The following is a 203,016-nucleotide window of genomic DNA, read 5'->3' as shown; positions in this document are numbered from 1 at the left end:
ACTTGAGTTTACAGTACAAGTGAACATTAATAGCAGCGGTTCACATATGGTTTCCTTCAAAAATGTAGAAAAATATTAATAATCACCAGAAACACAGTGATTTCCCAACATGTTAATACAGCTCCAAATTAATTTCTATATTGTCTGCAGACATGAGCTGTACAGAAGCTCAACAATCTACAGATCTGTTCATTTACAGCTAAAACACCACAGCACTATACTTTACCAACTGATGTTGTCTCTTGTGTGACAGTTATACAGGCCAAAACATCTGAAAGAATTACAATGAATAAAACAAATTACAAAAGATGAAATATTTGAAACAGAAAATTCTAGGTTAACTCTATTAAACTCTTGGCTGTTCAACACATCAATGCCACAGCTTAAGCATCTGAATGAAAGAAGTGTGTCACATTAAGAGTGATTCAGTCTGAGCGGCTGATCTCAAAGATCATCAAGCACAAGGTTCATTAGATCAATGAGGCCCAATCAAAACATCAAGTCTAATTTAACATCTTCTGTGTTGAGTTTGAGGAGGATAAACATGGTGAAATATTTTAATCAGATTGGACATGCATAATAAAAATAGGCCAAATATTTATTAATGGGCCTGCTTATGTGTTATCTTCACAATAATAATAATAATAATAATAAAACAAAAACACTGCTTAGTGACTTACACAGCAAAACAGAGATGATAGTCTGTGCTCTTATGAAACCTATCATGAAATATGAAGAAAAATATTAATGAAAATGTATTTGATTGAATTGCAGTTTTGAGTTTGACAAATCTACATTCATCATCTGACTGCAGTTTATATCATAAATGTGTTTGCAGCAATGAGAAGCACTTTTATAATATACTCACCTTTATGAAGAGAGGGAGCCATAGTCAGTTTGGTCATTCAGGAATATTTCTCTTTATAAAAAAATTATTCAGAGGACGAGTTTCCTTTACAGTCTAGAGGGAAACAAACAAACAAATTACCCATGATACTGATGCATGACTTTGTTTCCTTTTTGTGTCAAACACATTAAAATTACTACTGTATTTGTGAGTTTATAAATGAGAAGAGTCATAATCATTTAGAGACACAAGGTGGCGCCATTAAGCTACTCTATCTTACTTTTGTTTGTGAAAAGAAAGAGAAACTGCAGAGTTTTGATTTTTTGTGAAATACCTCTGTCCGTTCAGTAAAATATTACTCATCTTTGGCTGATGGTGGTGGAGATTGATTTATACCGACCTGCTCATCATTTCACTTATCATTTGTGTTTTCTGCCAGCTGTTTACATTCACAAATATCAACCCTGCAAACCCTTAGGCTTGTTTGCAGGGTAGTGATAACTATCACTCCATCATCAGCTACACAGTTACTGCCTTTAAATAAAGCAACATGCAGCATAACATCAGTGTTTCTCAGCTCATCACTGACTGAAGCACAGGCTCTACTCTACAGCACAATGGTGACCCACAAAACTCAGACAACAGAAACAGAACATTAAACACTAACAGATCTCTCTAGATTACTGCATCTTCACTTGTTACAAACTAGTATGACTTTCTTTCATTCAAAGCTTCTTAGTAAAAATAAAACACACATGCTTCAGAAACACACAGTTACTGCCCAGCTAACAGAATTTTGTTATAAGAACGTTCTATAAATATTCAGTGTTGGTTCTGGGAACGTAAAAAACGTCCAGTTTTCTTGACGTTAGAGGAACGCTTTTATAAGGTATGATGTTCCTCAAATGTTCTTTCAACTTCATTTTGATTAAAAAAAATTGACATTCTAGGAACGTTGATTTGTAACATTCTAAGAACATGAAAATGTCCAGTTTCCTTAATGTTAGTAGAATGTTATTTAAAGGTTAGTGTGATGTTCCTGAAACATTCTTTTAATCATTCAAACACCTGCTGTGAACAAGCACTGAAAGAAAGAGAAATAAGAACACAAACTACAACTTTCTTCAGTCACATCCTTAGATGAACTGAAGATAAAAGACATGAAATCTCTGAAGATCTGATTAAACAACTCCACAAACAGCATTACCAGCTTCACTTGTTACTAACCAGACTGACTTTATTTCTGTCACACGTCTACAGAAGTTCTTATTGAGAATTAACAGAGGTTTAGATGTTGGTGTCTTACTGAAAATGTTTAGTTTGAGGTCACCATCATGGAGATCAGTGTTTGCTTTAGTTGAGCTCTTGACCCTTGACTTCTGTTGAGTTTCTTCTTTATCAGCAATTGCAGGTGTTTTCAGAAAACATTTCTGCACTGATAAAGCAGATCAACATGTCTGTTTTAATAACAGGCAAATGACTGCATTAAAGTGGTAATGATTGAGGAGAGTTTGGGCGAGGTGTTGTCCTATGCCATTTCTTTGAAATCTGAGTTTTTTTGTTCTATTGTGGGGTATTTGATATCGTCTTTTGTCTTAGCAGGAAAATGAAGCCTTACAGAACCAATTAGACAAATTATGCCACTATAATTGTGTTGTTGTGTTTGTAAGTCAGAGTGTGGTTTGTATGTGTGTAATAAAAAAAAAAAAATTGTGTGCATGTAATATGTTTTGCAGTTATAATTTTGTTTCAAAATGTTGGATTTTGGGGTAAAATCATACCGTATATATTGTATTGTTCTATTTTGTGTTGACAACTCATCAATTAAATATTTACCATCTTATATTGTGCATAATTGGGTGTATTTAAATAAACACTGACAAAAACTATACAAGTTTTAGGGCTGGACGATATGACGATATAACGTTGATATTAGTGATCACTCCGATTTAAACCTACCTATATTGTATTTATATAAAGCGTTCACAGGCAGATTTGCTTTATGTATTTCCCCGGCGTTGAAATCAGGCACATATAAATGTCAGGAAACACGATTCCTGGTTGCATCTCAATATCCATGGATTAGGTTTCTTTGACATCTTATAAGGAACACTTTCGAGCCCAACCTTTAGTGTAATCGTTTGTTTTACTTGCGTTTTCGCAGTTTCCCCTATTAAATCCAGTCATGCAGCAGATTCTTTTGCCACTCAGTCCAGCTCATCACAGTCTGTGAAAAGGGTCTATTAGTTCACCTTAGAGTGGCTTGAGGGTGAGTAAAGCTTGGGGTAATTTTCATTTTAAAGTTAACTAATCCTTTAAAATAAAATTTATATACACTATAGTGTATTCAAAAGTTTGGGAGCTATTCTTTTTTAAATAACTTTTTAAAGCTACGTAACTTGCAAACTTGCTGCTAGCCTTTATCCACTAATTTCACTTCTTCAGTCATTTGTCCAACTGATCCCAAGGTCATAAAGTGTATGAAGCCTCAATAGAATCCCAAAACTAGTTAAAAATGTTATTTTTAAAATTTGTATTAGTTTGCAAGCATGTCTGCTTATGGCCAAAGAAAATGTTTTTGTTTGTATATGATAAAGTTTGTATAAATTACCCCAAATATCCACTTAATCCCCTTTAATTCCTGTAAATTCTCATTAAGTGTCTAATTTGTAATATTTTCAAAATTCCCCAACTTAACTTCCCATGGTAAAGTTTCTAGAAAATTTACTGGAAATTTTCTGCCCCTTTGCATCCATAATCCTAAACGAAACTAAAGACAGTGATGAGGAGAGCAGTTCATTCTAGCTGTGTTCCTGTTAGTTCCTCCAGAGATATTCAACACAGGCTGAAAACTGTGCCAAGTGTTAAAAAAGTGATTTAGTTTTCATTTGAATACTGATGTCTGTTTTATCCATCAATTTGAGTTTGACTCCATGTCTGTCTGTAACCCTTGCAACATTAAACAGTCCTTTGAAATTAAGAATACAAACTGGATTACTCAATATAACACATAAATCACAGTTGAGTACATATGATACAATATAGTTGTTTTGAAAAGCTGATTCCTCATCATGATGAATATCAGAGATTAGATGATCTGCAGCTGAGGATTTCCTCTGCACAACATGTAGCCTAAATTACTCGAAACATGATACACTAACAGCTAATAAACACTAAACAACTGCGAGATTGATAGTGACACTAAAGCACTTTATTCTTATCTGATATATGAAGTATTTCAAGAGTGTCTTACCTGATATGAGTTTATCTTTAAATGATCTTCGGGTGAAGACACGTAAATATTTGAGAGTCAGAAGTGTAAATGACATTTATCTGTTCAACTACCTGAGAAAACTCATTCTGTTATCTCCTCCTGCTCAAATTCAAATTCATATTCAAATTCAGACACAAAGACAGAACACATGCCAAGATGCTTTCATATGTATGAAACCAACATGAATACAAAGGTCACGTCTAACAACCTGGCACATTTGCTTTGTTTGAACTAGACTTTTAAAAGACTTCTCCAAAAGCTGCTCTTCATTAAAAGAAGTCAAATGTCAAATATTTGTGCCCAGTGTGAATAGTTTCATAGGAACCTATTGTTACTATATTGTAAAATCTTGTTTGCAGCAAATACTTGGTCAGGTTTTAAAAGGCCAAAGTCTAAGTCTGCCTATGATCCTAGTTGCGATCTTGTATATTATTTGAACTGTTTATGATTTGAGTGTGAATTTCCCTTATTCAAAGTGAACAGTTGTATGTTGTATGTATTACTTTCATGCATTCTGGAGCGTGAAACCTCTGAACCCTGCTGATTTTCACCATGGTTTGGAGTAACACCTTATCTCTTTATTTCCATTCTGCTGTGACGAGATAAACACAGATCTGCCCGCTACTTTACATCTTGCATCAAAGATGCAAATCCACCAAGGAGTAGATGAATGCCTGATGTTATTTGAGCTAATATTTAAGGATTTAGTTTTATTTGTTGCTGATGTAGCTAAGGAGAATGCCCAAAATCATCCTATTATTTGAGAAAAGACTTGTTTATGATTGATAATTATAGTTTTTCAGGTCTGGTCTGGCCTGAAACTCACCAAAAAGACTGCAGGAGGAAGATTCAGAACGCCTGACCTTGATCAAATTGTTTTCTGTAAAAATATGAATTTGTTCCAAAGAATGCAAGTAAATGATGATGCAATACATGCAATAATCTCTCACTATTTTCGAATAACCAGCAATATTATCACAGTCAGGGCTGAGGGCTGCGTTTTTAACAGATTTTCTTGATTTTCCAGCTTGCCCAGACATTAGAAATGAAAGACCTGTAACTTGGATTCTGGTCAAAGCCTGCAGTTAATAAGGAATGAAAAATTATCAAAGAAAGGGAAAGTTTCAGATCAGACTCTTAAGATCATCTTAACTCACACCGCAGCCAAAGGCACTGCCAAACCTTAATATCTGCAGAAGTTTATCTTTCAAACAGGAAAATTGTATGAAAAACAGCTTGAAATTGTAATAGTTAGCATTACAGAATACAGTCATTTTGGCATTAGAAAAAGCGAGGTTTGAGAAAAATTGTTGTGTACCAAAAATAAATGTATGTGTTTACACACCATGTGGTTCATTATAAGAGGTTCTGCAATTAATATTGTAGATGTGCTTGTTTGATTGGACATTTGTTAATTTATATAATTTATATTAAATGAGCTCATGGTCACTCAAATCTCATTGTATATTTGTAGGTTTATTTTTTTGTGTGTGCATAAAAACATTTACAGGGTCTCAATGTGGTGAAATTAATATTAAGAATATATCATTCCTCAGTTACTCTTTAACTATGCTTGTCAAAGTATGTAAAGCTGTTTCTAAACATAGATATATTCATACCTGTAAACTCAATAAACCATATTTGCAATCTGTGATATTCAGCAATGTGAATAATATCTTGTGGATACATGTCTATGATTAAAACTTTAATTATATGATAATATAATCATCATAATTATGAACATATAATCTCTGAAGTGGCCAGTAGAGCATATGAAGATATATGGTGAAACATATGTTGTAAAAAGTATAATTCAACTATATGTTTTATATATTTAATAGAAACTCATTAAAGTTGAAGAAAAATAAAATAAAAGGATACAAATACATTATTAACTGATTAATTTCAATATGCAAAAAATTACATTCACTGTCTTCATCACACTAAATATTCTTAAAGTTAACTAACGTACTACAGTGAAATAAAGGAAACACAAATCACTTTAGGGGTCCCGAGTAAAATAAATCACACACAGGTCTAAAAGAATGAGACAACAATCCCTCCACCAAGAAACTAATAGTAAAGAAAGTTAAAAGTTTTACATCAAATAGATATAAAATAAGACCAGTATGACATTAGGCTAATTGCTAATTTACAGGCAGAAGCTGAGACTGGCGCTAATATCTGAAAGCGTTTACTGTATGATAATGGCACTTCATTCATTTCCTGAATATGGATGCTGTAGTCCTCAACATTTTTTCTGGACACTTTTGTTGTTGGGTTTGAGTCCACAGCAAAGACATCTGAAGCACCTCCTGTACTGCTGCCAGACCTGAACAAGAATGAGATAGGAGTTGCATTGAGAAGTAAATTATGCTTTTCTTTTCTTTCTTATACTGTCTCTGCAGAGAGTGAAACAGTTTCCATATGAGGGGGGATCATAAAATGACTGAACTAATTGCTGAGGACAAAAAGGCTTGAGAAAGCTGAGAAAGTTAGAATTTTTGACAGTTAAAATTTGAATAGTTTTGCTATTTTGAATTGTTTTATTTATTTAATTAGTATTTTCATGGAGAATAATGCATGAGATATCTATAAAAAAAACAGGTAGTTTTTTTTTTTCTTTCAAAAATAAATGTATATTTACAGAGAAAATTCAGTAAGATTCAACAATAATTATACTTTTTTTGTTGTTGTTTTTTTATAAAACTGCTAAATTTCCTTAAAAATATAAATTCAGACCACTGAAAAAAACAGACCTCCTTCCTTAAATAAAGGTAAATGTCATGAAGTTTAACCTGAGATGTCCACAAATATACATAAATATAATTGTGATGATTGAGCATTATTGAAGACAGCTGATGACAACAAGCTGAATTTCTGAAGGAAAGAGAAACACAAGAACTACAACTGATTTCAGCCACAGCCTTAGATGAAATCAACTGAAGATAAAAGACATTAAATCTCTCAAGATCTGATCAAACAACTCCACAAACAACATTACCAGCTTCACTTATTACTAACCAGACTGACTTTATTTCTGTCATACAAGATGTGGGATACAAGCTATTGAGAATTAACAGAGGTTTAGATGTTGATGATTTATTGTTTTGTTTGAATTCACCATTATGGAGATGAGTGTTTGCTTTAGTTGGGCTCTTGACCCTTGACTTTTGAACATTAGTTTTTCTCTGGCTGCTGTAACTGTGTCTTTAAAATACATTTTGTATGGCAAAAAAGTAGCTGAAATAAAATGTGATCCAATGAATTTGGGCATTTAAATTTAAAATCATTGACCTGATTCTCTGATCTCATTTAAAATCTAATCTCTAATTAAATGGGAAATGTTTTATATTTTTGATTATGAGATCCATCAGTGTTAGTGAAAAATATGAAGTATTTTAAACTGGAACTGGAAGAGTTCAGTGAATCAAGCGTTACATGATTATGTCATAATCAAAACATTACCAACACCTAATCACATTTTCTCTTGGCTTTTTTACCACAACAAATGTGTCTTAAAGAAACGGTTACAGCAACCAATGATAAACTAATGTTAAAAAGTCAAGGGTCAAGAGTCCAACTAAAGCAAATACTGATCTCCATGATGGTGACTTCAAATGAAACAATAAATCAACATCTAAACCTCTGTTAATTTTCAGTAAGAACTTTTGCAGACGTATGACAGAAATGAAGTCAAACTGCAATAAGAGAACTGTAAAATTAACATTAAACTTCTGTCACCTCTGCCATTATTTCACTGTTAGTTTGCAATTTAAGGATGTTATTGTAGTTTATGTTCAGCTTGCCTTTTTCCTATTGCAGTCTAACATGTTACTTCAGTTGATGGTCTTTGACTGTTTTTTCCATTAATGGTAAACGTTTGGAACCCTGTACTACCATGCATTTCACTGTTTTTTTGTTTTTGTTTATTACAGTGTGGAATATAGTAGTAAATTGAGTGATCTCTGACCTCTTTATTGAGGACACAATAGACCAGGAAGATGAAGGTTCCCTGCTGGGAGTTCAAGAACAGGAAGATGATCTCCAGCTCCTTACTGTCATTAGTGAAGAAACCCGGAATCCAGGAGCAACCAAGAACCACAAACTGAGCCAGAGTTTTAAATACCATAGTCCTGCAGAAAGGAAAAAAAAAAGAGAAAGTTAATGTGTCTTTATTGTCTATATGTTGTTCTGTTCTTTTGTAGTAAAGCAATAAACAATGCATGTTACTTGGTTTGTTTCATCTGTGAAACTTCAGCGTTCAGATTTTTGAGAGTTGAGCTCAGAATGATGAAGATGCTGATGAAGAGAATCGTGTTTAACTGCAGAAAAAAAAAAAAAAATCACAGTTTTCTTGACTTCAACAGACCATGTGAAAAATGTCTGTAACTAGAGCCTTTGGCTTGCTTACTTGGGGACACTTGACATTTGATATTCAACATTGATTTTTTGGTCTGCCTGCATCGACACCCTTGTATGCAAACTGAAGTGAGCTGGATGATGACATCACTGTCTACTCCAGTACTGATATAGATAAATCAACTAAATTAATAACTATTGATTCGTACAAAAGAATGAATCCATACTGAATTTACTTAAAGGTGCACTATGTAATATTTTCTGTCCGCTAGAGGTCGCTAGAGGCCTATTCAAAACAAAGGCGTAGCTTGATGACGCCAAGTTTGAGAGGGGAATCTTGGTACATGTGGTCTTCACCTCACAGCCGGTGGAAATAATCGGGATAGGACTCGTGAAGAAATCATGTTCATGGATGCGATTATTAACATTACTGTAGTATGAAGCAGAGCAGGACCAAGTGTTGTGGGAGCTGAACGAGGCCGCTGGAGTGATTGCGCAACACATGCCTCACGAGCAGCGGAACTTTTATCATGCCGCAGTCGCCGGCGCCGCTTCCGCTTTTCCTGTGTTACGAGATTTTCGGTTTCTGAGATTTTCGGTTTCCGAAGGCGGAGCAGACATGAATATTAATGAGTTTCCCAGACATGCGCGATTGCACGTGCAACTGAGAATTTTAGTTCACATTGTATCTCAGGACATTAGTGGATTATTCCATAAAGGTAACTATATTCTCAGCGTCGCGGCTGACTTATGCCTAAACTACAGTTGTTTACTTCTAGGTAACACTTTATAAAGTTCTCATTAGTATGCACGTTTTGTGCAGTCGTCTGTAACTGAATGACAGACACTTCGAGTAACAGCAGAGCAACCTTCAGCTATCGTCTACAATGAGTTCAGCTCGTTGTGCTCTTCCTATGTACCTTGCGATGTAACAGCTGATAGGCCTATATAAATGTGTCTGTGTGGACATAATATTTTTGTAACCTATGGACAACTGGTGTGATTATACATGTGTTAGCTTACCTGTTCAGACTAACATTCTCTGGTTTTCTGGTTGGTGACAAATGCTGAAAATATTGCTGAAACTATATTGTCTTTTCATGGTTACAAAGAAAGATACACTGACACCACAAGGGTTAATTTTTCAATTGCACAATAAAACCAAGCATCCCAGAACACCTGAATCAGTTGAAGTAGATTATACTGATTTCATATAGCCTAACAGGGAAAATAAATAAATAAATAAAATATTGTTAAAAACATGCAGCTGGCATTTCAATGATGTATTGCTATGTTCTTCTATGTTACCTCAACTTATGAAGATTTAAAACGGGGTCATCCCTCTGGAAATGAAAGAAATGTCCAAAATCAGTGGCCTAATAAAGATTTTTGCAACCTTTTTTAATTCTCTGCCATCTGTTCTCTTGACCATGTGTGACTTGTGTACCTGGATATACAATGATGATCACTGATATAAATGGACAATTTATTTTGATACACAAACATTCATTAGGCTATTTGGTATTCAGGTTGATCGGGAAACTTTTCCCAGTCATCTCAATGGCAAAAAGTGTCCCAACCTGAATTCACTGGTCATTAATGTTCATAAACATACATTTTCTTCATGGGGTTTTAATTAGGGGCACATTTGGCCTCATGAAAATTTGAAAAAAAAAAAAAAAAAAACTGTCAAAACATATATCACAAATCCTGGACTAAAGATGGGAATATGGTCTTGATTTGCTTTTGATAACTAGATGCTTTGTATAATGTGTGATGGAGTTAACATTTGATATTGTGTGAGACATTTAATGACATTTTGTTTTTGTACAAAAAGATGGGACATATACTTGCCAACAACAAATTTTAGGTACTGTAGCAGTCCCTTAATATATGGAAATATGACACATAAGAAAGCTATTCTCAGATCAAAAAATTACATTTTTAGTCTTAAAGTTTTTGACATTTTTACCACTCTTTGAATTTTAATGACATTTTTTTTATTTACTTAAAACTATTTTTATAACAACAAAAAGTTATCTTTTTACATACAGTGGCCCCCAAATTAGTTGCACAAATGCATTTGCATTAAAATACTATTCGAATGTCTGGAATAACTGTAGTTTTTTTGTTTTTTTAAGAAATGAATTTCACAAGGATGAAGTTTATTCAACAAGAATTAATTAAATACATTTAAGAAGAAGAAGGAAAAAAAGACATTTCTAATGTTACAAAAGATTTCTATTTCAATAGTCTTTAAACTTGCTGTTCTGTGAATCAACAGAACAGGCACTGGATCACGGTTTCCACTTTCATTCAGCAGCACAGCTGTTTTCAGCACTGATAATAATAGCTAAGAATGTTTCTTGAGCAGCAAATCAGCATATTAGAATGATTTCTGAAGCATCATGTGACACTGAAGACTGGAGTAACAGGAATAAACAGCCATTTAAAATATATTAAAATAGAAAACAAATTACAATATTACTGTTTTGCCTATTTTTGATCAAATAAATGCAACCTTGGTGAGCCTAAACATAAAGAATTTTATTAATCCTTTTGAAAAGCAATAGGCCTCATATCAAAATGAACAAGAATTTAAGAACAATACCAGAATAGATATAGCCTAAGTCCTCAGAAACATTTATACAGGTTTATTTCAGTTGTTACAGGTAGTAATGTACTTAATGATAACAACTAATAAAATACCGAGTTTTTAAACATACATAGGAAGAAGAGCACAACGAGCTGAACTCGATAGCTGAAGGTTGCTCTGCTGTTATACGAAGTGTCTGTCATTCAGTTACAGACGACTGCACAAAACGTGCATACTAATGAGAACTTTATAAAGTGTTACCTAGAAGTAAACAACTGTAGTTTAGGCATAAGTCAGCCGCGACGCTGAGAATATAGTTACCTATATGGAATAATCCACTAATGTCCTGAGATACAATGTGAACTAAAATTCTCAGTTGCACGTGCAATCGCGCATGTCTTGGAAACTCATTAATATTCATATATGCTCCGCCTTTGGAAACCGAAAATCTCAGAAACCGAAAATCTCGAGTATGAGTATGAGGTAACACAGCTCTGTTTATCATATTAGATACATTTGAGACTATTGGAAATGTTATAACGTTACTATATACTATAACGGCTGCTGTGAGACACTGTTGCACACTGTAGTAAACTAGATCGATTTTAGAATATCATTAAATGCTAGATGGCTTGTGTTGATAAATGGCATGCAATTAATTTTAAAACGTATTGTATGATGGAGAAAATGCTGTTTTACTGTTACTAAAAATAATAGTGTTTTTCTCTGAGGCATAATAAAGCATGGTACTTGCAGAAAATCAAGAAAATTACATTTAAACAATAAGACTGAACGTGTTGAGCAATTAGTTTTTAGTTACAATTAATTTTCTGTCTATAAACGTAACCAAACAGTTGTTCCCCTGCCTATTAAAACATGTAAATACTGTCTTCATGGTTTCTACAAAATAAAACCGGAAACCTGAGGGTAACGCGGGTATGACGCCATTGACAGGCGACTCCTCACACGTCCCGGAGCCTTGGTTAAAATTGCAATTTTCTCACGATTAACAAATAGTTGCAAACATTTGGGATGTTGTAAGTACTCAAGTGAACAAAATATATAACACTGGCCTAGTGGTTTTTGGATATTTTACTGCAAAATTCTTACATATTGCACCATTCTTTAAGAGCTGCTGTGCAGCCAAAAATTATATACCAGTTGTCACTGTAAAGCTGCTTTGACACAATCTGCATTGTAAAAACTTACCGCTAGTATGACACAAACAGGACCCAGAAAACTCCAGATAAAACCTTTATCCCTTTTAATCCAGCAGCTGTTTAGACGAAAAGACAATATCAAAACTGAATTAATCAGTCCAAAAAATGATTTCAGTTGCTGATTGTTGAAATACTACTAAAAAAGTGTAAAAAATTACAAATGCATTTTAATCTTCTGGTGGTTTTGATACAAACTGAATAAAAATTATCAGAGAGCAGCACTGTTCCAAAAGACCTGTGAGTTGTCAGTCAAAAACTAAAATCTTTATTTCATCTAATCCAAAGAGTAGAAAAAAGAAAAGAAAAGAAAAAAAAAAAACGGAAAAAAAAAACTCACTATTCGCTGCCGTATCCTTCAGGAACCAGCCCGGCAGACACATCCACCACAACCAGAGCAACCGTATATCCAATCACACACAGGAATCCACTGCTAAGCACCTCCCTCTTTTTGGAGCTGATCTGTGATAGGTTCTTCACACAGATGAAGAGCAGCACAGCTTCAATGAACATCCACACAAAGGCAGAGAGAAAGAGGAAGTGCAGCACACCTGATATCACAGCACACAACATCTGGAGACCAAGAGAGACTGTTATGATGATTCTCAGAGAGGCTGTGCTGAGCTGTAGGGCTCCTTCATCATTCTCACCTGATGACGGCGTATGAGGCTCAGGAACTGTTGTGTGAGCAGGAACAGAAGGTGAGCCAGCAGAAGACTGATGCAGATGTTGATTCGAGCCACGTTATTCACTCCAGGACTCCACTGACAAAGGGCAAAGGTCAACAGGGCCAAACTGAAGAACACCAGCCCCACGATCACACACACCAAATACAACAAATCCAGCAGTGAGTCGCTCTGAGAAAACATCAAAACAAGAATGTGTGAGACAAATTCAGTGACATTTCCTGCTGTCCAAAGTAACACTTCTGAGCACATCAATAGCCCCATTTACATAGACCCTAATAATCTTTTTGTAGTAGCATAGTTGGAATAAAAAAGTCACATGTAACCACGTCAATCGGAATTAATTGTACAAATTTAAATTTTATTTGGATTGTAAGTAGTTTAAACCTTTTCTAATCTGTTCAATAGGACATGAAGGTTGGTTTAGACAGGGCTTAGATTAAGCCAGGATAGTTAAATTAGGACATTTAAGCAGCTTTTTTAAGCAGCTTTTAAGCGTATCTTAAAAAAAAAAAAAAAAAAAAAAAAAAAACATTACTGGTGTGCATCTTGTGACAAAACAATGGCACTGACATATTTTAAGATATGTCAGTGCAAGTTCCTTTCATTTAAGAAAGGTCAAACATGTATTTTAGTCTAAGACTAGCGTAAACCTTGTCTGTGATACTAGGCTGTAAACTAAACTCTCGATCAGTTTGAAAACTGAAACTGTTCTGCTCATGAGCAGTGGTGAAGAAATGGCTTAATGGCTTAGTGCTGCAGGACAATGTTGTCCCACCAGTCCTTGCTTCGGACTTATTTGCAGATGCATTGTTTTGGGTGTGGGAAGGGGCGTTTCTACTGCTCGATAAATATAAACAGCACAGCACAAAGCTTTGTGTGCTCATTATCTTCTAATTAGGACCCATAATAGATACATTTTAAGTCTGCTTTTTAAAACAAAGAAGCGATGGTAGAAGGATGGTTAGTGCCAACAGTGGGAAACTAATCAGTATTCAAACAGCAAGCACATCAAAAGATAAATTCCAATTCGAAGCTTTTGAAATATTATCGTGCACCTCAACCTGATCACTTTATTTAGTTCTTGTAAACAGTATGTTCAGATTCATCAATCAGAATGATCTCCAAAAGGTCTCCATGTAAACGTAGAGTGTTTGTAGCCTTTTGTAAATATGATTAGGGTTAAATTCTGAACTCCTAAATCTCCAAGAGAAAACTGGAATCTTGATTTCAGTGCATCCAAAATTGCATATCACAGCCCTGTATACTTTAAGTAAGCCTGATTGAAAATCCACCACACATCCTTACATTTGTGTTAATGATTACGGCTGCCGCGAATAAAATGTCTGGACCAATCAGACACACAATTATTCATTATATTTAATGAATAAACCAGCAAACCCCCTCTCCTGAGCTGCAGGCCTCTGGTCATCATAGAAAAAAAAGCCATTTACGACCAAAAGGAATGTGGAAAGAGTTAACTCCCACTCCATTTCCCTATTGAAACACACATAATGCCCTTAAAAAGGACTATTTCTATTAATTCACAACCTTCTATGAATGAACATCTCCAGTACATTGTGTGTATGATTACTAGTGTCTTGTATAGTGTCTTTTGTATTGTATACTGTTTTATGCATGGTTTATGATAGAACCACTAGATAATGTAATGTCATCTAAATCATGCTTCCTATCAAAATAATCCTCATTTAATTCCCTACACATCGGTGTGCATCACCTCGTCATAACATGCACTGTATTCTTGTTACATTAATTCAGAGTATGAAGGGGCACGAACTGCCAGCCCACTCAAAAATGCAAAACACCATGCTCAAAAAAAAAAGGGTCATAAACTTTCCCTCTGAAAGTTAGTTACCATTGAATCTCTGACCCCCTAGAGGAGTGACCTCAACAGAAGTTAAAAGCCACTGTCCCAGTGACCCCTTCCTCTCCTCTTCTATTCTGTGCGTCTTAGGCTTGCTGTTTCGTGCAGAATGCCACAGGACCTTTGTCCCGAAGTTACAACAGGGCCTCAAGTTACAACTATTGTAATTTCCTCAACAACGACCAGGTCAGGCTAACATCGCAAGTCCATCATAAGTTCTTCATTCAACACAGAAGAAATTGATTGCAACTTCAGCACCACTGGACAACTGAACCATCAAGACTTTCTCTTGAGACTGCATATGCGGACGCTCGTTCAACGGCTAAGGCAAGTATCGTACAAGTAACTAACTAAACAGAGGTTTAGGATAAGCTGTAGACCCCTTCTTAGCAAGGTGCTTTAAACTAAGAAACTAAATGACTCTTTTCATACCTTCATTCCCCTGTTTCTTTTTTCGGCTTCATTCACTTTCACTTTCCATTTCATGTGCGTGATTGTGTGTATGTTTAGATTAGTCATTTGTTTTTGATTTAGTTAAATAAAACCTTGGTTCACATTCATGAGAGTTTGATTCTGTTCCCTGCTTGTAAATCAATGTCACTTTAATGATACAATCACAGTTACATGCAAGAAAAAGTTATTTTTCTGTGGCCACAAATCAATACTGAGACGTTATTTCAATCAATACAGAGTGTTCGCTGGACGAACAGATTAATTGATTGTTATATTAATTCAGCTACATGAAGTTAATTCTATTACTTGATCAAAATATTTATAATTAATTATAACAAGCTAATATTAAATATACATATTTCCCTTTTGAGCTAATTTGCTACAACACCAATTTATTTAAATCCACTCAATACTCATCAAAATGCAGAGTTCAGCACAAGCTCACTGGATGAGTTTTGCACTGTTGCAGATGCCTCAAGATTGCATCATCATTATCCATCATCATTAAATAATTGTGCAGCCTTAAGGTCACATTTATCGTTGCTCTGTGAAATTTTGCATGAGAAAGTTTTGAGCGAGGACAAAAAAGTTCCCTAAGCAGATTTTGCTAGTGTTCAAGCCGGTCACCTGAATTCGCTGTGTAATGTGTAGCCCATCTGAAGGGCTGCTGGTTTGCATGATGAGAGCGAATGTTGACAGATGGACACAGGAACACACAGTGTAGCTGCTGGTGGTCTCTAAAACAGTACAACCATCTACAATCCACTCGCTGATATTCCAGTACACACAGGACAGAGAACCGCTGGGGTCGAACTCCTGTAAAAAGAAGAAAGAACATGCAAGGATTTTTGTCAAGTATCACATTTCTCTCAATTAATCTCTGCATGGGTACACAAATAATTATGAATTCAAAAGTACAACTGAACAAAATATTTAAGCCAGATTAGGAAGAAATAGCTTCTCAAGATAGCTTCATTTTTCACAACACCTGCCCCCTTTCTCCATATCTCCATATCATTAACATTATTGCTGTGTTGAATAAAACAGGGAAGAGCAGAACTAGACAATTAAAATAACTGATCTCAAAGTTTTGTTTTGGCCCTACAGAACTCTTCAGTACATAAATATTAATTTCCATCAATTTCTATTCTATTTAGTCTAAAAAGTCTATAAAAGTAACTTACTCTGATGTGTTTGAGGGTGAAGTTGACTGGTTTGATGAGTTTAGTGTTGGTGGTTTTGGGAAGAGTAGCTGAGATCACAGTGGACATCATGGTTTTAACCGTGTCATCTGATGTGTTGAAGAAGTCGGGCTTCAGTAGATTCTCCATTGAGTTGTAGCTCATGAAAGCCACAGCAGCTGATTATGTGTTACGAGAGAAACAAGTAAGAGCAGTGGGAGTATACATGTTTCTATGATTGTGTCCAACCATTTATACCTAATTCACTCATACCAAAAATATTTTCCACTGCAACCAACTGATCACAGTTGTAATGCAACACTAGAAATGACAGTAATCCTGAGTCTAAATGAACACACTAGCACTGCAATAGTGAAAGCTGTAGTGAACCACACAAAAATCTTCTGCAGTTCTACTACATGGAAATGACCACACATGAAGTGCAGTATTTTAAACAGTGTCTGTACTTTCAGTTAAAGGGTTAGTTCACCCAAAAATGAAAATTCTGTCATTAATTACTCATCATTATGTCGTTTCACACCTGTAAGACCTTCGTTCATCTTCGAAACACAAATTAAGATATTTTTATTGAGATCCAAGACCCCCCTATAGACAACAATGCCATTACCATATTCAAGGCCCAGAAAGGTAGTAAAGACATTGTTAAAAATGTCCATGTGACTGCAGTGGTCCAACCTTTAATTTTATGATGCAATGAGAATACTTTTTGTGCGCAAAACCCCACAAAAATAATGACTTTATTCAACAGTTTCTTCTCTTCCGTGTCAGACACATGCGTGTGCTGCTGACGCAGGATCCGTCCAGTATTGAGCCAGCGCTCTAACGTAGAATCCGGAAGTGTTGCACTGTGTTTACAACGTGAACAGCGTCAGAGACTGACAATAAAGAGAAGAAATTGTTGAATAAAGTTTTTTATTTATTTATTTTTTTTTGTGTGTGTGTGTGCACAAAAAGTATTCTTAATTGTTTAGGTCAAGTCAGATTTACTGAATAGACATGAACCTGTCAAGCTACTAATGTTGTTTGTTGTCCATGCCCAATGCCTGCTGGAAAACTTCCTGCTAAAAGCTTTATAATAATATAAGGGCATAATGAACATTTTTAAAATGTTTTTATAGAATGTTATCCTTTTAGAAAAACGTTCTGGGAACAAAAATAAAACTTGCCGCTGTAACAGACATAGGCCAGTGAGAGCTGTGCATGTAAACCTCACTCCCTTGACCTCAAAAGGCGCTCTAGCTTTAGACTCCTTGTTAGAGTGCCCAACTCCCATGCCGGCGGACCCGGGTTCAAGTCCCGCTTAGGGCGGTTGGTTCGAACAGGAGGGGTTACATTGGTGCCGTGACCCGGATGGGAGTGAGGTTTAGGGGGGGTGAGTGTAACGGACGTAGGACGGTAAGAGTTGTGCGTGTAAACCTCACTCCCTTGACCTCAAAAGGCGCTCTGGCTTTAGACTCCTTGTTAGAGTGCCCAACTCCCATGCCGGCGGACCCGGGTTCAAGTCCCGCTTAGGGCGGTTGGTTCGAACAGGAGGGTTTACATTGGTGCCATGACCCGGATGGGAGTGAGGTTTGGGGGGGTGAGTGTAACGGACGTAGGACGGTAAGAGCTGTGCGTGTAAACCTCACTCCCTTGACCTCAAAAGGCACACTAGAGATTACAGTCTTTAGCCTCCTTGTTAGAGCGCCCGACTCCCATGCCGGCAGACCGGAGTTCAAGTCCCGCTTAGAGCGGGTGAATCGAACAGGAGGGGTTACACCACTGAAAACATTACTAAAACAAAAACATTTTTTTCTCATTAAAACCAAAGATGTTCATCAGTGATTGTATATCATGTGCAGGGACGTGCATCTTGTTTTTGTGATTTCACCGGAACAAATAGAGAGCAGTGGCGTTAAGCGTTAGATTCACATCTGTGTGAAGACTGTACGAGCGCCAAGAGAGCACTGTTGCCTTCAGCCACTGATAACAGTGACAAGGAATGCTCAGCATGATTTAAAAACAACGCATACCATCACCTCTTATCTAACAAACGATTTAATTGAATACTCTGCTAGTCAACTAGATGTTTCATTTGTATTAGGTACTTAAATGCTGCAAAATGATAGAAATAAAAAAAAGTGTTGGGGACCTGTCCCAACCACAAACTATTCATGTGGTGAGTAGTTACATCAGTTAAACGGTACAAATTCTTAAATGCCAATATAAAAGATTGAGTTGATACACATGTTTATATTGCATTATCATCATGTACTACGATTGCAGTGTAAAATCTGCAGTAGCCTACACCACAGCGCTTTGTGGCTCATATTCACTGTGTAAATAATCTGTTAATACAAGCGACAAGAAACTGTAAACTGCTATTGTGTTTGATTTGAAAAGGGGCAATACACTGCAGTGAAAAGCAGTTCATTTCAGAAAGGATGGTCTGCTCACTGTCAGTAATTGTGGTGTTGGTCACACTAGATGTCCTTCACTATTATGTAGTTACATCAAAAAATAAGTACAATGAAGTTATTGTGTTGATGTATTGCAAAACACTTTTGCTGCTACTGAGGTGGGACACGGGTAAAATTATGGACAGGTGTGGTGGTATGGGTAGGTTTAAGGGTGGGTTAAAGAGTAAGTGAAGGTCAACAGTGTAATTATCGATGTAATTACAGAGATTAATTACAGCTGTAAATACATGCAGGCATTTTTAAAAATATAAGTACAATGTAAAAAAAAAATATTTACACAATAAACAATGTATCAAATTATTAATTTAAATGTTAGTACATAGTAGTACAGACCGTGGTGTATGTCATTTTTTTATTAAATATGTTTACATACTTGTTCCGTAGTTACTCTTTGCAATCCCAACAAGATCAATGTCCATAGAAGCATTTTTGGTGTCCAGCTGAGGGATTTGATCTGAAGTAAATTTTGGTCCAATCATGAAGACTTGTACCTCTAAAGAAAATAATGTGAATTAATCTGAACTGAAGAAGAAATGCATGAGGAACTATCTGCAAAAAGACAGATTCTGCACCTTAATAATAATAATAATAAAAAAAGGATTTCTAAATATACAAATAAATAAAATTCTATATTGCAGCTATAATTATTGATTCCTTGAATTCACAAACTCTCCAGAGCACATTCAGTAACTACATCATTGTAAAATTGTATGTAATTCTATACAATTGCGTCTTCACTTACCTACGGTGTCGAGAGTAAAACTGACACTGTCACTTGTGTCTGTTGGCTTCACCAGTGAAGATATGAGCTTCTCACTGGCTTTTATTACACTGTTTCCAACTGTCACTAATTCCTTTGAGTCAGCTGACTCCGAAATCTTTGAAGTGTTAAGAGCCACATCCAAAACTGTAGTCACAATCTGATTGGTTATGATACACAAACACTTGTGAATGAATGATGTTATCTAAATGACAGATATTTTATTATTTTATGATTTCTCTCTTAAAAACTTACAATCAAAGGAAGCACTTGATCTGTAATATTCTCTATATTGTCGAGAAGATTTTGAAGACATCCTCCAGAGGTCTGACTCTGAAATCACAATTGAGCTTTGTAAATAAAACTGAAAGACTCTGTGCACTGTGTAAATTTAAATATTCAGCTTACTCTGCATTGATCCGGCAGTATATTATCCAGACCTGTAATGAGGGAATTCATTATTACAACATGAAAATAGCAAAATAGCATTTCAGTTTAGAAACATGCTCACCTGTAGTAGTTGGACTGAGTGTGGTTGGGGTGGAGATGTTATATTCGCAGAAGCAGGAGGAGGTGGTACGACTGTAGCATGTACAGGTGTCCTTATTACCAATGCAGTCACAGAAATCACTCATACAGCGGTGCTTATTTCTACTGTAATATAAGTCATGCACTGTGGTGTTGCAGTACATGCGGTACTGAGCACCAGTGCAGATGTATGTGTCGTTATAAAGCACACAGTCATAGAGTTGACTAGCAATCATATTGCCATAAGTCTCACAGAAGCAGGAGGACAAAGTGCTACTGTAGCATGTACAGGTGTCCTTATTACCAACACAGTTACAGTTATGACTCATGCATTCGTACTGGTATTGGTCCTGATATCTCTGGTAGTAGAAATGATGCATTGTTGTGTTGCAGTACATGCGGTACTGAGCACCAGTGCAGATGTATGTGTTGTTATAAAGCACACAGTCAGGGACTGGAGAAACTGCTGCAGGGATACTATAGCTAAAATTTGTACAGAAGCAGGATGAAGTACTAGAGGAGCATGTACAGGTGTCCTTATTACCAAGGCAGTCACAGTTATCACCCAAACAGTGGTAATGGTATATATGATAATGGAAATGACTTGTGTTGCAGTACATGTGATACTGAGCACCAGTGCAGATATATGACGTGTCGTTATAAAGCACACAGCCATAAGCTGGAGTAACTGCTGTAATGAGAGCATTGATATTCCTGTAAGTCTCACAGAAGCAGGAGGACAAAGTGCTACCAGAGCAAGTACAGGTGTCATTATTACCAATACAGTTACAGTTATTACTTGTACAGCGGTGCTCATTTATGTTGTTATAGAAATTTTGCATGTTGCAGTACATGCGGTACTGAGCACCAGCGCAGATGTACGTGTCATTATAAAGCACACAGCCATACACTGGACTAACTGCTGTAGTGAGAGCAGTGATATTGCCGTAAGTCTCACAGAAGCAGGAGGACAAAGTGCTAATAGAGCATGTACAGGTGTCCTTATTACCAACACAGTTACAGTTATTACTCATAAAGCGAGTTTTAAAGACAAAAAAGTCAAGTTTATTTGTGTTGATGATACCATTCCAGCATTGGTACCAGTCTTGGTTTTGATATCTCTGGTAGGAGAAATCATGCATTCTTGTGTCGCAGTAAATGCGGTACTGAGCACCAGTGCAGATGTACGTGTCATTATAAAGCACACAGTCAGGGACTGTGGCTGGACTATGTGCTGTAGGGATAGTGACATTTTTGCTGTAAGTCTCACAGAAGCAGGAGGACAAAGTGCTACTAGAGCATGTACAGGTGTCCTTATTACCAGTGCAGTTACAGTTATTATTCCAGCATTGGTACTGGTATTGGTTTTGGTATCTATATCTCTGGTAGGAGAAATCATGCATTCTTGTGTTGCAGTAAATGCGGTACTGAGCACCAGCGCAGATGTACGTGTCGTTATAAAGCACACAGTCAGGGACTGTGGCTGGACTATGTGCTGTAGGGATAGTGACATTTTTGCTGTAAGTCTCACAGAAGCAGGAGGACAAAGTGCTACTAGAGCATGTACAGGTGTCCTTATTACCAATGCAGTCACAGTTATTATTCCAGCATTGGAACTGGTATTGGTTTTGGTATCTATATCTCTGGTAGTTAAAATCATGCATTGTTGTGTTGCAGTACATGCGGTACTGAGCACCAGTGCAGATGTATGTGTCATTATAAAGTACACAGTCATAGACTGGCCTAACTGCTGTAGGGATAGTGATGTTATTACTAAAATTCTTACAGAAGCAGGATGAAGTATTATAGTAGCATGCGCAGGTGTCCTTATTACCCACACAGATACAGTCATTACTCATGCACTGGTATTGGTTTTGGTTCTGGTATCTCCAGTAGTAGAAGCGATGCATTCTTGTGTTGCAGTACATGCGGTATTTGGTGCCATTGCAGATGTACGTGTCGTTATCAAGCTCACAGTCCAAAACTGGACTAACTGCTGATCTTGATTCAGCGGCAGTGGTGGATATTAAACCTGAGGATGAGAAAGATGTGATTAAAGTCAGAATATGCAATACCAGGTTAATTTATATCCAGCATGTTTAGCACAATCAATCAAATTTGAAACACACAAGTTTATACTGTTGGCAGCATTCATTTATCAATACTGAGACAATTTCTTTTCTTTCAGCAGTTAGCAAAACTGTAGGCACTGTAAACTACACTGTTCATTTTTGTGATGCATTGCATTCATCCTTTAAAATGTATAAAATATTTATTAGTAAATAATATTAGTGTTTGTAGTGGTTTTGCATTTTACAAAAGTTTATTTATTCTTTGTCAATTTCTCAAAGTCACAATCGAATTCAAAAGCCAAATTCATCCATGAAAAATTCACAAATTCCATTGTACTTTCTCCCACCAGCCCACAACACTGTGAGGCTTGAATGCATTTGGATGTGATATTAACTGGTCTGTTAAGGGCAAGCTCACACTACAGAACTATGAGACTAATGAACCGACACGGTGCTCACACTACACAACAAGTTTTCTTGTCAACTGTCATCTTCTTGTCTTAGCAGCGTTAATACTACACATCATAATGCCGATAAGGTACACAAACTGCAAGATCTTTGGCCAAGCAGCAACCCTACCAACAACGAAAAAATGTTTTCTCACACAAAATCATGTAAGACATTAGAGAGCCACTCATGCTCACTGCCCAAGTCATCTGTGCAGAAAAAAAGATGGGACAAAAAAGGAAAATTGGGCAGAAATACACGTGGGCTGGCAAAAACTGATGATAAATAAAATATATCATAATGTTAAGTATAGAGCAAAGACCACTTATTTACATTTTAAAAATATATTTCTTGGTACTTTATTAGTATAAAACAATTATAATCAAATTGTCACCTTGCATTCATGTACATTAAGGTGCATGAGCAGATTACCATGTTGTTTCATCGCTCACACTACAAGATCACATGGCGATAATATCAAACAGGTTTGAAAATATCACAGCATCACTGCTCGAGATCATGCTCATTTTTGACAAGAATCAGTGACCGCAATGATTTGGCAGCAATCCAGGGGTTTGTCGCAGACCTTGGAAATCAAAATCCAGCTAAAAGTCATGTAGTGTGAGCCTGTGTGCTTATATAAACAACTGTGTAGAGTTTTGACATGACTAAATACTGAGAAATGGATATAATAAATTGCATACAAAAGTAATACAGTTCGCAGGGTCAACAGACGTGTTTGAAGCAAACACTACTGACTTACATTTAAAGAAGATTAAAGAGATGATAGTCAACAGTGACCATAAGACACCTGGCATGAAAGAAAAGACAAATATTACAATGTTTAATGTTTTTTTTTAGACTGACTGTTAGACACTTAAGTTTCAAATGATCAACGTCTGTTCAGACAGTTTTGTAAATATCTGGTGTTATAATAATGACTCAAACATCAGCACAATGCCATGAGAGTTATCAAACAGATTGTGTATTTTTTGGTGTTTATGAAATGAATTCAAGTCAAACTTTTGCTGCCTCTCTGAACAAAGACAAAAAAAATCTAAATTCAAACACTTTCTTTCTTCAAAACCTAAACGCAGATTGAACATTTACATCATGTACTCATACACTGTAAAAAAAAAAAGAAAAAAAAAAGAAAAGAAAAAAAAGTTGTTTCGGTAACACTTTATGATAACTGCACACTTTGAATCATTAGTTAAGCATTAGTAAATAGTTAATTTATCATTTATAAAGTATTAATAGAGTTATAAGCAGTTAATAAATACAGGTATAAATGCTTTGTTCCTGATTTATAAGCATATCTATAATGTGTTTAATAAATGTATTTTCATACTTTATTAATGATCAATTTATCATTTCTAAATTAAGTATTAAATTATATACAAACCAGTTATTTAGGAGTTGTCAGTGGTTCATAAGATCATTTAGAAAGTACACCGCTGTTCTCTAATGTTTTAAATTTAGTACTGAGGTAGTTTTGACACTGTGAAATATTTTGTATAATATATATTTGGGTCACACTTTATTTTAGGGTCTTTTAACTAGTTGCTTATTAACATGCATATTACTAGAATATTGGCTATTTATTAGTACTTATTAAGCCATATTTGTTAATGCCATATTCTGCATGACCTTATTCTACATTCTTACTCCTACCCAACACCTAAACTTAACAACTACCTTACTAACTATTCATAAGCAGTAAATTAGGAGTTTATTGAGGGAAAGGTCGTAGTTAATAGTTTATGTGTTCCCTATACTAAAGTGTTACCAATATTTGTTGTATTTTGGCACACCTGTAATCCAGTGTTGGCACCGGTAAATTTTTATTCAGCAAAGTTTACACTTTACAGAAATTTATTTTTACATCATATTGCAAAGGCTTAGTTTTCTGTGACATTACAGAGGTTTATTTTTAAATTTATATTAAGTTACCCATTGTAAAGTTTAATCTTTTGCTTGAAATATTTCTATGTTCTGTATCCTTTATATCTCCTTTGTAAAAACTTTGAGGCATACATAGTCCTCACTTTAGATGAGATCACAAAAATAGTTAACTGACAACTACTAAATGTTTAACTACCTTAATTAATCATGAAATACAGTAGGAATACGTGTTAATAAAGCATTTATTAACATACCGAGTAACTATTACTATATGTCTGAATAATAAGATGTATAAATATACATTTAAATAGTTAATGAATCATTTACTTACACTTTCTACACTCTAAAAAGAAATGTGTAAAAAATAACACATATTATGTGTAACACTCTAGTTTACACATTTTGTGTCAATATTGCATAAAAATGTGTTGGAAGAATTCAATTGTTTTACACATATTATGTGTAGTTTTAAAATTAACACAACCTGTGTATTTGTTCACAGCATCAACACAATCTGTGCAGCCAAAAACATCTGTAATGTGTTAATATTACACATTTACACATCTTTGTGTTAATTTCAGAGGTGAAGATCAGACCTCCAAAACCAAGACCATTGAAGACCAGAGGTGTGGTCGAGACCAGACCTTCCAAGACCAAAACCAGACCATTCAATCAAGATAATTCATTAATAGTGTGACTATTGAACATTAACGATGAGCACCTGCTGTCAATAAGCAGAATCACCAAAGGAGAAAAACACACTTTTTAAGTTACCATCATGGAGATCAGGGTTTGCTTTAGTTGGGCTCTTGACCCTTGACTTTTTAATATTAGATTTTGTTTGGCTGCTGTAACTAAGTCATAACAGCCAGATAAACAAAGAGAAAAAATGATCAGGTGGTGTTGGTTATGTTTTCACATAATCATTATTTGTCCTGAATCACTGAACTCATTTAGAGCCCAATCTCTGAGTTAGATTTACATTATTGATTACAGCAGCACTGTGATTCTACAGCTGAAGATCAGCTTTTTCAATATAATCTGAAGGATTTCTCAAAAGGTGTTCTGAGCAAAAAAGAAAAATCTTTCATTAAGGCACACACAGACATCAAGAATCAGCGTATGAATCTCAACAATGGTGACAAGCAACATATTCTGATAAACAGATCAACTATGAACATTAAAAAAACAAGCTACTAAAAAGTCACATAAACAGAACAAAATAAAATATGAGAATAAAAGAAATTACTAAGACAGTTCAGCTCATAATTTATTCATGCAGCAATGCATGATGGGAGCCATGGATGAATTTTGATTGGTGGCACCCAGAATGCACTGCAACATGCTTTATTATTCTCACCACTGTTGAGATTCACAGGCTGATTCTTGATGTCTGTGTGTGCCTAAAAGAAAGGCTTTTTTTTGAGAACTTTTTTTAGTAAAACTGACTCAAATTGTGTTAAATTCTCACACATCAATGGGTGAGTTTAGGGACAACGCTTGTGTTAATTCTGACACATTCATTGAGTCAATGATTTTAACACAGTAAATGTGTCATATAATCATATGTAAAATAAAACATCTAAACAAATTTTCAAATAGTGAAAGTGACATGTGAAGGCCACTTTCATTTTTGGAAAAATGAAATTACTCCAAATTATTCCAATTTCAAAAAATGAAATATGCGCTATGTTTATATAAGTCACATATTTGAGGTCTAAATAACTACATTCTCAGCCAAAAAACTACATTCCATTTCACAACAACAGTAGTATCTGTAAAAATATGGTGAACTTTCTTGCCTGCCATGACACTCACTGAAAGCGGAGTGATTCAAATGGTGAAACGATTCCCATGGTGATACAGGTAGTATATCATGGCTGGAGGAACCTCTCAGCCAATCAGATTCGAGAACCAGAATGAACTGTTGTATAAACAAGAATAGCCTACAAACGTAGTAATCTGTCTGTACTAATGGTGATCTGCACAGACTGATGAGCATTGGAGAACATACTGATGTTTTCACGCTCTGACATTTAGATAAAAAAGTAAAGCTATATTTCTTCATTTTTACAGGGTGTACACTTACAGTCCAAATTAAATTACAAAACATGTCATTGTTAGTTTTCTCCACTCTTTTCTCAGAATTCCTTCATCCTCTCAACTCAACCTGCTGCAGTCAAACTCAAACTCCTGCCCAGTCACAGACCAATCAGCAGCAGGCCAAAAACTTCAGCAATTAAATCAAAATTGGGTTAAAAAGTAAAATATCAAATATACAGAATATGTATGAAAATGCGGGCCACGTAAACATTAAATTGATTATGGGATGATCAGGATCCTGTTTTATGTCCTCCAAGGACATTTTTACTACTGTAACCCTTTAGAGACACAAGGTGGCACCATTTAACTATTCTATTCTGTGAAAAGAGAAACATCTTTGTTTTTTGTGTTTATAGTTTATGAATTCTTTCAGCCAATGCTTAATCAAATGTCATTTAATTCTCAGTCAGTAACCTGTTGAAACATGCAATACGATTCTATAACAAAACAGGAAAAGAAACATACTTACTTTTAAAAACAGTGAACACCATTATGGAATCTGATAGTCCACTGTGTTTTATTAATTATTCAAGACGCCAGATCAGGCATTGATTTTCTGAAAGAAATTTAGAGACAAAACAAAAATTAGTTGTGGCGGGGGAGTATGTAACAAGGTGCGAGGGTGTAACACTGTCAGTTTAACCTATTAAAGTGCCCCTATTATGCCTTTTTTAAGGTTCCTAATATTGTTTTGGGAGTCTCCTACAACAGGTTTACATGCATGCAAGGTCAAAAAAACACTTTCGTTTTCTCATAATATACATTTAATTTCACCTCAGTTCTCTATGTTTTGTGAACGATTTGTTTGAAGCAGTTCAGTGAATCAGTCTCTCTAAACTTATCCTTGCCGTGAGCCTACATTGCTCTGATTGGTCAGATGGCCCAATCCTTTGTGACTGGTCTACTGTGCGCACCGCGTGCCCATTGCTATAACTGAATGACAGCTATCAATTCGCAAGACATTGTATACAATATCTGGACAGAAAAGATGGCATCGATTTTACAGTATCAGTTCGAGCCCGAGGCAGACGATGAAACATCTGAAGTAGTCGATCAACCAGAAACTGATTCGCAATTACGACTGGAGTAGGACGTTTCTCTGTGGTAAGTGTCACCTTAGTTTGCGTTATTTATTTAGAGGCGTCATTGTTATACTTTATGTAGGTGCACCAGTGGGAACTGTATCAGAATGCCAAGCGAAGGTGAAAACCTCTAACATAAGATGAACAATTAGGCCAGATGTTTACATTTTTCGTCTTAACTATTAACAAAGAAAAATGGCTATATCATTGTTTGACATTACAAGGGGTGTTTCCTGTTTACAGAGAGAATACTTCAACTAGTTAGCGTGGACTAGCATCTTAACATCCTATTACAACACAGATAGAGCTCCACTATATTGTAATAATAAAAACACAGAGGAAAAAAACTGTTTGTTTTACAGTTATGTAAGCGAACCGAGCCCACACCTATGTAGTAGCCGAGCACAATATTTTAAGACCAAGTGTTTTGTGAATCCTGTGTTAAACTCCCCAAGGCTCCCCAAGGTTTGAGAAGCAGTCGTCTTTTGAGAAGCAGTAAAATTTTCCCTGGCATCTGTGGGCGAGCAATAAGTGGGCGGGCAATATGCTAATGTGTAGTTGTGACGTCCCAATGAAACGGCTTGGGATTCCTTTTACAAACAACTCATTTAATTGACTCAGAGTCGACTCTTACTTTTGAGAGACAATAACTTTATATACGGTGCACTTTCAGAGTTTAAATTTTGCAGGATGTTTTCATTCACTTAGAGCTATGTTGCACACTACATGAAAGGTCATTTTCAAAAATCCATAATAGGGGCACTTTAAACATGAGGAACCAGTTTTTTGGTACAGTAGGCTACCTATAGCCTACTTGCACTTGAAAGGAGAACTCATAGTTATTTCATTTTATTTAATTTTTTCAGTCAAATGGCTCATGGTCATACTCTATAGCTGGGCAATATGCATTAATGCATAGAGACTCTGCTATTTGAGACTGCCCCGCTAGAAATTTTACATTCCCAGAATGTCTCCACTGGTGTTAAGGACGTTGCCTAGTAACGTTCCCAGTACTTTCAGAGAAGGTCACGATGTGGAGTTCTTTTAAGGTTTGGGGGACGTTATTTGGTGGACCTTCAGCAAATGTGGAGTTCTTTTAAGGGTTGGGGGACGTTATTTGGTGGACCTTCAGGGAATGTGGAGTTCTTTTAAGGGTTGGGGGACGTTATTTGGTGGACCTTCAGGGAACATTCAGGATGTTCTGGGAATGTTTAGGGGACTATTACTATAGGACGTTCTGTTTACTTCCCAAATGTCCTCTTTGTAACGTTCTCGCGCGACCATAAAATAACCAAAATGGAACGTCCCCCTAAAGTCATATAAGGAACCTTGAACTGCAGCTCTTTCATTACCAAAAGAGGACGTTTTAGTAACGTCCCGAATGTTCTGTAAAGGTTCGGAAACTTCGCCACCTTTAGAGAACTTTTAGGGAATGTTGCGCAAGGTCCTGAGAACGTTGCCTTCTACGTGGGTGACTACTGATTGGTTGCATGGGGTAGCCAACACCTGGATTTTACTGGAAATTAACAGCAGTGTTCATTAGAAGTAACTTACTTTATTGTAAATCACAAAAAGTGGAATAAATAAAGAGAAAAGAAGTGAGGTGAGAGATTTACAAGAGTTTTCATTTGAACACTGATGTCTGTTTTATTTACTCACAGTTCTATTTTACCTCATTGTTCTGACTGTCTGTAACCTTATAACTGTCTCTCACAACCTTGAACAGCCCTTTGATATTGTTAAGCCTGATTACACATAAATCACACCTCAGGTCGTCTCTACAATGAAGCCTAGATCAATAAAGCAGACCAAGACTGCCCTCAAGTTTGATTTGTGAGGAGGGATCATTTCTGAGAGACAAGAATGTGATTGATTAATCAATTAGAATTTTAAAAACAATTCTAAATTTGCATTGCAGTTAAGAAGGGTGTGATGTGCTGAAACTTTCAGCTGTCTGTCAGCAACCTGTCAACACAATTTTGGACCATTTGGAGATGCATTAGAGACAGTGGCATAGCATCTGGTTATGCATAGTATGTGCATATGGGCTTTATGTGGGCCCCAATCCACGTAGGTGTTTTATGCAAGGAATAATGTTAGAAGAAAGATGATCAAGACCAAGGGTACCATCATCATGTGAACTGTTTAAACAAAATAAAATGACTTCAGTTTTGTTTTCATTTAGCACTTAAAGATTCTGTTTTAACCATATTTGTAGTTAATTTAGAAAAGCCATAGCAACAGTTCTGAAAAATCTTTGTTTTTATGTTGCAAATGAAGATATAACTGAGTGTTGTCAGCATAAAGATGAAATAAACACTCCATGTTTCTTAAAAATACAATCATGGGCAACAAACAATGAAAATAAAACTGGAGTAAGAATTGATCCCTGGGGTACACCACAAGAAAGAGGACATGGGGAGGAGATATTGACCAACAGAAACATAGAACCTTCTGTTTGTTTTAAAAAAAAAAAACAGAACACAACAGTGACATATAGTCCAACACAACCCTCCAATATTGTGTCCGACCATGTCAAAAGCAGAGCTTAAATCGAAAAACACCAAAGCAGGAAATGCTTTTTTCCATAAATACTGTGAAACATGTAGCCTACAATATCAAATACAGCTATTAATGACAAAACTGCAAACATAGATAGATTGATTGACTAAAGCATCTAATTTAAGCATGTAAAGAGGGACTCACCTGATATGAGTTCACATGAAGTGACCTTCACTCAACTAGACTGACTGCATGGAAATATTTGTGTCAGAAGTTTAAATGACAGTTACCTGTTCATCTGATGAGGAAACAAACATATATTTTTTCTTGTTTTCCCTTCCTGCTAAAATTCAAATTTATATTCAAACTTATACACCAAGACAGAAAGCACACCAAGATGCTTGTTTCAGAGGATTACATAATGTTAAACAAGACTACAATTTAAAACCTTATGAATAAATTTTCTGTAATTGTTTAACCATTTTGTAATATTTAGTTTGCTGTGAGACACAGAAGGCGTTTTCTCCTATGCAGTGACTGACAATACAACCATAAGATACACCAAAGCACAACATAAATTCACAAATCACATCCATTTTATTTGTTCGCTGTACTCCAAATCTTTAGAATCCATATGTTTGTAAGGGACAGATCCAAATTCAGCCCTTTATCCATCGATCTTCATTTTGATTCTCAGCAACAGCGACCGTCACAGTCAAAGCTCGCGCTCGTTATGATTCAAATTTTAAAAGTAGCGCCACCCTCGAGAAGCGTTACGACATGGTTTACGGCACTGATATCGAACGCTCATTGGTTCTCACCTGCTTCGTCACAGATTACGACATGCCGTGTTTCAGTGGATTGACATTTGAAATGAGTGTCACGCCTTCACGGAGAGAAGCCGGATTTATCATATTTTCATGGATTAATAAGTTAAATTCTGCTCTGTACCCTATAAAAAACTATTACCGCCAGAGAGGACTGTGACTGGAACTCATCATCATTTGAACTACTTTTGGTACCACTTTTGACATTTTCACAAAAAAAAAAAAAAAAAAATATTGTGATTACGCTTGTTTGTCTGTCATTCTTTTATTTATAACAGTAGGTAGTTTAAAGAAATGGTTATGGGTAGGTTTAGGGGTATGTGTAGGATTAGTGGCTCAAAATATCGTTTTAATGTTATATTTTTACTAAAATTGTCATTTTCCTACACATTTCTGCCCATTATGTTTTATTCTTTTAACATTCTGTATAAAATGGGTAGTTTTAGGTTCGGGATGGGGTTTAGGGATCTTACATGTATCTACAAAACGATAAAAGGGAAATTATACATATATCTTTAAGACATGATAAGATTCGTAAATATTTTACGTTTTTTTCTCTGTAAAAACGTAAGTATTTTTACGTTTTAGTGCCATAATTACGTCAATATTGTGCGTTTTAGCACCTTTATAAATGTACAAAAATGTACGTTTTGTGTCTTTGAAAGTTACGTATTAATACCTACGTATTAACAATGAGACCAGGCTGAACAAAGACATCTCTAGCGTTAATTTTGATCACGGCTTGTCTTGAAAAACGAAGACAATTTGACATTCGTCGTAGGAGAAGTCACACTGTAGGACTGTGTGCCAAATCTTTTGACACTGTCAGAATTTCGTCGGAGGTAAAATTTGATCACAACAGTCATTAATCGGCTGTCTGTGAACATGTCAAACTAGACATCAAAGACTACAGATTTTTGCCTAGGATTATAGGAATCTTTTAGCATTCTCAAAAGTTGTCTCAGACGACCAAATCGTGGCCAAAATCGTACAGTGTGCACCCGGCTTTAGAGATGATTTGCGAGAACGCAGAACTCAGCACTGTACAAAAACTTGAGCGGTGAGTGAATTCTAACTTAAAACACATATGATTGGCCATTGCATTCAAAAAATCAACAAACATGTCTGTGTTTGGCTACATTGCTCACTGCTGAGAAGATAAGCGCTGAGTAGTTGCTAAACTCTTTTTTGCTAATATGCTATTATTATGAAGAAAACAGATCCTAGATCAGCAGTTAGGGGCAGCTTTTCCCTCTAAAAGCAATCAGAAGCAGCAGCAGGCAGAGGTTTGAGCCTGTGGAGCCTCTTAATGTTTGTTACTTTTTGTTACTTTGTTTCATCTGTGAAAGTTCAGCGTTCAGATTTTTGAGAGTTGAGTTCAGTTTGATGTTGATGTTGATGAAGAGAATCATGTTTAACTGAAAAGTAGAACAAGAATAATCAATCACCTTGTTTTCCCTTTAATATTAATTAAAATAATGACAAATAAGAAATGTGCTTACTGCTTGTATGTTGTAAAAAGGACCCAGAAAACTCCAGATAAAACCTTTGTCCCTTTTAATTCAGCAGCTGTTTAGAGGAAAACGCAATATAATTACTGCATACATTTTTCAGAAATACTATTTTAGGTTTTGAGTTTTTAAATCTTTTTAAATTATGTATGTGCTGATACAGTGTTTGTAAAGAATGTATTTATATCAGATGGCAGAAATGTCAAGAAATGTTATTTACTGGCCAACAAACAAACACTGTATGATTATGATTCAGGTGGCATCACAAGTCAGGAGTCAGATTGGGATCAGAGCTAATCTTAGAGCATTCAAAATGTTTCGTCCAGTTCCATTTGGTTGAAGATCGGATTCATCACGTCAGTATGGATGTCACATGCCCCTGAGCTGTTATAAATGTCACAAAAGCCCCGAGCTGTTTTATTTCCTGCTAATCAAATGAACTTCAAACAACAACAACTCACTGTTCGCTGCCATAGCCTTCAGGAACCACCACAGCAGACATGGCCACCACAACCAGAGCAACCGTATATCCAATCATCACAGGAATCCACTGCTAAGCTTTTTCATTATAATCTGAAGGATTTCTTAAAAGTTGTTCTGATCCAAAAAAAAAAAAAAAAATCTCTTTCATTTAGAGACACAGACATCAAGCATCAGCCTGTAAATCTCAAAAGTGGTGACCATCAAAAAGCATGTTGCAGTGCATTCTTGGTGCCACCAATCAAAATTCATCCATGGCTCCCATCATGCATTGCTGCATAAATAAATTATGAGCTGAATTGTCTTAGGCTGCGTCCGAAATTGCATACTGTGCAGTAGGTACTACATTTGAATTTAAATTTACTTCACGACCGTTGAAAAAGTACGTTCTATATAGTACGAATGTGTGTAGTATGAATGAATTCGGGCGTACTACATCCGGGATGTTTTTACAGTCACATGACCTACCAGCGTCAATTATGTCCCTTCAACTCCATTAACAAATCTTCTCCCGTGGCCTCATGGGATAGTAAAGTGTCCATTATATGCGCACTTCAGAATCTCGCCGGAAGTAGTAAGTCATCCGGGTACTTTTCGCCTACTGTTTTTCGAATACTATGAATTCGGACGAACATGTTCAACTAAAGCAAATCCTGATCTCCATGACGGTGACTTAAAAATTGTGATTTTAACAGCAGGTGTTCGTCATTAATGTTCAATAGTCACACGATTTATGAGTTACCTTGATTGAATGGACTTGTTTTGGTCTTGGAAGGTCTGGTCTCGATCACACCTCTGGTCTTCAATGGTCTTGATTTTGGAGATCTGGTCTTCACCTCTGAAATTAACACAAAGATGTGTAAATGTGTAATATTAACACATCACAGGTGTTCTTGGCTGCACAGATTGTGTTGATGCTGTGAACATATGCACAGGTTTTGTTAATTTTATAACTACACATAATATGTGTAAAACAATTGAATTCTTCCAACACATTTTTATGCAATATTGACACAAAATGTGTAAACTAGAGTGTTACACATAATATGTGTCATTTTTCTACACATTTCTTCTTAGAGTGCAGCACTCCAAATCAGCCTCAGACTCCAAAGGGTTAAAATACGTTTTGGTCGATCAAATCACAAGTAGACGAGGGAGACACATTCCTGTTCACACCTGGTATCCACCTCTCTTGTCCACTTTCTACTACTGCTGTCTACAACAGGGTCTATGGTTGGGAAATGTACTTCCTTTTTTTTTTTTTTTTTTTTTTTTAGATCTTTTGATCTAATGGACAAAATAAGTTTGCACAATTTACATATGGTGATGAATGATGAGTGAACATTGTGCTTTTTGAGCTTGTTTACGCTCTCTCTCTCTCTCTCTCTCTCTCTCTCTCTGTCTCTCTCGCTCACTCTTTAGCCTTTTTTGTCAGGTGTTGCCGGGTTATTCCCGGTCAAGCTAGCAGACATGCGTTAAGTGTGTTGTTGGAAGGTTGTTGTGGCCCCACTCAGCATTGAAAATGAGCCGTTAATGCTACATTTAATGCTGTTTTTTTCATACTTTTGATGCATGCTATACTTATTTTGAGGAATATGCTTTATCCTCATTAAATATCTTAAAGCATCAGAAAGTTGTGTTTGAGAGAGCGGTTCACATGTAAATGGAGCTTTTTGTGAGGGAACTTTTGCGCATGCCTGTTTTTCTCTTGTGTAGTTTATTATTATTATTTTTATTATTATTATTTTTTTTTTTATACATATACATTTATACATCTTCCTACATAAGATTTATTGCATTGAATCTAATAGTGCTGATTTATTTGTGTCACTCATGTTTATTATTGTTGGTATTAAAAGGTAAATGTTTCTGGGCCTGGAATTAAAATAGTCTCTTTCTTCCTTCCTTTTTTTTTTGAATATGATGTACTGAACTGATCATCATGACTATCATGATCTGAATTGAGCTTGAATAAAAGATTTTAAACCAAATCATGTTGTTCCTTGTCCTGTTTGATATCCATAAAAGAACTGATTAAGCTTCATCCCTTTAACTGTTATTGATAATTATGCATTTAATTTAATAACTGTGGTGGATTTTACCCATGGCACCCGAACTCAACCTTTTAGGGCCAAATACCGTCATAGAAGTGGCGCCAGAACAGGGACCCTCAAATATTGTGTTTTTATTAGCCTATTGTGATCATTTTTGTAATTATGGAACCTAGTACTTCTCTTATTAGTTTCCATGGAGATGATAGTAGTCTGGGACCATTTTATGATAGCCCTTTAACTCCTCAGAATGTGAAGCGGTCTTTGTTAGATAATGACATGGGTTAAGAACAACCATTCCTTGGTGTCCCTCTTATCGGTTCAGGAACCAAGCAGATAATTTAACTATTTTTTTCTTAGGAAACTGATTAACTTAAAAGTTTATTTGTGGACACTGTAGCCTGGCAGAAAAAAAAATGGTTTGAGGAAAATGCTAAAGTTTGTGCTCATGACTTTCCTAAAGAGAAATTAACAGTAGTTGAAAAGGTGCATAATGATTTTTTTGGAGGTCCTTAATGAATGTATGCAATTTTTTTACCATTCAGTGACTGCCTTTGTGTCCCCCTTTGGATTGTATGAGTTCAAGGTGTTACCTTTTGGTTTAAAGAATGCCCCAGCCATGTTTCAAAGGCTCATGAATAGGGTGTTGGCTGACTGTTTAGGACAGTGTTGTTTGGTTTATCTAGATGACATTGTCATCTGTTCATGAAAGTACTTGATTTGCAAAGAAGGTTGAAAGGACCTTTTGAACATGTTCTACAGTCACACCAAACCAGTCTCAGTGTTCTTAAAGATTTATATAGATGGTATAAATAATTGTCCTGCGCTAAGGAGAAACAGGAAGGTTTTTTTGATGCTGGTTATCGGAATGTGAATAATTCCAGGAATGATAGGGTTTGGATGAAATCACATCCCCTTTCCAAGGCCTTTCAGCAATTTGCAGCAAAATTGATCAGCACTTATCAAACTGTAGAACTAGGTCCAGTAAATTATCGTGTTGTTCATGAGGACAATGAAGAAGACTTGCATACAGTACATGTGTGCAGTTTGAAGCCTGCCTTTCCCTCTGCTGCAGAGTTAGATTGTAGGTAAAAGGAGAAAGTCTTGAACATTTTCACTGAAGAGTCAGTGGATGAGGATTTTCTAGGGTTTTAATATCGATGAAATTGTGTCTTGGATTCTGTGTATTGAAAGGTCAAATTATTTGGGAATTAGTAGAATCCAAATGTTGAATGCAAGAACTAGTGATTTTGACTAGTGAATAAACCGTTAAAGCTACATTTAATGCTGGTGTTTTTTTTTTTTTTTTTTTGTGTTTTTTTTTTGTTCTTTTGATGCATGCAATTCTTAATTTGAGGAATATGTTATATCCTCATTTTTCCAGTTTGGTAGAGTAAGGTAATAGTTAGAGTTAGTCTATTATGGAGCTTTTTTGTGGAACACAGATAAAAAAGGTTTTAAAATACTATTATTATATTAATGTTTATTCATTTATTAACATATTTTGTAAGAAAATTTCATTAAAATAATATAGGAAAACCTGAATGGGACCTGAACAAAAGCAAAATGCAAACTAGTCATTTGTGTGTTTTAATACAAAATTTAAGCCAAATGACAATACAGATTCACTTTGAATAAGACACTAGCTATTCATTGAGTTATTTTTTATAGTTTATTTCTAAATGTATATCACAAAACCATAAAATCTGTGGTCCTCCATCCTAAAAATAAATTTTTCATGAGGCATATACATGTTTAAAGTAATATACTGTAAAATGAGTCCTTACAGAAGAAACAGTCAGCTTTCTAAGCTCCCTTTACAGTTTTCAGGAGTTTTTTTTTTTTTTTTTTTTTTTTAATTTGCCAACATTTATGTCACGTGTTGTGTTGTAAGATACAAAGACATGACGAAGGAGATGAGATATAACAGGCTTATTTAATCCACAAGGTTAGATCCAACACTAATAGACAGTTTCAACACAACATTAACATTGACGAAATCCGTCAAAGACAAACAAACTGAGCTGAACTTAAACAGAGGGGATAATGACACTAGCACACCTGAACACAATGACATGAAATCAAATCAGTGACCATGATGACAAACAAGGCAAGGAGAAACAGTGAACGAAAACAAACAGAGGGTGTGTCTCAATCAGCTCCCTAGCTCAGTAGGCAGGGCACTGATCAGGGAGTCGGCCATTTTAAGGGCTGTCTCAATCGCAGAATCCTTCCAGGGCACTGAAACGTTTGCTCCCTAAAAAGTCCCACAATGCACCGTGAAAAAAACAGGGAGCATCGATGCTCACAATGCTCCCTTAACGGAAGTTCTGAAGCCCAAAACTAAACTTAAAAATAGATGTTTTTAAAAATACAAACCGTTATTTTATTATATTTCAGCACAAACATACATCGCTTGACAGGTAATGAACATAATTTAGCTAACATTTATAATTTATTTACGGCTGAAATGTTGCACGTATATGTAACAAGCATAGTATTTATCATAATGTACTAAAATAACATTACAAGTAATGTCAGAAAGATATCGGCTCTGCTTTTGTTCATAAATACCAGTAGTAATGTTGTACAATGAGGATGTTGTCACATCGCCAGAAATCGAGTCATAAGTGTCCCAATGTGTAGTGAGCCAGCCTCCTTTACTGTCCTTACCAGTGCCTGAATTCGTGTACACGATATACTGATTCACAAGCTCGGGAGCTAGGGAGCTGATTGAGACACACCCAGAGTCTTTGGTGGTGTGAGTGTGTGACAATTTACTTGTAAAATGTTTAAGTTTGATTATTTTGAGGAATCTGTAAAAATATGCTTTTCACCCTCTAATGAGAAAATCCTGTGTGTTTAAAAGAGACTAAATAAAACAGTTTATGAGCTTCACATCAATAGTATTAACAGCCATAAAATTAGACACTCGTATAACATGTTTTTCTATCATTTGCAGAAAGGAGCGGTGACTATGACAATTAACATCCAAAAACATTGATTCTGTCATATAAAATCACTTCAGCAGTACATTTTATTTCCCGATCATGATGCTTTAGTCCTCTGTGTTTTTTTGAGTCCACAGCAAAGACATCTGAAGAACTTCCTGTACTGCTGTCTGATCTGTACAAGAATGAGACGAGAGGAGCTGAGTGACTTCATGACATGAATTTAACCTCTGAAACTCATCAACCATAGTGGAATTTGTTTATAATAAGATTTGCATTTTTAGAAGTAAATTCTGATGATTTCCTTTCTTTTACTGTCTCTGGAGACACTGAAATGGTTTACTTATAGAGTAGGATTGAAAAATTTCTGACCTCCTTATTGAGGACACAATAGATCAGGAAGATGAAGGTTCCCTGCTGGGAGTTCAAGATCAGGAAGAGGATCTCCAGCTCCTTCCTGCCATTAGTGAAGAAACCCAGAATCCAGGAGCAACCAAGAACCACAAACTGAGCCAGAGTTTTAAATACCATAATCCTGTAGAGAAACAGAGAGAGTTAATGTGTCTTTATTGACTACATGTTCTTTTTTAACAGAGCAATTAAATCATGTTTGTTACTTGGTTTGTTTCAACTGTGAAACTTCAGCATTGAGATTTCTGAGAGTTGAGTTCAGAATGATGACGATTTTGATGAAGAGAATCGTGTTTGACTGCAAAGTAAAAAAAAAAAAAGTAATTAATCGCATTGTTTTCCATTTAATACAAAGGCATGAGCAAAATTAAATGAGAAATGTGTTTACTGTTAGTATCATGCAAACAGGTCCCAGAAAACTCCAGATGAAGCCTTTATCAATTTTAATCCAGCACCTGTTTGGAGGAAGATAGTAAAATAAGCAATGAACAAACATGGATGAAGATGTTGAGCAAAGAGTCTCTCAAACTCAACTCACATTTCACTTCCATAGCCTTTATGATCCACCACAGCAGACATGGCCACCACAACCAGAGCAACCGTATATCCAATCACACACAGGAATGCACTGCTAAGCACCTCCCTATTTATGGAGCTGATCTGTGATAGGTTCTTCACACAGATGAAGAGCAGCACAGCTTCAATGAACATCCACACAAAGCCAGAGAGAAAGAGGAATTGCAGCACACCTGATATCACAGCACACAACATCTGGAGACCAAGAGAGACGGTTATGATGATTCTCAGAGAGGCTGTGCTGAGCTGTAGGGCTCCTTCATCATTCTCACCTGCAGGGGGCGTATGAGGCTCAGGAACTGTTGTGTGAGCAGGAACAGAAGGTGAGCCAGCAGAAGACTGATGCAGATGTTGATTCGAGCCACGTTATTCACTCCAGGACTCCACTGACAAAGGGAAAAGGTCAACAGGGCCAAACTGAAGAACACCAGCCCCACGATCACACACACCAAATTCAACAGATCCAGCAGTGAGTCGCTCTGAGAAAACATGTCAGAGTACATGAGTGCCAAATCTGTGCTGTTCTTCAGTGGTCAGTATAAATGTTCTCGTACCTCTGGTGGTCTGCTGGTTTGCATGATGAGAGCGAATGTCGACAGATGGACACAGGAACACACAGTGTAGCTGCTGTTGGTCTTTAAAACAGAACAACCATCTACAATCCACTCGCTGATATTCCAGTACACACAGGACAGAGAACCGCTGGGGTCAAACTCCTACAGAAAGAAGAAAGAACATGCAGAAAATATTACAAGACTGAATATTAGATGTTTTCAGATGTCAGGTTGGACAAAAACACATTTCAGTCTCTCACTCTGATGTGTTTGAGGGTGAAGTTGACTGGTTTGGTGAGTTTAGTGTTGGTGGTTTTGTGAAGAGTAGCTGAGATCACAGTGGACATCATGGTTTTAATCGTGTCATCTGATGTGTTGAAGAAGTCGGGCTTCAGTAGATTCTCCATTGAGTTGTAGCTCATGAAAGTCACAGCAGCTGATCCTGTGTGACAGAAACAGAAAAAAGAAAAAGAAACTTCCATTCAATGCTGTAAAACAAAAACAATGATAATAATAATAATAATAATAATAAAAACCCTAAGTAAATGTGGTTTAGTGCAGTGTTTCTCAACCACATTCCTGGAGGCCCACCAACACTGCACATTTTGCATGTCTCCTTAATTAAACACACCTGTTTAGGGTTATCAGCTCATTAGTAGTGACTCAAAGATCTAAAATGGGTGTGTCAGACAAAGGAGACATGCAAAATGTGCAGTGTTGGTGGGCCTCCAGGAATGTGGTTGAGAACCACTGGTTTAGTGTGTTTATGTCTCTTTCTTCAAATAAAATCACATCAAGACATTTAATGTACTTGTTTCATTGTTGTTCCTGGCGATTCCAATGAGATCAATGTCCACAGAAGAATTTGTCGTGTCAAGTCGAGGAATTTTATCTAAGGTGACATTTGGTCCAACCATGAAGACTTCTACCTCTGATTAAAAAAAAAAAAAAAATAAAATAAAATACAACTATGTGAATAAATCCGTAACAGAGTAAAAAAAGTAAATAATCTAAAAAAGTGAAAATGTCTTCTAGACTTGAGCACATTAAGTCAGTGATGTCACAGCTTATTCACAGTTCTGTTTTCACTTACCCACATTGTCAAGAGTGAAACTGACATTAGCAGTTGTGTTTGTCTGCATCACCAACATGGACACAAGCTTCTCGCTGGCTTTTAACACACGGTTTCCGTCTGACACCAGTTTATTTGGGTCAGCTGATGATGACTCTAAAACCTTCTCTGAAGCGTTGAGGACCATATCCAAAATAGTTTTCACATCCTATTTTAGTGATCATATAAATAGGAATATTTGTAAACGTTGAAACAAAAGAAAGCATTTTTACGGAATAATGATTATTTTGTCATTTTTGTCTTACGGTCAATGGGAGCACATTAGTTGTAATGTTCTCTATCCGGTCAAGAAGATTTTCTACACATCGTCCTGTGGTCTGACTCTGAAATCACAATTGAGCTTTACAAATAAAACTGAAAACTGAACCTGTGTGCACTGTGGAGTATTTGATGATTTTATGTCTTTCTTTAAATGTTTAAGTCAAATAAAAGTTGTTTGTATTCTCCTACAAAGTACACTGTAAAAACTGCCAGGAATTTACAGGATTAAAGAGTATTATTTTACAATAAATTAATGTAGTCAGAAATATTTGGTGAATTTAATGTATGCTGGGTCATTTTCTCATGAATTACTATGATTCAACAGTGAATTCACATTATAAAGTTGTCTTTAATCATGCCACTGTAAGAAATTATAAATGTTTACTACTGTAATTTTTTTAAAGTCACTACAATGGTGATCAGTGTTGCATTTGATTGGGATCTTGGACCTTGTATATTCATATTCAAATTTCTGATCTAGTCAAGTCAGAAGTGTGATAAATGAAAACATTTGTTAAAACAATGACAAGATAGAATATAAAATAAGCTAATTGGCTAATTATAAGTTAATCAAAAGTGTTTTTTAGTGTTATTTCAGCATAAACTTTTACCAATAACTTGTTTCAAATTCAAAATTGTTCATGGATGGATAATTCACATTTGTGAAGCAGCTGCTAAGATTTATCTTTGAAAGGTGTGATATCTTTTCTTATCACCTGATGCACAGACATCAATGCTTGACATACAAATCACAACAATGGTGACACTCAACAAATAATAATAATAATAATAATAATAATAATAATAATAATAAAAAAGATAAATTCTGAACATTACGAACTAAATAAAGAACACAAACTGCTAAAATTGAACCAAAAAAAAAAAAAAAAAAAGGTTCAGCAGCACAGATAAAACAAACAAGAAACTCTACAGCACAATCTATTTATGCCACACTGCATGCTGGGTGCCTTCATAATATATATGCACTGTAAAAAAAACTTGACAAAAGTAACAGTAGTAAAGTACTGTAGATTTCTTCAATAAATTTCTGAGAGTGCAGTTAGATACAAGAGAAGTCCTACTGTAGAATTACTGAGAAAGAAATGCAATTATTAACCTGGAATATATTGTAATTTCACACTTGAATTTTTATCAGTGCAAAAGAAACAATAAAGAGTTCAGCATATTATGTATCTATGTGCAAATAACCAACAACGCTGACAAAAATACAAAACAGTACACATTATTTTGCATTATTGAGCTGTTGTTTCAGAAATGTACCCTGCAACAACTTACCCTGCAGTCTTCCATCAGTGTGATAATCAGATCTGGAATGAGAAAAGTCTTATTTAAATTTCTTTCAGAATGAAATTCCTTTTAAAATCCCTTTTATTGAAAATGTTTGGTCACCATTATGGTGACTAGTGTTTCATTTAGTTGGGCAGTTTAACTCTTGGCATTGTATGTGAGTTTGTGGTTTTTGTAACAGTGTTTACTAGAACACAATGCATTGAAAAAAGCCAATAACAAACATGATCAGGTGATGTAGTTTTCAGCGTTATAAAGTAGAGTAATTCATTAAAGTCGTTATTTATTCCACAGATCAGACATTCTGATTTTTGATTTTTAAAATACATTATTTTTTAGACAGACACAGACATAGACATCAAGAATCAGCATATGAATCTCAACAATGGTGACATGCTGAGAGCCACCACAGTATAAAACTCATGCTCTCCCAGCATGAATTGCAGCATGAAGCATGTCACGATTGTTAAGATTAATATGCTGATTCTTTAATGTGTGTCTAAAAAAAAAAACATATAATGATTTTAAAAATTCACAATGTCTGATCTGTTGAAAGAAAGTATTGTTGGTGAATAAAATCTATGAATAACAAATAACCACTTTTTCTCCATGCAGGAAATATTACTTTATGATGCTGAAACTATATCATTATCATCATTGTTTCTGGTTTCTTTTGCAACAAATTATATGTTTTTTTGGTAAACACTGTTACAAATACCACAAACTCACATAAAAAGCCAAGAGTCAAACTGCCCAACTAAAGGAAACACTGATAATCATAATGGTGACAATATTTTCAATAAAACATAAACTCTGCTAATTCTCAAAAAGAACTTCTGATGAGATATTGAGAGACTGATTGACTTCTTTTATCTTAAGTTGATTTCAGGCTGTGTAGCTTTAAGTCAGTTGTAGTTGTGTTTCATTTTCTGAGAGTGTAAGCATGATGTTGAACCAACATCACATGTAACATTGATTCAATGCCATTACCATTGATTTTTGGATGAAATTTCAACATTTTTTCAACATCAATTGCAGGTGCAAAAGTGATGTTGATTTAGTGCAGTTAACATTGACACATTAACATTGATTTAACATTGTTTCAATGGTTTCTTGCTATCTGGGAAGTTACATAGTGTACTTTTAAAAATTCTTAATACTGATGATCATGAGACTCTCTTATTCCCAATGTCATATCTTTATAACTTTGCCATTGAAAGCAGGCAAAGCACACAATTTCACTGCATTCATTTAGGTAAGGAGAGTGTAATATTATATGTAACATCAAGAGAAACATCAAATCAAACTCAGATTGTGTGAATACGTGTTAGTGACTGTCTCTAAATAACATTAATGAGACTGAAATTGCCAACAAAACAGACTTGAATGAAACGAAGTCCAGCATTACACTGACCTGTAGAAGTATGACTTGTAGATGTTGTGGAAGTGACCGGTGGTAAAGGAACTGAAACAAAAGCAGATGGAAATAGATGTTAAATCAGAATGCTGAAATGCTGAATTATGCGTTATTAATGAAAACAATTACTAGGAGGAGCTTCTTTTGAAAGCCACATTCCTGTTCAGCAACACATTCACCTGCAGAAGTGGGACTGGTAGATGTTGTAGAAGTGACCATGTGTAAAGGAACTGAAACAATGCAATCTCTTTTTTCTGTGCTTGTTGTTTCTCTTTCCTTCAGTGATTTTGCTTATTAACATCAGGTGTCTTCAATAATGGTCAATCATCACTCAATCATCACTTAATTATCTCATTAACTTTAAAACTGCTTCAGTGTTACATTTAACAGCCTGTAGTGTGGACACATATGTACCCTGAGGGGTGTTAATTTAACACTGCACTACGACAAAAAGTGGTTGTTTAAACCACTTTCATAGTCGTTTGTCTATTAAAGCTGACATGTTGATCTGCTTTATCAATGCAGAAATGTTTTCCATAAATACCTGCAATATTGCTGATAAAGAAGCAACTTAAAGGGTTTCTGTTGTCTGAGTTTTGTGGGTCACCATTGTGCTGAAGAGTAGAGCCTGTGCTTCAGTCACTGATGAGCTAAGAAACACTGATGTTATGCTGCATGTTGCTTTATTTAAAGGCAGTAACTGTGTAGTTGATGATGCAGTGACAGTCTCTTAGCTAATTTTAATTGCACGTGCTGTTGTTAGCTAGCAGTTATCTGCAAGAGATTTAAGCTGACTTTACGTAGTGATGGGAGAAACGAAGCTTTGAATCATTTGAATCAATTGCTTCGCAAAATTATTCACTGTTTCGAAGCATTCGAAACACCATGCGCTGGTGATGCCTGCTGGTCAGAACAGTATAAATGAAGTAAAAATTCAGACCAAACATGAATAAAAACACCTTTTACAAACACATTGCAAATATTTTATTGGAAGTAAAATCTATCAAATGCAATTAACTCATCATCTAATAATATTAAAATCCAATGATATCAAGTGTCTGTGTAATATATAATTATTTGATATTTTATAAATATTCAGTTCTTGTTTTGTTTGTTCCATGTATGGCTCAGCTAAACAGACCAATAAAAGACTATTAACTACTATTATTCTTTATACTAATATGTAATTGAAACGTCTACAAATGTATAAAACTGATCAGAGATCAGGTAAAAACCATAGACACTTGTTCAATGGTTCACCGCTTGGGGGCAAATCTTAGTAAATCCTTATGATTCATGGGTTCAGAGAGATCGCCCTCAGTGGCAAACCATTGAAATTCCGAAACGTTTTGAAACAGTTATGACGTAACGAAGCCTTATTTACTGAAATCACGTGACTTTGGCAGTTTGAAACATGCTCCGAACCACTGTTTCGAAACAAAAGATTTGTAAAGGTTTCGAAGCTTTATGAAGCAGTGTTATGAAATCGCCCATCACTAACTTGATGCTTTGAGTTTTAATTATTTTGTTTAATTTGGTTATTTTTACTTTAGTAAAATTATTTTTAGTGGACTCAAATGAAATAAGTTCAAGTGCATAATATGGTCATATAGTTATAAATATTATCTTATGAATTTAAATGGAAGACAGCCAATTTACGGCAGTCGATTTCTGCAAATGAAATTAGTTGACTTGAGTTTTAATTGAGTGCATGGCAACATACTGTAATGTAGATTATGGTAAAGAACTGTAAAATTAACAGTAAATTACTGGCAAATTTTTTGCCAGTATTTTACTATAAATTCACAGGACAACGTTTTACAGTGTGCATACAATGTCTACCTGACCAATTTCATACTCTGTGAACTGAAGAAAATGGCATTAAACAATCAGAACACATGAAATCAGCTCAATTCTTCATCTTTAAATATAGACACAGACATGGAGACACAAACATCATGAATGTGCAGAAAAAGCTCATGTGAATATAATTACCTGCACAGTATGCTGAATTGCAGATAGGTGGTCTAACCAGCTCATAGACATAATAATTGTCTGGACAGGCTTTGACTTTAACGGGATAAGACCCGTAATAGCAGCAGTAATTGTTCAAGTGACCACAGACTTCTCGGCTGATGATTCCATCCTCAACTGTTGGGTGTCCACCACGTAGCCACATTGGTACAACAGTGCCACAGATATACTGAGCAACACACATGTCTGGGATCTGAGCATTCATGTTGTTAATGAAGAGACGATACCAGCCGCTCCAGGTGACAGAGGTGTCGCACATGGGGAAGGAATATGTATTATTGATGGACCTCCATGTATCGTTCAGCACAGTGTAGTTGTAGCAGGGGTCTGCAGAGAGATAAACACCAATATAAAGTCATAGTGTCAATATAAACATATTTACAAAATACAATTCCCAAATGCATAACCTAACTGATATTCACAAGATGTTATTCCCAAATGCAAAATGTGGTCGCAAATTTTAAAAAGATTTTACATTTCCTGCATTTGCAAATTGCCACATATTTGTAAATTATCTTGAATTTGTGTGTGAATATGTTGGGTTGTTTTTGAGCCAAAAATAAATGTATGTATATATATATATATATATATATATATATATATATATATGTTCCATCAGATGTTCCTCTGAATCTGGCCGATCATAACAGCCCTATGAACTCTACAGAGGTGGAAGTAATGAATTACAACTACTCACGTAACTGTAAGTAGTTTTTTCAGGTTTTTGTACATTTTTTAGTTCATTTTTAAATCTGTAATTTTACTTGTACTTAAGTACAAATTAAGCTAAGTAATCTACTTCGCTACATGTAAAATCACATTCTGTTACTGAGTACGCCTGAATTAATGTTGAATTAATATTGAAACGTTTGACCGGCATATTGGTAGCCAATAAAGATATCCGATAGTAAACTGACCAATGAAAACGTCTCAGGTTATGTATGTAACCATGGTTCCCTGAGAACAGGGAACGAGACTCTGCGTTTACCGCTATGGGGAACCGTCACTCGTGACAGGTGTCCGAATGCCAAAGAATCACACCACTCCAATCCTATTGGCCGGCGACAGCCTATGACGTCATCATAGCGCGAACCCGGAGTATAAAGGGAGCGCCTGAGGAAGCAGTCGACACCTACTCATCTTGAGGGACTGTTCAGCAGGCAGCCCGAAGCATGGCAGGGCAACGCAGAGTCTCGTTCCCTGTTCTCAGGAAACCATGGTTACATACGTAACCTGAGACATTCCCTTTCGAAAGGGAACTTCAACTCTGCGTTTACCGCTATGGGGAACGATATACCCACGCCGCCATGCTGAAGTAGAGTGCATGCCAAATTTTCATTTTAAAGTTAACTAATCCTTTAAAATAAAATTTATATACACTATAGTGTATTCAAATGTTTGGGAGCTATTCTTTTTTAAATAACTTTTTAAAGCTACGTAACTTGCAAACTTGCTGCTAGCCTTTATCCACTAATTTCACTTCTTCAGTCCTTTATCCAACTGATCCCAAGGTCATAAAGTGTATGAAGTCTATTTACCTCAATAGAATCCCAAAACTAGTTAAAAATGTTATTTTTAAAATTTGTATTAGTTTGCATGCATGTCTGCTTATGGCCAAAGAAAATGTTTTTGTTTGTATATGATAAAGTTTGTATAAATTACCCCAAATATCCACTTAATCCCCTTTAATTCCTGTAAATTCTCATTAAGTGTCTAATTTGTAATATTTTCAAAATTCCCCAACTTAACTTCCCATGGTAAAGTTTCTAGAAAATTTACTGGAAATTTTCTGCCCCTTTGCATCCATAATCCTAAGTGAAACTAAAGACAGTGACGAGGAGAGCAGTTCATTCTAGCTGTGTTCCTGTTAGTTCCTCCAGAGATATTCAACACAGACTGAAAACTGTGCCAAGTGTTAAAAAAGTGATTTAGTTTTCATTTGAATACTGATGTCTGTTCTATCCATCAATTTGAGTTTGACTCCATGTCTGTCTCTAACCCTTGCAACATTAAACAGTCCTTTGAAATTAAGAATACAAACTGGATTACTCAATATAACACATAAATCACAGTTGAGTACATATGATACAATATAGTTGTTTTGAAAAGCTGATTCCTCATCATGATGAATATCAGAGATTAGATGATCTGCAGCTGAGGATTTCCTCTGCACAACATGTAGCCTAAATTACTCGAAACATGATACACTAACAGCTAATAAACACTAAACAACTGCGAGATTGATAGTGACACTAAAGCACTTTATTCTTATCTGATATATGAAGTATTTCAAGAGTGTCTTACCTGATATGAGTTTATCTTTAAATGATCTTCGGGTGAAGACACGTAAATATTTGAGAGTCAGAAGTGTAAATGACATTTATCTGCTCAACTACCTGAGAAAACTCATTCTGTTATCTCCTCCTGCTCAAATTCAAATTCATATTCAAATTCAGACACAAAGACAGAACACATGCCAAGATGCTTTCATATGTATGAAACCAACATGAATACAAAGGTCACGTCTAACAACTTGGCACATTCACTTTGTCTGAACTAGACTTTTATAAGTTTCTCCAAAAGCTGCTCTTCATTAAAAGAAGTCAAATGTCAAAAATTTGTGCCCAGTGTGAATAGTTTCATAGGAACCTATTGTTACTATATTGTAAAATCTTGTTTGCAGCAAATACTTGGTCAGGTTTTAAAAGGCCAAAGTCTAAGTTCGCCTATGATCCTAGTTGTGATCTTGTATATTATTTGAACTGTTTATGATTTGAGTGTGAATTTCCCTTATTCAAAGTGAACAGTTGTATGTATTACTTTCATGCATTCTGGAGCGTGAAACCTTTGAACCCTGCTGATTTTCACCATGGTTTGGAGAAACACCTTATCTCTTTTTTTCCATTCTGCTGTGACGAGATAAACACAGATCTGCCCGCTACTTTACATCTTGCATCAAAGATGCAAATCCACCAAGGAGTAGATGAATGCCTGATGTTATTTGAGCTAATATTTAAGGATTTAGTTTTATTTGTTGCTGATGTAGCTAAGGAGAATGCTCAAAATCATCCCTATTATTTGAGAAAAGACTTGTTTATGATTGATAATTATAGTTTTTCAGGTCTGGTCTGGCCTGAAACTCACCAAAAAGACTGCAGGAGGAAGATTCAGAACGCCTGACCTTGATCAAATTGTTTTCTGTAAAAATATGAATTTGTTCCAAAGAATGCAAGTAAATGATGATGCAATACATGCAATAATCTCTCACTATTTTCGAATAACCAGCAATATTATCACAGTCAGGGCTGAGGGCTGCGTTTTTAACAGATTTTCTTGATTTTCCAGCTTGCCCATACATTAGAAATGAAAGACCTGCAACTTGGATTCTGGACAAGGCCTGCAGTTAATAAGGAATGAAAAATTATCAAAGAAAGGGAAAGTTTCAGATCAGACTCTTAAGATCATCTTAACTCACACTGCAGCCAAAGGCACTGCCAAACCTTAATATCTGCAGAAGTTTATCTCTCAAACAGGAAAATTGTATGAAAAATAGCTTGAAATTGTAATAGTTAGCATTACAGAATACAGTCATTTTGGCATTAGAAAAAGCAAGGTAAATGTATGTGTTTACACACCATGTGGGTCATTATAAGAGGTTCTGCAATTAACATTGTAAATGTGCTTGTTTGATTGGACATTTGTTAATTTATATAATTTATATTAAATGAGCTCATGGTCACTCAAATCTCATTGTATATTTGTAGGTTTATTTTTTGTGTGTGCATAAAAACATTTACAGGGTCTCAATGTGGTGAAATTAATATTAAGAATATATCATTCCTCAGTTACTCTTTAACTATGCTTGTCAAAGTATGTAAAGCTGTTTCTAAACATATATATATTCATACCTGTAAACTAAATAAACTATATTTGCATTCTGTGATATTCAGCAATGTGAATAATATCTTGTGGATATTGAACACGTCTATGATTAAAACTTTAATTATATGATAATATAATCATCATAATTATGAACATATAATCTCTGAAGTGGCCAGTAGAGCATATGAAGATATATGGTGAAACATATGTTGTAAAAAGTATTATTCTACTCTTTGTTTTATATATTTAATAGAAACTCATTAAAGTTGAAGAAAAATAAAATGAAAGGATACAAATACATTATTAACTGATTAATTTCAATATGCAAAAAATTACATTCACTGTCTTCATCACACTAAATATTCTTAAAGTTAACTAACGTACTACAGTGAAATAAAGGAAACACAAATCACTTTAGGGGTCCCGAGTAAAATAAATCACACACAGGTCTAAAAGAATGAGACAACAATCCCTCCACCAAGAAACTAATAGTAAAGAAAGTTAAAAGTTTTACATCAAATAGATATAAAATAAGACCAGTATGACATTAGGCTAATTGCTAATTAAACTGTATGATAATGGCACTTCATTCATTTCCTGAATATGGATGCTGTAGTCCTCAACATTTTTTCTGGACACTTTTGTTGTTGGGTTTGAGTCCACAGCAAAGACATCTGAAGCACCTCCTGTACTGCTGCCAGACCTGAACAAGAATGAGATAGGAGTTGCATTGAGAAGTAAATGATGCTTTGCTTTTCTTTCTTATACTGTCTCTGCAGAGAGTGAAACAGTTTCCATATGGGGCGGGATCATAAAATGACTGAACTAATTGCTGAGGACAAAAAGGCTTGAGAAAGCTGAGAAAGTTAGAATTTTTGACAGTTAAAATTTGAATAGTTTTGCTATTTTGAATTGTTTTATTTATTTAATTAGTATTTTTATGGAGAAAATGATAATGTTAGCATGAGATGTCTATAAAAAAAAACAGGTACTTTTTTTTTTTTTTTTTTCAAAATTGGGAAATAAATGTATATTTACAGAGAAAATTCAGTAAAATTCAACAATAATTATACTTTTATATATATATATATATATATATATATATATATATATAAAACTGCCAAATTTCCTTAAAAATATAAATTCAGACCACTGAAAAAAACAGACCTCCTTCCTTAAATAAAGGTAAATGTCATGAAGTTTAACCTGAGATGTCCACAAATATACATAAATATAATTGTGATGATTGAGCATTATTGAAGACAGCTGATGACAACAAGCTGAATTTCTGAAGGAAAGAGAAACACAAGAACTACAACTGATTTCAGCCACAGCCTTAGATGAAATCAACTGAAGATAAAAGGCATTAAATCTCTCAAGATCCAAACAACTCCACTAACAGCATTACCAGCTTCACTTATTACTAACCAGATTGACTTGATTTCTGTCATACAAGATATGGGATGCAAGCTATTGAGAATTAACAGAGGTTTAGATGTTGGTGATTTATTGTTTTGTTTGAAGTCACCATTATGGAGATCAGTATTTGCTTTAGTTGGGCTCCTGACCCTCGACTTTTGAATATTATTTTTTTTCTGGCTGTTGTAATTGTGTCTTTAAAATACATTTTTTATGGCAAAAAAGAAGCTGAAGTAAAATGTGATCAGAGGAATTTGGGCATTTAAATTTATAATCATTGACCTGACCATGTTACTTCAATCCTGACCTGAAGGATTTTAAAAATAGTACAAAACTTTTAGTAGCGTGATTTGTGATGTTCAGAATTGATATGTGTATCTTTTTTTTTATTTCTTGTCATCATTGTTGAGATTCATACGCTGATTCCTAATGTCTCTGTGTGTCTAAATTGCACAGTAGTTCAAAGCTTTTTTTTGTGAATGATGTTTAAAAAACCTTCATAACTGATAACTCAGCATTGCTTGATCTTTTGCTGTAGTGTCACTGTGATGGTAATGTAAAATTAAGGTGTAGTAGTAATATAACACACTTTTGATAAGGGATTAGACACTGGAAGAGTTCAGTGAAGTGTTACATGATGATTGTCATAATCAAAACATAACCAGCAACACCTAATCACATTTTCTCTTGGCTTTTTTTTATCAAAACAAATGTGTCTTAAAAACATGGTTACAGCAACCAACGATAAACTAATGTTAAAAAGTCAAGGGTCAAGAGTACAGCTAAAGCAAACACTGATCTCAATATTGGTGACTTCAAATGAAACAATAAATCATCAACATCTAAACCTCTGTTAATTAGTTTATGGTCAGCTTGCCTTTTTCCTATTGCAGTCTAAACATGTTACTTCAGTGTGGAATATAGTAGTAAATTGAGTGATGTCTGACCTCTTTATTGAGGACACAATAGACCAGGAAGACGAAGGTTCCCTGCTGGGAGTTCAAGATCAGGAAGATGATCTCCAGAACCTTACTGTCATTAGTGAAGAAACCCGGAATCCAGGAGCAACCAAGAATCACAAACTGAGCCAGTGTTTTAAATACCATAGTCCTGCAGAAAGGAAAAAAAGGAGAGAGTTAATGTGTCTTTATTGTCTATATGTTGTTATGTTCTTTTGAAGTAGAGCAATAAACAATGGATATTACTTGGTTTGTTTCATCTGTGAAACTTCAGCGTTCAGATTTTTGAGAGTTGAGCTCAGACTGATGAAGATGTTGATGAAGAGAATTATGTTCAACTGCAGAAAAAAGAAAAAATATATCACATTAGGTTTCTTGACTTCAACAGCCCATGTGAAAAATGTCTGTAACTAGAGCCTTTGGCTTGCTTAGTTGGGGACACTTGACATTTGATATTCAACAAGATCTGCCTGCATCGACACCATTGTATGCGAACTGAACTGAGCTGGATGATGACATCACTGTTTACTCCAGTACTGATATAGATAAATTGACTAAATTAATAACTATTGATTCTTATAATGGAATGAATCAATACTGAATTTACTTAAGATGGACAATGACACCATTTTCTTTAAGAGCTGCTGTGCAGCCAAAATTATATACCAGTTATCACTGTAAAGCTGCTTTGACACAATCTGCATTGTAAAAAGCGTTATATAAATAAAGGTGACTTGACTTGACTGGAACTTACTGCTAGTATGACACAAACAGGACCCAGAAAACTCCAGAAAAATCCTTTATCCATTTTAATCCAGCAGCTGTTTAGAGGAAAATACAATATCAAAACTGAATTAATCAGTCCGAAAAATGATTTCAGTTGCTGATTGTTGAAATACTACTAAAAAAGTGTAAAAAATTACAAATACATTTTAATCTTCTGGTGGTTTTGATACAAACGGAATAAAAATTATCAGAGAGCAGCACTGTTCCAAAAGACCTGTGAGTTGTCAGTCATAAACTAAAATCTTTATTTCATCTGATCCAAAAAGTAGAAGAAAAAAAAACTCACTGTTCACTGCCGTAGCCTCCAGGAACCAGCCCAACAGACACGGCCACCACAACCAGAGCAACCGTATATCCAATCACACACAGGAATCCAGTGCTAAGCACCTTCCTCTTTTTGGAGCTGATCTGTGATAGGTTCTTCACACAGGTGAAGAGCAGCACAGCTTCAATGAACATCCACACAAAGCCAGAGAGAAAGAGGAAGTGCAGCACACCTGATATCACGGCACACAACACCTGGAGAATATGAGAGATGGTTATAATGATTCTCAGAGAGGCTGTGCTGAGCTGTAGGGCTCCTTCATCATTCTCACCTGCAGGGGGTGTATGAGGCTCAGGAACTGCTGTGTGAGCAGGAACAGAAGGTGAGCCAGCAGAAGACTGATGCAGAGGTTGATTCGAGCCACGTTATTCACTCCAGGACTCCACTGACAAAGGGCAAAGGTCAACAGGGCCAAACTGAAGAACACCAGCCCCACGATCACACACACCGAATCCAACAGGTCCAGCAGTGAGTCGCTCTGAGAAAACATCAAAATAAGAATGTGTGAGGCAAATTCAGTGACTTTTCCAGCTGTCCAATATAACACTTCTGAGCACATCAATAGCTCCATGTCTGTGATACCAGGCCGTAAACTAAACTCTTGATCAGTTTGAAAACTGAAACTGTTCTGCTCATGAGCAATGATGTAGAAATGGTTTAATGATGTATGACGCATGGAACAAACTGTTGTTGTTGAAGTGTCATAAATGACTCTCGTGTCATTCTAAAATTCCGCTTCCACATATCACCTGTCAAGTGCTGCAGGACAATGTTGTCCCACCAGTCCTTGCTTCAGACTTATTTGCAGATGCATTGTTTTGGGTGAGGGAGGGGGTGTTTCTACTGCTCGATAAATATAAGCAGCACAGCACAAAGCTTTGTGTGCTCATTATCTTCTAATTAGGACCCATAATAGATACATTTCAAGTCTGCTTTTTAAAACAAAGAAAAGAAGCAATGGTAGAAGGATGGTTAGTGCCAACAGTGGGAAACTAATCAGTATTCAAACAGCGAGCACATCAAAAGATAAATTCCAATTCAAAGCTTTTGGCATATTATCATGCACCTCAACCCGATCACTTTATTTAGTTCTTGTAAACAGTATGTTCAGATTCATCAATCAGAATGATCTCCAAAAGGTCTCCATGTAAACGTAGAGTGTTTGTAGCCTTTTGTAAATATGATTAGCGTTAAATTCTGAACTCTTAAATTTCCAAGAGAAAACTGGAATCTTGATTTCAGTGCATCCAAAATTGTATATCACAGCCCTGTATACTTTAAATAAGCCTGATTGAAAATCCACCACACATCCTTAAATTTGCATTTACAATTATGGCTGCCGCGAATAAACCAATCATGAAAAGTACCGATTACACACTGGTCCAGACACACAATTATTTATTTTATTTAATAAATAAACCAGCAAACCCCCTCTCCCAACAAATGCAAAACAGTGCACATACACTTTATGAGCACATGCATTTCCTGGGATCAAACCCATAATCGCATGATCACATGATTGCATATTGCAATGCTCTACCAATTGAGCTACGCGAAAACCGAAATATGGTGTAGATAAAAGGGTCCAATGCATTAAAATGAAAGTGTCCTGTTGTTGATAGGGGCGCAACTTTAGCAAATGCTCCTATGGGTCGTATTTCAGGGAAAGGACAAATTACCTATATGGGCGTATTGGCTGGAGGACATGTTGAAATTATATCATAATTTTAACTAAAACATACAAATAAGGAGAAACCCATAGGCCCAATAGGCATAATATACCCTTTGGAGCTTTACGAATCGAATCAGTGATTCGGATCTCCTATCAAACGGCTAAACACGTGATTTTGGCGCTCCGAATCACTGATTCGATTCGTAAAGCTCTGAAGCAGTGTTTTGAAATCAGCCCATCACTATATTGTTAAAAAAAAAACATTATTTTGTTTTTTTTTGGTGAACAAAAAATATTCTCGTCACTTTATAATATTAAGGTAGAACTACTGAACTCACATGAACTGTTTTAAATATGTTTTTAGTACCTTTATGGATCTTAAGAGAGGAAGTACCATTGCTGTGAATGCAGGCCTCACTGAGCCATCGGATTTAATCAAAATATCTTAATTTGTATTCTGAAGATGAACGAAGGCCTTACGGGTGTAGAACGACATGAGGGTGAGTAATAAATGACATTATTTTCATTTTTGGGTGAACTAACCCTTTAACTTTTCATTTCATGTATGCGTGATTGTGTGTATGTTTAGATTAGTCATGTGTTCTTGATTTAGTTAAAACCTTCATGCACATTCATGGGAGTTTGATTCTGGTCCTTGCTTGTGAATTAACGTCACTTTAACAATGCGATCACAGTTACATGCTAAGAAGGAGTTATTTTCCTGTGGCCACAAATCAATACTGAGATGAATACTGAGTGTTCGCTGGACAAACAGATTAATTGATTGTAATATTAATTCAGCTACATCAAGTTAATTCTATTATTTGATAATAATATTTATAATTAATTATAACAAGTTAATATTAAATATACATATTTACCTTTTGAGCTAATTTGCTACAACTCCGATTTTTTAGATCTTTAGAAATCCACTAGAAATCACTGCTCAAAATGCCAGAGTTCAGCACAAGCTCACTGGATGAGTTTTGCACTGTTGCAGATGCTTCAAGATTGCGTCATCATTATCCATCACCATTAAATAATTGTATCATCATTAAAAAAATAAGGTCACATTTATCATTACTCTGTGAAATTTTGCATGTGAAAGTTTTGCTTGAGGATGAAAAAGTTCCCTAAGCAGATTTCTAACCACTCCTTTGCACAAAACTGTCATAGTCCTCACAAATGGACATAACAGGATAATCTCACACAGCAGATGACCTGAAGTTTGTCTGTAATTGTCTTCAAAACACTGCTTGAATAACTAATTAATATCGTTCATGGCTGTAGAGGCTGTTTTAAAGAGGGTTAATTTTGAGAACTTCTCTGAGAGTTTACCCAGTATAACAGTATTCTGTCCAAGAAGTTATGCCTTTTAATTCATCCGCTTAAAATCAAAAAATTGATATTGAAAAATATATATTAAACAAATAGAATGTTTTATCATATAAAGATAAGAAAAATTTCTATACCTTATTAATCAACTAGTCTTCTGGTGGATGACTGGTCCACCAAACTTACACACCGTCATAAATCTTACCTGTCTGACATTTTCTTTGAAATCTGATGGGCTGCTGGTTTGCATGATGAGAGCGAATGTCGACAGATGGACACAGGAACACACAGTGTAGCTGCTGTTGGTCTCTAAAACAGAACAACCATCTACAATCCACTCGCTGATATTCCAGTACACACAGGACAGAGAACCGTTGGGGTCGAACTCCTGCAAAAAAAACAAAAAAACGTGAAAGGATTTTTGTCAAGTATCACATTTCTCTCAATTAATCTTTGCATGGGTACACAAATAATTATGAATTCAAAAGTACAACTGAACAAAATATTTAAGCCAGATTAGGAAGAAATAGCTTCTCAAGATAGCTTCATTTTTCACAACACCTGCCCCCTTTCTCCATATCTCCATATCATTAACATTATTGCTGTGTTGAATAAAACAGGGAAGAGCAGAACTAGACATTTAAATTAACTGATCTCAAAATTTTTGTTTTGGCCCTACAGAACACTTCGGTACATAAATGTTCATTTCCATCAAGTTTTCTTCTATTTAGTCTAAAAAGTCTATGAAAGTCACTCACTCTGATGTGTTTGAGGGTGAAGTTGACTGGTTTGGTGAGTTTAGTGTTGGTGGTTTTGGGAAGAGTAGCGGAGATCACAGTGGACATCATGGTTTTAACCGTGTCATTTGGTGTGTTGAATAATTCTGGTTTCAGTAAACTTTCCATTGTTGTGTAGCTCATGAATGCCACAGCAGCTGATTTTGTGTTACAGGGGGAAAAAAGTAAATTTCGGTTTAGTGGTAGTATACATGTTTCTATGATTGCGTTCAACCATTTAAGCTTAATGCACTCATACCAAAAATATCTTGGACATTGGACATGGTAAAGTCCTTTTTGGGGGGTTGGGAGGGTTGTGCACAAAAACTATTCTTAATTGTTTAGGTCCAGTCAGATTTACTGAATAGACATCAACCTGTCAAGCTGCTAATGATGTTTGTTGTCCACGTCTAATGCCCGCTGGGAAATTTCCTCCTAAAAACTTTATAATAATATAAGGGCATAATTTAATTTAAACATTTTTAGAAAACTTTTATAGAATGTTATCCTACCTTTTAGGAAAACGTTCTGGGAATAAAAATAAAACTTGCCACTGTAACAGACATAGGCCGGTAAGAGCTGTGCATGTAACTCTTGAGGTCACACCTCAAGAGGCGCTCTAGCGACTGACGCTAGAGACTGCAGTCTTTAGACTCCTTGTTAGAGTGCCCGACTCCCATGCCGGCGGACCTGGGTTTGAGTCCCGCTTAGAGCGGTTGGTTCGAACAGGAGGGGTTACATTGGTGCCGTGACCCGGATGGGAGTGAGGTTTAGGGGGGTGAGTGTAACGGATGTAGGCCGGTAAGAGCTGTGCATGTAAACCTCACTCCCTTGACCTCAAGAGGTGCCCTAGAGACTGTGGTCTTTAGCCTCCTTGTTAGAGCGCCTGACTCCCATGCAGGTGGACCTGAGTTCAAGTCCCACTTAGAGCGTGCAGTTCAAACAGGAAGGGTTACACTGCTAAAAACATTACTAGAACAAAAACATTTCTTTTCTCATTAAAACCTAAGATGTTCATCAGTGATTGTTTATCAAGTGCAGGGACACATTTTTGTGCATTTTGTTTTGTGCATTTTGTTTTTGTGATTTCACCGGCACAAATAGAGAGCTGTGGCGTTAAGCGATAGATTCACATCTGTGTGAAGACTGTATGAGCGCCAAAAGGACACTGTTGCCTTCAGCAACTGATAACAGTGGCAAGGAATGCTCAGCATGGTTTAAAAACAAACAACACATACCAGTGCCAGAACACCTCTTATTATAACAAACAAATGAAATGAATACTCTGCTAGTCAACTAGATGTTTCATTTGTATTAGGTACTTCCATGCCGCAAGATGATAAAAAAAAAAAAAAGTGTTGGGGACCTGTCCCACCCACAAATTAAGCATGTGGTAAATTAAATGGTACAAATTAATCAGTTAAATGGTTCAAATTCTTAAATGCCAATATAAAAGATTGTGTTGACACATATGTTTATATTGCATTATAAGCATGTATGATTGCAGTGTAAAGACGAGACATCTACAGTAGCCTACACCACAGCGCTTTGTGGCTCATATTCACTGTGTAAATACTCTGTTAATACAAGCGACAAAAAACTGTAAACTGCTGTTGTGTGTGATGTGAAAAGGGGCAATACACTGCAGTGAAAAGCAGTTCATTTCAGAAAGGATAGGTCTGCTCACCGTCAATAATTGTGGTGAAGGTCACTATTATGTAGTTACATAAAAAATAAGTACAATGTAGTTATTGTGTTGATGTTGTATTGCAAAACACTTTTGCTGCTACTGAGGTGGGACACGGGTAAGTTTAAGGACAGGTGTGGTGGTATGGGTAGGTTTAAGGGTGGGTTAAGGAGTAAGTGAAGGTCAAAAGTGTAATTATAGATGTAATTACAGAGATTTATTACAGCTGTAAATTAATGCAGGTATTTAAAAACAAATAAGTACAATGTAAAAAAAAAAAAAAAAAAAAAAAAATATATATATATATTTATACAATAAGCACAATGTATCAAAAGATTAATTTACATAGTAGTACAGACCGTGGTGTATGTCAGTTTTTTTTATTAAATATGTTTACATACTTGTTCCGTTGTTACTCTTTGCAATCCCAATGAGATCAATTTCCATAGAAGCATTTTTGGTGTCCAGCTGAGGGATTTGATCTGAAGTAAATTTTGGTCCAATCATGAAGACTTGTACCTCTAAAGAAAATAATGTGAATGAATCTGAACTGAAGAAGAAATGCATGAGGAACTATCTGCAAAAAGACAGATTCTGCACCTTAATAAAAAAAAAAAGGATTTCTAAATATACTAATAAATAAAATTGCAGCTATAATTATTGACTCCTTGTTCAATTCACAAATCCTCTAGAGCACATTCAGTAACTACATAATTGTAAAATTGTATGTAGTTCTAGATACAGTTGCGTCCTCACTTACCTATGGTGTCAAGAGTAAAACTGACACTGTCACTTGTGTCTGTTGGCTTCACCAGTGAAGATATGAGCTTCTCACTGGCTTTTATTACACTGTTTCCAACTGTCACTACTTCCTTTGAGTCAGCTGACTCCGAAATCTTTGAAGTGTTAAGAGCCACATCCAAAACTGTAGTCACAACCTAATTGGTTATGATACACAAACACTTGTGGATGAATGTTGTTATCTAAATTAATCTAGATTCATTTTATTATTTCTCTCTTAAAAACTTACAATCAAAGGAAGCTCTTGATCTGTAATGTTCTCTATATTGTCGAGAAGATTTTGAAAACATCCTCCAGAGGTCTGACTCTGAAATCACAATTCACAAGTTCACACTTACAAATAAGTCAGATAAGTAAATAGTATACGTATTTGCCGTGCTGTCCGAGGAGAGGGCTCCGAGCTCGGTATTTGGCCCGAACCCAGAGTACTCCCCTCGTATTCTGGTTAGAAAGATAACCAGGCAAGTGTGAGGAGGGGTGAGTCGACTGCATATTTATGATGTCCTCCACTTATGTTGATTGGGTAGACATGTTGATTACTGCTGTCTGCTGTTTGGAATGACGTGACGATTGGATAGATCATTTGAAAGTGCTCCTCCCGAACTTTGTTAATAAAACATCATTTAATATTTATGAATAAAACTGAAAGAATCTGTGCACTCTGTGTAAATTTAAATATTCAGCTTACCCTGCATTGATCCAGTATGTTATCCAGACCTGTAATGACGGAATTCATCATTACAACATGAAAATAGTTAATCAAACACCACATTCCAGTCTAGAAACATGCCCACCTGTAGTAGTTGGACTGATGGTTGTTGGGGTGGAGATGTTATACTCGCAGAAGCAGGAGGACAACGTGCTACTATAGCATGTACAGGTGTCCTTATCACCAACACAGTTACAGTTATTATTCCAGCATTGGTACTCATACAGGTTTTGGTTCTGATATCTCCAGTAGTAAAAAATATGCATTGTTGTGTTGCAGTACATGCGGTATTGAGCACCAGCGCAGATGTACGTGTCGTTATAAAGCACACAGCCATAAACTGGAGTAACTGCTGTAGTTAAAGCAGTGCTATAGCCGTAAGTCTCACAGAAGCACGAGGACAAAGTGCTACTAGAGCATGTACAGGTGTCCTTATTACCAACACAGTAACAGTTATTATTCCAGCATTGATATTGGTATTGGTTTTGATTTTGATATCTCTGGTAGTAGAAATGATGCATTCTTGTGTCGCAATACATGCGGTACTGAGCACCAGTGCAGATGTATGATGTGTCATTATAAAGCCTACAGTCATAGACTGGACTAACTGATGTAGGGATAGTGATGTTATTGTTGTAATTCTCACAATAACAGGAGGACAAAGTGCGACTGTAGCATGTACAGGTGTCCTTATTTCCACGGCAGTCACAGTTATTATTCCAGCATCGATATTCATATTGGTTTTGATACTGATATCTCTGGTAGTAGAAATGATGCATTCTTGTGTCGCAATACATGCGGTACTGAGCACCAGTGCAGATGTACGTGTCATTAAAAAAGACACAGTCATGAGCTAGAGTAACTGCTGTAGTTAAAGCAATGCTATAGCCGTAAGTCTCACAGAAGCAGGAGGACAAAGTGCTACTGTAACATGTACAGGTGTGCTTATTTCCACGGCAGTCACAGTTATAATTCCAGCATCGGTATTCATACTGGTTTTGGTTCTGATATCTCCAGTAGGAGAAATGATGCATTGTTGTGTTGCAGTACATGCGGTACTGAGCACCAGTGCAGATGTATGTGTTGTTATAAAGCTCACAGTCATAAGCTGGAGTAACTGCTGTCGGGATAGTGATGTTACTGTTGTAATTCTCACAAAAGCAGGAAGAAAAAGTGCGACTGTAACATGTACAGGTGTCCTTATTTCCACGGCAGTCACAGTTATTCCAGCATCGGTATTCATACTGGTTTTGGTTCTGATATCTCCAGTAGGAGAAATGATGCATTGTTGTGTTGCAGTACATGCGGTACTGAGCACCAGTGCAGATGTACGTGTCATTAAAAAAGACACAGTCATAGACTGGAGTAACTGCTGTAGTGAGAGCATTGATATTGCCGTAACTCTTACAAAAGCAGGAGGACAAAGTGCTACTGTAGCATGTACAGGTGTCCTTATTACCAACACAGTTACAGTTATTATTGACACACTGGTACTGGTGTTGGTTTTGGTTCTGATATCTCTGGTAGTAGAAATCATGCATTGTTGTGTTGCAGTACATGCGGTACTGAGCACCAGTGCAGATGTACGTGTCGTTATGAAGCACACATTGAGAGACTCTCAATGGACTAACTGCTGCAGGGATAGTGATGTTATTGTTGTAATTCTCACAAAAGCAGGAAGAAAAAGTGCTACTGTAGCATGTACAGGTGTCCTTATTACCAACACAGTTACAGTTATTATTCCAGCATCTGTATTCATGTTGGTTTTGGTTCTGATATCTCCTGTAGTAGAAATCATGCATTGTTGTGTTGCAGTACATGCGGTACTGAACACCAGTGCAGATGTACGTGTCATTATAAAAGACACAGCCATGAGCCGGAGTAACTGCTGTAGTTAAAGCAATGCTATAGCCGTAAGTCTCACAGAAGCAGGAGGACAAAGTGCTACTGTAGCATGTACAGGTGTCCTTATTTCCACGGCAGTCACAGTTATAATTCCAGCATTGGTATTCATATTGGTTTTGGTTTTGATACCTCCGGTAAGAAAAATGATGCATTCTTGTGTTGCAGTACATGCGGTACTGAGCACCAGCGCAGATGTATGTGTCATTATAAAGCTCACAGTCATAAGCTGGAGTAACTGCTGTAGGGATAGTGATGTTATTGTTGTAATTCTCACAAAAGCAGGAAGACAAAGTGCGACTGTAACATGTACAGGTGTCCTTATTTCCACGGCAGTCACAGTTATTCCAGCATCGGTATTCATACTGGTTTTGGTTCTGATATCTCCAGTAGGAGAAATGATGCATTGTTGTGTTGCAGTACATGCGGTACTGAGCACCAGTGCAGATGTACATGTTGTTAAAAAAGACACAGTCATAGACTGGAGTAACTGCTGTAGTGAGAGCATTGATATTGCTGTAAGTCTTACAAAAGCAGGAAGACAAAGTGCTACTGTAGCATGTACAGGTGTCCTTATTACCATAGCAGTTACAGTTATAATTTACACATTGGTATTGGTCTTGGTTTTGGTTCTGATATCTTAGGTAGTAGAAATCATGCATTGTTGTGTTGCAGTACATGCGGTACTGAGCACCAGTGCAGATGTACGTGTCGTTATGAAGCACACATTGAGAGACTCTCAATGGACTAACTGCTGTCGGGATTGTGATGTTATTGTTGTAATTCTCACAAAAGCAGGAAGAAAAAGTGCTACTGTAGCATGTACAGGTGTCCTTATTACCAACACAGTTACAGTTATTATTCCAGCATCTGTATTCATGTTGGTTTTGGTTCTGATAGCTCCTGTAGTAGAAGTCTTGCATTGTTGTGTTGCAGTACATGCGGTATTGAGCACCAGCACAGATGTACGTGTCATTATAAAAGACACAGCCATAAACTGGAGTAACTGCTGTAGTTAAAGCAATGCTATCGCTGTAAGTCTCACAGAAGCAGGAGGACAAAGTGATACTGTAGCATGTACAGGTGTCCTTATTACCAATGCAGTTACAGTTAATATTCCAGCATTGGTATTCATATTGGTTTTGGTTCTGATACCTCCGGTAAGAAAAATGATGCATTGTTGTGTTGCAGTACATGCGGTACTGAGCACCAGCGCAGATGTATGTGTCGTTATAAAGCCCACAATCATAGACTGGACTAACTGCTGTGGGGATAGTGATGTTATTGTTGTAATTCTCACAAAAGCAGGAAGACAAAGTGCGACTGTAACATGTACAGGTGTCCTTATTTCCGCGGCAGTCACAGTTATTATTCCAACATTGGATTTCATATTGGTTTTGGTTCTGATATCTCTGGTAAGAAAAATGATGCATTCTTGTGTTGCAGTACATGCGGTACTGAGCACCAGTGCAGATGTACGTGTCAATATAAAGCACACAGTCATAGACTGGACTAACTGCTGTAGTGAGAGCATTGATATTCCCGTAAGTCTCACAGAAGCAGGAGGACAAAGCGCTAGAAGAGCATGTACAGGTGTCCTTATTACCCACACAGTTACAGTTATTATTCACACACTGGTATTGGTCTTGGTTTTGGTTCTGATATCTCCGGTGGTAGAAATCATGCATTCTTGTGTTGCAGTACATGCGGTACTGAGCACCAGTGCAGATGTACGTGTCATTATAAAGCACACATTGAGAGACTCTCAATGGACTAACTGCTGTCGGGATTGTGATGTTATTGTTGTAATTCTCACAGAAACAGGAAGACAAAGCGCTAGAAGAGCATGTACAGGTGTCCTTATTACCAACACAGTTACAGTTATTATTCCAGCATCGGTATTCATGTTGGTTTTGGTTCTGATATCTCCGGTAGTAGAAGTCTTGCATTGTTGTGTTGCAGTACATGCGGTATTGAGCACCAGCACAGATGTACGTGTCATTATAAAGCACACAGCCATAAGCTGGAGTAACTGCTGTAGTGAGAGCAATGATATTGCCATTAGACTCACAGAAGCAGGAGGATAAAGTCCTACTGTAGCATGTACAGGTGTCTTTATTACCAATACAGTTACAGTTATTATTCACACACTGGTATTGGTCTTGGTTTTGGTTCTGATATCTCCGGTAGTAGAAATCATGCATTCTTGTGTTGCAGTACATGCGGTACTGAGCACCAGTGCAGATGTACGTGTCGTTATGAAGCACACACTGAGAGACTCTCAATGGAGTAACTGCTGTAGGGATAGTGATGTTGTTGTTGTAATTCTCACAGAAACAGGAAGACAAAGTGCTACTATAGCATGTACAGGTGTCCTTATTTCCACGGCAGTCACAGTTATAATTCCAGCATTGGTATTCATACTGGTTTTGATACTGATATCTCCGGTAGTAGAAATGATGCATTGTTGTGTTGCAGTACATGCGGTACTGAGCACCAGTGCAGATGTATGTGTTGTTATAAAGCACACAGCCATAAGCCGGAGTAACTTCTCTATTGAGAGCAATGATATTGCCGTAAGTCTCACAGAAGCACGAGGACAAAGTGCTACTGTAGCATGTACAGGTGTCCTTATCACCAACACAGTTACAGTTATTATTCCAGCATTGGTACTGGTATTGGTTTTGGTATCTATATCTCTGGTAGTTGAAATTGTGCATTCTTGTGTTGCAGTACATGCGATACTGAGCACCAGTGCAGATATATGTTTCATTATAAAGCCCACAATCATAGACTGGAGTAACTGCTGCAGGGATGCTATAGCCATAATTTGTACAGAAGCAGGAGGATGAAGTACTATAGTAGCATGTACAAGTGTCCCTATTTCCACGGCAGTCACAGATATTGCTTGTACAGCGGTGCTCGTTTTTATTATAATAGAAATCATGTAAACTTGTGTTGCAGTACATGCTGTACTGAGCACCAGTGCAGATGTATGACGTGTCATTATAAAGCACACAGTCAAAGACTGGAGTAACTGCTGTAGTGAGAGCATTGATATTACTGTAAGTCTCACAGAAGCAGGAGGACAAGGTCCTACTGTAGCATGTACAGGTGTCCTTATTACCATAGCAGTTACAGTTATTATTCACACACTGGTATTGGTATTGGTTTTGGTTCTGATATCTCCGGTAGTAGAAATCATGCATTGTTGTGTTGCAGTACATGCGGTACTGAGCACCAGTGCAGATGTACGTGTCATTATAAAGCACACACTGAGAGACTCTCAATGGACTAACTGCTGTCGGGATTGTGATGTTATTGTTGTAATTCTCACAGAAACAGGAAGACAAAGCGCTTGAAGAGCATGTACAGGTGTCCTTATTACCAACACAGTTACAGTTATTATTCACACACTGGTATTGGTCTTGGTTTTGATACTGATATCTCCGATAGTAGAAGTCTTGCATTGTTGTGTTGCAGTACATGCGGTACTGAGCACCAGCGCATATGTACGTGTCATTATAAAGCTCACAGCCATAAGCTGGAGTAACTGCTGTAGTGAGAGCAATGATATTGCCATTAGACTCACAAAAGCAGGAGGACAAAGTCCTACTATAGCATGTACAGGTGTCCTTATTACCAACACAGTTACAGTTATTATTCCAGCATTGGTGTTGGTATTGGTCTTGGTTTTGATATCTCCAGTAGTAGAAATGATGCATTGTTGTGTTGCAGTACATGCGGTACTGAACACCAGTGCAGATGTACGTGTCGTTAAAAAGAACACAGTGAGAGACTCTCAATGGACTAACTGCTGTCGGGATAGTGATGTTATTGTTGTAATTCTCACAGAAACAGGAGGACAAAGTGCTACTGTAACATGTACAGGTGTCCTTATTTCCACGGCAGTCACAGTTATTATTCCAGCAGCTGTATTCATACTGGTTTTGATACTGATATCTCCGGTAGTAGAAATGATGCATTGTTGTGTTGCAGTACATGCGGTACTGAGCACCAGCGCAGATGTATGTGTTGTTATAAAGCACACAGCCATAAGCCGGAGTAACTTCTCTATTGAGAGCAATGATATTGCCGTAAGTCTCACAGAAGCAGGAGGACAAAGTGCTACTAGTAGCATATACAGGTGTCCTTATTACCAACACAGTTACAGTTATTATTCCAGCATTGGTACTGGTATTGGTTTTGGTATCTATATCTCTGGTAGTTGAAATTGTGCATTCTTGTGTTGCAGTACATGCGATACTGAGCACCAGTGCAGATATATGTTTCATTATAAAGCCCACAATCATAGACTGGAGTAACTGCTGCAGGGATGCTATAGCCATAATTTGTACAGAAGCAGGAGGATGAAGTACTATAGTAGCATGTACAAGTGTTCCTATTTCCACGGCAGTCACAGATATTGCTTGTACAGCGGTGCTCATTTCTATTGTAATAGAAATCATGTAAACTTGTGTTGCAGAACATGCTGTACTGAGCACCAGTGCAGATGTATGATGTGTCATTATAAAGTACACAGTCAAAGACTGGAGTAACTGCTGTAGTGAGAGCAATGATTTTACCGTAAGTCTCACAGAAGCAGGAGGACAAAATGCTACTAGAGCATGTACAGGTGTCCTTATTACCAATGCAGTTACAGTTATTATTCAAGCATTGGTGCTGGTATTGGTACTGATATGTCTGGTAGTAGAAATCATGCATTCTTGTGTTGCAGTACATGCGGTACTGAGCACCAGTGCATATATATGTGTCATTATAAAACCAACAGTCAGGGTCTGTGACTGGACTAACTGCTGTGGGGATAGGGATGCTACTGTTATAATTCTCACACAAGCAGGTGGACAAAGTGCTACTATAGCATGTACAGGTGTCCTTATTACCAATGCAGTAACAGTTATTATTCACACACTGGTATTGATTTTGGTTTTGATATCTCCAGTAGTAGAAATCATGCATTCTTGAGTTACAGTACATGCGGTACTGAGCACCGGTGCAGATGTATGTGTCGTTATAAAGCACACAGTCAGTGACTGTGGCTGGATTACGTGTTGAAGAGAGAGTGATGCTATAGCCATAATTTGTACAGAAGCAGGACGAACTGTACCATGTAAGACTGTAACATGTACAGGTGTCCTTATTAAAACGGCAGTCACAGTTATTACTCCAGCACTGGTACTGATATTGGTTTTGGTACTGATAACGTGAATAGCTAAAGTGATGCACTGCTGTGTTACAGTACATGTGGTACTGAGCACCAGTGCAGATGTATGCATCATTATTAAGCTCACAGTCCAAAACTGGCCTAACTGCTGTAGGCATAGTGATATTATTGCTAAAATTCTCACAGAAGCAGGATGAAGTATTATAGTAGCATGCGCAGGTGTCCTTATTACCAACACAGAGACAGTCATTACTCATGCACTGGTATTGGTCTTGGTTCTGGTATCTCTGGTAGTAGAAGCGTTGCATTCTTGTGTTGCAGTACATGCGGTATTGAGCGCCGGTGCAGATGTACGTGTCGTTATCAAGCTGACATTCCAAAACTGGACTAACTGCTGATCTTGATTCAGCGGCAATGGTTGATATAAAACCTGAGGACGAGAAAGATGTGCTCAAAGTCAGATTACACAAATACCAAACCAGGTTAATTTATCTTCAGCATGTTTAGCACATTTAATTTGAAACACACAAGCTTACACTGTTTAACAATGACATGCATTTCTCAATACTGAGATTTTTTTTCTCTTAAAAGTTAGCAAAACCGCAGGCTCTGTAAACTACACTGTTCTTTTCATGAAATGTTTTCTAAATTTCTACAGTTTTTGCATTTTACATTTTTTATTTTAAATTTTGGAAATTTATGAGATTGACAACCCCATTCTAAAGCCATATTCATTCCTGAAAATTTCACAAATTCTACTGTAGTTTTTCCCGCTAGCCCAAAACACTGTAAGGCACGCATGCTTTAGGAATGCATTTTGAAAGTGACATTAACTGGTATGTTAAGTTGCATGCTTACATAGACAACTGTGTTGAGATTTTACAATGACTAAACACAGAGAAATTAATGTAAACATTTGTATAAAAAATGTAATACAGTTGACAAGGTCAAAATACTGGCTTACACTTACACAGGATTAAAGTGATGATAGTCAACAGTGACTGTACACCTGGCATAAAAAAAAGAGGACAAATACAACGTTTAATGCTTTTCTCAGTTATACACAAATCTGATTTTTTTTCTTTTCTTTTTTTCCCCAAATCAGATATTTAGGACTGACTGTTAGACCATCTTTTAAACCATCAACATCTGTTCAGACAATTTTGTAAATATCTGGTGTAAATTTTGTAAATAATAGTAATTGTCACAATCTGGGTCTTTTGTTTTGTCTTGTTAAAGGACTTTTATGTTGAAATGCATTCTGAGTTTCAATTGTGTCTGTGTTCCTTTCCTGTTTGGTTTCCATTTTTCTGTGTTGTCATATTAGTCACCATGGTCACCTTCATTAGTTCCAGCTGTTGTTCATTATCTACTCATTGCTTTGTGTATTTAAGCTCTTGCTTTTCAGTTAGGTTTTATGGGTCATTGTTGGTGTTCATGTGGTTTGCAGGGGGTGCTCTTGTTTTCTCTGTGTGTTTTGGATTATGTTACTGTGTCACTCTTGTCTGGATTATTTGCCTGCTCAAGGTTTGGAATGGATCTGTGATTTGGCCTTTTGTTAATAAACTGTGTGTGCATTTGGATTCGCCCTCGTCTCATCTTCATGCACCCGTTACAGTAATGACTTAAACATCAGCACTATGCCATGAGAGTTGTTATCTTACAAACAAAGATTATTTATTTTTTGCTGTTTAGACTACATGAAATGAATTCAAGTCAAACTTTTGCTGCCTCTCAGAACAAAGTCAAACATGCTAAAATAACACTTCTTTTTTTCAAAACCTAACACAGATTGATAATTTACACTAGAGGTTGACTGATACAGAACAACACAAGCCTTTCCAATCAGTGCACTTGTATAATTTAAATAAAAAATAATGTATATGTTAAATATTAAATACACAAAACAGGTAATCGAAAATCTAGACTTTGTCAAATAAACTTTGGATGAAAAAAAATAAAGTTTTAGTACACAAAAACATACATTTTATTAAATGTAAAGTTTGATTAAATGGATTATATAGACTGTAGTGCGAAAGTGAGCCAAGACCGCTCCCTTTATAACCACTAAAACGCTGTTGCTTTGTCAGTTCATCGCGATCTCACAAAGTTCCTTTATATTTAGTGAAGCTACAAACAATGCACAATAAATCTCTTACTTACATCATGTCTACACTTTGTGAGTGGATTCTGACTAACTTAAATACCTCTGATTGGCCACTGCATCTAAGAGATCAACAACTCTGTCTGTGATTGGCTACACTGCTCACCGCTGCAAAAACACAATGGAAACAGATACATTAGACGTTCTCCAGAGTGCAAACTATACACTGGAGCGTTTGGCAAATCTTGTTTATTATATTATATGTTATATTGTTTGAGGATGCTTAGCATGGTCTGCATCAATTCTAGTAGGCTACAATGTAATTACGCTTTCAAAACGGTCCTCTGCCATCATAGCTGAAGCTGTATGTGAACAAGGCATGGCTGCAGAGTGTGAATTGCTCCATCTCACACACAGCCTCAGAGGGAGAGAAATTCTCTGGTACAGAAACAGAATTGATAACACATGAGCTCATCTATACAACACAGGCTACTATAATAAATTAGCCGCTGGGCTCGTTACCAGGTTTTGGTACACGTGCCTACCTGTAGCCTAAACTACAGCTGGTTGAAGGCTCGCTAACAATACAGTTCCAAAAAGTTACTCGCATTCTCTCTCCAAATGTTATTCTCATTTTCTCTCGAAAAGTAGCAGCATATTTAACAAATGAAATATATAAGGCTAGATTAAGAACTAAGGATAAGAACTTAAGTCTTAGCGTTTTCTTGGGAAGTTACCAGGTAGCTCTCTACAAAACACAGGGGACACAGGAGACATCACAGGGTTATGCCAGTGGAATGGCAATCTGCTTGCTGCAAGAAGCAGCGTGAAGTGTTCCACAACAATGCTTAGCTGCTTGCAGATGCTTCTGCCTATTAATCGACCTAATTTGCAGCACAATCGGTCGATGCCGATTAATTAAAAAATTCCCAAAATCGGCCCAATTAATCGGCCGGCCAATTAAAGGGATAGTTCACCCAAAAATGAAAATTTGATGTTTATCTGCTTACCCCCAGGGCATCCAAGATGTAGGTGACTTTGTTTCTTCAGTAGAACACAAATGATGATTTTTAACTCCAACCGTTGCAGTCTGTCAGTCGTATAATGCATGTCAATGGGAACACAATCTATGAGAGTAAAAAAAAACATGCACAGACAAATCCAAATTAAACCCTGCGGCTCGTGACGACACATTGATGTCCTAAGACACGAAACAATCGGTTTTAAGCTTCAAAAAGCTTATTTTGTTCGCTGTATGTCCTACACCTTCCCTATTCTACTTACAGAAAAAATGGAACTGGCGCCGCGTTTTTTCCGTAAGTTGAATAAGGAAGCCGTAGGACATACAGCGTAAGCTTTTTGAAGAATACGGAAAGCGGAAGCACGTGCAAGGCAATCATTTGTGTTTATAAAGCATATACATTTGTCTTTTTTAAGAAAATGACTGATCGTTTCGCTAGATAAGACCCTTAACCTTCAACCGTTTGGAGAGACCATTGAAGTCCACTATAAGGAGAATGATCCTGGAATGTTTTCATCAAAAACCTTAATTTCTTTTCGACCACAGAAAGAAAGACATGAACATCTTGGATGACATGGGGGTGAGTAAATTATCAGGAAAATTTTATTTGAAAGTGGACTAATCCTTTAAACTACGCCAGTGCGCGTACACACCTCACGCACCGGATGCCGTGCGTGCGCTCAAGGCAGTTGGACATAGAGGTGTATTAGAGGTAAAAAATGATATAAATACTGTTTGGTTTTCTCGCACAAACCGATCGTTTTAGGACATCAATGTGTCGTCATGAGCCGCAGGGTTTAATTTGGATTTGTCTGTGCATGTTTTTTTTACTCTCATAGATTGTGTTCCCATTGACATGCATTATACGACTGACAGACTGCAACGGTTGGAGTTAAAAATCATCATTTGTGTTCTACTGAAGAAACAAAGTCACCTACATCTTGGATGCCCTGGGGGTAAGCAGATAAACATCAAATTTTCATTTTTTGGGTGAACTATCCCTTTAATCGGTTGACCTCTAATTTACACCATGTACTCATATAAACTGTTGTCATTCTGAACTAAATTAGCAAATAATTTTTGCAGTGATTGATATTCAGCTGGTAACAATTCTTTTAACATGGAAGCAATGGGTAGTTTCTCTTTTCTTTAACAACCATGTCAGATACTGTACCCCAACGTTGTGGAAATGGCATTACTTTCTTTCAGAAGGGGCAAAATTTTGGCCTGCATCAAGCAAAGAAAACAACAAAGGAGACTGTTGAAATCACAAGAATTGTGTTAAGAACTAAAAACATGGAAGGATAGTGGTGAACCATCAGGAAAAACAATGCTGAAATGATGAACAAGCAGTGGAAACACTAGCATTCAACAATTATCTTCAAGTCTTCTGTGGTGGCTATTGCTGCTCTAATTATTATTTAGGTGAGGCAATTTGCTTATCATGTCTTAATGAAAGGCACATATATCTAAGCAAGCCTTATCAATTCAGTTGATCAAAGATCTTACCTACTAACCTGTAAAACGTGTTAAATTAGTAGAGTCTGTCTCTGTAGTAGAGCTGCACAATTAATCATTAAAAGATTGTGATCTTGATTCAAACACCCACATGATCTTATTTCTAAATCACAATGATTTCTATGTCTATCCACCTTTTTCCAAAAGAGACTACTGCGTTTTAGATTATGGGAGGCACTTCCAGTTTGGGGAAGTTCCACTCAAAAAGACTCAAAAGAAATTTCAAATCATAAGGTTGCTCTACAAATAATCCTTATACATCAGTTTGACTGAACGAGCTGTAAAATGTCCTTCATGTTCTATTTTCAGACGTCAAGAGAATCATGAAATGCTTAATATTTTAATGTGACATGGTATAACAAGAATACCTATCAAGTAGAGGTGTAACTGTACACATATTCGTCATTTTTGGTACATGTCTTATGGTTCGGTGCGCACATGTACACAATGAATACAGCATAGTAGCCTAACCATTTTTAACCACCACCATTAACCACCAATAATCACAATAAGCTCTGTGTTATATTACTTTTGATAAGAAACGAAGTGTCATCTTTCAAATTCTGGCAATTTCATCATGAAATTAAAATAATAAATGCTGCTTTGATGCTTTCTGATGTGGCGTGACAGATCGCTGTATAGGTGCCTCAGTTCAGCAGCGCAGAGCACAAGAGAACGCGATCATCCCTTCCTCTTTACTAGATACAGCACAAAATAAACATGGATAAAAATCTGAAGGTATGTTGAAAGATACAGTAGTACAACTTACTGGATCATATCTTATCTAGTGTAATCGCTCAATCGGTGTTTCAAGCATGGAAAGTCATCAATAAAACAGCTTGTAAATGTGTCACGTATAGCATTACATTTATCTCAGGCAAGTCATTCAGTGTCCACACTAGTTAGTTCGCTAGAGACATTAATTCTAGAGGAGCATTTTGCTAAATATATGCAATATATTATCCTATATATTAAATATATTTTACTTAACCTGTTAGTGATGTCTTAATTATTTAATGTAGGCCTATGTTTAAATAAATCCGTCATGAAAACAAGTTATATTGATCATAATGATTATACTTCAACAATGAATTGGAGTAAAATTATGTTTCTACTCCAATTCTTTGTTGGAATATATATATATATAGGCTGCAGCATTAGCATAGATATATTGTTTTTATCCTTATAAAAAATAATTGTATTTAAATTAATTTAAAGACAGAGACACAATGTGTTCAGTAAACTGCTGTTTAATAATTATTATTATTATTTTTTTTTTTTAGTTTTCTCCACCCTGCTGCCCTGTACCAAACTGTGACTTCAGAACTGAGGTTACACCCCTATTTTTCAGTCACTGAATTCTTTTCCTCATGATTATTTTATTGTTTTCTTTTGTATTCCACATGAAAAAGGACAACTGCACATTTGTGATCTTTTCTCCCAATTTCATTTACAATATAACACATTAATCATTCACTAGAAAATAGACTAACTTTCACGTTCCAAAAGCTCATCTTCAGTGTATTCCGGTTCAAATAGATACGGTTCAGGATCTGCACCAAAGTAAATATCTTCTGAATTGCCTCTCACAAATGTCTCCATGGTTGCAAGGCACGCTCCCTGTGCAAGCAGGTGGTCACGCTGGTTATGTTGATGGAAGTTAGCCTATTTTCAGGCCCTGCGTAATGTCATTGCGCCTGCTGCACTCATGGTACGGCAGCAAAGTTCCTTGATTATTACGCCGGAATGAGAGTATAGTTCCTAGCCATATCGGCCTAGAAAATTGCAACTTTTCATTTTCCATCGGTCTTAGTACACGATGTAACTACAGAAGAGTCAAGTTTTAAATAGGAAAAATATCAAAACTCTTTGGTAATTTTTTTAACGAGATGCTAACAGTCTAATCAGATTCAATGATCTATGCTAAGCTATGCTAAAAGTGGTAAGTTACCGTCAGACCCGGAGATCGGCTGAATGGATTCAAAAACGGTAAAACTCAACTGTTTAACTCTAGGGGAGTTGGAAAATGAACCTATTTTCAAAAATAGTGGCATGTTCCTTTAAGGATATATGCTTTTTTTTTTTAATTGGAAAACACTGTTACTGATGAAATGAATGTAGACTGATGAAGTTTCTGAGGATGGAAAGGTAATGCTGTGCGATGCTGTTGCTGGTACTGATTGTGCACAACATTTAGATCAAATAAATATTAATCTGGTTTTAACAAAAAAAAAAAAAAAAAAAAAAAAAAAAGCTGAGCTATAAATGCACATAAAGTACACATCAATTTCTGTTAAAAACTAATAATGCATTTTTAAGCCATATATTTTATTCTCAGTTAGTATTTAAAATATGCCATACATTTGTTCTAAATCAAAACAGGAAAATACTTACTTTTAAAAATAATGAACAACATTATGGAATCTGATAGTGTCAACTGTTGATTATTTTATTCAACCAACCATCTCAGGAGTCAATTTTCTGAAACAAATTTAGAGACAAAACAAAAATTAGCTGTGATGGGGAGAGTGGAGTATGTAGTAACAAGGTGTGAGGGTGTAATACTGTCAGTTTAACCAAACAGAAACAAACTACAGGGGGACAATTACTATCATACTCTATGTAACCAGCACCCTTCTGACATGACAGAACAAGATTAAGTCTGTTGCTTTTAAGCCTTTAATCCAGGGATGTCCAACCCTGCTCCTGGAGAGCTACCGTCCTTCAGACTTCAGTTCCAACCCTGCTCCAACACACCTGTCTGTAATTATCAAGCAATCGTGAACACTTTGATTAGCTGATTCAGGTGTGTTTGACTGGGGTTAGAGCTGAAATCTGCAGAATGGTAGCTCTCCAGGAGTAGGGTTGGACACCCCTGCTGTAAGCCCAGGATACACTGCACGATTTTAGCAATCCTATAAGATCATTACAAATCACACTGTGCGACATGGATCTATTAAACTTGAGTACGACAAGCATGTAGACTGTACGATGATGACACCTGTTGACTTGTAGGCTACGATGCAAGTTTCTATAGAAAAATAATATGTCATCAGCATGTGCTAGTGATAAGCAAAACACTATGTTGAATCACACTTTGGCAGTTGTAGTTTTTATGTGTGCTGGAAAAAAAAGGAAGCGGCGAAAGAAGAAGGGAAAAGAGCTTGAGGTAAGCAGTTTTAAGATCATGCTGAATTTCTGACACTGTCAGAAAATGATTGTAGGCTATTGTAGACCAGGAAAAAAACGGCCACCTTTGAACCTCTCTCACTGTACGACATAGGACCACCGATTAAGAGCCACGATCACAGAAATTGTTTCATGATGGCAATCTTTCTAAATCTTTCAATATATCAAAAATATCTCAATTTGTGTTCAGAGGATGAACTAAGGTCTTACAGATGTGGAACGACACATGACCAGAAATACTGTGAAACTAGACTACAGTATAACAAACATTGATAGATTGATAGAAACACTAAAGCATTTAATTCTCATTTAAGCATGTAAAGAGGGACTCACCTGATACAAGTTTCTTGACCCAACTAGACTGACTAGACATAAATATTTGTGGCAGAACATCATATGAAAGTTATCTGCTCATCCAATAAGGAAACTAACATACTGTAATCCCTTCCTGCTAAAATTCAAATTTGCATGCAAATTTAGACAGAAAGCACACCATTTACAAAAATATTAAATTAATACAAAGATCACATTTCTAAAAACATGGTACATTTGCTTTTAAGCAGATTAAAAAAAAAAAAAAAAAAAAAAAAAAAAGATTTCTCCTTGTTATCATCTTAGGCCTTTATTCTCCATCCTTAGACCTTTACATCATCTTAGACCTTCATATTTGCCATTACACATATTTTCGACACTGTACTCCAAAAGTGGGTTTGCAAAGACAACAACAGCTTCAAATTCATCTTTAATGTTAAAAGCCCAGCAAAGTTACCAAAAGCTCATCAAACTGCTCTTCGTTACAAACTTCAGCAAGTCAAATATTCATATTTATCATGTGAATAGAACCCATTGTTTCTACATTGTAAAATCTTGTTTGCAACAAATGTTCTGTCGTAGTTTAAATAAGGTTCATAGAGTCTGTTTATGAGAATATTATCCTATGGAATCTGCATGAAGAGTAGAAGCATATTTTGAAAGCAAGAACCTTGAACTAGAAAAATAATCAGTGTTTCATCTCACTATTTTACGTTGTACAAGTATCACATGAAAATCCACCCCATGCAGCAAAATTCTCAGTGTTAAATTAACAGTGCTCTGTGTCTCATGGGGTCCACTGTTAAAAACTAACACTGAAGTAGTGTTGCAGTTAATTAAATAATGAAGTCCAGTTCGTGAGCGAATTGTTATTTTGAACTGGTTCTTTTTAGTTAGACTGAACCATCTGAAACAGTTTCAGACTGATGTTGATGAAGAGAATCATGTTTAACTGAAAAGTAGAAAAAAGAATAATCACCTTTTTTCCCCTTTAATATAAATTAAAATAATGACAATTAAGAAATGTACTTTCTGCTAGTATGACACAAACAGGACCCAGAAAACTCTAGGAAATGTTTTCACTTTTAATCTAGCAGCTGTTTGGGAAAAAAACACAATAATAATGGAATGAATTTGACAGAAATACTACTTAAAGTGTTGACTTTTTTTTAATCTTATATGTGACGATACAGTGTATGTAAAAATGTATTTTATCAGATGGCAGAAATGTCACAAAAACCCCAAGCCGTTTTATTTCCTTCTAGTCAAATTGACTTTAAACAACAACAACAACTTACTCTTCACTGCTGTAGCCTTCAGGAACCAACCTGACAGACATGGTCACCACAACCAGAACAACCGGTTTGTGAATTGTCTATTAAAGGAGACCTATTATGCCCCCTTTTACAAGATGTAAAATAAGTCTCTGATGTCCCCAGAGTGTGTACGTGAAGTTTTAGCTCAAAATACCCCACAAATAATTTTTTATAGCATGTTAAAATTGCCACTTTTTGGAGTTGAGCAAAAACGTGCCATGTGTGCCTTTTAAAATGAGCTACTGCACTCTGCCTAAGAGGACGGAGCTTCAAGAGCTCGTTCTCCTGTGCAAGGAGTCAGTCAGCATGCGCTATAATGTCAGAAACTGCGAATATATGCTGCATGGAGATCAGGTATAGTTTAGTTCAATTACGGTTTTAACTTATATTGTCTTCTTCCACTATATTAGTACAAGCCTGTTGTACCAGACCCCGTCCGAATGATGGCCAAAACTTTACCGATGAGTTTTATGACGTTTACTGTACTTCACACAAAATATGAAGCGTTTGTTTTCACTCTAGTAAATCACGGTAAGAGCTTAATAAAACACAGCGCAAGTGTGCATTAAAATATTATCCATAAACTCTCTCTCCCTTGCATTATCATCAACATACATAGCGAAGTGCACAGAAACACTCGTTACAACTAACAGTAAACAATTGTATAAAGACCTTATGCCTTTTTGGGTGGTGCCTAATAAACTGGTAAACTTCATATCTGTAAATCTCAGATTGTTGTATCCAGTATCACTCTGGAGATTGTAATTACAGCTTAAGCTGGATCACGAACAGTTACTGATCTATCCTTGAGTAACAACTTTTTAGCACAATCTCTGTTGTGTGAGCAGGAACAGAAGGTGAGCCAGCAGAAGACTGATGCAGAGGTTGATTCGAGCCACATTATTCACTCCAGGACTCCACTGACAAAGGGCAAAGGTCAACAGGGCCAAACTGAAGAACACCAGCCCCACGATCACACACACCAAATTCAACAGATCCAGCAGTGAGTCGTTCTGAGAAAACATGCCAAATCTGTGCTGTTCTTCAATGGTCACAATAAGCCCCTGATTACACCTGGTATTAAAATGCGTTTTGGTCACAAGTAGACGAGGGAGACACTTTCCCGTTCACCTGGTGCCCACCTATTTTTTTTTTTTTTTTTTTCTAACTTTTTTTTTTCTTTTTCTTTTGAATATGATGTACTGAACTGAGATGTGATATCTTGATCTGAATTGAGCTTGAATAGAAGCTTTTAAACCAAATCATGTTGTCCCTTGCCATAAAAGAACTGTTTAAGCGTCATCCCTATATTAGCTGTCATAGAAATGGCGCCAGAACAGGGACCCTCAAATGTTGTGTGTTTATTGGCCTATTGTGATCATTTTTGTAATTATGGAGCCTAGTACTTCTCTTATTAGTTTCCCTGGAGATGATAGTAATCTGGGACCATTTTATGATAGCCCTTCGGAGTGGTTTTTGTTAGATGATGACATGGGTTAAGAATAACCATTGCTTGGTGTCCTTCTTATCGGTTCCGGTGAACCAAGCAGATAATTTAACTTTTTTTTTTTTTTTTTTTTTAAATCAGGAAATTGATTCACTTAAAAGTTTATTTGTGGACACTGTAGCCTGGTAGAAAAAAAAAATGGTTTGAGGAAAACACTGAACTCAAGACATTCCTAAAGAGAAATTAACAGTAGTTGAAAAGGTACATACTGATTTTTTGGAGGTCCTTAATGACTGTATGCAATTTTTTTTTTACCAATCAAACAATTGATGCCATTCAGTGACTGCCTTTTTGTCCCCCTTTGGATTGTATGAGTTCAAGGTGTTACCTTTTGGTTTAAAGAATGGGCCAGCCACATTTCATAGGCTCATGAATAGGGTGTTGGCTGACTGTTTAGGACAGTGTTGTTTGGTTTATCTAGATGACAATGTCATCTGTTCAGGAAAGTACTTGACACTCCCCAGAAGAGTTTCAAAGAAGGTTGAAAGGACTATTTGAATGTGTTCACACCAAACCAGACTCAGGGTTTTTAAAGATTTGCAGGAGATGGTAAAAAATAACTTGTCCTGCGCTAAGGAGAAACAGAAAGTTTTTTATGATGCTGGTCGTCGGAATGCGAATTATTCCAGGAATGATAGGGTTTGGATGAAAGCACATCCCCTTTCCAAGGCCTTTCAACAATTTGCAGCTAAATTTGCAGCAAAATGGATCAGCCTTTATCGGACTGTAGAAAAACTAGGTCCAGTAAATAATCGTGTTGTTCATTAGGGCAATGAAAATGACTTGCATTTTCCCTTTCGATACTACACTCGTACTGCGTCGCTAGACGCATATGGGGAACATATTCAATCACGCCATGCTATGATAGGGAACGACTAAAAACTTATCATAGGCACCAATAAGGGCCTAGAGGATTAAGTTTAAGGACCAGGTCGGAGTCCCCAGCGGACCAGCTGGCTGAACTAATGGTCGAGCCATGCCCAGCTCGATCGTTCCCATAAGGGCTACACAGCCTGGGCACCAGGGGGGGTCCAGAGCGTGTAACAGAGGGGCTGAGGCCCTAATGGGGTGACCAGCCGGCCACCTCACAGATATCGCTAATGGAAACACCACTGGACCAGGCCAAAGATGAGGCCATACCCTTAGTGGAGTGGAATGGGCTTTTACTCCAATGGGGCAATTCAGGCCCATAGAAGAGTAACAGAGAGAGATTGTGCAACAATCCAACGTGAAAGTCTTTCTTTTGTGACCAGAAGCCCCTTGGTGCGGCCGCTGAAGCACACAAAGAGTTGTTCCAACTGTCTGAAGGAGGCGGAACGTTCTACGTAAGTTCTCAATACCCTGACATGGCAGAGTAAGTTGGACTCTTGCTCTACTCCAGAAGGAGGAAGCACTGAGAGTGTTATGACTTGTGTTCTAAACGGGGTAGAGAGCACCTTGGGTACATAGCCATGCCTTGGTTTCAAGACGACCTTGGAGTCATTGGGCCCGAATTCGAGGCAGGTAGGGCTCACAGAGAGAGCCTGTAAATTGCCTACTCGCTTGACCGATGCTAACGCTAGCAGAAGGGCGGTCTTAAGCATCAGGGGCTGAAAGTCAGCGAATTGCAGCGGCTCGAAAGGAGGGCCCTTTAGAGCCCTCAGGACCATGGAAAGGTCCCAGGTAGGAATGGTAAGAGGGCGAGGCGGGTTGAGCCTCCTGGAACCTCTCAGAAACCAAACAACTAAAGTTGTTCTTTCCTACCGACTGGCTGGCAATGGGAGCATGAAACGATGCTATGGCTGCCACGTATACTTTGAGCGTGGAAGGGGTGAGGCCCTTATTCAAGCACTCCTGGAGAAAAGACAGTATTGCTGATATGTCACAAGAGGCCGGGATTTCATTCCAAGCTATGCACCAGGTGGAGAAGACAGACCATTTAAGGGCATAGAGGTGTCTTGTAGACGGGGCTCTAACCTGGGAGATAGTGTTCAACACTCTCTCGGGGAGGTCCACAGGTTCCCATCGAGAGGCCAAAAGTGCAGTACCCACATCTCAAGCTGTGGGTGCCAAATCGTTCTATTTCCCTGAGAGGGGAGGTCCTGCCTCAGGGGAATGGGCCACGGGGCTGCTACAAGCAGCTGAGACAGCTTCGAGAACCAAGGTTGGTTCCTCCAAAGCGGAGCCACAAGAAGCACTTTGTGCATGTTTTCCCTGATGACCTGAGGAATCAGAGCAATGGGGGGGAAAGCGTAAAGGAAGAGGCTGGGCCAGTCGTGGGCCAGCGTGTCCCTCTCCTTCGAAAAGTAGGTTGGGCAGTGAGAGTTGTCTTCTGAGGCGAAGAGATCGACCTCTGCCTTCCCAAAGATCTCCCAAATTTCGTGAACCGTTTACCACTCCCTCGAACCGCTCCCTCGAAGGCGAATCTCAAGAATTTACGCAAATTTAATTTTCAAGAAAAGTACAGATCTTTCAGATCCAGCGAGAAAAACCAGTCCCCTGGGCATATTTGCGCAAGGATCTGTTTCAGTGTAGTCATCATGAACTTCCATCTCATGAGGGAGCGGTTCAGATGTTTGAGATCTAGGATGGGCCTGAGGCCACCATCCTTTTTGGGGACAAGGAAGTAGTGGCTGTAAAAGCCTGACTCGCTCTGGGCAGGGGGAACCATTTCTATGGCTCCTTTCACCAGCAAAGTCATCACCTCGGAGCGGAGGATGTGAGCAGAGAAAGTGGTCTGAGTGCAGTGAGGCGGGACTTGCACTTTTGTGGTGAGAGTGAATGAACATGGATTGCGGGGGCAGAGCCGGCGAGACATGCTCAGAGGTTCGGCATTTTACAACAAACACTAGAGAAATATGCTCTTTGGGAGTGAATATTTTCCATGAGTCTCACCTGAGTCAGGGAAGAGTGTCATGTCATATTTGGCTGAGCGCTGTCAGCATTGAGTTTGCTCTCGCACTCTCATAGTGAGAGCACTTGAACTCAATGAATGCAGCTTGCGGGGGTGGAGCCGGCAAACAAAGCACTCTGAGGCTCAGCATTTTACAACAAACACCGGAGACATATGCTCTTTCAGAGTGAATATATTCCATGAGTCTCACCTGAGTCAAGAGAGAGCGTCATGTCGTATTCAGCTGAGCGCTGTCAGCATTGAACTCATTCTCACAGTGAGAAGTCTCGTGCTCAATGAACGCAGCTTGCGGGGGTGGAGCCAACAAGCGACATGCTGAGAGGTTCGGCATTTTAGAACAAACACCAGAGAAATATGCTCTTCTAGAGTTCCATGTGGAGATCCTGTGGGGAAATGCCTGCTTAAATGACCAGATGCCCCACCCATTTTGGCAGGCTCTGGTGGGCTTCCTTGCCATAGGCTCATGTAGCTCCGCCGAGCCGTCATTGGTTCGTTTTTCTCTTCTGCCAGAACCAATGGCCGTGCGGTTACACTGCGTTATTGAAAAAGGCTTCAGTAATCGGAGAAAAATGAGTTTTCTCATATCCTTATATGCATAAGGGAACTAGTGATTTTGACTAGTGAATGAGCCGTTAAAGCTGCATTTAATGCTTTTTTTTTTTTTTTTTTTTTTTTTTTTTTGATGCTTGCAATTCTTATTTTGAAGAATATGTTTTATCACCATTGAATTTCGTAAAACATCAGAAAGTTGTGTTTGAGAGAGTGGTTCACAAGTAAATGGAGTGCTTTTTGAGGGAACTTTTTTCCAATTCGGTAGAGTGAGGTAATTTTGTGGTTTAAACACTAATTCAGTGCATTATTTCAAACTAGGATATTCTTCTCAAATCAAAGTTTAGTCTATTATGGAGCTTTTTGTGGAACACGAAAAGTTTTAAAATGCAATTACTATATTAATGGTTATTAGTTTATTAAGATACTTTGTAAGATGCAATTTAATCATTTGTGTGTTCACAATTTAACCCAAATTACAATACAGATTCAATCTGAATAAGACATTAGCTGTTCATTGAGTTACTTTTATAGTTCATTTCCAAATGTATATCACAATACCCATAAAACCTGTGGTCCTCCATCCTGAAAATAAATTTTGCATTTATATGACATTTTGTATGAGGAATATAAATATTTAAAGTAATGTACTGTAAATTGGGTCCTTACAGAAGAAACAGTCAGCTTTCTGAGCTCCACAAACAAAAATATAATTTATAACTTTACACTAAATAAGTGATTCTATACAATGTAAATTAATTTATTTCCCTTTACCGCATACAAACATTCTTCAGTTTTTTTTTTTTTGTTTTTTTTTAATTTGCTAACATTCATGTCATACAAATACAAAGACATAGATGATATATAACAGGCTTATTTAATCCACTAGGTTGTAATGAAGTATAATGTTAGTTGGGAGTGTGACCACTAGAAGGCATGCTTGTGCAACAAGTGGCTGAATCTCTCAGCGTAAGCAGTGTTGTTGTTGCCTGTGTTTGGTGGCAGATCCAGCTCGTGTGTTCCCGTGTAAACAGCTGTTAATAAATACACATCAAATATACAGTAGCCTATCTCTTCGTCTCCATATTCTGGTGCACTACAGAATATCACAAGGTAAGATCCAACACCAATAGGCAGTTTCAACACAACATTAACACTGACGAAATCCGTCAAAGACAAACAAACTGAGCTGAACTTTAATAGGAGGGATAATGACACTAGCACACCTGAACACAATGACATGAAATCAAATCAGTGACCATGATGACAAACAAGGCAAGGAGAAACAGTGAACGAAAACAAACAGAGTCTTTGGTGGTGTGAGTGTGTGACGATTTACTTGTAAAATGTTTAAGTTTGATTATTTTGAGGAATCTGTAAAAATATGCTTTTCACCCTCTAATGAGAAAATCCTGTGTGTTTAAAAAAGACTGAATAAAACAGTTTATGAGCTTCACATCAATAGTATTAACAGCTATAAAATTAGACACTCGTATAACATGTTTTTCTATCATTTGCAGAAAGGAGCGGTGACTATGACAATTAACATCCAAAAACATTGATTCTGTCATATAAAATCACTTCAGCAGTACATTTTATTTCCCGATCATGATGCTTTAGTCCTCAGTGTTTTTTGGGTCCACAGCAAAGACATCTGAAGAACTTCCTGTACTGCTGTCTGATCTGTACAAGAATGAGACGAGAGGAGCTGAGTGACTTCATGACATGAATTTAACCTCTGAAACTCATCAACCATAGTGGAATTTGTTTATAATAAGCAGACAAGATTTGCATTTTTAGAAGTAAATACTGATGATTTCCTTTCTTTTACTGTCTCTGGAGACGCTGAAATGGTTTTCTTATAGAGTAGGATTGAAAAATTTCTGACCTCATTATTAAGGACACAATAGATCAGGAAGATGAAGGTTCCCTGCTGGGAGTTCAAGATCAGGAAGATGATCTCCAGCTCCTTCCTGCCATTAGTGAAGAAACCCAGAATCCAGGAGCAACCAAGAACCACAAACTGAGCCAGAGTTTTAAATACAATAATTCTGCAGAGAAACAGAGAGAGTTAATGTGTCTTTATTGACTACATGTTCTTTTTTAACAGAGCAATTAAATCATGTTTGTTACTTGGTTTGTTTCAACTGTGAAACTTCAGCATTGAGATTTCTGAGAGTTGAGTTCAGAATGATGATGATTTTGAGGAAGAGAATCGTGTTTGACTGCAAAGTAAAAAATAGTAATTAATCCCATTGTTTTCCATTTAATACAAAGACATGTGCAAAATTAAATGAGAAATGTGTTTACTGTTAGTATCATGCAAACAGGTCCCAGAAAACTCCAGATGAAGCCTTTATCAATTTTAATCCAGCACCTGTTTGGAGGAAGATACAGTAAAATAATCAATGAGCAAACATGGATGAAGATGTTCAACAAAGAGTCTCTCAAACTAAACTCACATTTCACTTCCGTAGCCCTTAGGACCCACCACAGCAGACACGGCCACTACAACCAGAGCAACCGTATATCCAATCACACACAGGAATCCACTGCTAAGCACCTCCCTATTAATGGAGCTGATCTGTGATAGGTTCTTCACACAGATGAAGAGCAGCACAGCTTCAATGAACATCCACATAAAGCCAGAGAGAAAGAGGAAGTGCAGCACACCTGATATCACAGCACACAACACCTGGAGAATAAGAGAGACGGTTATGATGATTCTCAGTGAGGCTGTGCTGAGCTGTAGGGCTCCTTCATCATTCTCACCTGATGAGGGCGTATGAGGCTCAGGAACTGTTGTGTGAGCAGGAACAGAAGGTGAGCCAGCAGAAGACTGATGCAGATGTTGATTCGAGCCACGTTATTCACTCTAGGACTCCACTGACAAAGGGCAAAGGTCAACAGGGACAAACTGAAGAACACCAGCCCCACGATCACACACACCAAATTCAACAAATCCAGCAGTGAGTCGCTCTGTGAAAACGTCAGAGTACATGAGTGCCAAATCTGTGCTGCTCTTCAAAGGTCACTATAAATGTTCTCGTACCTCTGGTGGTCTGCTGGTTTGCATGATGAGAGCGAATGTCGACAGATGGACACAGGAACACACAGTGTAGCTGCTGTTGGTCTTTAAAACAGAACAACCATCTACAATCCACTCGCTGATATTCCAGTACACACAGGACAGAGAACCGCTGGGGTCGAACTCCTACAGAAAGAAGAAAGAACATGCAAAAAATATTACAAGACTGAATATTAGATGTTTTCAGATGTTTATCAGTTCTCAAGTTGGACAGAAACACATTTCAGTCTCTCACTCTGATGTGTTTGAGGGTGAAGTTGACTGGTTTGATGAGTTTAGTGTTGGTGGTTTTGTGAAGAGTAGCTGAGATCACAGTGGACATCATGGTTTTAATCGTGTCATCTGATGTGTTGAAGAAGTCGGGCTTCAGTAGATTCTCCATTGAGTTGTAGCTCATGAAAGTCACAGCAGCTGATCCTGTGTGACAGAAACAGAAAAAGAAAAAGAAACTTCCATTCAATGCTGTAAAATAAAAACAATGATAATAATAATAATAATAATAATAATAATAATAAAAACCCTAAGTAAATGTGGTTTAGTGCAGTGTTTCTCAACCACATTCCTGGAGGCCCACCAACACTGCACATTTTGCATGTCTCCTTAATTAAACACACCTGTTTAGGGTTATCAGCTCATTAGTAGTGACTCAAAGATCTAAAATGGGTGTGTCAGACAAAGGAGACATGCAAAATGTGCAGTGTTGGTGGGCCTCCAGGAATGTGGTTGAGAACCACTGGTTTAGTGTGTTTATGTCTCTTTCTTCAAATAAAATCACATCAAGACATTTAATGTACTTGTTTCATTGTTGTTCCTGGCGATTCCAATGAGATCAATGTCCACAGAAGAATTTGTCGTGTCAAGTCGAGGAATTTTATCTAAGGTGACATTTGGTCCAACCATGAAGACTTCTACCTCTGATTAAAATAAATAAATAAATAAAATAAAATACAACTATGTGAATAAATCCGTAACGGAGTAAAAAAAGTAAATAATCTAAAAAAGTGAAAATGTCTTCTAGACTTGAGCACATTAAGTCAGTGATGTCACAGCTTATTCACAGTTCTGTTTTCACTTACCCACATTGTCAAGAGTGAAACTGACATTAGCGGTTGTGTTTGTCTGCATCACCAACATGGACACAAGCTTCTCGCTGGCTTTTAACACACGGTTTCCATCTGACACCAGTTTATTTGGGTCAGCTGATGATGACTCTAAAACCTTCTCTGAAGCGTTGAGGACCATATCCAAAATAGTTTTCACATCCTATTTTAGTGATCATATAAATAGGAATATTTGTAAACGTTGAAACAAAAGAAAGCTTTTTTTTTTTTATGGAATAATGATTATTTTGTCATTTTTGTCTTACGGTCAATGGGAGCACATTAGTTGTAATGTTCTCTATCCGGTCAAGAAGATTTTCTACACATCGTCCTGTGGTCTGACTCTGAAATCACAAATGAGCTTTACAAATAAAACTGAAAACTGAACCTGTGTGCACTGTGGAGTATTTGTTGATTTTATGTCTTTCTTTAAATGTTTAAGTCAAATAAAAGTTGTTTGTATTCTCCTACAAAGTACACTGTAAAAACTGCCAGGAATTTACAGGATTAAAGAGTATTATTTTACAATAAATTAATGTAGTCAGAAATATTTGGTGAAATTAATGTATGCTGGGTCATTTTCTTATGAATTACTATGATTCAACAGTGAATTCACATTATAAAGTTGTCTTTAATCATGCCACTGTAAGAAATTATAAATGTTTACTACTGTAATTGTTTTAAAGTCACTACAATGGTGATCAGTGTTGCATTTGCTTGGGATCTTGGACCTTGTATATTCATATTCAAATTTCTGATCTAGTCAGAAGTGTGATAAATGAAAACATTTGTTAAAACAATGACAAGATAGAATATAAAATAAGCTAATTGGCTGATTATAAGTTAATCAAACTATATTATTAGTGTTATTTCAGCATAAACATTTACCAATAACTTGTTTCAAATTCAAAATTGTTCATGGATGGATAATTCACATTTGTGAAGCAGCTGCTAAGATTTATCTTTGAAAGGTGTGACATCTTTTCTTATCACCTGATGCACAGACATCAATGCTTGACATACAAATCACAACAATGGTGACACTCAAATAATAATAATAATAATAATAATAATAATAATAATAATAATAATAATAATAAAAAAGATAAATTCTGAACATTACGAACTAAATAAAGAACACAAAGTGCTAAAATTGAACCAAAAAAAAAAAAAAAAGTTCAGCAGCACAGATAAAACAAACAAGAAACTCTACAGCACAATCTATTTATGCCACACTGCATGCTGGGTGCCTTCATAATATATATGCACTGTAAAAAAAAAACTTGACAAAAGTAACAGTAGTAAAGTACTGTAGATTTCTTCAATAAATTTCTGAGAGTGCAGTTAGATACAAGAGAAGTCCTACTGTAGAATTACTGAGAAAGAAATGCAATTATTAACCTGGAATATATTGTAATTTCACACTTAAATTTTTATCAGTGCAAAAGAAACAATAAAGAGTTCAGCATATTATGTATCTATGTGCAAATAACCAACAACGCTGACAAAAATACAAAACAGTACACATTATTTTGCATTACTGAGCTGTTGTTTCAGAAATGTACCCTGCAACAACTTACCCTGCAGTCTTCCATCAGTGTGATAATCAGATCTGGAATGAGAAAAGTCTTATTTAAATTTCTTTCAGAATGAAATTCCTTTTAAAATCCCTTTTATTGAAAATGTTTGGTCACCATTATGGTGACTAGTGTTTCATTTAGTTGGGCAGTTTAACTCTTGGCATTGTATGTGAGTTTGTGGTTTTTGTAACAGTGTTTACTAGAACACAATGCATTGAAAAAAGCCAATAACAAACATGATCAGGTGATGTAGTTTTCAGCGTTATAAAGTAGAGTAATTCATTAAAGTCGTTATTTATTCCACAGATCAGACATTCTGATTTTTGATTTTTAAAATACATTATTTTTTAGACAGACACAGACATAGACATCAAGAATCAGCATATGAATCTCAACAATGGTGACATGCTGAGAGCCACCACAGTATAAAACTCATGCTCTCCTAGCATGAATTGCAGCATGAAGCGTGTCACGATTGTTAAGATTAATATGCTGATTCTTTAATGTGTGTCTAAAAAAAAACAATGATTTTAAAAATTCACAATGTCTGATCTGTTGAAAGAAAGTATTGTTGGTGAATAAAATCTATGAATAACAAATAACCACTTTTGCTCCATGCAGGAAATATTACTTTATGATGCTGAAACTATATCATTATCATCATTGTTTCTGGTTTCTTTTGCAACAAATTATATGTTTTTTTGGTAAACACTGTTACAAATACCACAAACTCACATAAAAAGCCAAGAGTCAAACTGCCCAACTAAAGAAAACACTGATAATCATAATGGTGACAATATTTTCAATAAAACATAAACTCTGCTAATTCTCAAAAAGAACTTCTGATGAGATATTGAGAGACTGATTGACTTCTTTTATCTTCAGTTGATTTCAGGCTGTGTAGCTTTAAGTCAGTTGTAGTTGTGTTTCATTTTCTGAGAGTGTAAGCATGATGTTGAACCAACATCACATGTAACATTGATTCAATGCCATTACCATTGATTTTTGGATGAAATTTCAACATTTTTTTCAACATCAATTGCAGGTGCAAAAGTGATGTTGATTTAGTGCAGTTAACATTGACACATTAACATTGATTTAACATTGTTTCAATGGTTTCTTGCTATCTGGGAAGTTACATAGTGTACTTTTAAAAATTCTTAATACTGATGATCATGAGACTCTCTTATTCCCAATGTCATATCTTTATATCTAATTAATGTTGAATTAATATTGAAACGTTTGACCGGCATATTGGTAGCCAATAAAGATATCCGATAGTAAACTGACCAATGAAAACGTCTCAGGTTATGTATGTAACCATGGTTCCCTGAGAACAGGGAACGAGACTCTGCGTTTACCGCTATGGGGAACCGTCACTCGTGACAGGTGTCCGAATGCCAAAGAATCATACCACTCCAATCCTATTGGCCGGCGACAGCCTATGACGTCATCATAGCGCGAACCCGGAGTATAAAGGGAGCGCCTGAGGAAGCAGTCGACACCTACTCATCTTGAGTGACTGATCAGCAGGCAGCCCGAAGCATGGCAGGGCAACGCAGAGTCTCGTTCCCTGTTCTCAGGGAACCATGGTTACATACGCAACCTGAGACGTTCCCTTTCGAAAGGGAACTTCAACTCTGCGTTTACTGCTATGGGGAACGATATACCCACGCCGCCATGCTAAAGGAGAGTGCATGTCAAATTTTCATTTTAAAGTTAACTAATCCTTTAAAATAAAATTTATATACACTATAGTGTATTCAAATGTTTGGGAGCTATTCTTTTTTAAATAACTTTTTAAAGCTACGTAACTTGCAAACTTGCTGCTAGCCTTTATCCACTAATTTCACTTCTTCAGTCCTTTATCCAACTGATCCCAAGGTCATAAAGTGTATGAAGTCTATTTACCTCAATAGAATCCCAAAACTAGTTAAAAATGTTATTTTTAAAATTTGTATTAGTTTGGCCATAAGCAGACATGCATGCAAACAAAATGTTTTTGTTTGTATATGATAAAGTTTGTATAAATTACCCCAAATATCCACTTAATCCCCTTTAATTCCTGTAAATTCTCATTAAGTGTCTAATTTGTAATATTTTCAAAATTCCCCAACTTAACTTCCCATGGTAAAGTTTCTAGAAAATTTACTGGAAATTTTCTGCCCCTTTGCATCCATAATCCTAAGTGAAACTAAAGACAGTGATGAGGAGTATCCTTTATACTAACTTTGCCATTGAAAGCAGGCAAAGCACACAATTTCACTGCATTCATTTAGGTAAGGAGAGTGTAATATTATATGTAACATCAAGAGAAACATCAAATCAAACTCAGATTGTGTGAATACGTGTTAGTGACTGTCTCTAAATAACATTAATGAGACTGAAATTGCCAACAAAACAGACTTGAATGAAACTAAGTCCAGCATTACACTGACCTGTAGAAGTATGACTTGTAGATGTTGTGGAAGTGACCGGTGGTAAAGGAACTGAAACAAAAGCAGATGGAAATAGATGTTAAATCAGAATGCTGAAATGCTGAATTATGCGTTATTAATGAAAACAATTACTAGGAGGAGCTTCTTTTGAAAGCCACATTCCTGTTCAGCAACACATTCACCTGCAGAAGTGGGACTGGTAGATGTTGTAGAAGTGACCATGTGTAAAGGAACTGAAACAATGCAATCTCTTTTTTCTGTGCTTGTTGTTTCTTTTTCCTTCAGTGATTTTGCTTATTAACATCAGGTGTCTTCAATAATGGTCAATCATCACTCAATCATCACTTAATTATCTCATTAACTATAAAACTGCTTCAGTGTTACATTTAACAGCCTGTAGTGTGGACACATATGTACCCTGAGGGGTGTTAATTTAACACTGCACTACGACAAAAAGTCATAGTCGTTTGTCTATTAAAGCTGACATGTTGATCTGCTTTATCAATGCAGAAATGTTTTCCATAAATACCTGCAATATTGCTGATAAAGAAGCAACTTAAAGGGTTTCTGTTGTCTGAGTTTTGTGGGTCACCATTGTGCTGAAGAGTAGAGCCTGTGCTTCAGTCACTGATGAGCTGAGAAACACTGATGTTATGCTGCATGTTGCTTTATTTAAAGGCAGTAACTGTGATGATGCAGTGACAGTCTCTTAGCTAATTTTAATTGCACGTGCTGTTGTTAGCTAGCAGTTATCTGCAAGAGATTTAAGCTGACTTTACGTAGTGATGGGAGAAACGAAGCTTTGAATCATTTGAATCAATTGCTTCGCAAAATTATTCACTGTTTCGAAGCATTCGAAACACCATGCGCTGGTGATGCCTGCTGGTCAGAACAGTATAAATGAAGTAAAAATTCAGACCAAACATGAATAAAAACACCTTTTACAAACACATTGCAAATATTTTATTGGAAGTAAAATCTATCAAATGCAATAATATTAAAATCCAATGATATCAAGTGTCTGTGTAATATATAATTATTTGATATTTTATAAATATTCAGTTCTTGTTTTGTTTGTTCCATGTATGGCTCAGCTAAATAGGCCAATAAAAGACTATTAACTACTATTATTCTTTATACTAATATGTAATTGAAATGTCTACAAATGTATAAAACTGATCAGATCAGGTAAAAACCATAGACACTTGTTCAATGGTTCACCGCTTGGGGGCGAATCTTAGTAAATCCATATGATTCATGGGTTCAGAGAGATCGCCCTCAGTGGTAAACCATTGAAATTCCGAAACGTTTCGAAACAGTTATGACGTAACGAAGCCTTATTTACTGAAATCACGTGACTTTGGCAGTTTGAAACATGCTCCGAACCACTGTTTCGAAACAAAAGATTTGTAAAGGTTTCGAAGCTTTATGAAGCAGTGTTATGAAATCGCCCATCATTAACTTGATGTTTTGAGTTTTAATTATTTTGTTTAATTTGGTTATTTTTACTTTAGTAAAATTCTTTTTAGTGGACTCAAATGAAATAAGTTCAAGTGCATAATATGGTCATATAGTTATAAATATTATCTTATGAATTTAAATGGAAGACAGCCGATTTACGGCAGTCGATTTCTGCAAATGAAATTAGTTGACTTGAGTTTTAATTGAGTGCATGGCAACATACTGTAATGTAGATTACGGTAAAGAACTGTAAAATTAACAGTAAATTACTGGCAAATTTTTTGCCAGTATTTTACTGTAAATTCACAGGACAACGTTTTACAGTGTGCATACAATGTCTACCTGACCAATTTCATACTCTGTGAACTGAAGAAAATGGCATTAAACAATCAGAACACATGAAATCAGCTCAATTCTTCATCTTTAAATATAGACACAGACATGGAGACACAAACATCATGAATGTGCAGAAAAAGCTCATGTGAATATAATTACCTGCACAGTATGCTGAATTGCAGATAGGTGGTCTAACCAGCTCATAGACATAATAATTGTCTGGACAGGCTTTGACTTTAATGGGATAAGACCCGTAATAGCAGCAGTAATTGTTCAAGTGACCACAGACTTCTCGGCTGATGATTCCATCCTCAACTGTTGGGTGTCCACCACGTAGCCACATTGGTACAACAGTGCCACAGATATACTGAGCAACACACATGTCTGGGATCTGAGCATTCATGTTGTTAATGAAGAGACGATACCAGCCGCTCCAGGTGACAGAGGTGTCGCACATGGGGAAGGAATATGTATTATTGATGGACCTCCATGTATCGTTCAGCACAGTGTAGTTGTAGCAGGGGTCTGCAGAGAGATAAACACCAATATAAAGTCATAGTGTCAATATAAATATATTCACAAAATACAATTCCCAAATGCATAACCTAACTGATATTCACAAGATGTTATTCCCAAATGCAAAATGTGGTCGCAAATTTTAAAAAGATTTTACATTTCCTGCATTTGCAAATTGCCACATATTTGTAAATTACCTTGAATTTGTGTGTGAATATGTTGGGTTGTTTTTGAGCCAAAAATAAAAGTGTATATATATATATATATATATATATATTCCATCAGATGTTCCTCTGAAGTGAAGGTGGAAGTAACGAATTACAACTACTCACGTAACTGTAAGTAGTTTTTTCAGGTTTTTGTACTTTTTTTAGTTCATTTTTAAATCTGTAATTTTACTTGTACTTGTACTTAAGTACAAATTAAGCTACAAATTAAGTACTTAAGTACTTCGCTACTTGTAAAATCACATTCTGTTACTGAGTACGCCTGAATTAATGTTGAATTAATATTGAAACGTTTGACCGGCATATTGGTAGCCAATAAAGATATCCAATAGTAAACTGACCAATGAAAATGTCTCAGGTTACGTATGTAACCATGGTTCCCTGAGAACAGGGAACGAGACTCTACGTTTACCGCTATGGGGAACCGTCACTCGTGACAGGTGTCCGAATGCCAAAGAATCACACCACTCCAATCCTATTGGCCGGCGACAGCCTATGACGTCATCATAGTGCGAACCCGGAGTATAAAGGGAGCGCCTGAGGAAGCAGTCGACACCTACTCATCTTGAGGGACTGTTCAGCAGGCAGCCCGAAGCATGGCAGGGCAACGCAGAGTCTCGTTCCCTGTTCTCAGGAAACCATGGTTACATACGTAACCTGAGACGTTCCCTTTCGAAAGGGAACTTCAACTCTGCGTTTACCGCTATGGGGAACGATATACCTACGCCGCCATGCTAAAGGAGAGTGCATGCCAAATGACCAGACAAACATCCGGCAGTTCCAGAGAAATGCCGGGAGCAACTCCCCTTCGGGTCACGCAAGGCTGTCAGTGACAGCATTCCCTACGGCCAACAGCCCAAGCTGAGCCTAAAAGAGGCCTTCCGCAGAAAGCCTTCCAAGGCTGCTCAAAGCATCTGGGACCAGCATTCCGTGGAAAGTTGTCCCTTAAAGGGAATGTGGCCAGGAAACCAAAAAGGAACCCTGGCCAGTCACTAGAAGGGAACAAAGTCACCCTCAGCGCCACCAAGGAGGCCGCACTAATCTGGCGAAAGCCAAACTTAGTCTGGGCCAGCCCTGTCTGATACACAGAATCTCCAAAGCGCATTCTTCAGGGAAGAGAGCAGGTAAGAGCGACTGCGAAAGAGCAGTGAGCAGCTCAAACCCATGCGCAGAGAAGGGCATCCTGGAGAGCAGAACTCAGCTGAGCGCTATAAACCCTCATATTGAGGGGAGTATAATCCGCTCATCCTAGGATCTACTCAGTGTCTGATTAAAGCACTGAGGAGGCTGTCTGCTAGAAAAACCCTGGTACAGGGGAGCACAAACCAGCCTAGGGCTGGTCTCAACGGGTGACTTCATAGAAGTCTACAACCAATGACCACAGTCAACCCAAAGGGAAGTACGAAGCTCAACCTAACAGACAGACCATACTGTAGACACATAGTCATCGAGGCCGGAAGAAGGGCCTTCAACATAACTAAAGTTCTTAAAAACGAACTAAATATCACACAGAAACTCAAATGGTATGGTGGTATTTCAGGATGGCCCATAAGGCCACTCACCTGAAAATAGCATGCTGGGTGCACAACCAACCAAGTAATTAAGTAGCTGTGAGTGCCCACGAAACAGTCCGTCCAACACAATCCAACGAGCAGTGTACTCGGTAAAGAACCTTTTACTCTTTAAGCAAGAGGAGTACAGCGTACGCCATCACGCGCTAAAGAAGGCCCCATGGGCCTATAACCTCAGCAGACACGTGGCATCAGCTTGTGGCAGTGTTATCAAGCTCCAGGCAGAACAAACCGACTACAAAGGAGGTTAATGAGTCAGCCGGAGCCCTGGCCAGCCAGCGACATAAAGTCCCTTTTACGGTCTTCAGTAAAGAATGTCAAAGAAACGCAAAAGGTACATGCCAGCATGTTCCCAAAGGAGGCCCCGAGGGCCTACCTGTCACACGCAGCGTCAGCTAGCGGCCACTAAGAAATGGGCATCCTGGAGAGCAGAACTCAGCTGAGCGCTATAAACCCTCGTATTGAGGGGAGTATAATCCGCTCATCCTAGGATCTACTCAGTGTCTGATTAAAGCACTGAGGAGGCTGTGCGCTAGAAAAACCCTGGTACAGGGGAGCACAAACCAGCCTAAGGCTGGTCTCAACGGGAGACTTCATAGAAGTCTACAACCAATGACCAGCTTAGGGAGCTAAGCACAATTACACAGTCAACCCAAAGGGAAGTACGAAGCTCAACCTAACAGACAGACCATACTGTAGGCACATAGTCATGGAGGCCGGAAAAAAGGGCTTTCAACATAACTAAAGTTCTAGAAGAAGAACTAAATATCACAGCAGAAACTCAAACCGCATGGCGGTATTCCAGGGTGGCCCATAAGGCCACTCACCTGAAAACATAACATGCTGGGCGCACGACCAACCATGTAATTAAGTAGCTGTGAGTGCCCACAAAACAGTCCATCCAACACAATCCAGCGAGCAGTGTACTCGGTAAAGAACCTTTTTACTCTTTAAGCAAGAGGAGTACAGTGTACACCATCAGGTGCTAAAGAAGGCCCCATGGGCCTATAACCTCACACGTAATCTATAACCACAGACACGTGGCATCAGCTCGTGGCAGTGTTATCAAGCTCCAGGCAGAAAAAAACCGACTACAAGGGAGGTTAATAAGTCAACCGGAGCCCTGGCCAGCCAGCAACATAAAGTCCCTTTTACGGTCTTCAGTAAAGAATATAAAAGAAATGTAAAAGGTACATGCCAGCATGTTCCAAAAGGAGGCCCTGAGGGCCTACCTGTCACACACGGCGTCAGCTAGCGGCCACTAAAGTTCTAGGAGCAAAATAGAACCGAGTTAAAAACAAGGTAACTACTTAGCTCAACCAGAGCTAAAGGAGACCATGCTCAAGGAAGTAAATGCATAAAACCGAACAACCAGCTGGTTTTAACACAAGAACTCACCCTGAGAGGAAACCACTCAGAACATGTACTCAGTAAAAGCACCTTTTACTCTCAAACGAGAGGAGTACACAGCCCAGCTCCAGCATGATACATAGGAGGCCTGCAAAGGCCTACAACTCGAAACACGTGGCGTCAGCTAGTGGCAATCACGACCCATCCATGGTGATGAGTCACATAGAAACCAACACACAACTGTGCCAACATGCAAACTGAAAGGAGGCCCTTGTGGGGCCTTCAACCTCCATGAACACATGGCATCAGCCAGTGGTAGCTTCATGACTAAACCAGCCAGTAGGCCAAGTACTCAATAAGACACCTTAACACTTGGATAAGAGGAGTACACACTGTGCCACAGTGCTCTATGAGAGGCCTGACCTAGGGCCTACTCTACAGAGGTGGGAGTGGCCGATGGCGGTGTGAGTCAGCAAACGAGACTCAACCATAGAAATTAGTCTAAATATAACCAAACCAGCTGGGCCAACATAAAAACTGAAAAGGAGGCCTGGCAGGGCCTACTACTTTTAGCACCATGTGGCGCCAGCCAGAGGTCATAAATAGGGACCAAGCTCAAAGGGGACCAGCTCTAGACCCAACAAGCCAATTGTGGGTAACTAGCTACACAACCTGAGCTAAGCCTACATATTCCAACAGGCAATGTACATGGTACAAATAAACATGCTATCATGGTCTAAGGGAGGCCCACATGGCCTACCACCTCAAACAAACATGAGCATAAGCCTGAGGCAGTGCTAAGATACGTGAGCAAACTTGCGATCGTAAACCAACAGTGCCCGAGATACAAGCTGTACTCAGAAAGAGGCTATCAAAAAGAGCCAACAGACTTAACAGTATATGTAAAACAGCTGCTGTGGTCATAATCGAATGGGAGCTAACAGAGATCATACTATTCTAACCAGAATAAGACTCTCTACACTCAACCTGAGTGTGCAATCCAACAGGTGATGCACTCAGTGGAACACAAACCCTAACCGGGGAGTACAACAAAACACCACATTCTTAGATAGAGGCTAATCACAGCCTGCTATCACGGAACCAGGTGCTAACCTGTGGCAGCACTAGAGTAAGCTCACATATATGAAAGTATGTAGGGCTAAAGCTTAGAACCCAAAGCAAAGGTAAATGCTTTGTAATACATGCCTTCCAAACAGGATTAATGTTTTCACAAAACAGATCTGAGATCTGTATTGAACCCTTGAGAACGAAAGCTAAAAACATTTAGCACCATATACTCAAACTTTAATATAATTCAAGGGGCTCATGCGAAGACATTATAAGCATGACAAAGTTCTACAAAGTGGGCCTAGCAGTAATGCATAACTTATCTTCTCAAAGATAAGGGCCTAACACCTGGGAAAAACAGCACCAGGAAGGCTAATAAAAACCTATAACCTTAGCTGTTAACCTCAGCCATAGCACCTACATAATATCAAAGGGGAAATGGGCATACGGCCAGCAACTCCCTCAGGAGGAGGCCAGAACTAGGAACTATACAACCTCATAGGGATAGTAACAATAAGAGTGATGTAACAAACAAGCACCTAAACCTAGCTCTAGCCTAGCCGCTAGCTAAGGCCTACTGGGCCAAGCAAAGCTTGGGCTCCATTTTGAATCCTTCAAATATGAGGAGAAAATGAAGCGCTACAAGCAAACAGTGTCAGGCGGCCGATAAAGCCGACCTGCACACAAATAACTGAAGTGACGAGTGCTAACTCAAACCAAACTAGAGTATTAGCTGAGAAGCTACTCTAACATAGGAGGCTACAAAAAAGCGGCCATAAAGCAGCCTGCATGTTTTGAAAACTAGCCAACCTAATGCTACAGTTATTTTGCCCAAAAGAACCCCTTCTGACTTTACTGACTACATGCTCAGGAAAGCTATACAGGAAAAGCAAGGTCTACATTTTTTTTTATAAAAATATAGACCCAGCTTACCTTCCTGTGGCTCATAGAACGAAGATTTTCCCTCCTTATTTTTATACATGAAGTAGGATGAAATCAAAAAGTTCTTTTAAGCCTAAAAGCACTTTCACTATCAAGCCAGACGGCAGCCTTTAGAAAAAAATATTATCAAAGGCCCAGCCGTCAGCCTAACTGTAAAAGACGCACCTGAGCATGATATAAAATATATATATATATATATATATATGAGGTGAAAGAAGAAGAAGAGAGGGTAGATATAAATTGCCCTTTAAATAGCTGGGGGATCGATTACAAACGCAACGTGTTTACAATCAGTCACCCATCTCACTCTGACGTCTTCCTCCTCCCGTCTGTCTGGCTCAGATCCAAATCTGAATGGCTAAGGGGGTTTTCCATCCCCTCCCGATCTCAAACGCGGAGATCAGGAAGGAATGAAAAGTCTATGGGAGCCGCAACATTCATGGACAGAAAGGAACCGTTCGTCGAGCCATCTGCATGCGGCCCCTTTCTTAACGCGCTCTCACGGCGGCTGCAGCACGCCGAAAAGCGCGTCCCAAAAACACAGCGGCTCCACATACCCAGCAGCCAGAGGAGCGCTCGCTACGATTGCAGCCGCCGTATTGCCTCAGCACACACTGGGCTAGAATCACCAGGCACAGATGCAGACACCTCTTCCCTCGAGAAGAGTGCCGAACGAGAACGGAGCGTCCCGATAGGGAGACGCTCACAGTAAACAACAGACAAACACACCGACAGCGCCCTCAAGCACCGTCTATGCGCGCTCCTCTCCAGACAGAAAAAAAAAAAAAAAAAAAAAAAAAACGCCAGAAACATGTAAATCAAGTGTCAAAAACCTGGGACACGGATGAACACATTCTCCTGAACGTTTGTAAGGCATATATAGAGTAATTCTTTATCGGTGTTGAAAACAATGGCATAGACAGAACAGTCCCGAAAGACGAGAAGATGTCGACTGCTTCCTCAGGAGCCCCCTTTATACTCCGGGTTCGCGCTATGATGACGTCATAGGCTGTCGCCGGCCAATAGGATTGGAGTGGTGTGATTCTTTGGCATTCGGACACCTGTCACGAGTGATGGTTCCCCATAGCGGTAAATGCAGAGTTGAAGTTCCCTTTCGAAAGGCAACCCTGATATTTTATCTGCGGCGCGTTCTCATTCTCTCATCTCTCCGTCAGTGTCTCAGCGAGTTTGACACACACCCGCCTCCTCCTGCTGTCACTCGTTTCAGTTACAGTGCGGGATTGCAGGTATTGCGCATAATTGTAATCATGCCAGCAGGTTTCTATAGCGTATTTTGATTACAAATGTCGAGAGCGCAATATTGTAATGCGAGAGCACATTCATGTAATGGCAGAAAACGACGCAAGCTCTCAATATACAAGTGAACTGCCTCTCCTCTCACCCTGATTGTGTGTGTTCTGTGTAGTGTGCAATCACAAATCTCTCCGTGCTCTTAAATTAAACGTTGTTGCTCTTAAATTAAAAGTTATCTAATAATCAGAATAGACCTCCATGCCTGACCGATGAAGAAATGGGAGCTACAAGATGCTACAAGAAATTTTATTGGCAATAAGTGAAATACACCAGAAAGGTGGATCTTTAATTTCTTTACAATGTAAATGTATGTTTCAGAATGGGGCATTTGTATGATTTGTACATATAAATAACCTAGTCTGTTGTAGCGAATCAGTACAGGTATTTAATTAATTTATGGGTGAAATATATGAATATAATAAATCATAAAGCTTTATGATTAATTATAATACATATACCGACCCGAGAGGGAATTATACATATATTGTGAATTAATTACAACGAATTATAATCAATCACATATATGATTAGTTCTGGTTTGATAATAATTTAGAGAAACTATTAGTTTGTCCAGCAAACCGTTAGCTCCTCATAGCCGATTATAAAAGGAAGGTTTTTCTCTGGCCACGAGAAAGACTTCCTATTCTAGCATCAATGCGTAAAGCAAGGATACTGGATCGAAACGTTAAAGTGACCTGGGTTTGTTGCATGAGCAAAAAGGACAATCGAGCATGAATATAATGTATTTAATATATATGAAACTACGGATACAGAGACTATACTACTAAACATACCCAAACAATACACATATATAGAAAGCGAAAGTAAAGTCAAGAAAACAGAGGTGATCAAAGGAATGGCAACTTACTAACAGTTAAAACCTTTGAGAGCCAGCAAGGAAACTCAGCTTACACATCGAGCTTAAAACGCTTTGGAAAGAATGGTTCTATACTTGCATAGGTTCAGGTGCTGTGGTCGTTTCGTGTTTCTGCAGGAGTTTCGGTGCGTGCGGCTGAAGCGATTGGTCCTTTTCCGAGAAGGTGTTCTTCGGCGGGATTTTCAAACAAGGGTTTAACTTAAGAGTAAGATAACCGGAAAATAAAGAAAAAGAGTCCGTCTCCTAGGCGATGAAGAGAGAAGACTTAGGGCGACGGATGAAGAGGGTTTGACAAAGAAACTTGTTGCCAAAAGATGGTCGTCCCGAAGAGAGGGGGCGCGTGATGGAAGCGCGGTCGCCGAGACGTCCGGGAGAGACGGGTGTTAAATGGCGAGAGACAATCGAGAGACAATGAGAGATGCGTGTCGTTGTGTTTTAAGGACAACAGGCCAGAACGCCTCCTGGGATACATCAGCCAATGATGAGGGTGCGATTTTGGCGGGCAAACTCTTTCTTTGTCTCCATTTATGACCTAATTTGCATGGTTTACGAAGTGTCCGATCTGAGTACATTTTCTTCAAAGTACCATTAAAAATAGAAGAATGCATTTTACAGTCATGTGACATACATTTTCAATTAGAGCATAACGAAAGCTTTACAATGAGACCAAACTTGTCAGATGGCAAAGACATAAAAGGTGAGATACAGTTTATACTTGAGTTTTATCGTTTAGAAGAAAACTAATACAACTACAGTCGTAGCTAAGCTTATATACTAGGGATAAATACATGCACCTTTAAATACAGCGACGGGTACATATTGGCACAGTCATATTTGGAGGATAAATGTACATTCACAATCTCCATGCGTGTTTGTGAGTGTCTGTATGTGTGTGTGTATTGGGGTTGTGGCCAGTGTCTGTGACCATATGTCCTTTAGTCCCACCAGGGTGACTCTTTGAAGTCTCTGGGGCTGGTGAGAATGTATTCTGTTTTTCTTTACTGGGGTAACAAAGGTGCCAATGGGGCAATTGGTCCCGGACTTGCCGGAGCCGATTCGTGATTTACATGCACAGTTCAGGAGGCTAAAAGCATTCTGAAGATTCTAACTTGACGGGCAGATCCAATTTTGAACAGACACTACACTGTCTAACTGCATCACTATATTGTACAGACATTACCAGGTCAAACCATTCTTTTTATCTAAATAAACAATTATTATATGGCTCTTAAAGGGTTAGTTCACCCAAAAATGAAAATTCTGTCATTAATTACTCATCCTCATGTTGTTCCAAACCTGTAAGATCTTCTTTCATCTTCAGAACACAAATTAAGATATTTTTGATGAAATCCGAGAGCTTTCTGACCCCAGACTGCAATGTAATTGCAACTTTCAAGGCCCAGAAAGATAGTAAAGTCATTGTTAAAATAGCCCATGTGACTACAGTGGTTCAATCTTATAAAGCGACCAGAATAATTTTTGTGTGCAAAAAACAAAAATAATGACTTTATTCAACAATTTCCTCTCTTGTGTGTCACTCTCTGACACTGTTCATGTGAGCACCATGACATATGCATGTGATGCTGACGCAGAAGCCGGCCAATTATGAGCTGGCATTCTGTCGTAGAACCTGGAAGCGCTATACTATGTTTACTACATGAACAGTGTCAGAGACTGACACAGTAGAAAAGAAGCTTGAAAATAATGATCACCTTTACAAAATGGATGGACGTAAAAATTAGATATTAAAATACCTATATGGCAGTATACAGTATGTGGTGGTTTTCCTCATGGTATTTAAAATGATACTGATCATTTTCAAGGTATTGTATTGAAGTTAGAAATTCTAGTATAGTGACCATTAATTCATGCACTTTGTCAATAAGGTGAAAGTGCTTTGTTGAAAGTAGCTATTTTCTACTTAGATCTATGATTTGATTGAATATTGTTTGGTAATTCATTAAATATCATAGGCAAAAAAAGTAATTAGTAATTTGTAATTTGAGTAGTTTTTCAGAAGAGTAATTTGTACTTTTACTCGAGTACTTTTTTGACATCAGTACTTTTACTTGTAATTGAATATTATTTCAGCAATGTAACAGTACTTGTACTTGAGTACAAATTTTTTGTACTCTTTCCACCACTGGAACTCTATGACTAAAGGTGCATGTGTCATCCGTACAGAGCGGATGAATCAGATGTGTCATTCCATCACAGCGGCTGTTCAACAGGATCTACTCTAAATGAAGCAGAATTTCTATATTTTATAGTACTTTATAATTGAAAACGTCTCGGTTATGTATGTAACCCTCGTTCCCTGAAGGAGGGAATGGAGACGTACGTCAGTAGTGACCGACGAATTGGGATATTGCTAGAGAGCCCTATCAGCTTCGAGTGAACTACAACAGGCCAATGAAGTTGGTGTGCGATATTTGCATAATGCGCACCGCCCCCGCCAGGTGGTATAAATAGGGGAGCAGATGCCATCGCACTCTGTTTTTCGCTGAGGAGACAACCTAGTCCGCATTACAGCAAGGGTACAGCAACTGTGGCGACGGGACGTACGTCTCCGTTCCCTCCTTCAGGGAACGAGGGTTACATACGTAACCGAGACGTTCCCTTTCAGTCAGTCACGTTCGACGTATGTCAGTAGTGACCTACGAATTGGGATCCCAAATAAAGCGCCACAGAATGAACCCCTTCCAGTGCCCAGCGCGAGCTCTAGCGAGGGTACAGCGAGGGTACAGCAACTGTGGTGACGGGACGTACGTCTCCGTTCCCTCCTTCAGGGAACGAGGGTTACATACGTAACCGAGACGTTCCCTTTCAGTCGGTCACGTTCGACGTATGTCAGTAGTGACCTACGAATTGGGATCCCAAATAAAGCTCCACAGTATGAACCCCTTCCAGTGCCCAGCGCAAGCTCTAGCCACCCAGCGCACCAGTGGGACGGGGAAGGGGGCGAGCTTACGCCGAGAGAGTCTACTGCTGTTCCGATATACCCACTAAGTAAAATAGACTACACTGGGGAAGCGAACCTGTAGGGGACGCTGCGGAGACCACTGCCCACCCGTAGGGGAGGAATTTAAGTGGAGAGTACACATATGGACTGGCCGTGGGCAGTACGCATATGGAGTCCCTGGGATGGCTCCACCTGGGTAGGGGGAGACTCATCTGACAGGTGACAGCAGAGCTGGCTCTGCTAAGGGAAAGACACGGGCTCATCGTGGGGAGTTGACCGTGGACAAATACACACATGGGACTACTCATATGGAGGGGTCACGACATGTGGAACCCAGCCAAACGTCAACGTCGGTGACGGAGGTTTGGCCTGGCATCAGACACTCCGCAATGTCTGAGCCGAAGGGAGAGGCGGAGGAACTCGACAGGGTTCGCCAAGCGGGGAACTCGACTGGAGTAAAAGGATGCCTGTATCCGGCCCAGGGGGCGGGAGTGGCATTGCAAGCCAATACTAGAACGGGCTCTTCGTGTCTACCGGCTGGTGAAAGCGAGTACACGGGAAGATACCGGTTCTACACGAAGGCTATAGAATCTAGCGAACATGTTAGGTGTCGCCCAGCCCGCAGCTCTACAGATATCTGTCAGTGAGGCGCCGTGCGCCAGCGCCCAGGAAGAGGCCACTCCTCTGGTGGAGTGGGCTCTCAACCCGAGCGGGCAAGGCACGCCCTGGGATTCATACGCCAGGGCGATGGCGTCCACTATCCAGTGGGCCATCCTCTGCTTGGAGACAGCCTTTCCCTTCTGCTGGCCTCCGTAACAGACAACGAGCTGATCTGAGGTCCTGAAGCTTCGCATTCTGTCCACATACAGGCGCAGAGCGCGGACGGGACAGAGCAAAGCTAGGGCTGGGTCTGCCTCCTCCGAAGGCAGCGCTTGCAGGTTCACTACCTGATCTCGAAAGGGAGTGGTAGGAACCTTGGGCACATATCCAGGCCGGGGTCTCAGGATAACGTGAGAGTCACCGGGCCCAAATTCCAGGCACAATTCGTCAACCGAAAATGCGTGCAGGTCCCCTACTATCTTGAGCGAGGCCAATGCAACCAGGAGGACGGTCTTTAGGGACAGTACTTTTAACTCAGCTGATTGCAAAGGCTCGAAGGGATGACCCCGGAGAGATGAGAGAACCAGGGTCAGATCCCAAGAGGGTACAGAGGGGGGCCGGGGAGGATTCAGTCTCCTTGCCCCCTCAAGAACCTGACGATCAGATCGTGCTTCCCTAGCGATTTACCATCAACTGCATAGTGATGTGCGGAGATAACGGCAACATACACCTTGAGAGTGGAGGGAGACAGTCTTCACTCCAGGCCCTCTTGCAGAAAGGAAAGCACGGCTCTGACCGAACATGATCGGGGGTCCTCTCGGTGAGAGGAGCACCATTCAACGAACAAGTTCCACTTCAACGCATAGAGTGATAGTGTCTGCGACCGCTTGCAGGAGATCACTCAGAACCTCCGCGTCCCGTCCAGGGACCACACATGGAGTTTCCACAGGTCAGGACGCAGGTGCCAGAGGGTGCCCCGTCTCTGAGTCAGGAGGTCCTTCCTCAGAGGAATGGGCCAGGGAGGTGCTGTCACGAGGAGCGTGAGGTCCGAGAACCAGGTCCGAGTGGGCCAGTATGGAGCCACTAATAAGACCTGCTCCTCGTCCTCCCTGACTTTGCACAGGAGCTGTGCAAGAAGGCTCACTGGGGGAAACGCATATTTGCGTAGGCCCTGGGGCCAGCTGAGTGCCTGGGCATCTGTGCCGAGCGTGCCGCCAGTCAGGGAATAAAACCACTGGCAGTGGGCAGTCTCCGGGGAGGCGAACAGAACAATCTGTGCCTCGCCGAAGCACTGCCAGATTAGCTGGACCACCTGGGGATGGAGTCTCCATTCGCCCGGAAGCAGAGGCTGCCGTGAGAGCTCGTCGGCTGCACGGTTGAGCACGCCTGGGAAATGAATGCCACGAAGCGACCTCAGATGCTTCTGACTTTATAGCAAGAGATGGCGGGTGAGTCGCGACATACGGCGGGAGCATAGACCACCCTGATGGTTGATGTATGCAACGGCCGCAGATCCAGGATTGGCCGTAGCCCACCGCCCTTCTTGGGTTCAATGAAGTAGGGGCTGGAGAACCCTGACTCCATATTGGCTGGAGGGACCGGCTCGACTGCATCCTTCGCCAGGAGGACAGCAATCTCCGCCCAGAGAACAGGTGCATTGTCCAGGGACACACAAGTGTAATGGACACCCCTGAACACCGGGGGACGCCGGGCAAACTGAATCGCATAGCCAAGTCTGATGGTACGAATGAGCCAGCGGGACGGGCTGGAAAGCGCTAGCCAGGCTTCCAGACACCGAGCCAGCGGGACCAAATGCACCACAGACGTACCGGGCGTGGGGCAGAGAGGTAGAGTGCTGGGACCCGACTTGTACGGCATAGCGGCCCGTAGTGGGGTCAGACTCTGCGAGGTGGCAGTGTGGATGGGAGACAGCACATGGGAGGCAGCCTCGACCAACACACTGGGACCTGCTGGCGAAGTGAGAGGGGGGCTGAGAGTGGCGAGGCGGGGCCTCGCGCACTGCCAGCCGCAACCTCTTGGGACCTGGAGGGTTAGAAAATAGTTCTACTTCGTGGGTAGCGCTGGACTCCGGAGAGCCAGCGGCGGAACAAACCAAAATTCTCCACCCAGCCCTCCTCCGGGGAGGGAGCGATGTGGGCATTGTCTCCCGAAGAACTGTTTACCTCAGCTCCAGGTTACCCGTTTCTCCAGGACCGCTTCTCGCTAGCCAACTGGCTGCGGGCTGAGCAGGCTGGATTTTAGGCCAGCTTGTGAGATGAGAGCATCGAGAAAGCGTACTTAGACAACGACACACCTCTGCAAGGCTAGCCAGAGGTGTTTCCGGACCACCATGGTGGACATTGTCTGGCCAGGGGCCTGCGCTATGACTTACATCATGCGTACTTCAACCCTGACTCAGAACTACCCATATGCAATGAGTGCTTTGGCCTTCCACAGACTTGCCGGGGGCCAAGACCCATGTAGGGCAGAGGTGGTGTGCCCGTAGCACTGCCACCCCACCACAAAGGGAAGTGAGAGAGAAAAAACTTTTAATGCAGATTATAACCCTTTTGCCGTTCCATATTTGGCACCAAAAAAGGCTTCCAAACTGCCAAGTTTTTCATGCACGTCCGGGCTAAAAACAGGGGACGGGGCAAGGCGAGTATGCGTCGCACAACGCCCCCAGGGGCCTGGGAAAGCATGAGCACATCACAACCGTGGGACGCTCAGCCTCATCTTCATGTCCAGAGCCCAACAACCCTCTCTCCAATGTAGCAGTCGACATCTGATCCTCTGCTGGAGCCCTGACTAAGACGCTAGGTCCCCCATGAGACAGCTTACAATGTACAATGTAAAAAATGCCAGGAATTTACAGGATTAAAGAGTATTATTTTACAATAAATTACTGTAGTCAGAAATTTACAGTAAAATTAATGCAAGCTGGGTCATTTTCTTACTAAATACTGTTAATCAACAGCAAAATGAAGCTGAGCTCACAGTAATTTACTGCTCTTGTTTTACTGTGAATTCACATTACAAAGTTGTCATTAACCATGCCACTGTAAGAAATTATAATTAGTATTGTAATTGATTTGAAGTCACCATAATGTTGATCAATGTTCCATTAGCTTAGGATTCTGGACCTTGTATATTCATATTCAAATTTCTGATCTAACCAAGTCAGAAGTTTGATAAATGAAGACATTTGTTAAAACAATGACAAGCTAGAACATAAAATAAGCTAATTGGCTGATTTTACACGGTTTGTTCACCCAAAAATGAAAATTCTGTCATTAATTACTCACAATCATGTCATTCCACACCCGTAAGACCTCCGTTCATCTTCAGAACACAAATTAAGATATTTTTGATGAAATCTTTTTTTTTTGATGAGGTATATATTTCCATAGACAGCAACTTAACCAACACTTTCAAGGTCCAGAAAGGGTCCGAGTCGAGTCCAAGTCCTTAACCAATCAAGTTCGAGTCCAAGTCCAAGTCCAAAAGGGGCCGAGTCGGACTTGAGTCCGAGTCCTTAACATCCGAGTCCGAGTCGAGTCCGGCCGAGTCCAGAAAGATTTAAATGATTTGAATTTGCAATTAACTTTTTGCAAAGATCCTCCCCTCTTAGTTACTGTTGCTACGTCTGACAAGCCATGCCTCTCTCACACCACACATCATGTTCTCACGCAGTGAAAAGTACATTGTAAAGCAAAGAGGACATTGACAAAGCACCAACAGACAAGACAGAGCAGGTTACTTTTGATATGAAATAGTCTTAGCATTTAAATTTTGTAATTTTTAAGAAATTCAAACAATAAATATCGTTTTTTGGCATTTTTATGTGTAGCACCTCAGTTCAAGCAGCACGTGAACTGATCATCTCTTCTAGTTATAGCGCAAATTTAACATGAATGAACATCAGAACTGCAAAATGAGGTCAATACACACCATTTTACAAGTTCAAGTCCACTGATGTTAATCTACTAACTGGTTTGGTTTGTTTGTCAGACAAAATGGTTAATCTCTGCATTATGATTGGTCAGTTCGCCCGTCAATCAAACTCCGGTGAAAGGTCAACTGTAAACTCAACACTGAGCTCTTAAATTAATATTTTAACCAAAACGATTGCATTGTACAGTTGCAGTCATAAGGTTACCTACTGTACACCTTGCAGAATCTGCAAAGTAATGCTCAAGAAGGCAAAACATGTCTTAAATGGTTAGTTCACCCAAAAATGAAATTTAATTTCTCACCCTTGTGTCATTCCAAACTCGTAAGACCTTCATCATCTTCGGAACACAAATGAAGATATTTTTAGTGAAATCTGAGATCCAATGCAACTACCACTTTCGAGCCCCAGAAAGGTAGTAAAGACATCATTAAAGTAATCCATATGACTCCAGTGGTTGAAACTCAGTTTTATGAAGCGACGTTAGTGCTTTGTGCAAAAAACGTAATTCACCACTTTATTTACAAAATAATATTATCCAAAGCGTGTTCATTCAACAGTGTCAGCTCTTGTGTGAACACAAAGTATGTGTCATGATGCTCTTGTGAACGCATGTTGCAGATCAATATTTTCGTAAATAAAGTGGTAAATTATGTGTTTTTTTTGCACAAACAAAGCACTTGTGTCACTTCATAAAATAATAACAGAGGTTAAACCTCTGTAGTCACATGGATTAATTTAACGATGTCTTTGCTACCTTTTCTCTAACTAACCCTTTCAGAGCCAGGGGTAAACTTTTGAACAAGATGATGGTGATGTGTGCATTTGTCTTTCTTTCTTTTTTTTTTTTTTTTTTTTTTTACATGTTAATATCTTATTTAGCCTCTGAAGGGTAGTACTAAATGAATGAATGAATGCATTTTAAAACAAAATAAGAACAATTTACAGCGATCATCCAGTTCAAAAGTTTACACCCCCTGGCTCTTAATGGATGTTTCCTTCTTCAGCATCACTGAATGTTTGAACCTTTTTTAATAATTGTGTTTGAGTCCCTCAGTTTGTCCTCAGTGTGAAAAGATGGATCTCAAAATCATACAGTCACTGCTGGAAAGGGTTCAAATATGCTGAAGATGCTGGAAAGATGCTCAGAACAAACAAGGTACTCAAGAACAACCATCTCAAAAAAAAATTAAATAAATAAATAAAATAAAATAAATAAATTGAAAAATAAAACCGCTGTGGACCATCCAGGTAGTGACACACATTATTAAAAATCAAGTGTATGTAATTTGTCTTGTATTTTGTTTTTGTATTTTGTCTTGTGGACTAGTCTATACATAATAAACGTGTTATGAGAAATAGCTTAATCAGGGCAGTACTAAATAAAAACAATGTTTTTATGATTCTTCTTTGAATATATATATATATATATATCAAAGAAAAAATAGGTTCTAAATAGGCAAAAAAAGTGCTAAATAGGCAGGCTATATGTAAAATTAGGGCAGAACAATGACAAAAAAAAATCATAATTGACGATTATTTCCCTTGATATTATCATTGTGATTAATAATAGTATTTACATTAATGCATGTCATTATTTATGTAGATTACACTTCCAGACTGTTGCCTTCATGTTTTTTGTTAACAGACTTGAGACGCCAAAATGTTGCTATGGTTACCATGTCAATCGTCACATTTTCATAACTCACACAAAACAAAAATTTAGCAGATTCACTCCCACATTTAAATGCAGTTATCACTCCTAAAACTTTGCTGTGTGAACGTGACCACTGGTCCTCTAGCACTTACCATGTTCATAAACAATGAAGTAGTCCACACTACACAGTGAATCTCTTATTTACATTGCATTGAGAGTACACTTTGCTGGTTATGAGGGGATTTGCAAAAGTATAAAGCTTGTGCTTATTCTGAACACATACATTTTGAGCGAATTCTCTGCATGGCGACTCTAAACGCCTCTGATCTGATGGGCAATTGCGTTCATGCGCTCAACGTACATGTCTGCGATTGGCTACAATGCTCAACGCTGCTACAATACAATGTAAGTAGTTTTGTTTCGTTTTTGAATAATACTATGTCCTTCAGTGCCCGGACTCGACTGTACTCGGGGAAATTTTCCGAGCCAAAAATGTCCGTGTCAAGTCCGAGTAAAAAGTCACCCGAGTGCGTGACAAGTCCGAGTTCATTGAAAATTGGACTCGAGTCCGGACTCAAGTCCAAGTCCGAGTTCGAGTTCGAGTACCCCAACTCTAGTTATTAACCCGGAGTAACATTTTTAACAATGTATACTGGTACAGTAAATATTTTTCTCTTCTGACACAAGCACACATCTATCCAATGGTACAGAACTGTACACACATTAGAAAACATTCAGAAAGTAAACAGAGACACAGTGTGTTACATTACCAGGTGAGATGGTCACTGTTGTGACAGCTGTAGAGGTAATTCTGCCAGTGTCTGAAAGTTTGAATTAATAGTGTTTAATGAACAGAAACACAAACATCTGTAGAAAGACAACACAATGTGTAAAGAGCTTGTGTAGATATAATTACCTGTACAGTATCCTGAATTGCAGAAAGTTGGACTAACCAGTTCATAGACATAATAAGTGCCTGGACAAGCTTTGACTTTAATGGGATTTAACAGGTAATAGCAGCAGTAACTGCCAGCGTGACCACAGACATCTCGAGTGACAACTCCATCCTCAACTGCTGGGTGTCCACCACGCATCCACAGTGGGACTTGAGTGCCACAGTGTTGCTGACCAACACACGTGTCTAAGATATGAGCACTCATGTTGTTAATGAAGAGACGATACCAGCCGCTCCAGGAGACAGACTGGTCACACTTGGAGTTATCTGTATTACTGATGGATCTCCATGGATTGTCCAGCACAGTGTAGTTGTAGCAGGGGTCAGAGAGATTAGCTGTTAATGAAAATATTTCAAGAAATTAACGTTTCTTAAAAATGTGTATTATTAATAAAATGTATCCAGAAGTGCAGCTTACAGTTTTTTATTTATTTTTTTAATTTGCTTTGGTGCTATTTTCGCAAGTAAGGTGTATATTTTTAAATCTCATAGTACAGAAATCCAAACTGATCACACTTGTAACGGTGCTAGTCATTTTTTCAAAACCTGGTCTCATGTTTTTATTCTAGTTGTACAAATTTTCATTCTGCATAATCATTGTTTCAAAACACAAGATCATTGTGATATGTAATGAGAACATTTGGTTTAATCTCCGAAACACAACAGTGTGATCTTCTTTCAGTTTAATACAATGAACAATCAGTTCATTCAATAGCAAACAATGCAAGATACATGTTTTAAAACACCCTTGTTATTACACAGGCTACAGATGCCACATTAGAAAATACACTTACATTACCTAAATCACATAATTGACATACAGTCTACAGGGTTTGCTTTAGTTGGGCTCTTGACCCTTGACTTTTTAATATTAGATTTTGTTTGGGCTGCTGTATCTGAGTTATAACAGCCAGACAAACAAAGAAAAAAGATAATCAGGTGGTGTTGGTTATGTTTTCACATAATCATTATTTGACCTGAATCACTGAACTCATTTAGAGCCCAATCTCTGAGTTAGATTTACATTATTGATTACAGCAGCACTGTGATTCTACAGCAGAAGATCCAGCTTTTTCAATATAATCCAAAAGATTTCTCAAAAGTTGTTCTGATGGATGATAAAAACAAATATAGATATATCTTTTTTTCAGGCACACACAGACATCAAGAATCAGCTTGTGAATCTCAACCGTGGTGACCATCAAAAAGCATGTTGCAGTGCATTCTGGGTGCCACCAATCAAAATGCATCCATTGCTGCATGAATAAATTATGAGCTGAATTGTTTTAGTAATTTCCTTTATTCTCACTATTTAATTTTTTGCTGTTTTTATGTGACTTTTTGTTTTCTAATGTTCAGAGTTGATCTGTTTATCAGAATATGTTGCTTGTCGCTGTTGTTGAGATTCATACGCTGATTCTTGATGTCTGTGTGTGCCTAAAAGAAAGAGATTTTTTTTTTTTTTTTTTCCTCAGAACAACTTTTGAGAAATCCTTTGGATTGTATTGAAAAAGCTGATCTTCTGCTGTAGAATCACAGTGCTGCTGTAATCAATAATATAAATCTAACTCAGAGATTGGGCTATAAATGAGTTCAGTGATTCAGGTCAAATAATGATTATGCGAAAACCCAACTAACACCACCTGATCATCTTTTCTCTTTGCTTGTCTGGCTGTTATAACTCAGTTACAGCAGCCCAAACAAACACTAATATTAAAATGTCAACGGTCAAGAGCAAAAGTAAACCCTAATCTCACATGATGGTGACATAAAAATTGTGATTTTCTCCTTTGGTGATTCTGCTTGTTATCATCAGGTGTCTTCAATAATGGTCAATCATCACTCAATTTATCACTTAATTATCTCATTAACTTTAACACCGCTTCAGTGGGTGGAATAAAAAATATGGCAGGACATTTACTTTCTGATCCCTGGACTTTACACCTATGCAAATGACATTCAAGTTTACTTTGTTTTTCTGTTGTTTCAGTCCAATAGGTCAGGTAATTCTCTTTTTGTGCTTTTATAATTTGGTTGGGCCGAATTCTGTGGTTGAGGGTGTAAGTGTCCTGAGGCTGGCTGTTGTTAGTCATGTTAGTTTGTTTTTGCAGCCTCACAAACCATCTGAATCAGGGGGCTTTTTTCAGTGTTCATTTCATGGTCTTTAAGGGCTTTAAAATGGTAAGAGTTGGGGTCACTCATTTTTATATGTTTCAAAAATTTGATTTCTCAATGTGGATTAATAGAGGGTATTGTCCTAATTCTGCCCTGCATGCGTTATTTGGTGTGTTCCTCTGTACTCTCAGGATACTCTTACATAATTTTGACACATTCATTGTGTTAATGATTTTAACACAGAAAATGTGTCAGGAAGGTGATCTGATGTTAACAAGCAGAATCACCAAAGGAGAAAATCACAATTTTTACCATCATGGAGATCAGGGTTTGCTTTAGCTGGGCTCTTGACCATTGACTTTTTAATATTAGAGTTTGTTTGGGCTGTTGTAACTGAGTTATAACAAGACAAGCAAAGAGAAAAGATGTCAGGTGGTGTTGGTTATATTTTTACATAATCATTATTTGACCTGAATCACTGAACTCATTTAGAGCCCAAGTGTTGTCTTTAAACTCACACACTGATGTGTAACAATTTAACACATCCTTTCTAAAAGTGTACACAACTGAAAACATGCTGAAATGTTGGAAAAAAGTGCACTTTTGATGATCTGTTGTGATATTAGTACTAAGAGTTTTGAAAATTTACCAATTGCTTGTGAAAATTGCACCAAAGCAATTAAAAAAACTGTAAGACATTATTTACTGGAATACACATTCATTACACATACATTCACTGACACACATATAGTCCGGAACAAAATCAACAAAACAATGAATATCGCATAGCAATAACCACGTCCATCTCATCTGGCATATTATCTTGCTGTATTATCTATGCATTTACACTTAGTTTCTCTCACAGAGATTATAATCTCTACACGGCTATAATAATTTAGATGTTTAATAGCGAAATAAAGGTTATATAGTATATGTTAATATAATTTACGGAGTTTTAAACAAATGGATCTTCCCAGCTAACAGAATTTTGTTATAAGAACATTTTCTAAAAGTTCAGTGTTGGTTCTGGGAATGTAAAAAACATCCAGTTGTTTTTTTTTTTTTTTTTTTTTTTTAAATTAGAGGAATGTGTTTTAAAAGGTATGATGTTCCTCAAATGTTCTTTCAACTTAATTTTGATGTAAAATTTAACATTTTAGGAACGTTGATTTGTAACATTCCAAGAACATAAAAATGTCCAGTTTCCTTAATGTTAGTAGAATGTTATTTAAAGGTTAGTATGATGTTCCTGAAACATTCTTTCAATCATTCAAACACCTGCTGTGAACAAACACTGAAAGAAAGAGAAATAAGAAAACAAACTACTTTGTTCAGACACAGCCTTAGATGAACTGAAGATAAAAGACATTAAATCTCTGAAGATCTCATTAAACAACTCCACAAACAGCATTACCAGCTTCACTTATTACTAACCAGACTGACTTTATTTCTGTCACACGTCTACAGAAGTTCTTATTGAGAATTAACGGAGGTTTAGATGTTAATGTCTTATTGAAAATGTTTCGTTTGAGATCACCATCATGGAGATCAGCATTTGCTTTAGTTGAGCTCTTGACCCTTGACTTTTGTTGAGTTGCTTTTTTATCAGCAGTTGCAGGTGTTTCCAGACAACATTTCTGCATTGATAAAGCAGATAAGCATGTTTATTTTAATAATAGGCAAATGACTGGATCTTTTTTTTTTTTTTTTTTTTTTTTGTAATTGCTGATTTAAAGAAATGAAGCAATATTGAAAAGTAAGAAACTCAATCAATGTGAAAAGAAATAATTTACTTTTCAGATGCTGTATGTTGATGTTTGTGAGTGTATAAATAACACTGTCATTGTTAACCCTTTGACGCGTACGATCACACCGGTGTGATCAGTCTTGGCTGGCCCCAGGAGCGTACGATCACACCGGTGTGATTAGAACGTTCAGCGCATCACGTGATCAACTGCTGTACGCATACGTGCTTTGGCTGGCGCTAAACCAGAGACGGACGCGCGCAGCGCTTTCATATATCACATATATGCAGTGTTTTCAACCAAATAATGTTTATTTTAGTTTGTATAATACACAATGATGTCTATAGAAGCGGAAATAACAACCCTTTCCATTATAATTAGATGACACGTTTTATTCTATCAGATACACATTGTGAAAGTAACCTTAAAGTTTACTTTATTCTTCCCCAGTTCACTGACTCACGTACTTTTTATGTATTTCGGGAGAAGTGGATGAATTCACGTGTTGTGTGGCGCAAACTAACATGGCGGCACCCATTGCTCATATGGCTCAACTAATGCGATCGTTATAAAGGTGTTTAAATAGGAAAACACATCCACTTGTATATATTTGACAATCAGAATATCAGATAGTTCATGCTATAGCTAACAAATTTGTGAATATTTAAAAAAAAAAAGAAAAATTAAATAAAAGCAGATCATCAGTCATATAACACTGTGGTGTGTTATGTGACAGCAATGACGCATCACCATGGAAACAGTAAAGTGATACGTTCTAAATAACGGTTGCCTTAAAAAAACTCACACTGGGGAGTCAGCCCGAATATTTTAAACTTACGTGCGAAAGGGTTAACTTTCTATTTAAAACATATTTTGTGTCACTTATACACTCATAGACATCAACATTCGGCATATGAAACACAACAGTGGTGACATGCTTCAAGCCAGCATACAAAACACATTCATGGCTCCCAGCATGCACCGCGGAATGAATAAATTATGCAGCTGAATTATTTTTTGGATTGTTTGCCATTGTTGAGGTTTGTATGATGAATGCTGATGTCTAAATGTTTCATATTTAACTTTTAAATAATTTGACAATTTTTACACAAATTACTTTAGTGTTACAAATGACTTTTATCACATCGGTTGAATTGGAATTGTTCAAACCACAAATTGTCATTAAAACTGACACGTTGATCTGCTTTATTAATGCAGAGAGGTTTTCTATAAACACCTGTAACTGCTGATAAAGAAAGCAACTCAACAGAAGTCAAGGGTCAAGAGCTCAACTAAAGCAAACGCTGATCTCCATGATGGTGACCTCAAACAAAACATTTTCAATAAATCATCAACATCTAAACCTCTGTTAATTCTCAATAAGAAATTATGTAGATGTGTGACAGAAATAAAGTCAGTCTGGTTAGTAACAAGTGAAGCTGGTAATGCTGTTTGTGGAGTTGTTTAATCATCATACTAACCTTTAAATAACATTCTACTAACACTAAGGAAACTGGACATTTTATGTTACAAATCAACATTCCTTGAATGTTGAATTGTTAATCAGAATTAGGTTGAAAGATCATTTGAGGAACATCATACCTTTTAAAATATGTTCCTCTAATGTCAAGAAAACAGGACAGTTTTTACGCTCCCAGAACCAACACTGAATATTTAGAGAATGTAAAATTGTGTTAGCTGGGAACACACTCGCACACCTTTTGAATTCTACAGATCCACAAACATTCAGCCAAAACACAATCCAACAGAGGAAAAATCAGACTACATTACCAGCTGAGGACCTCTGTAGTGTGACTGTTGTATTGGTGCTGCTGATGTTAGTAATAACTGGAAAAAAAATAAATAAAAATATACTGATGAATACTAGTGAATCAAAAAAAAAAAAAAAAAAAAAAAAAAAACCCACAAATAATACTATGTACAAAAGTGCACATGTAAATATATTTACCAGCAAAGTATAAAATAATAATCACTTTTCCTGATCAAGCCTTACACGTGAAAATTGTACTGAAAGTCATAGTAAAGATGTAGCAAATCTACTGTTTGGGCACAAAATAATTCTGAGAACTTTAAAAAGCCAGTTCTAATACCTCATGCCCGACCCCTATAAAGTAAACAAGCTTGTTAAATGCAGATCTGAAATATGAAAATATTTGAGTCCTTCCAATAAATGGATAAATGGATATGTAAACCTGTTCAGTCTGTGGTACAAAACAATAATTCCAACATTACATTTACATTCATTTTACATTTTAATTTATGATTGTTTTCTTTTTAATGTTGCTGTATGCATACAATGTTTTAAATAACTGACCAATTTCATATTTTGTAATCTGATTACAGATTCTGACAAAATTGTCTGCACACTGAAAAACAATGAGACCAAAGCAAGGGTCTATCAAAAATATTACTTTAACATCTGCATGTGTCTTAGGGTATGTTTACACGACAACGATGTACTAAAAACAGAAAAGTTTTTTTTTTTTTTTTGTACAGATGACAACGTTATCAAAACAATCCCCGCTCACACGGATCCACACAAATGACTAAAAACGCTGTATTACGCATGCCAGACAAGTAGTTGGCGATGTCACTTTGTAAAGAAGGACTATGCACCTGCGCATACGCATTCTTTTACAGAGCACTCGCCTATCCAACTTAATTTTACAGTTTTTTTTACACTTTGATATTCTTCTCATTATTTCCTTGTAGTGGCTAATAAGCAGAGGTGGAAAGTCCAGGTGTCAGAAAGTAAAAGTCCTGCCATATTTTTATTCCCCCCACTGAAGCAGTGTTAAAGTTAATGAGATAATTAAGTGATTCATTGAGTGATGACCATTATTGAAAACACCTGATGTTAGCAAGCAGAATCACCAAAGAAGCAAATCACAATTTTTAAGTCACCATCATGGAGATCAGGGTTTGCTTTAGTTAGCTGATCTTCTGCTGTAGAATCACAGTGCTGCTGTAATCAATAACGTAAATCTAACTCAGAAATTGGACTCCAAATGAGTTCAGTGATTTAAGTCAAATAATGATTATGCGAAAACATAACCAACACCACCTGATCATCTTTTCTCTTTGCTTGTCTGGCTGTTACAACTTAGCTACAACAGCCCAAACAAAATCTAATATTACAAAAGTCAAGGGTCAAGAGGCCAACTAAAGCAAACCCTGATCTCTATGATGGTGACTTACAAATTGTGACTTTCTCCTTTGGTGATTCTGCTTGTTAACATCAGGTGTCTTCAATAACGGTCAATCATCACTCAATTATTCACTTAAATATCTCATTAACTTTAACACTGCTTCAGTGGGTAGAATAAAAATATGGCAGGACTTTTACTTTCTGGCTCCTGGACTTTCCACCTCTGCTACTAAGTCAGAAGTCTCGCACATTCACAGAAAACACCTTATTTCCACAATGAAAAATAAGATGGATAGACTAAACACGTTACACGCATGTGTATGACGTCACTGTTTTAACAAATTCACTTTTTTGCTGTTTACACGAAGATGATAACGATTATGATTGCTGTTGTTGTGTAAAAGAATGGCCAAAATGCATTAAAAAAATTCTGTTTTTAGTTGACAGCCCCTTAAAAACAGACCAAAAAGCAGACATTTCAGCTCATGCTTTCTTCAATGCTCATGGAACAAACAGCAACAACACTCTTCCATAGGGGGGTGGGAATGGATCTGGGATCTGAGCGCTCATGCTGTTAATGAAGAGACAATACCAGCCGCTCCAGGAAACAGACTGGTTGCACTTTCTGACTGAAGCATGTGTATTATTAATGGATCTCCATGGATCGTCTCATACAGTGTAGTTGTAGCAGGGATAAGAGAGATTAGCTGTTATGAAAATATTTATCTCTTTTATTTACCATGGACAAAATAACCTTGATTTATGTAGTGCAAATGAACACTGCTAGCAGACATTCACATACAGTATCCTTCACAAATTAATCACTAAAAACATGTTAATTTCCCAGGATTTATATTCTAATCCAACACACCAATCTACAGATCTTAATACGAAAAACACCACAGCACAATACATTACCAACTGTGGCAAGCAACCATCAAAACAATGTTAAATCAATGTTAATGTGTCAATGATAACTGCACTGAATTAATATCACCTTTGCACCTGCAATTAATGTTGAAATTTCAACAACTACAACTGACTTAATGCCTGAAATCAACTGAAGATAAAAGAACAATCTCTCAAGATCTCAGCAGAGAAGGATTAAACAACTCCAAAAAGAGCATTACTAGATTCACTTATTACAAACCAGCTTAACTTTTTTCTGCCTTTCATCTACAGTTAGATGTTGATGTTTTATTGAAAATGTTTGGTCGCCATTATGGTGATAAGTGTTTGCTTTAGTTGGTCAGTTTGACTCTTGGCTTTTTATGTGAGTTTGTCGTCTTTAGGGGCTTTCGCACCGAATAGTTCTAGGAACTCAATTATAGGAACTAGCCAGTAGGATAGTTCTCTGAGAGCTAATTTCTCCCCTGTGCCTTGTTCCTGGTTGCATTCACTCCAGCAATATGAACTCAGAAGCGGCCAACAATGGCATCTTTACAAATGCTAAAAACCTGTGGATGGAGGATGCCATGATCTAAGTTGTTTGTTGTGTGTTGTGGGTTTTGTGATAATGGAAATGCAATGTAAGTACATAATTTACGTGACTGAAAGAGCAAAAAGTGGGGCTAAGAGATGAAATCTCCTATGAAAACTTTCAGTATTACATATCATCTAGGTGGAGAAAAGAACACAACCCTGTAGTCAACAGGTAAATGCTGTTATCGCTTTTTTTCCATGTTTGTGAAGTAAATATGTTTACATGGCTTTTTAAAAATGCCAGGTGCTGGTGTTTGACATGCGTTTGACCAATCAACATACATTCACATCACTGATAGTTCCTATAGTGCTGGTTTAGACCCTACTCTGAAGTAGGAGCTAATTTAGTTCCCCAAAAGGAGTTCCTAGAACTAAAATGGTTCCTAGTTCCTGTGGTGCGAACACGTCAAAATCCGGGTACGATATCACATGATAATTTGTGTTCCTCGTTTTCTTTGCAACAGATTACATGTTTTTTGTAAACACTGTTACAAAGACCACAAACTCACATGACAAGCCAAGAGTCAAACTGCCAACTAAAGGAAACACTGACCACCAAACTTTTCAATAAAACATCAACATCTAAACCTCTGTTAATTCTCAAAAAGAACTTCTGTAGATGAATGGAAGAAAGAAAGCCTTGCTTGCTATCTGGGTTGTCTCTTGTGTGACAGTTATACAGGCCACAACATCTAAAAAAAAATGGTAATGATACAAATTCATCAAAAACATTAGTAAGGATGCATTATGTGTAATAACAGACAATTGACCAAACACATAAAAATAACACAAGTAAAAGCAGTATTGGCAAGCTTTAAAGGAAAATTCCCAATATTCTGTCATCGTTTGTTCACCCTTATGTCATTCCAATTGACTTTAGATTTTTATCCTGATCCATCTTTTCTACATAATAAAAGTGAAAGTGGACTGAAGCTGTCAAGCCTTTTCTGTCAAAAAACAAACAAAAAAAAACAAAACAACAAAATTAGTCCTAATGACTCATATGCACAATTTTTGTAATCCATGACTTTTTAGTCTATCTCAGAGCACTAGAGGAAGGGGAAGGTTATGAGAACATAAATAATTACATTTCAGTCTGTTTCTCACATAAAGCACACATGAATTGTAAAACATATAATTGTCATATGTCATATACTATGGATTACTGCTAGGATACTTTATGATTTTGTTGCTTGACATCTTCAGTTTTCAATCACATTCATTATATGGAAGAAAGACATTTAAATTATGACAGAATTTACATATTTGTTTAGATCATTAGATCAGTGTGCAGGCCCTAACACACACACACACACACACACACACACACACACTGCTTATACTTACACAGAATAACAGAGATGATAGTCGGTGCTCTTATAAAACCTGAAATATGAAGAAAATTCCAGTTATGACTGTAACTCTGGTTCCCTGAGAAGGAGAATAAAACACTGCATCTTGGATTGACACTTTGTAGAACCCCTTACAAAACAAAAATATATTTCCATATATTATTATATGCCTAATACTTGACAAATGCTTTCAAAACCATGCAATTTTGTTACTGAACTTTAATACATAAAGTAATACATCCTTTCCATTCAACTTTTGGCCCTCAACAATAGAATAATAACAAAGCTTTTAACACCATTTACAGGACACTGTTTCTTTTCATGGCCATAGGTTAACATAAAAAAAAAAAAAAATCAGTTGCCATAAAAAGCTACTATTTCAGTCAAAAACAATTTCAGTCCTTCTTGTGTTCTCTGGTATAGTCTTTCCTGAAGATCGAATCTTTCCCAACAGTCCTTGATTACCAATCAGTTAGGCATGAAAGTCTATTCAAGACGTGTTTAAAGTTGTATTGTGCACACAGAAGCCCCTGCTATGTTTCCATCCACCTATTTTATGCGCATTTTGGGATTTCACATAAAAAATGCTAGATGGAAACACCAAGATGTGCATAAATTCTAAAAATGCACATCAAAATAAACGTATGCACTCAACTAAGTCGGATAATTTTTTTATGTAACATGAAAACATGCGCATAAACTACAAAGGAAAACTACTGAATAAATTCTATGATGCTCATCAAAAAGACATGTGACTTTGCGATGGGAAAGCATAACTGGTCCAGCTGACCGATCTCATTTCACTGCATCTGAAATGCTGTTTTGTCTCTCAAACACCCCTCCCCCCTCCACCCCGTGCACACACGCCCTTATTCGGAAACACAAGTGTTTTTCCATAATAATAGCCTTCACCACATGCTAACGCAAACAAACAGCTCCTGAAGACAAAGAAATGGTTACGTGGATGATGTTCCCCATAGCGCCAATCCAAGACTGTTGAGTTCCGCTTCGAAAGGGAACTGCAGTTTTGAGTTTAACATATTAACTACATTCATTATCTGACTGCAGTTCCTCTTATAAGGTTGAGTTGGATGTTGGAGTTTTTTGGGGCAGTGTGAACTAGTCTTTACTAATCATGACAAGAAAAATACTCACTTTTATGAAGAGAGGAAGCCATTGTCAATTTATACAGTCTGATGTATTTTTCTTTATCCAAATGCCAGTTCAGGGGATGAGTTTCCTTTACAGTTCAGAGGAAAATTAGCTTTGGCACTGATGCATGACTTCTTGTTTGTTTCCTTTGTGTTTCAGACATGCATGGAATATTCCATTAAATTTATGAATTTGCATGTTACAAGAATTACGAGTTTGGAGAAATTTAAACATTCATGCAGGGATGAAACTCTATAACTGTGTACTTCTTAGTTGGTAAAACATTTTGTGTTGAAATAATAATAAAATGTGACATTCTGTATTTCTGCCTCATATTAATCTTTTAATCATAGATGTCTTGACACCACAGCTAACAGAGCAATTTTGTCTTCAGTGTCCCAATACTTACGGAGGGCACTGTATATACATTTCAGTTTTTACAAAGAATTTTCATCAAAATTTGTACATTTCTTAAAGTGTTGAAAGGGTTTAAGAGTCCTGACCTGGTCAGAACATGAATCTTATTACTCAGCTAGGTATAACTACACACAAATCACACATGATCACTTGCAGTATGTTCGGTTTTCAGAGACTGGCAATCATAATGAGCAGAAAGAAGATCTTACCTGATGTAAGCTGATATACAGTGATCCTCACCAACACAACTTACTGCTTAACTAAGACAATATTGTGTATTGAGATATTTATTGAGAAGCTATCTGTCCATTATCCTAATAAGGAAATATGAGCCTAAGTCCACTGTTTCCTTCTCAAATTCATATACAAATGTATACATAACAATAGCTTACATGTCCAGTTCCCTTTTTAGTGTATTTTTAAAGACCTTCCACACAGCATCATGTGTAATTTGTAATCAGGTTTTTGTCAGTTTTAACCCACATTGGCAGCTGCTGGTAACTGATCATTAGGTTTTTTTGTTTATATTGCATTTTAAATACAGAAATGCTGTTTAGGGTGGCTTGATTTGGTATTTCATATTTCAAACTAGGATATTATTTTCAAACCAGAATCTGCCTATTATGGAGCTTTTTTTGTTGCTGTTGTTGAATGCGAGAAAAAAAAAAAAAAAAAAAACCTTTAAATTCAATTATTATATTATTGTTTCTTATTTTAAAGGGTTAGTTCACCCAAAAATGAAAATTCTGTCATTAATTACTCACTCTCATGTCGTTCCACACCTGTAAGACCTTCGTTCATCTTCAGAACAAAAATTAAGATGTTTTTGATAAAATCCGATGGCTCAGTAAGGCCTCTATTTGCCAGCAAGATAATTAACACTTTCAGATACCCAGAAAGCTACTAAAGCATTTTTAAAACAGTTCATGTGACTACAGTGGTTTAACTTTAATGTTATGAAGCGACGAGAATACTTTTTGTGCACCAAAAAACAAAATAACGCCTTTATTCAACAATATCTAGTGATGGACGATTTCAAAACACTGCTTCATGAAGCTTTGAAGATTTACGAATCTTTTGTTTCGAATCAGAGGTTCAGAGCGTGTATCAAACTGCCAAAGTCCCGTGAACCATTGAAATTTCGAAACTTTTGAAACACTTATGACATAACGAAGCCTCGTTTACTGAAATCACATGATTTTGGCAGTTTGACATGCTCCGAACCACTGATTCAAAACAAAAGATTCATAAATCTTTGAAGCTTCAGTAGATGTGCGACAGAAATTAAGTCAGTCTGGTTAGTAATAAGTGAAGCTGGTAATGCAGATCTTCAGAGACGCTGTTGCTGGTTTGTGGTTTGTTCCTTCTCAGACCACTGTTGGTAAATTCTCACCACTGAGAATTGAGCGACCCACAATCCTTGCCTTTTCAGTAATACTGTGACCCACAAGCCTTGCCATAACAATTTGGTCCTCGTTGAAGCCACTCAGATCTTTATTTCTGCATTTCTCCTGCATCCAACATGTTGTTTACAAGAACTGATGCTTGCTTACCATCTAATCTAACCTGACCTTAATATGTGGCCTTGTTAGGAGATGATTAATGACATTTGCTTCACCTGTGACTGGTCATAATGTTTTGGCTCATCAGCATAAGTTTATTGTTCCTGCAACGAGAATGCTTTCAAAGAGACTTCTTAGTGCAATAGTCTTTTAACAAGAACATGCATGCCTGTCTTACGCTTTTGGAGAAGTTAACCTTTGATCACACGTTAGCTTTATCTTATGGATGTATATAACTCACATACCACAGATTAAAGATTGATAAGATAAGTTAACACAGAAACAAGACCAGTGATGTACCACCATCCTTAAATGTTTGAGTCAAGGTCTTAGGTGCAAATTTCATGAAACTTAATTTCACCTCAAATTGAACAAGAGAAATAAAAAAGCATTTTTTTCAAGCTTTTTCTACCATCATTTATTTAGGTAAAATGTGACCAGGAAATTGTAAGATGTTTTTTCACTCTATCAGTTTGCACTGATAGATGTACACCTATAGAGCTGTGGCAATATGCGTGGAATGCAGTAAAATATGCCAAGTCGTTTTCTGCCGTCATTTTGACTATATGTATGGAATCAGGAAATCACTGTGGAATTATTCCCAAAAACAAACTATTCTAAACTGTAAAGATTTCATATTTTCAAAGCATATATAATTACTTTTAACAGACTGCAATCCATAGTTAATGCAATGAAAATAAATATTAAAGTCAAGCAATTCATGTCATAAAAATATCCACAAATATTTCTCTAAATTTTTGATATCTGTCTTTAACTGTGTGAAATAAAGATACACACATATGTACAAACTCTCTCATAAAGTCTGTGTGTTATGTAATCTAAATAAAAGCACCTGCTGTTTTAAGGGGGGGAAATGACCTCTGTATCGGTGGTATATAACTTAACTTAACTTGCGTACCGAAAAGAGACAATGATGAGTATTTTAAAAATTACATCAACAACTGAACACACTTCATGTTTGAGGTTGCACAAAAGCCACTAATAATAACAATCAATAAATGATGAGTATGTCTGAAGTCGTATCACAGCATTAGTGGAAAAAAACCTATACCAAAATGTATTTAAAATACATTTATTTCATACTAAGTATACTACAAATGCATTAGTATGTTTACTGACATATGGCTTGCTTGAGACTGATATAATTTATAATTTATTTGGAGTACTTCTTTATTGCACAATGCACATTTTTTAATTACATGAAAGTTCATTTTTAAGATATTTAAAGTGTACCTAAAGTATGCTTGCAATAGTAGCATTAGCACAATTAAAAAGTACATTTTTAGATCTCTGCACTACTTCCGGATAGCTAAAGTGCATTAAGTAGAAAGTAATTCTACTTCCAATTTAAACTTTAATTTAATATACCAAAAGTACAATTGCAGGGTATTTATATTAAGTACATAAATATATAAATGTGTTTGTAGTACATTTAGCATATAAATAATGTATTTCAAGTACATTTTAGTATATTTATTTTTTCTCTAGGGTCTATTTTAAAACTGTTTATTTCAATAGAAAAAGTATCTGTTCCTTTAAAACAAACCAGAGAAACATTCTTTTAAAAGAACCTTTACTGAAACAGTCGGGATCTTAACCTCTTCTAAACTGTAGTAATGTTTAACTTTCAGTTATCATATTTTCATGAGATGGGAAAGAACAGAGGTTCATGTGACATTCTCACTTTTGAAAGTAAAAGTGTTTATGTGACCCAGTTATCTCGAGCTTTAAGTAGAAGCTTCCAGCAGATTCCCAGGCATCTTACAATGGAGACTTGGTTCCATGATTTATATATATATATATAAATGCTTATGATTTTAATTCCTGGCTATTCTAAAGAACTGTTAAATTAGATTAAAATTGAAACAAGTTAAATACTTAGTTATCTAATTTTTGAAAGACACTGTACTGAGTATACATTGTGCTGATTGTGAATTATGAAAAGGAAATAAAGAAACAACTAAACCACAAAAATGCTTGATGATAAAATATACATTCATGATAAACGTACATATGTTAATTTTTTATTCCCTATTTCATGTTAGTGTTTTCCTAGTCAGAGGGTTTACATTCCCTTTTCTCCCATCAGCTCCAGGTCTGTTGACCCTTTCCTGCAGAACATAAGAAAAAATATTTTATTCAACTTATCTAAAAAATCTAAACCTATGTTATAAATGTTTAAATAAGCCTGTTTTCTATAAATGAAGGTAATGTAAATAAACTTGCCCATTCTGTGAACTTAAGCCATTAAATTATAATAGGTGAGTTACCCATTAGACCAGAGGGTAACTGGCTAAAGAAGCAATGCCACATTGGTTGTTCTTATTCCTGGACATTAAGATGTACCCATTTTCACCCCATTCCAGACCCCAGCTAAAATCACAGCAGTGTTTAGTTGTTTTGTGTTTCAACCGTATTCTATTTTTTATTTTTTTTGTATTATTCATTTTTGTTTCGTTGTCTTGTGCTTTTTTTCTTAACCTGTTCTTAACAAGCCAGTAGTCCTCTCCATTCTGAGTTCTATAACCAACAGCCAGGACAGCATGATTTAAATTAGAGCTGCTGCAAAAAGGCTCATCGTAGACACCTAGAAACATTAATCATTAAATTAGCTTGTCTATTAATTAGCCAGCAAATTTATAATTAAAAGCTGAATAAATAATGGGGGAAAAAAATGTTCAAAAATTAAATTTGAAGGGTTAGTTCACCCAAAAATGACAATTCTTTGATTAATTTCTCACCCTCATGTTGTTCCACAGCCGTGAGACCTTCGTTCATCTTCAGAACACAAATTAAGAATCCTTTGTTTCGAATCAGTGGTTCGGAGCGCATATATATTACAGTGCCAAATGCCAAAGCTAGTTTTAATGCTGTGTCCCACTGGTCACAGTCGAGAATAAAAGACCCCAAGTTTAAGTGTTTTGCCTGTGTTTTGGCCCTTTATTTTCTTACAATAGGCTATTGGCTGGCAACAATAGCATGTGTTATTTGTTATCTAGCATTTAAAGGGTTAGTTCACCCCAAAATGAAAATTGTGTCATTAATTACTCATCCTCGTGTTGTTCCACATCCGTAAGACCTTCGTTCATCTTCGGAACACAAATTAAGATCTTTTTGATGAAGTCTGAGAGGTTTCTGTCTCCATAGAGATCCAAAGCGACTTCCATTCCAAGGTCCAGAAAGGTAGGAAAAAGACATTTAAAGTACTCCATGTGACTCCAGTGGTTTAAACCACTGGAGTCACATGGAGTTTTATGGAGTGACACGAGTGCTTTGTTTGAGCAAAAAAACATAATTTGCCACTTTACTTGCAAAAATATTGATCTGCAGCATGCGTTCACAAGAGCTTTTCGAAGGATGCGTGTTGTGTTCAGACTCGCCCGTCAACTCAACGCACATACGCGAGTGAAAGAGTCAGCTTTCTGAGCTCCACAAACAAATATATAATTTAGAACGTTACACTAAATAAGTGATTCCATACAATGTCCATACAAATTCATTTGTTATTTGCCTTTAAGATACACAAACAGTTGTCAGGAGTTTTTTTGTTTGTTTGTTTGTTTTAATTTTACAACATTTATGTCACCTGTTGTGTTGTAAGATACAAAGACATGACGAAGAAGATAAGATATAACAGGCTTATTTAATCCACAAGGTAAGATCCAACACCAATAGGCAGTTTCGACACAACATGCACTGACGAAATCCGACAAAGACAAACAAACTGAGCTGAACAGGGGGGGATAATGACACTAGCACACCTGAACACAATGACATGAAATCAAATCAGTGACCATGATGATAAACAAGGCAAGGAGAAACAGTGAACGAAAACAAACAGAGTCTTTGGTGGTGTGAGTGTGTGACAGTTTACTTGTAAAATGTTTAAGTTTGATTATTTTGAGGAATCTGTAAAAGTATGCTGTTCACCCTCCACTGAGAAAATCCTGTGTGTTTGAAAAAGACTGAATAAAACAGTTTATGAGCTTCACATCAATAGTATTAACAGCTATAAAATAAGACACTTGTGTAGCATGTTTTCTATCATTTGCAGAAATAAGCGGTGACTATGACAAATAACATCCAAAAACATTGATTCTGTCATATAAAATCACTTCAGCAGTACATTTTATTTTCCGATCATGATGCTTTAATCCTCAGTGTTTTTTTGAGTCCACAGCAAAGACATCTGAAGAACTTCCTGTACTGCTGTCTGATCTGTACAAGAATGAGACGAGAGGAGCTGAGTGACTTCATGACATGAATTTAACCTCTGAAACTCATCAACCATAGTGGAATTTGTTTATAATAAACAGATAAGAAAAGGTGATTTAAGAGACTAGATTTGCATTTCTAGAAGTGAATACTGATGATTTCCTTTCTTTAACTGTCTCTGGAGACGCTGAAATGGTTTAATTATAGAGTAGGATTGAAAAATTTCTGACCTCCTTATTGAGGACACAATAGATCAGGAAGATGAAGGTTCCCTGCTGGGAGTTCAAGATCAGAAAGATGATCTCCAGCTCCTTCCTGCCATTAGTGAAGAAACCCAGAATCCAGGAGCAACCAAGAACCACAAACTGAGCCAGAGTTTTAAATACCATAATCCTGTAGAGAAACAGAGAGAGTTAATGTGTCTTTATTGACTACATGTAATTTTTTTTTAACAGAGCAATTAAATCATGTTTGTTACTTGGTTTGTTTCATCTGTGAAACTTCAGCATTGAGATTTCTGAGAGTTGAGTTCAGAATGATGACGATTTTGATGAAGAGAATCGTGTTTGACTGCAAAGTAAAAAAATAGTAATTAATCCCATTGTTTTCCATTTAATACAAAGGCATGAGAAAAATTAAATGAGAAATGTGTTTACTGTTAGTATCATGCAAACAGGTCCCAGAAAACTCCAGATGAAGCCTTTATCAATTTTAATCCAGCACCTGTTTGGAGGAAGATACAGTAAAATAATCAATGAACAAACATGGATGAAGATGTTGAGCAAAGAGTCTCTCAAACTCAACTCACATTTCACTTCCGTAGCCCTTAGGACCCACCACAGCAGACACGGCCACTACAACCAGAGCAACCATATATCCAATCACACACAGGAATCCACTGCTAAGCACCTCCCTATTTATGGAGCTGATCTGTGATAGGTTCTTCACACAGATGAAGAGCAGCACAGCTTCAATGAACATCCACATAAAGCCGGAGAGAAAGAGGAAGTGCAGCACACCTGATATCACAGCACACAACACCTGGAGAATAAGAGAGACGGTTATGATGATTCTCAGAGAGGCTGTGCTGAGCTGTAGGGCTCCTTCATCATTCTCACCTGATGAGGGCGTATGAAGCTCAGGAACTGTTGTGTGAGCAGGAACAGAAGGTGAGCCAGCAGAAGACTGATGCAGATGTTGATTCGAGCCACATTATTCACTCCAGGACTCCACTGACAAAGGGCAAAGGTCAACAGGGCCAAACTGAAGAACACCAGCCCCACGATCACACACACCAAATTCAACAAATCCAGCAGTGGGTCATTCTGAGAAAACATGTCAGAGTACATGAGTGCCAAATCTGTGCTGCTCTTCAAAGGTCACTATAAATGTTCTCGTACCTCTGGTGGTCTGCTGGTTTGCATGATGAGAGCGAATGTCGACAGATGGACACAGGAACACACAGTGTAGCTGCTGTTGGTCTTTAAAACAGAACAACCATCTACAATCCACTCGCTGATATTCCAGTACACACAGGACAGAGAACCGCTGGGGTCAAACTCCTGCATAAATAACGAAGATGCAAAAAATATTACAACATGATGAACATGTTTTCAGATGTTCATCAGTTCTCAGGTTGGACAAAAACACATTTCAGTCTCTCACTCTGATGTGTTTGAGGGTGAAGTTGACTGGTTTGGTGAGTTTAGTGTTGGTGGTTTTGGGAAGAGTAACTGAGATCACAGTGGACATCATGGTTTTAACCTGATCACCTGATGTGTTGAAGAAGTCGGGCTTCAGTAGATTTTCCATTGTGTTGTAGCTCATGAAAGCCACAACAGCTGATCCTGTGTGACAGAAACTTACATTCAATGCTGTAAAACAAAAACAATAATAATTAAAGCTGCAAGCAGCGATGAAAGGGACCTCGCACCCGGAGCCACCGCCACCCGGTGGCCTTAGGAAAACAGTGAATAGTGGTTGACATGCATGTAAGCGAGTAAATACAGGAAAAATAATTTTGACGTGCCACACTTCCTGCTGCCAACAGGTGGCATTTTGACTATAACTGAATATTGCCTTGTTGATGTCTTCAGGCCAGGACTATTATCAAACGTGAAGTTTGGAGCAGATCGGACATTGTATGCCTGAGTTACAACAACTTCCTGTTTCGTGGCGTTAATCGCATACTTTAGCACTTAGCCAAGTGTTGCATGATTGAACGTATTTCTAGTATGTTTGGAACTTCATGGCATAAATAAATGTGTTTCTGGGAGTGAATTACAGTGCAACGCATGCCATTTCCTGTTGCCAGCAGGTGGCACTATGACTAACTGAATATTGGCATATAGATGTCTTCAGGCCAGGACTCTTATTACACATGTGAAGTTTGGGGCAGATCAGACACTGTATGCCTGAGTTACAACAACTTCCCTTTTCATGACGAAACATCAAAACTTTGTTAGGCCGCCACAGACACGCCCTTTAGCAAAAACTCTATATCTTCGCAATGTAAAGTCGCAAGGGCCTTTAGATTAGACTGACCAAATATGATGTTTATCTGATAAAATCTCTAGGAGGAGTTCGTTAAAGAACAACGTCTGGAAATGGCAAAAACTACAAAATTTTTGCTGAGAAAATTCAAAATATCTCACTTCCTGTTGGGTTTTCAGATTTTGCACCCAGGGACTTTTTTTTGTAGGTATTGGACTGTTAGATGTGTCTACAGAATTTCATACTTGTATGTGAAACGTAGCGTGAAGGGCGCTCAATTGAAATTTTGTAGGTGGTGCTATTGAGCCATTTTGCCACACCTAATTCTGAAACCCATATGAGACGTAAATTTTCACCACTTCTGATGCGATTCATTTCGGAGAAGAAGAATAATTGGCCGAGCAATTACCATCAGTGCTCGGGCCCTAATAAAAAATAAAAAAAGTAACTGGTTCAGTGGGTTTATGTCTCTTTCTTCAAAGTTTTTGATAAAATCCCATCAAGACTTTTAATGTACTTGTTTCAATGTTGTTCTTGGCGATCCCAATGAGATCAATGTCCACAGAAGAATTTGTCGTGTCAAGTCGAGGAATTTTTTCTAAGGTGGTATTTGGTCCAACCATGAAGATTTCGACCTCTGATTAAAAAAAAAAAAAAAAAATACAATTATGTGAATAAATCTGTATGAACAAAGTGAAAAAAGTAAATAATCTAAAAAAGTGAAAATGTCTTCTAGACTTGAGCACATTAAGTCAGTGATGTCACAGCTTATTCACAGTTCTGTTTTCACTTACCCACATTGTCAAGAGTGAAACTGACATTAGCAGTTGTGTTTGTCTGCATCACCAACATGGACACAAGCTTCTCGCTGGCTTTTAACACACGGTTTCCATCTGACACCAGTTTATTTGGGTCAGCTGATGATGACTCTAAAACCTTCTCTGAAGCGTTGAGGACCATATCCAAAATAGTTTTCACATCCTATTTTAGTGATCATATAAATAGGAATATTTGTAAACGTTGAAACAAAAGAAAGCATTTCTACGGAATAATTTATGTTAAGTGACAAAATGATTATTTTGTCATTTTTGTCTTACGGTCAATGGGAGCACATTAGTTGTAATGTTCTCTATCCGGTCAAGAAGATTTTCTACACATCGTCCTGTGGTCTGACTCTGAAATCACAATTGAGCTTTACAAATAAAACTGAAAACTGAACCTGTGTGCACTGTGGAGTATTTGATGATTTTATGTCTTTCTTTAAATGTTTAAGTCAAATAAAAGTTAATTGTTTGTATTCTCCTACAAAGTACACTGTAAAAACTGCCAGGAATTTACAGGATTAAAGAGTATTATTTTACAATAAATTAATGTAGTCAGAAATATTTGGTGAAATTAATGTATGCTGGGTCATTTTCTTATGAATTACTATGATTCAACAGCAAAATGATGCTGACATCACAGTAATTTACTGCTCTTGTTTTACTGTGAATTCACTTTATAAAGTTGTCTTTAATCATGCCACTGTAAAAAATTATAATGTTTACTACTGTATTTGTTTTAAAGTCACTACAATGGTGATCAGTGTTACATTTGCTTGGGATCTTGGACCTTGTATATTCATATTCAAATTTCTGATCTAGTCAAGTCAGAAGTGTGATAAATGAAAACATTTGTTAAAACAATGACAAGATAGAATATAAAATAAGCTAATTGGCTGATTATAAGTTAATCAAACTAAGTTATTATTAGCGTTATTTCAGCATAAACACAGTATCTTATTTCAAATTAAAAATTGGTCATGGATGGATAATTCACAATAGTGAAGCAGCTGCTGAGATTTATCTTTGAAAGGTGTGACATCATCTTGCAACATAATACATTCTTTTTTTTTCTTCTATCACCTGACCTGCACAGACATCAATACTCGACATACAAAACACAACAACGGTGACACTCAACAAATAATAATAATAAAAGAAATTCTGAACATTACGAAATAAAAAAACAACACAAACTGCTAAAAGTGAACCAAAAATACGTTCAGCAGCACAGATAAAACCAAGAATCAAGAAACTCTACAGCACAGTCTATTTATGCCGCACTGCATGCTGGGTACCTTCATAGTATATATGCATTGTAGAAATACAGTATGATAAGGTTTTCAGTAATTATTGTTTTACAATACTGTAAATTCACAGTAAAGCCAAGCTTTTTTTTTTTACTGTACAGTTGTAAAAAAAAAAAAGAACTTGAGAAAAGTAACAGTAATAAAGATTTTTTTCAATAAATTTCTGAGAGTGCAGTTAGATACAACAGAAGTCCTACTGTAGAATTACTGTGAAAGTAAAGCAATTATTAACCTGGAATATACTGTCATTTCACACTTAAATTTTTTATCAGTGCAAAAGAAACAACAAATAGTTCAGCATATTATATATCTATGTGCAAATAACCAACAACACTGACAAAAATACAAAACAGTACACATTATTTTGCATTATTGAGCTGTTGTTTCAAAAATTTACCATGCAACAACTTACCCTGCAGTCTTCCATCAGTGTGATAACCAGACCTGGAATGAGAAAAGTCTTATAAAATCATTTTAAATTCCTTTCAGAATGAAATTCCTTTTAAATTCCTTTCCTTCCATTTCTGTGGGACTGTTGTGGTTTTAGCTGTGTTTGTGAGAATAATCAGTTTTAATTCAAGTTATCTTTTATGTATTAAAACTGGTAAGATACATTACTTGGCAAATACAAATGGGTTTATTCTAGATTCTGAAATCATTATCTCCAGTAATCTCAGAACAAGGTTTTGAACATGCCAAAGCCTATCATTTGATTAAGCAGTTGTACCATTTATTTAAGTGCAAGTACAGGGTAACGTTAAATGAGATCAGTTGCAACCTATGACTATAATCAGAAAGATGAATTTGTGACTATGAGGTCGGCAACAAAGGCAGTGAATGAATGAAATTAACCCCCAGTTTCACAGACAAGGCTTAAGCCTAGTCCCAGACTAAAATGCATTCTGAGTTGTGTTAACTGAAAGCAACTTGCACCGACTTCATGTAAAAAATTGTGCAGTAAAATAACTGCATGAATATGTGTTAGTGACCATCTCTAAATAACATTAACAAGACAGAAATTGTCAACAAAGCAGACTTGGATGAAATAAAGTCCAACATTACACTGACCTGCAGAAGTATGACTTGTAGATGTTATGGAAGTGACCGGTGGTAAAGGAACTGAAACAAAAGCAGATGGAAATAGACGTTAAATCAGACTCAGATGCTGAATTACTGTGTTCCTCATGAAGACTCTGTACTTAGAGGGTCATGTTTCAATATTGCAGTCCAGTTCAGCATCATCCTTACCTATAGAAGTAGAACTAGTAGATGTTGTGGAAGTGACATGCTGTGAAGTAACTGAAACAATAACAGATGCAAAATGATGCTAATATCACACTCAAATGCTGCATTACTGTGTTCTTCATGAAGACAATTTTTAGGAAGAGCTTTGTTAGATTGGATGGAATCCCCACATCAGAAATATTAAATCCAGCCCCACATGCTGGACCTTGTCAAAAGATATCAGTTTTATCTGATGTGCAAACCAGAAAAACCTGCCAACAGAAAGTCTTGCCTGATACATTAAGACCCTATTAAAAGCTTTATATCAGCCTGAGAGTTTGAGGAATCCAGAGAAGAACAGAAGCAGGAGACGAAGTGGTGATAATAAAAAGAGCAGTTGCATCTGTTTCAATGCTTACAATCATAAGATTAAACAAAAATGGAAAAGAATAAGTAAAATAAAATATAAAAACAAATGAGAAATGAATAATAATAATAATAATAATAATAATACACTGTATAAAAAAAAAAAAAAAATAATTCGCCCAATTTAACTTAGTTGTATTTACATAGAATATTAAGTATGTTGAAAAAAATAATGTTGTTTGAACTTATAAAGTTTAGTTGGATTAACTTTATAAAAATATGGTGAACTTGCTTAAAGTTGTCAGTACAAACCTTTCCTGTAAAATATGTTTTTTGTACACTCAATTTAATTTTATTTGAGGTACCAGTTTCCACTGACTTATTTAAGTTTTAATTACTTAGAATATTAAGTATTTTAAACTTGACAAATTTAGGTAATTGAGCTTGAATAATAAAGTTTGAATAACTTTATGAAAGTAAGGTAAGTTTTTAGTACCAACATTTGTTCATTTAACTTAAATTTTTGAGTTACCATTTTGCACTTACTCAGTTAAGTTGTATTTACTTAAAATATTAAGTATTTACAACTTGACAAGAGAACTTTATTCCCATATAAATTAATTTCTACTGCAAATAATAATTGATCTGATTTTAGCCACTGAAACATCAACTGCAAATCAAATCAATGACATTTCTCAAGATCTGAGCAGAGGATGATTAAACTCCAAAAACTCCAAAAACAGCTTGACCAGCTTCATTTATTACAGACCAATTTGACTTTATTTCTTTCATGTGTTTTTTTTTTTTTTTTTTTTTTTTTCTTCTGAGAATAACAGAGATTTAGCTCTAAATAACATTGAATTTTTGTATTGAGAAAAAAAAAAAAAAAGTTTGAAGTCCATTATAGTGAAAAGTAAATACAGCAGCAGTAAGTTTGAGGCTGTGTGGAATTATGAAAATATTTTTCTTTTGTTAAACAGATCTAGCTGTGAGAAAAAGAACACTAGTGCATTAACACTGACATAAACTGAAAATATCAGAATCACCTTCTGTACAACAATGTCAAGCTTGGCATTTAGACAAACTTTGACATCAACACTCATCATACAAACCTCAACAATAGTGACAAAACTAAAATTCATGCAGCAATGTATGCTGGGAGTTTTGATTGGTGCACCCAGAATGCACTGCAGGATGAAGCTTTTTGTTGATTGTCACCATTGTTGAGATTCATACGCTGATTCTTGATGTCAGTGTGTGTCTGAATGATGTCGTTGTTTAAAACTGTCCAACATGTTTATAATTCTTCAAATGTTCAGATTGTGATACTGCTGGAACAAATACTGCATTATCACAAGATCAGTAAAAAGGGCACTAATAACACTAAATCTTCACAATCAGTGATGAGGTTTCAGATGTGTCAATAGATCAGTGAAGCAAACCACTTTATGAAGCTTATATTATTAATAAGTAGTAAGCACCACCTTATCTCATTTCTGGCTTTTTTTTTTTTTTTTTTTTACAACAATAGACATGTTTTCTAAACAGTGTTAAAGCAGCCAAAAAAAAGTTAATTAGAAAGTTCAAGGATCAAGAGCACAACTTAAAAAAAACGCTAGTCACCAAAATGATGAGTTCATTGAATAAATAAATAAGTAAAGCTGGCAAAGCTGTTTTTTTGGAGTTGTTTAGTCATCCTCTGCTGAGATGAGAGATTTAATTTAATTGTTTGTAGTGGATGTTTTAGTGGATGACATCAGATTTATTATTTTTTGCTGCAGAAATGAATTTAAATGAAAAAGTTTTCAACCAAAATATGACGAAAACATTTGAAATAAAAGAATTATTTACAATTGACATAAGAATAATAATAATAAAAAAATAATAATAATTATTTGTTTGGTTTAACTAAAAAAAAAAATAAGTCAAATTATGTTAAATGAACATGAGCTGTGGTATTGAAAACTAAAAAAAGTAAGTTCACTTTACTTTTGTAAAGTCATTCCAACTAAACTTCATAAGTTCAAATTACCACATTTGTCAAGTTGAAATACTTGTTAAATTCTAAGTAAATATAACTTAACCATATGAATGTAAAATTATAATTCTAAAAGTTAATTTAAAAGAAACTGCTAAAATTATTTAAATGAATAATATGAATGAATGGCAACATAAATGGCTAATGATTATAAATGATTATTTAATTAATATAAAAACAAAGAAAACAAAACAACACAAATTTATGTTTGCTCTCTTAAAGTAAAGCACACAGGTTGTTATTAAAAACTCTTAGACCCTTCAACTTATTTTGAAATCTACATTCTAGCCCAAAAATAAAAATAAAAACATGCACACCTGAAGTAGTTGGACTGGTAGACATTGTGGAAGAGATTGCCAGCAAATAACCTGTACAATTCACAAGATGGGTATAGATGCTAAGTCAGATTTAAATGTAATGTGTTCTTCATGAAGACACTAATAATGGAGGGTTACGTTTCATTATCACAGTCCAGTACATCATCCTCACCTGTAGAAGTAGAACTGGTAGATGACGTGGAAGTGACGGGCTGCAAAGGAACTGAAACAATAACAGATGAAAACAGATGTTAGATCAGACACAGATGCTGAATTGCTGTGCTCCTCATGAAGACAATTATTAGGAGGAGCTTCTTTTGAAAGTCACATTACAGTTCGACAACACATTCACCTGTAGTAATGGGACTAGTAGATGTTGAGGAAGTGACAGGCTGTAAATAAACTGAAAACATAACAGATGAAAACTGATGTTAAATCAAACTCAGATGATGAACTGCTGTGTTCTTCATTTAGAAAATCATTATGAGGTGGAGGTGGTTCTTTTGAAAGGCCACATTTAGTCTAGAATGATCCTTACCTGTAGAAGTAGAACTAGATGTTGTGGAAGTGAATGACTGTAAAGGAACTGAAAAAAATTACTGATGAAAACACATGTCAAATCAGAATCAGATGTGTTCTTCATGAAGACACTAATTATGGAGGGTCACGTTTTAATATTGCAGTCCACTCCAGCATCATCCTCACCTGTAGATGTAGGGCTGGTAGATGTTGTAGAAGTGACTGGCAGTAAAGAAACTGAACAGTAACAGATAGAAACAGATGTTAAATCAGACTCAGATGCTGAATTACTATGTTCTTCATGAAGACAATTATTAGGAGGAGCTGCTTTACAAAGCCACATTCCAGTCCGTCAACATGCTCACCTGCAGTAGTGGGACTGTTAGATGATGTGGAAGTGACTGTCAGTAAATTATCTGTAAAATTTACAAGATGGGAAGAGATCTCAAGTCAAATTTAGATGAAGTATGGTGTTCTTCATGAAGACATTAATTACGGAGGGTTGCATTTTAATATCACAGTTCAATCTAACATCGATATCACCTGTAGAAGTAGAACTAGAAGATGTTGTGGAAGTGACGGGCTGTAAAGGAACTGAAACAGTAACAGATGGAAACAGATGTTAGATCAGATTCAGATGTGGAATTGCTGTGTTTTTCATGAAGACAGTTATTAGGAGGAGCTTCTTTTGAAATCTACATCTTAGTTCGGCAACACATTCACCTGAAGTAGTGGAACTGGTAGATGTTGTGGAAGTGACAGGCTGTAAATAAACTGAAAAAATAACAGCCGGAAACAGATGATAAAACAGACTCAGAAGATGAACTACTGTGTTCTTAATGAAGAAAATCATTATGAGGTGTTTCTTTTAAAAGGCCACATTCAGTCCAGCATCATCCTCACCTGTAGAAGTAGAACTGGTAGTTGTTGTAGAAGTGACCGACTGTAAAGAAACTAAAACAGTAACAGATATAAAGGTAACACTTTACAATAAGGGTACATGAATAATCATGTATTAATACCTGAATTAATACTTAATTCAGCATAAACTAATGATTATTGAAAGCATGAACTAATCATGAACCAATGAAGAGCTATCCTTAACTACGACAGGAGTTAAGTAGTACATGTTTGATAGTTAATGCATAACACTTTACAATAAAGTTCATTAGTTAAACATTATTTTAATGTATTATGAACTAACCATGAGCAATACATTTGTTACTGTATTTACTAATCTTGGTTAATGTTAGTTAATGAAAATACAGTTGTTCATTGTTTGTTCATGTTAGTTCACAGTGCATTAACTAATGTTAATAAGATTTTAATAACTAACAATAATAAAGATTAATAAATGCTGTAGAAGTGCAGTTCATTATTAGTACATGTTAACTAATGTAATAATGTAGTTAACTATTGAGCCTTATTGTAAAGTGTTACCATTAACATTTATGGCTAAACCAAATCAAACAGCTTCTTTAAGAAGGAATAGAAGAAGTACTCTGACTTTGAAACAAATTTAAATTACATTATCAGAGTTCAAACTTTTGACTGCAGCTTTGTCATAAACATTACTGTATAGCACAGAATTAATTGATCCTCCTCATCAAATGTAGAAAACACTAAATACACTAATTGATCTTAAAAGGTCTTTATCTGTTTTGTGTTGTTCTCTTTCCCTTCAATCTCACCCCATAATTTTGTCATGACTTTACTTGAGAGGGCCCAATCATAATTAATTCACTACTTACTAAATTCAGCACATGATTTATTTTTATTTAACTTACTATCAAATACACATGTACTAACACAACTAGTATTAATCAGGCCAGTTAAGTGATGCTGTGTGGCTTTTCAAGAAGTCAGAGAGTGAAAGTACAGTATCATCAAGGCTTGCATCTGGATGGAGACTGAACTGTACTGATCCCAGCAAATATTCTGATCGTGACTCCAGTTTGGTTGTTTCTTTGGGAACTGTTCCACAAATGTTCTTTATGGGTTTTGATTTTTGATTTTTGATTTAGCTGCACATAAGTTGCAGTAGGGTGAGTTTGAAGGGAAAGAGAACAACACAAGACAGATAAAGACCTTTTAAGATCAGTTATTAGTATATTTAGTGTTTTCTACATTTGATAAGGAGGATCAATTAATTCTGTGCTATTCAGTAATGTTTATGACAAAGCTGCAGTCAAAAGTTTAAACTCTGATAATGTTATTTAAATTTGTTTCAAAGTCAGATTACTTCTTATTCCTTCTTAAAGAGGCTTAAAGAGGCAATTATTAGGAGGAGATGCTTTCAAAAGCCACATTCCAGTCCATCAACATGCTCACCTGCAGTAGTGGGACTGGTAGATGTTGAGGGAGTGACTGGTTGTAAAGGAACTGAAACAACGAAACAGGAAACTCAGATGAACTGCTGTGTTCCTCATGAAGACAATAATTAGGAGTAGCTTCTTCTGAAAGCCACATTCCAGTTCAACAACACTTCACCTGTAGAAGAGGGACTGGTAGATGCTGTGGATGTGATTGTCAGTAAATGACCTGAAATAAATAAAATAAATAAATAAATAAATAAATAACAGATGTAAACAGATGTTAAATTAAACTCAAATGATGAACTACTGTGTTCTTCATGAAGAAAATTATCATGAGGGGTTTCTTCATGCCACATTCAGTCTAAAATCATCCTCACCTGTAGAACTAGTAGATGTTGTGGAAGTGACTGGCTGTAAAAGAACTGGAAAAAAATAACACGAAAACACATCAAATCAGACTCAGATGCTGAATTACTGTGTTCTTCATGAAGACACTGATTATTGAGGGTCGCATTTCAGTATTACAGTCCAGTTCAGCATAATCCTCACCTGTAGAAGTAGAACTGGTAGATGTTGTGGAAGTGACTGGCTGAAAAAAAACTAAAACAATAACAGATAGAAACAGATGTTAAATCTGACTCAGATGCTACTGCCCAGCTAACAGAATTTTCCTGAAACATTCTTTCAATCATTCAAACACCTGCTGTGAACAAGCACTGAAAGAAAAAGAAATAAGAACACAAACTACGACTTTCTTCAGCCACAGCCTTAGATGAACTGAAGATAAAAAAAAACATTAAATCTCTCAAGATCTGATTAAACAACTCCACAAACAGCATTACCAGCTTCACTTATTACTAACCAGACTGACTTTATTTCTGTCACACGTCTACAGAAGTTCTTATTGAGAATTAACAGAAGTTTAGATGTTGATGTCTTATTGAGAATGTACAGTTTAATGTCACCACCATGGGGATCAGTGTTTGCTTTAGTTGAGCTCTTGACCCTTGATTTTTGTTGAGCTGCTTCTTTATCAACATTTGCAGGTGTTTTCAGAAAACATTTCTGCATTGATAAAGCAGATCAACATGTCTGTTTTAATAACAGGCAAATAACTGCTTTTTCTGTAATTGTTGACTTAAGGAATTGAAGCATTATTGAAAAATATAAAACATACAATGTGAAAAGAAATAATTTGTAACACAGTTGTTGTGTTTCAGATGCTGAATATTGTCTGTGAGTATAAAAATAAAATTGCCATTGTTAATTTTCTGTTTAAAACATGTTTTGTGTCATTTACACACTCAGACATCAACATTCGTAATATGACACATAACAATGGTGATATGCTTCATGCCAGCACACAGATACAGATTAGTAATAAGTGAAGCTGGTAATGCTGTTTGTGGAGTTGTTTAGTCAGATCTTGAGAGATTTACCCCCAGTTTCACGGACAAGGCTTAAGTTAGTCCCAGACTAAAATGCATGTTTGAGCTGTTTTAACTAAAAGCAACTTGTACTGACATATCCTAAAATATGTCAGTGTCATTGTTTTGTCTCAAGATGTACACCAGTAATGTTTTTTTTTTTTTTCTAGTGAAAGTTTATAAAAGATACTTAAATGCCCTAATTGAACTAAAGCCTAATCCTGGCTTAGGCTAAGCCCTTTCTGTGAAACCTTTCTAAGCCCTTTCTATTTAAAACTTGACTCTTCTGTAGTTACGTCGTGTACTAAGACCGACAGAAAATGAAAAGTTGCGATTTTCTAGGCCGATATTTCTAGGAACTATACTCTCTTTCCGGCGTAAAAATCAAGGAACTTTGTTGCCGTACAATGGGTGCAGCAGGCGCAATGATATTATGCAGCGCCTGAAAATAGGCTAACTTCCGTCAACATAACCAACGTGACCACCTGCTTGCACAGGGAGCATGCCGGCACAGACCGGCAACACATTCACCTGTAGATGTGGAACTGGTAGATGTCGTGGAAGTGACCGACTGTAAAGGAACTGAAACAATGAAAAAGGAAACAGACATAAATTAGACTCAGATGCTGAATTGCTTCTTTTGAAAGCCATATTCAGATTAGAAACATGCTCACCCTCAGTAGTGAGACTGGTAGATGTTGTGGAAGTGACTGTCAGTAAATGATCTGTAACATTTACAAGACCGAACGAGATGCCAAGTAAGATTTAAATGAAGTACTTTGTTCTTCATTAATAAACTAATTATGGAGTGTTACATTTCATTAACACAGTCCAGTCTTACATCATCCTCACCTGTAGAAGTAGAACTGGTGGATGTTGTGGGAGTGACTGTCAGTAGTTTATCTGTAACATTTACAAGATGTGAAGGGATGCCAAGTCAAATTTAAATGAAGTACAGTGTTTTTCATGAAGACATTAAAGATGGAGGGTTGCATTTCAACATCACAGTCCAGTACAACATCATCCTCACCTGTAAATGCATAACTGGGAAATGTCATGGAAGTGATCGGCTGTAAAGCAACTGAAAAAATAAAAGAAGGAAACAGATGTTAGATCAGACTCAGATGCTGAAATGTTCATCATGAAGACATTTATTAGGAAGAGCTTCTTTTGAAAGCTACATCTTAGTCCGGCAACTAGATGCGCTGATCAGCCCTAACGTCACCCGAATCCACTGCTAAAAATAAATTATCCACCCGCACCTATGATTTTCTCTGATTTAAATATCTGCACCCAACCCACACCTGATCATCACATTACAATTATTCAAATTCTCAGGGTTAAGCGTGATGATATGGTAACATATTACACTGAACTAGGCTGCTTTTAAATTAACATTTAAAGTCAAAGTTCTTCTTTGGCAAAATTGCATTTTCTTAATAGCCTAAACACAAGCTTTACTCCCTTACATTAGAATGTAACTTCCCGAACACACAAGAAATTAAATACATCAAGCCCAAGCAAAGGCTGGATATAGTCTTAATTAGTTTTTCATATACAGCACTTCACTGCCCGTTACATATCACATAACCTACCCAACATTTGATTCACCCTCGTCCTGGTCCTATTTAAGTAAAACGCTGCCACAAGTCATATGTTTTCTTTTATTTGTTTTCTCTGAAGAGATAGGCTATAAATGTTATTAAAAAAGGAAGTAAAAAGATTGACCCATGTTTGTTGTGTTTTTACAGTGAAATGAGAGATCCATCTTTATTTAAATCAACACATTAATGATTTATATCTCATCCACCCGCAATTAATTTGAATTTTATTTTCTATTACTCGGCCCGCCCAAACCGCTGATTATTCGCAGAGTCCGCTGATATAACTGTGTTCCACGCATCGCTACCAGCAACACATACACCTGTAGTTGTGGGACTGGTAAATGTTGTAGAAGTGACAGGCTGCAAATAAACTGGGAAAAAAAAAAAAAAAAAAACATGGAAACAGATGATAAATGAAAACACATTCACCTGTAGATGTAGGACTGGTAGATGTTGTGGAAGTGACCGGATGTAAAGGAACTGAAACAGTGAAACAGGAAACAGATGATAAATCAGACTGAAATGATGAACTACTGTGTTCCTTATGAAGACAATAATTAGGAGGGGCTTCTTCTGAAAGCCACATTCCAGTTCAACAACACTTCACCTGTAGTAGAGGGACTGGTAGGTGCTGTGGAAGTGACAGGCTGTATATAACCTAAAAAAAAAAAAAGAACAACACGAAAACACATCAAATCAGACTCAGATGCTGAATTACTGTGTACTTCATGAAGACACTGATTATGGAGGGTCGCATTTCAATATTACATTCCAGTCCAGCATTATCCTCACCTGTAGAAGTAGAACTGGTAGATGTTGTGGAAGTGACTGGCTGAAAAAAAACTGAAACAATAACAGATGGAAACAGATGTTAAATCTGACTCAGATGCTACTGCCCAGCTAACAGAATTTTCCTGAAACATTCTTTCAATCATTCAAACACCTGCTGTGAACAAGCACTGAAAGAAAAAGAAATAAGAACACAAACTACGACTTTCTTCAGCCACAGCCTTAGATGAACTGAAGATAAAAAATCATTAAATCTCTCAAGATCTGATTAAACAACTCCACAAACATCATTACCAGCTTCACTTATTACTAACCAGACTGACTTTATTTCTGTCACACGTCTACAGAAGTTCTTATTGAGAATTAACAGAGGTTTAGATGTTGATGTCTTATTGAAAATGTTCAGTTTCCTGTTACCATCATGGAGATCGGTTTTTGCTTTAGTTGAACTCTTGACCCTTGACTTTTGTTGAGTTGCTTTTTTATCAGCAATTGCAGGTGTTTTCAGAAAACATTTCTGCATTGATAAAGCAGATCAACATGTCTGTTTTAATAAAATATGTCAGTGTCATTGTTTTGTCTCAAGATGTACACCAGTATTTTTTTTTTTTTTTGCTAGTGAAAGTTTATAAAAGCTACTTAAATGCACTAACTAAAGCCTAATCCTGGCTTAGGCTAAGCCCTTTCTGTGAAACCTTTCTAAGCCCTTTCTATTTAAAACTTGACTCTTCTGTAGTTACGTCGCGTACTAAGACCGACAGAAAATGAAAAGTTGCGATTTTCTAGGCCGATATGGCTAGGAACTATACTCTCTTTCCGGCGTAAAAATCAAGGAACTTTGTTGCCGTACAATGGGTGCAGCAGGCGCAATGATATTATGCAGGGCCTGAAAATAGGCTAACTTCCGTCAACATAACCAACGTGACCACCTGCTTGCACAGGGAGCGTGCCTTGCAACCATGGAGACATTTGTGAGAGGCAATTCAGAAGATATTTACTTTGGTGCAGATCCTGAACCGTATCTATTTGAACCGGAATACACTGAAGATGAGCTTTTGGAACGTGAAAGGCAAGAAAGTGTGGCTGAACAGACTGGGGCAGAAGGGAGGAGGAGAGCAGATTCGAACTGGTGGTGCAAGTGTGGGGCTTGCCAACCCACGCTGACTGAAAGTGAGTGCCTGTGTTGTAACAAGTGGGACCAGGTCTTGCCATCGTTACCTAGTTGGGGACTATTTTCAGGCGCTGCATAATATCATTGCGCCTGCTGCACCCATTGTATGGCAGCAAAGTTCCTTGATTATTATGCTGGAATGAGAGTATAGTTCCTAGCCATATCGGCCTAGAAAATCTCAACTTTTCATTTTCTGTCGGTCTTAGTACATGATGGTACTACAGAAGAGTCAAGTTTTAAATAGGAAAAATATAGAAACTCTTTGGTCATTTTTGAACGAGATGCTAACGGTCTAATCAGATTCAATGATCTATGCTAAGCTGCAGCTAAAAGTGGTACCGCCAGACTCGGAGATCGGCTGAATGGATTCAAAAATGGTAAAACTCAACTGTTTAACTCTAGGGGAGTTGGAAAATGAATTTTCGAAAATAGTGGCATGTTCCTATAAATAACATTCTACTAACATTAAGGAAACTGAACATTTTCATGTTCTTGGAATGTTACAAATCAACGTTCCTAGAAATTTGAATTTAAATCAAAATTAAGTTGAAAGAACATTTGAGGAACATCATACCTTTAAAAAAAAGTTCCTCTAACATCAAGGAAACTGGACATTTTTTACATTTCCAGAACCAACACTGAATATTTAGAGAATGTTCTTATAACAAAATTCTGTTAGCTGGGTGTGTTCTTCATGAAGACAATTATTAGGAGGAGCTGCTTTTGAAAGCCACATTCCAGTTTGGCAACACATTCACCTGTAGGAGTGGGCCTGGTAGGTTCTGTGGTACCGACATGCTCTAAATCGTCTGAAAATTTTAAAAGATGGGAAGAGATGCCAAATCAGATTGAAATAAAGTACTGTGTTCTTCATGAAGACATTAATTATGGAGGGTTACGTTTCATTATCACAGTCCAGCACATCACCTCACCTGTAGATGTAGAACTAGTAGATGTTGTGGAAATGATGGGCTGCAAAGGAACTGAAACAATAACAGATGGAAAGAGATGTTAGATCAGACTCAGATGCTGAATTGATGTGTTCTTCATGAAGATATTTATTAGAAGGAGCTTCTGTTGAAAGCTACATTTTAGACCGGCAACACATTCACCTGTAGATGTAGAACTGGTAGATGTCGTGGAACTGACCGACTGTAAAGGAACTGAAACAATGAAAAAGGAAACAGACATAAATTAGACTCAGATGCTGAATTGCTTCTTTTGAAAGCCATATTCAGTTTAGAAACATGCTCACCCTCAGTAGTGAGACTGGTAGATGTTGTGGAAGTGACTGTCAGTAAATGATCTGTAACATTTACAAGACCGAACGAGATGCCAAGTCAAATTTAGATGAAGTACTTTGTTCTTCATAATACATTAATTATGGAATGTTACATTTCATTATCACAGTCCAGTCTTACATCATCCTCACCTGTAGAAGTAGAACTGGTAGATTTTGTGGGAGTGACTGTCAGTAAATGATCTGTAACATTTACAAGATGTGAAGGGATGCCAAGTAAAATTTAAATGAAGTACAGTGTTTTTCATGAAGACATTAATGATGGAGGGTTGCATTTCAAAATTACAGTCCAGTCCAGCATCATCCTCACCTGTAGAAGTAGAACTGGTAGATGTTGTGGAAGTGACTGGCTGTAAAAAAACTGAAATAATAACAGATGGAAACAGATGTTAAATCAGACACAGATGCTGAATTACTGTGTTCTTCAGGAAGACAATTATTAGCAGGAGCTGCTTTTGAAAGCCACATTCCAGTTTGACAACACATTCACCTGTAGTAATGGGACTGGTAGGTGCTGTGGTAGCGACAAGCTCTAAATTGTCAGAAAAATTTACAAGATGGGAAGAGATGCCAAGTCAGATTGAAATGAAGTACTGTGTTATTCATGAAGACATTATTAATGGAGGGTTACGTTTCATTATCACAGTCCAGTACATCATCCTCACCTGTAGAAGGAGAACTAGTAGATGTGATGGAAGTGACAGGGTTCAAAGGAACTGAAACAATGAAAAAGGAAACAGATGGTAAATCAGAGTCAGATGCTGAAAATAAAAGATGAAAACAGATGTTAAAGGGTTGAAATGAAAATGAAAATGAAATGAAAATTCTGTCATTAATTACTCACCTGTAATGATTATGAACTTTTGTCATGTCTTCATTTAGTTTCTATCATGTCTTGTTCAGATCCTTTGCCCTCATTGTGTCTCTTGATTAGTTAACAATTTGCAACTGTTTCTGTTCTCCCTGATTGTGTTCTCCCTCATTATTCCCCTTATAAAGTGCCCCTGTTCTGTTCGGTGCTTTGTCTGTGATTGAATGTTTTACCCTGTGTGTGCGTGTACTCTTTATCTTCCTGGAATAAATTTATCACTTGTTTGGATTATCTTCGTCTTCGTGCACTCTCTTGTATCTACAAACCCGATTCCAAAAAAGTTGGGACACTATACAAATTGTGAATAAAAAAGGAATGCAATGATGTGGAAGTTTCAAATTTCAATATTTTATTCAGAATACAACATAGATGACATATCAAATGTTTAAACTGAGAAAATGTATCATTTTAAGGGAAAAATAAGTTGATTTTAAATTTCATGGTATCTCAAAAAAGTTGGGACAAGGCCATGTTTACCACTGTGTGGCATCCCCTCTTCTTTTTATAACAGTCTGCAAACGTCTGGGGACTGAGGAGACAAGTTGCTCAAGTTTAGGAATAGGAATGTTGTCCCATTCTTGTCTAATACAGGCTTCTAGTTGCTCAACTGTCTTAGGTCTTCTTTGTCGCATCTTCCTCTTTATGATGCGCCAAATGTTTTCTATGGGTGAAAGGTCTGGACTGCAGGCTGGCCATTTCAGTACCCGGATCCTTCTTCTACGCAGCCATGATGTTGTAATTGATGCAGTATGTGGTCTGGCATTGTCATGTTGGAAAATGCAAGGTCTTCCCTGAAAGAGACGACGTCTGGATGGGAGCATATGTTGTTCTATAACTTGGATATACCTTTCAGCATTGATGGTGCCTTTCCAGATGTGTAAGCTGCCCATGCCACACGCACTCATGCAACCCCATACCATCAGAGATGCAGGCTTCTGAACTGAGCGCTGATAACAACTTGGGTTGTCCTTGTCCTCTTTAGTCCGGATGACATGGCGTCCCAGTTTTCCAAAAAGAACTTCAAATTTTGATTCGTCTGACCACAGAACAGTTTTCCACTTTGCCACAGTCCATTTTAAATGAGCCTTGGCCCAGAGAAAACGCCTGCGCTTCTGGATCATGTTTAGATATGGTTTCTTTTTTGACCTATAGAGTTTTAGCCGGCAACGGCGAATGGCACAGTGGATTGTGTTCACCGACAATGTTTTCTGGAAGTATTCCTGAGCCCATGTTGTGATTTCCATTACAGTAGCATTCCTGTATGTGATGCAATGCCGTCTAAGGGCCCGAAGATCACGGGCATCCAGTATGGTTTTCCGGCCCTGACCCTTACGCACAGAGATTGTTCCAGATTCTCTGAATCTTTGGATGATATTATGCACTGTAGATGATGATAACTTCAAACTCTTTGCAAGTTTTCTCTGAGAAACTCCTTTCTGATATTGCTCCACTATTTTTTAACCGCAGCATTGGGGGAATTGGTGATCCTCTGCCCATCTTGACTTCTGAGAGACACTGCCACTCTGAGAGGCTCTTTTTACACCCAATCATGTTTCCAATTGACCTAATAAGTTGCAAATTGGTCCTCCAGCTGTTCCTTATATGTACATTTAACTTTTCCGGCCTCTTATTGCTACCTGTCCCAACTTTTTTGGAATGTGTAGCTCTCATGAAATCCAAAATGAGCCAATATTTGGCATGACATTTCAAAATGTCTCACTTTCAACATTTGATATGTTATCTATATTCTATTGTGAATAAAATATAAGTTTATGAGATTTGTAAATTATTGCATTCCTTTTTTATTTACAACTTGTACAGTGTCCCAACTTTTTTGGAATCGGGTTTGTACACCACACAAGCCGCATGACAGAATCACTGACCTAAAGAAGTGAAAGTGTTTTTTTTTTTTTTTTCTGTTTTTTTTGTTTGTTTGTTTTTTGTTTTTCATTTTTCCTGCATGGATAACCCCACTGTCCTCCTTCTGGGTTTGGAGCAAGGGGAACTAACCTTACTTAGAAGACCACATGATGATCTTTTTTAGAAATAGCCCATTTGACTCACTACCCTGACGACTGCCTCTGCACTTTCTACCATGTGAGCTTGAACGCCACATACAGAGCACAGTTGGGGGAATTTTGCTGCCTTTGTGGAGTGGGTGCTCGGAGAAGAGGATCTCACCAGCCCCACCCCAGACCCAGAGCCCGGCCAACAACCACCCCACTGCACGGATCCCTCGCACGGACCCGCCGCGAGTGATGAGCCATTGCCGAGAGGAGTGACAGAGGTGAAGATCGCCACGGAGCCAGAACCTCTTCATACATCTGACCAGGTGCGTGAGCCGGCTACAGCGCTCGTAAGGGAGTTTGCAGTGGAGAGCGAGGGCGTGGAGTCAAGCCCCGTCCACTATACCACCACTGAGGGTGAGCAGAGGCTGTGCTCAGAGGAATTGGACTTAATATATTTCTATACTAAGATAACCTGTCTTCTTCCGCCATCATTTGAATTATCTGTCTGCCCTGAACTGTCTGTTTGTTCACAACCATGAAGGTCATGCCTGAACTGTCCATCTGCCCGATAGAATCTGTCTGTCCCGTCACGGCCACGGAGGTCGTTCCCCTCTCTGTGGAGCTCCTGTTGCTGGGAGTCACAAAATTGTGTCTGTGGGCAGCACACACGGTCCATCAACTCCCAGCTAGTCCCAATCTCCCACCCAGCCTCTCTCTCCCACCTCCTCCCATCATCATCCATTCATCATCCCCACCTCCGCTGCTTCCTGTCAGCCCCTCAGCTTACCCTCAGTCCACCATTGGTGATGTGGGCTCGCTGCGGGTCTGCCAGTCTCCTGCTCCACCGTGGTCGGTGGATCCCCGGTCTCCACCTCCGGCCTCCACGACCTGGACTCCACCTTGGCCCGTCAATCCATTAGCTCCACACTGGCTCATAGCTCCCTCATCTCCACCATGGCCCATTAGTCCACCAGCTTTGCCGGGCTCCCTCGTCCTTCCGGCTCCACCTTGGTTGCTCGTTAACCTGCCCTCGCCTTGGGACTGAACTCCTCCGGCTTCACCTCGTCCCTTCGTCCGTCTGGCTCCATTGGGTTCCTCACTCCCTCCAGCTCCACCCTGGCTCTCTGTTGCTCCGGCTCCACTGTGGCCTTCTGGATCCCTGCCTGCGCCTTGGTCACTAGAGCTGTCGGCATCGCCATTTCCCTCCGGATACTCAGCGTCGCCTTGGCTCGTCGCCTCTCCGTCTACACCCTGGTCTCCTCTTCTACCTGCTCCTCCTCCGTCAGTCACCCCCATGGAGTCATCAGCCCTATCTATTTATCTGACAGAGAGTGATTAATGAGAAGGAACCTGGAAGCATTGAGAGAACTCTCTGTTGGACAAGCTAACTCCCTGCTGTCTGGCTGAAGCTTGCTGTCTTCACTCCACTTTCTCCAGCACTCTCACAACAGAAGCACAAGAGCACCAACACTTGTTTCATCCTCACTGTTGCACAAGAAATAAACGCACCCTTTGGGTTGAAGAACTTACGTGTTTGCTCTCCTTTTTCCCCTAGCCCTGCTACACTTGTTTGGATTATCTTCGTCTTTGTGCGCACTCCACACAAGCTGCATGACATCATTCCAAACCCGTAAGACTTTCATCTTCAGAGTGCAAATTAACATCTTTTTGATCATCTCAAAGCTTTCTGTCCCTCCATAGACAGCCTACGCATTTGAAACTTTGACGCTCCAAAAAGTTCAGAGATCGGAAAACAAATCCATATGAATCGAGAGGTTTAGTCCAAATTTTCTGAAGAGCTCGAATGCTTTTTATGATGATCAGATTTAATTTAGGCTTTTATTCACATATAAACCTTGATCAGCGAACATGAATAGAAGCTCAACCTAACCTGAATAACGTGTGAAAACAAGCCTTTTGCGGAAGATCAAACGTGCTGCATAACCAATGAGGTTCATTCTCGTGTGTTACGCAGCACGTTTGAGCTTTTACAAGAGGTTTGTTCTTGCACGTCATTCAGGTTCGGTTGAGCTTCTATTCATGTTCGCTGATCAAGGTTTATATGTGAGTATAAGCAAAAATTTAATCTGTTCATCATAAAAAGCGATTGAGTCTCTTCTTCACTAAACCACTCAATTCAAATGGATTAGTTTTCCTATGTATTTATGAACTATTTGAAGCGTCAAAGTTGCAGTTGTGTAGGCTGTCTACAGGGGGACAGAAAGCTCTCAACAAAAGAAAGATTTCATCAAAAAGATCTTAATTTGTGTTCCGGTCTTATGTGTTTGGAATGACATGAGGGTGAGTAATTAATGACAGATTTTTTTTTAATTTTTGGGTGAACTAACCCTTTAAATTAAACTCAGATGATGGACTACTGTGTACTTCATGAAGAAAATCATCTTGGAGGGTTTCTTTTAAAAGGCCACATTCAGTCTAGAATCATCCTCACCTGTAGAAGTAGAGCTAGTAGATGTTGTGGAAGTAACCGGCTGGAAAGGAACTGAAAAACATAACAGATGAAGACGTCAAATCAGACTCAGATGCTGAATTACTGTGTTCTTCATGAAGTCACGAATTATGAAGGGTTGTGTTTCAATATTGCAGTCCAGCATCATCCTCACCTGTAGAAGTAGAACTGGTAAATGTTGTGGAAGTGTCCGGCTGTAAAGTTACTGAAACGATAACATATGGAAATACATGTTAAATAAGACTCAGATGCTGAATTGCTGTGTTTCATTAGGAGGAGCTTCTTTTGAAAGCCACATTCAGAACCATGGTTACCTAGTGGGACTGGCAGGTGCTCTGGAATTGACTGAATATAAATGACCAGAAATATTAACAGTTGGGAATCTTTTGGGTAACTCACGATTCGATTCAAATCAATTCTCGATTTTAAATCAAAAATCCATTCGATATATGCATAGATTTGATTTTAGTATGTGTTGCTTTTCCTATTCGACTGCGGTAGACAGTTTAATAGGTCTTGAAAAAAAATCCCACAGAATTAAATGTGAATCACAGTAAAATAAGAGCAGTAAATTATTGTGATATATCATTTTGCAATTGATTAACAGTATTTTGTAAGAAAATAACCCAGCATGAATTCATTTCACTGTAAATGTGTGACTACACTAATTTATTATAAAACAATACTCTTTAATCCTGTAAATTCCTGGCAATTTTTTTTACAGTGTGATCAACAAACATTTAGCCAAAACACAATCCAACAGCAGAAACATCATACTTAATACTACATTACCAGCTGAGGTCATCTCTGGTATGACTGTTGCATTGGTGCTGCTGATCTTAGTAACAGCTGAAAAAATAATGACTGATGAATAGCAATGAATCAACAAACACAATAAAAAGAGCTCATTTAAAAATAAGTACTCTTACACACATCTGTTTAATTCTACAGATCAACAAACATTTAGCTAAAACACAATCCAACAGCAGAAACATCATACTTAATACTACATTACCAGCTGAGGTCATCTCTGGTATGACTGTTGCATTGGTGCTGCTGATGATAGTAACAGCTGAAAATAAATGACTGATGAATACCAATGAATCAACAAACACAATAAAAAGAGCTCATGTAGATAAAGTACGCTTTCCACCTCTGATCATCTTTATCTACAAACACAAACACACTCACACACATCTGTTCAATTCTACAGATCCACAAACATTCAGCCAAAACACAATCCAACAGAGGAAACATCAGACTACATTACCAGGTGAGGTCATCTCTGGTGTGACTGTTGTATCGGTGCTGCTGATGATAGTAACATCTGAAAAAATAATGACTGATGAATACCACCCTGCAAACAAGCCTTTACAGGCCCACTTAGGGTCGTCAGCGCAGGGACCCTAAGAATTTGCTCTTTGGCAAAACGTTGGCCCCTTAGCACTGGCCCTGCACGGGCAGCCCTCAGTTAGCCTACAGGAAGCACTGTTTTATTGAAAATAATAAAGTTGGAAGTCACCGTTATGGAGGTAAGCACTTGCTTTAGTTGGGCTCTTGACCCTTGACTTCTTAATATTAATGTTTCTCTGGTTGTTGAAACCGTGTGTTTCTGAAACACATTTGTTATAACAAAAGTTGTCAGAAGTAAAACTAATTATTAGTATTAATAGTTTTTTTTATTGTCATGTAGTGGTCCAATCTCTGAGAGCATTTTTTTTGATAATTTTACTTGCTTCCATAATGGTGACATCAAACTTTATTTTTTTTTCAATAAAACAGTGTTAAGGCTTCTTGGAGGCTAAGTGAGAGCTGTCTGTGCAGGGCCAGCGCTAAGGGGCCAACGTTTTGCCAATGAGCAAATTCTCAGGGGCCCTAAATGGGCCCGTTTGCAGGCTTATTTGCAGGGCAATTAATCAACAAACACAATAAAAAGAGCTCATTTAAAAATAAGTACTCTTATTTTTAAATGAGAGTACTTATTTTCATATTCTTGTTTTCCACCTCTGCTCATCTTTATCTAGAGACACAAACACACACTCACACACATCTGTTTAATTCTACAGATCCACAAACATTCAGCCAAAACACAATCCAACAGAGGAAACATCAGACTACATTACCAGCTGAGGTCATCTCTGGTGTGACTGCTGCATTGGTGCTGCTGATGATAGTAGCATCTGAAAATATAATGACTGATGAATACCAATGAATCAACAAACACAATAAAAAGAGCTCATGTAGATAAAAGTACGCTTTCCACCTCTGATCATCTTTATCTACAAACACAAACACACTCACACACATCTGTTCAATTCTACAGATCCACAAACATTCAGCCAAAACACAATCCAACAGAGGAAACATCAGACTACATTACCAGCTGAAGTCATCTCTGGTGTGACTGTTGCATCGGTGCTGCTGATGATAGTAACATCTGAAAAAATAATGACCGATGAATACCACCCTGCAAACAAGCCTTTACAGGCCCACTTAGGGTTGTCAGCGCAGGGACCCTAAGAATTTGCTCTTTGGCAAAATGTTGGCCCCTTAGCACGGGCAGCCCTCAGTTAGCCTACAGGAAGCACTGTTTTATTGAAAATAATAAAGTTGGAAGTCACCGTTATGGAGGTAAGCACTTGCTTTAGTTGTGCTCTTGACCCTTGACTTCTTAATATTAATGTTTCTCTGGTTGTTGTAACCGTGTATTTCTGAAACACATTTGTTATAACAAAAGTTGTGAGAAGTAAAACTAATTATTAGTATTAACAATTTTTTTGTTGTCATGTAGTGGTCCAATCTCTGAGAGCATTTTTTTTGATAATTTTACTTGCTTCTATAATGGTGACATAAAACTTAATTATTTTTTTTTCAATAAAACAGTGTTAAGGCTTCTTGGAGGCTAAGTGAGAGCTGCCTGTGCAGGGCCAGCGCTAAGGGGCCAATGTTTTGCCAATGAGCAAATTCTCAGGGGCCCTAAGGTGGCCCGTTTGCAGGCTTATTTGCAGGGCAATTAATCAACAAACACAATAAAAAGAGCTCATTTAAAAATAAGTACTCTTTCCACCTCTGCTCATCTTTATCTAGAGACACAAACACACACTCACACACATCTGTTTAATTCTACAGATCCACAAACATTCAGCCAAAACACAATCCAACAGAGGAAACATCAGACTACATTACCAGCTGAGGTCATCTCTGGTGTGACTGTTGTATCGGTGCTGCTGATGTTAGTAACATCTGAAAAAATAATGGCCGATGAATACCACCCTGCAAACAAGCCTTTACAGGCCCACTTAGGGTTGTCAGCGCAGGGACCCTAAGAATTTGCTCTTTGGCAAAATGTTGGCCCCTTAGCACAGGCAGCCCTCAGTTAGCCTACAGGAAGCACTGTTTTATTGAAAATAATAAAGTTGGAAGTCACCGTTATGGAGGTAAGCACTTGCTTTAGTTGGGCTCTTGACCCTTGACTTATTAATATTAATGTTTCTTTCGTTGTTGTAGTTGTGTGTTTCTGAAACACATTTGTTATAACAAAAGTTGTGAGAAGTAAAACTAATTATTAGTAATAATATTTAATAATCTTTCTGTTGTCATGTAGTGGTCTAATCTCTGAGAGCATTTTTTTTTAATAATTTTACTTACTTTCATATTGGTGATATCAAACTTTTTATTTTTTTTTTTTCAATAAAACAGTGTTAAGGCTTCTTGGAGGCTAAGTGAGAGCTGCCTGTGCAGGGCCAGCGCTAAGGGGCCAATGTTTTGCCAATGAGCAAATTCTCAGGGGCCCTAAGTGGGCCCGTTTGCAGGCTTATTTGCAGGGCAATTAATCAACAAACACAATAAAAAGAGCTCATTTAGAAATAAGTACTCTTTCCACCTCTGCTCATCTTTATCTAGAGACACAAACACACACTCACACACATCTGTTTAATTCTGCAGATCAACAAACATTCAGCCAAAACACAATCCAACAGAGGAAACATCAGACTACATTACCAGGTGAGGTCGTCTCTGGTGTGACTGTTGTATGGGTGCTGCTGTTGATAGTAGCATCTGAAAAAATAATGACCGATGAATACCACCCTGCAAACAAGCCTTTACAGGCCCACTTAGGGTTGTCAGCGCAGGGACCCTAAGAATTTGCTCTTTGGCAAAATGTTGGCCCCTTAGCACGGGCAGCCCTCAGTTAGCCTACAGGAAGCACTGTTTTATTGAAAATAATAAAGTTGGAAGTCACCGTTATGGAGGTAAGCACTTGCTTTAGTTGGGCTCTTGACCCTTGACTTATTAATATTAATGTTTCTCTGGTTGTTGTAACCGTGTATTTCTGAAACACATTTGTTATAACAAAAGTTGTGAGAAGTAGAACTAATTATTAGTAATAATAATTAATAATCTTTCTGTTGTCATGTAGTGGTCCAACCTCTGAGAGCATTTTTTTAATAATTTTACTTACTTCCATATTGGTGATATCAAACTTTATTTATTTTTTTTTTTTTTCAATAAAACAGTGTTAAGGCTTCTTGGAGGCTAAGTGACAGCTGCCTGTGCAGGGCCAGCGCTAAGGGGCCAATGTTTTGCCAATGAGCAAATTCTCAGGGGCCCTAAGGTGGCCCGTTTGCAGGCTTATTTGCAGGGCAATTAATCAACAAACAAAATAAAAAGAGCTCATTTAAAAATAAGTACTCTTTCCACCTCTGCTCATCTTTATCTAGAGACACAAACACACACTCACACACATCTGTTTAATTCTGCAGATCAACAAACATTCAGCCAAAACACAATCCAACAGAGGAAACATCAGACTACATTACCAGGTGAGGTCGTCTCTGGTATGACTGTTGCATTGGTGCTGCTGATGTTAGTAACAGCTGGAAAAATAATGACTGATGAATAGCAATGAATCAACAAACACAACAAAAAGAGCTCATGTAGATAAAAGTACTCTTTCCACCTCTGATCATCTTTATCTAGAGACACAAACACACACTCACACACATCTGTTTAATTCTACAGATCCACAAACATTCAGCCAAAACACAATCCAACAGAGGAAACATCAGACTACATTACCAGGTGAGGTCATCTCTGGTGTGACTGTTGCATTGGTGCTGCTGATGATAGTAACATCTGAAAAAATAATGACCGATGAATACCACCCTGCAAACAAGCCTTTACAGGCCCACTTAGGGCTGTCAGTGCAGGGACCCTGAGAATTTGTTCATTAGCAAAACGTTGGCCCCTTAGCACTGGCCCTGCACGGGCAGCCCTCAGTTAGCCTACAGGAAGCACTGTTTTATTGAAAATAATAAAGTTGGAAGTCACCGTTATGGAGGTAAGCACTTGCTTTAGTTGGGCTCTTGACCCTTGACTTCTTAATATTAATGTTTCTCTGGTTGTTGTAACCGTGTATTTCTGAAACACATTTGTTATAACAAAAGTTGTGAGAAGTAAAACTAATTATTAGTATTAATAATTTTTTTGTTGTCATGTAGTGGTCCAATCTCTGAGAGCATTTTTTTTGATAATTTTACTTGCTTCCATAATGGTGACATAAAACTTTTTTTTTTTTTTTTCAATAAAACAGTGTTAAGGCTTCTTGGAAGCCAAGTGAGAGCTGTCTGTGCAGGGCCAGCGCTAAGGGGCCAATGTTTTGCCAATGAGCAAATTCTCAGGGGCCCTAAGTGGGCCCGTTTGCAGGCTTATTTGCAGGGCAATTAATCAACAAACACAATAAAAAGAGCTCATTTAAAAATAAGTACTCTTTCCAACTCTGCTCATCTTTATCTAGAGACACAAACACAAACTCACACACATCTGTTTAATTCTACAGATCCACAAACATTCAGCCAAAACACAATCCAACAGAGGAAACATCAGACTACATTACCAGCTGAGGTTGTCTCTGGTGTGACTGTTGCATTGGTGCTGCTGATGATAGTAGCATCTGAAAATATAATGACTGATGAATACCAATGAATCAACAAACACAATAAAAAGAGCTCATGTAGATAAAAGTACGCTTTCCACCTCTGATCATCTTTATCTACAAACACAAACACACGCACACACATCTGTTCAATTCTACAGATCCACAAACATTCAGCCAAAACACAATCCAACAGAGGAAACATCAGACTACATTACCAGCTGAAGTCATCTCTGGTGTGACTGTTGCATTGGTGCTGCTGATGATAGTAACATCTGAAAAAATAATGACCGATGAATACCACCCTGCAAACAAGCCTTTACAGGCCCACTTAGGGTTGTCAGCGCAGGGACCCTAAGAATTTGCTCTTTGGCAAAAGGTTGGCCCCTTAGCACGGGCAGCCCTCAGTTAGCCTACAGGAAGCACTGTTTTATTGAAAATAATAAAGTTGGAAGTCACCGTTATGGAGGTAAGCACTTGCTTTAGTTGGGCTCTTGACCCTTGACTTATTAATATTAATGTTTCTCTGGTTGTTGTAGTTGTGTGTTTCTGAAACACATTTGTTATAACAAAAGTTGTGAGAAGTAAAACTAATTATTAGTAATAATATTTAATAATCTTTCTGTTGTCATGTAGTGGTCTAATCTCTGAGAGCATTTTTTTTTAATAATTTTACTTACTTTCATATTGGTGATATCAAACTTTTTATTTTTTTTTTTTCAATAAAACAGTGTTAAGGCTTCTTGGAGGCTAAGTGAGAGCTGCCTGTGCAGGGCCAGCGCTAAGGGGCCAATGTTTTGCCAATGAGCAAATTCTCAGGGGCCCTAAGTGGGCCCGTTTGCAGGCTTATTTGCAGGGCAATTAATCAACAAACACAATAAAAAGAGCTCATTTAGAAATAAGTACTCTTTCCACCTCTGCTCATCTTTATCTAGAGACACAAACACACACTCACACACATCTGTTTAATTCTGCAGATCAACAAACATTCAGCCAAAACACAATCCAACAGAGGAAACATCAGACTACATTACCAGGTGAGGTCGTCTCTGGTGTGACTGTTGTATGGGTGCTGCTGTTGATAGTAGCATCTGAAAAAATAATGACCGATGAATACCACCCTGCAAACAAGCCTTTACAGGCCCACTTAGGGTTGTCAGCGCAGGGACCCTAAGAATTTGCTCTTTGGCAAAATGTTGGCCCCTTAGCACGGGCAGCCCTCAGTTAGCCTACAGGAAGCACTGTTTTATTGAAAATAATAAAGTTGGAAGTCACCGTTATGGAGGTAAGCACTTGCTTTAGTTGGGCTCTTGACCCTTGACTTATTAATATTAATGTTTCTCTGGTTGTTGTAACCGTGTATTTCTGAAACACATTTGTTATAACAAAAGTTGTGAGAAGTAAAACTAATTATTAGTAATAATAATTAATAATCTTTCTGTTGTCATGTAGTGGTCCAACCTCTGAGAGCATTTTTTTAATAATTTTACTTACTTCCATATTGGTGATATCAAACTTTATTTATTTATTTTTTTTTTCAATAAAACAGTGTTAAGGCTTCTTGGAGGCTAAGTGACAGCTGCCTGTGCAGGGCAAGCGCTAAGGGGCCAATGTTTTGCCAATGAGCAAATTCTCAGGGGCCCTAAGGTGGCCCGTTTGCAGGCTTATTTGCAGGGCAATTAATCAACAAACAAAATAAAAAGAGCTCATTTAAAAATAAGTACTCTTTCCACCTCTGCTCATCTTTATCTAGAGACACAAACACACACTCACACACATCTGTTTAATTCTGCAGATCAACAAACATTCAGCCAAAACAATCCAACAGAGGAAACATCAGACTACATTACCAGGTGAGGTCGTCTCTGGTATGACTGTTGCATTGGTGCTGCTGATGTTAGTAACAGCTGGAAAAATAATGACTGATGAATAGCAATGAATCAACAAACACAACAAAAAGAGCTCATGTAGATAAAAGTACTCTTTCCACCTCTGATCATCTTTATCTAGAGACACAAACACACACTCACACACATCTGTTTAATTCTACAGATCCACAAACATTCAGCCAAAACACAATCCAACAGAGGAAACATCAGACTACATTACCAGGTGAGGTCATCTCTGGTGTGACTGTTGCATTGGTGCTGCTGATGATAGTAACATCTGAAAAAATAATGACCGATGAATACCACCCTGCAAACAAGCCTTTACAGGCCCACTTAGGGCTGTCAGTGCAGGGACCCTGAGAATTTGTTCATTAGCAAAACGTTGGCCCCTTAGCACTGGCCCTGCACGGGCAGCCCTCAGTTAGCCTACAGGAAGCACTGTTTTATTGAAAATAATAAAGTTGGAAGTCACCGTTATGGAGGTAAGCACTTGCTTTAGTTGGGCTCTTGACCCTTGACTTCTTAATATTAATGTTTCTCTGGTTGTTGTAACCGTGTATTTCTGAAACACATTTGTTATAACAAAAGTTGTGAGAAGTAAAACTAATTATTAGTATTAATAATTTTTTTGTTGTCATGTAGTGGTCCAATCTCTGAGAGCATTTTTTTTGATAATTTTACTTGCTTCCATAATGGTGACATAAAACTTTTTTTTTTTTTTTTCAATAAAACAGTGTTAAGGCTTCTTGGAAGCCAAGTGAGAGCTGTCTGTGCAGGGCCAGCGCTAAGGGGCCAATGTTTTGCCAATGAGCAAATTCTCAGGGGCCCTAAGTGGGCCCGTTTGCAGGCTTATTTGCAGGGCAATTAATCAACAAACACAATAAAAAGAGCTCATTTAAAAATAAGTACTCTTTCCAACTCTGCTCATCTTTATCTAGAGACACAAACACAAACTCACACACATCTGTTTAATTCTACAGATCCACAAACATTCAGCCAAAACACAATCCAACAGAGGAAACATCAGACTACATTACCAGCTGAGGTTGTCTCTGGTGTGACTGTTGCATTGGTGCTGCTGATGATAGTAGCATCTGAAAATATAATGACTGATGAATACCAATGAATCAACAAACACAATAAAAAGAGCTCATGTAGATAAAAGTACGCTTTCCACCTCTGATCATCTTTATCTACAAACACAAACACACGCACACACATCTGTTCAATTCTACAGATCCACAAACATTCAGCCAAAACACAATCCAACAGAGGAAACATCAGACTACATTACCAGCTGAAGTCATCTCTGGTGTGACTGTTGCATTGGTGCTGCTGATGATAGTAACATCTGAAAAAATAATGACCGATGAATACCACCCTGCAAACAAGCCTTTACAGGCCCACTTAGGGTTGTCAGCGCAGGGACCCTAAGAATTTGCTCTTTGGCAAAAGGTTGGCCCCTTAGCACGGGCAGCCCTCAGTTAGCCTACAGGAAGCACTGTTTTATTGAAAATAATAAAGTTGGAAGTCACCGTTATGGAGGTAAGCACTTGCTTTAGTTGGGCTCTTGACCCTTGACTTATTAATATTAATGTTTCTCTGGTTGTTGTAGTTGTGTGTTTCTGAAACACATTTGTTATAACAAAAGTTGTGAGAAGTAAAACTAATTATTAGTAATAATAATTAATAATCTTTCTGTTGTCATGTAGTGGTCCAACCTCTGAGAGCATTTTTTTAATAATTTTACTTACTTCCATATTGGTGATATCAAACTTTATTTATTTTTTTTTTATTTTTTTTCAATAAAACAGTGTTAAGGCTTCTTGGAGGCTAAGTGACAGCTGCCTGTGCAGGGCAAGCGCTAAGGGGCCAATGTTTTGCCAATGAGCAAATTCTCAGGGGCCCTAAGGTGGCCCGTTTGCAGGCTTATTTGCAGGGCAATTAATCAACAAACAAAATAAAAAGAGCTCATTTAAAAATAAGTACTCTTTCCACCTCTGCTCATCTTTATCTAGAGACACAAACACACACTCACACACATCTGTTTAATTCTGCAGATCAACAAACATTCAGCCAAAACACAATCCAACAGAGGAAACATCAGACTACATTACCAGCTGAAGTCATCTCTGGTGTGATTGTTGTATGGGTGCTGCTGTTGATAGTAGCATCTGAAAAAATAATGACTGATGAATAGCAATGAATCAACAAACACAACAAAAAGAGCTCATGTAGATATAAGTACTCTTTCCACCTCTGATCATCTTTATCTAGAGACACAAACACACACTCACACACATCTGTTTAATTCTACAGATCCACAAACATTCAGCCAAAACACAATCCAACAGAGGAAACATCAGACTACATTACCAGGTGAGGTCATCTCTGGTGTGACTGTTGCATTGGTGCTGCTGATGATAGTAACATCTGAAAAAATAATGACCGATGAATACCACCCTGCAAACAAGCCTTTACAGGCCCACTTAGGGCTGTCAGTGCAGGGACCCTGAGAATTTGTTCATTAGCAAAACGTTGGCCCCTTAGCACTGGCCCTGCACGGGCAGCCCTCAGTTAGCCTACAGGAAGCACTGTTTTATTGAAAATAATAAAGTTGGAAGTCACCGTTATGGAGGTAAGCACTTGCTTTAGTTGGGCTCTTGACCCTTGACTTCTTAATATTAATGTTTCTCTGGTTGTTGAAACCGTGTGTTTCTGAAACACATTTGTTATAACAAAAGTTGTCAGAAGTAAAACTAATTATTAGTATTAATAGTTTTTTTTATTGTCATGTAGTGGTCCAATCTCTGAGAGCATTTTTTTTGATAATTTTACTTGCTTCCATAATGGTGACATCAAACTTTATTTTTTTTTCAATAAAACAGTGTTAAGGCTTCTTGGAGGCTAAGTGAGAGCTGTCTGTGCAGGGCCAGCGCTAAGGGGCCAACGTTTTGCCAATGAGCAAATTCTCAGGGGCCCTAAATGGGCCCGTTTGCAGGCTTATTTGCAGGGCAATTAATCAACAAACACAATAAAAAGAGCTCATTTAAAAATAAGTACTCTTATTTTTAAATGAGAGTACTTATTTTCATATTCTTGTTTTCCACCTCTGCTCATCTTTATCTAGAGACACAAACACACACTCACACACATCTGTTTAATTCTACAGATCCACAAACATTCAGCCAAAACACAATCCAACAGAGGAAACATCAGACTACATTACCAGCTGAGGTCATCTCTGGTGTGACTGCTGCATTGGTGCTGCTGATGATAGTAGCATCTGAAAATATAATGACTGATGAATACCAATGAATCAACAAACACAATAAAAAGAGCTCATGTAGATAAAAGTACGCTTTCCACCTCTGATCATCTTTATCTACAAACACAAACACACTCACACACATCTGTTCAATTCTACAGATCCACAAACATTCAGCCAAAACACAATCCAACAGAGGAAACATCAGACTACATTACCAGCTGAAGTCATCTCTGGTGTGACTGTTGTATCGGTGCTGCTGATGTTAGTAACATCTGAAAAAATAATGACCGATGAATACCACCCTGCAAACAAGCCTTTACAGGCCCACTTAGGGTTGTCAGCGCAGGGACCCTAAGAATTTGCTCTTTGGCAAAATGTTGGCCCCTTAGCACGGGCAGCCCTCAGTTAGCCTACAGGAAGCACTGTTTTATTGAAAATAATAAAGTTGGAAGTCACCGTTATGGAGGTAAGCACTTGCTTTAGTTGTGCTCTTGACCCTTGACTTCTTAATATTAATGTTTCTCTGGTTGTTGTAACCGTGTATTTCTGAAACACATTTGTTATAACAAAAGTTGTGAGAAGTAAAACTAATTATTAGTATTAACAATTTTTTTGTTGTCATGTAGTGGTCCAATCTCTGAGAGCATTTTTTTTGATAATTTTACTTGCTTCTATAATGGTGACATAAAACTTAATTATTTTTTTTTCAATAAAACAGTGTTAAGGCTTCTTGGAGGCTAAGTGAGAGCTGCCTGTGCAGGGCCAGCGCTAAGGGGCCAATGTTTTGCCAATGAGCAAATTCTCAGGGGCCCTAAGGTGGCCCGTTTGCAGGCTTATTTGCAGGGCAATTAATCAACAAACACAATAAAAAGAGCTCATTTAAAAATAAGTACTCTTTCCACCTCTGCTCATCTTTATCTAGAGACACAAACACACACTCACACACATCTGTTTAATTCTACAGATCCACAAACATTCAGCCAAAACACAATCCAACAGAGGAAACATCAGACTACATTACCAGCTGAGGTCATCTCTGGTGTGACTGTTGTATCGGTGCTGCTGATGTTAGTAACATCTGAAAAAATAATGGCCGATGAATACCACCCTGCAAACAAGCCTTTACAGGCCCACTTAGGGTTGTCAGCGCAGGGACCCTAAGAATTTGCTCTTTGGCAAAATGTTGGCCCCTTAGCACAGGCAGCCCTCAGTTAGCCTACAGGAAGCACTGTTTTATTGAAAATAATAAAGTTGGAAGTCACCGTTATGGAGGTAAGCACTTGCTTTAGTTGGGCTCTTGACCCTTGACTTATTAATATTAATGTTTCTTTCGTTGTTGTAGTTGTGTGTTTCTGAAACACATTTGTTATAACAAAAGTTGTGAGAAGTAAAACTAATTATTAGTAATAATATTTAATAATCTTTCTGTTGTCATGTAGTGGTCTAATCTCTGAGAGCATTTTTTTTTAATAATTTTACTTACTTTCATATTGGTGATATCAAACTTTTTATTTTTTTTTTTTCAATAAAACAGTGTTAAGGCTTCTTGGAGGCTAAGTGAGAGCTGCCTGTGCAGGGCCAGCGCTAAGGGGCCAATGTTTTGCCAATGAGCAAATTCTCAGGGGCCCTAAGTGGGCCCGTTTGCAGGCTTATTTGCAGGGCAATTAATCAACAAACACAATAAAAAGAGCTCATTTAGAAATAAGTACTCTTTCCACCTCTGCTCATCTTTATCTAGAGACACAAACACACACTCACACACATCTGTTTAATTCTGCAGATCAACAAACATTCAGCCAAAACACAATCCAACAGAGGAAACATCAGACTACATTACCAGGTGAGGTCGTCTCTGGTGTGACTGTTGTATGGGTGCTGCTGTTGATAGTAGCATCTGAAAAAATAATGACCGATGAATACCACCCTGCAAACAAGCCTTTACAGGCCCACTTAGGGTTGTCAGCGCAGGGACCCTAAGAATTTGCTCTTTGGCAAAATGTTGGCCCCTTAGCACGGGCAGCCCTCAGTTAGCCTACAGGAAGCACTGTTTTATTGAAAATAATAAAGTTGGAAGTCACCGTTATGGAGGTAAGCACTTGCTTTAGTTGGGCTCTTGACCCTTGACTTATTAATATTAATGTTTCTCTGGTTGTTGTAACCGTGTATTTCTGAAACACATTTGTTATAACAAAAGTTGTGAGAAGTAGAACTAATTATTAGTAATAATAATTAATAATCTTTCTGTTGTCATGTAGTGGTCCAACCTCTGAGAGCATTTTTTTAATAATTTTACTTACTTCCATATTGGTGATATCAAACTTTATTTATTTTTTTTTTTTTTCAATAAAACAGTGTTAAGGCTTCTTGGAGGCTAAGTGACAGCTGCCTGTGCAGGGCCAGCGCTAAGGGGCCAATGTTTTGCCAATGAGCAAATTCTCAGGGGCCCTAAGGTGGCCCGTTTGCAGGCTTATTTGCAGGGCAATTAATCAACAAACAAAATAAAAAGAGCTCATTTAAAAATAAGTACTCTTTCCACCTCTGCTCATCTTTATCTAGAGACACAAACACACACTCACACACATCTGTTTAATTCTGCAGATCAACAAACATTCAGCCAAAACACAATCCAACAGAGGAAACATCAGACTACATTACCAGGTGAGGTCGTCTCTGGTATGACTGTTGCATTGGTGCTGCTGATGTTAGTAACAGCTGGAAAAATAATGACTGATGAATAGCAATGAATCAACAAACACAACAAAAAGAGCTCATGTAGATAAAAGTACTCTTTCCACCTCTGATCATCTTTATCTAGAGACACAAACACACACTCACACACATCTGTTTAATTCTACAGATCCACAAACATTCAGCCAAAACACAATCCAACAGAGGAAACATCAGACTACATTACCAGGTGAGGTCATCTCTGGTGTGACTGTTGCATTGGTGCTGCTGATGATAGTAACATCTGAAAAAATAATGACCGATGAATACCACCCTGCAAACAAGCCTTTACAGGCCCACTTAGGGCTGTCAGTGCAGGGACCCTGAGAATTTGTTCATTAGCAAAACGTTGGCCCCTTAGCACTGGCCCTGCACGGGCAGCCCTCAGTTAGCCTACAGGAAGCACTGTTTTATTGAAAATAATAAAGTTGGAAGTCACCGTTATGGAGGTAAGCACTTGCTTTAGTTGGGCTCTTGACCCTTGACTTCTTAATATTAATGTTTCTCTGGTTGTTGTAACCGTGTATTTCTGAAACACATTTGTTATAACAAAAGTTGTGAGAAGTAAAACTAATTATTAGTATTAATAATTTTTTTGTTGTCATGTAGTGGTCCAATCTCTGAGAGCATTTTTTTTGATAATTTTACTTGCTTCCATAATGGTGACATAAAACTTTTTTTTTTTTTTTTTCAATAAAACAGTGTTAAGGCTTCTTGGAAGCCAAGTGAGAGCTGTCTGTGCAGGGCCAGCGCTAAGGGGCCAATGTTTTGCCAATGAGCAAATTCTCAGGGGCCCTAAGTGGGCCCGTTTGCAGGCTTATTTGCAGGGCAATTAATCAACAAACACAATAAAAAGAGCTCATTTAAAAATAAGTACTCTTTCCAACTCTGCTCATCTTTATCTAGAGACACAAACACAAACTCACACACATCTGTTTAATTCTACAGATCCACAAACATTCAGCCAAAACACAATCCAACAGAGGAAACATCAGACTACATTACCAGCTGAGGTTGTCTCTGGTGTGACTGTTGCATTGGTGCTGCTGATGATAGTAGCATCTGAAAATATAATGACTGATGAATACCAATGAATCAACAAACACAATAAAAAGAGCTCATGTAGATAAAAGTACGCTTTCCACCTCTGATCATCTTTATCTACAAACACAAACACACGCACACACATCTGTTCAATTCTACAGATCCACAAACATTCAGCCAAAACACAATCCAACAGAGGAAACATCAGACTACATTACCAGCTGAAGTCATCTCTGGTGTGACTGTTGCATTGGTGCTGCTGATGATAGTAACATCTGAAAAAATAATGACCGATGAATACCACCCTGCAAACAAGCCTTTACAGGCCCACTTAGGGTTGTCAGCGCAGGGACCCTAAGAATTTGCTCTTTGGCAAAAGGTTGGCCCCTTAGCACGGGCAGCCCTCAGTTAGCCTACAGGAAGCACTGTTTTATTGAAAATAATAAAGTTGGAAGTCACCGTTATGGAGGTAAGCACTTGCTTTAGTTGGGCTCTTGACCCTTGACTTCTTAATATTAATGTTTCTCTGGTTGTTGTAACCGTGTATTTCTGAGACACATTTATTATAACAAAAGTTGTGAGAAGTGAAACTAATTATTAGTATTAATAATTTGTTTGTTGTCATGTAGTGGTCCAATCTCTGAGAGCATTTTTTTTTTTGATAATTTTACTTGCTTCCATAATGGTGACATCAAACTTTTTATTTTTTTTTTTTCAATAAAACAGTGTTAAGGCTTCTTGGAGGCTAAGTGAGAGCTGCCTGTGCAGGGCCAGCGCTAAGGGGCCAATGTTTTGCCAATGAGCAAATTCTCAGGGGCCCTAAGTGGGCCCGTTTGCAGGCTTATTTGCAGGGCAATTAATCAACAAACACAATAAAAAGAGCTCATTTAGAAATAAGTACTCTTTCCACCTCTGCTCATCTTTATCTAGAGACACAAACACACACTCACACACATCTGTTTAATTCTGCAGATCAACAAACATTCAGCCAAAACACAATCCAACAGAGGAAACATCAGACTACATTACCAGGTGAGGTCGTCTCTGGTGTGACTGTTGTATGGGTGCTGCTGTTGATAGTAGCATCTGAAAAAATAATGACCGATGAATACCACCCTGCAAACAAGCCTTTACAGGCCCACTTAGGGTTGTCAGCGCAGGGACCCTGAGAATTTGCTCTTTGGCAAAACGTTGGCCCCTTAGCACTGGGCAGCCCTCAGTTAGCCTACAGGAAGCACTGTTTTATTGAAAATAATAAAGTTGGAAGTCACCGTTATGGAGGTAAGCACTTGCTTTAGTTGGGCTCTTGACCCTTGACTTATTAATATTAATGTTTCTCTGGTTGTTGTAACCGTGTATTTCTGAAACACATTTGTTATAACAAAAGTTGTGAGAAGTAAAACTAATTATTAGTAATAATAATTAATAATCTTTCTGTTGTCATGTAGTGGTCCAACCTCTGAGAGCATTTTTTTAATAATTTTACTTACTTCCATAATGGTGAATATCAAACTTTATTTATTTTTTTTTTCGATAAAACAGTGTTAAGGCTTCTTGGAGGCTAAGTGACAGCTGCCTGTGCAGGGCAAGCGCTAAGGGGCCAATGTTTTGCCAATGAGCAAATTCTCAGGGGCCCTAAGGTGGCCCGTTTGCAGGCTTATTTGCAGGGCAATTAATCAACAAACACAATAAAAAGAGCTCATTTAAAAATAAGTACTCTTTCCACCTCTGCTCATCTTTATCTAGAGACACAAACACACACTCACACACATCTGTTTAATTCTGCAGATCCACAAACATTCAGCCAAAACAATCCAACAGAGGAAACATCAGACTACATTACCAGCTGAGGTCGTCTCTGGTGTGACTGTTGCATTGGTGCTGCTGATGATAGTAGCATCTGAAAAATAATGACTGATGAATAGCAATGAATCAACAAACACAACAAAAAGAGCTCATGTAGATAAAAGTACTCTTTCCACCTCTGATCATCTTTATCTAGAGACACAAACACACACTCACACACATCTGTTTAATTCTACAGATCCACAAACATTCAGCCAAAACACAATCCAACAGAGGAAACATCAGACTACATTACCAGGTGAGGTCATCTCTGGTGTGACTGTTGCATTCGGTGCTGCTGATGATAGTGACATCTGAAAAAATAATGACCGATGAATACCACCCTGCAAACAAGCCTTTACAGGCCCACTTAGGGCTGTCAGTGCAGGGACCCTGAGAATTTGTTCATTAGCAAAACGGTTGGCCCCTTAGCACTGGCCCTGCACGGGCAGCCCTCAGTTAGCCTACAGGAAGCACTGTTTTATTGAAAATAATAAAGTTGGAAGTCACCGTTATGGAGGTAAGCACTTGCTTTAGTTGGGCTCTTGACCCTTGACTTCTTAATATTAATGTTTCTCTGGTTGTTGTAACCGTGTATTTCTGAAACACATTTATTATAACAAAAGTTGTGAGAAGTAAAACTAATTATTAGTATTAATAATTTGTTTGTTGTCATGTAGTGGTCCAATCTCTGAGAGCATTTTTTTTTTTGATAATTTTACTTGCTTCCATAATGGTGACATCAAACTTTTTTTTTTTTTTTTCAATAAAACAGTGTTAAGGCTTCTTGGAGGCTAAGTGAGAGCTGCCTGTGCAGGGCCAGTGCTAAGGGGCCAACGTTTTGCCAATGAGCAAATTCTCAGGGGCCCTAAGTGGGCCCGTTTGCAGGCTTATTTGCAGGGCAATTAATCAACAAACACAATAAAAAGAGCTCATTTAAAAATAAGTACTCTTTCCACCTCTGCTCATCTTTATCTAGAGACACAAACACAAACTCACACACATCTGTTTAATTCTACAGATCCACAAACATTCAGCCAAAACACAATCCAACAGAGGAAACATCAGACTACATTACCAGCTGAGGTTGTCTCTGGTGTGACTGTTGCATTGGTGCTGCTGATGATAGTAGCATCTGAAAATATAATGACTGATGAATACCAATGAATCAACAAACACAATAAAAAGAGCTCATGTAGATAAAAGTACGCTTTCCACCTCTGATCATCTTTATCTACAAACACAAACACACGCACACACATCTGTTCAATTCTACAGATCCACAAACATTCAGCCAAAACACAATCCAACAGAGGAAACATCAGACTACATTACCAGCTGAAGTCATCTCTGGTGTGACTGTTGCATTGGTGCTGCTGATGATAGTAACATCTGAAAAAATAATGACCGATGAATACCACCCTGCAAACAAGCCTTTACAGGCCCACTTAGGGTTGTCAGCGCAGGGACCCTAAGAATTTGCTCTTTGGCAAAAGGTTGGCCCCTTAGCACGGGCAGCCCTCAGTTAGCCTACAGGAAGCACTGTTTTATTGAAAATAATAAAGTTGGAAGTCACCGTTATGGAGGTAAGCACTTGCTTTAGTTGGGCTCTTGACCCTTGACTTATTAATATTAATGTTTCTCTGGTTGTTGTAGTTGTGTGTTTCTGAAACACATTTGTTATAACAAAAGTTGTGAGAAGTAAAACTAATTATTAGTAATAATAATTAATAATCTTTCTGTTGTCATGTAGTGGTCCAACCTCTGAGAGCATTTTTTTAATAATTTTACTTACTTCCATATTGGTGATATCAAACTTTATTTATTTTTTTTTTATTTTTTTTCAATAAAACAGTGTTAAGGCTTCTTGGAGGCTAAGTGACAGCTGCCTGTGCAGGGCAAGCGCTAAGGGGCCAATGTTTTGCCAATGAGCAAATTCTCAGGGGCCCTAAGGTGGCCCGTTTGCAGGCTTATTTGCAGGGCAATTAATCAACAAACAAAATAAAAAGAGCTCATTTAAAAATAAGTACTCTTTCCACCTCTGCTCATCTTTATCTAGAGACACAAACACACACTCACACACATCTGTTTAATTCTGCAGATCAACAAACATTCAGCCAAAACACAATCCAACAGAGGAAACATCAGACTACATTACCAGCTGAAGTCATCTCTGGTGTGATTGTTGTATGGGTGCTGCTGTTGATAGTAGCATCTGAAAAAATAATGACTGATGAATAGCAATGAATCAACAAACACAACAAAAAGAGCTCATGTAGATAAAAGTACTCTTTCCACCTCTGATCATCTTTATCTAGAGACACAAACACACACTCACACACATCTGTTTAATTCTACAGATCCACAAACATTCAGCCAAAACACAATCCAACAGAGGAAACATCAGACTACATTACCAGGTGAGGTCATCTCTGGTGTGACTGTTGCATTGGTGCTGCTGATGATAGTAACATCTGAAAAAATAATGACCGATGAATACCACCCTGCAAACAAGCCTTTACAGGCCCACTTAGGGCTGTCAGTGCAGGGACCCTGAGAATTTGTTCATTAGCAAAACGTTGGCCCCTTAGCACTGGCCCTGCACGGGCAGCCCTCAGTTAGCCTACAGGAAGCACTGTTTTATTGAAAATAATAAAGTTGGAAGTCACCGTTATGGAGGTAAGCACTTGCTTTAGTTGGGCTCTTGACCCTTGACTTATTAATATTAATGTTTCTTTTGTTGTTGTAGTTGTGTGTTTCTGAAACACATTTGTTATAACAAAAGTTGTGAGAAGTAAAACTAATTATTAGTAATAATATTTAATAATCTTTCTGTTGTCATGTAGTGGTCTAATCTCTGAGAGCATTTTTTTTTAATAATTTTACTTACTTTCATATTGGTGACATCAAACTTTTTTTTTTTTTTTTTCAATAAAACAGTGTTAAGGCTTCTTGGAGGCTAAGTGAGAGCTGTCTGTGCAGGGCCAGCGCTAAGGGGCCAATGTTTTGCCAATGAGCAAATTCTCAGGGGCCCTAAGTGGGCCCGTTTGCAGGCTTATTTGCAGGGCAATTAATCAACAAACACAATAAAAAGAGCTCATTTAAAAATAATTACTCTTTCCACCTCTGCTCATCTTTATCTAGAGACACAAACACAAACTCACACACATCTGTTTAATTCTGCAGATCAACAAACATTCAGCCAAAACAATCCAACAGAGGAAACAGACTACATTACCAGCTGAGGTCATCTCTGGTGTGACTGTTGCATTGGTGCTGCTGATGTTAGTAACAGCTGGAAAAATAATGACTGATGAATAGCAATGAATCAACAAACACAATAAAAAGAGCTCATGTAGATAAAAGTACTCTTTCCACCTCTGATCATCTTTATCTAGAGACACAAACCCAGCTAACAGCATTTTGTTATAAGAACATTCTCTAAATATTCAGTGTTGGTTCTGGGAAGGTAAAAAATGTCTCGTTTTCTTCATGTTAGAGGAACGTATATTAAAATGTATGATGTTCCTCAAACATTCTTTCAACTTAATTTCGATTTAAAATTCAACATTCCAAGAACATGAAAATGTTCAGTTTCCTTAATGTTAGTAGAATGTTATTTAAAGGTTAGTGTGATGTTCCTGAAACATTCTTTCAATCATTCAAACACCTGCTGTGAACAAGCACTGAAAGAAAGAGAAATAAGAACACAAACTACAACTTTCTTCAGCAACAACCTTGATGAACTGAAGATAAAAGACATTAAATCTCTGAAGATCTGATTAAACAACTCCACAAACAGCATTACCAGCTTCACTTATTACTAACCAGACTGACTTTATTTCTGTCACACGTCTACAGAAGCTCTTATTGAGAATTAACAGAGGTTTAGATGTTGATGTCTTATTGAAAATGTTTTGTTTGAAGTCACCATCATGGAGATCAGCATTTGCTTTATTTGAACTTTTAAAGAACATTCTACTAACATTAAGAAAACTGAACATTTTTATAATCTTGGAATGTTGAATTTTTCTTCAAAATTAAGTTGAAAGAACATTTGTGGAACATCATATCTTTTAAAATACTCTCCTCTAATGTCAAGAAAACTGGAAAAAAAATTTACGCTCCCAGAACCAACACTGAATATTTAGAGAATGTTCTTATAACAACATTCTGGTAGCTGGGAACACGCTCGCACACTTATTGAATTCTACAGATCCACAAACATTCAGCCAAAACACAATCCAACAGAGGAAACATCAGACTACATTACCAGCTGAGGTCATCTCTGGTGTGACTGTTATATTGGTGCTGCTGATGTTAGTAATAACTGAAAAAAAAAAAGAAAAAAAAAAAAAAAACTGATGAATACCAACGATTCAAAAATCACACAAATAATAGTGTACAAAAGTGCACATGTACATATATATTTATCAGCAAAGTATGAAATAATGATCACTTTGCAAATTTTGTAGCAAATCTACACTCTTAGAAAGTATGTTAAAACTGACTCAAAATGTCACTGTGTGTGTTAAACACAGACATTCAGAATGTCTCAAAAAGCATTTGTTAAAAAAAGACTCAAATTGGCTAAATTCTTACACATCAGTGTAAGAATTTAGGGACAACACTTGTGTTAATTTTGACACATTCACTGTTTTAATGATTTTATCACAGTAAATGTGCCAGGAAGGTGATCTGTTAACAAGCAGAATCACCAAATGAGAAAATCACAATTTTTAAGTCACCATCATGGAGATTTTGTGCTATTAGATTTTGTTTGGGCTGTTATAACTGAGTTATAACAGTCAAACAAGCAAAGAGAAAAGATGATCAGGTGGTGTTGGTTATGTTTTCACATAATCATTATTTGACCTGAATCACTGAGTTAAATTTACATTATTGATTACAGCAGCACTGTGATTTTACAGTAGAAGATCAGCTTTTTCAATATAATCCAAAGGATTTCTTAAAAGTATTGATCAAAAAAAAACAAAAAAAAAACAGCCGCTTTCATTTAAAGACACAGACATCAAGAATCAGCCTGTGAATCTCAACAGTGGTGAGAATAATAAAGCATGTTGCGGTGCATTCTGGGTACCACCAATCAAAATTCATCAATGGCTCCCATCATGCATTGCTGCATGAATAAATTATGAGCTGAATTGTCTGAGTAATTTCCTTTATTCTCACTATTTTTTTTTTTTTCTGTTTTTATGTGACTTTTTAGTAGCTTGTTTTCTAATGTTTCTAAAATCTGAATGTTCAAAACAGAGTTGATCTGTTTATGAGAATATGTTGCTTGTCACTGTTGTTGAGATTCACAGGCTGATTCTTGATGTCTGTATGTGCCTTAAAAAAAAAAAAAAAAAAAAAAAAAAAAAAAAAGTTTTTTTTTGTAATCAGAACAACTTTTAAGAAATCATTTGGATTATATTGAAAAAGCTGATCTTCTGCTGTAGAATCACAGTGCTGCTGTAATCAATAACGTAAATCTAACTCAGAGATTGGGCTTTAAATGAGTTTAGTGATTCAGGACAAATAATGAATATGTGAAAACATAACCAACAACGCCTGATCATCTTTTTTATTTGCTTGTCTGGCTGTTATAACTCAGTTAAAGCAGCCAAACAAAATGTTTTAAATTAATTTTAAAGTCAAGGGTCAAGAGGTCAACTAAATCAAACACTGATCTCCATGGTTGTGACTTAAAATTGCGATTTTCTCCTTTGGTGAATTTTTGTAATCCATATGACTTTTTAGTCTATCTCAGAGCACTGGAGGAGGGGAAGGTTATGAGAACATAAAGAATTAAATTTCAGTCTGTTTCTCACATAAAGCACACATGAATTGTAAAACGGGAAGAAAGACAATCTTAATTACGGGACATGAGGTGAGTAAATTTTTAAAATTTTAAAACCTTTGATGACAGAATTTATGTATTTGTTTAGATCATTAGATCAGTGTGCAGGCCCAAACACACACACACACACACACACACACACACACACACACACACACACACACACACACACACACACACACACACACACACACACACACACACACACACACACACACAAAAAACTGCTTATACTTACACAGAATAACAGAGATGATAGTCGGTGCTCTTATAAAATCTGAAATATGAAGAAAAAAATTAAATAATCTTAAGACAATTTACAATTTACAAAGACAAAAAAATAAACAAACAAACAAAAATTTTTAAAAAATCCAGTTATGACTATAAAGGCAGGAACACACCAAGTCGACGCTGACGAACTAGTGGTGACGAAAGCAGACTGCGGGGTTGGCTCACGTCGGCAGTGTCTGGGTCCAAAGTTGCCCTGACACACCAAACCGATGCTCGACAGCCGACAGCTAAGTAGCACGTCCGTTCTGCGCCTGCGTAAGATGAAATGCCTTTCCGTACCAGCAGGTGGCAGTAGCTGAACAGCCAATCAGAATGATCAGATGGCCCGACGGACCAACGAGCTCCGACGCCAATTCAACATGTCGAATCGGACGAAAATAAGCAGACGAGGACCAACTTCAGCCGATGGTGTGGAACACACTGAGAAAACTTAGTCGGCCGACGAACAAAAACTGCCCGACGGCTGACCGTCGGCTTGGTGTGTTCCTGCCATAACACTGATTCTCTGAGAAGGAAAATAAAACACTGCATCTTGGATTGACACTATGGGGAACCCCTTACGGAACGAAAATATATTTCCATATATTTATGATCAATATATTAAATGGTGTCAATATACTGAAAAATATATGAAATAATATATTCAGTTAATATATTGTGTTAATATGTTACAATATATTGAATAACACATAAAGAATTGCCACTTTTACTACAGAGCATGTGAGCGAAGTGGGACGGTGTGAAGCTCCGTTCAATATTCTGCTCTAAGCGCGTGCGCTCCACTCAGTTGCTCATGGAGCAAGTGAACACTCCACTCATGTACCGCTCATGCTCACCGGTAAAACAAATCCCGCTCAGATCCCGCTCCGACATGAAATTTCTCTGTAGTAGGCTAATTGCTTTCTGTTTGTAATGAATTTCTTGAATAAATGTCTCAATTACAGCAGTAGGCCTATAAATAACAGTTATGATGTTTCAGGGTGACATTCTGTGACATTACAGTGTCTACTTTTTATTACTATAAACCCAGCTAACAAAATGTTGTTATAAGATTGTTTTCTAAATATTCAGTGTTTGTTCTGGGAACATAAAAGATGACCAGTTTTCTTGACATTAGAGGAAGATATAGCCCCAGTTTCACAGACAAGGCTTAAGCTAGTCCCAGACTAAAATGCATGTTTGAGCTGTTTTAACTGAAAGCAACTTGTACTGACAGATCTTAAAATATGTCAGTGCCATTGTTTTGTCTCAAGATGTACACCAGTAATGTTTTTTTCTAGGGCAAGTTTATAAAAGCTACTTAAATGTTTTAATTGAACCAAGGCCTAATCCAGGCTTAATCTAAGCCCTGTCTAACTCCACAAATAACATTACCAGCTTCACTTATTACTGACTTTATTTCTGTCAGGCATCTACAGAAGTTCTTATTGAGAATTAACAGAGGTTTAACTCTGTTTCATTTGAAGTCACCTTAATTGTTGAGATTCATACGCTGATTGTTGATGTCTATGTTTGTCTGCATGTCATTGTAGATTATTTTTTTTGCTATAATTTATGTTTTTTGTAATTTTCTAACTGACTTTTATAATACTACTGGACCCCATGCTGCAGTAACACAGGGTTTGTAACATTAACATATTAATGATACAACAAAAATGTTAGACTCAGATGATATCATTGGATTATTTTGTGATGATTTTAAAACTATAAACAGGTAACCATCATTACCTGATCTTAATTCATTTTAGCTTTCTTTGCTACTGCAAAGGTGTTTGATAAACACACCGTCACAGCAGCCAAAAAAAAAAAAGACAAAAGATGTGATGATAAGAGGTAAGAGCCCAACTAATGAAAACACTAATCACCACTATGGTGATTTAAAATAAAACAGTTAAACCTCTATTAATTCTCAATAAGAACTTCTGTAGAAGTGTGACAGAAATAAAGTCAGTCTGGTTAGTAATAAGTGAAGCTGGTAATGCTGTTTGTGGAGTTGTTTAATCAAATCTTCAGAGATTTAATGTCTTCTTTTTTGTTCAGTTGATTTCATCTAAAGCTGTGGCTGATGTCAGTTGTAGTTCTTGTGTTTCTCTTTTTCTGTTGTCGTCTTTCCTTCAGTGTTTCTGCTTGTTAACAGGCTTATTAAGGCTAAGATGACTCCATATTTACCCTGCAAATATGCCCCTGCGGGGCCCATGCTGGCTTTTTGAGGGAACAGTGGGCTAGGGCCAGCCCACACCAAACCTAAACAGGCCCAGTGCGGGCTTGCCCAGGCGAGGCCCACAGCTTTGGGCTCACTGCGGGCTCTCTGTGAGCCGCCCACACTAGCGGACTGCTCACATTAAGCCCATGATGGCCCAGTGTGGGCCAGCCCGTTCGGGCCTAGAGAAACTTTTGTACCTTTGGGCCCATGCAGCAGAGATGGAAAGTCCAGGGGTCAGAAAGTAAAAGTCCTGCCATATTTTTATTCCACCCACTGAAGCAGTGTTAAAGTTAATGTGATAATTGATTAATTGAGTGATGATTGACAATTATTGAAGACACCTGATGATAACAAGCAGAATCACCAAAGGAGAAAATCACAATTTTTAAAGTCACCATCATGGAAAATTAAATGTGAAATTCAATAAGAATTTATAACTCTGCACAGATGGAATAAAATTAATGACAAATTACTGTAATTCACATTTTTTATACAGAAAAATTACTGTATTTTTATTCAGTATTTTCTGTTTTCTTAAAATACATACAAATGTACTGTATGTAAAATTACAAAAATAATCTGTAATTAATACAATAACAAAACAGTTAGATGATAAAATGGTCAAATGACTGGCAGCAACAGCTGCCAAACAAATACCATAAAATTAAAGTAAAATCTCTTTATTTAAATAAGCTGAAAACACGGTCACATGACTGGCAGCAACAGAACATTAAACACTAACAGATCTGTCTAGATCTTAGCATCTTCACTTATTACAATAGATGTTGATGTTTTATTGAAAAATAGTAACGTTTGAAGTCACCATTATGGAGGTAAGCGTTTGCTTTAGTTGAGCTAAAGTCATTGACCACTTTTTTTTTTTTTTTGATCTTTAACTGTTATTTTCATTAATGGTAAACATGCTGCCAGATTTATTGTTGTAGATTAATAGTATGGACCTAGTAAGGGCTGCCTGTACAGGGCCAGTGCTAAGGGGCCAATGTTTTGCTAATGAGCAAATTTTTAGGGGCCCTTATGTTAGCCCTAAGTGGGCCTGTAAAGAGCCAGTGCAGGCTTGTTTTCAGGGATAATATACACAGATTTTGTGGCTCAGATAAGGTCCAGTTCTGGTTTATTTCTTTGCTCTTGACTGTCATGTGGTATTGCTGTGGTTTGCTTGTGGCTCATATCTGGCAAACAGGAGTGGCCCACACAAGGACCGTCATTCCATGTAGCATGTGGGCCAGATCTGGGCCGACTCAATGTTGCTATCTGGGCTCTAAAAACAGGGGGGACTATAAACCAAACATTAGTATAATGAAACAACTGGAGTTAAACCAAGCTTTACCCGGTTTCAACACCCCAGATGCTTCCTTAGTTTATATACCCAATTTTGTTTGGGGAGGAATCTACTGTAGCAGCTCTACTTCCAATCCTTGTGCAAGTCCGCCAGAAGGTCATTCGTATAAACATACGCACCCCACGCATACACGGCCTTATTCGGACACGCTTGTCTGAGAGTTTTTCCATAATAATAGCCTTCACTACATGCTAACACAAACAAACAGCTCCTGAAGACAAAGAAATGGTCACGTTGATGATGTTCCCCATAGGGTCAATCAAAGACATAGACTTGAGCTCCACTTCGAAAGGGAACTGCAGCTTTGAGTTTGACATATTAACTACATTCATTCATAAAGGTTGAGTTGGATGTTGGAGTTTTTTGGGGCAGTGTGAACTAGTCTTTACTAATCATGACAAGACAAATACTCACTTTTATGAAGAGAGGAAGCCATTGTCGGTTTATACAGTCTGATGTATTTTTCTTTATCCAAATGCCAGTTCAGGGAATGAGTTTCGTTTACAGTTCAGAGGAAAATTAGCTTTGGCACTGATGCATGACTTCTTGTTTGTTTCCTCTGTGTTTCAGACATGCATGGAAAATTCCATTAAATTTATGAATTTACATGTTACAAGAGTTATAAGTGAGGAGAGGTTTAAACATTCATATTTTAAAAAGAATGAAAAGATAAACTCAGCAAAAAAAGAAATGTCTTCTTACATTCAAACGCTTTTATATCAAGCAAATTTCTTAACATGTAAATATTTGTATTTACAGGGACGCATGGTTACACATGGTTTGGCAAGGACAATCAGCTGTCCTTCCTGTCTCCCAGTACTGTCTTAGGCGTCTTACATTACACACTGTAAAACATTTTCAGCTGGTTAAACTTAGAAATTTAAGTTCACCTGCTGCCTTAAAAATGTGAGTTAACTCAACTAGAAAATAAGCTTTGTTTCAACTCAAAAATAGTCAAGACAACGCATTACTTTAAGTTAAAATTTAAACTTAAAATAATGCATTGTCTTGACTATTTGTGAGTTGAAACAAAGATTATCTTTAACTTATGTTTAGTTGAGTTAACTCACATTTTTAAGGCAGCAGGTAAACTTTCATTTCTAAGTTTAACAGCTGAAAATGTTTTACAGTGCAGACATTGCAGTTTATTTTTATACATTGCAGGTTTATTCCACACGTGCGTGAGCAATAATTGTTTCATTGAACAATTTTAACAAGTTTGAAGTTTAATTTCAGTTTTTCATAAGTTCAGTTTTTACAAAGAAATTTCATCAAAAAATGTATACATTTCTTAAGGTGTTAAAAGGGTTCTGACCTGGTCAGAATATGAATCTTATTGCTCATCTAGGTATACAGTAACTACACACAAATCACACATGATCACACATCAACATGCAGTGTGTTCGGTTTTCAGAGACTGACGATCATAATGAGCAGAAAGAAGATCTTACCTGATGTAAGCTGATATACAGTGATCCTCACCAACACAACTTACTGCTTAACTAAGGTTAACTGTGTGAGATGTTTATTGAGAATCTATCTGTCTGTTATCCTGATAAGAAAATGTGAGCCCAAGTCCAGTGTTGACTTAAATTCAAATTTGTATACAAATTTGTACATAACAATAGCTCACATAACCAGTTCCTCTGTAGTGTATTTTTAGTTTGTTTTCACACTTGGGTCCTCTTTAAAAGAACCAAACTCAGACCCCTGAAAAGGACCAAGTGTGAAAATACCCTTAGAGACCTTCCATGACCTTGTTTATGTTGCATTCTAAATACAGAAATACTGTTTAGAATGGCTAGATTTGGTATTTCATATTTCAGACTAGGATATTATTCTCAGAATAACCAGAATCAGAATCAGACTAGCAGACTTACCAGAATCAGACTATTATGGAGCTTTTTTCGTTTCTTTTGTTGAATGTGAAAAAAACGTTAAAATTCAATTATTTTAATTTTATGATATGACAATTGAGAGAAGTTTGAATGTGACCTGAACAAAAGCAAAATTCAATAACGTGTTTTACTGAATTTGAGACATTATCTGTTCATTTAGTTTGTTTTATAGTTAACTATACCCATAAAACCAACACAGGCTCATTGGAAAAAACGTACCTGTGTCAATATTTTTGCCAAACACCTCTCTCATTTGGCAAGAATCCTATATTTGCATGTAACATTTCGGTTGTTAAATTATTCATTATGTAAACAGTTAAGGCTTTGTACTTCACTCGTGTTCCAATATCCACGTAACAGTATCCTTCACATGCACAAAAAAAGTGTTTGGTTGGGCACTGGGCTGATTTTACAGTGAACCATTTAATTTGAGCAGTGCAACTTTTATGTTTAATTGACCGCATTTTAGTTTGATGATGAATGGCTGAAATGTCAAGAAATGATGTTGAGTGTGTGCACAAGGCGCCTGTGCGATCACTTGGATTTAATTAAATAAAGATATAAAGAAAACAAATACAATGTGTTAGAGTTTCACAAAAACAAGCAAACAAAAACATTGTGGTATTTTTAATGGGCCACAGACACCCAAATATTCTAATTTTTTTAATTTGACATTTTAATCTTAACGGTTAATGATCGACTAATAAGCTTTGGTTATAAAAATCTAAATGAACATAATGTTCTCATTACAATTCTCCAGCAGATTTACTATGCTGCTGCATGCAAGTTCATGCTAACTTAAAAACTTGCGTACACGAGCTGAGACCTGTTGTGAGATTTGATAGTAGCCACCGCTCACGTCCATATTGATAAATGCCAAGTTTTGCTCGGAAAACAGCCATACACACCGTTTTCTGTCGTACATTTGTTTCATACTTGAGGCCCAGTGTGAGTAATATGTGAGCTCATTGTGAATTCAAAATGTTGAGCAGGTTTGGAGGAGGCAGTTCAAATATCAGTCACCGGGGGGACATTCTACTTCCTGTTTCTCAACACTATCACAGTGGTGTCACATGGTGAGCTCATAGTACGTCTACAGAAGCTCTTATTGAGAATTAACAGAGGTTTAGATGTTGATGTTTTATTGTTTCATTTGATGTTACCATCATGCTATTTGCTTCAGTGTTTGCTTTAGTTGGGCTCTTGACCCTTGACTTTTAACATTATATTTTCTTTGGTTGCTGTGACTGTGTTTGTAAAACACATTTATTATGGCAAGGAAAGACAGAAAAGAATGCATCAGGTGATGTTGGTTTGTTATTAATGATAACAACATAGTCATCACTAAGATTCAATATGCAGTCTTTGTGAGGCGTTATTAATCTTGTGTTTGTAATTATAATAGCCCTGTGATTATATGGGATTAGATCCAGCAGTGTCATAATCATTTATGGAGGATTTTAAAAGCATGATCAGACACAAACATTTTGAACTAAAGTGTCATCCAAAAATCAATGGTAATGGCACTGAATCAATGTTACAATGTGATGTTGGTTCAACATCCTTCTTGCACTCTCAGAAAATGAAACACTGCAACTACAAATGACTTAAAGACACATAACATGAAATCAACTGAAGATAAAAGACATTAAATTTCTCAAGATCTCAGCAGAGGATGATTAAACAACTCCAAAGAGAGCATTACCAGCTTCACTTATTACTAACCAGATTGACTTTATTTCTTTCATTCATCTACAGAAGTTCTTTTTGAATTACATATCCCTCACATATACATAAAAAGGTGTTTTTTTAAGACTGTGCTTTTGTCAAACATCATTTACATAATCATCTTTCGAGTATCATTTACAAGCCAATAAAAGGTTGTGTTGTTTGAAATTAAGTTTTAAGGCACTGTTCAAATGCTCTAATAAAGAAAAATGTCTTGTGTACAACCGGGTTAGATATGCAATATCACAATGAAAACAGATTTCTCAACATTTCACTCATTTAAATTAAAGGAAAACAAGAGTTGGTGATTTGCATATACATACACTGGAAAACTTGTTTTTATCCTTTATTTTTTAGAAGGATTATAAGGATTTATGCTGACTCTGCATGGAAGAACAGCTCTCCAAAAATTCCTGTACTGTTGTCTGATCTGCACAAGACGAGAAAGTAAGTTAAATCAGGTTATTTCACAAGACAAATGATTACCAGATCAAGGGATAGGCTGACTTAAATACTTTTGGAACAGCCTTTGTGTTAGAAGTGTGGCTATATGGTTTAAAATGCTAAAAGGCACTGGGTTTTGGAACACCACTGTAGTCTCTCAGGTGTGAAAATATGATGGAATTCATATGAATTAGGTGAAGCAGATAAAGAAGATTATCTGGTAGAGTAAAGTAATGTCTGACCTCATTATTTAGGACACAATAGACCAGGAAGATGAAGGTTCCCTGCTGGGAGTTCAAGATCAGGAAGATGATCTCCAGCTCCTTACTGCCATTAATGAAGAAACCCAGAATCCAGGAGCAACCAAGAACCACAAACTGACACATTGTTTTAAATGTCATAATCCTGTAGAGAAACAGAGAAAGGAAGAGAGTTAATGTGTCTTTATTAACTACATTTTATTTTAAATAAGATTGTTTGTTACTTCTTTTGTTTTATCTGTGAAACTTCAGCGTTCAGATTTTTCAAATTTGAGTTCAGACTGATGATGATGCAGACAAAGAGAATCATGTTTAACTGCATAGTAAGAGAGAGAAAAAAAGTAATTAATCATTAATCATTGATTTCCTTTTAATACAAAGTCATGAGATAAAAGAAATGAGAAATGTGTTTACTGCTAGTATGACGGCAACAGGTCCCAGAAAACTCCAGATAAAATCTTTATCCATTTTAATCCAACAGCTGTTTGGAGGAAGATACAGGCAAAAATGATCAATGAACAAACATTGATGAAGATGTTGATCACTGAGTCACTCAAATTAAACTCACTGTTCGCTGTCGGAGCCTTTAGGATCCACCGCAGCAGACATGGCCACCACAACCAGAGGAACCGTATATCCAATCGCACACAGGAATCTAGTGCTAAACACCTCCCTCTTTTTTTTGGAGCTGATCTGTGATATGTTCTTCACACAGATGAAGAGCAGCACAGCTTCAATGAACATCCACATAAAGCCGGAGAGAAAGAGGAAGTGCAGCACACCTGATATCACGGCACACAACACCTGGAGACCATGAGAGATGGTTATTATGGTGTACTCACATTAGACACGGTTGTGTTGTACCATCCCCTGGCGCAATTGTCCCCCCTCCCCTGCTGGTCTGTACTCACAACGCACTTTATGTTCTGGCCCAGAGCACGCTTATGTCATTTACAACGCAACTTTTTGTTTTGAAGAAAACAGGGAGAACAGTGCTTTCGCTAATAGACAGACTGCTTAATAGATTTATCATTTCTGCCGTGCAGCGATTTTCACTTGACTGTGCTGCACGTATCAAAATATTATTATGGAGGCAGCTGACTTTGGAGAAATTAGCAGCTTTACTTGCAAACTACAATTCCTGTTCATCAATAAGGTGAGAACCAGACCTGTTATAAACCTAAATATACTCAATTTAATTAAATTAATTGAAAATTGTACTATCCAAGTAGTAATAGAAGATGTTTGCTGTTGAAATTATGGCAGTAGAGCACACAAGAGTAGTAGCTGTTCTTTGCCCCGGCGCGGTTAGCGATCACACTGCATGCGTACCGCGCCCAAGCCCAACTGAACCCACTCTGGCCCACCTCTTCCAAGCAGGCCAGGACTAGGGGTTAAACCGACTATTTGACTTTAATGCTCTGCCATGATGCTTTAAGCTTGACATTGACTAGTCGCTGGACCTATAGAGCCATAGTTTTGAATTCGTTCAACCCCTAGCCAAGACACGGTTAGTGAACCGTGCCCGGGCATGGTACGGAGTGATCACACTAATTAAACGTACCAGACTTTGGTGGTCAAACATGCTCGGGCACGGTTCAGATCACCCTCAGTGAGGCTGTGCTGAGCTGTAGGGCGCCTTCATCATTCTCACCTGTAGGGGGCGTATGAAGCTCAGGAACTGTTGTGTGAGCAGGAACAGAATGTGAGCCAACAGCAGACTCACACAGATGTTGATTCGAGCCACATTATTCACTCCAGGCCTCCACTGACAAAAGGCAAAGGTCAACAGGGCCAAACTGAAGAACACCAGCCCCACGATCACACACACCAAATTCAACAGCTCCAGCAGCGAGTCGTTCTGAGAAAACATGAGTACATGAGTGCCAAATCTGTGCTGCTCTTAAATGGTCACTATAAATGTTCTCGTACCTCTGGTGGTCTGCTGGTTTGCATTATGAGAGCGAATGTCGACAGATGAACACAGGAACACACAGTGTAGCTGCTGTTAGTCTCTAAAACAGAACAACCATCTACAATCCACTCGCTGATATTCCAGTACACACAGGACAGAGAACCGTTGGAAACAAGCTTCTAAACAGTAAAGAACATACATGCATATTAAGGATACCTCCAGTGATGGCTGGCCAATAGAGTGCACTAGGGCACCACCCTCCCTGAGTCATACACACACAATAGTAATAATAAATTGATATTTATATATGATATGATAGAACATAATCTCTACAAAATGTATGCTTTCTCTACTTGTCCCCTCTGCCTGTTGACATGTCTCAAGTTCAGCTCTGGCAGTAGTATATTCCTGCAATACCGGAGGTTAGTTTCAGGACCACATTTCTAGGACCCTAGGTTTTTGTGACACCGCCACCTAGTCAATTCTACTCCAACAGACGAGAGCTGAATTACACTGAAAACAGATGCAAGACCCACGGAAATTACTACATTTATCTTTCCACTTTATTTTTTAATGTAAGAGAAGAAGCACCATGCCGAGCTGCAGCTAATGAAAAAGAAGTCTCGTGTCGTACATGCACAGAAAATAACTTAAAAAATAATAAGGTCTTTCACTACAGCAAAACTGAATTTAAAACCAAAATATAGGGCAATCATATAATGAAACGAATTCAGTTAAATATTACCAACGGTTGTGTTTAGGGTTAGGGGTTGGTTAGTACAATCAGTTAAATTTAAATAGTTAAACAACTAAATCATTCCTGAAAATTAATAATACAAATACAGAATGAAATAGTAAGTGCTCTAAAATAGTATAAAAAAGAAATGTGGTCGCAGTATTGCAGGAATACCCTACTCAGCTCTAGGGTGATAGAGAGATGTGTCTATGTAGATTTGCTACATAGATAGCAAGATATTGCTGATTCAAGATATGGGCAATTTGAAGGTACAACATAAAATTTAGCAATCAGCTTCCTCAAATCTAATCTGAGAAGTGTGATTATTTTATTGCCCCTAACGAGCCACTTCTAAAGTCAGCACTAGTAAAGTCAGCACTAGTATAGTCAGCACTAGCTGGGCAACGTTTAGCCGTTTTTGAACATCATTTGGCTTAGTTTTTTCGGTGTGTTCCATCAGGTGCCGTCTGTGTTTTTTTGGGCCGATTTGGGCATGCTGAATGAGCGTCGGGCCGTCACTGAGAGAACTCTGATTGGCTATTCAGTTTAGCGAATGAGTCAGTGCTCAAGAATAAAAGCAAAAGTTATGAATGAACAAAGTCATCAAGCCCAAGCTCTAAACAAATGTACTGTATTTTTTTTTTTCCCCCTCACAGTTTTTGCTGTTGCACTGTATAGGTAATTTTAAATTATGAAAATTAAAAAGTTTTACAACTTTTTACAATTTACAAAACTTTTACAATAAAAAAAAAATAATAATGTTCTGGAATGTTTTCATGTGCTCTTTGGTGTGCACAATAATTATGAATTATATGGACTCATTATATCATTTGGTTGTTTATTATTTTGTATATTTCTTTCTGTTAACTGTTTTGCATTAATTCATACTGGGATGTTTGCTGAAAATGTTGGATCTGGCACAGCCCTACCTGGAAAATTTTCCACCAGCGGGCACTTTCATTTTATTTTCTCCATCCATCCCCTTTTTTTACTGTAAATTTGCAAACTGAACCCTGCCTGAACAGAACAGTGGATAAAGAAGTAACCCACTCTGATGTGTTTGAAGGTGAAGTTGACTGGTTTGGTGAGTTTAGTGTTGGTGGTTTTGTGAAGAGTAACTGAGATCACAGTGGACATCATGGTTTTAATCGTGTCATTTGGTGTGTTGAAGAAGTCGGGCTTCAGTAGATTCTCCATTGTGCTGTAGCTCAAGAAAGCCACAGCAGCTGATCCTGTGTGACAGAAACAGGAAATCACATACACCGAATGTGATATTATAGAGTCATATCAAACTTTTTACATACTTTGACTGTTGTTCTTGGCGATCCCAATGAGATCAATGTCCACAGCAGAATTTGTCGTGTCAAGTCTAGGGAATTTATCTAAGGTGACATTTGGTCCAACCATGAAGACTCGTCCCTCTGATTTATAACAAAACAACCGGCACACAATGTGTAAATTATTCAGTCTAACAGTATTTTACATCAGCCAGACGAGAAATTGTGAAATAATTAGGTCATCCAGAAAACCAACAAATAGTTCATAGCACAAAGTTATAGAGCTTTCTAGAGTACAAAGTTATAGAGCTGCACGATTCTGGTTAAATTGGAAATTGAACAATTTGAAAATTGAAGTTTGAATGAATGATTCAATGACTCACTTAAATACTTCACTTATTTCATTACTGGATGAATCAGCATTTTTGAACAAAACTCTTGAATGAATGATTCAATGACAAATACATTTTTTAACAGTCACTTGTCACCACCTGGTGGCATAATGATGTAATCTATGCAATCGCTATTTGATGCGGCAAGTTACTTTCAAAATTCAATTTGCTCTATTTGCGCTACCATAGACATCAGTGTTTATATCCAAACTATAAACTTTTATCCCAGTACTTCTGTAATGATATGAATACTTGTAACCCAGAAATAACAAAGCTGTATGGTTAAAAAAAAAAAAAAAAAAAAAGACTTAAGGGGGTAAAATCCCATTTGACTTTTATTCTCTTATAAACCACTAGATGGCAAAAACATTCAAGGGTGCATTTTCCAAAAGCATCGTTAGCCAACTATGGTCGCAAGTTCCGTCGTTATCAGCATTTTTGTTTTACTTTTGTTTCGAACCACTGATTCGAAACAAAAGATTTGTAAAGCTTTGAAGCTTCATGAAGCAGTGTTTTGAAATTGCCCACCACTAGATATTGTTGAATAAAGTTCAATTATTTTTTTATTCATTTATTTATTTATTTTTGGCGCACAAAAAGTATTCTCGTCGCTTCATAACTTTAAGGTTCAACTACTGTAGTCACATGAACTGTTTTAAATATAACTTTAGTACCTTTCTGGGCATTTGAAAGTGTAGGCCTCACTGAGCCATCGGATTTTATCACAAATATCTTAATTTGTGTTCCAAAGATGAACGAAGGTCTTACGGGTATGAAACGACATGAGAGTGATTAACTAATGAAAGAATTTTAATTTTTGGGTGAACTAGCCCTTTAAGGTGTGCCTTTAGCCCCAGTGTACCCATAACTTCTTCTCTCTCTCTGGGTCAGTGGCAGCAAGAACACATATTTGAATGTTCCGGTGTGAATTTGTCAAAGGTTTAATAGACACAGGCGAATCGTAGTAATTTAGGAATGAGATCACATGGGTGTGTGTATCGAGATCGCAATTGTTTACCAATTAATCGTGTAGCTCTACAAAGTCAGTAATATAATGTAGGCTGTACCTGTAGTTATTGACAGTTCTGTTTTCACTTACCCACAGATTCAAGAGTAAAACTGATATTGGCAGTTGTGTTTGTCGGCATCACCAGCAAGGACACAAGTTTCTCACTGGCTTTTAACACACTGTTTCCATCTGACACCAGTTTATTTGGGTCAGCTGATGATGACACTAAAATCTCCTCTGAAGCATTGAAGACCACATCCAACATTTTGGTCACATCCTATTTTAGTGATTATATAATTTGTATAACTTGTAAATGTTGAAACAAAAGTAAGCATTGCTACAGTATCATTTAGTGACAAATAATAATAATTTGTGTCATTTTTCTCTTACAGTCAAAGGGAGCACTTCAGCTGTAATGTTCTTTATCTGCTCAAGAAGATTTTCCACACATCGTCCTGTGGCCTGAAATCACAACTGAGCTTTGAAATCACATTGAACACCGTAGCGTATTTGTTCATTTTAATGTTTTTCTTTTATTGTCTCTAAATAAAAAAAAATAATAAAAAAAATAAAAATATTGTTGGTGTAAGTAAAAGAAACAAATTGTTCAACATATATTTGTTATATGCAAATAACCAACACCACTGACAAAAATTAAAAAAAAAAAAAAAAAAAAAAACACTGCACATTATGCTTTTGTTTCAAGTTGTATGGTATGGTGTCCAGCCTTCAAATCACAGTTTCAGAAACTCATCTCAACTTACCCTGCAATCTTCCAGCGGTTTGATATTCAGAACTGGAATGAGAAAACTCAGCATTAATTAAATGGAAGTTCCTTTGAAACGTCATTTCAGTGGGACTGTGTGATGCTGTGGTTGTAGAGAATAATCTTTTATTAATTATAAAACTGGTAATATACATTACTTGGCAAATCCAAGTGGGTTTATTCTAGATTCTGAAATCATTACCTCCAGTAATCTCAGACCAAGGTTAGAATTTAACAAAGCATTTGACTGAGAAGATCTGCAAACCAATTTTGGGCCAGTGGTAAGATCTTACATTTACATTTTCAAATTAGAACAACAAAATTACACTATACACTTTTAACATTGGCATTTAACATAATTTGCCTAACTGTGCCCCCCATTAACACGTCATATTTAAAGGACCACAGCGAAAATGTTACATTAACATATGGCAAACAATCGCACTTCATTCATTTAGGTAAGGAGACTGTAATATTACATGTAACATGAAGATATGAAAAATGTCAAATCAAACTCAGTTGCATTACATGCTTACGTGTTCGTGATTGTTTCTACATAAGCTGTGACATTAACAAGACAAAAATTGTCACCAAAACAGATTTGGATGAAAGGAAGTAAAGCATCACTCACCTGCAGATGTAGAATTGGTAGATGTAGTGGAAGTGACCGGCTGTGAAGGAACTGAAATAATGAAACAGATGATAAATCAGACTCAGATGATAAACTACTGTGTTCCTCATTAAGACAATTAGGAGAAGCTTCTTCTGAGAGCCACATTCCGGTTCGACAACACATTCACCTGTAGTAGTGAGACTGATAGATGCTGTGGAAGTGACAGGCTGTAAATAAACTGAAAAAAAAATAACAGATGGAAACCTCAGAAATGAAATATGAAATGGAAAACAGACTCAGTTAATAAACTGCTGTGTTCTTCATGAAGAAAATCATTATACCAGTAGCCGTAGAAGTCATAGATGTTGTAGAAGTGACTGGCTGTAAAGAAACTGAAACAATAACAGATGGAAACAGGTTTTAAATTAGACTTGCATCATAAGGGGTTTCTTTTAAAAGGCCTCATTCAGTCTAGAATCATCCTCACCTGTAGAAGTAGAACTGGTAGATGTTGTGGAAGTTATCGGCTGTAAAGGAACTTAAAAAAAGAACAGTAAAATCAGACTCAGATGATGAACTTCTGTGTTCTTTATTAAGACGGTGACTATGGAGGGTCTTGTTTCAATATTACAATCCAAGAAAATCATCAAAAAAGATGAAGAATATCATCTTAAAGGCCACAGTCTAGATGTATTCTCACCTGTAGATGTAGGACTGGTAGATGTTGTGGAAGTGACCGGTGGTAAAGGAACTGAAACAAAAGCAGATGGAAATAGATGATAAATTAGACTCAGATACTGAATAATGTGTCCTTCGTGAAAAATTATTAGGAGGAGCTTCTATTGAAAGACACATTCCAACACATTCACCTGTAGTAGAGGGACTGGTAGATGTTGTGGAAGTGACCATGTGTAAAGGAACTGAAACAAAAATAGATGGAGACAGATGATGCATCAGACTCAGATACTGAATTACTCTGTTCTTCGTGAAGAAAATCATTATGAGGGGGTTCTTTTGAAGGCTACATTCAGTTCAGCATCATCCTCACCTGTAGAAGTGGAACTAATAGTTGTTGTGGAAGTGACTGGCTGTAATGAAACTGAAAACGTAACAGATGGAAATTGATGTAAAATCAGACTCAGATGATGAACTACTGCATTCTTCATGAAGAAAACCATTTTGGTGGGTTTCTTTTAAATGACCAATGAGTTCAGTCTAGATGTACCTGTAGAAGTAAAACTGGTAGATGTTGTGGAAGTGACCGGCTGTAAAGGAACTGAAACAATAACGGATGGAAACAGATGATAAATCAGATTCAGATGCTGAATTACTGTGTTCCTCATGAAAACAATTATTAGAAGTAGCTACTTTTGAAAGCCACATTCATTCAAGAAACATGCTCACCTGCAGTAGTGGGAATGGTAGATGGTGTGGAAGTGACTGTCAGTAAATGACCTTTACCATTTACAAGATAGAAAGAGATCAAGTCAGATTTAGAAGAAGTACATTGTTCTTCATAAAAAATAAATAAATAAAATAAAATAAAATAATAATAATAATAATAATAATAATAATAGTAGTAGGAGGATCACCTGTAGAAGTAGAACTAGTAGATGTTGTGGAATTGACTGGTTGTAAAGAAACTGAAACAACAACATATGGAAACAGGTGTTAAATCAGACCTAGATGCTAAATTACTGTGTTTTTCAAGAAGTCAGTTATTATGGAGGAACATGTATTGAAAGCCACATTCAGTCCAGAAACATGCTCACCCTCAGTAGAGGGACTGATAGTTGCTGTGGAAGTGACTGTCAGTAAATGATCTGTAGCATTTACAAGAAGGAAAGAGATGCCAAGATTTAAATGAAGTACTGTGTTTTTTATTAATACACTAATTATGGAGGGTTGCATTTCAATTTGCAGTCCAGTCTAGCACCATCCTCACCTGTAGAAGTAGAACTGGTAGATGTTGTGGAAGTGACCGGTTGTAAAGAAACTAAAACAACAACAGATGGAATCTCTGTCACAACATCTAAATCAGACTTAGATGCTGAATTATTGTGTACTTCATGAAGAAAATCATTATGAGGGGTTTATTTTAAAAGGCAACATTCAGTCCAGAATCATCCTCACCTGTAGAAGTAAAACTGGTAAATGTAGCGGAAATGATCGACTCTAAAGAAACTGAAACAATAACATGTAAAATCAGACTCAGATGATGAACTACTGAGTTCTTTGAGGCACTGATAATGGAGGGTCACGTTTCAATTTCACAGTGCAGTCCAGCATCATCCTCACCTGTAGATGTAGAACTGGTAGATGTTGCGGAAGTGACTGGCTCTAAAGAAACAATAAACAATTAAAGCTGCAAGCAGCGATGAAAGGGCCCTCACACTTGGGCTCATCGCCACCCGGTGGCCTTAAGAAAACAGTGAACAGTGGGTGACATGCTTGTAAGCGAGTAAATACAGAAGAAATATGGCAAAGTCAATTCGACGTGCCGCACTTCCTGCTGCCAACAGGTGGCACTTTGACTATTACTGAATATTGCCATGTAGATGTCTTTAGGCCAGGACTATTATCAAACATGGGAAGTTTGGGGCAGATTGGACATTGTATGCCTGAGTTACAACAACTTCCTGTTTCGTGGCATTAATCACATACTTTAGCGCTTAGCCAAGTGTTGCATGATTTAATGTGTTTGTAGCATGTTTGGTACTTCATGGCATATTTAAATGTGTTTCTGGGAGTGAATTACAGTGCAAAGCATGTCATTTCCTGTTGCCAGCAGGTGGCACTATGACTAACTGAATATTGGCATGTAGATGTTTTCAGGCCAGGACTCTTATCACACATGTGAAGTTTGGGGCAGATCGGACATTGTATGAGTTACAACAGCTTCCTCTTTCACGGTGAAACATCAGATTTTAATCATGCCGCCACGGACACGCCCTTCAGCAAAAACTCAAGATCTTTGCAATTTGACATCACTAAGGTCTTAAGATTAGACTGATCAAATATGATGTGGATCTGGTTAAATCTCTACGAGGAGTTAATCACAGTGTAAAACATGTCATTTCCTGTTGCCCACAGGTGCCACTATGACTGTAACTGAATATTGCCATGTAGATGTCTTCAGGTCAGGACTCTAATAAAACGTGAAGTTTAGGGCAGATCGGACATTTTATACCCGAGTTACAACGACTTCCTGTCTCGTGGCGAAACATCAAATTTTGTCAAGCCGCCACGGACACGACCTTCAGCGAAAACTCTAGATCTTCACAATTTAACATCACAAAGACCTTTAGATTAGACTGACCAAACATGATGTTGATCTGATTAAAGCTCTAGGAGGAGTTCGTTAAAGTACAACTTCTGGAAATGGCAAAAACTGTAAAAATTTTGCAGAGAAAATTCAAAATATCTCACTTTCTGTTGGGTTTTCAGATTTTGCACCCAGGGACTTTTTTATAGGTATTGAGCTGTTACATGCGTGTACCGAATTTCATACGTGTATGTGAAACGTAGAGTGAAGGGCGCTTAATTGAAATTTTGTAGGTGGCGCTATCAAGCCATTTTGCCACACCTAATTCTTAAACCCATTTTCACCACTTCTGATGCGTGTGCAAAGTTTCATGAGTTTCCGAGCATGTTTAGGCCCTCAAAAATGCGATTCATTTCAGAGAAGAAGAATAATTGACTGAACAATTACAATAGGGTCCTCACACCATTGGTGCTCGGGCCCTAATAACAGATGAAAACAGATGATAAATAAGACTCAGATGCTGAATTACTGTGTTCTTCATGCAGCTACTAATTATGGAGCATAGCATTTCAGTTTCATGATCCAAGAAAATCATCAAAAAAGATGAATATCATTTTGAGGGGTTTCTTTTAAAAGGCCACATTCAGTCTAGATATATTCTTACCTGTAGATGTAGAACTGGTAGATGTTGTGGAAGTGACCAGTTGTGAAGGAACTGAAACAAAAACCGATGGAAACAGATGATAAATTAGACTTGGATGCTGAATTACTGTGTTCTTAATGAAGACAATTATTAGAAGGAGCTTCTTTTGAAAGCCACATTCAGTCCAGAAACATGCTCACCTGCAGTAGTGGGACTGGTAGATGTTGTGGAAGTGACTGTCAGTAAATGATCTGTAGCATTTACAAGACGGGAAGAGATGCCAAGTAAGATTTAAATGAAGTACTGTGTTCTTCATGAAGTCAATAATTATGGAGGATTTTGTTTCAATATTAGAATCCAGTCCAGCAACACACTGACCTGTAGATGTAGAACTAGTAGGTGTTGTAGAAGAGACAGGCTGTAAAGGATCTGAGACAATAACAGATGGAAACAGATGATAAATTAGACTCAGGTAATGAATTACTGTGTTCTTCCTGAAGACAGTTATTAGAAGGAGCTTCTTTTTGAAAGCCACAATACAGTTCAGCAACATATTCACCTGTAGAAGTGGGACTGCTAGATATTGTGGAAGTGACCATGTGTAAAGGAACTGAAACAATAACAGATGGAAACCGATGATAAATCAGACTCAGATACTGAATTACTGTTCTTCATAAATAAATTAATTATTATTTTCTTTTTAAAGGCCAAATTCAGTCTAGTATCATCCTTACCTGTAGATGTAGAACTGGAAGATGTTGTGGAAGTCACCGGCTGTGAAGGAACTGAAACAATAAGAGATGGAAACAGATGATAAATTAGACTCAAATGCTGAATTACTGTATTTTTCAAGAAGACAATTATTATGCAGGAGCATCTTTTGAAAGCCACATTCAGCCTCAAAACATGCTCACCCTCGGTAGTGGGACTGGTAGATGTTGTGGAAGTGTCTGTTTGTAAATGATCTGTAACATTTACAAGACAGAAAGAGATGCCAAGTCAGATTTAGATTAAGTACTTTGTTCTTCATAAATACATTAATTATGGAGGGTTATAATTCAATATTGCAGTCCAGTCTAACATCATCCTCACCTGTAGACGTAAAACTCGTAGATGTTGTGGAAGTGATCGGCTCTAAAGAAACAATAAACAATAACAGATGTAAAATCAGACTCAGATGATGAACTACTGAGTTCTTTATTAAAGCACTGATTATGGTTGTGTTTCAATTTTACAGGGCAGTCCAACATCATCCTCACCTGTAGATGTAGAACTGGTAGAAGTTGTGGAAGTGATCGGCTCTAAAGAAACTGAAACGATAACAGATGGAAACAGGTGATAAATCAGACTCAGATGCTGAATTACTCTGTTCTTCACATAGACACTAATTATGGAGCAGCACGTTTCAGTTTCACAATCCAAGAAAATCAAAAAAAAAAAAAAAAGAACATCATTTTGAGGGGTTTCTTTTAGAGGGCCACTTTCAGTCTAGATGTATTCTCACCTGTAGATGTAGAACTGGTAGATGCTGTGGAAGTGACCAGCTGTAAAGGATCTGAAACAATAACAGATGGAAACAGATGATAAATTAGACTCAGATAATGGATTATTGTGTTCTGCATGAAGATAATTATTAGAAGTAGCTTCTTTTGAAATCCACATTCAGTCCAGAAACACACTCACCCTCGGTAGTGGGACTGATAGATGTTGTGGAAGTGTCTGTCTGTAAATGATCTGTAACATTTACAAGACAGAAAGAGATGCCAAGTCAGATTTAGATGAAGTACTTTGTTCTTCATAAATACATTAATTATGGAGGGTTATAATTCAATATCACAGTTCAGTCTAACATCATCCTCACCTGTAGTCGTATAACTCGTAGATGTTGTGGAAGTGATTGGCTGTAAAGAAACTGGAACAATAACAGATGTGAACAGATGACAAATCAGACTCAGGTTCTGAATTACTATGTTCTTCATGAAGACAATAATTATGGAGGTTTGTGTTTCAGTTTTAGAATCCAGTCCAGCAACACACTGACCTGTAGATGTAGAACTAGTAGGTGTTGTAGAAGAGACAGGCTGTAAAGGATCTGAGACAATAACAGATGGAAACAGATGATAAATTAGACTCAGATAATTAATTACTGTGTTCTTCCTGAAGACAGTTATTAGAAGGAGCTTCTTTTTGAAAGCCACATTACAGTTCAGCAACATATTCACCTGTAGAAGTGGGACTGGTAGATATTGTGGAAGTGACCATGTGTAAAGGAACTGAAACAATGCGATATAGAAAAGGATGTTAAATCAGACTCAGATCCTGAATTACTGTGTTCCTCACAATGACATTGATTATAGAGGGTCATGTTTCAATATTGCAGTCCAGTCCAGCATTATCCTCACCTGTAGAAGTAGAACTAGTAGATGTTGTGGAAGTGACTGGCTCTAAAGAAACAATAAACAATAACAGATGTAAAATCAGACTCAGATGATGAACTATTGAGTTCTTTATTAAGGCACTGATTATGGATGTCACGTTTAGAGTTTGTTTTTCATCAGTTTTCATGTTTTTCTGTCTTCAGTTACTTAGTCAGTTTTCTAGTTTGTTAATTGTTTCAGTTTTCCTTGTGTGCCTGCCTGTTTGTCTCCTTGGTTACAGATTAATTAGTCTCATCAGTTCAGGTGTTTCTTGTTAATTAGTCTCGTTAAGATCTGATTAACCAACTCCACAAACAGCATTACCAGCTTCACTTATTACTAACCAGACTGATTTTATTCCTGACATACATCTACAAAAGTTGATATTGAGAATTAACAGAGGTTTAGATGTTGATGATTTGTTGAAAATAATAGTTGGCAGAAACTGTGTGTGATACCCCCCCTTTAATATCTCACAATTCTGACTTTCTTGCAATTTAGACATCTGACAACCTGGAGCTGAAACTACATCATGGTCCTGTTGCTCCCATGTACTCTCTTTAACAGGCTCAGGGGAGCAACAACAGAGGTCAAGATTTTCTAAATAAATCACATTTCGGTTTGTTCACCAAACCCTGCCGTACACCTTCAGAACACTTGGAATATACGTAAAAAATTGCATGGGGTTATTTTATGATATTTTTACATCAGTATTTAAAGCTTGGAGGTGGTCACCATTCACTGCCATTATATCAGCAAGAGTGATCAAACTACATTACCAGCTGAGGTTGTCTCTGGTATGACTGTTGTATCGGTGCTGCTGATGTTAGTAACATCTGAAAAAATAATGACTGATGAATACCAATGAATCAACAAACACAATAAAAGAGTTCCTGTAGATACTCTTTTTCCACCTCTGCTCATCTTTATAGAGACACAAACACACTCACACACCTGTTCAATTCTACAGATCCACAAACATTCAGCTAAAACACAATCCAACATAATAATAATAATAATAATACAACTCGAATTCCGGAAATGTTGGGACATTTTTTAAATTTGAATAAAATGAAAACTAAAAGACTTTCAAATCACATGAGCCAATATTTTATTCACAATAGAACATAGATAACATAACAAATGTTTAAACTGAGAATTTTTACAATTTTATGCACAAAATTAGCTAATATCAAATTTGATGCCTGCTACAAGTCTCAAAATAGTTGGAACGGGGGCATGTTTACCATGGTGTAGCATCTCCTCTTCTTTTCAAAACAGTTTGAAGACGTCTGGGCATCAAGGTTATGAGTTTCTAGAGTTTTAGTGTTGGAATTTGGTCCCATTCTTGCCTGATATAGGTTTCCAGCTGCTGAAGATTTGTCTTTTTGTTTTTATTTGTCGTATTTCGTTTAATGATGCGCCAAATGTTCTTTATAGGTGAAAGATCTGGACTGCAGGCAGGCCAGTTCAGCACCTGTACTCTTCTACGACAAAGCCATGCTGTTGTAATAGCTGCAGTATGTGGTTTTGCATTGTCTTGCTGAAATACACAAAGCCTTCCCTGAAATAGACGTCATCTGGAGGGGAGCATATGTTGCTCTAAAACCTTTATATACAACTTTCAGCATTCATAGTGCCTTCCAAAACATGAAAGCTGCCCATAGCGTATGCACTTATGAACCCCCATACCATCAGAGATGCTGGCTTTTTAACTGAACGCTGATAACACGCTGGAAGGTCTCCGTCCTCTTTAGCCCGGAGGACATGGCATCCGTGATTTCCAACAAGAATGTCAAATTTGGACTCATCTGACAATGCAACACTTTTCCACTTTGAAACAGTCCATTTTAAATGAGCCTTGGCCCACAGGACACGACGGCACTTCTGGACCATGTTCACATATGGCTTCCTTTTTGCATGATAGAGCTTTAGTTGGCATCTGCAGATGGCACGGCGGATTGTGTTTACCAACAGTGGTTTCTGGAAGTATTCCAGGGCCCATTTAGTAATGCCATTGACACAATTATGCCGATGAGTGATACGGTGTCGTCTGAGGGCCCGAAGACCACGGGCATCCAATAAAGTTCTTCGGCCTTGTCCCTTATGCACAGAGATTTCTCCAGTTTCTCTGAATCTTTTGATGATGTTATGCACTGTAGATGATGAGATTTGCAAAGCCTTTGCAATTTGGCATTGAGGAACATTGTTTTTAAAGTATTCCACAATCTTTTTACGCACTCTTTTACAGATTGGAGAGCTTCTGCCCATCTTTACTTCTGAGAGACTCTGCCTCTCTAAGACATCCCTTTTATAGCTAATCATGTTACAGACCTGATATCAATTAACTTAATTAGTTGCCAGATGTTCTCTCCTAGCTGAATCTATTCAAAATTTCTTGCTTTTCAGCCATTTGTTGCTCCCATGCCAACTTTTTTGAGACCTGTAGCAGGCATCAAATTTGAAATGAGCTCATTTAGTGGATAAAAGTGTAAAATTCCTCTGTTTAAACATTTGTTGTGTTATCTGTGTTCTATTGTGAATAAAATGTTGGCTCATGTGATTTGAAAGTCTTTTAGTTTTCATTTTATTCAAATTTAAAAAAAATAATAAAAAAAAAAAACGTTCCAACGTTTCCAGAATTCGGGTTGTAATAATAATAATAATAATAATAATAATAATAATGTTTTATTTATATAGCACCTTTTACAACATGGTATAATAAATGATCTGTAGGGTAATTTGAGCTGAAACTTCATAGACACATTCTAGGGACACCTGAGACATATTACATTTTGTAAAAAGGAGCATAATATGTCCCCTTTAAGTGGCAGAGGCAAGAGCAGAGATGTTGCAGAGATGACAGAATGGCAAAGTTTCAGGAGCTATCGAGCCATTTTGCCACACCTAATTCTGAAATCCATTTTCACCACTTCTGATGTGTGTGCAAAGTTTTGTGAGTTTCCGAGCATGTTTAGGCCCTCAAAAATGCGATTAATTTCAGAGAAGAAGAATAATTGACTGAACAATTACAATAGGGTCCTCACACCATCGGTGCTCGGGCCCTAATAACAGATGAAAACAGATGATAAATAAGACTCAGATGCTGAATTACTGTGTTCTTCATGCAGCTACTAATTATGGAGCATAGCATTTCAGTTTTATGATCCAAGAAAATCATCAAAAAAGATGAATATCATTTTAAGAGGTTTCTTTTAAAAGGCCACATTCAGTCCAGAAACATGCTCACCTGCAGTAGTGGGACTGGTAGATGTTGTGGAAGTGACTGTCAGTAAATGATCTGTAGCATTTACAAGACGGGAAGAGATGCCAAGTAAGATTTAAATGAAGTACTGTGTTCTTCATGAAGTCAATAATTATGGAGGATTTTGTTTCAATATTAGAATCCAGTCCAGCAACACACTGACCTGTAGATGTAGAACTAGTAGGTGTTGTAGAAGAGACAGGCTGTAAAGGATCTGAGACAATAACAGATGGAAACAGATGATAAATTAGACTCAGGTAATGAATTACTGTGTTCTTCCTGAAGACAGTTATTAGAAGGAGCTTCTTTTTGAAAGCCACATTACAGTTCAGCAACATATTCACCTGTAGAAGTGGGACTGCTAGATATTGTGGAAGTGACCATGTGTAAAGGAACTGAAACAATAACAGATGGAAACCAATGATAAATCAGACTCAGATACTGAATTACTGTTCTTCATAAATAAAATAATTATTATTTTCTTTTTAAAGGCCAAATTCAGTCTAGTATCATCCTTACCTGTAGATGTAGAACTGGAAGATGTTGTGGAAGTGACCGGCTGTGAAGGAACTGAAACAATAAGAGATGGAAACAGATGATAAATTAGACTCAAATGCTGATTTACTGTATTTTTCAAGAAGACAATTATTATGCAGGAGCATCTTTTGAAAGCCACATTCAGCCTCAAAACATGCTCACCCTCGGTAGTGGGACTGGTAGATGTTGTGGAAGTGACTGTCAGTGAATGACCTGTAAAATTTACAAGATGAAAAGAGATGCCAAGTCAGATTTAGATGAAGCACTGTGTTCATGAAGACATTAATTATGAACAGTTACATTTCAAAGTAACAGTCCAGTCTAACATCATCCTCACCTGTAGAAGTAGAACTAGTAGATGTTGTGGAAGTGATCGGCTCTAAAGAAACAATAAACAATAACAGATGTAAAATCAGACTCAGATAATGAACTACTGAGTTCTTTATTAAGGCACTGATTATGGTTGTGTTTCAATTTTACAGGGCAGTCCAACATCATCCTCACCTGTAGATGTAGAACTGGTAGAAGTTGTGGAAGTGATCGGCTCTAAAGAAACTGAAACGATAACAGATGGAAACAGGTGATAAATCAGACTCAGATGCTGAATTACTCTGTTCTTCACACAGACACTAATTATGGAGCAGCACGTTTCAGTTTCACAATCCAAGAAAATCATCATAAAAAAAAAAAAGAAAAGAAAAGAAAAAAGAACATCATTTTGAGGGGTTTGTTTTAGAGGGCCACTTTCAGTCTAGATGTATTCTCACCTGTAGATGTAGAACTGGTAGATGTTGTGGAAGTGACCAGCTGTGAAGGATCTGAAACAATAACAGATGGAAACAGATGATAAATCAGACTCAGATAATGGATTATTGTGTTCTGCATGAAGATAATTATTAGAAGTAGCTTCTTTTGAAATGAACATTCAGTCCAGAAACACACTCACCCTCGGTAGTGGGACTGATAGATGTTGTGGAAGTGTCTGTTTGTAAATGATCTGTAACATTTACAAGACAGAAAGAGATACCAAGTCAGATTTAGATTAAGTACTTTGTTCTTTATAAATACATTAATTATGGAGGGTTATAATTCAATATCGCAGTCCAGTCTAACATCATCCTCACCTGTAGTCGTATAACTCGTAGATGTTGTGGAAGTGATTGGCTGTAAAGAAACTGGAACAATAACAGATGTGAACAGATGACAAATCAGACTCAGGTTCTGAATTACTATGTTCTTCATGAAGACAATAATAATGGAGGTTTGTGTTTCAGTTTTAGAATCCAGTCCAGCAAAACACTGACCTGTAGATGTAGAACTAGTAGGTGTTGTAGAAGAGACAGGCTGTAAAGGATCTGAGACAATAACAGATGGAAACAGATGATAAATTAGACTCAGGTAATGAATTACCGTGTTCTTCCTGGAGACAGTTATTAGAAGGAGCTTCTTTTTGAAAGCCACATTACAGTTCAGCAACATATTCACCTGTAGAAGTAGAACTAGTAGATGTTGTGGAAGTGATCGGCTCTAAAGAAACAATAAACAATAACAGATGTAAAATCAGACTCAGATGATGAACTACTGACTTCTTTATTAAGGCACTGATTATGGTTGTGTTTCAATTTTACAGGGCAGTCCAACCTCATCCTCACCTGTAGATGTAGAACTGGTAGAAGTTGTGGAAGTGATTGGCTCTAAAGAAACTGAAATGATAACAGATGGAAACAGGTGATAAATCAGACTCAGATGCTGAATTACTCTGTTCTTAACACAGACACTAATTATGGAGCAGCACGTTTCAGTTTCACAATCCAAGAAAATCATCATAAAAAAAATCATTTTGAGTGGTTTCTTTTAGAGAACCACTTTCAGTCTAGATGTATTCTCACCTGTAGATGTAGAACTGGTAGATGTTGTGGAAGTGACCAGCTGTGAAGGATCTGAGACAATAACAGATGGAAACAGATGATAAATTAGACTCAGGTAATGAATTACCGTGTTCTTCCTGGAGACAGTTATTAGAAGGAGCTTCTTTTTGAAAGCCACATTACAGTTCAGCAACATATTCACCTGTAGAAGTAGAACTAGTAGATGTTGTGGAAGTGATCGGCTCTAAAGAAACAATAAACAATAACAGATGTAAAATCAGACTCAGATGATGAACTACTGACTTCTTTATTAAGGCACTGATTATGGTTGTGTTTCAATTTTACAGGGCAGTCCAACCTCATCCTCACCTGTAGATGTAGAACTGGTAGAAGTTGTGGAAGTGATTGGCTCTAAAGAAACTGAAATGATAACAGATGGAAACAGGTGATAAATCAGACTCAGATGCTGAATTACTCTGTTCTTAACACAGACACTAATTATGGAGCAGCACGTTTCAGTTTCACAATCCAAGAAAATCATCATAAAAAAAATCATTTTGAGTGGTTTCTTTTAGAGAACCACTTTCAGTCTAGATGTATTCTCACCTGTAGATGTAGAACTGGTAGATGTTGTGGAAGTGACCAGCTGTGAAGGATCTGAAACAATAACAGATGGAAACAGATGATAAATTAGACTCAGATTATGGATTATTGTGTTCTGCATGAAGATAAGTATTAGAAGTAGCTTCTTTTGAAATCCACATTCAGTCCAGAAACATGCTCACCCTCGGTAGTGGGACTGATAGATGTTGTGGAAGTGTCTGTCAGTAAATGATCTGTAACATTTACAAGACAGAAAGAGATGCCAAGTCAGATTTAGATGAAGTACTTTGTTCTTCATAAATACATTAATTATGGAGGGTTATAATTCAATATCACAGTCCAGTCTTACATCATCCTCACCTGTAGACGTAAAACTCATAGATGTTGTGGAAGTGATCAGCTCTAAAGAAACAATAAACAATAACAGATGTAAAATCAGACTCAGATGATGAACTACTGAGTTCTTTATTAAGGCACTGATTATGGATGTCACGTTTAGAGTTTGTTTTTCATCAGTTTTCATGTTTTTCTGTCTTCAGTTACTTAGTCAGTTTTCTAGTTTGTTAATTGTTTCAGTTTTCCTTGTGTGCCTGCCTGTTTGTCTCCTTGGTTACAGATTAATTAGTCTCATCAGTTCAGGTGTTTCTTGTTAATTAGTCTCGTTAAGATCTGATTAACCAACTCCACAATCAGCATTACCAGCTTCACTTATTACTAACAAGACTGACTTTATTCCTGACATACATCTACAAAAGTTGATATTGAGAATTAACTGAGGTTTAGATGTCGATGATTTGTTGAAAATAATAGTTTGGTTTGATGTCACCATTATCGAGGTCAGTGTTTGCTTTAGTTGTGAAGTTTTACTTTTTTTTTTTTAGTGTTAGGTCTTCTCTGGTTGCTGTAGTTGTTAGTTATGGCATTAAAGGCAAGAGATAATGTGATCAGCTGCTGTCAGCTGTTTGACGATAAGCATATAATCATCATGTAGTGACTTAATTCACTGATCTAATGACAGAGCTCTATATGAGCAAAATGTTATTAAGTTTGTGTTGGATCTCTTATAAAAATACAACAATAAAACAGATTTAATCAGAAAAGCTGAATGAGATTTAAAACACATTGTACACTTAACACTTTAGTCTCCTGCAAAGTTTACTCACGCACAGACATCTAGAATCAGTGTATGAATCTCAACAACGGTGACATGCTTCAAGCCACAATGCATTCACAATGCCACAAACTCATCCATGGCCCCCAGAATGCATTGCGGCATTAAGCACGTCACCATTGTTGAGATTCATAGGCTGATTCTTGATGTATGTTTGTGAGTAAACCTCACAGTAGTTTAAAGTGCTTAGTGTACAATCTGTTTTAAATCCCATTCAGATTTTCTGATTGAAACTGTGTTGGATCTTTATTAAAATCACAATAAAACAAAGTTAGTAAGATATTGTTTATATTAACATGAGATTGGCAGAAACTGTGTGTGATACCCCCCCTTTAATATCTCACAATTCTGACTTTCTTGCAATTTAGACATCTGACAACCTGGAGGTAAAACTACATCACGGTCCTGTTGCTCCCATGTACTCTCTTTAACAGGCTCAGGGGAGCAACAACAGAGGTCAAGATTTTCTAAATAAATCACATTTTGGTTTGTTCACCAAACCCTACCGTACACCTTCAGAACACTTGGGATATACGTAAAAAATTGCATGGGGTTATTTTATGATATTTTTACATCAGTATTTCAAGCTTGGAGGTGGTCACCATTCACTGCCATTATATCAGCAAGAGTGAACAGAGGAAACATCAGACTACATTACCAGCTGAGGTTGTCTCTGGTATGACTGTTGTATTGGTGCTGCTGATGTTAGTAACATCTGAAAAAATAATGACTGATGAATACCAATGAATCAACAAACACAATAAAAGAGTTCCTGTAGACACTCTTTTTCCACCTCTGCTCATCTTTATAGAGACACAAACACACTCACTACAATAGAACATAGATAACATAACAATGAATTTTTGAACTGAGAATTTTTACAATTTTATGCGCAAAATTAGCTCATATCAAATTTGATGCCTGCTACAAGTCTCAAAATAGTTGGAACGGGGGCATGTTTACCATGGTGTAGCATCTCCTTTTCAAAACAGTTTGAAGACGTCTGGGCATCAAGGTTATGAGTATCTAGAGAGTTTTAGTGTTGGAATTTGGTCCCATTCTTGCCTGATATAGGTTTCCAGCTGCTGAAGATTTGTCTTTTTGTTTTTATTTGTCATCTTTCATTTAATGATGCGCCAAATGTTCTTTATAGGTGAAAGATCTGGACTGCAGGCAGGCCAGTTCAGCACCTGTACTCTTCTACGACAAAGCCATGCTGTTGTAATAGCTGCAGTATGTGGTTTTGCATTGTCTTGCTGAAATACACAAGGCCTTCCCTGAAATAGACGTCATCTGGAGGGGAGCATATGTGGCTCTAAAACCTTTATATACCTTTCAGCATTCATAGTGCCTTCCAAAACATGCAAGCTGCCCATAGCGTATGCACTTATGAACCCCCATACCATCAGAGATGCTGGCTTTTTAACTGAATGCTGATAACACGCTGGAAGGTCTCCGTCCTCTTTAGCCCGAGGACATGGTATCCGTGATTTCCAACAAGAATGTCAAATTTGGACTCATCTGACAATGCAACACTTTTCCACTTTGAAACAGTCCATTTTAAATGAGCCTTGGCCCACAGGACACGACGGCACTTCTGGACCATGTTCACATATGGCTTCCTTTTTGAATGATAGAGCTTTAGTTGGCATCTGCAGATGGCACGGCGGATTGTGTTTACCGACAGTGGTTTCTGGAAGTATTCCAGGGCCCATTTAGTAATGTCATTGACACAATCATGCCGATGAGTGATGCAGTGTCGTCTGAGGGCCC

The 203,016-nt window shown here is 37.4% G+C and overlaps 6 protein-coding genes and 7 long non-coding RNA genes across 18 annotated transcripts; all 13 read right to left on the bottom strand.

The window, feature by feature from the left end:
* Positions 1-6,240: 6,240 nt before the first annotated feature.
* On the bottom strand, positions 6,241-21,407 carry LOC127512330 (adhesion G protein-coupled receptor E3-like). The gene is made up of 12 exons (XM_051893127.1): positions 21,354-21,407; positions 19,997-20,074; positions 19,724-19,901; positions 19,355-19,474; positions 16,505-16,680; positions 15,973-16,136; positions 12,947-13,151; positions 12,637-12,869; positions 12,289-12,355; positions 8,355-8,446; positions 8,095-8,257; positions 6,241-6,453 (listed from the first exon to the last, which is right to left on the bottom strand). Exons 1-12 carry the CDS (start codon positions 21,405-21,407, stop codon positions 6,370-6,372), a joined length of 1,614 nt encoding a protein of 537 aa, XP_051749087.1. The 3' UTR covers positions 6,241-6,369.
* A 15,580-nt stretch (positions 21,408-36,987) lies between these two features.
* On the bottom strand, positions 36,988-135,931 carry LOC127519302 (putative adhesion G protein-coupled receptor E4P). Of its 5 annotated transcripts, XM_051906951.1 has the most exons (17): positions 135,886-135,931; positions 135,706-135,756; positions 135,534-135,584; positions 132,837-132,887; positions 132,657-132,707; positions 132,001-132,032; positions 86,195-86,272; positions 40,835-41,021; positions 40,553-40,672; positions 40,002-40,183; positions 39,742-39,903; positions 39,460-39,666; positions 39,150-39,382; positions 39,000-39,066; positions 38,818-38,909; positions 38,573-38,735; positions 36,988-38,375 (listed from the first exon to the last, which is right to left on the bottom strand). In XM_051906951.1, exons 3-17 carry the CDS (start codon positions 135,556-135,558, stop codon positions 38,298-38,300), a joined length of 1,728 nt encoding a protein of 575 aa, XP_051762911.1. In that variant the 5' UTR covers positions 135,559-135,584; positions 135,706-135,756; positions 135,886-135,931; the 3' UTR covers positions 36,988-38,297. The 5 variants fall into 5 exon arrangements, with proteins under 5 accessions (XP_051762911.1, XP_051762893.1, XP_051762883.1 ...); XM_051906933.1 differs by lacking the exons at positions 36,988-38,375; positions 38,573-38,735; positions 38,818-38,909; ... (11 more) ...; positions 135,706-135,756; positions 135,886-135,931 and adding exons at positions 82,535-83,423; positions 83,629-83,791; positions 83,874-83,965; ... (9 more) ...; positions 91,903-92,268; positions 92,457-97,414; XM_051906923.1 differs by lacking the exons at positions 36,988-38,375; positions 38,573-38,735; positions 38,818-38,909; ... (11 more) ...; positions 135,706-135,756; positions 135,886-135,931 and adding exons at positions 82,535-83,423; positions 83,629-83,791; positions 83,874-83,965; ... (9 more) ...; positions 91,903-92,268; positions 92,457-97,410.
* Positions 126,394-129,927, bottom strand: LOC127519327 (adhesion G protein-coupled receptor E3-like). The gene is made up of 8 exons (XM_051906967.1): positions 128,630-129,927; positions 128,365-128,526; positions 128,083-128,289; positions 127,773-128,005; positions 127,621-127,687; positions 127,443-127,534; positions 127,195-127,357; positions 126,394-126,967 (listed from the first exon to the last, which is right to left on the bottom strand). The coding sequence occupies exons 1-8, from the start codon at positions 128,789-128,791 to the stop codon at positions 126,890-126,892; spliced, it is 1,164 nt and encodes a 387-aa protein (XP_051762927.1). The 5' UTR covers positions 128,792-129,927; the 3' UTR covers positions 126,394-126,889.
* A 668-nt stretch (positions 135,932-136,599) lies between the features above and the next one.
* Positions 136,600-138,417, bottom strand: LOC127509772 (uncharacterized). The gene is made up of 4 exons (XR_007929364.1): positions 138,384-138,417; positions 136,956-137,006; positions 136,776-136,826; positions 136,600-136,646 (listed from the first exon to the last, which is right to left on the bottom strand). It is a non-coding gene; the product is annotated as an uncharacterized LOC127509772 (long non-coding RNA).
* A 295-nt stretch (positions 138,418-138,712) lies between these two features.
* Positions 138,713-142,285, bottom strand: LOC127512322 (uncharacterized). Its single transcript, XM_051893115.1, has 7 exons — positions 141,828-142,285; positions 140,825-140,875; positions 140,647-140,697; positions 140,469-140,519; positions 140,326-140,376; positions 138,917-138,967; positions 138,713-138,789 (listed from the first exon to the last, which is right to left on the bottom strand). The coding sequence occupies exons 1-7, from the start codon at positions 141,982-141,984 to the stop codon at positions 138,713-138,715; spliced, it is 489 nt and encodes a 162-aa protein (XP_051749075.1). The 5' UTR covers positions 141,985-142,285.
* Positions 142,286-144,645: 2,360 nt separating this feature from the next.
* Positions 144,646-145,361, bottom strand: LOC127515441 (uncharacterized). Of its 2 annotated transcripts, none has more exons than XR_007930824.1 (4): positions 145,324-145,361; positions 145,149-145,190; positions 144,969-145,019; positions 144,646-144,664 (listed from the first exon to the last, which is right to left on the bottom strand). It is a non-coding gene; the product is annotated as an uncharacterized LOC127515441 (long non-coding RNA). The 2 variants fall into 2 exon arrangements; XR_007930822.1 differs by lacking the exon at positions 144,646-144,664 and adding an exon at positions 144,823-144,841.
* Positions 145,362-154,830: 9,469 nt separating this feature from the next.
* LOC127521487 (uncharacterized) lies at positions 154,831-155,942 on the bottom strand. Its single transcript, XR_007932379.1, has 3 exons — positions 155,905-155,942; positions 155,088-155,144; positions 154,831-154,885 (listed from the first exon to the last, which is right to left on the bottom strand). It is a non-coding gene; the product is annotated as an uncharacterized LOC127521487 (long non-coding RNA).
* Positions 155,943-156,147: 205 nt separating this feature from the next.
* Positions 156,148-165,135, bottom strand: LOC127512315 (probable maltase-glucoamylase 2). Its single transcript, XM_051893102.1, has 6 exons — positions 165,093-165,135; positions 164,836-164,892; positions 158,053-158,109; positions 157,794-157,850; positions 156,978-157,034; positions 156,148-156,218 (listed from the first exon to the last, which is right to left on the bottom strand). The coding sequence occupies exons 1-6, from the start codon at positions 165,103-165,105 to the stop codon at positions 156,148-156,150; spliced, it is 312 nt and encodes a 103-aa protein (XP_051749062.1). The 5' UTR covers positions 165,106-165,135.
* Positions 165,136-172,850: 7,715 nt separating this feature from the next.
* LOC127512307 (adhesion G protein-coupled receptor E3-like) lies at positions 172,851-187,063 on the bottom strand. Its single transcript, XM_051893090.1, has 11 exons — positions 186,186-187,063; positions 184,722-184,838; positions 184,468-184,649; positions 182,699-182,860; positions 182,421-182,627; positions 181,335-181,570; positions 181,181-181,247; positions 180,991-181,082; positions 180,749-180,911; positions 180,445-180,492; positions 172,851-172,859 (listed from the first exon to the last, which is right to left on the bottom strand). The coding sequence occupies exons 1-11, from the start codon at positions 186,358-186,360 to the stop codon at positions 172,851-172,853; spliced, it is 1,458 nt and encodes a 485-aa protein (XP_051749050.1). The 5' UTR covers positions 186,361-187,063.
* Positions 187,064-188,369: 1,306 nt separating this feature from the next.
* On the bottom strand, positions 188,370-188,912 carry LOC127509305 (uncharacterized). The gene is made up of 4 exons (XR_007929196.1): positions 188,879-188,912; positions 188,700-188,750; positions 188,523-188,573; positions 188,370-188,394 (listed from the first exon to the last, which is right to left on the bottom strand). It is a non-coding gene; the product is annotated as an uncharacterized LOC127509305 (long non-coding RNA).
* A 2,491-nt stretch (positions 188,913-191,403) lies between these two features.
* On the bottom strand, positions 191,404-192,149 carry LOC127510470 (uncharacterized). The gene is made up of 3 exons (XR_007929651.1): positions 192,117-192,149; positions 191,942-191,992; positions 191,404-191,454 (listed from the first exon to the last, which is right to left on the bottom strand). It is a non-coding gene; the product is annotated as an uncharacterized LOC127510470 (long non-coding RNA).
* Positions 192,150-193,425: 1,276 nt separating this feature from the next.
* Positions 193,426-194,638, bottom strand: LOC127509542 (uncharacterized). The gene is made up of 4 exons (XR_007929267.1): positions 194,579-194,638; positions 193,785-193,826; positions 193,605-193,655; positions 193,426-193,474 (listed from the first exon to the last, which is right to left on the bottom strand). It is a non-coding gene; the product is annotated as an uncharacterized LOC127509542 (long non-coding RNA).
* Positions 194,639-200,087: 5,449 nt separating this feature from the next.
* On the bottom strand, positions 200,088-200,475 carry LOC127495023 (uncharacterized). Its single transcript, XR_007925047.1, has 3 exons — positions 200,433-200,475; positions 200,255-200,305; positions 200,088-200,126 (listed from the first exon to the last, which is right to left on the bottom strand). It is a non-coding gene; the product is annotated as an uncharacterized LOC127495023 (long non-coding RNA).
* Positions 200,476-203,016: the final 2,541 nt, after the last annotated feature.

This window comes from Ctenopharyngodon idella, chromosome 1 (genome assembly GCF_019924925.1).
Source record: "Ctenopharyngodon idella isolate HZGC_01 chromosome 1, HZGC01, whole genome shotgun sequence".
Classification (NCBI taxonomy): Eukaryota; Metazoa; Chordata; class Actinopteri; order Cypriniformes; family Xenocyprididae; genus Ctenopharyngodon; species Ctenopharyngodon idella.
The sequence above is the reverse complement of the archived record's forward strand: the minus strand, read 5'-3'. Positions and strand labels throughout refer to the sequence as shown.

Coding starts and splice junctions, on each gene's coding strand:
- LOC127512315 (XM_051893102.1), bottom strand. Junction 157,851..158,052: donor ACCAGAGATGACCTCACCTG/GTAATGTAGTCT, acceptor TTATTTTTCCAG/CTGTTACTAACATCAGCAGC. Junction 156,219..156,977: donor ACCAGAGACGACCTCACCTG/GTAATGTAGTCT, acceptor TTATTTTTTCAG/ATGTTACTATCATCAGCAGC.
- LOC127512322 (XM_051893115.1), bottom strand. CDS start 141,984: ATGTGGCTTTCAGAAGAAGCCCCTCCTAATTATTGTCTTCATAAGGAA. Junction 138,968..140,325: donor TACCAGTTCCACATCTACAG/GTGAATGTGTTG, acceptor TTATTGTTTTAG/TTTTTTTTCAGCCAGTCACT. Junction 138,790..138,916: donor TACCAGTTCTACTTCTACAG/GTGAGGATTATG, acceptor ATTTTTTTCCAG/TTCTTTTACAGCCAGTCACT.
- LOC127519327 (XM_051906967.1), bottom strand. CDS start 128,791: ATGAGCTACAACACAATGGAAAATCTACTGAAGCCCGACTTCTTCAAC. Junction 128,290..128,364: donor AAACCAGCAGACCACCAGAG/GTACGAGAACAT, acceptor ATGTTTTCTCAG/AATGACCCACTGCTGGATTT. Junction 127,358..127,442: donor TCACAGATGAAACAAACCAA/GTAACAAACATG, acceptor GTTTCTCTACAG/GATTATGGTATTTAAAACTC.
- LOC127519302 (XM_051906923.1), bottom strand. CDS start 92,541: ATGGAATATATATATATATATATATATATATACACTTTTATTTTTGGC. Junction 92,269..92,456: donor TATTCACACACAAATTCAAG/GTAATTTACAAA, acceptor ATCTCTCTGCAG/ACCCCTGCTACAACTACACT. Junction 84,955..85,063: donor TCACCCTCAAACACATCAGA/GTGAGAGACTGA, acceptor TTCTTTCTGTAG/GAGTTCGACCCCAGCGGTTC.
- LOC127512307 (XM_051893090.1), bottom strand. CDS start 186,360: ATGTTGGATGTGGTCTTCAATGCTTCAGAGGAGATTTTAGTGTCATCA. Junction 182,628..182,698: donor AAACCAGCAGACCACCAGAG/GTACGAGAACAT, acceptor ATGTTTTCTCAG/AACGACTCGCTGCTGGAGCT. Junction 181,083..181,180: donor CTGTTGCCGTCATACTAGCA/GTAAACACATTT, acceptor CTTACTATGCAG/TTAAACATGATTCTCTTTGT.
- LOC127512330 (XM_051893127.1), bottom strand. CDS start 21,407: ATGATTTCTCCTACCAGAGATATCAAAACCAAGACTGGTACCAATGCT. Junction 20,075..21,353: donor CTGGTACCAATGCTGGAATG/GTATCATCAACA, acceptor TTGTGATTTCAG/AGTCAGACCTCTGGAGGATG. Junction 16,137..16,504: donor TCACCCTCAAACACATCAGA/GTAAGTTACTTT, acceptor TTCTTTTTACAG/GAGTTCGACCCCAGCGGTTC.